The sequence below is a fragment of the Coregonus clupeaformis genome, chromosome 23 (genome assembly GCF_020615455.1).
Source record: "Coregonus clupeaformis isolate EN_2021a chromosome 23, ASM2061545v1, whole genome shotgun sequence".
NCBI classification, from domain to species: Eukaryota; Metazoa; Chordata; class Actinopteri; order Salmoniformes; family Salmonidae; genus Coregonus; species Coregonus clupeaformis.
Window position 1 is genome coordinate 12853080 of NC_059214.1, and position 278340 is coordinate 13131419.

The window sequence follows — 278340 nt, forward strand, 5'->3', positions numbered from 1 at the left end:
CCAGGAGCAAAGGGTCTGGACATGGGAGGAGATTTTGGACGGAAAAGGGTCCTGGACTTGGGAGGAGATCCTGGATGGGATGGATCGCCGTCCATGGAGCGAAACAGTGGAGAGGCGACGGAGAGAGGAGCAACGGCGTCGGCAGGGCCATCGTCGGAGGGACGAGAGGCAACCCCAAAAAGTTTTTTGGGGGGGGCACATGGCTTGGGCGGCTGGGCAGCAGGAGGCTGCCACAGGGAGACGTGGAGAGAAGGCTATCGGAGTACGGGAGCCATTGGCGAGTAGAGGAAGGGAAGTTGTTGCGGCACGGCGTGAGAGACTGATGTGTGTTACCAGTCCGGTCCGGCCCGTTCCTGATCCCCAGTTAAAGCCAGTGGTGTGTGTTCCCAGTACGGACCGGCCTGTTCCTACTCCACGCATCAAGCCCACGGTGTGCGTCGCCAGCCCAGCCCGGCCTGTTCCTGCTCCACGCACAGAACCTACGGTGTGCGTCGCCAGCCCAGCCCGGCCTGTTCCTGCTCCACGCACAGAACCTACGGTGTGCGTCGCCAGCCCAGCCCGGCCTGTTCCTGCTCCACGCACAGAACCTACGGTGTGCGTCGCCAGCCCAGCCCGGCCTGTTCCTGCTCCACGCACAGAACCTACGGTGTGCGTCGCCAGCCCAGCCCGGCCTGTTCCTGCTCCACGCACAGAACCTACGGTGTGCGTCGCCAGCCCAGCCCGGCCTGTTCCTGCCACTCGCACCAAACCTACGGTGCGCGTCGCCAGCCCGACCCGGCCTGTTCCTGCCACTCGCACCAAACCTACGGTGCGCGTCGCCAGCCCGGTCCGGCCTGTTCCTGCCACCCGCACCAAGTCTACGGTGCGCGTCGCCAGCCCGACCCGGCCTGTTCCTGCCACTCGCACCAAACCTACGGTGCGCGTCGCCAGCCCGGTCCGGCCTGTTCCTTCTCTCCGCACTAGCCCTGAGATGCGTGTCCTCAGCCCGGTACCTCCAGTTCCGGCACCACGCATCAGGCCTACGGTGCGTCCCCAGGGTCCAGCATGCCCTGTTGCTTCTCCCCGCACTAGCCCTGAGATGCGTGTCCTCAGCCCGGTACCTCCAGTTCCGGCACCACGCACCAGGCCTACGGTGCGCCTCAGACGGCCAGAGTCTGCCGTCTGCCCAACGGCGCCTGAACTGCCCGTCTGCCCAACGGCGCTTGAACTGCCCGTCTGCCCAACGGCGCCTGAACTGCCTGTCTGCCCAACGCCGTCTGAACTGTCCGTCTGCCAAGCGCTGCATGAACTGCCCGTCTGTACGGAGCCTGCAAAGCCGCCCGTCTGCCATGAGCCTTCAGAGCCGTCCGCCAGACCGGAGCCGCTAGAGCCGTCCGCCAGACAGGATCAGCCAGAGCCTTCCGCCAGACAGGATCAGCCAGAGCCTTCCGCCAGACAGGATCAGCCAGAGCCTTCCGCCAGCCATGAGCAGCCAGATCCGTCAGCCGGCCATGAGCAGCCAGATCCGTCAGCCAGCCATGAGCAGCCAGATCCGTCGGCCAGCCATGAGCAGCCAGATCCGTCGGCCAGCCATGAGCAGCCAGATCCGTCAGCCAGCCATGAGCAGCCAGATCCGTCAGCCAGCCATGAGCAGCCAGATCCTTCAGCCAGCCATGAGCCGTCCAGCCAGGATCCGCCAGAGCCAGCCAGCCAGGATCCGCCATTGAGTCCGGTGCTGTCCCTTAGCCCGGTGCTGCCCCTTATCCTGGTGCTGCCCCTTAGTCTGGTGCTGTCCCTTAGTCCGGTGCTGCCCCTTAGTCCGGTGCTGCCTCTTAGTCCGGTGCTGCCCCTTAATCCGGTGGGGGTCAGTTGGAGGAGGCTACGAAAGCGGGTAGTGACTATGGTGGGGTGGGGACCACGACCAGAGCCAGAACCACCGCCGAAGAGGTATGCCCGCCCAGCCCTCCCTTGTTTAGCCCGTATTGAGGCGCGGTCGCAGTCCGTACTGGGTACTGTCACGCTCTGGCTCCGGGACTGTGTTGTTTGAGCCAGGGTGTATTCATTTGGGTGTGTTGGGTATAGGGTGTGTTCATTTGTTGTGTTTGGTTTTGGTTTTGTTTCCGTGTTTGGTCAGTGACTCCCAATCGGAGGTAACGAGTGTCAGCTGTCGGCTCGTTATCTCTGATTGGGAGCCATATTTATACTGTCTGTTTTCACCTTGTGTTTGTGGGTTTTTGTTCCAGGTTCAGTATTTTGTCACTGTTGGACTTCACTATCGTCTTTTGTTTTGTAGTTACGTGCTTTCTTTATTAAAGTCATCATGTTCACTCAACGCGCTGCGTATTGGTCTGCTCCCTTTATAGACGATCGTGACATCATTCTTCCCTGTTCTCATTGTTTCTCCACTGAACAAAGAGACAGGATGTAGTTTATTTAAAAACAGGATGTAGTTCATTCCAAAATCTAGCCTGTGGTTGACCAATTACAATTCATTGCAGTAAAATTGGGCCAATGGCCAAAATAAAAGGTATCTTGTTTCAGCTTCAATATATAGATAATTTGGACCAATGAGAACTTGCCACACGTAGCTATGAGTCCCGGACTGGAACCCCACACAGATTCTAAACAGATGATGAACTGAAAAACAACTAGTTCCATTGATCTCTAGTTCTCTTGATCTCTAGTTCTCTGCATTGTATATTTATCTTAGAATATTCTTACAATACTTAACCCTTGTGTGGTGTTCATGGTTTTGTTATTCACCCAATGTTCGCAGGTCTGCTGGACCCACAACATGATTGGGTTTTTAAAACAATACAGCCATAACAATTTACCACGGAGTCCCTGTGTCACAATTTACCACGGAGTCCCTGTGTCACGTCCAGGACAACCCGCATCCGTTGGTTCTTCTCGGGCTCCTCCATCTGGCTTCCCCGTATACACTTGCAAGTTCCACCCAGATGATGAATCAACATCACAGGCAGCCCAGATCTTGATTCCATATTTTACGGGTTTAGACGGAATGTACTGCCTGAAGGGACAGCGGCCTCTAAATGGCATAAGCTGCTCATCAACAGTAACGTTGGGCCCAGGGTTGTAAAACAGGGGAAGACTGTCCACCCACTTGTCCCACACTGACCTGATTGCAGCTAGCTTGTCTCTCTGCCGCCGAGCTGGTCAGGTGTCTCGGTTATCGAAGCGGATAATCTTGGAATTAATGTGGAATTTTATATATGTTCCTGCAAGACATTGTGTAGTTTCACACACTACAAAGGGTAACGAGTGCAAGAAAAGCGGGAGACAGGCAGACAGGCAGGGAGACAGACAGGTTCTTGGTGCTATGTTGAATCAGCAGGCCCAGGGAGGAGGAAGACAGAGTGAAGGCACACAGCACACCTTTCTGTTTCATTTTTACTTGTTTTCACCTAAATACACACTATTATTACCCTCGGGTCCAGTGGACCCCAACACCACATACAGTTGAAGTTGGAAGTTTACATACACTTAGGTTGGAGTCATTAAAACTCGTTTTTTTAACCACTCCACAAATGTCTTGTTAACAAACTATAGTTTTGGCAAGTCGGTTAGGACATCTACTTTGTGCATGACACAAGTATTTTTCCAACAATTGTTTACAGACAGATTATATTACTTATAATTTACTGTTTCACAATTCCAGTGGGTCAGAAGTTTACATACACTAAGTTGACTGTGCCTTTAAACAGCTTGGAAAATTCCAGAAAATTATGTTATGGCTTTAGAAGCTTCTGATAGGCTAATTGACATCATTTGAGTCAATTGGAGGTGTACCTGTGGATGTATTTCTAGGCCTACCTTCAAACTCATTGCCTCTTTGCATGGGAAAATCAAAAGAAGTCAGCCAAGACCTCCACAAGTCTGGTTCAATTTCCAAATGCCTGAAGGTACCACGTTCATCTGTACAAACAATAGTACGCAAGTATAAACACCATGGGATCATGCAGCCGTCATACCGCTCAGGAAGGAGACGCGTTCTGTCTCCTAGAGATGAGCATACTTTGGTGCCAAAAGTGTAAATCAATCCCAGAACAACAGCAAAGGACCTTGTGAAGATGCTGGAGGAAACAGGTACAAAAGTATCTATACCACAGTAAAATGAGTCCTATATCGACATAACCTGAAAGGCCGCTCAGCAAGGAAGAAGCCACTGCTCCAAAACCGCCATAAAAAAGCCAGACTATGGTTTGCAACTGCACATGAGGACAAAGATCGTACTTTTGGAGAAATGTCCTCTGGTCTGATGAAACAAAAATATAACTGTTTGGCCATAATGACCATCGTTATGTTTGGAGGAAAAAGGGGGTGCCTTGCAAGCCGAAGAACACCATCCCAACTGTGAAGCACGGGGGTGGCAGCATCATGCTGTGGGGGTGCTTTGCTGCTGGAGGGACTGGTGCACTTCATAAAATAGATGGTATCATGAGGAAAGATTATGTGGATATATTGAAGCAATATCTCAAGACCTCAGTCAGGAAGTTAAAGCTTGGTCGCAAATGGGTCTTCCAAATGGACAATGACCCCAAGCATACTTCCAAAGTTGTGGCAAAATGGCTTAAGGACAACAAAGTCAAGGTATTGGAGTGGCCATCACAAAGCCCTGACCTCAATCCTATAGAAAATGTGTGGGCAGAACTGAAAAAGCTTGTGCGAGCAAGGAGGCCTACAAACCTGAATCAGTTACACTAGTTCTGTCAGGAGGAATGGGCCAAAATTCACCCAACGTATTGTGGGAAGCTTGTGGAAGGCTACCCGAAACATTTGACCCAAGTTAAACAATTTAAAGGCAATGCCACCAAATACTAATTTATTGTACGTAAACTTCTGACCCACTGGGAATGTGATGAAATAAATAAAAGCTGAAATAAATCATTCTCTCTACTATTTTTCTGACATTTCACATTCTTAAAATAAAGTGGTGATCCTAACTGACCTAAGACAGGGAATCTTTACTAGAATTAAATGTCAGGAATTGTGAAAAACTGAGTTTAAATGTATTTGGCTAAGGTTTATGTAAACTTCCGACTTTTACTGCATGAGGCTCCAATTTTACTGTGTACACTGACAATAACCCGCTTGTCCGTCTTCATACAGCGAACCTCGGGGGAGTCAAGTAGTGCTGGGCCCCACAGTTGGCAAACTACTAGTTCGACATCAAGTACCATTCAGGAGCCCGCAACATCAACGCAATGTCCTCTCTAGGCTTCCATAGTGACCCCCGAAACACATGGCCCTGGAGTATTTGGCAACAGGCCGATGAGACCCTTCGAACAGTGGGAGCAGTGTTAGACCAGGGTCAGCCCTTGGACAGCCCAGCACGGCAAGCAGCGCCCCAGCCCATCAAAACCTTACTGCATGAGTGGAACCAGCTCAAAAAACAAGATGGTGTGATAGTCAGGCAGGTGCCAAATGAACAGAAAGGGCTGCATCCCATCCAGATTGTTGTCCCTGAAGGGAAATGTCAAGAGGTATGGAAACACTACCACAAAGCAATTAAACACATGGGGGCAGAGAAGACCCTATCTGCACTACAGTGAGGTTTCTTTTGACCAACAATTAGAGCAGATATTCCAATGTGGACTGCTCAATGTCAAAAATGTGTTGTCATGATTCTCTCCTTGGTGATGATCAAAGGTGCCAGATCAGCCTGGCAAATGGCTGACAGATGTCCAGACCCCGCCACCCCAGAAGTGGGAGTTGGGCCGGTTTTATGACTTAAATAGTTTGCAGAAAAGGACTCCTTTTGGTCTCTAGTATGGGAAGACTGAGGTTTTCTTTGTTCCAGAGACTCTTTGCCACCTAAAATCTCTTACACCAACAACAGTGAACATTGGAACATTATTCCTGACCTCCAAATGTTTGGAATGGTCAGTGGGGATCTAAAGAATAATCATGTCATATTGTTTATTATTTTTTGATGTCATTAAGGATGGTATCAAGAAATAACTAACTCAGATATTGTACATATTCCATCTATCATGTTTACATCTAAATGTTGTATACAATATATGATTAAGTATGAGAGTATTTTGGTGAAGATAGGAATGTGATTTTAGTCTTCTAATGAGATATTAGTTTTTCATATAAACTATGCACAGTGACTAGCCACACCCCGAGTGACATCACATTATTGGTGGTTTGTTGTGACCAAGTGTTGGTGCTAAACGGTGTGTTATTGTTATTAGATGCTAGTCTGCTAGTTGGCTATGGTGTCATAGTTGGCTAGCTGAACAAAGTGGGTTGAGTCTATTCCTTTAAACATTGAACCGCTGTGGTTCACAACAATTCTGATTTCCAAAGGCGGAAGTTGGGAGAGTTTTTTGTTCGGGTGGTTCAGTGAAACAATTTTAGTTTCTGAGGTAGAGGTTTTTGGTGAGGGAGGCCCTGCTCTCTCCGCTCCCAGATGCTTAGTCCATTTCATTCCGATCTCCTCTGCATTTTTGTAGCCATTTGCTACAGCCTGTCAACTATGCCTCTGCCTATCCCTGTTCTCTCCTCTCTGCACAGGCTACACAAACGCACCACACCGCGTGGCTGCTGCCTCTCCAACCTGGTGGTCCCTGCACGCACCACCCACGTGGAGTTCCAGGTCGCAGGCAGCCTCTGGAACTGCCGTTCTGCTGCCAACAAAGCTGACTTCATCCCAGCCTATGCCAACCTCCAGTCCCTCGACTTCCTGGCGCTGACGGAAACATGGATCACCACTGAAAACACCGCTACTCCTACTGCTCTCTCCTCGTCTGACCATGTGTTCTCGCATACCCCGAGAGCATCTGGTCAGAGGGGTGGTGGTACAGGAATCCTCATCTCTCCCAAGTGGACATTCTCAATTTTTCCCCTAACCCATCTGTCTATCTCCTCATTTGAATTCCATGCTGTCACAGTCACTAGCCCATTTAAGCTTAATATCCTTGTCATCTATCGCCCTCCAGGTTCCCTTGGAGAGTTCATCAATGAGCTCGACGCCTTGATAAGTTCCTTCCCTGAGGATGGCTCACCCCTCACAGTTTTGGGGATTTCAACCTCCCTATGTCCACATTTGACTCATTTCTCTCTGCCTCCTTCTTTCCACTCCTCTCCTCTTTTGACCTCACCCTCTCACCGTCCCCCCTACTCACAAGGCAGGCAATACGCTTGACCTCATCTTCACTAGATGCTGCTCCTCTACTAATCTCACTGCAACTCCCCTCCATTTCTCCGACCACTACTTTGTTTCCTTTTCTCTCTCGCTCTCCTCCCACACTACTCACTCTGCCCCTACACAGATGGTAATGCGCCGCCGCAACCTTCGCTCTCTCTCTCCCACTACTCTCTCCTCTTCCATCCTATCATCTCTCCCCTCTGCTCAATCCTTCTCCCTCCAATCTCCTGATTCTGCCTCCTCAACCCTCCTCTCCTCCCTTTCTGCATCCTTTGACTCTCTGTGTCCCCTATCCTCCCGGCCGGCTCGGTCCTCCCCTCCAGCTCCGTGGCTTGATGACTCATTGCGAGCTCACAGAACAGAGCTCCGGGCAGCGGAGCGGAAATGGAAGAAAACTAAACTCCCTGCCGACCTGGCATCTTTTCACTCCCTCCTCTCTACATTTTCTTCATCTGTTTCTGCTGCTAAGGCCACCTTCTACCACTCTAAATTCCAAGCATCTGCCTCTAACCCTAGGAAGCTCTTTGCCACATTTTCCTCCCTCCTGAATCCTCCCCCCTCCTCTCTCTCTGTGGATGACTTCGTCAACCACTTTGAAAAGAAGGTTGACGACATCCGATCCTCGTTTGTTAAGTCTAATAACACTGCTGGTCCTGCTCACACTGCCCTACCCTATGCTTTGACTTCTTTCTCCCCTCTCTCTCCAGATAAAATCCTGCGACTTGTGACTGCAGGCCGCCCAACAACCTGCCCGCTTGACCCCATCCCCTCCTCCCTTCTCCAGACCATCTCCGGTGACCTTCTCCCCTACCTCACCTCGCTGATCAACTCATCCTTGACCGCTGGCCATGTCCCTTCCGTCTTCAAGAGAGCGAGAGTTGCTCCCCTTCTCAAAAAACCAACACTCGACCCCACTGATGTCAACAACTACAGACCAGTATCCCTTCTTTCTTTTCTTTCCAAAACTATTGAGCGTGCCGTCTTTAGCCAACTCTCTTGCTATCTCTCTCAGAATGACCTTCTTGATCCAAACCAATCAGGTTTCAGGACTGGTCATTCAACTGAGACTGCTCTTCTCTGTGTCACGGAGACTCTCCGCACTGCTAAAGCTAACTCTCTCTCCTCTGCTCTTGTCCTTCTAGACCTGTCTGCTGCCTTTGATACTGTGAACCATCAGATCCTCCTCTCCACCCTCTCCGAGATGGGCATCTCCGGCGCGGCTCACTCCTGGATTGCGTCCTACCTGACCGGTCGCTCCTACCAAGTGGCGTGGCGGGAAGCTGTCTCCGCACCACGTGCTCTCACCACTGGTGTCCCCCAGGGATCGGTTCTGGGCCCTCTCCTTTTCTCCCTATACACCAAGTCACTTGGCTCTGTCATATCCTCACATGGTCTCTCCTATCATTGCTACGCTGACGATACACAACTAATCTTCTCCTTTCCCCCTTCTGATAACCAGGTGGCGAATCGCATCTCTGCATGTCTGGCAGACATATCAGTATGGATGACGGATCACCACCTCAAGCTGAACCCTGGCAAGACGGAGCTGCTCTTCCTCCCGGGGAAGGACTGCCCGTTCCATGATCTCGCCATCACGGTTGACAACTCCGCTGTGTCCTCCTCCCAGAGTGCGAAGAGCCTAGGCGTGACCCTGGACAACACCCTGTCGTTCTCCGCCAACATCAAGGCGGTGACCCGCTCCTGCAGGTTCATGCTCTACAACATTCGGAGAGTGCGACCCTGCCTTACACAGGAAGCGGCGCAGGTCCTGGTCCAGGCACTTGTCATCTCCCGTCTGGACTACTGCAACTCGCTGTTGGCTGGGCTCCCTGCCTGTGCCATTAAACCCCTACAACTCATCCAGAATGCCGCAGCCCGTCTGGTGTTCAACCTTCCCAAGTTCTCTCACGTCACCCCCCCTCCTCCGCACACTCCACTGGCTTCCAGTTGAAGCTCGCATCCGCTACAAGACCATGGTGCTTGCCTATGGAGCAGTGAGGGGAACGGCACCTCTGTACCTTCAGGCTCTGATCAGTCCCTACACCCAAACGAGGACATTGCGTTCATCCACCTCTGGCCTGCTGGCTCCCTTCCTCTGCGGAAGCATAGCTCCCGTCAGCCTCACTGTTCGCGCTGCCCCAATGGTACAAGCCCACGACACCAGGACAGCGGAGTCACTCACCACCTTCCGGAGACATTTGAAACCCCACCTCTTTAAGGAATACCTGGGATAGGATAAAGTATTCCTTCTAACCCCCCCCAAATTGTAAAGTGGTTATCCCACTGGCTATAGGGTGAACGCACCAATTTGTGAGTCGCTCTGGCTAAGAGCGTCTGCCAAATGACGTTAATGTGCCCCTGAGCAAGGCACTTAACCCTAATTGCTCCTGTAAGTCGCTCTGGTTAAGAGCGTCTGCTAAATGACTAAAATGTAAATGTAAATCAGAGATTGTGTCATCCCGATGGAACGCCCATTTCACACAGAGGGCATAAAAAGCCTTGAAAAACGAATCAACCTTTAGACCAGAAAGCGTGGAGCTGTGGCTACACATCTTAAAATGGTTAGACCAGAAAGACCAGCCGACATGCAGCGGGAGCTGAACATTACAAATGGTTGACACTAATGTTTCATGTTTGAAATGGTGAGAAACTCTGAAACTCTCAATCTCTACACAAGAAGAAGAAACTTACTAGACTGTGGCATTACCAGTCTGCAGCTGGCATGTAAAGTAGTCTAGAACTTTCACTAAAGACAAGAGTTGGGAAGGACAATCCCTTCTCAGACAACCGTTGATACAACTGAAGTATCTATTCTAACGAACACTCCATTCGAAGACAAGCCGAGTCTCACCGAAGTGGGATAGGACACTCAAACCCTTTTTGAGAAACTGATTCAACAGAGAGCCGATGATCAAGGACAGCTACGCGTAAATATGCATTGCATTTCTTATCCGAATGAGCGGTGGTTTCCAAATGTAACAACGATAAATTGAATCTCTTTGTCTCTCCCTTTCACTCTCTTTCTATTGACCCTTCCTTCCCCTAACCCAGCAGTCATGCTGTTATTAGTCCACTAGGGACCTGTTTTCATTGTATTACGTTAGTAATCAATAACCTATACCGTGTGTGTGTGTTTATGTATTCTGTGTTATTATTTAGTTAGTTTGTAAATAAATAATTAAGCCAATTTGTGTATTGCTGATTCATCAATAAGGTTCTTTCAAGGATTATGCAATGTTCAGAATGAGACTGATTAGGTAATGATTTGATAAGTGACTGTTATCGATATATAACGTATATATATCTTCTAAGAGTTTAATTCGGGAGATGGTAACTCGTTAAACAACTTCTTCCATGGTGCCCCAAAATCCTAATGAGTTAATTCCTACATGATTAATTTCATCGAGTGACAATTAAACATAGTTAGTTGATTCGATAAACCAGGTAAACCTGGGCCCTCTACCCATGCGCCAATGCTTCCAGTGTCAACTAGTGCCCCAATGGAAATGATGGTCATTGATTACCTCTCCCTGGGTAGCCCAGCAAATGCATGTCCCTACTTACTGGTGATGGTTGATGCGTAATCCAGGTACGCATGGGCAGTGCCCACAAAGCACCAGATGGCAGACTCCACAGCTCGAGTGCTATGGAAACACCTCTTCTAAACCTTTGGTTGCCCAGAGCGTCTTCACAGCAACCAAGGGGCAACTTTCAAGTCCAAAGTGGTCAAACAGCTGTGTGAATTGTATGGGGGTACCAAAATCAGAACCAGTCCATACTGGCCACAAGGTAACGGGGGTTGTGAAAGAATGAACCAGACACATTTAGTGAAAAAGGGCAGGCACATTGGGAAGAACAGCTACCAGCTATCCTCAAGCCTACAACAATACGGCCCACAACGGGACCAGGTACATTCCAGAGTTCCTAATGTTTGGTAGACAAGCACAGTTGCCCATTGAATATACCCTTAGAGTCAAATTTCCCCAGACAGGTGGATCCGTGGACCAGTGGGTGCAGCATCATCATGGGGTCCTCCTGTAGGCCTATGAGAAGGCGGGGAAGGCGAACTGACAACGACAGGGGTACGACCAAAAATGCAGAAACAACAGGTCACTGGCCACACCCCTACTGCCCGGTGAGCGTGTGCTTGTTCGTTGTTTCCGCAGAAGATTGCATGGAAAGTTAGCGGATCGTTGGGAACCCAGGCATCATGTAGTGGTGGCCCCTCTACGGCCCGGACACCCGACTTACAGAGCAGACCATCCATCGGAATCACCTGTGAGCATGCCCTGCACAGTGGCAAACACATGCTGAGGAGGAGCCACTCCGAGAGATCACAGCCACGCCCTGCGCTGGATGGGAGTGGTTCAACCGACCTTGGATTGCACACCAAGTTGCCCAACCATTGGAGGTAAGACCTCTGCTTCCCCCAGATACAGGACCAGATGTGCTAGGAGTGCCCCCAGCTCACCCTGAAGTTACTGAGGACAGGCCCCGACCGTCTCTGTGGTCCACTAGAGGTCAAAGGCCACTAAGGTACCAATCATAGAGCACCTGGTGAAGAAGAGCTTCCTTTTTTCCTCTCACTTTTGCTGTGTCCATATGTTTTGAAATACGTTTGTGTGCCAACCTATTCACGAGTGCTGTGTGTTCAATAATTGAAGTGTGAAATCTCACGTGTGCTACCAATAACGCATATCCTAAATTCTCACGAGTGCTACCCATATGCATGTCCTAAATTCTCACGCGTGCTATCTATTAAGCTCATTCGCCAAAGATACGGTTTAACTCAAATTGAGAGGCGACATTCCTGCGTGCCTCTCTTTCCACTCCTGATTGTGCACAGGTGAAGGAAATGAATGGGACTCCCTAAAAGACGGAAGCGCAAAGCCAGTGAGCATGCCTCTCTCCCTGCATCCGACGAAGCGGATCAGAGCTCTCTGGGGGCCGCCTGCTCCTAGGACACACAGAGCCTGTGTCCACGCCTGTCTCTGAACACTTGTCGCTCCCAACACAAACAACAAACTAAAGTGAAGTATTTGCCCTCTAAGTCTACGGATCAACTTCACTTCTGTAATGTGTGCACTTTGGATAAGTTATGATTATGCAGGATATGAGATATAGAAGAAAAAGGGAATTAATATGGGAAAGCTGTTAGGGAAAGAGACGATACCAGTATCGCAATATTTTGTCCATGGCAAAATTGAAAACACGAAGCAGACCAAACTCGTTTGGCCTTTAAAAACTTGGTGTATGTAAAATATTGTGTGCTATAGCTTGGAAAATAAATACATGTGACTCTGGATGACAATGTTTGTTTCCAACATTAGGGCTGTTTACCTAAAAAAGTTAATCCGCTTCGTTTTTCCTAGCCACGAGACTAACAAGTATCGTGATACTGGTATCATCCTGGCCCTAGAAACTGTTATACCTACCTGATTCGGATACATACACTGCCTTCTTCTTCCAGAGGATGTACCTGAACACTCTCTCACAGACTGGAACCTGGAGAGCTAAGGAGAACAGGCCTAACTAAAAGTGGAGGAAATGTATGTACGATTTCAGTGCCAACAGAAATTCCATTTTAATTGCATCATTTTGAATTTGTATTAGGATATTTAATTTGAATGTAATATTTTTGAATTTGTAATGCACAAATTGAATCATTGAATGAATAAATGTAACTTGTTTTTCATGATTTGAAACTGAATTGACTGAATATTGCATTCAGTTTCAAAATTCTGAATATTCAAATTCAATATTTATATATTCAGTTTCAGTATGGTATATATTGCATTCATTGTCTGTGTATCAAGTTTACAAACTATCATTTAAAGTTTAATATATTGAACTTCTCAAATGCATTCAGATTCCGTTTTCAAATTCTGAATCAAAGCCAGAGACAACATCCTGGTACGTTGCCAGCCAGGAAAGGTAGAGGAGAACAGATAGCATCAAACGCTCTCTGTGGTAAACAGAAGCTTCTGGCAGTTTCTGAAGCCAATGTGGCATGTTGAATTGATTTTCTTCCTATGAATTTGGCTCTAGCATTCTGTTCCACCCTATGATGATCACAGGCCGTGCAGGACACGTTAGAAGGGAGTTTCACATAAACGTACAGTTATGACTATAATTACTGTTCCCTGAAGGAGGGAATGAGGTATAAAATACTATGGGCATTCAACGACCAATCCTATTCACCTGAAGCAAACTGAAATCATGCCCAACGGGCCAATGGATTCCGAGCCCCCCCTCTGAAGCCCCACCTTCCGGGCTATAATACCGGGGCTCGCAGACATTTCCTCAATTCAGTACCACTCTTCAGTGAGCCCAAAGCCCCTGACGGTGCGGGGCAGAAATATGTTATACCTCGTTCCCTCCCTCAGGGAACAGTAGTTATATTCATAACTGTACATTTCCTTTCAGTTGGTCACTCGATATAACATACTATGGGAACAAACAATCACGCCCCAAGCTGGCTAAAAGGGTACCAAACTAGGAGGCCCAGAGCAGAACAAGAACACTGTAACGGTTTTGACTTGAGGTTAAACTGCCTGGTCGCAGTTGTAAATGAGAACTTGTTCTCAACTGGCTTACCTGGTTAAATAAAGGTGAAATAAAAATTTTAAAAATATTGTTTGTTAGGGGTGCCAGGTAGGTTGTGCCTACCAGAGAAAATATTGATATCTCCTTTTTGTTTATGAGGGAATGAGTCCCGTCTGGTCTGTCAAGTCTACACCAATATAAAGGACTCATGTAAAAGTCAGTATGGAAATACACTTTTCATATACCCTTAAAACATTGGAAATAACTTCAAAACAACTGTGTTATTTTGTGTTGGTTGTATTACCAAAATAAATGATCACACACATAATAATATCACAACACAATGATCTCTGGTTCCTCAAGAATACTTCCGTGTCTCGGGCCTTAAAAAGAGTCCAGCCCAGTAAATGAGTTCAGTGAACCCATGTGACCTCAGTCATGCAATTGTCCTTCCATAGAGTGATGCGTAAAACCGGTCTCATTCATACAATCAGATTGCAATAAACTCCCGTTCCACACACAATAAAGAGTATCAGAAATCTCAGTAGTCTTACAACAACTGAACACATAAACCAACACGGAATAAATCACCCCAAAACAAATGAAAAATAAGTTTTAGTCAGTCGGTCAGTCAGACAATCCAATCTGCCAACAGATCTCCAGCGGAGAAAGGCCAAGGAGAACAGCGGAGACCAACGTAGATCGGTAGTCCAACAATAGACATAAGTAGAATCAATACTGGTTGATCCTACGACACGGCTACAGTGCACACTTTTAAATACAACAAAATCAAATTGGGTATGAACAAGCTTCCAAGCTGATGGTTGAACACTTCCTCTCTAGCGCCACTGTCACAACCCACTTTTGCGCAGCTGATGCTAGCTATTTAATAGGGAATTAAAGGTGAAGCGCCCCATTGGCAGGAGAAGCACTGAGACGGTTCAGACAAATTCAGGGCCGTCACAACACACAGGTTCCACCGGCTCAAAAAATACATTACAGAAGCCACCTTAACCGAGAAGCCTGAACTGTCAGAGCCTCATGAGGTCTGAATTGTCAGAGCCCCATATACGGAACCAGAACGTGCTGCATCTTGGCTATGTGCACTGACACGCTGCCACTGCAGCCCAAGTCCATAAACCCCACGGTTCCAATAACAATACTTACCTTGCGAGTCTGAAATGTCAGAACTCGTACAAGTCCAAAACAGCAGAACACCTGTCGTGACTTGGTAAAGCGCACGCGCGCTACATAGCATCGGCCAGAGCCGATGAACCACGGCAGCCTGAGGCTCAAACCCACAGAAAACCTGCAGTGACCTGGAAACGGTGTACTCGGCCGCTGCCGTGGCAGCCCAAGGCTCAAACCCACAGGGAAACTGGTAACCCAGACAAAATTCTGCTTAACATCGACCAAGGTGGCCCAAGTCCATAGACCTTACCGGTTCCATAAAGGCTCACACAGAGACCCAAGGAGTCTGGGATGCCAGAACTGACACAAGGAACCACAAGTCCAAAACAACAGGGCATCAGCTGTGACTTGATAATGCGCATTCGTGCGTCGCCTCATTGACAAATGAAAACAGGGAAACTGTGGTAACCCGGATAAATGTGCAACCTGCGCGCTGCCTAACACCCAGACCCAGCCATAAGAACACTATGAGCCACACTGGGAGCGGTTACATCCAAGCGATAAAACCTCACAAAGGTACTGCATGTTGGGAACCCCAACTCGCTGAAACACAGATTCACCAATCGTCATGATCCTGAACAATGCCCAAGCAGTGTTGTGGAAAATAATCACTATACTTGATTAAAAATCAAAGTTCTTCCAGAGTTTTTGTAGAATCAAGATTGACTTATTTACAATTCAACAAAGCCGAGCTGGTCTGCAGAGTAGCTCCCCTCTCTTTCTCCGCTCTCCGTTTATAGAGTCATATTCACACATCCTAGTTTAGAGCCCCTCCCTCTGGGGTTCCCCACCATTATCTTCAGTTTCCCTCTCTCTACCGCTCCGCCCAGCCCGGCTCTCCCTGAAGATTGATTGCTGGACATGACAGGTAAATACTTAATCTTTCAAACATACACAAACCCAACCCCATCATGCTGTAATCAATCAAGAAGATAACCAAGGAGAGACAAAGGTTTAGCCTGAACTCTGTTCAACCCTGGCTCGTTCCAGGGATATGCCTATGGAGAGAGCCACAGGGTCATAGTCTGGTTGCAGTTACAGATAAGATAAGACAACTGTAGAATTTGACCCAATGACAGGTCAAATGCCCATTTTACACACACACAAATCCAGTGAGAGGAATTCACTAAGTTCTTGCCTAGCAACAGCAATGTACCAATGTTTAATTATGACTCCTTGTTCGTCATGTGTGTAATTAACTTTGTTTATCTAATAGTTTACAGAAAAATTACCATCAGCAGCCGCCACACCCCTAGTGGAGTGAGCACGCACACCGCTAGGCAAGCCCTTGTCGTTTGCTGTCATACGCCAGGGAGATGAGAAAGATGCTGCTTAGAAAACGCCCTCCCCAGAGCTGGATTAGCGAAACAGACATAAAGCTGGTCACAAACGTGGATATCATTAGTCCTATCAATATACGTACGTAAAGCATGCACTGGACACAGGCCATGCAACCTCTGTTGTTAACTGGAAGCAAATGGAGGAGGAGAGAAAGGGAACAGCTCTAAAAACAGGCATAATTTTGGGAGCAAAAGCTGCATTACAACGTAACATCTGTTATTATATATTTTCGAAACAATACAAAACAACATCACACAAACAACAACTACATCACACCTGCCCAGACCCATATGCTCACATGCCCATCTCCAGCGCCCACATCACTCTCGGCCACATGGCATCAAACTGCACCATTTTGTTTCTCTCCGTTGCCCACACACTTTCAACATTTAAATAGTAAAGCATTTTACCTTTCTATTGTGTTAATGACGGAGGATTGGTTGATTTCCAGTTTTTAAGTATACGTTTTTTCAAGATGATTGACGAGAAAGGTATCGTCCAACCCATCGGGTATCTCACTGCACCCTCATAAACCATGTCTTGAAATATACAGACAGACAGATTAAAAGTACAATTACATTGTAATACTTCTTACAGCCAACTTTCTAACTCCACCCATAACTTTTGGACTTTACAGCATTCCCAGAAGGCATGGAGTATTGAGTCATTGTTAGTTTTACACTTAAGACCTGACTCTGCCGTTGTGTTGTAGAATTTGTGAATTTTGTCTCTTGTATAATCAATTCTATACATTAGTTTATACTGGATTATGCATACATTTAGTTAACTGTAATTTAAATAGTTATGTTCCAACATTCCCTTCATCTTGTGCCAATATTGTTATTTTTAAGTCATGGTTCCAATAGTTAAAAATTAATCTAAGAGAGTGTCAGTTGGATAGGCTCTCTGCAAGGTTTTGTATAGCTTACTTATCATATGAATATCCTTTTCTGACTCAAATAGGATTCCCTCAAGATTGCTCTGATGTCCAAAAGATTTCAAATCGAAATTTCATGATATAAAATGTTGAAGTTATATGTATTTAAAAATATCTACTTTGGTCAATCCAAAATAGATTTTTAATGTTGTCATGGAAATAAATTAACTTCTCGGATTCCTCCTTGAATATGGCTATTTATCCAAATCTCAGTTGTCCTGAGTCTGCATAGAACTGCCAGGACCTCGGATCAATGGAAACACTCACATTTTTTAAATCCTGTATCTGTCAAAACATTCACAAAAATGGTAATGGCCAGTAAACCTTCCATCTGTCTACTGGACCCTATTCCAACTAAACTACTGAAAGAGCTACTTCTTGTTCTTGGCCCTCCTTTGTTGAACATAATAAACGGCTCCCTATCCTCCAGCCTCTCCTGGAAAAGCTAAACCTTGACCCAGAAAATAAAAAAAACGATTGGCCTATATCAAATCTCCCATTCCTCTCAAACATTTTAGGAAAATTGTCTGGTTTTAGACCCCATCATAGTACTGAGACCGCACTCGTGAAGGTGGTAAATTACCTTTTAATTGTGTCAGACCAAAGCTCTGCATCTATCCTCGTGCTCCCACACCTCAGTGCCAATTTCGACACCATCAATCACCACGTTCTTTTGGAAAGATTGGAAACCGTAATTGGTCTACACAGACAACTTCTTGCCTGGTTTAGATCCTATCTGTCGGAAAGGTAGCAGTTCGTCTCTTTGGATGGTTTGTCCACTGACAAATCAATGGTATGTTTCGGTGTTCCTTAAGGTTCCGTTCTAGAAAACATAATGTCAACTTTGACTGCTCTTCAGACTGCACACAGCTGTAAATTTCGATGAAACATGGTGAAACCTCAAAATTGCCTACCCTGGAAGCCTGTGTTTCAGACATAATGAAGTGAATGGCAGATTTTTGTTTTTGTTTTAAACAGAGATGCTAGTTCTAGGTCCCAAGAAACAAAGAGATCTGCTGTCAGATCTGAAAATGAATCTCGATGGTTGTGCAGTCGTCTCAAATCAAACTGTGAAGGACCTCGGCGTTACTCTGTACGAACATATCAAAAATATTTCAAGAGCAGCATTTTTTCATCTTCGTAACATTGCAAAAATCTGAAACTTTTTGTTAAAATTTGATGCAGAAAAGCTAATCCATGCTTTTGTCACTTCAAGATTAAACTACTGCAATGCTCTACTCTCCGGCTACCCGGATAATGCACTAAATAAACTTCAGCTAGTGCTAAATACGGCTGCTAGAATCTTGATTAGAACCCCAAAATGTGATCATATTACCACAGTGCTAGCCTCCCTACACTGGCTTTCTGTTGAGGCTAGGGCTATTTTTAAGATGTTATTGCTAACCTACAAAGCATTACATGGACTTGCTCCTATCTATCTCGCCAATTTGATTCTGCCGTACATACCAACACATACGCTACGGTCACAAGACGCAGGCCTCCTTATTGTTCCTAGAATTTCTAAGCAAACAGTTGGAGGCAGGGCTTTCTCCTACTGACCCTGTATATACTGTAGCTTCTTACTTTCTTGTGTTATTCTTATTTTTTACTTTTCTTTCTCCTGTGTTTTTGTTCTACCTTATGTTGGTTTTAGTGCTACATTGATATTGATTGCTGCATTGTTGGGGTTGGAGCTTACAAGAAGGGCATTTCACTGTACTTGTGCACGTGACATTAAAACTTGAAACTTGAATCCCCGGTCGCCTTTAGCTCATCTGCGAAATCTTTAATCAGGGGTAAGTGACGCTTCACCGCTGCATGGACAGGAGGTAAATACGGACAATCCACCCCCAGGTGATCTGCCGCCCTACAACATAGCTCCAACAAAGGCGCATTAACAACCAACGGTTCACTCTCCCCCTCCGAATCCAAAGCTGGGGCTTCAGGCCGCCCCGGACTGATGTCATCCAATTCACACTCTGAAAACCCTCCAGAGCCAACCAGGGATAGTGTAGGCTCGGCCTTAATTTATGTGCTCTCTGTCACCTGGAGTTGCATGGCAAATGGTCCAGCAACACAAGGAAAGCACAAAGGACAATTCCCAAGGACTAGTCAGCCCTTCCCCCTGAGGGGCCAAAATGTATTTCTCTGTTACAGTATCCAATGGACTGTGTGATAGAATAATGCTATAATATTCATGTTTGGTATCTATCTGAAAGTTGTCCCCTAAAAAGGACTCTGAAGCTTTATATATGTATGTATGATATCTGTGGTTACTTGTATCTGTAAAGGGTGAACTCTAAATTACTCTGTGCAAAGGAGTTTCATGGTCCTCTCAGGAATTATGTCTTATTTACATTGATTTCATCCCCCACACAAGCCTTTAGATGCTGTGACACCCTGTGGAGATTGGGCCTTGGTGGTCAGGTTACTCTGTAGACTTGGTATCATTTGATTGTTCAATGGTTGTTGGTTTTGGGTTGAGAAGGTTACACCTTCAGATGGTATAAATGGAATCAAGGTATGGTATTCTCTCTCTTGTCCTGTATCCTGTCCATTGGAGGAAGGTTGTATGATACATTCTCATTTCCTAGGACTCTGGCCTAGTAGGCATCTCTTTGTTCATTCTTTGTCTTGTAAGTTAACCTTACAAGACAAAGAAGTCCGCCCGACGCCCAATGGATGTTGAACCCAGCCGGAGACAATGGTCACACAAACTGTTCCAAGCCAAGGCCTCCTGAACGTGTTTCCACCGCAGGCAAACAGGACAGCACTCGTGAGTATCTTTATTTTAATTGTGAAATCACATGCCCTAGGGCACGGGCGGAGGCTCAAACTCAGCTGGTTAACATCAAGCAAGGCAGCACTGGATACCCGAGGAGAGCAGAAAATAGTGGGTTGTAAGCAAACACAAATCCTACCCAAGCAAGGAAGCATTAGCTACAGAAGCATAGCAGAAAGTAGTTAGCTTTTAGCAAATGCAAAAAAACGATTCAAAGACCCAAAACACACAACATCTAAGGGGATGAGTACTCTTTCCCCACTATCAGACACCTAGGTCAGAGCCGAATCTTGTAGCCTTTGTGTGCTTGAAAAGTTGCTTGACATGCTCTTCCCTCAGGCGAGTTAAAGAGCGGAGAATTTAGAAAATGTATGCAAGCCCCGGTATTATAGCCAGGAAGGCGGGCTTCCGAGGGTGGGCTTGGCATCCATTGGCCCGTTGGGCGTGATTTCAGTTTGCTTCAGGTGAATAGGATTTGTCGTTGACTCTCCATACTATGTTATACCAAGTGACCGACTGAAAGGGAACCACAATTTGGCCCCCATAAGAATATAGTTGAATAGCCCTGTCCTAGCCCTTCCAAGGATAGCCTTTCCACTCCTTATTTAATCTTGCTCTTGTGACTGGGTTCGAACCAGGTTTGAACCGGGTCTCCTGCATGTCATAACACTGTCTTAGCCCACTTAGCTAAAGCCCATAGGAATGAGTTCAGGAAGCCAACACAAGTCTTCAAGTCTCCAGCAAGGTTATTCATCAAAAGAATGTGGTTCATTGAACCACCTCGGTTACATGTCAATCTCCTTTAATATCAGGTCACCAATATAACTGACTGGGTTCGAAATCAGAACTACTGCACAACAACAACAAGTTCTGTGGCAAACAGAAGCAGAATGATCTGTGCACCCCATTTCATCAGTAAAACAGAGGTGGTTTCGTGATCCATGCATGTGATGAGCATTAAAAACTGTAATATCTTATGTTTCACCGAGTCGTGGCTGAACGACGACACAGATAATAGTTGGCTGGGTTTTCCGTGCATCGGCATGACAGAACAGCTACGTCTGGCAAGACGAGGGGTAGGGGTGTGTGTCTATTTGTCAATAACAGCTGGTGTGCGATGTCTAATATTAAGGAAGTCTCGAGGTATTGCTCGTCTGAGGTAGAGTACCTCATGAAAAGCTGTAGACCACACTATCTAACATATTTTTCGTAGCCGTCTATTTACCACCACAAACCGATGCTGGCACTAAGACCGCACTCAACGAGCTGTATAAGGCCATAAGCAAACAAGAAAATGCTCATCCAGCAGCGGCACTCCTAGTGGCAAGGGACTTTAATGCAGGCAAACTTCAATCCGTTTTACCTAATTTCTACCAGCATGTAACATGTGCAACCAGAGGAAAAACAACTCTAGACCACCTTTACTCCGCACACAGAGACGTATACAAAGCTCTCCCTCACCCTCCATTTGGCAAATCTGACCATAATTATATCCTCCTGATTCCTGCTTACAAGCAAAAACTAAAGAAGGACTCGCTCAGTATGGAAGTGGTCAGATGAAGCGGATGCTACGCTACAGGACTGTTTTGCTAGCACAGACTGGAATATGTTCTGGGATTCATCCAATGGCATTGAGGAGTATACCACCTCAATCACCGGCTTCATCAATAAGTGCATCGACGACATCGTCCCCACAGTGACCGTACGTGCATATCCCAACCAGAAGCCATGGATTGCAGGCAACATCTGCACCAAGCTAAAGGCCAGAGTTGCCTCTTTCAAGGAGAAGCACACTAATGCGGACGCTTATAAGAAAACCCACTATGCCCTCAGATGAACCATCAAACGTCAATACAAGACGAAGATTGAATCCTACTACACCGGCTCTGACGCTCGTCGGATGTTGCAAGGCTTGCAAACTATTACAGAATACGAAGGGAAACCCAGCCGCGAGCTGCCCAGTGACGCGAGCCTACCAGACGAGCTAAATGCCTTTTATGCTCGCTTCGAGGCAAGCAACACTGAAGCATGCATGAGAGCACCAGCTGTTTCTGGACGACTGTGTGATCACGCTCTCCATAGCTGATGTGAGCAAGACCTTTAAACAGGTCAACTTTCACAAGGCCGCGGGGCCAGATGGATTACCAGGACGTGTACTCAGAGCATGCGTGGACCAAATGTCAAGTGTCATCACTGACATTTTCAACCTCTACCTGACCGAGTCTGTAATACCTACATGTTTCAAGCAGACCACATTAGTCCCTGTGTGCAAGAAAGCCATGGTAACCTGCCTAAATGACTACCGCCACGTAGCACTCACGTCGGTAGCCATGAAGTGCATTGAAAGGCTGGTCATGGCTCACATCTACACCATCATCCCAGAAACCCTAGACCCACTCCAATTCGCATACCGCCCCAACAGATCCACAGATGACGCAATCGCACTCCATACTGCCCTTTCCCACCTGTACAAAAGGAACACCTACGTGAGAATGCTGTTCATTGACTACAGCTCAGCATTCAACACCATAGTGCCCACAAAGCTCATCACTAAGCTAAGGACCCTGGGACTAAACACCTCCTGGACTTCCTGACGGGCCGCCCCCAGGTGGTAAGGGTAGGTACCAACACATCTGCTACGCTGATCCTTCTCACGGGAGCAACTCAGGGGTGCATGCTTTTTCCCCTCCTGTACTCCCTGTTCACCCACGACTGCATGGCGAAGCATGACTCCCACACCATCATTAAGTTTGCTGATGACACAATGGTGGACAGCCTATAGGGAGGAGGTCAGAAACCTGGCAGTGTGGTGCCAGGACAACAACCTCTCCCACAATGTGAGCAAGACAAAGGAGCTGATCATGGACTACAGGAAAAGGAGGGCCGAACACACCCCCATTCACATCGACGGGCTTGTAGTGGAGCGGGTTGAGAGTTTCAAGTTCCTTGGTGTCCACATCACCTACAAACTATCATGGTCCTAACACACCAAGACAGTTGTGAAGAGGGCATGACAACACCTCTTCCCCCTCAAGAGACTTAAAAGATTTGGTATGGGTCCCCAGATCCTCAAAAAGTTATACAGCTGCACCATTGAGGGCATCCTGACCGGTTGCATCACCGCCTGGTATGGCAACTGCTCGGCATCCGACCGTATGGCGCGTACGGCCCAGTACATCACTGGGGCCAAGCTTCCTGCCATCCAGGACCTATATACTGGGCGGTGTAAGAGGAAGGCCCAAAAAATGACTCAAGTCACCCAAGTCATAGACTGTTCTCTCTGCTACCACACTGCAAGCGGTACCAGAGCACCAAGTCCAGGTCCAAAAGGCTCCTTAGCAGCTTTTACCCCCAAGCCATAAGACTGCTGAACAATTAATCAAATGTCCACCCAGACTATTTACATTGACCCCCACTTTGTTTTTACACTGCTGCTACTCGCTGTTTATTAACTATGCATAGTCACTTTACCCCTACATACACTAACCTGTACCCCCGCACATTGGTTCGGTACCGGTACCCCCTGTATATAGCCTCGTTATTGTTATTTTACTGTGTTACTTTATTTAGCAAACATTTTCTTAACTCTATTTCTTGAACTGCATTGTTGGTTAAGGGCTTGTAAGTAAGCATTTCACGGTAAGTTCTACACCTGTTGTATTCGGCCCATATGACAAATACAATTTGATTTGAATTAGCTAGGGAAACTGACAGATCAATAACCCTTACATTGCTATACTGACTGTGATTGAGGCAGAAATAATATCTAACGTTAGCCAACTTTTGGCTAGCTCTAATGGTACATCACCTGGCGACAAAACAAAGGCTACAAAACATTTCCATACACACAACAGCTGTTAGATACTGCTACCTGACAGATACAGCTGAAGTCGGAAGTTTACATACACTTAGGTTGGAGTCATTAAAACTCGTTTTTCAAGCACTCCACAAATTTCTTGTTAACAAACTATAGTTTTGGCAAGTCGGTTAGGACATCTACTTCATGCATGACACAAGTAATTTTTCCAACAATTGTTTACAGACAGATTATTTCACTTATAATTCACTGTATCACAATTCCAGTGGGTCAGAAGTTTACATACACTAAGTTGACTGTGCCTTTAAACAGCTTGGAAAATTCCAGAAAATTATGTCATGGCTTTAGAAGCTTCTGATAGGCTAATTGACAATTGGAGGTGTACCTGTGGATGTATTTCAAGGCCTACCTTCAAACTCAGTGCCTCTACTTGACATCATGGGAAAATCAAAAGAAATCAGCCAAGACCTCTGATTTTTTTTTTTGTAGAACTCCACAAGTCTGGTTCATCCTTGGGAGCAATTTCCAAATGCCTGAAGGTACCATATTCATCTGTACAAACAATAGCACACAAGTATAAACACCATGGGACCACGCAGCCGTCATACCGCTCAGGAAGGAGACGCGTTCTGTCTCCTAGAGATGAACGTACTTTGGTGCGAAAAGTGCAAATCAATCCCAGAACAACAGCAAAGGACCTTGTGAAGATGCTGGAGGAAACAGGTACAAAAGTATCTATAGCCACAGTAAAACGAGTCCTATATCGACATAACCTGAAAGGCCGCTCAGCAAGGAAGAAGCCACTGCTCCAAAACTACCATAAAAAAGCCTGACTACGGTTTGCAACTGCACATGGGGACAAAGATTGTACTTTTTGGAGAAATGTCCTCTGGTCTGATGAAACAAAAATAGAACTGTTTGGCCATAATGACCATCGTTATGTTTGGAGGAAAAGGGTGAACGCTTGCAAGCCGAAGAACACCATCCCAACCGTGAAGCACGGGGGTGGCAGCATCATGCTGTGGGGGTGCTTTGCTGCTGGAGGGACTGGTGCACTTCACAAGATAGATGGCATCATGAGGAAGGAAAATTATGTGGATATATTGAAGCAACATCTCAAGACATCAGTCAGGAAGTTAAAACTTGGACGCAAATGGGTCTTCCAAATGGACAATGACACCAAGCATACTTCCAAAGTCAAGGTATTGGAGTGGCCATCACAAAGCCCTGACCTCAATCCTATAGAAAATGTGTGGGCAGAACTGAAAAAGCGTGTGCGAGCAAGGAGGCCTACAAACCTGACTCAGTTACACCAGCTCTGTCAGGAGGAATGGGCCAACATTCACCCAATTTATTGTGGGAAGCTTGTGGAAGGCTACCCGAAACGTTTGACCCAAGTTAAACAATTTAAAGGCAATGCTACCAAATACTAATTGAGTGTATGTAAACTTCTGACCCACTGCAATATGATGAAATAAATAAAAGCTGAGATAAATCATTCTCTCTACTATTATTCTGACATTTCACATTCTTAAAATAAAGTGGTGATCCTAACTGACCTAAGACAGGGAATTTTTACTAGGATTAAATGTCAGGAATTGTGAAAAACTGAGTTTAAATGTATTTGGCTAAGGTGTATGTAAACTTCCGTCTTCAACTGTATATTCTTATAGGGGCCCAAAAATGTTTACACTCCCTAGAGGGGACCAAAAGGCACATCCATGCTCCAGAGAGTCTTAGCTTTCAGGAATTGGGGTCATAATAGCTTATAGCCAAAACGGTTGAAACGTTACAGCCAAATTCATAGGAAGAAAATAAAATCGTATTTTTGTTTGTGTAAATTTTTTTCTCCACAATTTCAATCTTGTCTCATCGCTGCAACTCCCCAACGAGCTCGGGAGGCGAAGGTCAAGTCATGCATCCTCCGAAACATGACCCACTAAACCACGCTTCTTAACATCCACCCGCTCAACCCGGAAGCCAGCCGCACCAATGTGTCGGAGGAAACACCGTTCAACTGATGACCAAGGTCAGCCTGCAGGCGCCCGGCCTGCCACAAGGAGTCGTTAGAGCGCGATGAGCCAAGTAAAGCCCCCCCGGCCAAACCCTCCCCTAACCCGGACGACGCTGGGCCAATTGTGCGCTGCCCTATCACAGCCGGTTGTGATACAGCCCGAGATGGTACCTTAGACCGCTGCACCACTCGGGAGGCGGAAGAAAATAGCGGTGTGCTGAGGAGTATTTATTTCTGTAATAAAGCCCTTTTATGAGGAAAAACTCATTCTGATTGGCTGGGCCTGGTTCCCTAGTGGGTGGGCCTGGCTCCCAAGTGGGTGGGCATATGCCCTCCGAGGGCCTAATTAATTTATTTAAATTGACTGATTTCCTTAAAGAACTGTAAATCAGCAAAATCTTTGAAAGTGTTGCATGTTGCGTTTATATTTTTGTTCAGTATATTGATCATTTTTTGTCAAATTATGATATGTGCAGTGAAATGACCATGCAACACTACTGCACACATGCCCCCAAAAGGTGTGTGGTGGAGGCACACACACTTTCAGGGGCACATATACAGTAGTGTTGCATGGTATAGTGAAACTTTCGTAGGATTGTGATACCACAATTTGACAAAATGTTCAACATGAGATTTCTGTAGCCCTTCTTTATCAGGTTCAGCAAGGTTGGAGAAGGTTTCAGTGACTGCACCCTGCGTTCTGTCTAAAACGTGCGTCCTTGTGTGATACTACTGAAGTTTCGGTATACCATGCAACACTACTGTACACATGCCCCCGAAAAGTGTGTGGGATGGCACACTTACTTTCAGGGGCACATTTACAGTAGTGTTGCACGGTACACTAAAACATTGTATTGGTTGAATTAAACTACCATGGTGCTGCAATGTCTCTCTCTCTAACACACTATCTCCTCGGGCAATGGCCCGACTTGCACTGGCAGCCTGTAGCCATTAGGCCAAACATTTGGATAGACAATGTTGTGATTTCTGTTAATTAAAAGATTGATTTTAACATTATGCCTCTGATGCGTTTCTTCATCAACAACAGGAAAGACAAGTTTAAGCATAGTAAATGTTTGTTTTCCACTTGATTTATTTTCCCAGGTGCTCCAGTGTAAAAACGTCATTTCATTCATCCCAACAACAGTTGCACATTTGGAAGTGTTGAGTGATTATTGCATATTACCTTAATTGAAGAGACTTCCACTTTATTTACATAGTCCCAATGCATATATATAGAGGGTTACTGGGGTGTTAGTGAATGCATTGAACATGCTTATCAGTTGATACATATTTGAATGTGAAGCAGATAGTCTGCAGATCGTCAACTAAACTCAACTTGTTTTCTACTTTATTTGGATAGTGCCAAAGCATATACTGTATACAGAAAGTTACTAGAATGGCAACACATATCCTGTTAAATTGTAACTGATATGCAGTTGAGATGCTGCTGATAGTCTCCTGATTGTTTGTTGATCATCTATAGATGGGCTTGACATTTGTGCAAGTGATGGGATATACTGTTGAAATATTACTGAAAGGCTAAAGACACGCTGTTGTCACTTTCATTGTCAATCGGAAACCAAGACCATGATTTGTGCGGTTAATAGCGCTGAGGGTGGATTACTTTAATAAAGGGAGTTCATTCGGTAGACGGTGGTGGCATAGTGACAAGGAGAGGGACGTTTTAGTTGGCCCATGCTGAATGCACAGCAGTACACCGCTTAGTCACTCCCCAACGGAAACTCTGACACGGTTGGTGCCAGTCTGGCGTGGCCTTCGTTTCGGTTGTAATGGCGTCAGACCGAGGCTCTGCATCTGTCCTCGTGCTACTAGACCTTAGTGCTGCCTTTGACACTATCGATCACCACATTCTTTTGGAGAGACTGGAAACCCAAATTGGTCTACAAGGACAAGTTCTGGCCTGGTTTAGATCTTACCTGTCGGAAAGATATCAGTTTGTCTCTGTGAATGGTCTGTCCTCCGACAAATCAACTGTACATTTCGGTGTTCCTCAAGGTTCCGTTTTAGGACCACTATTGTTTTCACTATATATTTTACCTCTTGGGGATGTTATTCGAAAACATAATGTTAACTTTCACTGCTATGCGGATGACACACAGCTGTACATTTCAATGAAACATGGTGAAGCCCCAAAATTGCCCTCGCTAGAAGCCTGTGTTTCAGACATAAGGAAGTGGATGGCTGAAAACTTTCTACTTTTAAACTCGGACAAAACAGAGATGCTTGTTCTAGGTCCCAAGAAACAAAGAGATCTTCTGTTAAATCTGACAATTCATCTTGATGGTTGTAAAGTCGTCTCAAATAAAACTGTGAAGGACCTCGGCGTTACTCTTGACCCTGATCTCTCTTTTGACGAACATATCAAGACTGTTTCAAGGACAGCTTTTTTCCATCTACGTAACATTGCAAAAATCAGAAATGTTCTGTCCAAAAATGATGCAGAAAAATTAATCCATGCATTTGTTACTTCTAGGTTAGACTACTGCAATGCTCTACTTTCCGGCTACCCGGATAAAGCACTAAATAAACTTCAGTTAGTGCTAAATACGGCTGCTAGAATCCTGACTAGAACCAAGAAATTTGATCATATTACTCCAGTGCTAGCTTCCCTACACTGGCTTCCTGTTAAGGCAAGGGCTGATTTCAAGGTTTTACTGTTAACCTATAAAGCGTTACATGGGCTTGCTCCTACCTATCTTTCCGAGTTGGTCCTGCCGTACATACCAATACGTACGCTACGGTCACAAGACGCAGGCCTCCTAATTGTCCCTAGAATTTCTAAGCAAACAGCGGGAGGCAGGGCTTTCTCCTATAGATCTCCATTTTTATGGAACAGTTTGCCTACCCATGTGAGAGACGCAGACTCGGTCTCAACCTTTAAGTCTTTACTGAAGACTTATCTCTTCAGTAGGTCATATGATTGAGTGTAGTCTGGCCCAGGAGTGTGAAGGTGAACGGAAAGGCTCTGGAGCAACGAACAGCCCTTGCTGTCTCTGCCAGGCCGGTTCCCCTCTCTCCACTGGGGTTCTCTGCCTCTAACCCTGTTACAGGGGCTGAGTCACTGGCTTGCTGGTGCTCTTTCATGCCGTCCCTAGGAGGGGTGCGTCACTTGAGTGGGTTGATTTACTGACGTGATCTTCCTGTCTGGGTTGGCGCCCCCCCTTGGTTTGTGCTGTGGTGGAGACCTCTGTGGGCTATACTCGGCCTTGTCTCAGGATTGTAAGTTGGTGGTTGAGGATATCCCTCTGGTGGTGCGGGGGCTGTGCTTTGGCAGAGTGGGTGGGGTTATATCCTTCCTGTTTGGCCCTGTCCGGGGTTTCTTCGGATGGGGCCACAGTGTCTCCGGACCGCTCCTGTCTCAGCCTCCAGTATTTATGCTGCAGTAGTTTATGTGTCGGGGGCTGGGGTTAGTTGGTTATACCTGGAGTACTTCTCCTGTCTTATCCAGTGTCCTGTGTGAATTTAAGTATGCTCTCTCTAATTCTCTCGTTCTCTCTTTCTCTCTGAGAACCTGAGCCCTAGGACCATACGTCAGGACTACCGGGCATGCTGACACCTTGCTGTCCCCAGTCCGCCTGGCCTTGCTGCTATTCCAGTTTCAACTGTTCTGCCTGCGGTTACGAAACCCCTACCTGTCCCAGACCTGCTGTTTTCAACTCTTAATGATCGGCTATGAAAAGCCAACTGAGAGACCTGAGCCCTAGGACCATACGTCGGGACTACCGGCCGTGGTGACTCCTTGCTGTCCCCAGTCCGCCTGGCCTTGCTGCTATTCCAGTTTCAACTGTTCTGCCTGCGGTTATGGAACCCCTACCTGTCCCAGACCTGCTGTTTTCAACTCTTAATGATCGGCTATGAAAAGCCAACTGAGATTTATTCCTGATTATTATTTGACCATGCTTGTCACTTATGAACATTTTTGAACATCTTGGCATGGTTCTGTTATAATCTCCACCCGGCACAGCCAGAAGAGGACTGGCCACCCCTCATAGCCTGGTTCCTCTCTAGGTTTCTTCCTAGGTTTTGGCCTTTCTAGGGAGTTTTTCCTAGCCACCGTGCTTCTACACCTGCATTACTAGCTGTTTGGGGTTTTAGGCTGGGTTTCTGTACAGCACTTCGAGATATTAGCTGATGTAAGAAGGGCTATATAAAATAAAATTGATTGATTGATTGATTGATACATGGACGGCTGACAACTTAGCAGTTTGCACTGCTAGAGTTCTCCTCTCTCAGGACAAACCACACCTCTTGGAAAACCATGGAGGAGCTAGCTAGCTTGGTCTCAGCTGTGGCAGCACAGGAAAAGATGTTGGGGAAAACAACACAAAACAATGCATCTGTCACTGTGAAATCCGCACGCTGCTTATCAAGTTCACATAACTGCACTGGGAGTCTCTGTATGTGTTTTTCAAGCTGTGTGAGCCTCTCTTGGATGGGCAATAAGAGGTGACACTTGGAACACATTCTGGTTATTTATCACCGCTTAAACTGTTCATCAATGCGAACAGTGGACATGTAATTGGTTATCGGGACGGGGATGTATACTTTGTGATGCTTTTACAAACAAAGAGCATGCAGAGCAAGCACGAAAAGCTTGTGTGATCAAACCCAACTGGAAAACAGAATGAGGCTTGTATCCAGTATGTCTGTATGTGCCTGAGTGCACTATGGTTTGAGTGTGTGTGTGTGTGTGTGTTTGATTCCATGCAATTAGACTTACACATGCAACACACAGCTGTTGAGAAGAGTTTAACAGTTTTTGTTTTGTTTTACAAATCAAACCTAAACATTCGGAATAATAAAATAACGGTACACCACACTCCTCATAGAAACAGCTCCAGCAGCGCACTCTGAGAGACTTGGTGGGAATGCCATGGGTGTATTCATTAGTGCACACTGTAGCAAAATGTTTTACAAACAGACAAATTCACATTAGTCTTTCCTGGTTTCGGCCCGTTTGATTCCGTTTGTTTCCTAGTGAGTACACCCCATGTCTCTTCTAATTGCCAGCAGCTAATTTGAGTGGAGACCGTTCACTACTGAATGCATGCTAAGTGAATGGTTACATAAAGTCCCCAAGCACGTATGTTATTAAGTGCTATGTGACAAGTAAGTCTCTGAACACTTAGCATGGGATATCTCAACACTCCCTCATCAGCAAATAGATCACAGCCATGAGGTAATTGTCCTGGAAGTACTGTACAATAGTCCCACACGGCCAACAGGGCTTACTCAGAAAGTGTACACTATTACATCTTTGTAAGCTTATCCAGATTACATGTATAAGTATAACAATTACAGTACTATCATTCTACTATTTGATAACATACTTAGTCCAAAGACAAAAAAACGAAACAATCAAACATATGCTTGTCTTGACAGTCTTGCAAGGTCCAATCAAAAAAGCGATTTCCCCTTCAATAATCTTTTGATAAATACTTCCAAAGAGATTCAAGTAAAGTTCAGTCAAAATGTTGTGACACTGTTGCTTGTTGACTTGAGTTACCATGGTGATCAACATTAAAAAGAGGTTAGGGCGTTGGAAGCCTTTCCCCTCCTTCCCTGATCCAAATGTCTCATTTGCGATAGGGCTTACATTTTTTGCGCTTTTAAGGAACGTTTTTGTGAAGGGTACAGTCCTATCTTGGCCATCAAAACAACTGCAGAGGTAGAACATCTGGAGTTACTGTGCTGAGTTAGAGAAGGAGCCAGTGACCCCCCTAACATCTACTACAAAACCATGGTGCTTGCCTACGGAGCTGTGAGGGGAACGGCACCTCCTTACCTTCAGGCTCTGATCAGACCCTACACCCAAACGAGGGCACTACGTTCATCCACCTCTGGCCTGCTAGCCCCCCTACCTCTACGGAAGCACAGTTCCCACTCAGCCCAGTCAAAGCTATTCGCTGCTCTGGCACCCCAATGGTGGAACAAGCTCACCCACGACGCCAGGACAGCGGAGTCACTGACCACCTTCCGGAGACACTTGAAACCCCACCTCTTTAAGGAATACCTGGACTGGTATAACAGTAACACCCCCCCATTAAAAAAAGGGTGGTTGTCCCACTGGCTATCATAAGTTGAATGCACTAATTTGTAAGTCGCTCTGGATAAGAGTGTCTGCTAAATGACTTAAATTAAATTAAATTAACACTACTAAGCCCAAACTCATTAATCACCTCTCCTCCACAGTCCCCAGAACAGTTTGAGCTCCTTGGACTTGACCCGTTTCTACACAGGCCAGCATTTCATTGCAGCCAGCATGAAAGTGCAGACTTAGTATTTCAAAGATGAGAGGGTCCCTGTAAACCATTTGGACAAGGCCAGTGTTATCTCTGCCTGTGACAGGCAAGGTTCAGTGTCTCTCATCCACTTAAGGATCAGAGGGTAAAATAGCCTCAGAAGTATAAAGTATGGTCTACCAGTCTTAGCGAGACCGGTCAAGACAGGTTGATGTTGTGATAAAAATGTATAATAGACCACAGAGAAATACTTTCTCTTGTCACAATTAACATGAATTTGATCACTTAGATGAATGCAGCAACTTATTGAGCACAATATTAACCTTATATGGGATCGGTGTCCCGTATACGGGACGGTTGAGCTAACATGTGCTAATGTGATTAGCATGACTGTTGTAAGTAACATCAAACTTTCCATGACATAGACATGTCTTATATGGGCAGAAAGTTTAAATTCTTGTTAATCTAACTGCACTGTCCAATTTATAGTAGCTATTACAGTGAATAAATACCATGCTTTTGTTTGAGGAGAGTGCACAACATCAAAAAACTTAGCACGGCAACTGGTTTGATACATTCACCTCTGAAGGTAAATAATGTACTTACATTCAGTAATCTTGCTCTGATTTGTCATCCTGAGGGTCCCAGAGATAAAATGTAGCATAGTTTTGTTTGATAAAATACATTTTTATATTCAAATGTAGTCAACTGACCAATTCGGCACATTGGAATATGCATATCCTTCCTTCAGGTTCTGAGCTACAGGCAGTTAGATTTGGGTAAGTAATTTTAGGGGAAAATTGAAAAAAAGCGTCTGATCCTTTAAGCCAATCAAACCATGGCAATTATATATTCAACAGTGGAACTTAAATGGTGCCTAGTAGGTCTATTTCACCTGGAGTATATCATCCAGACTTCTATAGTGGTCAGGTGATCAATCCCTTGCCTCAAATTACTTCTGTTTGCCGGTAAGTGCTTTGCTTGGCCTTTTCCCACTCCTCTCTAAAAACTATCCTATGTTGTGTCAGTATGGCACACATACACACACACACCCACACCCACACCCACACCCACACACCCACAGGATCTCTCACTAACTCGGTTAAGTCTTCCTTTTTGGCTTTTGGCCTCTCTCTTTTTAGGTCAGTCTGACATTTCACAGGCCCCAGGGACCAGTCAGTACCGTTAAAGGGCTTTGCTCTCATGTACCAGATCTCCTCCAGCCCTACACCCTTAGATAAAAGGGTTCTAGATAGCACCTTTCTAAGAGTGTACAGCACAGACCCTGCAATTCCCCTTTAACACAGTACTGTCCATTTGATTCCCATGTTCAAATAGACCAAACAGAATAGAGTTTCATTGGTTTCATTCCTTCCTTCCTGCGTTTTCACCAGTATTTTGCTCTTCCTTTGATGACATATTTTGATGTTAGATACACAGCGTGTTGGACAGTTGGTGATTCAAGAGGGCAAAAAGAAGAAATCCAATGCTTAAGTTGATTAGAAAGTCTAATAAATGTTTATTTCCCCCGTTCCCAGATGAAACACAAAGTTAAGTAAAACAAAACAATAAAACACTAACTGTTTGATAAGTACATTCCATATTCAAAAACCTGAACATGCGTGTTTGAGGCAGTGATTCCAGAAGTGCATTTACATTACATTATGAATTGGTTTAACTGTCATTATATACACACTGCCAGATAGGACTTGTGTAAACATCAGCGTGGATTATGAGTGTCTTTAGCATGGTGAGGGAAAGTCTGTATTGGAGTATTGAATTAATATAAACCTATGATGACTCTTTCAAAGTCATTGTGGACCTGTGAGTGTATGTGCATGTGCGTATGTAAATAAGGATTTATAATCTCTGTCCCATGATATTCATACACATTACTGAAAACAATGATGAAACCTTATACTCATGAGTTTAACATTTAATGAAAAACATATTCTGTATCTGTTCCAGAAATGTTATATTACAAACATTGGATGTACTCCGCAACTCAACCAAAAAAAAAACAAAAAAAAAACACTATGTAGCACCAGTAGGAAGAATCATGCAGCAAATTGATTTGCTTTCTTTTTTTGTGTGTGAAAAAGACTACTTCAAGACTTATTTTGATCAAATCCTGTTTGTGGAATCCAGTGCAGCCACCTCTCCTTTGGTACGGCTTCTCTTTGGCCATTTTTGTTGATTTTCCTCGGAATCTCCTCAGTAGAGGTATACGTTGACAATGAATCAATGTCCTCCTACGTTCTTATTGCGGCAATGACTCCTTGGTTGACAGGTGCTGTCGGTGAAAAGAAGGAAAGAAGACAGACATGATTTTAAAACAAAACCAATTCTCCCTGCATTTAATTTATCTTGTTCTGAGGGCAGGTATGCCGCGAGGGCAGAAACAAATGTGATTGGTTAAGGTTAGACAAGTAATCCCAATTGGCTAAGGTTAGGGTTAGGGGTTGGGTTAAGTTTAGAAAATATATGTTATTGGTGAAGGTTAGGGGTTGTGGTAAGATTCCAAAGAGCAACTTTGTATATGGCAACTCATATACAAAGTAACTTTGTTACGCCCCCGTTCTACCACCAACCTACCACCTAGTGAAGCTTTTCTTCTCTTTCCTTTCATTCTCACTCGTCGCTGTGAGCGCCGCCCGTGGTTTTCACGGCTTTCATCCAACCAATCCCATGCCTTCTGCCCTGGAGGCAGAGCTGCCGTCAGGACAAGATTGAAGGAAAACTCCACTGAGCATTTATTTACACACAGAATATTTGCAATAACATGTCTGTACCTGAGAAATTAATTTTAGATGATGGATTGACAGATGGAACATCCACCTCTGATAAGGTATATACTACTGTACACTATCCTTTGTTTACCCACCCATATGGAAGCAAAACTGTTTATATGCAACTGTTGGCAACCTGTCATGCTTAGTTAAGTCCCAATAAATGTATCTTACTAAAAGCAGACGGGTAATGAGGGAACAGCTAGATTGCTAGATAAATATACAGACCAATGATTAAATAGATGGACATATTGACAAATAGACAGACAGGCAAGCAGGCAGACACCAGTGTCTAGACATAATGCTTGTACAAATAGACAGACTAGATGTATGAATGGACAGATAGATGGACAGGCACTGGCAGGGCAGACAGACATACAGATAGACAGACACAAACACACACACACACACACAGAAACAGATATGATGACTAGCGAGACCCACCTGCTTTTCCACAGGCCTTCTCACACTCCTCGTGAGTTTCGAAGCGATTCTGGTTGCCGCCACAGCCTCCGTACCAGAAGCGTGTGCAGCTCTTGCTAAGGGGGTCGTAGTGCCACTTGAGAACAAACTTTGCGCAGGCGCCTTCCTCTTTGGGGAGCTGACAGATTTCCACTCCTGTAAAGGCTGCTGTGAGGGAGGAGAGAATAGGCCAATAAATGTGTGACCCACAGGAATCAACTGCATCAGTTGATCCAATAGGAAATGAATTGCAACATAATAGAGGTGAATATGGTTAATATGATCGACAACTTGAGAGAAAGCATTCCCTAACACAAGCCATTCCCCCGTCAAACTCAAGATCTTGAATATAGTTTACAGTACAATAGATCATAATATGAACTCTCTGCTGCCTGAAAGCGCACCACCTAATCAGGCTCATTTTCGAAAAGTTTACTAGACAAAAAAAACTGTGAACCATGCAGCGAACAGCCCTCGTCATTCATTTGCTCCACGCTTATGACAAAACTATAACTTTCCCCTTTTCCAAGGTTGGCTTTTCACTCATTCCATAATTCATTCTGAGGCATCGGGGGGGTTTGTCGCCAGACACAAAGGGGTTCATTGTTTGCAGAGTGAACACAGAGGATATTGTGTTACGCAATGTATATAACCTGCTACAGTGTAGATGTTATATCAGCATTTTCCACAGCACTGGGTAAGAGGACTGAATTGAAATCATGCTTGAGTTGAGAGGGTTTCCTGCCTGAAACCCTCTCAACTAATCATAGTTATAGACACACAAAGACTGATAATTCTGTATACCAGTACTCCTAATGCATTATAAGTATAACCATAATCACTTATAATGTACAGCAACATAGTGGTTCATAATTGCTGGTCACTTTTCCCTCAAGGATCGTACAGCATTATAATGACCATCAGTACGATGCATTTGTAACGTTTTTGTCAATGAGCAGCACATCATTATTTCTGCATTATAATCTTTGTTATGGTGTGTTATAGCTTTACTTTAGGTAAAGTGATGAAATGCCTAGGGCAGACAGATATAATACCCCATAAGCTGTTACAATACAATTATAAAGTGGTCATTGTCTGCTTTCAGTAAAGTGAAACATTCTGCGCAATTCATGATGACACAACACAGTCGTCCTCTGTTGCTCAGTTGGTAGAGCATGACGCTAGCAACGCTAAGGTTGTGGATTTGATTCCCACTGGGACCATACAGTATATACAAAAGATGTATGTGCTGACTGTACTATAAGTTGCTTTGGTTAAAAGCATCAGCTAAATGCCATATATTTTTTATATATACTGTACGATTTTGTCGCACAGGGCTTTTACTTTTTCAGTTTTGGACTACTTATGTTAATCAGTGCCTTTTGGGGGCCCTAATCGAGATTTGGCCGTGCTGAATAGGCATTCTTTCAGTTGCTTGTAAACTTTTATTTAGACCTTTTTTGGAAGTACATACCAGCCGTGACGGCAGTTAATGATAATTGTTGCTGATCGAAACTCCATATTTGGTGAGTAACAAATGTATTTTTACATTATTAAGCTTGTAAAGCTGGTGAATGGCAAGTTGAATGGCTGCTTCCTGGGCTTAAAGGAGATTTGCCATATCAACGTCTTCTGTAAGGCCAGATTCTGTTTCAGGCTGTGCACAGACCTTTTGGGGGCATGTGCTCAAACAAACAAAAAATCCCTGCAACTGCAATCAAAGACTCAGCATTGAGCAGTTATTACAATAAGAGTGGAAAGCAGCTCAATCTGATAAGTAAACTATTTTGGAATAAATGCTGCACTTACAGTGGGGAAAAAAAGTATTTAGTCAGCCACCAATTGTGCAAGTTCTCCCACTTAAAAAGATGAGAGAGGCCTGTAATTTTCATCATAGGTACACGTCAACTATGACAGACAAAATGAGATTTTTTTTCCAGAAAATCACATTGTAGGATTTTTTATGAATTTATTTGCAAATTATGGTGGAAAATAAGTATTTGGTCAATAACAAAAGTTTCTCAATACTTTGTTATATACCCTTTGTTGGCAATGACACAGGTCAAACGTTTTCTGTAAGTCTTCACAAGGTTTTCACACACTGTTGCTGGTATTTTGGCCCATTCCTCCATGCAGATCTCCTCTAGAGCAGTGATATTTTGGGGCTGTCGCTGGGCAACACAGACTTTCAACTCCCTCCAAAGATTTTCTATGGGGTTGAGATCTGGAGACTGGCTAGGCCACTCCAGGACCTTGAACTGCTTCTTACGAAGCCACTCCTTCGTTGCCCGGGCGGTGTGTTTGGGATCATTGTCATGCTGAAAGACCCAGCCAAGTTTCATCTTCAATGCCCTTGCTGATGGAAGGAGGTTTTCACTCAAAATCTCATGATACATGGCCCCATTCATTCTTTCCTTTACACGGATCAGTCGTCCTGGTCCCTTTGCAGAAAAACAGCCCCAAAGCATGATGTTTCCACACCCATGCTCCACAGTAGGTATGGTGTTCTTTGGATGCAACTCAACATTCTTTGTCCTCCAAACATGACGAGTTGAGTTTTTACCAAAAAGTTATATTTTGGTTTCATCTGACCATATGACATTCTCCCAATCCTCTTCTGGATCATCCAAATGCACTCTAGCAAACTTCAGACGGGCCTGGACATGTACTGGCTTAAGCAGGGGGACACGTCTGGCACTGCTGGATTTGAGTCCCTAGCGGCGTAGTGTGTTACTGATGGTAGGCTTTGTTACTTTGGTCCCAGCTCTCTGCAGGTCATTCACTAGGTCCCCCCATGTGGTTCTGGGATTTTTGCTCACCGTTCTTGTGATCATTTTGACCCCACAGGGTGAGATCTTGCGTGGAGCCCCAGATCGAGGGAGATTATCAGTGGTCTTGTATGTCTTCCAATTCCTAATAATTGCTCCCACAGTTGATTTCTTCAAACCAAGCTGCTTACCTATTGCAGATTCAGTCTTCCCAGCCTGGTGCAGGTCTACAATGTTGTTTCTGGTGTCCTTTGACAGCTCTTTGGTCTTGGCCATAGTGGCGTTTGGAGTGTGACTGTTTGAGGTTGTGGACAGGTGTCTTTTATACTGATAACAAGTTCAAACAGGTGCCATTAATACAGGTAACAAGTGGAGGACAGAGGAGCCTCTTAAAGAAGAAGTTACAGGTCTGTGAGAGCCAGAAATCTTGCTTGTTTGTAGGTGACCAAATACTTATTTTCCACCATCATTTGCAAATAAATTCATTAAAAATCCTACAATGTGATTTTCTGGAAAAAAAATTCTCAATTTGTCTGTCATAGTTGACGTGTACCTATGATGAAAATTACAGGCCTCTCTCATATTTTTAAGTGGGAGAACTTGCACAATTGGTGGCTGACTAAATACTTTTTTTCCCCACTGTATTTACACCAACACAATTCCAGTCAAAATAAGATTTTAAGAAATACTGTAGCCTACCATTACTATATATAACCCAACTCCATTTATTGCCACTATCATGTATCCCAGTGTTTTTCAAACTTTTTGATCCTCAACCCCCAAAAAGGAGTGGTACAAAACTTGCGACCACCGCGCACATGTGCACACACGAAAATGCGTGCACAATCACTGCGTAAATGTAGCCTGTCATTACACCCATAAACGGTGATGCATTTTACACCTCCATTTGGAGCTGAAAGTCATTCATGTTAGCAGACAACATCAAGTAGGGTTATATCATGTCACTTCTCTGGAGTCCAGAGCAAGCAAAATCATACTGCCTACTTGTAGCGGAGGTTGCAGGATCGGAGGGAAAGCATATTTTGCACCGCACCATGACTTTGGAGGGCAGCCTGCCTGCAGAGTGCTGGTTGCCAGCCGGGTAGCCCTGTTCTTCCTCACAAATATCGTAATAAATTCGGCAGAATATGTTACATCTTCATCTCATAATACTAAAGGCAGTGCGATGTTACAGTTGCTTATCGTTAGACATATAGCCAGTAGCCACCCAAACTAGGCCTATCTGAAATATGCATATTATCAATCAAATCGCCAAGTAGCCTATTGCTCTGGCAAAGATGAGTCAGTTGTAGGTCGCTAAACTGTATTTTATATGGATGATAAATGTAGGCCTACTCTGTTTTTGGAAAACTCATCTTGCTATGCACACCTGTGCAAGATTTTGGTTCTGAAGCATAAATGAGAATTTAACAATGACTTGTGGGCAGTTGGTTAAGAACAACAACAAAAATTTTGGGGGAAATTATACCACCACCGAAAGGCCAAAGGGGCATGTGCCCTGCACAGGTATATCCCTATGTGCATACAAAGCACATATCATAATAAATTCTCCAGAATATGTTACATCTTCATCCCATAATGTTGAAGGCAGTGCGATGTTACAGCTGCTTATCGTCAGACATATAGCCAGTAGGCCCCCAAACTAGGCCTATCTGAAATATGAAAATTAGGTAACACTTGACACCCAGCATGATAACATGTTATGACACAGTCATAACCATGTCATAATATCTCATAACAGCTGACATAACTTGTCATAACCTGTTATAATATGGTCATAACACTGTCATGACACATATATTTAGACCTGTTGTGACATACAGTACCAGTCAAAAGTTTGACACACCTACTCATTCAAGGGTTTTTCTTTATTTTTACTATTTTCTACATTGTAGAATAATAGTGAAGACATCAAAACTAGGAAATAACACATATGGAATCATATAGTAACCAAAAAAGTGTTAAACAAATCAACATATATTTTATCTTTGAGATTCTTCAAAGTAGCCACCCTTTGCCTTGATGACAGCTTTGCACACTCTTGGCATTCTCTCAACCAGCTTCATGAGGTAGTCACCTGGAATGCATTTCAATTAACAGGTGTGCCTCGTTAAAGGTTAATTTGTGGAATTTCTTTCCTTCTTTTGAGCCTATCAGTTGTGTTGTGACAAGGTAGGGGTGGTATACAGAAGATAGCCCTATTTGGTAAAAGACCAAGTCCATATTATAGCTAAAACAGTTCAAATAAGTAAAGAGAAATGACAGTCCATCATTACTTTAAGACATGAAGGTCAGTCAATATGGAAAATGTCAAGAACTTTGAAAGTTTCTTCAAGTGCAGTCGCAAAAACCATCAAGCTCTATGATGAAACTGGCTCTCATTTGGACCGCCACAGGAAAGGAAGACCCAGAGTTACCTCTGCTGCAGAGGATAAGTTCATGAGTTACCAGCCACAGAAATTGCAGCCCAAATAAATGCTTCACAGAGTTCAAGTAACAGACACATCTCAACATCAACTGATCAGAGGAGACTGCATGAATCAGGCCTTCATGGTCGAATTGCTGCAAAGAAACCACTACTAAAGGACACCAATAATTAGAAGAGACTTGCTTGGGCCAAGAAACATGAGCAATGGACATTAGACTGGTGGAAATCTGTCCTTTGGTCTGATGAGTCCAAATTTGAGATTTTTGGTTCCAACCGCCATGTCTTTGTGAGATGCTGAGTAGGTGAACGGATTATCTTCACGTGTGGTTCCCACTGTGAAGTATGGAGGAGGAGGTGTGATGGTGTGGGGGTGCTTTGCTGGTGACACTGTTGGTAATTTATTTAGAATTCATGGCACACTTAACCAGCATGGCTACCACAGCAAACTGCAGCGATACGCCATCCCATCTGGTTTGCGCTTAGTGGGACTATCATTTTGTTTTTCAACAGGACAATGACCCAACACACCTCCAGGCTGTGTGAGGGCTATTTGACCAAGAAGGAGAGTGATGGAGTGCTGCATCAGATGACCTGGCCTCCACAATCACTGTCATCAAGGCAAAGGGTGGCTACTTTGAAGAATCTCAAAGATAAAATATATGTTGATTTGTTTAACACTTTTTTGGTTACTATATGATTCCATATGTGTTATTTCCTAGTTTTGATGTCTTCACTATTAATCTACAATGTAGAAAATAGTAAAAATAAAGAAAAACCCTTGAATGAGTAGGTGTGTCGAAACCTTTGACTGGTACTGTATATTGCGTTATTTTATGGCTGGTTATGACACCTACATAAGAGTGTCAAAACCTACCACACAAAACTGGAGGAAATTAATGTTATTTCTGGTCAATAATCTGGATATGCACGCCCTCCTTTGCGCACCAATGCTGATGACTAGTCATTGGTCAACAATGAAGACGCAAAATTGTTGTGTTCTGAAGCATAGATGAGAATTTTATGAATACTTGCAGGCAGTGGGTTCTGAATAACCATGACAAAAAATTATACCACCACCGAAAAGAGCACTTTGGTGACTGGAAGGGCAAAGGTGCATGTGCTCTGGCATTATTCAGGTACTCATAATGCACTATGATAGAGTAATAATGCAGTATGCAAGCATCGTTATAGATGCACATAAATAATCATAATTCCGTATACCAATACTCCTAATGCATTGTAAGTATAATCATAATCACTTATAATGTACAGCAACAGTGCTTCATAATTCCTGGTCACAGCATTATAATGCGTTTCTAATGTTTTTGTCAAATCAATGCAATAGATAGTATAGAATACAGTATATACATATGAGATGGGTAATGCAAGATATGTAAACATTATTAAGATAGATTAAGGAGTGTCAAAGAGCAGCCCATCATTATTACTGCATCATAATGTTTGTTATGGTGTGTTATAGAATACTTCTAAGCAGGCATGTGCCCAGATCAAATCAAATCAAATCACATTTTATTTGTCACATGCTTCGTAGACAACAGGTGTAGACTAACAGTGAAATACATACTTACGGTTCCTTTTCCAGCAATGCAGTATTAAAGATACCATTAAAAAATATATATATATATATATATATAAATAGTGACACAGTGAATAACGAATAATAATAATGACTAAAAATACCACGGCTATATACAGGGAGTACCAGTACCAAGTCGATGTGCGAGGTAATTGAGGTAGTGACTAGCAGCAGCGTGTGTGTGTGTGTGTGGTGTCAGTATGCATGTGTGTGCATGTTATGTGTGTGTGGACATATGGTGTGTGTGTGTGTGGCGTCAGTATGTGTGTGTGTAAGTATGTGTGAGTGTGTGGATACAGTCCAGTGTGTGCGCATAGAGTCAGTGCAAGAGAATTAGTGCAAAAAAGGGTCAATGCAGGTAGTCTGGGTAACCATTTGATTAGCTATTTAGCCGTCTTGTTTAGAAGTCTTATGGCTTGGGAGTAGACGCTGTTCAGGATCCTGTTGGTTCCTGACTTGACGCATTGATACCACTTGCCGTGCTGTAGCAGAAAGAACAGTCGGTGTCTTGGGTGGCTGGAGCCTTTGACAATTTTTGGGGCCTTCTTCTGACACTGCCTGGTATAGAGGATGGTAGGGAGCTCTACCCCAGTAATGTACTGAACCGTACGCACTACCCTCTGTAGCGCCTTGTGGTCGGATGCCAAGCAGTTGCCATACCAAGCGGTGATACAACCTGTCAAGATACTATCGATGGTGCAGTTGTAGAATGTTTTCAGGATCTGATGGCCCATGACAAATCTTTTCAGCCTCCTGCGGGAAAGAGGCTTTGTCGTGCCCTCTTCACGACTGTGTTAATGTGTTTGGACCATGATAGATCCTTAGTGATGTGGACACCGAGGAACTTGAAGCTTTCGACCTGCTCCACTACAGCCCTGTCGATGTGAATGGGGGCATGCTCGGCCCTCCATTTCCTATAGTCCACGATCAGCTCCTTTGTCTTTGTGACGTTGAGGGAGAGGTTGTTGTCCTGGCACCACACTGCCAGGTCTCCGACTTCCTCCCTATAGGCTGTCTCATCATCATCGGAGATCAGGCCTACCACCGTCGCATTCTTGGGCTCAGGGACTATGGTGGTCTGCTTGAAACATGTAGGTATTACAAACTGGGTCAAGGAGAGGTTGAAAATGTCAGTGAAGACACTTGCCAGCTGGTCAGACCATGCTCTGAGTATGTGTCCTGGTAATCCATCTGGTCCTGCAGCCTTGTTAATGTTAACCTGTTTAAAGGTCTTACTCACATCAGCTACTGCGAGTGTGATCACATAGTCGTCCGGAACAGTTGGTGTTCTCACGCATGGTTCAGTGTTGCTTGCCTTGAAGCAAGTACAGAAGGCATTTAGCTCGTCTGGTAGGCTTGTGTCTCTGGGCAGCTCGTGGCTGTGTTTCCCTTTGTAATCTGTAATAGTTTGCAAGCCCTGCCACATCCAATGAGCGTCAGAGCCAGTGTAGTAGGATTCGATCTTAGTCCTGTATTGACGCTTAATGCACTTATTAATGAAGCAGGTGACTGATGTGGTAAACTCTGCAATGCCATCGGATGAGTCCCGGAACATATTCCAGTCTGTGCTAGCAAAACAGTCATGTAGCTTAGCATACGCTTCACCACTTCCGAATTGAGCGTGTCACTGGTACTTCCTGTTTGTATGCACATAGGGCTATACCTGTGCAGGGCACATGCACCTTTGGCCATTCGGTGGTGGTATAATTTCCCCCAAAAAATTGTTGTTGTTGTTGTTGTTCTTAACCAACTGCCCGCAAGTCATTGTTAAATTCTCATTCATGCTTCAGAACCAAAAATGTGCACAGGTGTGCAAAGCCAGATTAGTTTTCCAAAAACAGAGTAGGCCTACATTTATCATCCATATAAAATACAGTTTAGCGACCTACAACTGACTCATCTTTGCCAGAGCAATAGGCTACCTGGCGACTTGATTGATAATATTCATATTTCAGATAGGCCTAGTTTGGGTGGCTACTGGCTATATGTCTGATATATCCTTACTTGATGTTGTCTGCTAACATGAATGACTTTCAGCTCCAAATGGTGGTGTAAAATGGATCACCGTTTATGGGTGTAATGGCAGGTTACATTTGCGCAGTGATTGTGGCGCATGTGGATGTGTGTGCGTGGGGATCACAAGTTTTGTACCACTCCTTTTTGGGGGTTGAGGGTCAAAAAGTTTGAAAAACACTGGGATACATGATAGTGGCAACAAATGGAGTTGGGTTGGATATAGTAATGGCAGGCTACAATATTTCTTACAATCTTCTATTTTGACTGGAATTGTGTTGGTGTAAATAAGTGCAGCATTTATTCCAGTTCAGAATAGTTTCGCAAAATACTTTACTTATCAGATTGCGCTGCTTTCCCCTCTTGTTGAAATAATTGCTCAACGATGAGTCCGTGATGGCAGTTGAGGATATTTTTCTTTTGGGGAGGGGGTACCCTTTATGGGGGTTTGTGCACGGCCCTGTATAATGCGGTATAATGCATATCGACTTCATAGAAAGTTTTACCAATAGGGTAACTTACCGGGAGCTGGAAGGATCTCAGTCTCGGGCTGCTGCTCCACTTGTTGCTGAGGCTCTGGTGCTGTCGAACAGGGAAAAAACAAAAGTTTCTAAAGTCAAGCAACAACCTTTTACCAACTGATCTACAACATCCTTAACACTTTAATTGTACGCTCCGTCATATTGCTGTTTTTACACTGTGATGTAATAGATGTCATATACAGTCATGATAGGTAACAATATACACACTTAACATGGTTAGCTTATCAGCTAGCTAACCAGGTAATCTAAATTGCATCCTGTATCATGATTATATCATGTTAGTTGCAAAAGCATGACATTATCAGGACTGCTTACGACAACTGTTATCAAGCGAATTACAGTCTACGATTGTCTACTTAGTTAGTTAGTCAAATATGACCAGACAGGTGCAAACAGCCTCTGCAAGCTTTCAGAAAACCTGGCAACAAGGACCACTCACCTGACCTCATGCAGCGTTTCAAGCACTGGGCCTCAGTCTCGAACCTATTGACATTGCCTTCACAACCACCATACCAGAACTGGGTACAGATCCCGTTCTTTCTGTCAAAGAACCACTTAGCCTGATAGTCTTTGCACGCCATTCCAGGGTCATAGCCAAGAGAGCATGGGTCTGCGAGCTCGTTAGCTAGAACATGCAAAAACAAGACCAGTCACGAGAGGGTTAAGAGAGAAGAGAGATGTATAAGTATGTTTAAGATGAACATCGCCCATCTAAACATATATTTGAGTTACTGTGAGCTAGTTGTCTGCCATGACTAAACAGTAAGTAATGAATATGTAACGGTATTGTTACTGGTTTAGAAGTGAAATGTGAAAACAGAACATTTGATAAGGTAATCAAATGTATCTCATTGCTGGTAAATTAAACTTGTGAAAACTCAGAGCAAAAATCTAATAGTAGGACCATGGCATGTCACAGTAGCTGTACATCTACAATGTTAGTCGTTTTGAACAAAGAGAGTAGAAAAGGCACAGATAGTACAGTAGCATAGGTTTGTATTGGTGAATTGTTGATATGAAAGGATAGTAGGCATAGCCAATCAGCTGCTTCTCCCTAAACCATGTTGCTATCAGAGTTAATATATGTTAATGTTAGTACATTTTAGTATTGAGTAAGTCTGTGGCTGTGTGGTCTCCGTGTTATCCTCTTAAGGATCGGACCCCTTTTTTCAATTTTCGCCTAAAATGACATTCCCAAATCTAACTGCCTGTAGCTCAGGACCGGAAGCAAGGATATGCATATTATTGACACCATTTGAAAGGAAACACTTTGAAGTTTGTGGAAATGTGAAATTAATGTAGGAGAATATAACACATTAGATCTGGTAAAAGATAATACAAGCAAAAAAACATATATTTTTTTAATCATCTTTGAAATGCAAGAGAAAGGCCACAATATAATATTGCAGTTTAGGCGCAATGTTGATTTAGCATAGTTTCAGATTGATCCAGTGAAGCATTGCAATACTGGACTATTTTGTATCAAGTCTGCCCAAATGTGCCGAATTGGTAAATTGATAAATTTTCAAGTACATAACTATAGAGAATATACAAAAATGATATTGTAATACAAAATGTAAGTTTACACACTCCCAGGAATGTCATACATGATGGATCATTAGCTTATACACTAACTTTCACACATCTAGATGGCCGGGCGGGGTGGGTGTGGAGCCAGAGACAGTTCCTACATTTGAATATAAAAATTGATTTCATCAAACAAAATTATGCTACATTTTATCTCTGGGACCCGTAGGATGACAAATCAGAGCAAGATTACTGAATGTAAGTACATTATTTACCTTCAGAGGTGAATGTATCAAACCAGTTGCTGTGATACGTTTTTTGTTGTTGCGCACTCTCCTCAAACAATAGCACGGTATTTTTTCACTGTAATAGCTACTGTAAATTGGACAGTGCAGTTAGATTAACAAGAATAAGACATGTTTATGTCCTGGAAAGTTTGCTGTTACTTACAACAGTCATGCTAATCACATTAGCGCACGTTAGCTCAACCGTCCTGTATACGGGACACCGATCCCGTAGAGGTTATGCAGCGAAACCTCCATCAGTACCTAATCCTGGTGGGTCAACTCCAAAAGTACCTCTCGGTAAAGCTGAGAAAGTACATGAATTCAACCACAGTCTTGGACGCAAGCGCACCCGTCAAAACCACCCTACGGCAAAGTCCTTCCTGCTTTGCACATTACACAGTGATAGTATATTATTTTCTTATTGACATAGCGTTATCATTGTATAGTATTGCAATAATATGACTGGCTTCAATCAATACCAATGATGTATATACAGGTAACTGCCAAAATAAAGGAAAAACCAACATAAAGTATCTTAATAGGCATTGGGCCATCACGAGCCACCAGAACAGCTTCAATGTGCCTTGGCATGGATTCTACAAGTGTCTGGAACTCTATTGGACGGATGCGACACCATTCTTCCACGAGAAATTCAATAATTTGGTGTTTTGTTGATGGTGGTGGAAAACGCTGACTCAGGCGCCGCTCCAGAATCTCCCATAGGCCTAAGTGTTCAATTGGGTTGATCTGGTGATATGGAATATGGTTTACATAATTGTCATGCTCATAAAACCATTCAGTGACCACTCGTGCCCTGTGAATGGGTCATTGTCATCCTGGAAGAGACCACTCCCATCAGGATAGAAATGATTCACCATAGGTTGAAGGTGATTACTCAGAATAGGTGTGTATTTATTTGCATTTACCTTGCCCTCTAAGGTGTGGACCTAAACTATGCCAGGAATATGCACCCGACACCATAACAGAGCCACCAGAACCCAAATTTACTCAAGTGTTTCCTTTATTTTGGCAGTTACCTGTATGTAGATCATATATAATGTATATATAATATGTACATATATTGTAAGTATATCATGAAAATATATGTATATGTTTTTATTTTAATCAGCAGTCACTATGACAACTATAGTAGTTATATTTGTGAGTTCTCAGAGTTCTCATAATCTCAGAGGCAGCCCCCCTTGAAAACTCCCTGATTCGCTGGTTCAGGAGATGACCTCATCTCTTAGCCATTCCCACCATAAGGGAGAGCGTGCAGTGGCCTCACTCCAAGGCTCAACATGTGAGCAATAAATCTTCATCAATGGAGTTATTTTCCACAAAAACGTTTTCTGTCTCACTGTAAAAGCTACAGGAGCTATACCAATGGTTAAGAGATTGTCTTTCAGTGAACAGTTCAGTTGTTTATTAAGTAATAGTTTCCTCCATGCCCAATATTTTTGGCAGCATCACTTACTATCAGGGGCAGAAGTACTGCTTGTTTTCTTACAGAAAACGTCCCTTTTCATCCTCATGCTAACTAGCAGTAGCCACCGCAGCAATTTTGGAATGGCAGTGTCAGCCAAGCAGCTCCTTTCTTGTTCAACGCGATGTGCCATTCCAAAATGACTGCTGTGGCTACTGCTAGCTATCATGATGACGAAAAGGGCAGTTTTCCGGGAAACAAACTAGCAGTATTTAAATCTTCTCAACCCATATGTCGCGCTGGCTCCACAGTGTCTTAATGTAACCACGATTGTGTTCCGATCCCAGTGCAGCTCAGTGTAAACAAGCGTAAGAGTAGGGTCGGTTTCTTCTAGCAAGGGCGGACTGGGACCAGATTCATTTTTCCATGAGGTCCACCGTCCCATTTTTTTCCTTGAGGTCCCCATTATTAACCAGATAATGAGCATTTTGTGCAAAAAAGTTAGGGCTACAAATGGACCAGCCCATTTAACATGATGGTCTATCAGCCCCTGCTGAATATAGATTAAAAAGGCCAATTTTTTAAAGGCCCACTCTGTGATATTTACACCCATTTTTTATCATTTAAATAAATTATAGACGAGTGGGCTTTTAACTTGAAAATCATTGTGCATGATGTGTGAAATATATTTGTGTGTTGAAGAGTGATTCTGAACCATACTGTTGGATTTTCTGATCAGACCCTACACCCAAACGAGGGCACTACGTTCATCCACCTCTGGCCTGCTAGCTCCCCTACCTCTACGGAAGCACAGTTCCCGCTCAGCCCAGTCAAAGCTATTCGCTGCTCTGGCACCCCAACGGTGGAACAAGCTCCCCCACGACGCCAGGACAGCGGAGTCACTGACCACCTTCCGGAGACACTTGAAACCCTACCTCTTTAAGGAATACCTGGAATAGTATAAAGTAATCCTTCTTCCCCCACCCCCCATTGAAAAAAAATTGTTGAATGCACCAATTTGTAAGTCGCTCTGGATAAGAGCGTCTGCTAAATTATGTAAATGTGAAATGTAAATGTATTGGAGTAACAACGATGCTGCCAATGCAAATCCAAACACAATGAATTCCTATTAGAGACCATTAGCTAAAAACAAAGGCAATCTCTGAACCAGGCAAACCAAGGGGCGGTTTCTCAAAAGTAGAAGCTGGCTCCCCTAATTCTAAACCTAACCCTAAATTTAACCCTTAATCCTAAAATTGCCTTTTTTCCTTGTGGGGGCCAGCGAAATGTTTCCACTTCTCCGAATTTTCCTTGTTTTACTATCCTTGTGAGGACTTCGGTCCCCACAAGGATAGTGAAACCAAAAACACACACATACACACACACACACACAGGTGTCACTCACCAATCTCTGGTTTGTCCAGTGGTGTAGTGGCCACGATACCAGTCACCTCCATGGGGGCGGTGACCTTATGCTCTGCTGCTGCTTCTGTCCAATCAGATATTACATAATAATGGTCAGTGGATTCAGTTATACAGATATTTATGGCTGTTGTGTGGCTAGTCTGACACCAGGTGACATGTTTTGTTTTGCCTTGCACAAAAAAAAGGAAAACATTCCAATAAAATATATGAAAGACAGAAAGATATTCATGAAACAGGAAAACCACCTTTATCATTGCTTGGATGTTGCACAACATAAAACACAATACTCATTTAATTATCATAATAACGATCATTTTGATATATTTTTATGCCGATATAGGCCTACTGTACAGTATACGCATATCTATCCGTTGCTCAGGCAAAACTGTCATTGACAATAATTTTCAGGTTGACATCACTGTTGTAGGGGAAAAACGGGTAAAGCCTAACCTAAGCAGACCAGACAATCACTGTGATGTGTTTATGGACTTACTGGTGGTAATAATGCCTTTGTGGGTGGCCACAGCGTGGCCCTGGGTAGTTTGTGTGGTCACCACGGCGTGGTAGGTCTGGGCGCTATCCAGGCCGCTTACAGTGAGCTCAGTTCCCGTCACATTTCTCCTCAAAACCAGTGTGTTGTCACGCTGGCGCGTAACCACCACCTCAAAGTAGGCCATGTGCTTGGGGTCCGGGCTGGCCCAGCGCAGGGTCAGGCTGCTGGAAGTGACGTTGGCTACGTGCAACTCATCTTGGTCTAGGGGCCAAACATATTGACACACACGCAGACATAAAACACACACACACACATAACATACACACATGCAGACATAAAAAAAAACAGACAAAAACACACACATTCACAAATGATTAGTCTTTGAACTGCCACGGGAGACAAAACATGACTGGTATTGATTTATTTAACTGGTGGTAAACCCTGCTATTTCATTTTTTATTTAATGTACCGTTGTGCTTTCTTGGATGGACTGCCTGGTGGTTTTCGTGTTTTTGATGTTTCCTACACAGAGTGGATTATAGACACATGATATGTAAGATTCTACCAATACATAAAGTTATGCATATGGTGATTTACATGACAAACATGATAAACACTTTAATGAATATACACGTGATAAACATGATCTGAATACTCACTCTTGGCTGTGGTGTGACTTGGGGAAGGGGAACTTGGGGAATGGCTGGTCACTCTGGTACCAGTGACAGTGTTTGGAGACTTCAGGAGACATGTAGAAAACGTTCTCAACTGCAGACACAAGAGGAAAAGGACAATGTTCACATACAGTATCAACCTGACAAAAAAATATATTAAAGGTGTTTGTAAGTGGTTTCCACAATTAAAACCAGAACGACTGTCAATGTGTCCACAATTATGTGCATTCAATCTAATTATTTAATTTGCTTTGTCCATGAAAAACCTGTTATCAGTGAATAAAATATTAACATAAATCAAACAGGTACTCAATAGACAGCAACGGCGTAAAAGAAAGCACTCACTGCTGAGATACTTGGGCAGCAGTCGGCCAAAGTTCTGAATGTGCTTGTCGTAGAAGTGCGAGGTGCTGGTCAGCCTCTTGAAGAAGATGTCGGACGGCTCGCTGGCCATGCGCGTCAGCACACGGGTGTCCCCAGCCCCCAGCTTCTCGCCCACGCCCAGGATGACCAAGAAATAGCCTTTACACTTGGCCTCGGTGGCCACGGCAACCAGCCGCTCCTCATCCTCCTCCACAGGGCCTGTTACAAACACCGTCAGAACCTTGAGGTCTCGCTGGTGGGGCGCCTTCTCAAACACCTGCTCCACCGTGTGCTCGATGGCGGCCGCCAGTGCCCGCCCACCCTCCAGTTGGGGTGTCTTGTCCAGCAGGAAGTTGCGGATGTCATGGGCTGAGCGGTGGTCAGTCAGGCCCACGTCCACGAGGATGGGTGAGACGCTGTTGTTGCGCAGGAACTCGTAGGGCGCATGCTGGATCACGGCCACGCGGGCATGGTGGATGGATGCCACGGGGTCCGATGAGACTTCCAGCTGCTCTACAATGTGTGCAACGTAGCGTTTCATCTCTGTGAAGACGGTGGGGTAGGTGGTCTCGGAGCTGTCCATGACAAAGGCCATGTCAATGTCCACGTCGGTGGTGGAAGACCTCCTGTCTCTCGACTGCTGAGGGGGGACATAGTCACACATTTGGTCCGGGGCGCAGGAGTCTGGAGAACAAAAGAACACATAAATGGGCTCAGGCGTTTTGGCTTGTAATGGTTTTCATTATGTCCCACTGGATTTGTTTGTAATGCAATTTTTCGGTTTGTATGCAACTGTCAATGTCAGGCAATGTGCATCCAATTAGCTTACAATATAATTACTATAATCAGAAACAAAGTGTGGGATAATCAGTTACACCATCAAAAATAAATAGTGTTCCATAAAAAATGTAGAACACAAGAATGCACCATTTTTTGGTAGTTGCATAGAAATTCATATAACAGTTCATTGCAGCATTTGTGTGAAGTTAATCTCTAAGGATATGAGAAACGCTCTTACCCAGGCAGATGTGGCAGTTCATGACCTTTTGGATAGCTGAGTTGTACTGTGCACTTCCGGGATTGGGCAGCACAATCACCTGACCCAGTGCTGACCCAGTGCCATTCATCTGATAAAGAGAGAGGAGGTAACGAAATGTCAAAAACATGTTCAGGTCAGCTGACAAGACATCTCTGTAAATTCATTTTTAGGTGTTGTATACTGCTTTCAGGTACCAGAACAATAACTACATTCCAATATCTATACTACCACATTGCATGCAGAATACATTGCCTCATTCTATGCTAGTGCAGACATTAGAGCAGGGCCAAAATGATTCCCTGCTCTGTGTTATGGTAACAGAGCTCAATTTTACCCTATGTAAGAGTGTCTATTTTTCTGCCCCTTGTCTGCTCCCTAACCCCCTTTACATTACCTTCAGAGCTCTGGTGAGCTGGCCATCCTCTTTGTTGATCAGGAACACTGAGGCGATGCCGGAGTCATAGAGGCGTAGGGCGGCTGCGCTGACCGCCCGCTGATCCTTCACTGGCCCGTTGACAAAGAAGATGGCCACCTTCCTCATGAGGAAGCCGCTGCGCACCCTCTTGAAGGTGTTCTGCGCCAAGAAGTTCATGGCCGTCTCCAGGCTACGCTGTTTGCGCGTCTGTAATGCCTGCAGGCCCTCCATGCGCTGCACAAGGGCGCGGCGCTTCAGCGCGTCTGCAAAGCGGATTTCGGTGGTCACTTCGTTGTTGTAGAGGGTGAGGGCCACGCGGGCGCCGCGCGGGCAGTTGCTCTCGGCGATGGTGATGTTGCCAACCAGGCGGAGCATGGCTTCACGCATGTTGTTGAAGGCAGGCCTACTCACGCCGTCAGAGGCGTCCAGGGCGAAGGCCAGCTCGGTAGGGTAGAGTGGGCACTCCTGCTGACCATAGCAGCAAGCTGAGAATAAAACGAAAAATAAAACAAGTTTTGGGGCATTAATACTCCTATGTCAAGTGTATGGGTGCCAGAGCAGGAGAGGGAGGTGGGTTATGCAGTGTGTATCTAAGGTGGGTTTACACGACATACGGTTGGAGGGTGACATTAAAGTGGGGGGACCCGGCCGACCCTTCCGGCATTTTACACTTACGACAGTTGTCTCTGATCTTCTTCACCAAGTCACATTGCTGAGGAGAAAAGGGACAATTTAAAACTGATGTTAAGACATTATACATATTCCACACATTTAAACTTTGGTCAAATTTCCTATACAAAATGTTGTCTATCTGATAAATGGACTCCCACCACAACGCCAGGTCCTCTCGGTCCTTTCTGGCCCTGTGGGAAGACAAACAGCAGAGTTGAACAGAGGAACACAGCTGGAAGGAGACAAAGCAATAGGCTACACTCTCATGCCTGGCACCACTCCAGATAACAACACCATTATTTTTGTCCATTATATAAATAATGAACGGTTTGTAATGACGTTAAAAACAATACATATTCTACTTGGCAAACCTCCAAAGACTGTACATGTTACAGAAGTATACTTATGGTTATTTATAATGTGACATACTGTACAGTGCATTCAGAAAGTATTCAGACACTTTCCCCTTTTCCACATTTTGTTATGTTACAGCCTTATTCTAAAATGGATGAAATAAATACAAATCCTCATATATTTACACACAATACCCCATAATGACAAAGCGAAAACACGTTTTTTGAAATTCTTGCAAATGTATTAAAAATTAAAACAGAAATACCATATTTACATAAGTATTCAGACCCTTTGCTATGAGACTCGGATTTGAGCTCAGGTGCATCCTGTTTCCATTGATCATCCTTGAGATGTTTCTACAACTTGACTGTAGTCCACCAGTGGTAAATTCAATTGATTGGACATGATTTGGAAAGGCACACACCTGTCTATATAAGGTCCCACAGCTCCGAGACAGTATTGTGTCGAGGCACAGATCTGGGGAAGGGTGCCAAAACATTTCTGCAGCATTGAAGGCCCCCAAGAACACAGTGGCCTCCATTATTCTTAAATGGAAGAAGTTGGAACCACCAAGACTCTTCCTAGAGCTGGCCACCCGGCCAAACTGAGCAATTGGGGGAGAAGGGTTTTGGTCAGGGAGGTGACCAAGAACACGATGGTCACTGACAGAGCTCCAGAGTTCCACTGTGGAGATGGGAGAACCTTCCAGAAGGACAATCATCTCTGCAGCACTCCACCAATCAGTCCTTTATGGTAGAGTGGCCAGATGGAAGCCACTCCTCAGTAAAAGGCACATGACAGCCTGCTTGGAGTTTGCCAAAAGGCACCTTAAGGACTCTCAGACCATGAGAAACAAGATTCTCTTGTCTGATGAAACCAAGATTGAACTCTTTGGCCTGAATGCCAAGCGTCACGTCTGGAGAAAACCTGCTCCAGAGCGCTCAGGACCTCAGACTGTGGCGAAGGTTCACCTTCCAACAGGACAAAGACCCTAAGCACACAGCCAAGAGCACACAACGCAGGAGTGGCTTCGGGACAAGTCTCTGAATGTCCTTGAGTGGCCCAGCCAGAGCCCAGACTTGATCCCATTGAACATCTCTGGAGAGATCTGAAAAAAGCTGTGCAGCGACGCTCCCTATCCAACCTGACAGAGCTTGATAGGATCAGCAGAGAAGAATGGGAGAAACTCCCCAAAAACAGGTTTGCCAAGCTTGTAGCATCATACCCAAGAAGACTCAAGGCTGTAATCACTGCCAAAGGTGATTCAACAAAGTACTGGGTCTGAATACTTATGTAAATGTATATTTCAGTTTTTCTTTTAAATATACATTTGCAAAAATTTCGAAAAACCTTTTCTTTGTCATTATGGGGTACTGTGTGTAGATTGATGAGAAAATAAAAAAACACAATTTAATCAATTCTAGAATAAGGCAGTAACGTAACAAAATGTGGAACAAGTGAAGGGGTCTAAATACTTTCAGAATGCACTGTATGTAGGAGGTCATGATTTTTCATTTCATGGGTTGATATAGATAGTCTCTTCCTAGAGGTGAAGTAAACTGCTAATAATGTCTAAGACTACAAACTAGTCTTATACTATTAGTCATGACTATGAATTAATCTTTATGCAGTTATGGACTATTGTACAGAGCCAAGGAGAGAATATGAAATCTATAAAGGGTCTCTCCTGGTTGTGAACACATGGGGCTGGTTTCCTGGACCCAGATTAAGCCTACTGCTGGACTAAAAAGCATTCTAAATGGAGAATGTCCATTGAAAATGCTTTTCAGTCCAGGACCAGGACTAATCTGGGTACAGGAAAGGGACCAATGATGTACAGTTAAGTCAGTGCTTACATAAGGCCCGGGGTATCCAACCTCTCCCTTCTGACCTGGAGTACCAATTTCCCCTGAAACACCCTAGAAGAGCAATACAACAGCATATCAAGTTAGATTTACAAAATCATTGTGTATGATTACATTCCAAACATTCACATCAATTTACCAATACTGTACACATACGGTACACACTACCCTGATATTTTTATATTCCCATTTTGGTAATTTAGCAGATGTTCTTATCCAGAGCAACTTACAGTCAGTGCAGTCAACTAAGTTAGGTAAAACAAACACATATCAGTGGTTGTTTTAGTTATAATATAAGTTAAGAAACTCCCAGAGCACATAGCACCGCTAATCCCAGTCTCCCACTCCAGCTAAAGCATTCACCCTCTGGCCACGGTTTCCTATGGGTCCTGGTCCGCCATTGGTTCCGCCATCACCTGCCCCTCCCTGCATGGTGACAGAAACATCAGTGTGCGAACCGTCACAGGGAACAATAAGACAGACACCTTGGTCGTGTTAATTTGGCAAGAAACTGAAGAAAATGGCCCGAAACGGGAAGATACTGTCCGAACATCTAATAAGAAATGCTTGTTTTCCGGTACAAAACATTTTGCTACGGTGTGCCCTAATGAACACAACCCTTGTGTCAAATTCGAGAGATCCCACTCTGTACAGAGAGGTCATATTACAACCTGAGATCATTTGAGTGAAACGGAGCACTATTCTTCATTTTAACAATTCTTGAGTTGAACTGAATAAGATGTGACAGTGATGATGTTCTTGACATTACCTTTGGTCCTGGGAATCCTGGGAAGCCCTCATCACCCTGTAAGGAAGACACTTGTCTGTTCATTTGAGCATATAGGCTGATAATGGCAATTTAAGATAACATCATGCAAGCTCATTATAACATAGAACATTGATTGAATTTGTTGGATATTTAAAAGTAGTAGGCTGCTCCAGACAACATTACATATAACATGATTACATTAATTATTTAGGTGCAGATTGGACAGCTTGGACTGAACAGATGAATATGAGGGACATACAGTACAAACAGTTGCAAATTGTATTTTGTCAAATGTATGATTATTTACCTTTCTTCCTTTGGGCCCTGCGATTCCAAATCCATCTCGACCATCTTCGCCCTGTAAGAAGAGGATACTGTGCTTACTGCAATATGATAGATGGCACAGTATTGTCTACTGACCCAATCTTATAGTTAAAAGTACCACGTGCGTGAATAATGTTACTGTAAGTACAGCTGACCTGGGTTCAAATAGTATTCAAAATCTTGAAATCCTTTAGCTGTGCTTAATTGAGCCTGCCTGGGGCAACAGAACCAATGGAATGGTCCCACAAGTGCCTACCCTGCACATCTGGCACTCCAGGCAGGCACAAGAAAACACTCAAAGTATTTGCACGTTTTAAAATACTATTTGGACACAGGTCTAATATACAGCCAATGTAATATTTGATAAGTAGAACTGTATGCACTGATCTGAACTGGTCAATAGAGTGCAAGGATACTATATACAAATACAGGGCTCTCAAACCCTGTTCCTGGAGAGCTAACGTCCTGTAGGTTTTCGCTCCAACCCTAATCTTGCATACCTGATTCTAATAATTAGCTGGTTGATAAGCTGAATCAGGTTAGTTACAACTGGGGTTGGATCGAAAACCTACAGGAGGGTAACGCTCCAGGAACAGCATTGGAGAGCCCTGTACTAGTACCATGTACTAACTCACAGAATTGGGACAGATCAAGTAAAAAGCCAATGAAACGAGATAGAATGTTTGGCATTAGGGAGACCTTCAGTTGAGAGATTAAAGAAACACGCTCCAGGTTCTGAGAAGTGAAAGGAGGTCAGACATAAATCCTGCTTCTCTTTGAACTGTCCGTGACTGTGAAATCCAGATTACCATCAGGAGGCCCAGGAGCCTGGAGCACGTCAAGGTTGAGTCCAGATTCTCTACCTGTCTCCTGAAGTGTGTACTTACACACCCCCTCACATGGATTTAACATTGCTCTGGCCAGGTAAACAAAACCAAAGTATGGATTGCTGTCTTATCTTGTCCAAAGATGGCTTATAGGGTAAGAAAACCATTATATACAGTGCATTCGTCAGTATTCAGACCCCTTGACTTTTTCCACATTTTGTTACATTACAGCCTTATTCTAAAATTGAATGAATACAAATATTCCCTCATCAATCTACACACAATACCCCATAATAACAATGCGAAAACAGGTTTTTATGAATTTTTGCTAATTTATAAAAAAACAAAAACAGAAATACCATATTTACATAAGTATTCAGAAACCAACATTGAACTCTTTGACCTGAATGCCAAGCGTCACGTCTGGAGGAAACCTTGCACCATCCCTACGGTGAAGCATGGTGGTGGCAGCATCATGCTGTGGGTATGTTTTTCAGTGGCAGGGACTGGGAGACTAGTCAGGATCGAGGGAAAGATGAACGGAGCAAAGTACAGAGAGATCCTTGATGAAAACCTGCTCCAGAGCGCTCAGGAGCTCAGGCTGGGGCGAATGTTCACCTTCCAACAGGACAATGACCCTAAGCACACAGCCAAGACAACACAGGAGTGGCTTCGGAACAAGTCTCTGAATGTCCTTGAGTGGCCCAGCCAGAGCCCGGACTTGAACCCGATCTAACATCTCTGGAGAGACCTGAAAATAGCTGTGCAGTAATGCGCCCCATCTAACCTGACAGAGCTTGAGAGGATCTGCAGAGAAAAATAGGAAAAAGTCGCCAAATACAGGGGTGCCAACCTTGTAGCGTCATACCCAAAGAGACTCGAGGCTGTAATCACTGCCAAATGTGCATCAACAATGTACTGAGTAAAGTGTCTGAATACTTATGTAAATGTAATATTTCTGTTTTGCAAAAATGTCTTAACACCTGTTTTTGCTTTGTCATTATGGGGTATTGTGTGTAGATTGATGAGGAAAAAACACAATTTAATCAATTTTAGAATAAAGCCGTAATGTAACAAAATGTGGAAAAAGTCAAGGGGTCTGAATACTCTCCGAATGCACTGTACATTTGTAATTTGGGTGAACTATCCCTTTAACATTGGTGGAAACTCCCTCCAGCCAATGCTTATTGCTTACACCAATCCAATGCTTAAATCTAATGTTGGGAGTGTGCAAGTGCACACTTCAGGAGAAAGGTAGAGAATCTGGATGCAAACAAAGTGTCACACTGCTCTAAGCCTGGGTTCAAATTAACTAAATTCCATAGGGCTACAAACAAATTAACAACATTCCATAGGGCTACAAACGAAACAATGAATCTCATAAATTCATCCACTTCATAGGATAAGAAGGGTAAGAAGGTCATACCAACTGCAATAACATCAATACGATTTATTACACTTGTGTATTTTTATTCTATCCATCTCAATGTATGTTGACCCCATGCAATCTACGATCTGATTAATAGTCAGTCTGTTAATCTTCCCTAGGTTCCAGTTGTGTTTAGCTGACAGGATGTGATGTAATGACTTACAGGCTCACCACGAGGTCCCAGAGGTCCCACGATGCCTTTGGGTCCGGGCTCTCCTGGCTCTCCCTATAAAGAAAGATACAGAGATATAGAAAGAGAGAGAGAGAGAGAGAGAGAGAGAGAGAGAGAGAGAGAGAGAGAGAGAGAGAGAGAGAGAGAGAGAGAGAGAGAGAGAGAGAGAGAGAGAGAGAGAGAGAGAGACAGATAGTAGATATAGTACACAGAGAGAGAGAGAGAGAGGGGGGGGGGGGGAGAGGGGGAGAGAGGGAAGAGAGAGGCAGAGCAGAAGAGAGAAAGAGAGAGAGAGCACATTCCTTCTGAGTCGTGCAGAGATTTCCTCCAGATTTACTTGCATTCACCCCCTTTATTTGAAGTAAACTTGACACACGGACCTGGATGGTTTGTTAGGGAGCATTCTGTGTTGACTCTAATAGGCTGTGAATGTGTGTCCAGTATCAGGAGAGTGGGAGGCTTAGGCCAATGTGATTATACTGGCACTAGCTAGACTAGAGCGATGCCAATGATGATCAGTTTAGTTCAGTACCTTGCGACCGAGAGCGCCTCTCCTGCCATTGTCTCCGCGGGGTCCCTGGGCTCCTCCTGGGCCCTGGAATAAAACATTAAAAAATTAGAGAAATCTTATCACCATTGACACTGTCATCTAAGAGGTTATATCGATGCTGAAGCCATGGCTGTTGTCGTATGCCATGATCACAAAGCAGATTCACTCCTACAGACAATGTTGATGTCAGATACAGTGCATTCGGAAAGTATTCAGACCCCTTGACTTTTTCCACATTTTGTTAAGTTACAGCCTTATTCTAAAATTGATTAAATTAAAAAAAATTCTTCATCAATCTACACACTATACCACATAATGACAAAGCGAAAACAGGTTTTTAGAAATGTATGCAAAAAATTAATAAAAATAAAACTGAAATAGACTTATTTACATAAGTATTCAGACTCTTTGCTATGAGACTCAAAATTGTGCTCAGGTGCATCCTGTTTCCACTGATCATCCTTGAGATGTTTCTACAACTTGATTGGAGTCCACCTGTGGTAAATTCAATTGATTGAACATGATTTGGAAAGGCACACACCTGTCTATATAAGGTCCCAAACTTGACAGTGCATGTCAGAGCAAAAACAAAGCCATGAGGTCAAAGGAATTGCAGAGCTCCGAGACAGGATTGTGTCAAGGCACAGATCTGGGGAAGGGTACCACAAAATTACTGCAGCATTGAAGGTCCCCAAGAAAACAGTGGCCTCCATCATTCTTAAATGGAAGAAGTTTGGAACCACCAAGACTCTTCCTAGAGCTAGCCGCCCGGCCAAACTGAGCAATCGGGGGAGAAGGGCCTTGGTCAGGGAGGTGACCAAGAACATGATAGTCACTCTGACAGAGCTCCAGAGTTCCTCTGTGGAGATGGGAGAACCTTCCAGAAGGACAACCATCTCTGCAGCACTCCAACAATCAGGCCTTTATGGTAGAATGGCCAGACGGAAGCCACTCCTCAGTAAAAGGCACATCACAGCCCGCTTGGAGTTTGCCAACAGGCACCTAAAGACACTCAGACCATGAGAAACAAGATTCTCTGGTCTGATGAAACCAAGATTGAACTATTTGGCCTGAATGCCAAGTGTCACGTCTGAAGGAAACCTGGCACCATCCCTACGGTGAAGCATGGTGGTGATGTTTTTCAGCGGCAGGGACTGGGAGACTAGTCAGGATGGAGGGAAAGATGAACGGAGCAAAAGACAGGGAGATCCTTAATGAAAACCTGCTCCAGAGCGCTCAGGACCTCAGACTCGGGCGAAGGTTCACCTTCCAACAGGACAACGACCCTAAGCACACAGCCAAGACAACGCAGGATTGGCTTCGGGACAAGTCTCTGAATGTCCTTGAGTGGCTCAGCCAGAGCCCGGACTTGAACCCGATCTAACATCTCTGGAGAGACCTGAAATTCACTGTGCAGCGATGCTCCCCATCCAATCTGACAGAGCTTGAGAGGATCTGCAGAGAAGAATGGGAGACACTCCCCAAATACAGGTGTGCCAAGCTTGTGGCGTCATACCCAAGAAGACTCAAGGCTGTAATCGCTGCCGAAGGCGCTTCAACAAAGTACTGAGTAAAGGATCCGAATACTGATATGATATTTCCTTTTTCTTTTTTTATTCACAAGAATTTCTAAAAACCTGTTTTTGCTTTGTCATTATGGGGTATCGTGTGTAGATTTATGAGGGGGAAAAAAAACGATTTAGTCAATTTTAGAATAAGGCTGTAAAGTAACAAAATGTGGAAAAAGTAATGGGGTCTGAGTACTTTCCGAATGCACTGTACATGTGCAACACATGTGAAATGTGTGTGCCAGCTGGGAGGCATTACTTTTGTCTGTTTCCTAAAGAACATGTGTTGCTTCTTTCCGACCGCAAGTTGTTTGTGTTTACAGTTTTTTTCCCAATTAGATGCCTTTTCATCAAGTCAAAGTCAAAGTCCGAAGTCAAAGTATTTTTTTTTAACCAATTTTTTCTCCCCAATTGGTAGTTACAGTCTTGTCCCATCGCTGTAACTCCCATATGGACTTGGGAGAGGCGAAGGTCGAGTGCCATGTGTCTTCCGAAACATGACCCTGCCAAGCCCACTGCTTCTTGACACACTGCTCGCTTAACCCGAAAGCCAGCTGCACCAATGTGTCGGAGGACACACCGTACAACTGGCGACCGTGTCAGCGTGCATGCGCCCAGCCCACCACAGGACTCGCTAGAGCGCGATGGGACAAGGACATCCCGGCTGGCCAAACCCTCCCCTAACCCGGCCGACGCTGGGCCAATTGTGCGCCGCCTCATGGGTCTCCCGGTCGCGGCCGGCTGTGACACAGCCCAGGATCGAACCTGGGTCTGTAGTGACACCTCTAGCACTGCGATGCAGTGCCTTAGACCGCTGCGCCACTCGGGAGGCCACTTTGAAACAATTAGATCAATGATGAATGGGTAGATAGATATACAATCTACATTAACTAGAACCAACGTTTTAGGAGTAATTTTGGCACCGTTCCTTTTAGAAGCCCTGTGTCTTGATACACAGTAGAGACTAAGGTGCTAACATGCTGCAGAACCTGCCATTATGCCAATATCAGAGGTGTGCCACATTTAAAATGGCTCTGGTAGTTCACTTACCCTTGGTCCAGGGTTCCCGTCCTCACCTCTGGTTCCAAGTGCACCAATTGGTCCAGCTTGACCCTAAATAGGACAAAGCATCACAAACACATGTCTACATCAGGGTCTCCTGTTGAATCAAAGTGACCAATGGATTTGGTGGATAATAAATTGTGTTTAGTTACAAAGTGAGTGTGATTTGAATCTGAAGTACAATTGCCTGTTGGACTTAGTTCAGCCACCTAGCTCCAGTATAAACATGGCTACTATGAAAGCCCACATAATGACTGATACCAATAAAAGTGTGATGACAGTAATTGATCAAATCTGGCATGGGAGGATATAAAAGCACAGCTCAAGCTACACAATGTTCTGTCAACAAGTCTAGAAACACACAGAGTGGATGGATGCACTTACTCTGGATCCTCCGATACCAGGCTCTCCCTGCACACCGTCACCTCCGGGTTTGCCAGGGTTTCCCTAAACATAAGAGAAACCCATGTCTCGTCTCAGTTAAGTACAGTGTATGATTAGACCTCAGTTAACCATCTTTTTAGCAGACGCCTGAGCGTCCCCGTTTTTCAGGGGAAATGGAAATTACGTTGAAAATACTGTATCCCTGAAAACCAGAAACATCCGCTTTCTTATGACCCCGTGGAGAGTGGACCTCAGTAAATATGATCTGTTTGTTGAGATTAGATTAAGTGAGTTTACTGTAGATCATTGAGTAGCTAACACTAAGCAAAGTTAGCCCAGTTTAAGTAAAGGACAGCCGCTAGCTAGTTATGCTACGTTTGATCATCGAAATAAATGGAGAGCTGGGATGCTAAGTTTGCTAAGTGTGGGTAATGTTATTATGCTATATGCTACCTCAAATGCTACACACATATGCTAGTATGTACAGTACGTATGCAGTGTGGGTGTATGTAGTGTGGTCATTACATAAATCTGATGAGTGCATGTGAAGTGTCGTAGATATGCAGATAGCAACGAGTAATGGGGTGTGGAAGTGCTTGTTTCCCTGATGGCAGATACAGTAATGTAGCCTGGTTATGCATCATTAGGCTTGCTAAAGCAACGCATCAAGTGGTCAGGTTCAGGGTTCACTTACAGCTTGTCCGGGCGGGCCTCTTCTACCATCAGAACCCTAAAACAATCCAAACAGGGAAGAAAAAAATTAAACAGCCACTGTTATTACTGAGTTAGCTCATAATGTGGTGGTGCATAGGTAAGTAAACTGGGTAGTTCAACGAAATGAGTGCATTTTCACATTTTAAGTAGAAAATGTGCATTTTAAAAGCCTGTTATATTAAATGAAGTGCCCTTTAATATAGACCACATGGATAATTCAATATATCAGATTTTTTATATTAATAAAGACTTGCCAAAGTGCCTAATTCAGCATTTTGACATGTCCCTCTGGCAACCCTGTGTCACTTCTAGGAAGATTTTAACCCACTTAATCCCAACATTTCTCCAAGTTTCACCACCATTGTAAAGCCCTAGTTATTTTGTTGCTTGACAAAAGTCATTTCTGAAGATTATTATTTATTTAATGTGATTAGTGATTCATTTATATCTGTCCCTCGTTTTAAGGCCAACGCTGTTATGTGAACTGAACTCTAGTTTTAATATGGTGAAACTATTCCTTTTAAAACATATTTATTTTGAAAAGAAACATTGAACATCAAATCATACAGTAAAAGCAGGTGAAGTGAGCCGGTTTAACTCTTTTTGGCTATTTTCTGGTGTTTTGTGGTGGAAAACTGAGCTGGTCGAGCATAACACGTCAATCCTGTTACCTATATGTGACTTGTTTCAGGAAAGTAGGCGTATGTCGTGCGTCACTACCTCACAGGAGAGGCATTTGAACGTAATCATTTATTTTTTATCAAAATGGCAGAAATGCCTTCTGGAACATGTGAACTTTCATGTGCCTTAATAACAAACTTGTATGCCATCTGTAAATATGAATACAATTGGAAAATTATGAGCCTAGTTGGATTAGCCATGGAAAAAGACAGGAACCTTCCCGCTTGCCATGATTGGATGAGATAATGGCTGGCCTGGACATGCCGAGAGATGAGTTCGGATTGGTCTGCCATGTAGCGCGCTTCTGTCTGTAACATGAGCTGCTTAGTATGTGTAGGTAATCCTTTTTAAAGCGGCTTTTATGAAAGATATCATGAAGAACTCTACAAGTTTTGCTAAGGCTCTCCACTTTCTGGAGGACCGAGTTTTGAAATCAGTGGAATAACCGGTGGAAGCAGAGTATGATAGATAAGGAGATGGAGAAAATTCTGGCTTTTGATTGCAAATATGCGGAGGGTGTCAAAAACAGAACACATAGAAGGCTGTTGTATAAAACACCTGTCTGCGGATTGCATCTTCAAAGTAAGGGCAATCATGGCATCCGTGACAAAGATGGAGAAGAGTTCATCCATGTATATGGGTAACAGAATCTAGCTAGCTACATTTTCAGATATTATACGTTTCTAATTTTGTCAGAAAGTAATGTTTATTGCAAGTTAAAACGTACTGTTAGCTAGCTAGCTAACATTGAACCTAGTTTGGTTAGCTATCTGCATATTCATGCAGGGTAGTAATGTTATGAGTTGGGTTTATGGTTAATTGTTTAGCTAGCTAGCTAGCTACATGTCTATACAAAAGACTTCACTATGAAAGTAACCATTTCACTATACCGTTTACACATTCTGTATCCAGCACATGTGAAAAATAAACTTTGATTTGATTTGATTTGATATAACGGTAATGTGAAGAACAATTTGCCCTGCACCAAAGTCAAATAACGATATAACGTTAGACCAACGAGACAGTGTCCAAGTTCTAAAATTCTCCTGTAGAAGCTATTTTCTGTAGTTAGATCGCCATTAACTTGTAAATAATGAACTTGTTGTGAGTTTATTTTCCTGTAATAATTAATACAAATTAGCTAAAGTTAAGACGTTGTCAGCTATATGATATGGTCATTATTTGAACTGGCTAGCCAGCTAACTTAACAAGCTAGAAACTAACCAAAACATTGTTCAGAAAGTTGCTTTTAGTTGCCTGGTTTGCTAGATTGACATATACTAAATTCATTTTTAAACGGATGGGTTTATTGGTGTTAAAATACACAAGTTATGTTATTTTGGACCACTAGGCTGCTGATGTCATGCAGCCTGTAGTTTTTGTGTTTTCATTACGACAACGACAAGTTTGATGTCGGACGTCAATAGAATGTTCGTGATGTCACTGTGACAACTGTCTACAGACATGTCGATAGACGTAGTATAAACCAGCCTTAAGTCTTAAAATCTTTGGTTGTTTAGTACACTTACATGTGAATCCTTAAAGAGATGGGTGGGGCTAAGGCTTAAGAGGGTGTGAATGATGCTGAATGGGTGTAGACAAAGAAAAGCTCTCCAGTAGGTGTACCAAAACATTCAAGGGCCATTTTCTCAAAAGTGGGGTTACAAGTTTATCAACTTTCCAAGCAGAATTACTTTCCCATTGTTACTCAACTGTAGTGTATGATATACAACTACTACTACTTTTATCCAATGTAAAAAACACAATTTCAAATTTTGCTACATAAGACAGAATCGAGCTGTTCGGTCATACACAGGCTAGAAATGTTTTCATAATTTAATTTTTTTGTGAAGCTTGCAATTGCCACTCCCTGTTGCACACAACAAGCTTCCATTCACCCTGTCACAAGGGGATTTATGGCTGTTTAAGAATAAATTGTCAACCCTGTTACGGTCAACCCTGTTACGATCAACCCTGTTGCAGTCAACCCTGTTACTTTATTTGGCACTTAATAGGCACTTACTATAGTCATTTATTTATTAAGTTGAACATGTGCTCTTTTTGACAAAATGTTAAAATGAGGTGAAATCAAACGTTTTTTTTGACCAAAAAAGGCACCGAATTGGTGTAACGACCCAACGAAACAAAACGTTAAGCCAAATATCAGATAATACTTTTTAGTAATAGAGAAGAAGAGAGAGAGTGGTCCTACCGTCCTGCCTGGTTCACCTGGGCCTCCCTTCTTTCCATCCTCCCCTGGCTCTCCCTAGGATTCAAGACAAAGTACATTAATGAGAGTAACAAGAAGTGATATCAGTCAGAGAAACAGGAAGTGACTATCAAAGTTTATCCTACCCACTGTGCAATGGCAAACAAGCACTCAAAACATCAAGAATACCTGGATACTGGATAGTTTATTTCCTATACAAACACTGTAATCTCCACAGGCAGTTCACATTATAGCTTGGTGAGAAGAAGAGAGTCAGGAAGACATTACCACTGGGCCGACATCGCCTGGGTCTCCTTTAGGTCCAGCCACGTTGTTATCTTGCCCTGTGGCTCCCTAGAAAACAGAAAGCAAACGGAATCAGATTCAGAATCAGTTTGGCTGTTAATGATGTGGTACAAATACATTGTTGACTAGTTTGGTTTGTTTCTCTGTTATATCTACCATAAGAATCCCAATCATTACATGTCCTGATATCATTATAAGGAAATAGCAACTGACGATTGAACCAGGATCAGTTTACCCATCAATGGCCCTGAATGAAATCATTCTGTAAAGAAAACAAGCTCTGATCTGGAATCAAGCGGTCAGCGGATACTCACAGGATCTCCTGTGATTCCGGTGTCCCCGATGTCTCCTGCATGTCCTTTAGTTCCTTTGGGTCCCTGAACACAGAAACACAGAAGTATTTTGTGAGTGATAACCATGTCAGAATCATGAAAATGAATGAATGCATGGAAAAGTATCAGCAATGATATTTGTGAGGTTGCAAAGACCATACAAGGACTCACCCTTCTCCCAGGGTTTCCTCTGTCTCCTGGTGATCCAGCGACTCCACTCTTGCCCTAGTGGAAGGCAATAAATCAGTCAGCCACACATTCCAGCGTGGTCTAACAGTTCATCATAAGTCATCATATTAGTCTCTACTACCGTGGGTCTGTTTTGTGGGAACAGCTTCAAGCAAAAGCACTCGAAGTTGGAGTTATGGTACATTTTGCTTTGTAAGATGTTGGATTAAAGAGATGATTTCAAAAGCCCTTCTGACGTGAGACCAAGATTTGAAAAGCTGTAACTGATCCCTTGAAGTTCGGTATGACCCTAACTTTAGGGTTGATTTTCAGTCCATGCCATAGTTTAAAATATCTTAAAGTGAAGTTTTTCTTACCTCTTCTCCATTGATGCCATCCAGGCCAATCTCTCCAAATTCACCCTGATAGAAGACAAGGGTTGTTGGGGGTTGATACGCATCATTAACGTTCAAACAATCAACAGTATTATGTGATCAATATACTGTATCTATTATCATTTGAACATACAGTTGCTTCAGAAATTATTCACACGCCTTGACTTTTTCAAAATTTTGTGTCACTGGCATACACACAAGACCCCATAATGTCAAAGTGGAATTATGTTTTTAGACATTTTTACAAATTAATAAAAAATGAAAAGCTGAAAAGCTGAAATGTCTTGTGTCAATAAGTATTCAACCCATGTGTGCAAGCCTCCATAAGTTCAGGAGTAAAAATGTGCTTAACAAGTCACGTAATAAGTTGCATGTACTAACTCTGTGTGCAATAATAGTGTTTAACATTATTTTTGAATGACTACCTCATCTCTGTACCCAACACATACAATTATTTGTAAGGTCCCTCAGTAGAGGAAAACCTGGTTCAGTCTGCTTTCCAACAGACACTGGGAGACAAATTCACCTTTCAGCAGGACCATAACCTAAAACACAAGGCCAAATATACACTGGAGTTGCTTACCAAGACGACATTGAATGTTCCTGAGTGGCCTAGTTACAATTTTGACTTAAATCGCCTTGAAAATCTATATCAAGACATGAAAATGGCTGTCTAGCAATGATCAACAACCAACTTGACAGAGCTTGAAGAATAATAAAAAAAGAATTATGTGCAAATATTGTACAATCCAGGTGTGCAAAGCTCTTAGAGACTTACCCAGAAAGACTCACATCTGTAATCACTGCCAAAGGCGATTCTAATTGTAATTGAATACTTATCTAATCAAGATATATTAGTGTTTTATTTTTTATATTTATTTTTATGTCAATGGGTGTGAATACATTCTGAAGGCACTGTAAGTAATGATTTCTCAATTTCAAAAACTCACCTTTTCTCCAGAGTACCCACGACCACCCTGATCAAGAGAGAAAAAATAGATATACATTGTTAAATATTCTATGCAAAAAAGTACTACATTCCATTATGATTTCACATCAATTAACCTGTTGATTGATACAGTAGTGCTAAGTGGGTACTTACCTTGATGCCCCTCTGTCCAGGACAGCCCTGGAAACCTTGAGTTCCGTTGACACCAGGAGGACCTCTGTCTCCCTGTCAGAGGATGAGAAGTAAGAGATTTCATGTAACAAAACATAGTGTACACTGTATCGAATAACATTGAGATTGACGATGGTTGCCGTGCATCACCCTAGGGTGCTACACATTTGTGACCTAGTATTCAATGCACTGTTGAGGAAGAGCTTGTAAGTAAGCATTTCGCTGTACTGTTTTACGCCTGCTGTATCCTGTGCACATAACAAATAAACTTTGATTTGATTGCACTTTGAGCATCTGGAATTATTAGTATTAAACTTCAGAGCAGGTGTATAGTGTGGACTGAGGGCACAGTCTTACCAATGAAGACAGAAAGAAAGCTGCACATACAGTACCAGTCAGAAGTTTGGACACACCTACTCATTCCAGATTTGTCTTAATTTGTTACTATTTTCTACATTGTAGGGGGGTATACAGAAGATAGCCCTATTTGGTAAAAGACCAAGTCCATATTTGGCAAGAACAGCTCAAATAAGCAAAGAGAAATGACAGTCCATCATTACTTTAAGACATGAAGGTCAGTCAATCTGGAACATTTCAAGAAAAAAGTTTATTTAAGTGCAGTCGCAAAAACAATCAAGGGCTATGATGAAACTGGCTACACAGAGTAAATGCTTCACAGAGTTCAAGTAACAGACACATCAACTGTTCAGAAGGGACAGTGTGAATCAGGCCTTCATGGTCGAATTGCTGCAAAGAAACCACTACTAAAGGACACCAATAAGAAGAAGAGACCTGCTTGGGCCAAGAAACACGAGCAATGGACATTAGACAGGTGGACATTTGTCCTTTTGTCTGGAGTCCAAATTTGAGATTTTTGGTTCCAACCACCGTGTCTTTGTGAGACGCAGTGTGGGTGAACGGATGATCTCCGCATGTATATTTCCCACCGTAAAGCATGGAGGAGGCGGTGTTATGGTGTGGGGGTGCTTAGTTGGTGACACTGTCTGTAATTTATCTATATTTCAAGGCACACTTAATCAGCATGGCTACCACAGCATTCTACAGCGATATGCCATCCCATCTGTTTTGGGCTTAGTGGGACTATCAATTGTTTTTCAACAGGACAATGACCCAACACACCACCAGGCTGTGTAAGGGCTATTTTACCAAGAAAGAGAGTGATGGAGTGCTGCATCAGATGACCTGGCCTCCACAATCCCCGACCTCAACCCAATTGAGATGGTTTGGGATGCATCGGACCGCAGAGTGAAGGAAAAGCAGCAACAAAGTGCCCAGCATATGTGGGAAGTCCTTCAAGACTGTTGGAAAAGCATTCCAGCTGAAGCTGTTTGAGGGAATGCCAAGAGTGTGCAAAGCTGTCATCAAGGCAGCGGGTGGCTATTTGAAGATTCTCAAATATAAAATATTCTTTGACTTTTTTGTTTACTACATGATTCCATATGTGTTATTTCATAGTTTTGATGTCTTCACTATTATTCTACATTGAAAAAATAGTAAAAATTAAGACAAACCCTTGAATGAGTACAGTAGGTGTGTCCAAACTTTTGACTGGTAGTGTATATTTGTGGGGTTAAATTATTTTTCAGATACAGTATGAACAGAAATCTGACTTACGGGTCCACCCTCATCTCCGGGATGGCCTGCTCCACCAGCTCCGCCTGGACCGCCCTGCAAGATAAGAAGCATATTATGCATAAATCTACACCATATAACTAACTCATCACAATAGCAAAGCACAAGGACTTTCGTCTATAGAAATATATTCCTAGAAATGTTTTCACACTTAAGTTCAAGCAATAATAACAAAGAACATTAGTAACCTTCAGTCCTCCAAGCCCGACTGCTCCTCTGTCTCCCCTTGTGCCGGTGCATTTGCATGGCACTGCGCAACACTCCCTCTCAGCAATGTTGTCCTGTAAATTGGAAAGTATACAAAGTTGGAATTTAAGATGGAACACTTTTTTTTTGGTGTACAGCCAAAATAATTGGTTGATTATCCACTCAATCAAAATATGAATCTATTTGACTTGACTGGGACTTAAATTATCTTCCTTTAGATATTCAATGTGGTCGTACTGTAGCTTAGTCCTTAGTCTTTCTGCAGGTTCTTTCCACAAAGTGTTTGTGTGGCAAATTTGGGTTACATGGCAGTTGGGCTGTATGGTACAGTACAGGTACAAGTTCAAGAACAGGTTACATTTCAGTAGTGAGTGACTGTATCAACACTAGGGTTGCAAAGGGAGGGTATATTACTGTAAACGTTGAAATTTTAACAGTAAACTACCAGAATTTTGGTAACTTTTATGGAGGATATAGATTTTTATCAGATTGCATCTAGTGGCATTTGTGGGTACTTCACATTATCACAGGTGTCTGTAATTATCTCTGGCCCTCTGTCTGGCCTTATCACTTGTAAAATATATTTTAAAAATCAAATAAAAAATGATTCAAATGCCGTTAAACATTATCCTAAATATAAACCATCAATTTAATGAATACCGTTGTTGTTTAATATCAGGGAATCAGCATGAATTATCCTTTATATTTTTCTTTACTCACTTTAATTTATTTTACTATGTCAATAGGTCTTTGTTGTAAATGTTTTGGGGCCAAACTGGTGGCAGTTGTGAAACAATACAATAGTTGGAAGAGTTTTTGATTACATTTTGGATTAGATGCTTTTTTCATTAATTATGCTATTTTCTCTCTAACCATATAGTCTATCCACTAGAAACTCATTGACAATATGGACACAGATATAAAACAATGAATACTATATATGAATACATTTTTTAAAGTTATTCAATAATAAATTACCACATTTATAATAGATTGCCATAGATTACCTGTTATTTACAAAACGATTCCGGTAACTTTGGTATTTTACCTGTAGCTTTGCAACCCTAGACACCACTCACCAGTTCCTCCAGAAGCTCGTAGTCCAAGTCCATGACATTAACTCTGAGAGGTCTGGTGTACCTGAAGCCACGGCCAAACTCCAGGAGCACGGCCTCCTCAAACCTTGGTACCCGCTCCAGACCCACCAGGATAAAGCTGTTCACACCTAGCATGGCACAACACACATAAGACTCAGATTCTATTCCCTTTGTCCAGGATGTTTCTCTGTTAATGCCATTTCAACAGTTTATTATCCAGACATAATAATGTTCCTCACCTGAAATCTTAAGTTCTTCAACCTCTCTCTTCATTTCATTATACTGGCCATCCAGACCATCAGTCAGATGGATCACAACCTGTGCGGGGGGTGGGCAATCATTTCATTTAATTAATCATGGCATTTGTTTCAATTTGTTTGCTTTACTCTCAAGTTACACTTAAAATGACAGACTTCAAATCTGCTCTCACACCATTCCCTGTTTGTGAAGATAATTACATTAAGTCAACAAAAAAGAGACAAACAGACACACCTTGACCGCATCTGTTGCTCGGCTTTTGAACCTGAAACTATATGCGGCAATGGTCTTGGTGTTGAGGAGGTAGGGGCCACGGGTGCGCAGTGCCCGGAAGGCCTCGAACAGCGTGTCGGCATTATCCGTGAACTCCAGGTGGACGGGCTCTGAGGCGGCATCCATGGCCAGGATGCCCACCTGGATCAATGGGATCTGGCCCGACGAGCAACTGATTCCCGTCATCTTGGTGATCCTCTGGAGGATGGCACCCATCTTGGACTCCAGGATCCTCTGGGCCTGGAAGATGTTCTGTGAGGACACGTCAAAGCCCACCAACACCTCCAGACTGCAGGCTGAAAGAGAGAGAGAGAGAGGAGATACGGGGAGGTTGGTTTGTGGTTGGTGTTTGGAGCTTCTCTTCTTTGTATTTTAAATCAATTTTCTATATGAAAGTGAACGTAAGTAAAACAAGCATGAGGAAGTGAAGTAGATATGACATGTAATGTCCTCCTAATACCAACACTAAGGAAGAGAATGTAAAATGGTCCTCACTTTTTGAGGGCTCCTGGCTCATGCCAGTGCACAGCTTGATTCCCTTCACCTCATCGTCCAATGTCTCAAGGATCTGCTCGTTGAGCTCAGAGAGCTCCACAAACGTGCCTGCCCTGGCCACTGTGGAGGCCTCACTCGCCAGGTTGTTCAACTCATCCTCGATGTCACCCACGCCAACAGCGTAGATGCGCACGCCGGTGGCCTTCAACGCCAGAGCGGCGGTCTTGCTGTCGTCGGACGACCTTCCGCCGGTGACGATCATCAGGATCTGGGGGATGCCCTTGTCCTTCCTGCTGCCTTTCTCTTTGATGAAGTGGTTTTCCTGCACGTGGTGGATGGCTGCACCCGTGTTGATCCTGCGGCCGCCCTTGTACTCGGTGCGGCTGATGGCGCTGATTATGTCGTCCTTGTCCTTGTAGGTGTTGAGGTAGAATACGTCGGTGACGTCAGTGGTGTAGTGCGCCAGGCCAATCTGCAGGTTGTCACGCTCAGTGAAGAAGAGGTCGACGAGGTTCAGGATGAAATCCATCACCTCCTTGAAGTTGTCCTTGCCCAGGTTGATGGAGCCGTCCACCAAGAATACGATATCAGCAACCTTGGCTTTAGGGAGGCCTGATGCAGAGAGAGAGAACATCGAGAAAGAGTGAGAGAGGGATAGAGAGAAAGAGAAAGGTGTCATGTTGAATCCTATCTACAGTATTTATTTGGCTATTATTTGGTATTTATCAGTACATTTCTTATACAGAATAAGGTGAGAATGCATTGCTGTGTGGTTTCACTTACTTGGGTCGACAAAATCTGTAGGTGCCTCCTCAGGGATTGTTCCGTTCAGCCTGGCAATAAACCTCTCCTTAATGACAGGCAAGCCGGGGAAAGTGGGTACCTGGAGAACATCGGCAGAGCTAGTGGCAATCTGGTTGAGCTGTCTGGAGTCTGCTCCACCAGCCCCGATGCCGATGCAGTTAACCCGAGAGCCTTTAAGTAGAGGGCCGTACACGGACACATCAGTGGGGGACCTTCCGCCGGTAAGGACCACTAGATGCTGAGAGGCCTCTGCAAGCCGGACACCCGCCGAGGATTTCAGCTCATTCCGGATCACATACTCGATGGCCTCAGCCAGATTGGACGATCTGCCACCCTGCTGGCGTAGTCTTTTGATGGCTGAGAGCACAGCTGGTTTGTTGTTGTGGGAGTTGAGAGAGAACTCGGTCTTGACCTTGTCTGAATATTGGACGACAGCAACCTGAACCTGGTCAGGTTGCACATCTAGTTGCTGAACGATGTTGAGGATGAAGTCACGGATGTGGGCGATGCCACTGGAGCCCGTTGTGTCTGAGCCATCGATGAGAAAGATGATGTCCTTCCTCCCCATTTTGAGGTTAGCTGAGAGGTAAGACACAAGAACAAGTCAAGCAGGTGGTGTTTCACTTTTCTTGTTGGCAAAAATATATTTAAAAAAGGTCAACAATGGGATTATAACAGTTGAGGCGATATCATACAAAACATAAAAGAAATTGCCCTCATAATCAAAAAAATATCTGATTGGTACGCACTATTTAGAAACTGCATTGGGTTAAATAATCTAGTATCTCTTACCAATATCCAAAACTGGAGGAACAAAACTGCCGGAGATGTGAGTTGTGGTCATGGTGTTGACTGAAGCAATAAGCTGCTGCTCCACTGTTGGAAGCTGCCCGAAGTTGTTAATGGAGTAGGCGAGCTCTGGCTTTAGGGCAATCTGCCTCAGTTCGTTGGGGTCGGCATTCTTTGCCCCGATGGCTAGAGGGACAACCAGGTTGGTCTTCAGCTGATTAGCCGGTCCAGAGACGTCATCGTTTGACTTGCCCCCTGTGACTAGAATGAGGAACTGAGGCACACCTTCCGCAATGCGGCTACCTGCTGATTTCTGGAAGATGTTCTTGGAGACCCATTCGAGGGCACGGCCAGTGTTCAGACGGTTCCCACCCTTGCTCCGAAGCTTCCTCGTGGCCTGGCGGACCTCGTCTTTGGTGGAGTGCTCGTTCAGGAGGAACGCCGTACTGGCGTCGTCGCTGTACTGCACCACTGACACCCTCACCCGATCCAGACCCACATCTAGCTTTTCCACGACCCTCCCGATCATGTCACGAATGGCGGGGAACTCACTGCGCACAGCTGTTGTGCCGTCAATGAGGAAAACCACATCCCTCTTTTCTCCGCCAGTGGATACTATGGTTGTGGTGACTGTGAGAGAAGACAGGCACATCAAATTTGTTTGTTAACAACACAAGTTGAGCTGCAATGTCAATGGTGGGCCACCCATTAGGGCAATAGACAGTAGATTTAATATATCATTATTATTGATAATACATTTTTGTAATGAACATTTGAGAAGCATAATATTTGTTTTATCAATATTCAACTAGACTACAGTATTGCGCAATCAGAGGCGGTGATGGCAACTACTGAAACACAGTTAAAAGTGAAACTGTATGAAAAACACCCCAGCGGTAACTGTAGAAAGTGCAAAAGACTGTTTCTGATAGACCCTGTTGGGGCATTTAGCTCAACGAACGATACAGCAATTGAGCATGTGTCAGGTTGTGGCAATTGTGCTCTGTCTGTAGTGCTGCTTTGACAAACTCCCCAGTAAGATAACTTGTAGTTTTCCTTCTTAACCCACTGCTAGCTAACATCAATCAATCAAAGCTGTAAAGAAGCAGAATTTTTATGTCACTGAAGAAATAGAAATGGTATTGTAAAAGCACTTAGTTTGGTTGCGCCTCTGTGTTAGCTACTAAAGCATTCATGTTGTGCCCCATCTGATACCTCACCGGTGCACCCATGAGCCGGGTGGCCTTTCTCAACTGATGCTTATCCTGTTCAAAACAAAGTGGCACTACAGTGGGGAAAAAAAGTATTTAGTCAGCCACCAATTGTGCAAGTTCTCCCACTTAAAAAGATGAGAGAGGCCTGTAATTTTCATCATAGGTACACGTCAACTATGACAGACAAAATGAGGAAAAAAAATCCAGAAAATCACATTGTAGGATTTGTAATGAATTTATTTGCAAATTATGGTGGAAAATAAGTATTTGGTCAATAACAAAAGTTTCTCAATACTTTGTTATATACCCTTTGTTGGCAATGACACAGGTCAAACGTTTTCTGTAAGTCTTCACAAGGTTTTCACACACTGTTGCTGGTATTTTGACCCATTCCACCATGCAGATCTCCTCTAGAGCAGTGATGTTTTGGGGCTGTCGCTGGGCAACACGGACTTTCAACTCCCTCCAAAGATTTTCTATGGGGTTGAGATCTGGAGACTGGCTAGGCCACTCCGGGACCTTGAAATGCTTCTTACAAAGCCACTCCTTCGTTGCCCGGGCGGTGTGTTTGGGATCATTGTCATGCTGAAAGACCCAGCCATGTTTCATCTTCAATGCCCTTGCTGATGGAAGGAGGTTTTCACTCAAAATCTCACGATACATGGCCCATTCATTCTTTCCTTTACACGGATCAGTCGTCCTGGTGCCTTTACAGAAAAACAGCCCCAAAGCATGATGTTTCCACCCCCATGCTTCACAGTAGGTATGGTGTTCTTTGGATGCAACTCAGCATTCTTTGTCCTCCAAACACGACGAGTTGAGTTTTTACCAAAAAGTTATATTTTGGTTTCATCTGACCATATGACATTCTCCCAATCCTCTTCTGGATCATCCAAATGCACTCTAGCAAACTTCAGACGGGCCTGGACATGTACTGGCTTAAGCAGGGGGACACGTCTGGCACTGCAGGATTTGAGTTCCTGGCGGCATAGTGTGGTACTGATGGTAGGCTTTGTTACTTTGGTCCCAGCTCTCTGCAGGCCATTCACTAGGTCCCCCCGTGTGGTTCTGGGATTTTTGCTCACGGGGTGAGATCTTGTGTGGAGCCCCAGATCGAGGGAGATTATCAGTGGTCTTGTATGTCTTCCATTTCCTAATAATTGCTCCCACAGTTGATTTCTTCAAACCAAGCTGCTTACCTATTGCAGATTTAGACTTCCCAGCCTGGTGCAGGTCTACAATTTTGTTTCTGGTGTCCTTTGACAGCTCTTTGGTCTTGGCCATAGTGGAGTTTGGAGTGTGACTGTTTGAGGTTGTGGACAGGTGTCTTTCATACTGATAACAAGTTCAAACAGGTGCCATTAATACAGGTAACGAGTGGAGGACAGAGGAGCCTATTAAAGAAGAAGTTACAGGTCTGTGAGAGCCAGAAATCCTGCTTGTTTGTAGGTGACCAAATACTTATTTCCACCATAATTTGCAAATAAATTCATAAAAAATCCTACAATGTGATTTTCTGGAGAAAATAAATTCTCAATTTGTCTGTCATAGTTGACGTGTACCTATGATGAAAATTACAGGCCTCTCTCATCTTTTTAAGTGGGAGAACTTGCACAATTGGTGGCTGACTAAATACTTTTTTCCCCCACTGTACGTGCAGTAATTGGTGATTTCAGGTTTTCCTATGCAAAAATGTAAAACCTCTTCAGCTGAGTATAGCGAATAGACTAGTAAACCCTTATATCCACAGACAGCTGCAACGCTGTAGAATACATTGGACTGGTATATATTTGTGTGAGAAGAGCACATGCTCAAATACATCATAAAAATAAGATTATTTCTATAAAACTCACGCGTATCAAAGAAGAAATGTGAATGAACTTGCCTTTTCACCTTTTGAATCCTTTTCAAATATTGTTTCAAATAGAGGGTGCATGACAGTTCATGAAGGATTACTTGTCTTATACTGTTCAAATGTATTATGAAGTTATGAGTAATGTGAAGAAAATCACCAAATTGCACAATTTCTATACTATTCCATACATGAATTTCACTGTGGCATTTTATTTGTTATCCCCTGCTCAAGACGAAAACATTGGTACCAAATATACTGGGGTAAGTAATGTGGAAGTCTGTGTAGGACCATTTAAATCTCATGAGCCAATGAAAATGTAACATTGACGGTGATGTCATTTTGGGGTGTAGTACCGCTACTAATCACTGGAGAAAAGTTGCAGTCATTAATATAATATAATATAATATGCCATTTAGCAGACGCTTTTATCCAAAGCGACTTACAGTCAGGCGTGCATACATTTTTGTGTTGGGATCAAACCCACTACCTTGGCGTTACAAGCGCCGTGCTCTACCAGCTGAGCTACAGAGGACTACAGCACAGGACCGAGGGTGAATGGGCAACACAAAATATTTAAGTGCCTTTGAACGAGGTATGGTAGTAGGTGCTAACGCACCGGTTTGCGTAAAGAACTGCAACGCTGCTGTGTTTTTCACGCTCAACAGTTTCCTGTGTGTATCAAGAATGGTCCACCACCCAAAGGACATCCAGCCAACTTGACACAACTGTGGGAAGCATTGGAGTCAACATGGGCCAGCATCCCTGTGGAACGCCATTCTCCATGCACCTCAATGAACTCCGCTCTTGCAGTGAGATCATGGTCAGAAGTGAATGCACTTGCTGGACTGTTCAAGTGTATTGTATTTTACCTGTGTTTAGTGCGTGCATCTTAGTGTAAATACACAACATGTCATTGCTTCTTTATGTCATTGCTTCGTTGGGTGTTGCTAAGGTAGTCGAGTCATTTACCATTTTTACAAGGTTCATAGAGTTATTCCTTTACCATGTGCATCATGCTACTTCTAGCAAGCTAGCCTAGGTGCTAGCCAGTCATGCTAGCTCATTTATGCTGTGTACCACATGCCTCGGATATGATTATTCTGTTCTTATTGTCTGTGTATGCATATTGTTATGTTTATGGACATTTACAATGTTTTTGTAGCCTCATGCTACCGTGTACTTTATTTAGCCTTATGTAGCATGTAGTCTTATTTAGCCTGTGCCTTCCTCGTGGCGCAGTTACTATCCCATGTTTGACGTTGCAGTCAAATTTCAGTTGCTGTTCCATCTACTTTCTATGTCATTACATTGGTGTAGATCTGGCCTATGCTTATCAGTGGTCATTCTCTTGTGTGCATTATTTACCTGTATACTACATTGTTGTGTTTATATAACTGTGTTATTACTGTCTGGTCATTATAGTGTTTATGGCAATGTATAGATATTATGTTATTACTGTATAAGCTATCCCCAGCATTCATACGTCAGTGTGCAGTACGTGTATGTACATTCTATCTAGCCTCTTTATTGCCATTCCAGAAATACCTTGTAGAACCACTTTTGTTATACACTCTGACTTCCACTGTGAGCACTGTCAATACAGAGGGGTGTGGTGTGGTGAATCATTATCTGCAATAAACCTGATCTGAAGACATTGAGACTTGTTCTTCTGGACACTGGCACCTATAGCTCTCTACTAGTGCCCGTTCTACATGGTACTCCCGGATCAGCCTTTAGTATTTCTCAGTGCAATGTTGTCCAAATATACCACAACATTTTATCAACTACTATGAAATTCAAACAGACATTCATCCTATAAAACATACATCAATGACAGCAAGAGAGTGCATTACCATCCACAGTTGGGAATACAGGGCGCAGCCTGGCAATGTCCTCATCTGACAACTCTGTGAGCGTGGAGATCAGTGTTTCCTGCACTGTGTACAGGCCAGGGAAGTCATCTACAGTGTAGGCAAAGTTGGGAACATAGGAGACAACCTGAAGCTCCTGAGGGTTAACATCTCTGGTCCCAATGCTGAAGGGAAAAACGCCTGACTGCTTCAGTGATGTCGCAGGTCGACTGATATCATCTGTGGACTTCCCGCCGGAGACGACAATCAGGAACTGTGGGACGCCCTCTTCCTTCCTGCCGCCATGTTGAGCATTCAGCACTTCATTACTAACAAACTCCAATGCCTGACCCAGGTTACGGTCCCGGCCGCCTCGCTGACGCAGTCCCTTGACAGCGTTCATAATCCCCTCCTTGGTTGTGTGGGAGTTCAGGTAGATATCTGCATTGGGGGAGCCACCATACTGCACCACACCAATCCTGATCTTGTTCTTGCCCACGTTCAGGTTCTCCACGATCCTGCGGATGAACTCCTGGATGATGGGGAACTCCCGTCCAACGCCATCTGAGCCATCGACAAGGAAGACGATATCCTTCTTGGGACCCTGGGACTCAACTGAAAGGAAAGGGAGAACAACATTTTTTATCAACCACTGCTCATTATATAGTAAATGTGCTAATACATTTTGAAAGCATGTTTTCACAAAGGTATTCAATATCCTTTTGCAAACGATGATTGGACACTTCAGCTGAAGGAATCCTTCCTAGTGTCTTACCTCCCTGACCAATGAATGTGGCAGGGTCAGGATACCCGGCTTTGACAAGTCTTGACATAGGAAAGAAGGAGGTTTTGGAGGTTTCACATTTGAACTCATTGTCTGAAATGTAGCCATTCTCCTTAGCTTCTGTGATGATCCCTTTTGTGGCCCATTTTTGCTGTGATCTAGTGTACTATAAAATAGATTTCTTTCCTATTCTTACCACTTTGCCCAGTCATATTCAAGGTTAGAACTACCTTTCTAGGGGTTCTGATGCGTCTAGCTTTGATATGCATTTTTGATAACATATCTACATTATTTCACTTTTTAATGTGTATAGTATTGCTTACTAGGTGTTGTCCAATGAATTATGTAACCACTCCCTATTCAAATCAGGGTTGATTGTAAAAAGCTGTTCAAAAGAGGACATTGTATTATCATATCTTTGTACTCCCTGACGAAGGCCATGCAGCTGAAATGCGTCCAAGTTTTAAAACTTTGTTTCCATTGAACATGCCATACAAATAAGGGCATTTTAATTAATTATATGAAGAGTGCCTTGGTCCTCCTTTCTTTTTGATGAACAATTTACCCCTTTTACCAAAGAGCACCTTCTGTCTACCAAAACCTACTATTATATACCTTAGCAGTGCTTCCCTTCCTTCTTTTTTTATCCTTCTTGGTTTCTTCAAGTTCAGAAATTACAATAAATGTTTTGTATAATGTCTCATGAAAGCATTTAGACATTTAGTAGTTTTATTTTCAGATTAACAAATGGACTACAGTTCTTTGCATGTCACCAAATTGTCTTTCCAATATTAAAAGAATAGACAAGTGACACAGAAAAATTAAGTCACTTACCAATAAGAGTGATACGCTTTAAAGTGAACAGTACATCTAATAAGATGTCTGGAAGCTCTCCAAAGTCAGTGATCAGAAAACCAAAACTAGTTTTATGAGCAGTGGTGGGAAGAACAATTGAGTCTATGACAATGCTGAAGCTCAAAATGCCAAGATCTTTGAGTGTTGAAGCCGATTGCCTAGCATTATCGCTGGAGGGTCCTCCTGTGAGCAGTATCAGTACTTGTGGAATACCTTCAAGATGTCGACTTCCAGAGAAGTTGGTAAGGACATTGTCTCTAACATACTGTAGAGCTGTGGCAGTGTTGCGCGATCTTCCTCCCTTATGTCTTAATGTTCATATCTTACTGATGACAGTGTCCTTGGTTGAAAAGGAACTCAAGTAGAAGTACACTACAGAGTCACTGTAAACTGGATCACTGCAACCCTGTCTCTGTCTTTGGCAACATCAAGGTTTTACACAACTCTTAGTACAAAGTCTTGCATGGCAGGAAACCAACTGCAACTGCTGTCTGAGCAGTCGATGAGGAACACATCACGCCGTCCAATTCGCGAATCCACTAGGGAGAATAGTACATGTGGACTTACCAAGATGCTGCTCTTGTCATATCAGTACTTAAGGGGAACAGGGGGTTTACATGCTATAACCATTTGGCATAGCAAAAGAAAATCTAGACAGCAAGTGAAACAAATTATGAAAACACCATTCCAGCACAGTGGTGAGAGTGAAGCTAGGTTTGACACTAAAAGATGTGAGGCACGAATCTTAAAATACTCAGCACTTCATTTCAAAATTCAGCAAATATTAAAGCAAAGAAGAAAGGAGCACAGATGAATTACCATCACATGCCATATATTGCAGGGAAACAGAGCTCATTGTCCTCTGTGTTGAAGACAATGGCAAATTAAGCCTCAAAATACGTCATCAAGATTCTACAATCTTTTTGTCTTGGAAAAGCGACATCAAAGGAAAATATATAATTCAAGGTTATGAGCCTTGGGAGAGCTTTGGAAAAATGACTTATGTTGGAGAACAATGCCAATCTAAAGAGTGGCGGGACAAGCCCATGATTCACATGTAGTATCAATAAGCAATTATGGGAAAAGTGTTCCTGACATCCCTTACCCAAAATGCCAGCATTTCTCCTAATAGTAATTATCATTGAAGATAAAAGTTGATTCTCCAATCTATAAAGTATTCTGGAAATGTAAGTGCCAAAGAAGGATTGAAAGAAATAGTTTGCAGCTCTTCAATGTCTGTAGCTTTTGACCCGATGGCGAAGACCATGATACCCTGTTGCTTCAGCGCATGAGAAGCATTGTTAATTGAGTATCTGGATCGTCCTCCACTCAAAATGACTAAAACCTGTGTAACACTGAGCAAGTGTCTACTTCCAGCTGAAGCAGTGAACACATTGTCCTTGATGTACAGGAGGGCAGCCCCGGTGTTGAGAAGTGTCCCTCCTTTATGCCTCGGACCTCTAACAGTGTCTAAAATGTCCTTCTTTGTAACATAAGTGTTCAGATAGAAGTGGAGTGAAGTTGAGTTTGTCTACTAGTTTTTCAACAAATCACGAATCGCTGGGAATCTACTCCTGGTGCCATCAGAACCATCCAGAAGGAATACAATGTCTCTCTTTGGTACTTTATTTTATGTGGGGAAAACATATTCAATTACTGTAAATATAATTTACAAAGAAGGAATAATGATTTCTTAAATATTATAAGTAAATACATATTAATATCTCTGAAAACAACTGCAGCTGATTTAAATGAATGCATTCCAGAAAGCTGAAGTAAATGCCACTGCTGCAAAAAAAGAGACAATTGCTTATTCTAAGAATAGGCAACTAGTAAGACTGTGTTTAAAGAAGAGAAGAGAACAATGAAATAAATAATGGAAAGGTTTTCTAGACATTAGGTGGTAATAATACCAAGCATAAGCATGGATGTAAAGTGGAAGTATTCACTCTCAATATTCAAGAACAATCTTTGAAAGAAAGATGAAAGAAGCAAAAATGAGTGAGAGCAATGTGAAAGAAGGCGTAAGCAAGATGTTGGAGGATTTGACAAATGAGGTGGCGATGCTACTAAACAATCCAACTTAACAGTGGTGACCCATTATCGTTGATGACTTAAATTAATGAGCGGCTTTAATTATTCTAATACTCTTAAATACTTCTACACATTATTTTGGAGAATGTAGATGAAAGCAAATATCTTAATAGGAAAGAGTAGTTGAGTATACCAGTAGATCTAAAAGATCTTAACATCACAAAGCAATTAACTGGTTAAATAGACAGAGAAAAACAAAGAAAATGTTTACCTATCAAACCAGGACTGGAAACTTGAGAAATTGATGATAAAAGTTCCAGCTGCAGACCTGGAAGGTCTGAAAAGTCTTGTGCCCCGAGAATCAGCTGTGGATCAGATGTAATTGACTGCATTTCTCTAGTGTCGGCCTGTCTGATGGCAATGCCAATACTCTGAATTCCTTGACCTTTCATATCCAAGGCAGCTTGTCTAACAGCGTCATTTGACCGTCCACCACTCAGCAAAATCAATATCTGAGGAACACCTTCATCACGTCTGCTTCCAGAGGTGTGCCTAAAGACTTTTTCTCTTACGAACTGGAGGGCTGCTCCGGTGTTGAGGGGTCCACCACCTTTGTGCCTCAGAAGTCTGATACCGTCAAGAATGTCCTCCTTGGTGGAGTATGTGTTCAGATAGAAATGAACTTCTTGATCTCTACCGTACTGGACAACAGAAACGCGGTCTTTGTCTCCTCCCACACTGAGTTTCCCCACTACACTCTGAACAAAATCACGCATTGCTGGGAATCCATTCCTTGCGCCATCAGAACCATCCACAAGGAATACCACATCCTTTCTGGAGGTGTCATGATCAACTGAGAAAATAAATAGATTATGTCAATCAGACTGGTCAAATGTAGGGCTTGTGGTCAAATTATACAGTCGTTTCTAAGAATCAGCTGACATGTTACTAACACTTCCTGACTCTTAATTAACAGTGATGACACATACCTAAAACTGTTGGCGATTCTGGAGTAACGTCAATAACAACTGCCTCCACCGAGGACAGAAGTTGCTGCTGGATGTTTGGAAGGTCAGTGAAGTCAGAGACAGACAGAGCGTAACTGGGATCATGTGATATCCTCTGCAATTCTCTGCTATCAGAACTCCTTGTTCCAATTCCAAAGATCAAGACCCCAAGCTCCTTCAGAGCAGAAGCTGGAGTGTCAACATTGTCAAAGGACCTTCCACCACTCAGCAGAATCAGTAACTGTGGAACACCTTCAAAGCGTCGACTTCCGGAGGAGGCAGTAAAGACATTGTCTCTCACGTACTGGAGAGCTGCTCCAGTGTTGAGAGGTCTCCCACCTTTGTGTCTCAGACCTCTTACAGTGTTGAGAATCTCTCCTTTTGTTGTGTAGGTGTTCAGATAGAATTGGGCAGCTGGATCTCTACTGTACTGGACCACAGCAACGCGATCTTTGTTCTCATCCACACCGAGTGTCTCCACCACTCTTTGAACAAAGTCCCGCATTGCTGGGAATCCACTCCTAGTGCCATCAGATCCATCCAGCAAGAACACGACATCCCTCCTGGGAGCCTGACTCTCAACTAGTGAATGTGAATGTTCAGAAAAATAGTCATATTAAATGTTGCATTGGTAAGGGGAAAACAGGACAAAGATGCTTCTGTCATATGAAAGTCATCCCTTTCCCTAATCTCAAACAACTATTCAAAGAAAGTGGCAATGTGTGCATTGGACTGAGTGCTATCATAGAGAACATTCCTACAGAGGTATGAAATGAAACCAACATGAAAGGTCTCAGGTGCATCTACTTAAAATGTCAAAGCTATCAAATACTCCATCCTGATGTAAGAGAGCAAATGGAACTGATCAAAACCATATCTTTCTTACCTAGTATTGTTGGTATTACTGTTGGTGTCATGGTTGTCACCTGTACAATGACAGTGCTTATAGCAGAAAGAAGCTGCTGTTGGACATTGGGGAGGTCAGTAAATTCAGACACGGAAAGAGCATAGCTGGGGTCATAGGATATCTTTTGTAATTCTCTGCTATCAGAGCTCCTTGTTCCAATTCCAAACACCAAGACACCAAGCTCCTTGAGAGCAGACGCTGGTGTATCTACATTGTCAAAGGACCTTCCACCATTCAACAGTATCAGAATCTGTGGAACCCCTTCAAGGCGCCTACTTCCGGAGGAGGCAATAAAGACATTGTCCCTGACATACTGGAGAGCTGCCCCAGTGTTGAGGGGTCTCCCTCCTTTGTGCCTCAGGCCTCTTACGGTCTCCACAACGTCTTCCTTTGTTGTATAAGTGTTCAGATAGAAGTGGGCCTCTGATTCTCTGCTATACTGGACCACAGAGACTCGATCTCTGTTTTCCTCCACAGTGAGTTTCTCTACCACTCTTTGAACAAAGTCACGCATTGCTGGGAAGCCATTCTTAGTGCCATCAGAACCATCCAGCAGGAATACTACATCCTTTCTGGCAATGCTTTGGTCCACTAAGAGTATCAGAAACAAAACAAAAATATATGTCAACATTGCTTCATGGAACCTGAGACTGAAATATGTGTGTGTTGCTTTAGTTGTCCTGGATAACGCATCAGTTCTTACCTATGACTGTTGGGGTTATGGGTGTAGCCTCAACTTGTACAGTTATGAGTGTGGAGAAAAACTGCTCCTGGACGCTGGGGAGGTCAGTGAATTCAGAAACAGACTGGGAAAAACTAGGATCAGTGGCAATCCTTTCGACCTCTCTGCTGGAATTTCTGGTTCCAATGCCAAAGATCAAGACCCCACTCTTTTTCAGGGCAGAAGCTGGTATGTCAACATTATCACTGGACCTTCCCCCACTCAGAAGTATCAGCATCTGAGGGACGCCCTCTTGGCTTCTGCTTCCTGAGGAGGCAGTAAAGACGTTGTCCCTTACGTATTGGAGGGCTGCCCCAGTGTTAAGGGGTCTACCTCCTCTGTGCCTCAGACTTCTGACAGTGTCAAGAATGTCCTCCTTGGTGGTGTATGTGTTCAGATAGAAATGAACTTCTTGATCTCTACCGTACTGGACAACAGAAACGCGGTCTTTGTCTCCTCCCACATTGAGTTTCCCCACTACTCTCTGAACAAAATCACGCATTGCTGGGAATCCATTCCTTGCGCCATCAGAACCATCCACAAGGAATACCACATCCTTTCTGGAGGTGTCATGATCAACTGAGAAAAGAAATAGATTATGTCAATCAGACTGGTCAAATGTAGGGCTTGTGGTCAAATGATACAGTCGTTTCTAAGAATCAGCTGACATGTTACTAACACTTCCTGACTCTTAATTAACAGTGATGACACATACCTAAAACTGTTGGCGATTCTGGAGTAACGTCAATAACAACTGCCTCCACCGAGGACAGAAGTTGCTGCTGGATGTTTGGAAGGTCAGTGAAGTCAGAGACAGACAGAGCGTAACTGGGATCATGTGATATCCTCTGCAATTCTCTGCTATCAGAACTCCTTGTTCCAATTCCAAAGATCAAGACCCCAAGCTCCTTCAGAGCAGAAGCTGGAGTGTCAACATTGTCAAAGGACCTTCCACCACTCAGCAGAATCAGTAACTGTGGAACACCTTCAAAGCGTCGACTTCCGGAGGAGGCAGTAAAGACATTGTCTCTCACGTACTGGAGAGCTGCTCCAGTGTTGAGAGGTCTCCCACCTTTGTGTCTCAGACCTCTTACAGTGTTGAGAATCTCTCCTTTTGTTGTGTAGGTGTTCAGATAGAATTGGGCAGCTGGATCTCTACTGTACTGGACCACAGCAACGCGATCTTTGTTCTCATCCACACCGAGTGTCTCCACCACTCTTTGAACAAAGTCCCGCATTGCTGGGAATCCACTCCTAGTGCCATCAGATCCATCCAGCAAGAACACGACATCCCTCCTGGGAGCCTGACTCTCAACTAGTGAATGTGAATGTTCAGAAAAATAGTCATATTAAATGTTGCATTGGTAAGGGGAAAACAGGACAAAGATGCTTCTGTCATATGAAAGTCATCCCTTTCCCTAATCTCAAACAACTATTCAAAGAAAGTGGCAATGTGTGCATTGGACTGAGTGCTGTCATAGAGAACATTCCTACAGAGGTATGAAATGAAACCAACATGAAAGGTCTCAGGTGCATCTACTTAAAATGTCAAAGCTATCAAATACTCCATCCTGATGTAAGAGAGCAAATGGAACTGATCAAAACCATATCTTTCTTACCTAGTATTGTTGGTATTACTGTTGGTGTCATGGTTGTCACCTGTACAATGACAGTGCTTATAGCAGAAAGAAGCTGCTGTTGGACATTGGGGAGGTCAGTAAATTCAGACACAGAAAGAGCATAGCTGGGGTCATAGGATATCTTTTGTAATTCTCTGCTATCAGAGCTCCTTGTTCCAATTCCAAACACCAAGACACCAAGCTCCTTGAGAGCAGACGCTGGTGTATCTACATTGTCAAAGGACCTTCCACCATTCAACAGTATCAGAATCTGTGGAACACCTTCAAGGCGCCTACTTCCGGAGGAGGCAATAAAGACATTGTCCCTGACATACTGGAGAGCTGCCCCAGTGTTGAGGGGTCTCCCTCCTTTGTGCCTCAGGCCTCTTACGGTGTCCACAACGTCTTCCTTTGTTGTATAAGTGTTCAGATAGAAGTGGGCCTCTGATTCTCTGCTATACTGGACCACAGAGACTCGATCTCTGTTTTCCTCCACAGTGAGTTTCTCTACCACTCTTTGAACAAAGTCACGCATTGCTGGGAAGCCATTCTTAGTGCCATCAGAACCATCCAGCAGGAATACTACATCCCTTCTGGCAATGCTTTGGTCCACTAAGAGTATCAGAAACAAAACAAAAATATATATGTCAACATTGCTTCATGGAACCTGAGACTGAAATATGTGTGTGTTGCTTTAAATGTCCTGGATAACGCATCAGTTCTTACCTATGACTGTTGGGGTTATGGGTGTAGCCTCAACTTTTACAGTTATGAGTGTGGAGAAAAACTGCTCCTGGACGCTGGGGAGGTCAGTGAATTCAGAAACAGACTGGGAAAAACTAGGATCAGTGGCAATCCTTTGAACCTCTCTGCTGGAATTTCTGGTTCCAATGCCAAAGATCAAGACCCCACTCTTTTTCAGGGCAGAAGCTGGTATGTCAACATTATCACTGGACCTTCCCCCACTCAGAAGTATCAGCATCTGAGGGACGCCCACTTGGCTTCTGCTTCCTGAGGAGGCAGTAAAGACGTTGTCCCTTACGTATTGGAGGGCTGCCCCAGTGTTAAGGGGTCTACCTCCTCTGTGCCTCAGACTTCTGACAGTGTCAAGAATGTCCTCCTTGGTGGTGTATGTGTTCAGATAGAAATGAACTTCTTGATCTCTACCGTACTGGACAACAGAAACGCGGTCTTTGTCTCCTCCCACATTGAGTTTCCCCACTACTCTCTGAACAAAATCACGCATTGCTGGGAATCCATTCCTTGCGCCATCAGAACCATCCACAAGGAATACCACATCCTTTCTGGAGGTGTCATGATCAACTGAGAAAAGAAATAGATTATGTCAATCAGACTGGTCAAATGTAGGGCTTGTGGTCAAATTATACAGTCATTTCTAAGAATCAGCTGACATGTTACTAACACTTCCTGACTCTTAATTAACAGTGATGACACATACCTAAAACTGTTGGCGATTCTGGAGTAACGTCAATAACAACTGCCTCCACCGAGGACAGAAGTTGCTGCTGGATGTTTGGAAGGTCAGTGAAGTCAGAGACAGACAGAGCGTAACTGGGATCATGTGATATCCTCTGCAATTCTCTGCTATCAGAACTCCTTGTTCCAATTCCAAAGATCAAGACCCCAAGCTCCTTCAGAGCAGAAGCTGGAGTGTCAACATTGTCAAAGGACCTTCCACCACTCAGCAGAATCAGTAACTGTGGAACACCTTCAAAGCGTCGACTTCCGGAGGAGGCAGTAAAGACATTGTCTCTCACGTACTGGAGAGCTGCTCCAGTGTTGAGAGGTCTCCCACCTTTGTGTCTCAGACCTCTTACAGTGTTGAGAATCTCTCCTTTTGTTGTGTAGGTGTTCAGATAGAATTGGGCAGCTGGATCTCTACTGTACTGGACCACAGCAACGCGATCTTTGTTCTCATCCACACCGAGTGTCTCCACCACTCTTTGAACAAAGTCCCGCATTGCTGGGAATCCACTCCTAGTGCCATCAGATCCATCCAGCAAGAACACGACATCCCTCCTGGGAGCCTGACTCTCAACTAGTGAATGTGAATGTTCAGAAAAAGAGTCATATTAAATGTTGCATTGGTATGGGAAAAACAGGACAAAGATGCTTCTGTCATATGAAAGTCATCCCTTTCCCTAATCTCAAACAACTATTCAAAGAAAGTGGCAATGTGTGCATTGGACTGAGTGCTGTCATAGAGAACATTCCTACAGAGGTATGAAATGAAACCAACATGAAAGGTCTCAGGTGCATCTACTTAAAATGTCAAAGCTATCAAATACTCCATCCTGATGTAAGAGAGCAAATGGAACTGATCAAAACCATATCTTTCTTACCTAGTATTGTTGGTATTACTGTTGGTGTCATGGTTGTCACCTGTACAATGACAGTGCTTATAGCAGAAAGAAGCTGCTGTTGGACATTGGGGAGGTCAGTAAATTCAGACACGGAAAGAGCATAGCTGGGGTCATAGGATATCTTTTGTAATTCTTTGCTATCAGAGCTCCTTGTTCCAATTCCAAACACCAAGACACCAAGCTCCTTGAGAGCAGACGCTGGTGTATCTACATTGTCAAAGGACCTTCCACCATTCAACAGTATCAGAATCTGTGGAACACCTTCAAGGCGCCTACTTCCGGAGGAGGCAATAAAGACATTGTCCCTGACATACTGGAGAGCTGCCCCAGTGTTGAGGGGTCTCCCTCCTTTGTGCCTCAGGCCTCTTACGGTCTCCACAACGTCTTCCTTTGTTGTATAAGTGTTCAGATAGAAGTGGGCCTCTGATTCTCTGCTATACTGGACCACAGAGACTCGATCTCTGTTTTCCTCCACAGTGAGTTTCTCTACCACTCTTTGAACAAAGTCACGCATTGCTGGGAAGCCATTCTTAGTGCCATCAGAACCATCCAGCAGGAATACTACATCCTTTCTGGCAATGCTTTGGTCCACTAAGAGTATCAGAAACAAAACAAAAATATATGTCAACATTGCTTCATGGAACCTGAGACTGAAATATGTGTGTGTTGCTTTAGATGTCCTGGATAACGCATCAGTTCTTACCTATGACTGTTGGGGTTATGGGTGTAGCCTCAACTTGTACAGTTATGAGTGTGGAGAAAAACTGCTCCTGGACGCTGGGGAGGTCAGTGAATTCAGAAACAGACTGGGAAAAACTAGGATCAGTGGCAATCCTTTGAACCTCTCTGCTGGAATTTCTGGTTCCAATGCCAAAGATCAAGACCCCACTCTTTTTCAGGGCAGAAGCTGGTATGTCAACATTATCACTGGACCTTCCCCCACTCAGAAGTATCAGCATCTGAGGGACGCCCACTTGGCTTCTGCTTCCTGAGGAGGCAGTAAAGACGTTGTCCCTTACGTATTGGAGGGCTGCCCCAGTGTTAAGGGGTCTACCTCCTCTGTGCCTCAGACTTCTGACAGTGTCAAGAATGTCCTCCTTGGTGGTGTATGTGTTCAGATAGAAATGAACTTCTTGATCTCTACCGTACTGGACAACAGAAACGCGGTCTTTGTCTCCTCCCACATTGAGTTTCCCCACTACTCTCTGAACAAAATCACGCATTGCTGGGAATCCATTCCTTGCGCCATCAGAACCATCCACAAGGAATACCACATCCTTTCTGGAGGTGTCATGGTCAACTGAGAAAAGAAATAGATTATGTCAATCAGACTGGTCAAATGTAGGGCTTGTGGTCAAATTATACAGTCGTTTCTAAGAATCAGCTGACATGTTACTAACACTTCCTGACTCTTAATTAACAGTGATGACACATACCTAAAACTGTTGGCGATTCTGGAGTAACGTCAATAACAACTGCCTCCACCGAGGACAGAAGTTGCTGCTGGATGTTTGGAAGGTCAGTGAAGTCAGAGACAGACAGAGCGTAACTGGGATCATGTGATATCCTCTGCAATTCTCTGCTATCAGAACTCCTTGTTCCAATTCCAAAGATCAAGACCCCAAGCTCCTTCAGAGCAGAAGCTGGAGTGTCAACATTGTCAAAGGACCTTCCACCACTCAGCAGAATCAGTAACTGTGGAACACCTTCAAAGCGTCGACTTCCGGAGGAGGCAGTAAAGACATTGTCTCTCACGTACTGGAGAGCTGCTCCAGTGTTGAGAGGTCTCCCACCTTTGTGTCTCAGACCTCTTACAGTGTTGAGAATCTCTCCTTTTGTTGTGTAGGTGTTCAGATAGAATTGGGCAGCTGGATCTCTACTGTACTGGACCACAGCAACGCGATCTTTGTTCTCATCCACACCGAGTGTCTCCACCACTCTTTGAACAAAGTCCCGCATTGCTGGGAATCCACTCCTAGTGCCATCAGATCCATCCAGCAAGAACACGACATCCCTCCTGGGAGCCTGACTCTCAACTAGTGAATGTGAATGTTCAGAAAAAGAGTCATATTAAATGTTGCATTGGTATGGGAAAAACAGGACAAAGATGCTTCTGTCATATGAAAGTCATCCCTTTCCCTAATCTCAAACAACTGTTCAAAGAAAGTGGCAATGTGTGCATTGGACTGAGTGCTGTCATAGAGAACATTCCTACAGAGGTATGAAATGAAACCAACATGAAAGGTCTCAGGTGCATCTACTTAAAATGTCAAAGCTATCAAATACTCCATCCTGATGTAAGAGAGCAAATGGAACTGATCAAAACCATATCTTTCTTACCTAGTATTGTTGGTATTACTGTTGGTGTCATGGTTGTCACCTGTACAATGACAGTGCTTATAGCAGAAAGAAGCTGCTGTTGGACATTGGGGAGGTCAGTAAATTCAGACACGGAAAGAGCATAGCTGGGGTCATAGGATATCTTTTGTAATTCTTTGCTATCAGAGCTCCTTGTTCCAATTCCAAACACCAAGACACCAAGCTCCTTGAGAGCAGACGCTGGTGTATCTACATTGTCAAAGGACCTTCCACCATTCAACAGTATCAGAATCTGTGGAACCCCTTCAAGGCGCCTACTTCCGGAGGAGGCAATAAAGACATTGTCCCTGACATACTGGAGAGCTGCCCCAGTGTTGAGGGTTCTCCCTCCTTTGTGCCTCAGGCCTCTTACGGTGTCCACAACGTCTTCCTTTGTTGTATAAGTGTTCAGATAGAAGTGGGCCTCTGATTCTCTGCTATACTGGACCACAGAGACTCGATCTCTGTTTTCCTCCACAGTGAGTTTCTCTACCACTCTTTGAACAAAGTCACGCATTGCTGGGAAGCCATTCTTAGTGCCATCAGAACCATCCAGCAGGAATACTACATCCTTTCTGGCAATGCTTTGGTCCACTAAGAGTATCAGAAACAAAACAAAAATATATGTCAACATTGCTTCATGGAACCTGAGACTGAAATATGTGTGTGTTGCTTTAGATGTCCTGGATAACGCATCAGTTCTTACCTATGACTGTTGGGGTTATGGGTGTAGCCTCAACTTGTACAGTTATGAGTGTGGAGAAAAACTGCTCCTGGACGCTGGGGAGGTCAGTGAATTCAGAAACAGACTGGGAAAAACTAGGATCAGTGGCAATCCTTTGAACCTCTCTGCTGGAATTTCTGGTTCCAATGCCAAAGATCAAGACCCCACTCTTTTTCAGGGCAGAAGCTGGTATGTCAACATTATCACTGGACCTTCCCCCACTCAGAAGTATCAGCATCTGAGGGACGCCCACTTGGCTTCTGCTTCCTGAGGAGGCAGTAAAGACGTTGTCCCTTACGTATTGGAGGGCTGCCCCAGTGTTAAGGGGTCTACCTCCTCTGTGCCTCAGACTTCTGACAGTGTCAAGAATGTCCTCCTTGGTGGTGTATGTGTTCAGATAGAAATGAACTTCTTGATCTCTACCGTACTGGACAACAGAAACGCGGTCTTTGTCTCCTCCCACATTGAGTTTCCCCACTACTCTCTGAACAAAATCACGCATTGCTGGGAATCCATTCCTTGCGCCATCAGAACCATCCACAAGGAATACCACATCCTTTCTGGAGGTGTCATGGTCAACTGAGAAAAGAAATAGATTATGTCAATCAGACTGGTCAAATGTAGGGCTTGTGGTCAAATTATACAGTCGTTTCTAAGAATCAGCTGACATGTTACTAACACTTCCTGACTCTTAATTAACAGTGATGACACATACCTAAAACTGTTGGCGATTCTGGAGTAACGTCAATAACAACTGCCTCCACCGAGGACAGAAGTTGCTGCTGGATGTTTGGAAGGTCAGTGAAGTCAGAGACAGACAGAGCGTAACTGGGATCATGTGATATCCTCTGCAATTCTCTGCTATCAGAACTCCTTGTTCCAATTCCAAAGATCAAGACCCCAAGCTCCTTCAGAGCAGAAGCTGGAGTGTCAACATTGTCAAAGGACCTTCCACCACTCAGCAGAATCAGTAACTGTGGAACACCTTCAAAGCGTCGACTTCCGGAGGAGGCAGTAAAGACATTGTCTCTCACGTACTGGAGAGCTGCTCCAGTGTTGAGAGGTCTCCCACCTTTGTGTCTCAGACCTCTTACAGTGTTGAGAATCTCTCCTTTTGTTGTGTAGGTGTTCAGATAGAATTGGGCAGCTGGATCTCTACTGTACTGGACCACAGCAACGCGATCTTTGTTCTCATCCACACCGAGTGTCTCCACCACTCTTTGAACAAAGTCCCGCATTGCTGGGAATCCACTCCTAGTGCCATCAGATCCATCCAGCAAGAACACGACATCCCTCCTGGGAGCCTGACTCTCAACTAGTGAATGTGAATGTTCAGAAAAAGAGTCATATTAAATGTTGCATTGGTAAGGGAAAAACAGGACAAAGATGCTTCTGTCATATGAAAGTCATCCCTTTCCCTAATCTCAAACAACTGTTCAAAGAAAGTGGCAATGTGTGCATTGGACTGAGTGCTATCATCGAGAACATTCCTACAGAGGTATGAAATGAAACCAACATGAAAGGTCTCAGGTGCATCTACTTAAAATGTCAAAGCTATCAAATACTCCATCCTGATGTAAGAGAGCAAATGGAACTGATCAAAACCATATCTTTCTTACCTAGTATTGTTGGTATTACTGTTGGTGTCATGGTTGTCACCTGTACAATGACAGTGCTTATAGCAGAAAGAAGCTGCTGTTGGACATTGGGGAGGTCAGTAAATTCAGACACGGAAAGAGCATAGCTGGGGTCATAGGATATCTTTTGTAATTCTCTGCTATCAGAGCTCCTTGTTCCAATTCCAAACACCAAGACACCAAGCTCCTTGAGAGCAGACGCTGGTGTATCTACATTGTCAAAGGACCTTCCACCATTCAACAGTATCAGAATCTGTGGAACCCCTTCAAGGCGCCTACTTCCGGAGGAGGCAATAAAGACATTGTCCCTGACATACTGGAGAGCTGCCCCAGTGTTGAGGGGTCTCCCTCCTTTGTGCCTCAGGCCTCTTACGGTCTCCACAACGTCTTCCTTTGTTGTATAAGTGTTCAGATAGAAGTGGGCCTCTGATTCTCTGCTATACTGGACCACAGAGACTCGATCTCTGTTTTCCTCCACAGTGAGTTTCTCTACCACTCTTTGAACAAAGTCACGCATTGCTGGGAAGCCATTCTTAGTGCCATCAGAACCATCCAGCAGGAATACTACATCCTTTCTGGCAATGCTTTGGTCCACTAAGAGTATCAGAAACAAAACAAAAATATATGTCAACATTGCTTCATGGAACCTGAGACTGAAATATGTGTGTGTTGCTTTAGTTGTCCTGGATAACGCATCAGTTCTTACCTATGACTGTTGGGGTTATGGGTGTAGCCTCAACTTGTACAGTTATGAGTGTGGAGAAAAACTGCTCCTGGACGCTGGGGAGGTCAGTGAATTCAGAAACAGACTGGGAAAAACTAGGATCAGTGGCAATCCTTTCGACCTCTCTGCTGGAATTTCTGGTTCCAATGCCAAAGATCAAGACCCCACTCTTTTTCAGGGCAGAAGCTGGTATGTCAACATTATCACTGGACCTTCCCCCACTCAGAAGTATCAGCATCTGAGGGACGCCCACTTGGCTTCTGCTTCCTGAGGAGGCAGTAAAGACGTTGTCCCTTACGTATTGGAGGGCTGCCCCAGTGTTAAGGGGTCTACCTCCTCTGTGCCTCAGACTTCTGACAGTGTCAAGAATGTCCTCCTTGGTGGTGTATGTGTTCAGATAGAAATGAACTTCTTGATCTCTACCGTACTGGACAACAGAAACGCGGTCTTTGTCTCCTCCCACATTGAGTTTCCCCACTACTCTCTGAACAAAATCACGCATTGCTGGGAATCCATTCCTTGCGCCATCAGAACCATCCACAAGGAATACCACATCCTTTCTGGAGGTGTCATGATCAACTGAGAAAAGAAATAGATTATGTCAATCAGTCTGGTCAAATGTAGGGCTTGTGGTCAAATTATACAGTCGTTTCTAAGAATCAGCTGACATGTTACTAACACTTCCTGACTCTTAATTAACAGTGATGACACATACCTAAAACTGTTGGCGATTCTGGAGTAACGTCAATAACAACTGCCTCCACCGAGGACAGAAGTTGCTGCTGGATGTTTGGAAGGTCAGTGAAGTCAGAGACAGACAGAGCGTAACTGGGATCATGTGATATCCTCTGCAATTCTCTGCTATCAGAACTCCTTGTTCCAATTCCAAAGATCAAGACCCCAAGCTCCTTCAGAGCAGAAGCTGGAGTGTCAACATTGTCAAAGGACCTTCCACCACTCAGCAGAATCAGTAACTGTGGAACACCTTCAAAGCGTCGACTTCCGGAGGAGGCAGTAAAGACATTGTCTCTCACGTACTGGAGAGCTGCTCCAGTGTTGAGAGGTCTCCCACCTTTGTGTCTCAGACCTCTTACAGTGTTGAGAATCTCTCCTTTTGTTGTGTAGGTGTTCAGATAGAATTGGGCAGCTGGATCTCTACTGTACTGGACCACAGCAACGCGATCTTTGTTCTCATCCACACCGAGTGTCTCCACCACTCTTTGAACAAAGTCCCGCATTGCTGGGAATCCACTCCTAGTGCCATCAGATCCATCCAGCAAGAACACGACATCCCTCCTGGGAGCCTGACTCTCAACTAGTGAATGTGAATGTTCAGAAAAAGAGTCATATTAAATGTTGCATTGGTAAGGGGAAAACAGGACAAAGATGCTTCTGTCATATGAAAGTCATCCCTTTCCCTAATCTCAAACAACTATTCAAAGAAAGTGGCAATGTGTGCATTGGACTGAGTGCTATCATCGAGAACATTCCTACAGAGGTATGAATTGAAACCAACATGAAAGGTCTCAGGTGCATCTACTTAAAATGTCAAAGCTATCAAATACTCCATCCTGATGTAAGAGAGCAAATGGAACTGATCAAAACCATATCTTTCTTACCTAGTATTGTTGGTATTACTGTTGGTGTCATGGTTGTCACCTGTACAATGACAGTGCTTATAGCAGAAAGAAGCTGCTGTTGGACATTGGGGAGGTCAGTAAATTCAGACACGGAAAGAGCATAGCTGGGGTCATAGGATATCTTTTGTAATTCTCTGCTATCAGAGCTCCTTGTTCCAATTCCAAACACCAAGACACCAAGCTCCTTGAGAGCAGACGCTGGTGTATCTACATTGTCAAAGGACCTTCCACCATTCAACAGTATCAGAATCTGTGGAACCCCTTCAAGGCGCCTACTTCCGGAGGAGGCAATAAAGACATTGTCCCTGACATACTGGAGAGCTGCCCCAGTGTTGAGGGGTCTCCCTCCTTTGTGCCTCAGGCCTCTTACGGTCTCCACAACGTCTTCCTTTGTTGTATAAGTGTTCAGATAGAAGTGGGCCTCTGATTCTCTGCTATACTGGACCACAGAGACTCGATCTCTGTTTTCCTCCACAGTGAGTTTCTCTACCACTCTTTGAACAAAGTCACGCATTGCTGGGAAGCCATTCTTAGTGCCATCAGAACCATCCAGCAGGAATACTACATCCTTTCTGGCAATGCTTTGGTCCACTAAGAGTATCAGAAACAAAACAAAAATATATGTCAACATTGCTTCATGGAACCTGAGACTGAAATATGTGTGTGTTGCTTTAGTTGTCCTGGATAACGCATCAGTTCTTACCTATGACTGTTGGGGTTATGGGTGTAGCCTCAACTTGTACAGTTATGAGTGTGGAGAAAAACTGCTCCTGGACGCTGGGGAGGTCAGTGAATTCAGAAACAGACTGGGAAAAACTAGGATCAGTGGCAATCCTTTCGACCTCTCTGCTGGAATTTCTGGTTCCAATGCCAAAGATCAAGACCCCACTCTTTTTCAGGGCAGAAGCTGGTATGTCAACATTATCACTGGACCTTCCCCCCACTCAGAAGTATCAGCATCTGAGGGACGCCCTCTTGGCTTCTGCTTCCTGAGGAGGCAGTAAAGACGTTGTCCCTTACGTATTGGAGGGCTGCCCCAGTGTTAAGGGGTCTACCTCCTCTGTGCCTCAGACTTCTGACAGTGTCAAGAATGTCCTCCTTGGTGGTGTATGTGTTCAGATAGAAATGAACTTCTTGATCTCTACCGTACTGGACAACAGAAACGCGGTCTTTGTCTCCTCCCACATTGAGTTTCCCCACTACTCTCTGAACAAAATCACGCATTGCTGGGAATCCATTCCTTGCGCCATCAGAACCATCCACAAGGAATACCACATCCTTTCTGGAGGTGTCATGATCAACTGAGAAAAGAAATAGATTATGTCAATCAGACTGGTCAAATGTAGGGCTTGTGGTCAAATTATACAGTCGTTTCTAAGAATCAGCTGACATGTTACTAACACTTCCTGACTCTTAATTAACAGTGATGACACATACCTAAAACTGTTGGCGATTCTGGAGTAACGTCAATAACAACTGCCTCCACCGAGGACAGAAGTTGCTGCTGGATGTTTGGAAGGTCAGTGAAGTCAGAGACAGACAGAGCGTAACTGGGATCATGTGATATCCTCTGCAATTCTCTGCTATCAGAACTCCTTGTTCCAATTCCAAAGATCAAGACCCCAAGCTCCTTCAGAGCAGAAGCTGGAGTGTCAACATTGTCAAAGGACCTTCCACCACTCAGCAGAATCAGTAACTGTGGAACACCTTCAAAGCGTCGACTTCCGGAGGAGGCAGTAAAGACATTGTCTCTCACGTACTGGAGAGCTGCTCCAGTGTTGAGAGGTCTCCCACCTTTGTGTCTCAGACCTCTTACAGTGTTGAGAATCTCTCCTTTTGTTGTGTAGGTGTTCAGATAGAATTGGGCAGCTGGATCTCTACTGTACTGGACCACAGCAACGCGATCTTTGTTCTCATCCACACCGAGTGTCTCCACCACTCTTTGAACAAAGTCCCGCATTGCTGGGAATCCACTCCTAGTGCCATCAGATCCATCCAGCAAGAACACGACATCCCTCCTGGGAGCCTGACTCTCAACTAGTGAATGTGAATGTTCAGAAAAATAGTCATATTAAATGTTGCATTGGTAAGGGAAAAACAGGACAAAGATGCTTCTGTCATATGAAAGTCATCCCTTTCCCTAATCTCAAACAACTGTTCAAAGAAAGTGGCAATGTGTGCATTGGACTGAGTGCTATCATCGAGAACATTCCTACAGAGGTATGAATTGAAACCAACATGAAAGGTCTCAGGTGCATCTACTTAAAATGTCAAAGCTATCAAATACTCCATCCTGATGTAAGAGAGCAAATGGAACTGATCAAAACCATATCTTTCTTACCTAGTATTGTTGGTATTACTGTTGGTGTCATGGTTGTCACCTGTACAATGACAGTGCTTATAGCAGAAAGAAGCTGCTGTTGGACATTGGGGAGGTCAGTAAATTCAGACACGGAAAGAGCATAGCTGGGGTCATAGGATATCTTTTGTAATTCTCTGCTATCAGAGCTCCTTGTTCCAATTCCAAACACCAAGACACCAAGCTCCTTGAGAGCAGACGCTGGTGTATCTACATTGTCAAAGGACCTTCCACCATTCAACAGTATCAGAATCTGTGGAACACCTTCAAGGCGCCTACTTCCGGAGGAGGCAATAAAGACATTGTCCCTGACATACTGGAGAGCTGCCCCAGTGTTGAGGGGTCTCCCTCCTTTGTGCCTCAGGCCTCTTACGGTCTCCACAACGTCTTCCTTTGTTGTATAAGTGTTCAGATAGAAGTGGGCCTCTGATTCTCTGCTATACTGGACCACAGAGACTCGATCTCTGTTTTCCTCCACAGTGAGTTTCTCTACCACTCTTTGAACAAAGTCACGCATTGCTGGGAAGCCATTCTTAGTGCCATCAGAACCATCCAGCAGGAATACTACATCCTTTCTGGCAATGCTTTGGTCCACTAAGAGTATCAGAAACAAAACAAAAATATATGTCAACATTGCTTCATGGAACCTGAGACTGAAATATGTGTGTGTTGCTTTAGTTGTCCTGGATAACGCATCAGTTCTTACCTATGACTGTTGGGGTTATGGGTGTAGCCTCAACTTGTACAGTTATGAGTGTGGAGAAAAACTGCTCCTGGACGCTGGGGAGGTCAGTGAATTCAGAAACAGACTGGGAAAAACTAGGATCAGTGGCAATCCTTTCGACCTCTCTGCTGGAATTTCTGGTTCCAATGCCAAAGATCAAGACCCCACTCTTTTTCAGGGCAGAAGCTGGTATGTCAACATTATCACTGGACCTTCCCCCACTCAGAAGTATCAGCATCTGAGGGACGCCCTCTTGGCTTCTGCTTCCTGAGGAGGCAGTAAAGACGTTGTCCCTTACGTATTGGAGGGCTGCCCCAGTGTTAAGGGGTCTACCTCCTCTGTGCCTCAGACTTCTGACAGTGTCAAGAATGTCCTCCTTGGTGGTGTATGTGTTCAGATAGAAATGAACTTCTTGATCTCTACCGTACTGGACAACAGAAACGCGGTCTTTGTCTCCTCCCACATTGAGTTTCCCCACTACTCTCTGAACAAAATCACGCATTGCTGGGAATCCATTCCTTGCGCCATCAGAACCATCCACAAGGAATACCACATCCTTTCTGGAGGTGTCATGATCAACTGAGAAAAGAAATAGATTATGTCAATCAGACTGGTCAAATGTAGGGCTTGTGGTCAAATTATACAGTCGTTTCTAAGAATCAGCTGACATGTTACTAACACTTCCTGACTCTTAATTAACAGTGATGACACATACCTAAAACTGTTGGCGATTCTGGAGTAACGTCAATAACAACTGCCTCCACCGAGGACAGAAGTTGCTGCTGGATGTTTGGAAGGTCAGTGAAGTCAGAGACAGACAGAGCGTAACTGGGATCATGTGATATCCTCTGCAATTCTCTGCTATCAGAACTCCTTGTTCCAATTCCAAAGATCAAGACCCCAAGCTCCTTCAGAGCAGAAGCTGGAGTGTCAACATTGTCAAAGGACCTTCCACCACTCAGCAGAATCAGTAACTGTGGAACACCTTCAAAGCGTCGACTTCCGGAGGAGGCAGTAAAGACATTGTCTCTCACGTACTGGAGAGCTGCTCCAGTGTTGAGAGGTCTCCCACCTTTGTGTCTCAGACCTCTTACAGTGTTGAGAATCTCTCCTTTTGTTGTGTAGGTGTTCAGATAGAATTGGGCAGCTGGATCTCTACTGTACTGGACCACAGCAACGCGATCTTTGTTCTCATCCACACCGAGTGTCTCCACCACTCTTTGAACAAAGTCCCGCATTGCTGGGAATCCACTCCTAGTGCCATCAGATCCATCCAGCAAGAACACGACATCCCTCCTGGGAGCCTGACTCTCAACTAGTGAATGTGAATGTTCAGAAAAATAGTCATATTAAATGTTGCATTGGTAAGGGAAAAACAGGACAAAGATGCTTCTGTCATATGAAAGTCATCCCTTTCCCTAATCTCAAACAACTGTTCAAAGAAAGTGGCAATGTGTGCATTGGACTGAGTGCTATCATCGAGAACATTCCTACAGAGGTATGAATTGAAACCAACATGAAAGGTCTCAGGTGCATCTACTTAAAATGTCAAAGCTATCAAATACTCCATCCTGATGTAAGAGAGCAAATGGAACTGATCAAAACCATATCTTTCTTACCTAGTATTGTTGGTATTACTGTTGGTGTCATGGTTGTCACCTGTACAATGACAGTGCTTATAGCAGAAAGAAGCTGCTGTTGGACATTGGGGAGGTCAGTAAATTCAGACACGGAAAGAGCATAGCTGGGGTCATAGGATATCTTTTGTAATTCTTTGCTATCAGAGCTCCTTGTTCCAATTCCAAACACCAAGACACCAAGCTCCTTGAGAGCAGACGCTGGTGTATCTACATTGTCAAAGGACCTTCCACCATTCAACAGTATCAGAATCTGTGGAACACCTTCAAGGCGCCTACTTCCGGAGGAGGCAATAAAGACATTGTCCCTGACATACTGGAGAGCTGCCCCAGTGTTGAGGGGTCTACCTCCTTTGTGCCTCAGGCCTCTTACGGTCTCCACAACGTCTTCCTTTGTTGTATAAGTGTTCAGATAGAAGTGGGCCTCTGATTCTCTGCTATACTGGACCACAGAGACTCGATCTCTGTTTTCCTCCACAGTGAGTTTCTCTACCACTCTTTGAACAAAGTCACGCATTGCTGGGAAGCCATTCTTAGTGCCATCAGAACCATCCAGCAGGAATACTACATCCTTTCTGGCAATGCTTTGGTCCACTAAGAGTATCAGAAACAAAACAAAAATATATGTCAACATTGCTTCATGGAACCTGAGACTGAAATATGTGTGTGTTGCTTTAGTTGTCCTGGATAACGCATCAGTTCTTACCTATGACTGTTGGGGTTATGGGTGTAGCCTCAACTTGTACAGTTATGAGTGTGGAGAAAAACTGCTCCTGGACGCTGGGGAGGTCAGTGAATTCAGAAACAGACTGGGAAAAACTAGGATCAGTGGCAATCCTTTCGACCTCTCTGCTGGAATTTCTGGTTCCAATGCCAAAGATCAAGACCCCACTCTTTTTCAGGGCAGAAGCTGGTATGTCAACATTATCACTGGACCTTCCCCCACTCAGAAGTATCAGCATCTGAGGGACGCCCTCTTGGCTTCTGCTTCCTGAGGAGGCAGTAAAGACGTTGTCCCTTACGTATTGGAGGGCTGCCCCAGTGTTAAGGGGTCTACCTCCTCTGTGCCTCAGACTTCTGACAGTGTCAAGAATGTCCTCCTTGGTGGTGTATGTGTTCAGATAGAAATGAACTTCTTGATCTCTACCGTACTGGACAACAGAAACGCGGTCTTTGTCTCCTCCCACATTGAGTTTCCCCACTACTCTCTGAACAAAATCACGCATTGCTGGGAATCCATTCCTTGCGCCATCAGAACCATCCACAAGGAATACCACATCCTTTCTGGAGGTGTCATGATCAACTGAGAAAAGAAATAGATTATGTCAATCAGTCTGGTCAAATGTAGGGCTTGTGGTCAAATTATACAGTCGTTTCTAAGAATCAGCTGACATGTTACTAACACTTCCTGACTCTTAATTAACAGTGATGACACATACCTAAAACTGTTGGCGATTCTGGAGTAACGTCAATAACAACTGCCTCCACCGAGGACAGAAGTTGCTGCTGGATGTTTGGAAGGTCAGTGAAGTCAGAGACAGACAGAGCGTAACTGGGATCATGTGATATCCTCTGCAATTCTCTGCTATCAGAACTCCTTGTTCCAATTCCAAAGATCAAGACCCCAAGCTCCTTCAGAGCAGAAGCTGGAGTGTCAACATTGTCAAAGGACCTTCCACCACTCAGCAGAATCAGTAACTGTGGAACACCTTCAAAGCGTCGACTTCCGGAGGAGGCAGTAAAGACATTGTCTCTCACGTACTGGAGAGCTGCTCCAGTGTTGAGAGGTCTCCCACCTTTGTGTCTCAGACCTCTTACAGTGTTGAGAATCTCTCCTTTTGTTGTGTAGGTGTTCAGATAGAATTGGGCAGCTGGATCTCTACTGTACTGGACCACAGCAACGCGATCTTTGTTCTCATCCACACCGAGTGTCTCCACCACTCTTTGAACAAAGTCCCGCATTGCTGGGAATCCACTCCTAGTGCCATCAGATCCATCCAGCAAGAACACGACATCCCTCCTGGGAGCCTGACTCTCAACTAGTGAATGTGAATGTTCAGAAAAAGAGTCATATTAAATGTTGCATTGGTAAGGGAAAAACAGGACAAAGATGCTTCTGTCATATGAAAGTCATCCCTTTCCCTAATCTCAAACAACTGTTCAAAGAAAGTGGCAATGTGTGCATTGGACTGAGTGCTATCATCGAGAACATTCCTACAGAGGTATGAATTGAAACCAACATGAAAGGTCTCAGGTGCATCTACTTAAAATGTCAAAGCTATCAAATACTCCATCCTGATGTAAGAGAGCAAATGGAACTGATCAAAACCATATCTTTCTTACCTAGTATTGTTGGTATTACTGTTGGTGTCATGGTTGTCACCTGTACAATGACAGTGCTTATAGCAGAAAGAAGCTGCTGTTGGACATTGGGGAGGTCAGTAAATTCAGACACGGAAAGAGCATAGCTGGGGTCATAGGATATCTTTTGTAATTCTTTGCTATCAGAGCTCCTTGTTCCAATTCCAAACACCAAGACACCAAGCTCCTTGAGAGCAGACGCTGGTGTATCTACATTGTCAAAGGACCTTCCACCATTCAACAGTATCAGAATCTGTGGAACACCTTCAAGGCGCCTACTTCCGGAGGAGGCAATAAAGACATTGTCCCTGACATACTGGAGAGCTGCCCCAGTGTTGAGGGGTCTACCTCCTTTGTGCCTCAGGCCTCTTACGGTCTCCACAACGTCTTCCTTTGTTGTATAAGTGTTCAGATAGAAGTGGGCCTCTGATTCTCTGCTATACTGGACCACAGAGACTCGATCTCTGTTTTCCTCCACAGTGAGTTTCTCTACCACTCTTTGAACAAAGTCACGCATTGCTGGGAAGCCATTCTTAGTGCCATCAGAACCATCCAGCAGGAATACTACATCCTTTCTGGCAATGCTTTGGTCCACTAAGAGTATCAGAAACAAAACAAAAATATATGTCAACATTGCTTCATGGAACCTGAGACTGAAATATGTGTGTGTTGCTTTAGTTGTCCTGGATAACGCATCAGTTCTTACCTATGACTGTTGGGGTTATGGGTGTAGCCTCAACTTGTACAGTTATGAGTGTGGAGAAAAACTGCTCCTGGACGCTGGGGAGGTCAGTGAATTCAGAAACAGACTGGGAAAAACTAGGATCAGTGGCAATCCTTTCGAACCTCTCTGCTGGAATTTCTGGTTCCAATGCCAAAGATCAAGACCCCACTCTTTTTCAGGGCAGAAGCTGGTATGTCAACATTATCACTGGACCTTCCCCCACTCAGAAGTATCAGCATCTGAGGGACGCCCTCTTGGCTTCTGCTTCCTGAGGAGGCAGTAAAGACGTTGTCCCTTACGTATTGGAGGGCTGCCCCAGTGTTAAGGGGTCTACCTCCTCTGTGCCTCAGACTTCTGACAGTGTCAAGAATGTCCTCCTTGGTGGTGTATGTGTTCAGATAGAAATGAACTTCTTGATCTCTACCGTACTGGACAACAGAAACGCGGTCTTTGTCTCCTCCCACATTGAGTTTCCCCACTACTCTCTGAACAAAATCACGCATTGCTGGGAATCCATTCCTTGCGCCATCAGAACCATCCACAAGGAATACCACATCCTTTCTGGAGGTGTCATGATCAACTGAGAAAAGAAATAGATTATGTCAATCAGTCTGGTCAAATGTAGGGCTTGTGGTCAAATTATACAGTCGTTTCTAAGAATCAGCTGACATGTTACTAACACTTCCTGACTCTTAATTAACAGTGATGACACATACCTAAAACTGTTGGCGATTCTGGAGTAACGTCAATAACAACTGCCTCCACCGAGGACAGAAGTTGCTGCTGGATGTTTGGAAGGTCAGTGAAGTCAGAGACAGACAGAGCGTAACTGGGATCATGTGATATCCTCTGCAATTCTCTGCTATCAGAACTCCTTGTTCCAATTCCAAAGATCAAGACCCCAAGCTCCTTCAGAGCAGAAGCTGGAGTGTCAACATTGTCAAAGGACCTTCCACCACTCAGCAGAATCAGTAACTGTGGAACACCTTCAAAGCGTCGACTTCCGGAGGAGGCAGTAAAGACATTGTCTCTCACGTACTGGAGAGCTGCTCCAGTGTTGAGAGGTCTCCCACCTTTGTGTCTCAGACCTCTTACAGTGTTGAGAATCTCTCCTTTTGTTGTGTAGGTGTTCAGATAGAATTGGGCAGCTGGATCTCTACTGTACTGGACCACAGCAACGCGATCTTTGTTCTCATCCACACCGAGTGTCTCCACCACTCTTTGAACAAAGTCCCGCATTGCTGGGAATCCACTCCTAGTGCCATCAGATCCATCCAGCAAGAACACGACATCCCTCCTGGGAGCCTGACTCTCAACTAGTGAATGTGAATGTTCAGAAAAAGAGTCATATTAAATGTTGCATTGGTAAGGGAAAAACAGGACAAAGATGCTTCTGTCATATGAAAGTCATCCCTTTCCCTAATCTCAAACAACTGTTCAAAGAAAGTGGCAATGTGTGCATTGGACTGAGTGCTATCATCGAGAACATTCCTACAGAGGTATGAATTGAAACCAACATGAAAGGTCTCAGGTGCATCTACTTAAAATGTCAAAGCTATCAAATACTCCATCCTGATGTAAGAGAGCAAATGGAACTGATCAAAACCATATCTTTCTTACCTAGTATTGTTGGTATTACTGTTGGTGTCATGGTTGTCACCTGTACAATGACAGTGCTTATAGCAGAAAGAAGCTGCTGTTGGACATTGGGGAGGTCAGTAAATTCAGACACGGAAAGAGCATAGCTGGGGTCATAGGATATCTTTTGTAATTCTTTGCTATCAGAGCTCCTTGTTCCAATTCCAAACACCAAGACACCAAGCTCCTTGAGAGCAGACGCTGGTGTATCTACATTGTCAAAGGACCTTCCACCATTCAACAGTATCAGAATCTGTGGAACACCTTCAAGGCGCCTACTTCCGGAGGAGGCAATAAAGACATTGTCCCTGACATACTGGAGAGCTGCCCCAGTGTTGAGGGGTCTACCTCCTTTGTGCCTCAGGCCTCTTACGGTCTCCACAACGTCTTCCTTTGTTGTATAAGTGTTCAGATAGAAGTGGGCCTCTGATTCTCTGCTATACTGGACCACAGAGACTCGATCTCTGTTTTCCTCCACAGTGAGTTTCTCTACCACTCTTTGAACAAAGTCACGCATTGCTGGGAAGCCATTCTTAGTGCCATCAGAACCATCCAGCAGGAATACTACATCCTTTCTGGCAATGCTTTGGTCCACTAAGAGTATCAGAAACAAAACAAAAATATATGTCAACATTGCTTCATGGAACCTGAGACTGAAATATGTGTGTGTTGCTTTAGTTGTCCTGGATAACGCATCAGTTCTTACCTATGACTGTTGGGGTTATGGGTGTAGCCTCAACTTGTACAGTTATGAGTGTGGAGAAAAACTGCTCCTGGACGCTGGGGAGGTCAGTGAATTCAGAAACAGACTGGGAAAAACTAGGATCAGTGGCAATCCTTTCGACCTCTCTGCTGGAATTTCTGGTTCCAATGCCAAAGATCAAGACCCCACTCTTTTTCAGGGCAGAAGCTGGTATGTCAACATTATCACTGGACCTTCCCCCACTCAGAAGTATCAGCATCTGAGGGACGCCCTCTTGGCTTCTGCTTCCTGAGGAGGCAGTAAAGACGTTGTCCCTTACGTATTGGAGGGCTGCCCCAGTGTTAAGGGGGTCTACCTCCTCTGTGCCTCAGACTTCTGACAGTGTCAAGAATGTCCTCCTTGGTGGTGTATGTGTTCAGATAGAAATGAACTTCTTGATCTCTACCGTACTGGACAACAGAAACGCGGTCTTTGTCTCCTCCCACATTGAGTTTCCCCACTACTCTCTGAACAAAATCACGCATTGCTGGGAATCCATTCCTTGCGCCATCAGAACCATCCACAAGGAATACCACATCCTTTCTGGAGGTGTCATGATCAACTGAGAAAAGAAATAGATTATGTCAATCAGTCTGGTCAAATGTAGGGCTTGTGGTCAAATTATACAGTCGTTTCTAAGAATCAGCTGACATGTTACTAACACTTCCTGACTCTTAATTAACAGTGATGACACATACCTAAAACTGTTGGCGATTCTGGAGTAACGTCAATAACAACTGCCTCCACCGAGGACAGAAGTTGCTGCTGGATGTTTGGAAGGTCAGTGAAGTCAGAGACAGACAGAGCGTAACTGGGATCATGTGATATCCTCTGCAATTCTCTGCTATCAGAACTCCTTGTTCCAATTCCAAAGATCAAGACCCCAAGCTCCTTCAGAGCAGAAGCTGGAGTGTCAACATTGTCAAAGGACCTTCCACCACTCAGCAGAATCAGTAACTGTGGAACACCTTCAAAGCGTCGACTTCCGGAGGAGGCAGTAAAGACATTGTCTCTCACGTACTGGAGAGCTGCTCCAGTGTTGAGAGGTCTCCCACCTTTGTGTCTCAGACCTCTTACAGTGTTGAGAATCTCTCCTTTTGTTGTGTAGGTGTTCAGATAGAATTGGGCAGCTGGATCTCTACTGTACTGGACCACAGCAACGCGATCTTTGTTCTCATCCACACCGAGTGTCTCCACCACTCTTTGAACAAAGTCCCGCATTGCTGGGAATCCACTCCTAGTGCCATCAGATCCATCCAGCAAGAACACGACATCCCTCCTGGGAGCCTGACTCTCAACTAGTGAATGTGAATGTTCAGAAAAAGAGTCATATTAAATGTTGCATTGGTAAGGGAAAAACAGGACAAAGATGCTTCTGTCATATGAAAGTCATCCCTTTCCCTAATCTCAAACAACTGTTCAAAGAAAGTGGCAATGTGTGCATTGGACTGAGTGCTATCATCGAGAACATTCCTACAGAGGTATGAATTGAAACCAACATGAAAGGTCTCAGGTGCATCTACTTAAAATGTCAAAGCTATCAAATACTCCATCCTGATGTAAGAGAGCAAATGGAACTGATCAAAACCATATCTTTCTTACCTAGTATTGTTGGTATTACTGTTGGTGTCATGGTTGTCACCTGTACAATGACAGTGCTTATAGCAGAAAGAAGCTGCTGTTGGACATTGGGGAGGTCAGTAAATTCAGACACGGAAAGAGCATAGCTGGGGTCATAGGATATCTTTTGTAATTCTTTGCTATCAGAGCTCCTTGTTCCAATTCCAAACACCAAGACACCAAGCTCCTTGAGAGCAGACGCTGGTGTATCTACATTGTCAAAGGACCTTCCACCATTCAACAGTATCAGAATCTGTGGAACACCTTCAAGGCGCCTACTTCCGGAGGAGGCAATAAAGACATTGTCCCTGACATACTGGAGAGCTGCCCCAGTGTTGAGGGGTCTACCTCCTTTGTGCCTCAGGCCTCTTACGGTCTCCACAACGTCTTCCTTTGTTGTATAAGTGTTCAGATAGAAGTGGGCCTCTGATTCTCTGCTATACTGGACCACAGAGACTCGATCTCTGTTTTCCTCCACAGTGAGTTTCTCTACCACTCTTTGAACAAAGTCACGCATTGCTGGGAAGCCATTCTTAGTGCCATCAGAACCATCCAGCAGGAATACTACATCCTTTCTGGCAATGCTTTGGTCCACTAAGAGTATCAGAAACAAAACAAAAATATATGTCAACATTGCTTCATGGAACCTGAGACTGAAATATGTGTGTGTTGCTTTAGTTGTCCTGGATAACGCATCAGTTCTTACCTATGACTGTTGGGGTTATGGGTGTAGCCTCAACTTGTACAGTTATGAGTGTGGAGAAAAACTGCTCCTGGACGCTGGGGAGGTCAGTGAATTCAGAAACAGACTGGGAAAAACTAGGATCAGTGGCAATCCTTTCGACCTCTCTGCTGGAATTTCTGGTTCCAATGCCAAAGATCAAGACCCCACTCTTTTTCAGGGCAGAAGCTGGTATGTCAACATTATCACTGGACCTTCCCCCACTCAGAAGTATCAGCATCTGAGGGACGCCCTCTTGGCTTCTGCTTCCTGAGGAGGCAGTAAAGACGTTGTCCCTTACGTATTGGAGGGCTGCCCCAGTGTTAAGGGGTCTACCTCCTCTGTGCCTCAGACTTCTGACAGTGTCAAGAATGTCCTCCTTGGTGGTGTATGTGTTCAGATAGAAATGAACTTCTTGATCTCTACCGTACTGGACAACAGAAACGCGGTCTTTGTCTCCTCCCACATTGAGTTTCCCCACTACTCTCTGAACAAAATCACGCATTGCTGGGAATCCATTCCTTGCGCCATCAGAACCATCCACAAGGAATACCACATCCTTTCTGGAGGTGTCATGATCAACTGAGAAAAGAAATAGATTATGTCAATCAGTCTGGTCAAATGTAGGGCTTGTGGTCAAATTATACAGTCGTTTCTAAGAATCAGCTGACATGTTACTAACACTTCCTGACTCTTAATTAACAGTGATGACACATACCTAAAACTGTTGGCGATTCTGGAGTAACGTCAATAACAACTGCCTCCACCGAGGACAGAAGTTGCTGCTGGATGTTTGGAAGGTCAGTGAAGTCAGAGACAGACAGAGCGTAACTGGGATCATGTGATATCCTCTGCAATTCTCTGCTATCAGAACTCCTTGTTCCAATTCCAAAGATCAAGACCCCAAGCTCCTTCAGAGCAGAAGCTGGAGTGTCAACATTGTCAAAGGACCTTCCACCACTCAGCAGAATCAGTAACTGTGGAACACCTTCAAAGCGTCGACTTCCGGAGGAGGCAGTAAAGACATTGTCTCTCACGTACTGGAGAGCTGCTCCAGTGTTGAGAGGTCTCCCACCTTTGTGTCTCAGACCTCTTACAGTGTTGAGAATCTCTCCTTTTGTTGTGTAGGTGTTCAGATAGAATTGGGCAGCTGGATCTCTACTGTACTGGACCACAGCAACGCGATCTTTGTTCTCATCCACACCGAGTGTCTCCACCACTCTTTGAACAAAGTCCCGCATTGCTGGGAATCCACTCCTAGTGCCATCAGATCCATCCAGCAAGAACACGACATCCCTCCTGGGAGCCTGACTCTCAACTAGTGAATGTGAATGTTCAGAAAAAGAGTCATATTAAATGTTGCATTGGTAAGGGAAAAACAGGACAAAGATGCTTCTGTCATATGAAAGTCATCCCTTTCCCTAATCTCAAACAACTGTTCAAAGAAAGTGGCAATGTGTGCATTGGACTGAGTGCTATCATCGAGAACATTCCTACAGAGGTATGAATTGAAACCAACATGAAAGGTCTCAGGTGCATCTACTTAAAATGTCAAAGCTATCAAATACTCCATCCTGATGTAAGAGAGCAAATGGAACTGATCAAAACCATATCTTTCTTACCTAGTATTGTTGGTATTACTGTTGGTGTCATGGTTGTCACCTGTACAATGACAGTGCTTATAGCAGAAAGAAGCTGCTGTTGGACATTGGGGAGGTCAGTAAATTCAGACACGGAAAGAGCATAGCTGGGGTCATAGGATATCTTTTGTAATTCTTTGCTATCAGAGCTCCTTGTTCCAATTCCAAACACCAAGACACCAAGCTCCTTGAGAGCAGACGCTGGTGTATCTACATTGTCAAAGGACCTTCCACCATTCAACAGTATCAGAATCTGTGGAACACCTTCAAGGCGTCTACTTCCGGAGGAGGCAATAAAGACATTGTCCCTGACATACTGGAGAGCTGCCCCAGTGTTGAGGGGTCTACCTCCTTTGTGCCTCAGGCCTCTTACGGTCTCCACAACATCTTCCTTTGTTGTATAAGTGTTCAGATAGAAGTGGGCCTCTGATTCTCTGCTATACTGGACCACAGAGACTCGATCTCTGCTTTCCTCCACAGTGAGTTTCTCTACCACTCTTTGAACAAAGTCACGCATTGCTGGGAAGCCATTCTTAGTGCCATCAGAACCATCCAGCAGGAATACTACATCCTTTCTGGCAATGCTTTGGTCCACTAAGAGTATCAGAAACAAAACAAAAATATATGTCAACATTGCTTCATGGAACCTGAGACTGAAATATGTGTGTGTTTATTTATTTTATTTTTATTTTATTTTTTGGTCATTTAGCAGACGCTCTTATCCAGAGCGACTTACAGGAACAATTAGGGTTAAGTGCCTTGCTCAAGGGCACATCGACAGATTTTTCACCTAGTCGGCTCGGGGATTAGAACCAGCGACCTTTCGGTTACTGGCACAACGCTCTTACCCACTAAGCTACCTGTGTTGCTTTAGTTGTCCTGGATAACGCATCAGTTCTTACCTATGACTGTTGGGGTTATGGGTGTAGCCTCAACTTGTACAGTTATGAGTGTGGAGAAAAACTGCTCCTGGACGCTGGGGAGGTCAGTGAATTCAGAAACAGACTGGGAAAAACTAGGATCAGTGGCAATCCTTTCGACCTCTCTGCTGGAATTTCTGGTTCCAATGCCAAAGATCAAGACCCCACTCTTTTTCAGGGCAGAAGCTGGTATGTCAACATTATCACTGGACCTTCCCCCACTCAGAAGTATCAGCATCTGAGGGACGCCCTCTTGGCTTCTGCTTCCTGAGGAGGCAGTAAAGACGTTGTCCCTTACGTATTGGAGGGCTGCCCCAGTGTTAAGGGGTCTACCTCCTCTGTGCCTCAGACTTCTGACAGTGTCAAGAATGTCCTCCTTGGTGGTGTATGTGTTCAGATAGAAATGAACTTCTTGATCTCTACCGTACTGGACAACAGAAACGCGGTCTTTGTCTCCTCCCACATTGAGTTTCCCCACTACTCTCTGAACAAAATCACGCATTGCTGGGAATCCATTCCTTGCGCCATCAGAACCATCCACAAGGAATACCACATCCTTTCTGGAGGTGTCATGATCAACTGAGAAAAGAAATAGATTATGTCAATCAGTCTGGTCAAATGTAGGGCTTGTGGTCAAATTATACAGTCGTTTCTAAGAATCAGCTGACATGTTACTAACACTTCCTGACTCTTAATTAACAGTGATGACACATACCTAAAACTGTTGGCGATTCTGGAGTAACGTCAATAACAACTGCCTCCACCGAGGACAGAAGTTGCTGCTGGATGTTTGGAAGGTCAGTGAAGTCAGAGACAGACAGAGCGTAACTGGGATCATGTGATATCCTCTGCAATTCTCTGCTATCAGAACTCCTTGTTCCAATTCCAAAGATCAAGACCCCAAGCTCCTTCAGAGCAGAAGCTGGAGTGTCAACATTGTCAAAGGACCTTCCACCACTCAGCAGAATCAGTAACTGTGGAACACCTTCAAAGCGTCGACTTCCGGAGGAGGCAGTAAAGACATTGTCTCTCACGTACTGGAGAGCTGCTCCAGTGTTGAGAGGTCTCCCACCTTTGTGTCTCAGACCTCTTACAGTGTTGAGAATCTCTCCTTTTGTTGTGTAGGTGTTCAGATAGAATTGGGCAGCTGGATCTCTACTGTACTGGACCACAGCAACGCGATCTTTGTTCTCATCCACACCGAGTGTCTCCACCACTCTTTGAACAAAGTCCCGCATTGCTGGGAATCCACTCCTAGTGCCATCAGATCCATCCAGCAAGAACACGACATCCCTCCTGGGAGCCTGACTCTCAACTAGTGAATGTGAATGTTCAGAAAAAGAGTCATATTAAATGTTGCATTGGTAAGGGAAAAACAGGACAAAGATGCTTCTGTCATATGAAAGTCATCCCTTTCCCTAATCTCAAACAACTGTTCAAAGAAAGTGGCAATGTGTGCATTGGACTGAGCGCTATCATCGAGAACATTCCTACAGAGGTATGAATTGAAACCAACATGAAAGGTCTCAGGTGCATCTACTTAAAATGTCAAAGCTATCAAATACTCCATCCTGATGTAAGAGAGCAAATGGAACTGATCAAAACCATATCTTTCTTACCTAGTATTGTTGGTATTACTGTTGGTGTCATGGTTGTCACCTGTACAATGACAGTGCTTATAGCAGAAATAAGCTGCTGTTGGACATTGGGGAGGTCAGTAAATTCAGACACGGAAAGAGCATAGCTGGGGTCATAGGATATCTTTTGTAATTCTCTGCTATCAGAGCTCCTTGTTCCAATTCCAAACACCAAGACACCAAGCTCCTTGAGAGCAGACGCTGGTGTATCTACATTGTCAAAGGACCTTCCACCATTCAAAAGTATCAGAATCTGTGGAACACCTTCAAGGCGCCTACTTCCGGAGGAGGCAATAAAGACATTGTCCCTGACATACTGGAGAGCTGCCCCAGTGTTGAGGGGTCTCCCTCCTTTGTGCCTCAGGCCTCTTACGGTCTCCATAACGTCTTCCTTTGTTGTATAAGTGTTCAGATAGAAGTGGGCCTCTGATTCTCTGCTATACTGGACCACAGAGACTCGATCTCTGTTTTCCTCCACAGTGAGTTTCTCTACCACTCTTTGAACAAAGTCACGCATTGCTGGGAAGCCATTCTTAGTGCCATCAGAACCATCCAGCAGGAATACTACATCCTTTCTGGCAATGCTTTGGTCCACTAAGAGTATCAGAAACAAAACAAAAATATATGTCAACATTGCTTCATGGAACCTGAGACTGAAATATGTGTGTGTTGCTTTAGTTGTCCTGGATAACGATCAGTTCTTACCTATGACTGTTGGGGTTATGGGTGTAGCCTCAACTTTTACAGTTATGAGTGTGGAGAAAAACTGCTCCTGGATGCTGGGGAGGTCAGTGAATTCAGAAACAGACTGGGAAAAACTAGGATCAGTGGCAATCCTTTGAACCTCTCTGCTGGAATTTCTGGTTCCAATGCCAAAGATCAAGACCCCACTCTTTTTCAGGGCAGAAGCTGGTATGTCAACATTATCACTGGACCTTCCCCCACTCAGAAGTATCAGCATCTGAGGGACGCCCTCTTGGCTTCTGCTTCCTGAGGAGGCAGTAAAGACGTTGTCCCTTACGTATTGGAGGGCTGCCCCAGTGTTAAGGGGTCTACCTCCTCTGTGCCTCAGACTTCTGACAGTGTCAAGAATGTCCTCCTTGGTGGTGTATGTGTTCAGATAGAAATGAACTTCTTGATCTCTACCGTACTGGACAACAGAAACGCGGTCTTTGTCTCCTCCCACATTGAGTTTCCCCACTACTCTCTGAACAAAATCACGCATTGCTGGGAATCCATTCCTTGCGCCATCAGAACCATCCACAAGGAATACCACATCCTTTCTGGAGGTGTCATGATCAACTGAGAAAAGAAATAGATTATGTCAATCAGTCTGGTCAAATGTAGGGCTTGTGGTCAAATTATACAGTCGTTTCTAAGAATCAGCTGACATGTTACTAACACTTCCTGACTCTTAATTAACAGTGATGACACATACCTAAAACTGTTGGCGATTCTGGAGTAACGTCAATAACAACTGCCTCCACCGAGGACAGAAGTTGCTGCTGGATGTTTGGAAGGTCAGTGAAGTCAGAGACAGACAGAGCGTAACTGGGATCATGTGATATCCTCTGCAATTCTCTGCTATCAGAACTCCTTGTTCCAATTCCAAAGATCAAGACCCCAAGCTCCTTCAGAGCAGAAGCTGGAGTGTCAACATTGTCAAAGGACCTTCCACCACTCAACAGTATCAGAATCTGTGGAACACCTTCAAGGCGCCTACTTCCGGAGGAGGCAGTAAAGACATTGTCCCTGACATACTGGAGAGCTGCCCCAGTGTTGAGGGGTCTCCCTCCTTTGTGCCTCAGGCCTCTTACGGTCTCCACAACGTCTTCCTTTGTTGTATGAGTGTTCAGATAGAAGTGGGCCTCTGATTCTCTGCTATACTGGACCACAGAGACTCGATCTCTGTTTTCCTCCACAGTGAGTTTCTCTACCACTCTTTGAACAAAGTCACGCATTGCTGGGAAGCCATTCTTAGTGCCATCAGAACCATCCAGCAGGAATACTACATCCTTTCTGGCAATGCTTTGGTCCACTAAGAGTATCAGAAACAAAACAAATATATATGTCAACATTGCTTCATGGAACCTGAGACTGAAATATGTGTGTGTTGCTTTAGTTGTCCTGGATAACGCATCAGTTCTTACCTATGACTGTTGGGGTTATGGGTGTAGCCTCAACTTTTACAGTTATGAGTGTGGAGAAAAACTGCTCATGGATGCTGGGGAGGTCAGTGAATTCAGAAACAGACTGGGAAAAACTAGGATCAGTGGCAATCCTTTGAACCTCTCTGCTGGAATTTCTGGTTCCAATGCCAAAGATCAAGACCCCACTCTTTTTCAGGGCAGAAGCAGGTATGTCAACATTATCACTGGACCTACCCCCACTCAGAAGTATCAGCATCTGAGGGACGCCCTCTTGGCTTCTGCTTCCTGAGGAGGCAGTAAAGACGTTGTCCCTTACATATTGGAGGGCTGCCCCAGTGTTAAGGGGTCTACCTCCTCTGTGCCTCAGACTTCTGACAGTGTCAAGAATGTCCTCCTTGGTGGTGTATGTGTTCAGATAGAAATGAACTTCTTGATCTCTACCGTACTGGACAACAGAAACACGGTCTTTGTCTCCTCCCACATTGAGTTTCCCCACTACTCTCTGAACAAAATCACGCATTGCTGGGAATCCATTCCTTGCGCCATCAGAACCATCCACAAGGAATACCACATCCTTTCTGGAGGTGTCATGATCAACTGAGAAAAGAAATAGATTATGTCAATCAGACTGGTCAAATGTAGGGCTTGTGGTCAAATTATACAGTCGTTTCTAAGAATCAGCTGACATGTTACTAACACTTCCTGACTCTTAATTAACAGTGATGACACATACCTAAAACTGTTGGCGATTCTGGAGTAACGTCAATAACAACTGCCTCCACCGAGGACAGAAGTTGCTGCTGGATGTTTGGAAGGTCAGTGAAGTCAGAGACAGACAGAGCGTAACTGGGATCATGTGATATCCTCTGCAATTCTCTGCTATCAGAACTCCTTGTTCCAATTCCAAAGATCAAGACCCCAAGCTCCTTCAGAGCAGAAGCTGGATTGTCAACATTGTCAAAGGACCTTCCACCACTCAGCAGAATCAGTAACTGTGGAACACCTTCAAAGCGTCGACTTCCGGAGGAGGCAGTAAAGACATTGTCTCTCACGTACTGGAGAGCTGCTCCAGTGTTGAGAGGTCTCCCACCTTTGTGTCTCAGACCTCTTACAGTGTTGAGAATCTCTCCTTTTGTTGTGTAGGTGTTCAGATAGAATTGGGCAGCTGGATCTCTACTGTACTGGACCACAGCAACGCGATCTTTGTTCTCATCCACACCGAGTGTCTCCACCACTCTTTGAACAAAGTCCCGCATTGCTGGGAATCCACTCCTAGTGCCATCAGATCCATCCAGCAAGAACACGACATCCCTCCTGGGAGCCTGACTCTCAACTAGTGAATGTGAATGTTCAGAAAAAGAGTCATATTAAATGTTGCATTGGTATGGGAAAAACAGGACAAAGATGCTTCTGTCATATGAAAGTCATCCCTTTCCCTAATCTCAAACAACTGTTCAAAGAAAGTGGCAATGTGTGCATTGGACTGAGTGCTATCATAGAGAACATTCCTACAGAGGTATGAAATGAAACCAACATGAAAGGTCTCAGGTGCATCTACTTAAAATGTCAAAGCTATCAAATACTCCATCCTGATGTAAGAGAGCAAATGGAACTGATCAAAACCATATCTTTCTTACCTAGTATTGTTGGTATTACTGTTGGTGTCATGGTTGTCACCTGTACAATGACAGTGCTTATAGCAGAAATAAGCTGCTGTTGGACATTGGGGAGGTCAGTAAATTCAGACACGGAAAGAGCATAGCTGGGGTCATAGGATATCTTTTGTAATTCTCTGCTATCAGAGCTCCTTGTTCCAATTCCAAACACCAAGACACCAAGCTCCTTGAGAGCAGACGCTGGTGTATCTACATTGTCAAAGGACCTTCCACCATTCAAAAGTATCAGAATCTGTGGAACACCTTCAAGGCGCCTACTTCCGGAGGAGGCAATAAAGACATTGTCCCTGACATACTGGAGAGCTGCCCCAGTGTTGAGGGGTCTCCCTCCTTTGTGCCTCAGGCCTCTTACGGTCTCCATAACGTCTTCCTTTGTTGTATAAGTGTTCAGATAGAAGTGGGCCTCTGATTCTCTGCTATACTGGACCACAGAGACTCGATCTCTGTTTTCCTCCACAGTGAGTTTCTCTACCACTCTTTGAACAAAGTCACGCATTGCTGGGAAGCCATTCTTAGTGCCATCAGAACCATCCAGCAGGAATACTACATCCTTTCTGGCAATGCTTTGGTCCACTAAGAGTATCAGAAACAAAACAAAAATATATGTCAACATTGCTTCATGGAACCTGAGACTGAAATATGTGTGTGTTGCTTTAGTTGTCCTGGATAACGCATCAGTTCTTACCTATGACTGTTGGGGTTATGGGTGTAGCCTCAACTTTTACAGTTATGAGTGTGGAGAAAAACTGCTCCTGGATGCTGGGGAGGTCAGTGAATTCAGAAACAGACTGGGAAAAACTAGGATCAGTGGCAATCCTTTGAACCTCTCTGCTGGAATTTCTGGTTCCAATGCCAAAGATCAAGACCCCACTCTTTTTCAGGGCAGAAGCTGGTATGTCAACATTATCACTGGACCTTCCCCCACTCAGAAGTATCAGCATCTGAGGGACGCCCTCTTGGCTTCTGCTTCCTGAGGAGGCAGTAAAGACGTTGTCCCTTACGTATTGGAGGGCTGCCCCAGTGTTAAGGGGTCTACCTCCTCTGTGCCTCAGACTTCTGACAGTGTCAAGAATGTCCTCCTTGGTGGTGTATGTGTTCAGATAGAAATGAACTTCTTGATCTCTACCGTACTGGACAACAGAAACACGGTCTTTGTCTCCTCCCACATTGAGTTTCCCCACTACTCTCTGAACAAAATCACGCATTGCTGGGAATCCATTCCTTGCGCCATCAGAACCATCCACAAGGAATACCACATCCTTTCTGGAGGTGTCATGATCAACTGAGAAAAGAAATAGATTATGTCAATCAGACTGGTCAAATGTAGGGCTTGTGGTCAAATTATACAGTCGTTTCTAAGAATCAGCTGACATGTTACTAACACTTCCTGACTCTTAATTAACAGTGATGACACATACCTAAAACTGTTGGCGATTCTGGAGTAACGTCAATAACAACTGCCTCCACCGAGGACAGAAGTTGCTGCTGGATGTTTGGAAGGTCAGTGAAGTCAGAGACAGACAGAGCGTAACTGGGATCATGTGATATCCTCTGCAATTCTCTGCTATCAGAACTCCTTGTTCCAATTCCAAAGATCAAGACCCCAAGCTCCTTCAGAGCAGAAGCTGGAGTGTCAACATTGTCAAAGGACCTTCCACCACTCAGCAGAATCAGTAACTGTGGAACACCTTCAAAGCGTCGACTTCCGGAGGATGCAGTAAAGACATTGTCTCTCACGTACTGGAGAGCTGCTCCAGTGTTGAGAGGTCTCCCACCTTTGTGTCTCAGACCTCTTACAGTGTTGAGAATCTCTCCTTTTGTTGTGTAGGTGTTCAGATAGAATTGGGCAGCTGGATCTCTACTGTACTGGACCACAGCAACGCGATCTTTGTTCTCATCCACACCGAGTGTCTCCACCACTCTTTGAACAAAGTCCCGCATTGCTGGGAATCCACTCCTAGTGCCATCAGATCCATCCAGCAAGAACACGACATCCCTCCTGGGAGCCTGACTCTCAACTAGTGAATGTGAATGTTCAGAAAAAGAGTCATATTAAATGTTGCATTGGTAAGGGAAAAACAGGACAAAGATGCTTCTGTCATATGAAAGTCATCCCTTTCCCTAATCTCAAACAACTGTTCAAAGAAAGTGGCAATGTGTGCATTGGACTGAGTGCTATCATCGAGAACATTCCTACAGAGGTATGAATTGAAACCAACATGAAAGGTCTCAGGTGCATCTACTTAAAATGTCAAAGCTATCAAATACTCCATCCTGATGTAAGAGAGCAAATGGAACTGATCAAAACCATATCTTTCTTACCTAGTATTGTTGGTATTACTGTTGGTGTCATGGTTGTCACCTGTACAATGACAGTGCTTATAGCAGAAAGAAGCTGCTGTTGGACATTGGGGAGGTCAGTAAATTCAGACACGGAAAGAGCATAGCTGGGGTCATAGGATATCTTTTGTAATTCTCTGCTATCAGAGCTCCTTGTTCCAATTCCAAACACCAAGACACCAAGCTCCTTGAGAGCAGACGCTGGTGTATCTACATTGTCAAAGGACCTTCCACCATTCAACAGTATCAGAATCTGTGGAACACCTTCAAGGCGCCTACTTCCGGAGGAGGCAATAAAGACATTGTCCCTGACATACTGGAGAGCTGCCCCAGTGTTGAGGGGTCTCCCTCCTTTGTGCCTCAGGCCTCTTACGGTCTCCACAACGTCTTCCTTTGTTGTATAAGTGTTCAGATAGAAGTGGGCCTCTGATTCTCTGCTATACTGGACCACAGAGACTCGATCTCTGTTTTCCTCCACAGTGAGTTTCTCTACCACTCTTTGAACAAAGTCACGCATTGCTGGGAAGCCATTCTTAGTGCCATCAGAACCATCCAGCAGGAATACTACATCCTTTCTGGCAATGCTTTGGTCCACTAAGAGTATCAGAAACAAAACAAATATATATGTCAACATTGCTTCATGGAACCTGAGACTGAAATATGTGTGTGTTGCTTTAGTTGTCCTGGATAACGCATCAGTTCTTACCTATGACTGTTGGGGTTATGGGTGTAGCCTCAACTTTGTACAGTTATGAGTGTGGAGAAAAACTGCTCCTGGATGCTGGGGAGGTCAGTGAATTCAGAAACAGACTGGGAAAAACTAGGATCAGTGGCAATCCTTTGAACCTCTCTGCTGGAATTTCTGGTTCCAATGCCAAAGATCAAGACCCCACTCTTTTTCAGGGCAGAAGCAGGTATGTCAACATTATCACTGGACCTTCCCCCACTCAGAAGTATCAGCATCTGAGGGACGCCCTCTTGGCTTCTGCTTCCTGAGGAGGCAGTAAAGACGTTGTCCCTTACGTATTGGAGGGCTGCCCCAGTGTTAAGGGGTCTACCTCCTCTGTGCCTCAGACTTCTGACAGTGTCAAGAATGTCCTCCTTGGTGGTGTATGTGTTCAGATAGAAATTAACTTCTTGATCTCTACCGTACTGGACAACAGAAACGCGGTCTTTGTCTCCTCCCACATTGAGTTTCCCCACTACTCTCTGAACAAAATCACGCATTGCTGGGAATCCATTCCTTGCGCCATCAGAACCATCCACAAGAAATACCACATCCTTTCTGGAGGTGTCATGATCAACTGAGAAAAGAAATAGATTATGTCAATCAGACTGGTCAAATGTAGGGCTTGTGGTCAAATTATACAGTCGTTTCTAAGAATCAGCTGACATGTTACTAACACTTCCTGACTCTTAATTAACAGTGATGACACATACCTAAAACTGTTGGCGATTCTGGAGTAACGTCAATAACAACTGCCTCCACCGAGGACAGAAGTTGCTGCTGGATGTTTGGAAGGTCAGTGAAGTCAGAGACAGACAGAGCGTAACTGGGATCATGTGATATCCTCTGCAATTCTCTGCTATCAGAACTCCTTGTTCCAATTCCAAAGATCAAGACCCCAAGCTCCTTCAGAGCAGAAGCTGGAGTGTCAACATTGTCAAAGGACCTTCCACCACTCAGCAGAATCAGTAACTGTGGAACACCTTCAAAGCGTCGACTTCCGGAGGAGGCAGTAAAGACATTGTCTCTCACGTACTGGAGAGCTGCTCCAGTGTTGAGAGGTCTCCCACCTTTGTGTCTCAGACCTCTTACAGTGTTGAGAATCTCTCCTTTTGTTGTGTAGGTGTTCAGATAGAATTGGGCAGCTGGATCTCTACTGTACTGGACCACAGCAACGCGATCTTTGTTCTCATCCACACCGAGTGTCTCCACCACTCTTTGAACAAAGTCCCGCATTGCTGGGAATCCACTCCTAGTGCCATCAGATCCATCCAGCAAGAACACGACATCCCTCCTGGGAGCCTGACTCTCAACTAGTGAATGTGAATGTTCAGAAAAAGAGTCATATTAAATGTTGCATTGGTATGGGAAAAACAGGACAAAGATGCTTCTGTCATATGAAAGTCATCCCTTTCCCTAATCTCAAACAACTGTTCAAAGAAAGTGGCAATGTGTGCATTGGACTGAGTGCTATCATAGAGAACATTCCTACAGAGGTATGAAATGAAACCAACATGAAAGGTCTCAGGTGCATCTACTTAAAATGTCAAAGCTATCAAATACTCCATCCTGATGTAAGAGAGCAAATGGAACTGATCAAAACCATATCTTTCTTACCTAGTATTGTTGGTATTACTGTTGGTGTCATGGTTGTCACCTGTACAATGACAGTGCTTATAGCAGAAATAAGCTGCTGTTGGACATTGGGGAGGTCAGTAAATTCAGACACGGAAAGAGCATAGCTGGGGTCATAGGATATCTTTTGTAATTCTCTGCTATCAGAGCTCCTTGTTCCAATTCCAAACACCAAGACACCAAGCTCCTTGAGAGCAGACGCTGGTGTATCTACATTGTCAAAGGACCTTCCACCATTCAAAAGTATCAGAATCTGTGGAACACCTTCAAGGCGCCTACTTCCGGAGGAGGCAATAAAGACATTGTCCCTGACATACTGGAGAGCTGCCCCAGTGTTGAGGGGTCTCCCTCCTTTGTGCCTCAGGCCTCTTACGGTCTCCATAACGTCTTCCTTTGTTGTATAAGTGTTCAGATAGAAGTGGGCCTCTGATTCTCTGCTATACTGGACCACAGAGACTCGATCTCTGTTTTCCTCCACAGTGAGTTTCTCTACCACTCTTTGAACAAAGTCACGCATTGCTGGGAAGCCATTCTTAGTGCCATCAGAACCATCCAGCAGGAATACTACATCCTTTCTGGCAATGCTTTGGTCCACTAAGAGTATCAGAAACAAAACAAAAATATATGTCAACATTGCTTCATGGAACCTGAGACTGAAATATGTGTGTGTTGCTTTAGTTGTCCTGGATAACGCATCAGTTCTTACCTATGACTGTTGGGGTTATGGGTGTAGCCTCAACTTTTACAGTTATGAGTGTGGAGAAAAACTGCTCCTGGATGCTGGGGAGGTCAGTGAATTCAGAAACAGACTGGGAAAAACTAGGATCAGTGGCAATCCTTTGAACCTCTCTGCTGGAATTTCTGGTTCCAATGCCAAAGATCAAGACCCCACTCTTTTTCAGGGCAGAAGCTGGTATGTCAACATTATCACTGGACCTTCCCCCACTCAGAAGTATCAGCATCTGAGGGACGCCCTCTTGGCTTCTGCTTCCTGAGGAGGCAGTAAAGACGTTGTCCCTTACGTATTGGAGGGCTGCCCCAGTGTTAAGGGGGTCTACCTCCTCTGTGCCTCAGACTTCTGACAGTGTCAAGAATGTCCTCCTTGGTGGTGTATGTGTTCAGATAGAAATGAACTTCTTGATCTCTACCGTACTGGACAACAGAAACACGGTCTTTGTCTCCTCCCACATTGAGTTTCCCCACTACTCTCTGAACAAAATCACGCATTGCTGGGAATCCATTCCTTGCGCCATCAGAACCATCCACAAGGAATACCACATCCTTTCTGGAGGTGTCATGATCAACTGAGAAAAGAAATAGATTATGTCAATCAGACTGGTCAAATGTAGGGCTTGTGGTCAAATTATACAGTCGTTTCTAAGAATCAGCTGACATGTTACTAACACTTCCTGACTCTTAATTAACAGTGATGACACATACCTAAAACTGTTGGCGATTCTGGAGTAACGTCAATAACAACTGCCTCCACCGAGGACAGAAGTTGCTGCTGGATGTTTGGAAGGTCAGTGAAGTCAGAGACAGACAGAGCGTAACTGGGATCATGTGATATCCTCTGCAATTCTCTGCTATCAGAACTCCTTGTTCCAATTCCAAAGATCAAGACCCCAAGCTCCTTCAGAGCAGAAGCTGGAGTGTCAACATTGTCAAAGGACCTTCCACCACTCAGCAGAATCAGTAACTGTGGAACACCTTCAAAGCGTCGACTTCCGGAGGATGCAGTAAAGACATTGTCTCTCACGTACTGGAGAGCTGCTCCAGTGTTGAGAGGTCTCCCACCTTTGTGTCTCAGACCTCTTACAGTGTTGAGAATCTCTCCTTTTGTTGTGTAGGTGTTCAGATAGAATTGGGCAGCTGGATCTCTACTGTACTGGACCACAGCAACGCGATCTTTGTTCTCATCCACACCGAGTGTCTCCACCACTCTTTGAACAAAGTCCCGCATTGCTGGGAATCCACTCCTAGTGCCATCAGATCCATCCAGCAAGAACACGACATCCCTCCTGGGAGCCTGACTCTCAACTAGTGAATGTGAATGTTCAGAAAAAGAGTCATATTAAATGTTGCATTGGTAAGGGAAAAACAGGACAAAGATGCTTCTGTCATATGAAAGTCATCCCTTTCCCTAATCTCAAACAACTGTTCAAAGAAAGTGGCAATGTGTGCATTGGACTGAGTGCTATCATCGAGAACATTCCTACAGAGGTATGAATTGAAACCAACATGAAAGGTCTCAGGTGCATCTACTTAAAATGTCAAAGCTATCAAATACTCCATCCTGATGTAAGAGAGCAAATGGAACTGATCAAAACCATATCTTTCTTACCTAGTATTGTTGGTATTACTGTTGGTGTCATGGTTGTCACCTGTACAATGACAGTGCTTATAGCAGAAAGAAGCTGCTGTTGGACATTGGGGAGGTCAGTAAATTCAGACACGGAAAGAGCATAGCTGGGGTCATAGGATATCTTTTGTAATTCTTTGCTATCAGAGCTCCTTGTTCCAATTCCAAACACCAAGACACCAAGCTCCTTGAGAGCAGACGCTGGTGTATCTACATTGTCAAAGGACCTTCCACCATTCAACAGTATCAGAATCTGTGGAACACCTTCAAGGCGCCTACTTCCGGAGGAGGCAATAAAGACATTGTCCCTGACATACTGGAGAGCTGCCCCAGTGTTGAGGGGTCTACCTCCTTTGTGCCTCAGGCCTCTTACGGTCTCCACAACGTCTTCCTTTGTTGTATAAGTGTTCAGATAGAAGTGGGCCTCTGATTCTCTGCTATACTGGACCACAGAGACTCGATCTCTGTTTTCCTCCACAGTGAGTTTCTCTACCACTCTTTGAACAAAGTCACGCATTGCTGGGAAGCCATTCTTAGTGCCATCAGAACCATCCAGCAGGAATACTACATCCTTTCTGGCAATGCTTTGGTCCACTAAGAGTATCAGAAACAAAACAAAAATATATGTCAACATTGCTTCATGGAACCTGAGACTGAAATATGTGTGTGTTGCTTTAGTTGTCCTGGATAACGCATCACTTCTTACCTATGACTGTTGGGGTTATGGGTGTAGCCTCAACTTGTACAGTTATGAGTGTGGAGAAAAACTGCTCCTGGACGCTGGGGAGGTCAGTGAATTCAGAAACAGACTGGGAAAAACTAGGATCAGTGGCAATCCTTTCGACCTCTCTGCTGGAATTTCTGGTTCCAATGCCAAAGATCAAGACCCCACTCTTTTTCAGGGCAGAAGCTGGTATGTCAACATTATCACTGGACCTTCCCCCACTCAGAAGTATCAGCATCTGAGGGACGCCCTCTTGGCTTCTGCTTCCTGAGGAGGCAGTAAAGACGTTGTCCCTTACGTATTGGAGGGCTGCCCCAGTGTTAAGGGGTCTACCTCCTCTGTGCCTCAGACTTCTGACAGTGTCGAGAATGTCCTCCTTGGTGGTGTATGTGTTCAGATAGAAATGAACTTCTTGATCTCTACCGTACTGGACAACAGAAACGCGGTCTTTGTCTCCTCCCACATTGAGTTTCCCCACTACTCTCTGAACAAAATCACGCATTGCTGGGAATCCATTCCTTGCGCCATCAGAACCATCCACAAGAAATACCACATCCTTTCTGGAGGTGTCATGATCAACTGAGAAAAGAAATAGATTATGTCAATCAGTCTGGTCAAATGTAGGGCTTGTGGTCAAATTATACAGTCGTTTCTAAGAATCAGCTGACATGTTACTAACACTTCCTGACTCTTAATTAACAGTGATGATACATACCTAAAACTGTTGGCGATTCTGGAGTAACGTCAATAACAACTGCCTCCACCGAGGACAGAAGTTGCTGCTGGATGTTTGGAAGGTCAGTGAAGTCAGAGACAGACAGAGCGTAACTGGGATCATGTGATATCCTCTGCAATTCTCTGCTATCAGAACTCCTTGTTCCAATTCCAAAGATCAAGACCCCAAGCTCCTTCAGAGCAGAAGCTGGAGTGTCAACATTGTCAAAGGACCTTCCACCACTCAGCAGAATCAGTAACTGTGGAACACCTTCAAAGCGTCGACTTCCGGAGGAGGCAGTAAAGACATTGTCTCTCACGTACTGGAGAGCTGCTCCAGTGTTGAGAGGTCTCCCACCTTTGTGTCTCAGACCTCTTACAGTGTTGAGAATCTCTCCTTTTGTTGTGTAGGTGTTCAGATAGAATTGGGCAGCTGGATCTCTACTGTACTGGACCACAGCAACGCGATCTTTGTTCTCATCCACACCGAGTGTCTCCACCACTCTTTGAACAAAGTCCCGCATTGCTGGGAATCCACTCCTAGTGCCATCAGATCCATCCAGCAAGAACACGACATCCCTCCTGGGAGCCTGACTCTCAACTAGTGAATGTGAATGTTCAGAAAAAGAGTCATATTAAATGTTGCATTGGTAAGGGAAAAACAGGTCAAAGATGCTTCTGTCATATGAAAGTCATCCCTTTCCCTAATCTCAAACAACTGTTCAAAGAAAGTGGCAATGTGTGCATTGGACTGAGTGCTATCATCGAGAACATTCCTACAGAGGTATGAATTGAAACCAACATGAAAGGTCTCAGGTGCATCTACTTAAAATGTCAAAGCTATCAAATACTCCATCCTGATGTAAGAGAGCAAATGGAACTGATCAAAACCATATCTTTCTTACCTAGTATTGTTGGTATTACTGTTGGTGTCATGGTTGTCACCTGTACAATGACAGTGCTTATAGCAGAAAGAAGCTGCTGTTGGACATTGGGGAGGTCAGTAAATTCAGACACGGAAAGAGCATAGCTGGGGTCATAGGATATCTTTTGTAATTCTCTGCTATCAGAGCTCCTTGTTCCAATTCCAAACACCAAGACACCAAGCTCCTTGAGAGCAGACGCTGGTGTATCTACATTGTCAAAGGACCTTCCACCATTCAACAGTATCAGAATCTGTGGAACACCTTCAAGGCGCCTACTTCCGGAGGAGGCAGTAAAGACATTGTCCCTGACATACTGGAGAGCTGCCCCAGTGTTGAGGGGTCTCCCTCCTTTGTGCCTCAGGCCTCTTACGGTCTCCACAACGTCTTCCTTTGTTGTATGAGTGTTCAGATAGAAGTGGGCCTCTGATTCTCTGCTATACTGGACCACAGAGACTCGATCTCTGTTTTCCTCCACAGTGAGTTTCTCTACCACTCTTTGAACAAAGTCACGCATTGCTGGGAAGCCATTCTTAGTGCCATCAGAACCATCCAGCAGGAATACTACATCCTTTCTGGCAATGCTTTGGTCCACTAAGAGTATCAGAAACAAAACAAAAATATATGTCAACATTGCTTCATGGAACCTGAGACTGAAATATGTGTGTGTTGCTTTAGTTGTCCTGGATAACGCATCAGTTCTTACCTATGACTGTTGGGGTTATGGGTGTAGCCTCAACTTTTACAGTTATGAGTGTGGAGAAAAACTGCTCCTGGATGCTGGGGAGGTCAGTGAATTCAGAAACAGACTGGGAAAAACTAGGATCAGTGGCAATCCTTTGAACCTCTCTGCTGGAATTTCTGGTTCCAATGCCAAAGATCAAGACCCCACTCTTTTTCAGGGCAGAAGCAGGTATGTCAACATTATCACTGGACCTTCCCCCCACTCAGAAGTATCAGCATCTGAGGGACGCCCTCTTGGCTTCTGCTTCCTGAGGAGGCAGTAAAGACGTTGTCCCTTACGTATTGGAGGGCTGCCCCAGTGTTAAGGGGTCTACCTCCTCTGTGCCTCAGACTTCTGACAGTGTCAAGAATGTCCTCCTTGGTGGTGTATGTGTTCAGATAGAAATGAACTTCTTGATCTCTACCGTACTGGACAACAGAAACACGGTCTTTGTCTCCTCCCACATTGAGTTTCCCCACTACTCTCTGAACAAAATCACGCATTGCTGGGAATCCATTCCTTGCGCCATCAGAACCATCCACAAGGAATACCACATCCTTTCTGGAGGTGTCATGATCAACTGAGAAAAGAAATAGATTATGTCAATCAGACTGGTCAAATGTAGGGCTTGTGGTCAAATTATACAGTCGTTTCTAAGAATCAGCTGACATGTTACTAACACTTCCTGACTCTTAATTAACAGTGATGACACATACCTAAAACTGTTGGCGATTCTGGAGTAACGTCAATAACAACTGCCTCCACCGAGGACAGAAGTTGCTGCTGGATGTTTGGAAGGTCAGTGAAGTCAGAGACAGACAGAGCGTAACTGGGATCATGTGATATCCTCTGCAATTCTCTGCTATCAGAACTCCTTGTTCCAATTCCAAAGATCAAGACCCCAAGCTCCTTCAGAGCAGAAGCTGGAGTGTCAACATTGTCAAAGGACCTTCCACCACTCAGCAGAATCAGTAACTGTGGAACACCTTCAAAGCGTCGACTTCCGGAGGAGGCAGTAAAGACATTGTCTCTCACGTACTGGAGAGCTGCTCCAGTGTTGAGAGGTCTCCCACCTTTGTGTCTCAGACCTCTTACAGTGTTGAGAATCTCTCCTTTTGTTGTGTAGGTGTTCAGATAGAATTGGGCAGCTGGATCTCTACTGTACTGGACCACAGCAACGCGATCTTTGTTCTCATCCACACCGAGTGTCTCCACCACTCTTTGAACAAAGTCCCGCATTGCTGGGAATCCACTCCTAGTGCCATCAGATCCATCCAGCAAGAACACGACATCCCTCCTGGGAGCCTGACTCTCAACTAGTGAATGTGAATGTTCAGAAAAAGAGTCATATTAAATGTTGCATTGGTATGGGAAAAACAGGACAAAGATGCTTCTGTCATATGAAAGTCATCCCTTTCCCTAAACTCAAACAACTATTCAAAGAAAGTGGCAATGTGTGCATTGGACTGAGTGCTATCATAGAGAACATTCCTACAGAGGTATGAAATGAAACCAACATGAAAGGTCTCAGGTGCATCTACTTAAAATGTCAAAGCTATCAAATACTCCATCCTGATGTAAGAGAGCAAATGGAACTGATCAAAACCATATCTTTCTTACCTAGTATTGTTGGTATTACTGTTGGTGTCATGGTTGTCACCTGTACAATGACAGTGCTTATAGCAGAAAGAAGCTGCTGTTGGACATTGGGGAGGTCAGTAAATTCAGACACGGAAAGAGCATAGCTGGGGTCATAGGATATCTTTTGTAATTCTCTGCTATCAGAGCTCCTTGTTCCAATTCCAAACACCAAGACACCAAGCTCCTTGAGAGCAGACGCTGGTGTATCTACATTGTCAAAGGACCTTCCACCATTCAACAGTATCAGAATCTGTGGAACACCTTCAAGGCGCCTACTTCCGGAGGAGGCAATAAAGACATTGTCCCTGACATACTGGAGAGCTGCCCCAGTGTTGAGGGGTCTCCCTCCTTTGTGCCTCAGGCCTCTTACGGTCTCCACAACATCTTCCTTTGTTGTATAAGTGTTCAGATAGAAGTGGGCCTCTGATTCTCTGCTATACTGGACCACAGAGACTCGATCTCTGTTTTCCTCCACAGTGAGTTTCTCTACCACTCTTTGAACAAAGTCACGCATTGCTGGGAAGCCATTCTTAGTGCCATCAGAACCATCCAGCAGGAATACTACATCCTTTCTGGCAATGCTTTGGTCCACTAAGAGTATCAGAAACAAAACAAAAATATATGTCAACATTGCTTCATGGAACCTGAGACTGAAATATGTGTGTGTTGCTTTAGTTGTCCTGGATAACGCATCAGTTCTTACCTATGACTGTTGGGGTTATGGGTGTAGCCTCAACTTGTACAGTTATGAGTGTGGAGAAAAACTGCTCCTGGACGCTGGGGAGGTCAGTGAATTCAGAAACAGACTGGGAAAAACTAGGATCAGTGGCAATCCTTTCGACCTCTCTGCTGGAATTTCTGGTTCCAATGCCAAAGATCAAGACCCCACTCTTTTTCAGGGCAGAAGCTGGTATGTCAACATTATCACTGGACCTTCCCCCACTCAGAAGTATCAGCATCTGAGGGACGCCCTCTTGGCTTCTGCTTCCTGAGGAGGCAGTAAAGACGTTGTCCCTTACGTATTGGAGGGCTGCCCCAGTGTTAAGGGGTCTACCTCCTCTGTGCCTCAGACTTCTGACAGTGTCAAGAATGTCCTCCTTGGTGGTGTATGTGTTCAGATAGAAATGAACTTCTTGATCTCTACCGTACTGGACAACAGAAACGCGGTCTTTGTCTCCTCCCACATTGAGTTTCCCCACTACTCTCTGAACAAAATCACGCATTGCTGGGAATCCATTCCTTGCGCCATCAGAACCATCCACAAGGAATACCACATCCTTTCTGGAGGTGTCATGATCAACTGAGAAAAGAAATAGATTATGTCAATCAGACTGGTCAAATGTAGGGCTTGTGGTCAAATTATACAGTCGTTTCTAAGAATCAGCTGACATGTTACTAACACTTCCTGACTCTTAATTAACAGTGATGACACATACCTAAAACTGTTGGCGATTCTGGAGTAACGTCAATAACAACTGCCTCCACCGAGGACAGAAGTTGCTGCTGGATGTTTGGAAGGTCAGTGAAGTCAGAGACAGACAGAGCGTAACTGGGATCATGTGATATCCTCTGCAATTCTCTGCTATCAGAACTCCTTGTTCCAATTCCAAAGATCAAGACCCCAAGCTCCTTCAGAGCAGAAGCTGGAGTGTCAACATTGTCAAAGGACCTTCCACCACTCAGCAGAATCAGTAACTGTGGAACACCTTCAAAGCGTCGACTTCCGGAGGAGGCAGTAAAGACATTGTCTCTCACGTACTGGAGAGCTGCTCCAGTGTTGAGAGGTCTCCCACCTTTGTGTCTCAGACCTCTTACAGTGTTGAGAATCTCTCCTTTTGTTGTGTAGGTGTTCAGATAGAATTGGGCAGCTGGATCTCTACTGTACTGGACCACAGCAACGCGATCTTTGTTCTCATCCACACCGAGTGTCTCCACCACTCTTTGAACAAAGTCCCGCATTGCTGGGAATCCACTCCTAGTGCCATCAGATCCATCCAGCAAGAACACGACATCCCTCCTGGGAGCCTGACTCTCAACTAGTGAATGTGAATGTTCAGAAAAAGAGTCATATTAAATGTTGCATTGGTATGGGAAAAACAGGACAAAGATGCTTCTGTCATATGAAAGTCATCCCTTTCCCTAAACTCAAACAACTATTCAAAGAAAGTGGCAATGTGTGCATTGGACTGAGTGCTATCATAGAGAACATTCCTACAGAGGTATGAAATGAAACCAACATGAAAGGTCTCAGGTGCATCTACTTAAAATGTCAAAGCTATCAAATACTCCATCCTGATGTAAGAGAGCAAATGGAACTGATCAAAACCATATCTTTCTTACCTAGTATTGTTGGTATTACTGTTGGTGTCATGGTTGTCACCTGTACAATGACAGTGCTTATAGCAGAAAGAAGCTGCTGTTGGACATTGGGGAGGTCAGTAAATTCAGACACGGAAAGAGCATAGCTGGGGTCATAGGATATCTTTTGTAATTCTCTGCTATCAGAGCTCCTTGTTCCAATTCCAAACACCAAGACACCAAGCTCCTTGAGAGCAGACGCTGGTGTATCTACATTGTCAAAGGACCTTCCACCATTCAACAGTATCAGAATCTGTGGAACACCTTCAAGGCGCCTACTTCCGGAGGAGGCAATAAAGACATTGTCCCTGACATACTGGAGAGCTGCCCCAGTGTTGAGGGGTCTCCCTCCTTTGTGCCTCAGGCCTCTTACGGTCTCCACAACATCTTCCTTTGTTGTATAAGTGTTCAGATAGAAGTGGGCCTCTGATTCTCTGCTATACTGGACCACAGAGACTCGATCTCTGTTTTCCTCCACAGTGAGTTTCTCTACCACTCTTTGAACAAAGTCACGCATTGCTGGGAAGCCATTCTTAGTGCCATCAGAACCATCCAGCAGGAATACTACATCCTTTCTGGCAATGCTTTGGTCCACTAAGAGTATCAGAAACAAAACAAAAATATATGTCAACATTGCTTCATGGAACCTGAGACTGAAATATGTGTGTGTTGCTTTAGTTGTCCTGGATAACGCATCCAGTTCTTACCTATGACTGTTGGGGTTATGGGTGTAGCCTCAACTTGTACAGTTATGAGTGTGGAGAAAAACTGCTCCTGGACGCTGGGGAGGTCAGTGAATTCAGAAACAGACTGGGAAAAACTAGGATCAGTGGCAATCCTTTCGACCTCTCTGCTGGAATTTCTGGTTCCAATGCCAAAGATCAAGACCCCACTCTTTTTCAGGGCAGAAGCTGGTATGTCAACATTATCACTGGACCTTCCCCCACTCAGAAGTATCAGCATCTGAGGGACGCCCTCTTGGCTTCTGCTTCCTGAGGAGGCAGTAAAGACGTTGTCCCTTACGTATTGGAGGGCTGCCCCAGTGTTAAGGGGTCTACCTCCTCTGTGCCTCAGACTTCTGACAGTGTCAAGAATGTCCTCCTTGGTGGTGTATGTGTTCAGATAGAAATGAACTTCTTGATCTCTACCGTACTGGACAACAGAAACGCGGTCTTTGTCTCCTCCCACATTGAGTTTCCCCACTACTCTCTGAACAAAATCACGCATTGCTGGGAATCCATTCCTTGCGCCATCAGAACCATCCACAAGGAATACCACATCCTTTCTGGAGGTGTCATGATCAACTGAGAAAAGAAATAGATTATGTCAATCAGACTGGTCAAATGTAGGGCTTGTGGTCAAATTATACAGTCGTTTCTAAGAATCAGCTGACATGTTACTAACACTTCCTGACTCTTAATTAACAGTGATGACACATACCTAAAACTGTTGGCGATTCTGGAGTAACGTCAATAACAACTGCCTCCACCGAGGACAGAAGTTGCTGCTGGATGTTTGGAAGGTCAGTGAAGTCAGAGACAGACAGAGCGTAACTGGGATCATGTGATATCCTCTGCAATTCTCTGCTATCAGAACTCCTTGTTCCAATTCCAAAGATCAAGACCCCAAGCTCCTTCAGAGCAGAAGCTGGAGTGTCAACATTGTCAAAGGACCTTCCACCACTCAGCAGAATCAGTAACTGTGGAACACCTTCAAAGCGTCGACTTCCGGAGGAGGCAGTAAAGACATTGTCTCTCACGTACTGGAGAGCTGCTCCAGTGTTGAGAGGTCTCCCACCTTTGTGTCTCAGACCTCTTACAGTGTTGAGAATCTCTCCTTTTGTTGTGTAGGTGTTCAGATAGAATTGGGCAGCTGGATCTCTACTGTACTGGACCACAGCAACGCGATCTTTGTTCTCATCCACACCGAGTGTCTCCACCACTCTTTGAACAAAGTCCCGCATTGCTGGGAATCCACTCCTAGTGCCATCAGATCCATCCAGCAAGAACACGACATCCCTCCTGGGAGCCTGACTCTCAACTAGTGAATGTGAATGTTCAGAAAAAGAGTCATATTAAATGTTGCATTGGTAAGGGAAAAACAGGACAAAGATGCTTCTGTCATATGAAAGTCATCCCTTTCCCTAATCTCAATTGGACTGAGTGCTATCATAGAGAACATTCCTACAGAGGTATGAAATAAAACCAACATGAAAGGTCTCAGCGGCATCTACTTAAAATGTCAAAGCTATCAAATACTCCATCCTGATGTAAGAGAGCAACTGGAACTGATCAAAACCATATCTTTCTTACCTAGTATTGTTGGTATTACTGTTGGTGTCATGGTCGTGACCTGTACAATGACAGTCCTCATAGCAGAAAGAAGCTGCTGTTGGACATTGGGGAGGTCAGTAAATTCGGACACGGAAAGAGCATAACTGGGGTCATGGGATATGTTTTGTAATTCTTTGCTATCAGAGCTCCTTGTTCCAATTCCAATCACCAAGACACCAAGCTCCTTGAGAGCAGATGCTGGTGTATCCACATTGTCTCTTGACCTTCCACTACTAATCAGAATGAGTATTTGTTTCACACCCTCCGAGTGTCTACTCCCAGAGGAGCTTATGAAGACATTTTCTTTCACAAACTTCAGAGCTGCTCCAGTATTAAGGGGTCTTCCTCCTTTATGTGAGAGTCCCCTTACAGAATTCAACATGTCCTCCTTTCTCAGAAATGAATTCAAATAAAAATTAGCCACTGCCAAGTTACTAAACTGTACCACTGCCACTCTGTCGTTATTTTGTTCCACGTTGAGATTTTCAATGATTTTGTGGAGGAAATCCCGAATAGCTGGGTATTCTTTTCTGGTGTTATCTGATCCATCCAGAAGAAACACAATATCTCTCCTATTTTCGTCATTTTCTGCTGTTTCCAATAAAAAGAAATAAAAAAACATAAAACAAATAAATAAAAAACATATGACCTGTTTAATACTTAAATAATTTATGTTGTTCTTTTCAAAAATCGAATATAGAGAGTCAACGTTTACAGTAAGTCACCAGTACACTTTAATATTTCTTACCAACTCTAGTTTCCTCTTGTGGTCTCACTTGAGCAAGATGTGTCTCTAAACTTTTCTGGATGTTTTGAAGGTTTGCAAAATCAGGGACTGAATAAGAATAATTTGGAAGAGATGATATTGATTGCATTTCAACCAAATCAGTCATCCTTGATCCAATTGCAAATGTTACAACCCCAAAAGTCTTTAGTGCCCTGGAAGGACCTCGAGGAGAATCTCTAGATCTGCCACCAGTCAGTAGCACTAGGATCTGTTGAGCACCCTCATGACGTCGACTTCCAGCATTAGTAGTAAAGACATTGTCCTTCACAAACTGGAGGGCTGTGCCAGTATATTGAGGCCTCCCGCCCTTTGGTTTTAGATTTCTGACTGCTGTAAGTACATCATCTCTTGTCTTGTAAGCATTCAGGTTGAAGTTCACTGCTGCACTGTTGCTGTACTGCACAACAGCAACTTGATCTTTTCCCTGGTCCACATCAAACTTTTCCACCACTTTCGCAACAAACTCACGTATTGCTGTGAATCTACTCCTAACATCATCAGATCCATCAAGGAGGAAAACAATGTCTCTTTTCACACTGGGGCCTTGAACTAGAATGAAAATTCAACTAAATCAGCAAATTGTGCATGGTACATAATACATTTCAAGATACAGTATAAGCTACATACTGTATTTTGAAGTTGATTGAAAAACAACTTATTTTATAAATATTTTCATAGAAATTGTTTAATATTGTACTCTGTTTCACTCACCTAAGCCTGGTCTTGTTGAATCTTTGTGAGAGACAATTGCTGAGAGCAACTGTTGTCTAACAAGAGAGAGGTCAGAAAACTCTCTGAGAAGATATGCCTGATTAGGACTGTATGCAATGCTCTGCATCTCCGCTCCATCTGCGTCTTTGACCCCAACAGTCAAAAGCACAATTCCAGCTGCCTTCAGACTCTCAGATGGAACCACAACATCATCCTGGGATTTACCCCCACTTAGCAGTATTAGTATCTGAGGAATGCCCTCTTGGAGTCTGCTTCCAGAGGAGACAGTAAAGACATTGTTTTTAACATAATCAAGAGCTTCCCCAGTGTTGAGGGGCCTTCCTCCTTCCAGATTGATATTGCGTACTTTTGCCATGATATCACTCTTTGATGAGTATGTGTTCAATAGGAAATGAGTGGTGGGTTTGTCACTGTACTGGATCACAGCAACATGTGTTTTGTCTGGCCCAATTTCTAGATGTTTAACAAATTGGCCAAGAAAATCACGTATTGATTGGACACTTTCTCGCATCTTATCAGATCCATCAAGTAAAAATACGACATCGACCCCATCCACCATCTGGATATCTGATGTCAACAAAGTGGAATTGTCTGAAATGAGCAAACATAATAATTAAGTCCATATATACTGCACATCTGTCCTGAAATCAAATAGTTTTGTATTCAATAGGATGTCAATGCTGCTCTCTAATAGTGTGATTTGGAAGACATTCTCAGTAAACTACAGTGAATTTATAAAAATCTTTGATTTAAAAAAGCCTTAAGTGATTGTGAAATATATCTTCATAATCTTACCAATGACAGTTGAAATTTCAGGTGTTTCCTTAACACCACTCATTACAGCAGCCACGGAAGAGTGTATCCCGTCAAGGTTGTTAAAATTGGCAACAGAAAAAGAGTGTGCTGGTGTAAAAGATATGCTTTGTAACTCCAATGTATCAGCATTCTTTGTTCCAAAGCTAAATGTTCTTACTCCATCCCCTCTCAATGACTGCGCTGGTCCCCTTAAGTCATTACTAGATCTCCCACCACTGAAGACAAATAGATATTGAGGCACACCCTCTGCACGTCTGCCTCCAGCCGAAGCAGGAAAGACAGTGTCTCTCACAAACTGCAGTGCTGTGCCAGTGTTGAGGATTCTTCCAACTTTGTGCCTCATGGATCTTATTGAATTAAGCACATCATTTTTAGAAGAGTATGAATTCAGATAGAAATTGGGTGTGGCATCCCGACTGTACTGAACAAGGGCCACCCGGTCGCCATTTTCCTCCACATTAAGACTCTCCACTACTTTCTCTGCAAAGCGGCGAATCCCCGCAAAGCCAGTTCTAGAGTCGTCAGATCCGTCAATGAGAAATACAACATCCTTTTTGTCAGATTCTGAAATGAAGGTAAAGAATGGTTGCAGAGAGAAAGGAAAGCCACTTTTCTGAGAGGGCACAGAAAGCAAGGTCATTGCTAGCATAAAACCATTGTCCAACTGAAATCTCAATAACCTTATTCTCTTAAGGAGAAACACCTTAGACACACATCTATGATTTCCTCAAAGGACATGCATTAACATAGATAAGATCCTTTACCTGAACACAGAGAACACATGCCACTACAGAAAAATGGAAATGGCTACAGCTTACCAAAATGCATGGTATGGGCAGTTGGCACTGGTTGACGAGATGCTTCCGTTAACAATGACAACAATTCTTCCTGAATTGTGGGAAGGTCTTTGAAATCAGTAATAGAAAGGGCGTAATTAGGTTCATGAGATATCGTTTGTAGTTCAAGTGTGTCGGCATCTCCTGTGCCAATACCGATTGAAATTACTCCCATTTCTTTGAGCTTTGTGACAGGGGTTCTGATATCATCTCTAGATCTTCCCCCACTCAGCAGTATCAGTATCTGTTGAACACCTTGCAGGCTTCTACTTCCATTGGAGGCAGTAAAGACATTGCCCCTCACGTACTGGAGAGCTGCTCCAGTATTTAGAGGACTTCCTCCTTTGTGCCTCAGACCTCTTACGGCATCAAGAACATCATCTTTTTTTGAATGCATACCCAACTTGAAATTGACCTCTGCTGTGTCACTGTACTGAACCACAGACACATGATCTTTTTTCCCATCTACATTGAGTTTCTCCACTACTCTCTGAATAAAGTCTTGAATATCTGGAAATCTTCTTCGGGAATCATCAGAACCATCAAGTAAAAATACAATGTCCCTCCTGTAATCATTTGTTGCAGCATCTATAAACATTTATAAAATGTGTTAATAACATTTTACATATACATTTAGGGAATTCAATAAACAACTGTGTTTTGTGAAATGAAATACATCAACATTATGCTAACTTAATTGACCAACTACAACATTACTGTTGTGATGATTGCAGTCTTACCTATTAATATTGTTTGCAAGTTAGTAGTGGTCAATTCAACTCTCTCAACAGCAGATAACACTTGCTGTTGAATGTTTGGGAGATCGTTGTAATGTGTAGCAGAGAAAGCATAGCTGGGTTCATGTGAAATTGTTTGAAGCTCAAGTGTATCGGCATTCCTCATTCCAACCACTATTGCCATAACACCAATTTCTTTCAGGTTTGTAACTGCATTTCTAACATCATCATTGGACCTTCCCCCACTCAATAGAACCAGAATCTGAGGGATGCCCTCTTGGCGTCTGCTTCCAGAGGAGGCAGTAAAGACATTGTCCCTGACATACTGGAGAGCTGCCCCAGTGTTGAGGGGTCTCCCTCCTTTGTGCCTCAGGCCTCTTACACTGTCCACAACGTCTTCCTTTGTTGTGTAAGTGTTCAGATAGAAGTGGGCCTCTGGTTCTCTGCTGTACTGGACCACAGACACTTGATCTTTGTTCTCCTCCACAGCGAGTTTCTCCACTACTCTCTGCACAAAGTCACGCATTGCCTCAAATCCATTTAGAGTTTCATCAGAGCCATCCAGTAAAAAAACAACATCCCGTTGTTTGGATTCAGATTTATCTAGAGATTCATATGAATAAAATGTCATTCTCAGGTAAAATTATAAAGAAATATCATGTACATGTACAGTACCAGTCAAAAGTTTGGACACACCTACTCATTCCAGGGTTTTTCTTTATTTTTACTATTTTCTACATTGTAGAATAATAGTGAAGACATCAAAACTATGAACACATATGGAATCATGTAGTACCCAGAAAAGTGTTAAACAAGTTAAAATACATTTTATATTTAACCAGCATGGCTACCACAGCATTCTGCAGCGATACGCCATCCCATCTGGTTTGCGCTTAGTGGGACCATCATTTGTTTTTCAACAGGACAATGACCCAACACACCTCCAGGCTGTGTGAGGGCTATTTGACCAAGAAGGCGAGTGATGGAGTGCTGCATCAGATGACCTGGCCTCCACAATCACCTGACCTCAACCCAATTGAGATGGTTTGGGATGAGAAGGAAAAGCAGCCAACAAGTACTCAGTATATGTGGGAACTCCTTCAAGACTGTTGGAAAAGCATTCCAGGTGAAGCTGGTTGAGAGAATACCAAGAGTGTGCAAAGCTGTCATCAAGGCAAACTGTGGCTACTTTGAAGAATCTCCAATATAAAATATATTTTAACTTGTTTAACACTTTTTGGTTACTACATGATTCCATATGTGTTATTTCATTTATTCTACAATGTAGAAAATAGTAAAAAGAAAAACCCTGGAATGAGTAGGTGTGTCCAAACATTTGACTGGTACTGTATTTGTGACTAGAAAATAATAGCGACATTTTTCACAAGGCATGCTTAAAGAATGAATGAATGTACTGAGTAAGACATCCAGCTATTTTCAGCAAGAAGGTAGCAACCTGAAATGTGACAGATTAAAGGGCTAATGAAGAGAGGGAGAGAAATAACTCCTTACCTACTACAGTTGGTTGATAAACTCTTGGCTGACGAGGGACCCTTTTTACAAATGACAAAAGCTGCTGTTGAATGCTTTCAAGGTCATCGAACCGAGGGACAGAAAGAGCATAGGAGGGAATATGAGCTATCATTTGGAGCTCTAATATGTCTGCATTCCTTGTACCAATACTGAATGGTACAATTCTGTCCTGTTTCAAAGCTGCAGCAGCACCTCCAACATCATCTTGAGATCTGCCACCACTCAGCAGTATCAGTATCTGAGGGACGCCTTCTTGGCCTCTGCTTCCAGAAGAGGAAGTAAAGACGTTGTCCTTCACGTACTGCAGGGCTGCCCCAGTGTTGAGTGGTCTACCCCCTTTGTGCTGTAGGCTTCGAATGGAACTTAGAACACTTTGTTTTTCTGGATATGTGTTCAGTAAGAAATGGGCCTCTGGATTTCTGCTGTACTGGACCACAGAAACTCGATCTTTGTTCTCTCCAACATTGACGTTTTCCACTACTCTTTGAACAAAGCCAAGGATTGCTGGAAATCCACCCCTAGTATCATCAGATCCATCCAAAAGGAACACTATGTCTCTCTGTGGAGCGTCTAATTCAACCCAAAAAAAACATTGAAGGATCTATTTAATAATAAAACCATGACAGATACCAGGCCAGGCAGATATGCATTAATGCATGCACAAGGACGGCATATCAAGTAGACCTATACAGTGTAAAACACATGGTCAGAAATATTATCCATTATATATCCATTATATACTTTCACGTCATTACATAGCTCTATAAATATAGCCAAGCCTTGTAACCATGTTTATCAATGCAACATGCAAAGAAATAGGAAGTGAAATTAAAGGGATTTAAAATGGTCTCAAATGTCAAAACATTTAAGAAAGTTTGTAGAGCGAGATTTTCAGTTTTAGGAAAATATGTCAAGATGTGAAATCAAACACTCCTTCCATGAATGAAGAGGAAGATTGTATGCGTAAGACAGAGAATAATCTAAACTTGTTTAAAACAACTAGACAACGATATACTGTATCACTGGATCAAGAAAGAGCTGAAACTGAAAGGACCGGAAAAGCACAGTTTCCTGATTTTAAACAATCAAGAAAAGCATGACGTTTCTGTAATGTGGAACAAGAAAGCGGGGATTTGTCATTTGTATGCCAATAGAAATGTCTTTGCAAAACAGTAACCCTCCCAGCACCATCTCTGCTGTTTTGTTTATATAATTATGAGTAGGAGTATATTGGGGTAACCATTCAAAGATGCTGGCCTCTAGTGAAAGCAGGCAGTTTGAGGGAAATTAAACTGATCCACTGATTTTCTTCAAAGAATGGTGCAGTTTCATAAGTAATCAAACTATTCAAGCAAACTATTTGACAGAAGAGAAATTCTTGAAATCTGGAATTCAACTTCATTCTTGACTGGGAATCATGGCAGCTCAACCCGACAATAGTGGGGGGCTCATTTCCCATTTTTGACTGGACAAAGCCAAGGATCTCTGGCTGTATGGACAAAAGTTCACCAAAGACGGGTAGGTTGAAAATAAATCAGGAAGAGTAGGCAATGCTTCGCAGCTCCTCTTGCCTTACATTTTTAATCCCAATGGCAAAAGAAAGAACCCCAAGATGTTTCAGATCAGATGCAGCAGCTGTGACATCATTACTTGACTCTCCACCAGTTAACAAAAACTAAATCTGAGGAACCCCTTCCAGATGCCGACTCCCGGAGGAGGCAGTGAAAACATTGTCCCTAACATACTGAAGAGCTGCCCCAGTGTTGCGGGGTCTTCCTCCTTTATGCCTTAGGCTTCTAACAGCATAGATGACAGCCCTTTTGGTATTGTGAACATTCAGGTGGGAGTACTCCATAGCATCGTCACTGTATTGCACAACAGCAACTTGAACATTGTCCCCATCGATGTCAATTAATTGTCCATTCTTCGTATAAATATGCCATTTAGCAGACGCTTTTATCCAAAGCGACTTATAGTCATGCGTGCATGACCCATGTGTATGGGTGGTCCCGAGGATCGAACCCACTAACTTGGCATTACAAGCGCCATGCTCTACCAGCTGAGCTACAGAGGACCACAGACAATAGAGTATAAACTCTCTAATGGCAGGCAATCCATTTCTGGAGTCGTCTGAACTGTCAAGGAGATATACTATATCCCTTTTACTGCTCTCTGTATCAACTAGGTGGTGAAGATAGATGGAAATGGGATATATTGACTAACAATTATATCATAGAAAAGGCATGTAAGATGTAACAAAAAACAAACATTTTTAGGAATGTTTGAAGCTGAATCTGAACACAAGACATATCAGAGGGAAAATACCACTGAGAAGAAATTACAGCAAAATTACAGTTGTGGTTATTTGTCTGTATCAATACACATTTGCATGCATATCTGCAAGGGTGAATGAGAATCTGGAATAGTGTATGCAGGTTTTGGGAGCACTAAACTACTGTTCTGAAAGGTATCATCACAAGCAGAACAACAAAGAACCATCTTTTCAACAAAAATATGTCAAGTTTGGCATAGTTTCTCCATACATGGTTGAGGTAAGCGATAAAGAGAGAGAACAGAGTGAAATAGGAGGAAATGTTTTTGGTTTAAGAGAATAAAAAGCCAATAAATACTCTGAATAAGACATTTTAAAATACTATTTTCTCAATCATGCAACTAAATACTAGCACCTTTCTACCAAAAAACATAACATGTATCAACATAGCAGGAAATGCTCTACTGAGACTACGTTTACCAAAGGCTTAGGTATCCATGAATTTATCATGCTTCAATTTCAGCATTGTTCCAAAGATAAAGAATATGGTATGTTTCTTGTATTTAGCATACTCATATCCAAGCTGAAGTTCTTACCTTCTAAATCAGGAATTTCAGGAGTCACAGGAGCTACTGATTCATCTGTGTCTTTCGACAGGCTTTTAAGCATAGCAACAAGCTGTGGCTGGATTGAGGGCAGCTCAGAGAACTCAGTGACCTGGTATGTGAAACCAGGTTGGAAGGAAATCATTTCCAACTCCCGGACATTGGCGTCCCCAACTCCGACCCCCATTGACACAATTTCCAGATCTTTAAGAGCTACAGCAGGGCCCTTAACATCATCTCTGGATTTCTTGCTAGTCAAAAGAATCAGGATCTGGGGCACACCTTCCAGTCGTCTACTGCCAGAGGAGGCAGTAAAGACACGGTGTCTTACAAACTGGAGAGCTGCCCCAGTGTTTAGGCTCCTTCCACCCTTGTGCCTCATATTACTTACGGCATTAATAATGGCATCCTTTGTTTTGTGAGAGTTCAGATAGAAATGGGCCTCTGGTTTGTCAGCATACTGAACCACAGAGACTCTGTCTCTGTTCTCCTCCAGAGACAGTTTATCCACTATACTTTGAACAAAGTCTCGCACTGCTGGGAATCCACTCCTTGTGCCGTCAGAACCATCCAGCAGGAATACAATATCTCTTTTCACAGCATCAGTATGAACTGAGATAGCATTAGCATGAACCGAAGCTGAGACACAACAAACAAGGCACGTTTAGAAGAAACAAATATCACAGCACAAAGAGCATCAACACAGAACATGAGAAAAACATTTTTTTTTCTTACCTTGCTCCAGAATGACCTTCAGCTGTTCCTTGGGAAGGCTCACATAGCTATTAAGCTTTTGTTGGACCGTATTGAGCTGGCTGAATTCCTTCACGTTGAAAGCAAAGGATGGGTTGTGAGAAATGTCCTCAATTTGCTTAGGGTCTGCATCCTTGACACCAACGCCAAACGGTACCACTCCATCTGTCTTTAAAGCGCCAGCAGATTCCTTCACGTTATCCTTTGACTTGCCTCCGGTCAAAACGATCAAAAACTGGGGGACATTTTGGGCCGCACGGCTACCATGAACCGGGGACAGGATAGTGTCCTTCATGAATTTCAAGGCCATTCCGGTGTTTAGACTCCTTCCACCGGCCAGTCTCAGATCATTAACGGCCCTTAACACTTCAGCCTTATCCTTATATGTATTCAGGTAGAAATTGGGAGCTGGCCTCTCACTATGTTGGACAACTGAAACGCGTACTCTATCTTGTCCAATATCAAGAGGCTCAATGACTTTGATGATAAAGTCCCGGATGTAGGGGAAATCTGTTCGGACATTATCAGAGCCGTCAATCAGGAATGCAACATCCCTCTCACCTCCAATGACTGCTGTAAGAAAAGAGGAAAGGGAACAAGACCTTCAGTTTTGTCAGTCAATAGCATTATTATGCAGTTTGTTCTATATCTTTCATACCATTTTACATGTTTAAATATTTAATATCCACTGTTAAATCCAAAATGTACTAATAAAGCTAAAATACAAGATAAAGCTCACCAGCTTCCTCGGTTATTTCGATGTCTGTTACTGAGATGTCTGTGTCACCGACCACAGTAATCAAAGGAGTCATGATCTGTTCAACAACATTTGGCAGGCTAGAAAAACTGCTTTCATGGTAAGCCAAGTTTGGGACAAAAGCGACCGTCTTCAAGTAGTCCTCATCTGCCTGGCCGGCACTGACTGTGAAGGTCAATACACCCGCCATGGCCACTTTGTCTGCTATCTTTTTAAACTCTTCCTGGGATGGGCCTCCAGTGATCAGGAGAAGCACCTGTTGGACACCCTGCCTCTTACGTGACCCAGTCGAGGCCTGGAACATGTTGGTAAGGGCATAATCCATAGCCACTCCTGTGTTCAAAGTAGACCCTCCCATTAGCCTGAGCTGACCAATGCTGGTCAGCACATCATGCTTTGTGTTGTGTGTGTTCAGGTAGAATTCGATCTTTGGGTTTTCTGCAAACTGCATGAGGCCAATGCGCACCCTGTCGGGCCGCACGTCCAGCCTGTTTACCACGCCGACAATGAAATCTTGCACATATGGAAGATTGGCACCCCCAATGTAGCTAGAGCCATCCACCATAAAGACGATGTCTCTGACTACTCGCTGGGTCTGCACTGTTGAAATTTCAACCACTGGGGAAAAAACGGTACAAAAAAACAATCATTACACCTATTCTAATATTCAAGTTGCAAATATTAGATGTCAATGATTTTGAATAAAGCCCTAGGTGAGGGGAGTTCCTAACTAATCAGTGACCTTAATTGATCAATCAAGTACAATGGAGGAGTGAAAAACTGCGGACTCTCTGCCCTCCACCGAATGAGTTTGACACCTGTGCCTTTTGGGGTCTTGGGGTAAGAAAATGCCACCTTACATGTGAGGTATACATTTTATATAAGTAGCTAGTATGAATCATAGTAACGATAGGAGAGGAGCATTACCTGGCTCTGTGGGTACCTCAGTCACCACAATCCCAGATAGAGTGGAGAGGGGAGAGACAATCACCGTGGGGTTGCGAAGCAATATGCGGAAATCCTTCAGCATGAACACCAAACTCTCATCAAAGGCAATCTGCTTCAGCTCCTGCTCATCGGCAGCCTTAGAGCCGGCAGCCAGGGTCATAACTCCCATGCGCTGCAGTGCCTCAGCAGCCTGCCCCACACTGTCACTGGACTTTTTACTGGTCATCAACAGCACCAGCTGGGGCACACCTTGCTGAATACGACTCCCCTTGTCAGCCCTCAGCATGTTGGTCCTCACAAAGTCCAGGGCCACCCCGATGTTCACCGCTTGTCCCGGTCTTGGCTTGAGTCTTCCCAGAGCCGCACTCAGGTCCTCCTTGGATCCATATGCATTCAGGTCTATCTCAAGCCTGGCAGCGTTGCTGAACTGGGCCACACCTACTTGCACTTGGTCCGGTCCGATCGGCATGGTGTCAACAAACCTTTTGATAAACTCACGAAGAGAGTTGATCATTGTGGCGCCCATAGTGCTGTCAATGAGAAAAATGATGTCCCTTTTTCCCACTTCCAAGGCTGAAAGAGAAAATAAAATGACACATGTTAGAGAAAGCTATGATAAAAGCTAACTATTATTAGCTAATTAAAGCTAATAAAGCTGTGATACTCACTTAATGGTAGCCTAAGTACAGATGCAATTAATTAATTAATGCCATAGTTAACATGAATGAATGCATTCACAAAGCATGCCATGTTTAAGAAAGGCACAAAAAAATGGCTTATTAGGATTCATGTTAATAAAGGTGTGTCATGTGGTCCTCTGTAGCTCAGCTGGTAGAGCACGGCGCTTGTAATGCCAGGGTAGTGGGTTCGATCCCCGGGACCACCCATACGTAAAAATGTATGCACACATGACTTTAAGTCGCTTTGGATAAAAGCGTCTTCTAAATGACATATTATTATTAACATCTGGAGAAGTATGAATTGCTGCAAATTGTGCAAATATAGAGAATGGTGTGATTTTGGAGGTGTTCTAGATGCATTTTATGTTATGCTACCAGTGGTGTAAAGTACTTAAGTAAAACTACTTTAAAGTACTGCTTGAGTCGTTTTTTTTGGTATCTGTACTTTACTATTTATATTTTGTTCAACTTTTACTTCAATACAGTCCTATAGAAAATAATTTACTTTTTACGCCATACACTTTTCTTGACACCCAAAAGTACTCGTCACATTTTGAATGCTTAGCAGGACAGGAAAATTGTACAATTCACTCACTTACCAAAATAAAATCCCTGGCCATCCCTACTGCCTCTGATCCGGTGGACTCACTAAACACAAATGCTTTGTTTGTAAATTATGTCTGAGTGTTGGGGTGTGCCTCTGGCTATCCGTAAATTAAAAAACAAGAAAATTGTGCTGTCTGGCATGCTTATCACAAGTAATTTGAAATTATTTATACTTTTACTTTTGAAACTTAAGTATATTTTAGCAATTACATTTACTTTTGATACTTAAGTATATTTAAAACCTAAATGTTTTAGACTTTTAGTCAAGTAGTATTTTACTGGGTGATTCACATTTATTTGAGTCATTTTCTATTAAGGTATCTTTACTTTTACTCAAGTATGACAATTGGGTACTTTTTCCACCACTGTGTGCTACTTGTTTAGGAGAAGAGGGTAACTGTATAATACTAATACAATTACATGTTCCTTCTTCACAGGAAGAGATGAAAAGATTAGCCGTAGATCTGTACTTTCTCAAAAGTATTTTAATGTTGACTGTACTATACTGACTCTGTTTTACAAATCTTTAATTGAGAGCATTTACATGTTTTGTATAATGTTTGTTGGTTTGGCAATGCCACTCTCAGACAAAAGAATATGCTGAGAAGGATTATCACCACAGCAAGCAAGGTACCTGGAGTCAAACAGACAGGCTTGGATGAGATCTTTAAGGTCAGGGTCCCCATCAAGGCTCACAAAATCATTTTAGACCCATCTCACCCCCTGTACCTGGACTTTGAACTACTCCCCTCTGGGTGCAGGTATAGGGCACCCCCCAGCAGGAAAAACAGAACTAGACAATCATTTTTGCCAGGTGTGATATCCCTCTTAAGCGCTCGGGCTAATGTTCCTATCCACTCAGAAAGGCCATCAGGCTAGTCTCTTTCATTGGTATACAGTATACTGTATGTAACTGTTATGAATTTTGTATTGTCAATTTGTTATCTACTGTATTTAAACGCCACTTTAAACATGTACATGATACTGCAACAACATTTCCCCATGGGGACAATAAAGTCAGTAAAGTAAATTAAAGATCTAGTTAACCGTATATGCGAACATCTACATCGAAGTGAGACAGCAAGCTTACCTAACCAGCTAACTAAACTATACCAAACCTACTTTATCATGTTGCTTTTTTGTAGGTCAGCTAGTTTAATTACACATGATCTAAATAGCCAATTGTCTAAACTACAGTATTTCAGTATTCAGTTAAAACTATGTTTTGTAATGCTTGTGCACTTGTTAGATCTGTTATTTATTGTCAATCTGGCTTAAGTTAGAAATCAAGTCAAGATGCTAACCTGTCTGTCTTTTGTCATAACTTTCATTATGATGCATTGGCCTATTTGTGAAATGTTATCTACCGCTATTTCAATATAATATTAGATTGACATATTAGATTGAGATAAATATGGAGTGTACCCTTTCCCGAATTTCAAGCACCTGCTGTCTCACAATTAGATATGTAAGGCAGCCCCCGAAATTACTCTTCTTATCAACAGTCTATGCAAAAGGTTTGATTATCTTCTCAGGAATTCAGCCTTCTTTGTGTTGATCTCACCAACCCCCATTGTCTCACCCCTGAGAAGCAGAGGTTACATTCTGTAGGTCTGATATCTGACTGGAGGTTAACTTTACAGTAATGCTATTGGTCAACAACTCAGCTTTGAATCCAAACAACTCGGATGCTTTTTAAAGGGTCTTAGATTCATTGTTCTTTCTCTTATGTTCCTGACCTGCTGGGGTGAGATTTTCTTTTCTTTTCTTTCTTTCTTTCTTTCTTTCTTTCTTTCTTTCTTTCTTTCTTTCTTTCTTTCTTTCTTTCTTTCTTTCTTTCTTTCTTTCTTTGTAATACTTGTTAATGCTTTGTAAAGCTGGGCCCGAGAGTCTGATAAACAGTCATCACTAGCTGGCCTCCGCCCAGTACCCTGCCCTGAACCTTAGACACTGTCAATAGCTACCACCCGGTACTCTACCCTGCATCTTAGAGACTGCTGCCCTATGTACATAGTCATTGAACACTGGTCACTTTAATAATGTTGAAATACTGTTTTACCCACTTTATATGTATATACTTTATTCTAGTCATGGCTCATTCCATAAAGCTACTGCTGTACACACCTTTTCTATGCATATACTGTCCATATTTATATTCCGGACTCTGACATTGCTCGTTCTGATATTGCTCGTTCTGATATTCTTTTAACTTTTGGATTATGTGTGTATTGTTATTGTATTGTTAGATATTGCTTCACTGTTGGAGCTAGAAACATAAGCATTTTGCTGCACCTGCGATAACATCTGCAAATCTGTGTACACATCCAATAAACTTTGATTTGATTTCAAGTGTTGGCGACTTATTATTCTTACAGTACCTAAAGTATGGAATCAGCTATAAGACACACAAAATAAAGATGTTCCATGAACCCCGAACCCACTCCCACCTTGCATGGAAGTTACCTACCTTCTGTGAATTCATTCTGAATGACAATGGTGCGCTGGGCCACCCCGTTAATGTATGGTAGCAACTGGTCACCCATGCTTGCCACTGCTCTGAAATCAGGGGCCGACAGAACAAAGCTCTTGTCTGTGGCGATAGTCTCCAGCTCGGCGGTGGCCGCGCCGCCGACTACTACACCAAACGTGATAACGCTTGCTGCCTTAAGGGCCCTGTCACCCGCACTGAAATCGTCATTGGACGGTCCAGCACTGATAACCACCAGAGCTTGGGGCACCCCCTCCTCTGCCCTGCCCCCTGATGCCGGACTCAACAGGCTCTCAGCGACTTTCTCCAAGGCGGCTCCAAGGTTAGCCTCATCGCTGCCTATGAACTGAATGGCCTTCACTGCATCCAGGACAGCGGCTTTGTTCTCATGGGTATTTAGAAAGAACTGAACCTCGGGGTCCGCGCTGTACAGAGCCACGGCCACCCGAATTGTTTCCTTGCTCACATCAAGGCCCTCAATGACTTTCATAGCCAAATCACGCACACGGGGGAAGTTGGCCGCTCCAACATTCTCAGATCCGTCAATTAAGAGTACAAGGTCAGCTGACTCTTGTGCTTAAAAGGGAGAGAGAGAGAGTAAACAGAAAGAATGCAACGTGAAAGTGTTAAAACAGAGAAAGGAGAAAGATAACGTGCTGGTACATCATTGAAGGTAACATTCATGGTGAACACAATCAATCATTAAAAAAACATCACAAAAACACATTATACTGCATGTAGGCTGAACCAAGGAGTGATTACATGTTGACCTTAAGTGATAATGGATGCAAATTAGTCTGAGCATGACCCTGTAGCTTGCTATATAATACTCCATTAATTTAAAATACATTTGGGCAGTGCGACATCAACAGAACATTACGGAATAGTGTTGAAGCACTGTACTCATTATATACTCATAATACTCATATACTCATAATTTCATAATACTGTTAAAATGTTTTTTTCATATCAAACACAATGAATAATATGGATTGTAAAATGTCAGTTTCTCCTTTTTATCTGTCTTATATCAGCTTGGGTTCTATGATAATGCACCAAAAATAAACTCCTTCAACACCATTGAGTTCAGCTACCCCATGCAGACTCATGTTACAGACCTCAGAGATATTGGGTACCAGTCATGACCCTGTGGCCCATCCTTGATGCTTAAGAGCCTCTACCGTTAATCAAGAGAATAAATAACTATTCTATAACATTTTATTGTACATTGTGCTAAGCTGTTATCTTTTACTTGCTAATGTTGATATTACACTACATTTGCACTGTCAATATTATACTAGATAAAACTAGAAATCTAGGCTCTGCTGCAAGTCAAGGATGAGTCCAGGCAGGTTCATCACTGTTTCAGTTGTAGAATATTATGCACATATTTTACACAGTTATGAAGACAGTAACTGATAAAACATAGCCTAAACACACAAAACATAAACAAGACGCACAAGCAGTGGGTGGGTGGTTAGCCATCGTCAAAAGCTGCTCTCCGTGTTTCGGGAGGCCGTTCTGGAGAGACCATTTGTCACCTCTATTCATTCGCTTTTTCAAAGATCTAACCCATAAGGGGTTAATATATGGAGATTTGTTGTCAATGAGACAAAAGCAGAAAAAGTGATTTTTGTAGAGCAAAGATCATGGACTGGAGGTGTTTTAAATATATATGTGTATTAGATGATAGAGAGAAAAAGAGAGAGAGCGACAAAGAAAGAGATTATTGAAGTCAATATCCTGTTACTGTGTCATGTAAATAGATTATTATCCACCTGTAACAGTCTGCCATGAATGTTGAATTGTTTGAAGCTCCTGCTTGTAATTATTACAGAGTCAATGTTGTTGTCAGCAACTAAAATGGCAAACTAATGGTGATGTGTCTTTACCATTTAAAAAAAGCACTGGATATATCCAAATGACTGAGATGGCCTGTTCTCAGTTCATGCATAAGCTTTATAAATTAGTTGATCTGGCTTGTAAGAGGTATAGCAGCCATCAGTGCCATCAAAAGCCTTCTTCTGAAAATCATTAGGAGTGTCAATTCCATTCAAATCTGGGTGGTGATCTTAAAGTGTTACGTGCAAATTAAATGTGATGAGAAACAGTGATGTTAATAGGTGCCAGACGGTGGAATGAGGGTTATCGTGTTAAATACCCCTTGATCGTGTTAATACAGGACTCCATCCAGACATGGCCACACATTCGCAGCTACTTTCTTCTTTTATGATAATGTAGGCATTAGTTTGGTAGTGACACAAGCCCCCTTTTGTTACCCGTCACATCTCGAGGCAATCCTTTGACTTCGACAGCCACGGGGGCACCCCCGGCCTGGGTCACTGTGCCACACAAGCCCACCACTAAGTCCTGGATTACCCCCCCCAGGGCCAGGAAAGAGTCTACGCTGAACTCTTGTGTGTCCTGCAGCGTGCTAGCCATCTCCCTGAGCTCCCAGTTCACCGTGTCCTGCACCCCCGCCGCAAACACCTTCACACCAGCCAGCCACAGCACCTGCATCTTGGGAGTGCCCGTCTGTCAGGACCACCACCGCCTGGGCCACGCCCTCGCCAGCACGGCTGCCCGCCGCCACATTCAGGTGGGGCTGGTTGAGGAAGTCCAGGGCCAGGCCTATGCGGGTTCCACCTCCCCGGTAGGCCATGGCACGGATGTGGGCCAGGGCCCCCAGCGGAGATGGGTACGTGATCAGCTGGAACTCGGTTTTGGGCAAGCCACTGTACTGGATGAGGGTAAACCGCCACCCTCGTTCAGAGCTTTAACCACACTTTACCCATGCTCTAGGACGAATCCAGTAGAAAGTATATGACGGGGGCCAGCTCTTGTGCACAATCTTCAAAGGAGGAAACCCGGTTTTGAGGACTCTCACCGAGCCATGACAGAGGCCAAGTCCAGTGGTATGACTGCAATTATGACCCTGTTAATGTACCAATCAACAATACCGCCGAAAAATAGGCCTATAAACTGGTGTTAAAATATTAAGACAGTACACCTTAGCTCACCTCACCTGCCAAAAGGCTATCAGAAATTAGGCTGAACTTCGATGCCAGGACTCCAAAACATGACACTGGACTTGCACTCTAAGGCTTCAGTGATTTCTGAGTAGACCTCATGTTGAGCTTTTCTCATTCACACCATTAAAATCCCTTTGATTTCCTGCAGGGAACTAGACAACTTTGTCTTTGTACCCAAATGTTTCTTGTTTCAAGAAAGGGGGAACCTCAACCCATACATGTCAATACAACTCCATCTTAACTGCAGTGCTCAGAAATATCAGCATTGTCATTCCTACTTTTTTGTTAAATGTCTAACATTTTGGCCAATTGACTCATTTGTGCTGAAAATAACAAGGATCATCCTCAGCAGCACTTGCACAGATCCACCGATTTATCCACAACCTGAATAGTCACAGTTACAACTGAGGTCTTCCAGGTGCTACTAAGATCAATGGATATGTGAAGTGATAGGGGCCTAAGACAGGGCATCACAAGGGCCTGCAAGTTGAACTGAGAAAATAAAAGCACATTCAAACTTACCTTCCTCTTGAGCATCAAGTTTGGGCAGCAGTCCTGCAAACAGTACGCCCAGAAGAGCGCACAGCGGTAACAACCGGTGTTTCCTCATCTTTTACCCAGCACCAAAAATAACACCTGCAAATGAAATAGAACAGGAAGTGTCATGGAAGGTTGATGTTCTTTTCAGCGTCACAGCAGGTAACAGTCTCCATGGCAGGTATAATTCTGCAACAACAAAAAAATGACATCACAGAGGTAAAGCAAGGGAAGACTTGAATGTTGCATTTTTGTGAAGTAGTCCTAAATGTGTCAGTTTCCCTTTAACATTTCCATTATCAAGGCTTTATAATCTGAGTATTAATTAATCAATTACAGTACAACATAATCATCCATCAACATCGTAAAATGAGCATATATTTCAAAATGGAAGAACTTATAAGACTGAGTTATTGTCATTCGGACAGGGAAATTATGAAGCTCTGTGAATACCTAGCCGAACCCTAAATTAAGTTGTTTCCTTTGTTTCTGGGATAGAACACTCACAAACTCTGACACGCACATACAGTATCATCCCAAATCAGTTTGACAAAAAAATGAAGGCCTGTCTGCACTGTCCTACCCATATGAACTTTGGGGAGATTAACTCGGGGCAACTGAAGCAAACTCAGTATATAGTAATATTTCAGATGACATCCATGTCAACATCTTACGGAATTCTGGAGTCGCTCCATATTTCTGTTTTCCTCCTTGTTTTCCTCCCTTTCCCACAGTCATCACATGGTGAAAGCAAATTCCTAATGTCAACAACATGTTTACCAGCAAATGCCTCCAGTTCAGGGTTCAAAACAACAGCCACACTCCGGTTAGCTTATGTCTTTCTCAAAGTGCTATCATTGGTGGCTCATTTCTGTCTGTCCAAATAAGTAGCAGCATAGGTGAAATTGAGCTCGAACTGGAGCTAGAACTTGGACTTGCAGAGCCTAATGGCATGATCAACACCACCTGTTCAAACAGCCAGTCTACATGAGTAATTATCTACTGTTGTCGAGGAGCATATATTCCATCTTCTAAAAGTTGTGTTCTTAGGAAGGGTGTTGGACTGGAAAGTTCAGTTTCACAGTGGGGTTTGTGTTTTATATTTAGTCAGCTTTTCCCCTTATTGGGTTGTTAAGTATCGTCGAGGGAAATTAAAAAGTCTTGAGAAAGGTCAAACAGACAAACGTTGTTCCAATCAAATGTTCATAGGAAAGAGTGTGTGCAACAGTCCATTTTTTTGCCAAAGTAAGATTAAGGCCAAATCCAGGGAGAGTTTCAGATGGACAGAACAATAAAGCCTTGTTCACATTCGCAGTTTGAAGTGACTCTTTCCATTTTTTTGCATATTCGATTCTAATTTGTTATTTTTCCTGCAATCTGAAAAACCAAAAACCACATGGAATCGGATATTTCAAGCCACGATTCCAACCAGGAACATTGGTTCCTACCCTGTCATAACTCATAATTATTTTCATTTGGTGTCATGCCAAACACCACCAACCATAGAATTTGAATAATCGTTCTACTTCTATGATTCCAACAGTCCACCCAAGTGTTTTTATCTATGAAAGCCAGTATGAAAATGTATGCACTCACTAACTGTAAGTCGCTCTGGATAAGAGCGTCTGCTAAATGACGTAAATGTAATGTAAATGTAAATGTAAATCTATATTGCTAGTCAAATCGCAATAAGATTTGTTGTCCATATCGTACAGCCCTACTAGCAACCTAATAAGTTTACCAGTATATACAAACATTTGGTGGCACAGAAAGAAAGGAAAAGTGATATCTTCTTCAGGAGATGTGCTTAAAAATTTAGTTTGATTCATATAGGCCCAATGTAGGCTATACATAAAAATATATATACATTTTATGTGGTGCTCCAAACTTTTCTAAGTTAGGCGCACCAGTGCTCTCAATGAAAATGTTTCATTTAGAGCCCTGAGAACAGATATAGTATCTGAAATGATTTCAAATAGAATTTGAACCCAGGTCTGCATTCTTGTTGACCTTCATGGAAATGCCATGACGGAAGGACATAAGCTCAGGAATTTATTGGATCTCTGAAAATGTTTACAAAAACTGTAATTTACATTTACATTTAAGTCATTTAGCAGACGCTCTTATCCAGAGCGACTTACAAATTGGTGCACTCAACTTAGGATAGCCAGTGGGACAACCAACACTGGGGGAGGGGGGGGGGTGAAGAAGGATTACTGTTATACTATCCCAGGTATTCCTTAAAGAGGTAGGGTTTCAAATGTCTCCGGAAGGTGGTCAGTGACTCCGCTGTCCTGGCGTTGTGGGGGAGCTTGTTCCACCATTGGGGTGCCAGAGCAGCGAATAGCTTTGACTGGGCTGAGCGGGAACTGTGCTTCCGTAGAGGTAGGGGGGCTAGCAGGCCAGAGGTGGATGAACGTAGTGCCCTCTTTTGGGTGTAGGGTCTGATCAGAGCCTGAAGGTAAGGAGGTGCCGTTCCCCTCCGTACGCTGCTGACCAAGCCGAAATTCACAGTCTCAAACAAGTCACACACACACACACACACACACCAGTGCAGCATCACTGCCACAGGGTTCAATTCTCGGGCCGACTCTATTCTCTGTGTATATCAATGATGTCGCTCTTGCTGCTGGTGACTCTCAGATCCACCTCTATGCAGACGACACCATTTTGTATACATCTGGCCCTTCATTGGACACTGTGTTAACAAACCTCCAAACGAGCTTCAATGCCATACAACACTCCTTCCGTGGCCTACAACTGCTCTTAAACGCTAGTAAAACTAAATGCATGCTCTTCAATCGAACGCTGCTTGCACCTGCCCGACTAGAATCACTACTCTCGACGGGTCTGACTTAGAATATTTGGACAACTACAAATACCTAGTCGTCTGGTTAGACCCTAAACTCTCCTTCCAGACTCACATTAAGCATCTCCAATCCAAAGTTAAATCTAGAATCGGCTTCCTATTTCGCAACAAAGCCTCCTTCACTCATGCTGCTAAACATGCCCTCGTAAAACTGACTATCCTACCGATCCTTGACTTCGGCGATGTAATTTACAAAATAGCTTCCAACACTCTACTCAGCAAATTGGATGTAGTCTATCACAGTGCCATCCGTTTTGTCACCAAAGCCCCATATACTACCCACCATTGTGACCTGTACGTTCTCGTTGGCTGGCCCTCACTACATATCCGTCGCCAAACCCACTGGCTCCAGGTCATCTATAAATCACTTCTAGGCAAATCCCCGGCTTATCTTAGATCATTGGTCACCATAGCAACACCCACCCGTAGTATGCGTTCCAGCAGGTATATCTCACTGGTCATCCCCAAAGCCAACACCTCCTTTGGCCGCCATTCCTTCCAGTTCTCTGCTGCAAATGATTGGAATGAACTGCAAAAATCTCTGAAGCTCGAGACACTTACCTCCCTCACTAACTTTAAGCATCAGTTGTCAGAGCAGCTTACCGATCACTGCACCTGTACACAGCCCACCTGTAATTAGCCCACCCAACTACCTCATCCCCATATTGTTATTTACATTGTTTTTATTTTGCTCATTTGCACCCCAGTACAGTGAGGGAAAAAAGTATTTGATCCCCTGCTGATTTTGTACGTTTGCCCACTGACAAAGAAATGATCAGTCTATAATTGTAATGGTAGGTTTATTTGAACAGTGAGAGACAGAATAACAACAACAAAAAATCCAGAAAAACGCATGTAAAAAAATGTATTAATTGATTTGCATTTTAATTAGGGAAATAAGTATTTGACCCCTCTGCAAAACATGACTTAGTACTTGGTGGCTAAACCCTTGTTGGCAATCACAGAGGTCAGACGTTTCTTGTAGATGGCCACCAGGTTTGCACACATCTCAGGAGGGATTTTGTCCCACTCCTCTTTGCAGATCTTCTCCAAGTCATTAAGGTTTCGAGGCTGACGTTTAGCAACTCAAACCTTCAGCTCCCTCCACAGATTTTCTGTAGGATTAAGGTCTGGAGACTGGCTCGGCCACTCCAGGACCTTAATGTCCTTCTTCTTGAGCCACTCCTTTCTTGCCTTGGCCGTGTGTTTTGGGTTATTGTCATGCTGGAATACCCATCCACAACCCATTTTCAATGCCCTGGCTGAGGGAAGGAGGTTCTCACCCAAGATTTGACGGTACATGGCCCCGTCCATCGTCCCTTTGATGCAGTGAAGTTGTCCTGTCTCCTTTGCAGAAAAACACCCCCAAAGCATAATGTTTCCACCTCCATGTTTGATGGTGGGAATGGTGTTAAATAAATAAGTCATTTAGCAGACACTCTTATCCAGAGCGACTTACAGGAGCAATTAGGGTTAAGTGCCTTGCTCAAGGGCACATCAACAGATTTTTCACCTAGTCGGCTCTGGGATTAGAACCAGCGACCTTTCGGTCACTGGCACAACGCTCTTAACCACTAAGCTACCTGCCGTGTTCTTGGGGTCAGCATTCCTCCTCCTCCAAACATGGCGAGTTGAGTTGATGCCAAAGAGCTACCATTTTGGTCTCATCTGACCACAACACTTTCACCCAGTTCTCCTCTGAATCATTCAGATGTTCATTGGCAAACTTCAGACGGGCATGTATATGTGCTTTCTTGAGCAGGGGGACCTTGCGGGCACTGCAGGATTTCAGTCCTTCACAGCGTAGTGTGTTGCCAATTGTTTTCTTGGTGACTATGGTCCCAGCTGCCTTGAGATTATTGACAAGATCCTGCTGTGTAGTTCTGGGCTGATTCCTCACCGTTCTCATGATCATTGCAACTCCACGAGGTGAGATCTTGCATGGAGCCCCAGGCCGAAGGAGATTGACAGTTATTTTGTGTTTCTTCCATTTGCGAATAATCGCACCAACTGTTGTCACCTTCTCACCAAGCTGCTTGGCGATGGTCTTGTAGCCCATTCCAGCCTTGTGTAGGTCTACAATCTTGTCCCTGACATCCTTGGAGAGCTCTTTGGTCTTGGCGATGGCGGAGAGTTTGGTATCTGATTGATTGATTGCTTCTGTGGACAGGTGTCTTTTATACAGGTAACAATCTGAGATTATGAGCACTCCCTTTAAGAGTGTCCTCCTAATCTCAGCTCGTTACCTGTATAAAAGACACCTGGGAGCCAGAAATCTTTCTGATTGAGAGGGGGTCAAATACTTATTTCCCTCATTAAAATGCAAATCAATTTATAACATTTTTGACATGCGTTTTTCTTGATTTTTTTGTAGTTATTCTGTCTCTCACTGTTCAAATAAACCTACCATTAAAATTATAGACTGATCATTTCTTTGTCAGTGGGCAAACGTACAAAATCAACAGGGGATCAAATACTTTTTTCCCTCACTGTATCTCTATTTGCACATTATCTTCTGCACATCTATCACTCCAGTGTTAATTCTAAATTGTAATTATTTTGCACTATGGCCTATTTATTGCCTTACCTCCATAATTTACCTCATTTGCACACACTGTATATAGATTTCCTATAGTGTTATTGACTGTACGTTTTGTTTTTGTTTATTCCATATGTAACTCTGTGTTGTTGTTGTTTTTATTGCACTGCTTTGCTTTATCTTGGCCAGATCGCAGTTGTAAATGAGAACTTGTTATCAACTGGCTTTCTTGGTTAAATAAAGGTGAAACAAACCAAAAAAAAATCCTCATAAAGCAGTGGGTAACTTGCCAGAGCACCTCCCCGTTAGGGTCCCATTTTAGCACCATTCATACAGAGCTCCTGTTGTAGACCCATTCATGTCCACTGAGTTCAAAATTAATTGTATACCTGTATAAATATTGTATGGTGGGAAACCTTAGCGCACCCAAGAGTTATTCTAAACTCTGGAATTTCTGTTGATAATGTCAACGGTCATGCTGCGGACATTTCTGTGCAGAAAGAGCTAAATACAGCACCATGTGCTGACTTTGCTGTTTTCTGCGTGATACAACGCCCAACCTCAGCTCCCTTTCACTGTAAAATCCCACCATAAACCCATATTTACAATCCCAACTGACAACTGAGCTGTTCTGCAATTAGGAATTTTCTTGCATAGACAAATGAACGCAGTCACAAAGCGAAAGGGCCCAAAAAAATGTAATAGCTTTGTCTGGCATACATGGCCCATGACTGGGAAGGTATCCACATTAACATAATGATGACGGTGAACACAGCCATATGCCCATAGTTGAGCCCCAGAGGAGTTCATTTTACGGTCTAAGTGCCCTCACACAGTGCTCTGGCAGGTACTCCAGCCAACTCACAGCGGAGGGCAGCTCAATGACGCACAGATTACAGTGAGAAAAGTGTGTATGATGATATTAAGAGCAATTGAAAGTTATTGGAATAGATGGGAAAATAGGGAAGTTACACGCTAATGGGTAAAGTTCAGGCGTTGGGGAATTCGCATGGTGTGAAAATGAAAATGCGTACAGTATCATCAGATCAAATGTTACATGTTATCCTCACCCTCAGATCTATTCACATAGATAAGTAATTTAAAGAGTAACTTTCATTTTTTAGGCTTAGTTATAGTGAAACACGTCAATTCCGATCTTCATTTTGCCAGTTCGTAGCAAAATCCTGGTCTTATAGAGTAGACGTCATATAGTAAATGTAAATCCGGGATACTCTAATTAGTATGATACATTACGTTTGGCATGGTTACATAAGACAGATGGTTACTTAAGGCAAAAACAAAATGAGTGTAGTTGGTTGGGGTAGATGTGTGGCTGTATAATGTGAATGTCTAGCAACTTTAGCATATCAGCTAATTTGCAACTTTTCAACTACTTACTACTTTTTACCTACCATGAATGAGTGGGAAGGTGTTCTTAATGTTTTTACAAACTCAGTGTATTTTGGTCTCAGTGTATATATACTGAACAAAAATATAAATGCAATATGTAAAGTGTTGGTCCCATGTTTCATGAACTGAAATAAAAGATCCCAGAAATGTTCCATATGCACAAAAAGCCTATTTCTCAAATATGTGGTGCACAAATTTGTTTACATCCCTGTTAGTGAGCATGTTTCCTTTGCCAAGATAATCCATCCACCTGACAGGTGTGGCATATCAAGAAGCTGATTAAACAGCATGATCATTGCGTTTATATTTTGGTTCAGTATAGTAAATCTAGCTCTTTTTGCCCCTAGCGGTTCAACTCTACCATTGAAATCGTGATGTAGAGGCACCCTGAGATGCCTCTACGTCATCTCAAGGGAGTGGTTCGGTATGAAATACACTCCCTTCTAGATGTGCTGGATGGTACCACCTCAAGGCTTACCATAAAATTAGGTGACAGCGAGCCTTATTTGACAATGGTCTTGGTAAGTGGAGTGTGCCAATATATATTGCATGATGCTTCCTTTACTAGACTACTGATGTTATACAAAATTCAAAAGTCAGTCAGGCACATTTCCGCATATGACCAAATTCAATGTTTTTGCATACACATCTATGGTTTGCTTTTACGAAGAAAAAAAACATGTAGGCTATGGGGGTTGTACGTATCAGAGATAGATGACAATAGTGGTCATGTCAAGTAGTTGTATTTTTTCTCAACCATTATGACTGATTGGTGGTGCAGTCCGCTAGAACAGTTGGCTCATAGTACAATTGATGTGAATTCTAATCCCACATGGGGCAGATTTCTTTTTTTCTCCAAATCCTTTATTTACAATATTGATCCCGTGCCCACACACTACTAATTCTAAAAAGTGAAAGCATACCTGTGAGAGGGGACGTCCTAGTAGTAGTTGTAGGTTTTTATACAGTACCCAAGACCAATCTGTGAGTTAATTTGACCATTGGAAAAAGAGCTACTGCGGAAATACTGCAATGTGGGTAGGATTGGATTGAGCTCCTACTCTTTATTTTCAAGGTGATGATTGCACTTTTCTTCCCAACACAATACCGCAATCAATGGGAGCCAACATTTAGTGCCCCATGGGGGATTCAGATTTACACAAGAAAGAGGCAATACATGTGAGGAACTTGGCATCTTACCACTGTGAGCTAAATGTTCAGAGCAACATATGTTTGTGATGCACATCATTTTATTATCAGAGTGTGCTAGTGGATTTCTGGTAAGTATGCTTTAGTGAGAATGGGTTGGGATCAGGTACAACTATGTTTACCCACCCCCAAAATCAATATTTATGAGCAATTCCCCACACCCTCAACTCCTTACCTGAAAACATTTGTTTTTAATTTGAAGAGGTTGGGCACCGGCTGATATTGGGGTTGAGAGTTACCCTTGGGTTGGGCAAAGGCTGAAATTGAGGTTGAGAAATACCATTTAAGGAAATAATCTTATATTTTAGAAGATAACAAACTCACCCCCAATAGGTTATCACTGAAATAGCATGTACAGTGCATTCGGTGAGAATTCAGACCCTTTGACCTTTTCCACATTTTGTTGTGTTACAGCGTTATTCTAAAATGGATTAAAGTATTTTTTCCCCTCATCAATCTACACACAATACCTCATAATGACAAAGCAAAAACAGGTAAAAAAAATGAATTACTAATAATAATAATAATAGAAGAAATACCTTATTTGCATAAGTATTCAGACCCTTTCCTATGAGACTCGAAATTGAGCTCAGGTGCATCATGTTTCCTCTGATCATCCTTGAGAAGTTTCTACAACGTCATTGGAGTCCACCTCTGGTAAATTCAATTGATTGGACATGATTTTTGAAAAGGCACACACCTGTCTATTTAAGGTCCCACAGTTGAAAGTGCATGTCAGAGAAGAAACCAAGCCATGAGGTCGAAGGAATTGTCCTTAGAGCTCCGAGACAGGATTGTGTCATGGCACAGATCTGGGGAAGGGTACCAAAAAATGTCTGCAGCATTGAAGGTCCCCAAGAACACAGTGGCCTCCATCATTCTTAAATGGAAGAAGTTTGGAACCACCAAGACTCTTCCTAGAACTGGCCGCCCGGCCAAACTGCGCAATCGGGGGAGAAAGGTTTTGGTCAGGGAGGTGACCAAGAACCCGATGGTCAGTCATATCTCCAGAGATCCTCTGTGGAGATTGGATAACCTTCCAGAAGGACAACAATCTCTGCAGCACTCCACCAATCAGGCCTTTATGGTAGAGTGGCCAGAAGGAATTCACTCCTCAGTAAAAGGCACATGACAGCTCGCTTGGAGTTTGCCGAAAGGCATATAAAGGACTCTCAGACCATGAGAAACAAGATTCTCTGGTCTGATTAAACCAAGATTGAACGCTTTGGCCTGAATGCCAAGCGTCACGTCTGGAGCAAACCTGGCACCATCCCTACGATGAAGCATGGTGGTGGCAGCATCCTTCTGTGGGGATATTTTTCAGCGGCAGGGACTGGGAGATTAGTCAGGCTCGAGAGAAAGATCAACGGAGCAAAATACAGAGAAATTATTGATGAAAACCTGCTCCAGAGAGCTCAGGACCTCAGACTGGGGTGAAGGTTCACCTTCCAACAGGACAACGACCCTTAGTACACAGCCAAGACAATGCAGGAGTGGCTTCGGGACAAGTTTCTGAATGTCCTTGAGTGGCCCAGTCAGAGCCCGGACTTGAACCTAATCGAACATCTCTGGAGAGACCTGGAAATAGCTGTGCAGCGACGCTTCCCATCCAACCTGACAGAGCTTGAGAGGATCTGCAGAGAAGAATGGGAGAAACTCCCCAAATACAGGTGTGCCAAGCTTGTAGCATCATACCCAAGAAGACTCGAGGCTGTAATCGCTGCCAAAGCTGCTTCAACAAAAGTACTGAATAAACGGTCTGAATACTTATGTAAATGTGATATTTCCGTTTTTAATCTTTATAAATTTGCTAAAATTTATACAAACCTGTTTTTGCTTTGTCATTATGGGGTATTGTGTGTAGATTGATGAGGGGAAAAAAAACGATTTAATCAATTTTAGAATAAGGCTGTAACGTAACAACATTTGGAAAAGGTCAAGGGGTCTGAATACTTTCCAAATGCACTGTGTATGTATGTATGTATGTATGTATGTTGTATGTATGTATGTATGTATGTATGTATGTATGTATACATGTATATACAGTACCAGTCAAAAGTTTGGACACCTACTCATTCAAGGGTTTTTCTTTATTTTTTGTACTATTTTCTACATTGTAGAATAATACTGAAGACATCAAAACTATAAAATAAAACATGTGGAATTATATAGTAACCAAAAAAGTGCTACCAAATCAAAATATATTTTATTTTTGAGATTCTTCAAATAGCCACCCTTTGCCTTGATGACAGCTTTTCACTCAGAACCAAAGGACTTTTGACTTGTAGTGTATTTCTTAATTACATTATTCTACTTTTGATTTGTCTGTGTTGTTGTGTATTGTTAGATATTACTGCACTGTTGAAGCTAAGAACACAGGCATTTTGCTACACCCGCAATAACATCTGCTAAATATGTGTATGCGACCAATAAAATGTGATTAGATTAGAGATTTTTTATTTATTTTATTTTATTAGGATCCCCATTAACTGTTGAAAAGCAGCAGCAACTCTTCCTGAGGTCCACATAAAACATGAAACATTACATAATACAGAACATTAATAAACGAGAACAGCTCAAGGACAGAACCTTTTTAAAGGCACAGGTAGCCTACATATCAATACATATGGTGCCTTGCTAAAGTATTCATCCCCCTTGGTGTTTTTCCTATTTTGTTGCATTACAACCTGTAATAGAAATGGATTTATATTTGTATTTCATGTAATGGACATTCACAAAATAGTCCAAATTGGTGAAGTGAAATGAAAAAAATAACTTGTTTAAAACAATTCTAAAAATAAATAACGGAAAAGTGGTAAGTTAATATATATTCACCCCCTTTGCTATGAAGCCCCTAAATAAGATCTGGTGCAACCAATTACCTTCAGAAGTCACATGATTAGTTAAATAAAGTCCACCTGTGTGCAATCTAAGTGTCACATGATCTGTCACATGATCTCTATATATATACACATGTTCTGAAAGGCACCAGAGTCTGCAACACCACTAAGCAAGGGGCACCACAAAGCAAGCGGCACCATGAAGACCAAGGAGCTCTCCAAACAGGTCAGGGACAAAGTTGTGGGGAAGTACAGATCAGGGTTGGGTTATAAAAAAATATCAGAAACTTTGAACATCCCACAGAGCACCATTCAATCCATTATTTAAAAAATGGAAAGAATATGGCACATTTCAACAAACCTCCCAAGAGAGGGCCGTCCACCAAAACTCACGGACCAGGCAAGGAGGGCATTAATCAGAGAGGCAACAAAGAGACCAAAGATAACCCTGAAGGAGCTGCAAAGCTCCACAGCGGAGATTGGAGTATCTGTCCATAGGACCACTTTAAGCCGTACTCTCCAAAGAGCTGGGCTTTACGGAAGAGTGGCCAGAAAAAAAGCCATTGCTTAAAGGAAAAAATAAGCAAACATGTTTGGTGTTCACCAAAAAGTATGTGGGTGACTCCCCAAACATATGGAAGAAGGTACTCTGGTCAGATGAGACTAAAATTGAGCTTTTTGGCCATCAACGAAAACGCTATGTCTGGTGCAAACCCAACAACTCTCATCACCCCGAGAACACCATCCCCACAGTGAAGCATGGTGGTGGCAACATCATGTTGTGGGGGTGTTTTTCATCGGCAGGGACTGGGAAACTGGTCAGAATTGAAGGAATGATGGATTGCGCTAAATACAGGGAAATTCTTTAGGGAAACCTGTTTCAGTCTTCCAGAGATTTGAGACAGTAATTTGTCTACCTTCCCACACCAACTTTACAAAATTCAAACTTGCAATGCTTTTCTTTTATTATTAGTTTGTTTTTATGCATGAATACGATGGCTCACTGTTCGTTGTTGGCATATCCTGCCTAAGTTTTCCCACTTTGCCAATTATATAATCATTAAAATAATTGGCAACATCAAATGGTTTTGTGATGAATAAGCCATCTTATTCGATGAAAGATGGAGTTGAATTTGTCTTTCTGCCCATAATTTCATTTAAAGTACTCCAAAGTTTTTTTCTATCATTCTTTCTATCATTGATCTTGTCTTCATAATACAGTTATTTTTATTTTTGTTGAGTTTAGTCACATAATTTCTCAATTTACAGTAAATCAGCCAAATATTTTTTACATCATTCACATAAGAGTCACAGCAAAATATTTGGTTTGATCTCTTATACACTATTTTAGGCCCAGCTTTTCGAACTTTGTATCACTGTATCCAATGGGTGAGTATACATCTTTAGAACAAATTTGTACAGTATTATTAAAATGTGATCGATACATGTGGATGATCTTGTTCCTGTAGTGTTTGTAAACACCCTGGTAGGTTTATTAATAACCTGAACCAGATTACAAGCACTGGTTACAGTGAGAAGCTTCCTCTTGAGCGAACAGCCTGATGAAAACCAGTCAGTATTCAGGTCCCCAAGAAAGTAGATCTCTCTGTTTACATTACATACACTATCAAGCATCTCCCACATATTATTTAGATACTGACTGGTAGCACATGGTGGCCTATAGCATCACCACAAAAGAAAAGGCTTTAGATGTGCCAAGTGAACCTGCAACCACAACACTTCAATTACACTTGACATAAGATCTTCTCTAAGCATTACAGGGATATGGCTCTGAATATATACAGCAACCCCCCCCCCCATTAGAATTGATGTATCTTCTATAGGTGTTGTATCCTTGTATTGATACTGCTGTATCATCAAATGAATTGTCTAAGTGAGTCTCAGAAATGGTTAATATATTAATGTTATCTGATGGTAGCAAGTTATTGATTTCATGATCCTTATTTCTAATGCTACATATATTAATATGAGCTATTTTCAGCCCTTTCCTGGGTAGCTTATCAGATATATACACAATATGGAAAAGAGCAAACAAAGCAAGATTTAAAAAATATACACTCAGCAGTCAATTAATCAATTGGTGTGTGTGTGTGTGTGTGCTGCGGGGTTGAAGCTATGAACTCATAGGCTTGGCTCTCTCATCCCTTCCAGGCTTCTGGGAGGGAGGGTGGACAATGAATCTGTCTGTAAGCAATGTCCCCACGCCCTCTGGCAGCTTTCGTGGCTTGGATAAGTTCTTTCCTCTTCTGGCACACAGCTTCAGCATAGTCCTCGTTGAGGAAGATATACGTTCCTCTCAAGTTCTTGGCTCTTTCCAGAACAGCTACTTTGTCCTTGCACCTCAGGAACTTGACCACTATCGGCCTGGGCCTATCACCTCGGCCGGTGATAGGTTTTCCAGTCCTGTGTGCGCGCTCCACCTCAATCTTCCTGTGGTCCATCTTCAATTTCTCAGAGATCATTTCCCTCACTTTGTCCTCAGACTCCGTCCAGGTCTCATGTGGAGATTCTGCAATTCCATCCACAACCATGTTGTTCCGCCTTGATTGTCCCTCGAGATCATCATGGATTCACACACAGAACTGATGTCCTCTCTTAATGACTTACAGATTGCTGTCATCTTGCCGTTCTCCTGTTTCAACTCATTGAGCTAACCCTGGGAGAACAGAAAACTGTTCTTCAGGTCCTGGACCTCTTTGGTCAGGTCTTCCATTCTTTTATTAGTTGAATCGACCAGTATTAGGACAAAACACTTGAAGCTATTTTATTGTTGTTGTAACAACTGCTTGTAGAACTCTTTAAAAAAAAAAAAATTTTGTCCTCAATGGTACTCCTGCCGGCTTTGGTCTGTGTCATGGTTGCAACGTAGGCTATGCTGTTACTCCTCGCAGTTGCAGACAGGGCAGGTCACAGGTAAGATTGAAAACAACAACAAACAGCAGGGCTCTAGACAGCCACAAACCCAGGACAATCCGTGGTCGCAGCCACAATGGCAAATCGCGTCGCGGGCTGCGGTCAAGCCCTCAAGCCCTCAAGAAGACCCAGCTAATTTGATAGGCAGCTAGCTAGCAGCTATGCTAGCTGCTACGCCAAATAGTGTCTCAGACCCGGCCTTGGTCGTCAGGATCACTGGACAGAGAGTAGCAGTCCCAGCAACTGATGCCAACTGCGTATCGGGATCCAAACTCAAAAGTTAGCTAGCTACTAAGAAACGTTCCAATACACATTCAAAGATACAGGTCTCCTTCCTAACTCTGTTGCCTGAGAGGAAGGCAACTGCTCAGGAATCTCACCATGAGGCCAATGGTGACTTTAAAACCGTTACAGAGTTTAAAACCGTTACAGAGTTTAATGGCTGTGATATGAGAAAACTGAGGCTGGATCAACAACATTGTATTACTTCCACAATAAATACTTCCTAAATGGCAGAGTGAAAAGAAGGAAGCCTGTACAGAATACAAATATTCCAAAACATGCATCCTGTTTGCAACAAGGCACTAAAGTTATACTGCAAAAACGTTTTGTCCTGAATTCAAAGTGTTATTTTTAATGAAAATCCAATACAACACATTACTGAGTACCCCTCTCCATATTTTCAAGCATGGTGGTGGCTGCTTCATGTTATGGGTATGCTTGTAATCATTAAGGACTGGGTAGTTTTTTAGGATAAAAAGAAAAGTAATAGAGCTAAGCACAGGCAAAGTCCTAGAGGAAAACCTTGTTCAGTCTGGTTTCTAACAGACACTTGTAGACAAATCCACCTTTCAGCAAGACAATAACCTAAAACGCAAGGTCAAATATACACTGGAGTTACTTACCAAGACAACATCGACTGTTACTGAGTGGCCTAGTTAAAGTTTTGAAAATGTCTGTCTAGCAATGAACAACGAACAACTTGACAGACCTTGAAAGATTTTAAAAATAATAATGGACACATATTGTACAATCCAGGTTTGCAAAGCTCTTAGAGACTTACCCATAAAGACTCACATATATAATCGCTGCCAAATGTGATTCTAACATGTATTGACTCAGGGGGTTGAATACTTATCTAATCAAAATATGTTGTTTTATTTTCCATTCATAAAAGAAAGTTAAAATTGTTCTTCCACTTTGACATTAGAGTATTTTGTATAGATCATTGACAAAAAAATTACAATCAATTTTCATCCCACTTTGTAACACAACAAAAAACGGAAACATTCAAAGGGTGTGAGTACTTTTTGAAGACACTGTAGTTATAGTTGATGAAGATTTAATTTGAAGTTAGGATAGCTTGAACATGTGAAAGTTGGTTTGGTGTCTCTAGCTTGAATGGTTCAAGAGTTACTGTTGGTGAGTATTTTATGCAAATGTGTGCACATTTGTATGGTTATAGTAGATAAAAGTTTGAAAGAATTGGAAGTTAGTAGTTGTGGTTGTGGTCAGTAGTTGTGGTACAGTAGTTCTGATCAGTAGTTTTGTGGTTGTGGTCAGTAGTTGTGGTCAGTAGTTTTGTGGTTGTGATCAGTATTTGTGTGGTTGTGGTCAGTAGTTGTGGTTAGTAGGGGTCAGTAGTTTTGGTCAGAAGTTGTGGTCAGTAGTTGTGATCAGTAAATGTGTGAATGCGGTCAGTAGTTGTGGTTCAGTAGTTGTGTGGTTGTGGTCAGTAGTTGTGGTTCCGTAGTTTTGGTCAGTAGTTATGTGGTTGTGGTCAATAGTTGTGGTCAGTAGTTGTGGTCAGTCGTTTTGTGGTTGTGGTCAGTAGTTGTGGTCAGAAGTTGTGGTCAGAAGTTATGGTCAGTAGTTGTGGTCAGTAGTTGTGTGGCTGTGCTCAGTAGTTGTGGTCAGTAGTTGTGTGGTTGTGGTCAGTAGTTATGGTCAGTAGTTGTGTGGTTGTAGTCAGCAGTTGTCAGTAGTTGAGGTCAGCAGTTCTGTGGATGTGGTCAGCAGCTGTGGTCAGTACTTGTGTTGGCAGTAGTTTTGTGGTTGTGGTCAGTAGTTGTGGTCAATAGTTGTGTGATTGTGGTCAGTAGTTGTGGTCAGTCATTTTGTGGTTGTGGTCAGTAGTTGTGGTCAGTAGTTGTGGTCAGTAGTTGTGGCCAGTAGTGGTGGTCAGTAGTGGTGCTCAGTAGTTTTGTGGTTGTGGTCAGTAGTTGTGATCAGTAGTTGTGGTCAGTAGTTTTTGTGGTTAGTAGTTGTGGTTCAGTAGTTGTGTGGTCAGTAGTTGTATGGTTGAGTTCAGTATTTGTAGTTCAGTAGTTTTGTGGTTGGGGTCAGTAGCTGTGGTCAGTAGTTGTGTGGTCAGTAGTTGTGTGGGTGTGGTCAGTTGTGGTCAGTAATTGTGGTCAGTAGCTGTGTGCTTGTGGTCAGTTGCTGTGGTCAGATTGATCGATTGATTGATAGATATGATAGGATAACCTGAACATGTGAAAGTGGGTTTGGTGTGTCTAGCTTGAATGGTTCAATAATTGCTGTTGGTGAGTAATTTATGCAAATATTCGCAAATAAATATAGTTATAGTTGAGAAAGATTTTAAAGCATTTTAAGTTAATATAGCCTGAATGTTTTAAAGTTAGTCTTTGTAGCTTAAATGGCCCAGGAGCAGGTCCATTTTTAATTGCTACCGTTACATTCCTATGGTTCCCATTAAAACACATGTTAATTTATGCAACTCTTAAATGGTTATAGTTAAAGTATACACAGCATAAAAAATCATTTAACAAGCAATCTAAGTTGTGCCAGTCTGAAGCAATTTTCTCCGGACCGGTCTACATGTTTCAAAGATTGAACAGTGTTTCTAGGTGAAATTGTACGAGGAGTTGCGTTCCAAATAACAACAAAAACAACAACAACAACTAAATGGTAACTTTACATGAAGTCACAAGTTTAACAGGTGAGTTCCAAATATCTCTAACAGTCGCCCCAGCGTGAGTTGTTTTATGCACGTGATGTCAGAAGGCACTAACTGTTCTAAAATGTGATTGTTACACAACAGGACAGTTAACACGCGCTGCCTGCTAATTACCTATAGGATATGTTTCAACTTGTCAATTTCAAATGATTTTCTAACACGTTTTATTTTCTAAAAACAGTTTGAATTGAGGTGTGGTCCGCCTCCTCATTAATTCACATAGAAGTCGCCCATTTCACTGTTCCGGACAATCTATGTGTCACGATCGTCTTGACGAGAAGGAGTAGACCAAGGCGCAGCGTGTGAAATAAACATGACTTTATTTAATTAAAGCACGAAAACCAAAACAAAACACGATCGAGAAGTCCACAGTAACACTGACTGAACACGGAACAAAAACCCACAACACCCACAGGAAAACATACAGATTAAATATGGCTCCCAATCAGAGATAACGAGCCGACAGCTGACACTCGTTACCTCCGATTGGGAGTCATTGACCAAACATAGAAATAAACCCAACAGAAATACAAACATAGAAATACACCCAACGAATGAACATACCCTGGCTCAATTTACAGAGTCCCGGAGCCAGAGCGTGACACTATGTTTGAGGATTTACTGAGCCAAACAAACTTAATTGTTGTTTTCCTTACAGATAATAACTTTGGACATGTGTGCGTTCCTATCAAAGTAAGTGCCTTATTTTCTGTATATCATGTTGTCGTTTCTACTGTAGCATACAGTATGTATGCATGGATCATAATGTATTTACAGTTTTATTCACACGTTTTCAAGTACTGGTGACAAATAATGCATTCTGGTCAGTATTTGTGTGGTAAGTAGTTGTGTGGTTGTGGTCAGTAGTGGTGGTCATTCGTTTTGCGGTTGTGGTCAGTAGCTGTGGTCAGTAGTTGGGGTCAGTATTTGTGTGGTCAGTAGTTGTGTGGTTGTGCTCAGTAGATGTGGTCAGTAGTTGTGGTCAGTAGTTGTGTGGTCAGTAGTTGTGTAGTTGTGGTCAGTAGTTGTGTAGTTGTGGTCAGTAGTTGTTATCAGTAGTATTGTGGTTGTGGTCAGTAGTTGTGTGGTTTCGGTCAGTAGTTGCCGTCAGTAGTTGTGTGATTGTGGTCAGTATCTGTGGTCAGTAGTTGTGGTCAGTATTATTGTGGTTGTGGTCAGTAGTTGTGTGGTTGTGGTCAGTAGTTGTCAGTAATTGAGGTCGGCAGTTTTGTGGTTGTGATCAGTTGTGGTCAATAGTTGTTGTCAGTAGTGTTGTGGTTGTGGTCAATAGCTATGGTCAGTAGCTGTGTGGTTGTGGTCAGTCGTTTTTGTCAGTAGCTGTGTGGTTTTGGTGAGTAGTTGTGTGGATCAGTAGTTGTGTTGATGTGGTCAGTATTTGTGTGGTTGTGGTCAGTATTTGTGGTTAGCAGGGGTCAGTTGTTTTGGTCAGTAGTTGTGTGGTTCAGTATCTATGGTCAGTATTTTTGTGTTTGTGATGAGTAATTGTAGTCCATAGTTGCGGCCAGTAATTGTGATCAGTAGTTTTTAGGATCTGGGCTGTAGTTGTGGTCAGTAGTTGTGTGGTTGTGGTCAGTAGTTGTGTGGTTGTGGTCAGTAGTTGTGTGGTTGTGGTAAGTAGTTGTGGTCAGTACTGTTCAGTAGTTGTGGTCAGTAGTTATGGTGAGTAGTTGTGGTCTGTAGTTGTGTGGTTGTGGTAAGTATTTGTAGTTCAGTAGTTGTGGTCCATAGTTGAGTGGTTGTGTTCAGTAGTTGTGGTCAGTAGTTTTGTGGTTGGGGTCAGTAGCTGTGGTCAGTAGTTGTGTGGTCAGTAGTTGTGTGGTCAGTATGTGTGTGGTTGTGGTCAGTAATTGTGGTCAGTAACTGTGTGGTTGTGGTCAATAGTTGTGTAGTCAGTAGTTGTGTGGTTGTGGTCAGTTATTGTGGTCAGATTGATTGATTGATAGATAGGATAGGATAGCCTGAATATGTAAAAGTGGGTTTGGTGTGTCTAGCTTGAATGGTTCAATAATTACTGCTGGTGAGTAATATATGCAAATGTTTGAGTTATAGTTGAGAAAGATTTTAATAAATTTGTTAAGTTAATGTTTTGAAGTCAGTCTTTGTAGCTTAATTGGCCCAGGAGCAGGTCCATTTTTAATTGCTACTGCTGTATTCCTATGGTTCCCATTAAAACCCATGTTAATTTATGCAAATGTTAAATGGTTATAGTTATTATACAATGCATTCTGGGTGTCACGTACATGTCTGTCAGACCAAAGATGTTATTATGAGGTGAAGGAATGGTTCACTCATCTTTCGAGTAAACTTCCGGAAGTGAATGAAGGGAAGTGAATGATGGTAGATGACATACCCCCTTCAACATACATATTGCAAACAGACCAAACTCATCTTGTCTCCTCTTCTTATCTTTGGTTGACGCGAAAAAACAAACATGGTGGCATGCACGAACTACCATCATCATATTACTTTTGATTTTTAGAAAGTGTTTTGCTCAATTATTTAGATCAATGATGAGCTCAACCGTGATGTGATGAATTATAAATAGTAATTGTTATTAGCTAATACATATTATGGTTTCTGTCAGCGAAGAGTTAGCTAAATATGACCGTTTGTGTTACGTCAATCTTTCCTCAGTTAGCGCTAGGACTAATGTAGCCTACATTTTCCGGTTTGGATGATTGTGTTATGCTGTTGTTATTTCTGTGAATGTCTGAACATTGCATCCAAAAATAAACTGCTCACATTCAGGACATAACTTTGTGAGGACTGCGTTGTTGCAAAATGTTTCTGTGAGATAACAGTGTGGCCAGCTCAAACGCTGACTGTTGCGTCAATTGAAACTGGACGTTCTAAACAAGCGTACTAATCACACTGGTTTCAGTATACGCTGCAGGGACCACTTTAGAAATCTCTTTAAAAGTTGAAAGCTCTTTAAAAGTATTTTTGTTGTCAGTAGTTGTGCTCAGTAGTTATGGTCAGTAGTTGTGGTCAGAAGTTGTGTTGCAGGTTCTTCGGGCCCTACAGTATGGCCGTGGTCAGTAGTTGTGTGGTTCAGTAGTTTTGTGGTTAGTAGCTGTGGTCAGTAGTTGTGTGGCTGTGGTCATTAGGTGTGTCAGTCGTTTTGTGGTTGTGGTCAGTAGCTAGTTATGCTCAGTAGTGGTCAGTACTTGTCATCAGTAGTTTTGTGGTTGTGGTCATTAGTTGTGGTTTAGTAGTTGTGGTCGGTAATTGTGTGGTTGTGGTCAGTAGCTGTGGTCAGTAGTGATCAGTAGTTGTGGTTAGTAGTTTTGTGGTTGTGGTCAGTAGTTGTGTGGTTGTGGTCATTAGTTATGTGGTTCAGTAGTTGTGTGGTCAGTAGTTGTGTGGTTGTGGTCAGTAGTTGTGGTCAGTTGTTGTGTGGTCAGTAGTTATGTAGTTGTCGTCAGTAGTTATGTGTTGAGTAGTGCTCAGTAGTTTTGGTAAGTAGTTGTGTGGTTCAGTAGTTGTGGTCAGTAGTTGTGGTCAGTGTCTAATCTACAGTTGTTGCATGTGAAAACTGAAAGAAGTGCGATGAGAAGTGATCAGGTGAAATATGAAGCGAGTGAACAGACACAGCTCCGCCCTATCCAATTGGAGCAGCAGAATCAACGTACCTTCTTTTTACAGACAGGCAAACTAGCTAGTTGAGTTATTTAGAGCAGAGAGCATGATCCTGAGAAGGAGGACAAAGCTTGGGAGCATTATAAAACGTATCTGTATTGTTCCAGGTTGTCCAGACCAGGGAAGCATTAGAAATCTTCTCTATAGTTGTGTGGTCAGTAGTTGTGGTCAGTATTTATGTGGCTGTGGTCAGTAGTTGTGGTTAATAGGGGTCAGTAGTTTTGGTCAGTAGTTGTGTGGTTCAGTAGTTGTGGTCAGTAGTTGAGTGGGTTTGATGAGTAGTTGTGGACCGTAGTTGTGGCCAGTGGTGGTCAGGAGTTGTGGTCAGTAGTTTTTAGGTTGTGGTCTGCAGTTGTGGTCAGTAGTTGTGGTCATTAGTTATTTTCCAAATGATCACTTTTATGCTCAACAAAGACAATTCATTTGCGCACTCCCTCCGGAATGGGAAAAATATATTTTCTATTTTATTTAGCTAAGTTAAATTATATTCTTCTTACTATAAAATCATATAATATAAAATAATGGCACAGGTTTATAAGCATATACTGTATTGTTTGCTAAATGAACAAGCCTACAGCCTATGGCATGGCGCATAGCCAGATTACATACAGTAGGCCAATTTATATTCTGTTCTTCTGAAATAAATGTTCTTCATTTCATAATGTTTTTTTAAACCTGCCTAATATAAATAATGGATTTATTGTGATGGTGTATATTAAATTGGTTTATTAGACTTTTTAAAAGGCGCGTATCAGCGGCTTGTATGCAGCTTGTATGCAATAATTTCAAAGATTTTACTGAGTCACAGTTCATATAAGGAAATCAGTCAATTGAAATCAATTAATTAGGCCCTAATCTATGGATTTCACATGACTGGGCAGGGGCGCAGTCATGGGTGGGCCTGGGAGGGCATAGACCCTCCCACTTGGGAGCCAGGCCCACCCACTGGGGAGCCAATCAGAATGAGTTTTTCCCAACAAAAGGGCTTTATTTCAGACATGAATAGTTCTCAGTTTCATCAGCTGTCCAGGTGGCTGGTCTCAGACGATCCCACAGGTGAAGAAGCCGGATGTGGAGGTCCTGGGCTGGCGTGGTTACATGTGGTCTGTGGTTTTGAGACCGGTTGGACGTACTGCCAAATTCTCTAAAACTAAGTTAGAAGTGGCTTATGGTAGAGAAATGAACATTCAATTACCTGGCAACAGCTCTAGTGTACATTCCTGCAGTCAGCATGCCAATTGCACGCTCGCTGAAAACTTGAGACATCTGTGGCATTGTGTTGTGTGACAAAACTGCACATTTTAGAGTGACCTTTTATTGTCCCCAGCACAAGGTGCACCTGTGTAATGATCATGCTGTTTAATCAGCTTCTTGATATGCCACACCTGTCAGGTGGATGGATTATCTTGGCAATGGAGAAATGTTCACTAACAGGGATGTAAACAAATTTGTGCACAAAATTTGCGAGAAATAAGCTTTTGTACATATGGGAAAATTCTGGGATCTTTTATTTCAGCTCATGAAACATGGGACCAACACTTTACATGTTGCGTTTATATTTTTGTAGTAGTATATTTTAAAGTTTACAAACAGGGTTGTCAAATTGTTTTATAATTTCTTGAAGAAATGTTTATGAAAATTTCATATTTTAACCTCAAACTGAATTATCAAAAAACATAAAATATTTTCATGTTGTAGCTTAGACCCTATTTTACATCATCATGTTGTGTCTCACCATCGGTTGAGGCACAACATGCTCTTGAATGAAGCCTGCTAGCCCTTCTGCAGCTTGCCTGCACAGCTATTTTCAGGTCACTCCAGAGATGTTAGATCGGGTTCAAGTCCGGGCTCTGGCTGGGCCACTCAAGAACATTCAGAGACTTGTCCCGAAGCCACTCCTGCATTGTCTTGGCTGTGTGCTTAGGGTCGTTGTCCTATTGGAAGGTGAACCTTCGCCACAGTCTGAGGTCCTGAGTGCTCTGGAGCAGGTTTTCATCAAGGATCTCTCTGTACTTTGCTACGTTGATCTTTCCCTCGATCCTGACTAATCTCCCAGTCCCTGCAGCTGAAAAACATCCCCACAGCATGATGCTTCCACCACCATGCTTCACTGTAGGGATGGTGCGAGGTTTCCTCCAGATGTGAAGCTTGGCATTCAGGCCAAAGAGTTCAATCTTGGTTTCATCAGACCAGAGAATCTTGTTTCTCATGGTCTGAGAGTACTTCAGGTGCCTTTTTGCAAACTCCAAGCGTGCTGTCATGTGCCTTTTACTGAGGAGCGGCTTCCGTCTGGTCACACTATCATAAAGGCCTGATTGGTGGAGTGCTACAGAGATGGTTGTCCTTCTGGAAGGGTCTCCAATCTCCACAGAGGAACTTTAGAGCTCTGTCAGAGTGACCATCGGGTTCTTGGTCACCTCCCTGACCAAGACCCTTCTCCCGCGATTGCTCGGTTTGAGCAGGTGGCCAACTCTAGAAAGAGTTTTGGTGGTTCCATTCAATGAGATTGGTGCATAGATATGCAAGTCAATTGCATTCATGTCTGTCGGTTATCTCTAATCCCCCTCTCTTTGCCCCCCTTTCCTCTCTCTCGCCCCCCAACTATCTCTCTCCCCCTCTCTTTGGCCCAACTCTCTCTCTCCCCCCTTGCCCCCATCTTCTCTCTCTCCCTCTCTTTGCCCATATTTCTCACACTTTTCCCCCTTCTCTCTCTCTCTGTCCCATATCTCTCTCTCTTTTTCTGCCCCATCTCTCTCTCTGCTCCCATCTCTCTCTCTCTCTCTGCCCCATCTCTCTCACCCTCTCTGCCCCCATCTCTCTCACCCTCTCTCTCTTTTCCCCATCTCACTCTCTCTCTCTGCCCCATCTCTCTCTTTCTTTGCCCCATCTCTCTCTCTCTCTCTCTCTCTCGCTCTCTCTCTCTCTCTCTTTGCCGTCATCTCTTTCTCTCTCTCGCTCTCTCTCTTTGCCCCATCTCTCTCTCCCTCTCTCTCTTTGCGCCATCTCTCTCTCTAGACTAGATAATTAGACAAAAGAAGAGCGAGGGGGTTAGAGAATAGAGAGAGACAAAAAAACAACAGACATGAATGCAATTACCTTCAGCGTTTCCCAAACTTTGTCCTGGGGCCCCCCCTGGGTGGACGCTTTGGTTTTTGCCCTAGCACTCCACAGATTATTCAAATAACCAACTCAAAAAAAAAAAATTGCACCCAGGGGGTGCCCCAGGACCGAGTTCGGGAAACCCTGAACTACTTGACGCATATATATTAAAGTAATGCATTAAATCTCGTTGAATGCAATGTATTCACTTAGGCATCATGTCTCTGTGGGGTTATCTCTAGGCATATATATTGTGATACGTATCTTCCCCCCATTTGAATGTAATGTATTAACTTAAACATCATGTCTGTGATGCATATCTGTAGGCTTCAAGATTGTGGAAATAATCTTCCCCCCATTGAATGCAATGTATTCACATAAACTTCATGTTTGTTGAATAATATTTATTTGCAAAAACATACCAGATTGACGCTTTTCAATGATATCATGTTGGCCGACACTAAACAGATCCAACACTGTCTTATGGGAAAAAATACAAGGCCCAAACTCCAATAAACAAAGACATTAAAACACACAAACCCCACGCTCTCTTCCAGTGTGCAAACATCTCAGTGTGCGTAGCATACCCACAAATCACGCTGCAAGGTCAATGTGACGTGGGGTTCACACATTAGCACTACACCAGCAGCACCCCAAACATTATCTTACTGTATAGAACCTACAACTCTAGGAGGGAGTCCTGTCTTTCATCAGGCCTCTCTGCTACAATGAGTCATGAGGTGTACTCTGCTTGCACAACAGCAAACTAAGACATGAAAAGTTTCAGGTAGAAATTGAGGGTCTAGAATTCATATTGCTATTTTCCCAATGAAAAGTCTTCTGTGTATTCCATTTCTCAACGTTACCCTCAACTGTGCCAACTAAGAACACTTGAGGTGCGTTCAGTTTGCTTTAGCATTAGCTACGTTGCGGAACTGTTTGCACTGAATGACACGTTTCCCCAAAACGTTATTTTATGTTCTTAAACAGTCTGAGGTATGTTTACACCCGTTTGGTGGGTGTAGCGAGGTGTAGCTAGGTGCAATGAGTGACGTATTTAAAGGGCAGTGGCAACGCAGACAGCATTTCCCAACCCACAACTCAACCCCTCCCCGTTTTTCAACTGGTCATTCAGTACAGCACCGTTAGCGTTCAATTGAACGCTCCAGAACGTACTGAACGCAGCCCTGATGTCTGTCCTCTGAACGAACCAATCGTAGGGCCGTATTGGGCCACACTGGCCAAAAGGCCCATCTCACCGTCTGGCAGAATATGATAGGATCAATGATAAAGTTAAAAGAGGACAGGCGGCCAGGCAGACAGGCGAGTTTCACACAGTTAGTCCCTGTTAGTCTTTCTGATACCTAGCAGATGTGTCCTAATGCTTCAGGTTGGCTTAATTGTAAGTAGGTGATAATCACCAAAAAGGTCAATGTTCTTTGCATTTTGTCAAAATCTGCGCCCATATTCACAAAACGTCTCAGAGTTGGAGAGCTGATGTAGAACCAGTTATGCCTTTTAGAGAGCATCCTAGATCAACACTCTTACTCTGAGATTCTTTGTGAATACGAGGCCTGGCATATGGTTTCTCAAGACTTTGATGACTGCAAGGCTTTATGAATTACATGTTACAATGTAACTCCTTTCTACAAGACACAAGCACAGCACATAACCTATTGTTTAATTGGAATACTTTTTATCATCTAATCAGTATTTTGGTATTTTTTTAGGATCCCCATTAGCTGTTGCGAAAGCAGCAACTACTCTTCCTGGGTTCCACACAAAACATGACATAATACAGAACATTCATAGACAAGAACAGCTCAAGGACAGAACTACATCAATTTTAAAATGGCACACATGGCCTGGAACAACAATCTATAGAGCAACTCATCATACGTTGAACTAATTAGTCACACATGCATCTAGACATTCATCATTCGAATGAGTAATGGAATCTGTTGTAGTGAGTCATGAAGTCATGAAACTTAGCGCAAATATTCATTCCAAAATAAACGACCTTGGGGACAAGTCTTTCAGATGTGCCTCATAAAATGACTCCAAAACCCCCCAAATGTCTATGTGCTGCAGCGTGGAAAAAACGGAGACTTTGCTGTAGAGCACAGAGAAGCAATAAAGCTTAGCTAGGCTGATTAAAAAAAACAACTCCTTCACTAAGAATTGTCCTAATGCTGCTCTGCCGCTGTCTCATGATAAGAGCTTCCCAAAAAGCCTGGCTGTGGGAGTCCAACTGTGATGGGAGTACATTTTCAGGAGTGAAATGGAAAATATTGAGCACTTACAAAAACACTCATTAATAACTTCATTGACTTCACTTTTGAGGGTGAGGGTAAAGATTAATGATGCACACCTGGTTTTCCCTGACACTGGATTTCATATGGAAGGACCAAACTCCCCCAGTCCATCTGGCCGGGGGTGTGGAAAACGCTCTCTCGTCACACTTTCCACTCTCCCATTCGCTCTAGAGGGTGTGGTTTGGAGCAGGGGCCGAGCTGAAAACATCTCTACACTCAACCACCACCGATTGGTGGTGCTCAACCGGCAATGTGGGGACACACTTATCATAAATCAATGTCGAGCCAGATCTACCACTCTGGAATATATTTATTTTGACAAACAGCTATTGGGGGCCACTTATTTTATGCTAAATAAAACATTAAATGGCACAAAATAAGCAATTATGGAACAAGTGACTCTGGGACACTTTGACATGAACTTCTTGGAGAACACACCTTTCAGTCAGTGCTGCTGTTTTGACGTGCCTGTAGAAAAGGTTGGCTTACAGAAGGCCTCAATTAAGCCTTAAATCACATGTGTCAAACTCTTTCCACGGCGGGCCGAGTGGCTGCAGGTTTTCACTCCTCCCTTGTACTTGATTGATGAATTAAGGTCACTAATGAGTAAGGAACTCCCCACACCTGGTTGTCTAGGTCTTAATTGAAAGGAAAAACCAAAAACCTGCAGACACTAGGCCCTCCATAGAATGAGTTTGACACCCCTGCCTTAAATGAAAGCTACATCGGACTTAAGACAAAAACCTGTCGAGTGCACCACACGTCTGTGGAGGAGAGCGCGACTGCACCACTTTGTGGAATGCAATACCTTATATGTTCACAACTCTGGTCAGATAAATTATCTCCACTTGGATCACACTTTGATGCTGGCATTTAAGGGAGTTTCCACAACTAATTTTAAACAAGCACTGAATGCAGAGTTAATGTATTTTAGATGCAGAAGTGCAGCTTTTTCTGATCCAGTAAAGATAGTGCACAGACACACCCCTTGTCATCTCTTTGTACTGCTCTCCACATGTCCTGCAGCATTGCATCGCTAAAGCCCTCCTCCCTCCCCCACTGTAATTGTGTCTCACCTCTAAATCTTCCACTCCACTCGCCCTCTAAGTATAGGTATCAATCTGCCTTCAAACACTTGGTGTCTGATATTTATGAGCTTAAAGTTAACATGTCAGAAGAAAACTATGATTATGGAAGATGTGCTTGCATGCTTACATTTATAATGAGATGCCCTACCATGGCCAGTTTCAGGCACACACAAGTCAAACTTAACTCTTGAAAATGTGCAAAGAAATGAAAATAAAACAAAAACAACCTATCAAGTGTTCTTGTTCCAATGTGCAAAAAGTAGCAAAAACTTGCTCTCACCAGTAAACAACAACTCCAACTTTCACCACTTTGGAAAAGTACCATTTCAAACAATCCAAGAGAGTTTAACACTTACCCTGAGCTGAAATAGCTTTATTCCACAGTCTTTGGTAAAACAAATTCTGCAAAATGACAAAGGCCTTTAGGTCATTATCCTCCTGTTAGTTCCCCTCTGTGCAGCTGGCTTGTCCAGCTCCTCCCGAAGGAAGGCAGATGAGCGAGGTGGAGATGGAGCTGATAGACTGCAGAGGAGCCTTGGTTATTGGGAACAACGGCACACAATGAAACTAAGCACTTCAGAGACGGACTGACACCCTCCCGATCGCTCTGCAGAGGAGCTGTGTCTCTGACTAAGGTCGAGACGAGACAAACTCACAAGCTTCTGGAGCTCTGCTACTCCTCTTTTCCTCCACCTCCCACTTTCTCCAAAGAGGGGAAAAAAGGGAAAGATGGGGGGGGATCTTAAATGAGAACCAGACGCACAGCCCTGTTTGGTCTGGATGGAAGCAGTGGGGAATATGATGTCACAAACCTGGAGTGGGATTCTCTTCTCCCCTCCCTCCTTCCGTTTCTTCCTCCATCTCTGCAGGACCCTTTTTTGGATAATCTGGACTCCGGAGATCTGGATATTTGTTTCAAAAGGAAAAAAACAACAACACATAAACAGCATGAGAGTTATCACTCTTTACTCTGTTTTTGTTTGTGAGGTCACAGTTGAGTAAAGTCTGCAAGCAGTTTCAGCTAAGAAAATGTGGTGGTCAGTGGTAGAAAAAAGTAAAAGTATAAATAATTTCATATTAAGCAAACAAGATGGAACAATTTTCCAGGTTTTTATTTATTTATTTTCTAGGTTTCTTTGTCTACACCCATTCAGCATTGTTCACACTCTCTGGAGCCTTAGCCCCACCCATCTCTTTAAGGATTCACATGTGAGGTCATGTGCTAAACAGTGAGTACGGTCTGTACAACCAAAGATTTCAAGACTAAAGGCTGGTTTATACTACGTCTATCGACATGTCTGTAGACAGTTGTCGCAGTGACATAATGAACATTCTATTGTCGTCTGACATCAAACTTGTCGTTGTCGTTATGAGAAAGTATAAACACAAAAACGACAGACTGCATGACATCAGCAGCCTGGTGGTCTATAATAGCATAACTCGTGTATTTTAACACCATAAACCCATCCATTTAAAAATGAACTTACTATATGTCAATCTAACAAACCAGGCAACTAAAAGCAACTTTCGAAACAATGTTTTAGTTCGTTTCTAGCTTGTTAGCTAGCTAGCTAACGTTAAGTTAGCTGGCTAGCCAGTTCAAATAATGACCATATCACATAGCTGACAACATCTTAACTTTAGCTAATTTGTATTCAATATTACAGGAAAATAAACTCACAAGAAGAGCATTATTTACAAGTTAATGGCGAGCTAATTACAGAAAATAGCTTACGGTTGTGAGTGTGATGAAATAAAAGCAGGGCATTCTACCGGAGATTTTTAGAACTTGGACACTGTCTAGTTGGCCTAACGTTATATCCTAATTTGACTTTGGTGCAGGTCATGTTGTTCTTCACATTACCGTCTCTGGTTAACATACACTATATCAAATCAAATCAAAGTTTATTTGTCACATGCACAGGATACAGAATGTGTAACGGTACAGTGAAATGGTTGCGTCATCCCTCCCTCTCTCATTCGCCCTCTCACGAGGCCGATTGTCTACCCGCACCGAGAGTTTGACGAGGCCGTCCAGTCGCTCAGGCAGCTCCCTGAAGGAGAGTTCGTCCTTCATCCCCTCCGATAGCCCTTGGGCGTAAAGGACAACCAGGGCGGCCTCCTCCCATCCTGCCTCTCGAGCCCGACCAGAACTCCACGGAGTAGTCCGCCACCGAACGGTCCCCCTGCCGACAGGCTGTGAGCTGCCTCCTGGGCTCGTGCCCCGACACCACCCGAGAGGTGTCGAACTACCTTGCGTAGTTCCTGGGTGAATTGGTAGGAGTCGGAGCATGCCGGAGTTTGGCTCTCCCACTCCGCGGTAGCCCAGGAAAGGGCCTGACCCGTCAACAGAGTGATGATGTAAGATACCCGGCCTTTCTCTGTCGGTAGGAAGGAGGGTTGTAGGCTGAATACCAGGGTACTCTGGGTGAGGAATTCCCTGCAGCCCTCTGGACGTACATCATACCTCTCCGGAGGTGGTAGGCAGGGTTCCCGCAATGTCGCAGGAGAGACTGCCGGCTTCCGCTCCACCGGCTGTCGGGGCTGGTCGGGTGTCCACCCGGCTCTGCACAGCGATCGGTCAGCTGGCAGAGGTTCTCGGGGATCTGCTGCAGGCTGCGGTGGTGTTGGTTCAGCATAGCTCCCTGTGTTGCCAAAGCGCTCCGATACTGTGCTGCCTCCGCTGGGTCCATATTGGCTCAGTTTTCTGTAAGGGTTGGGGTGAGATGTGACCCAGGTGCGGTGCAGGATATACAGTAGGCAGTAGGCAGAGATGGTGAAACAATGATCTTTACTGGTTGTCCCGAAGCCAAAATACAAAATAACGGACTTATCACAATAAAAGAAAGACGGAGCAAATAAGTCTCCAAAAACCGGCTGACAGCCAAAATACGAAATACTACCTAAGACTGAAACAAATAACAAAACAGGGAGGACACTTCTCAAGTAACTGTACATAGATCTCCAATCAGACACTGAGTAGTACTGCTGGGCATAGAGAAACTAGCAGAAAAAACGGAGCAAGGTAACACAGGGACGTGAGGGCATAAATACGCAGGTGAACCGACAGACACAGGTTACACCAATAGGATGATGATTAGTCCCGACTGTGAGTGAGGAGGTGTCTAAGGTTGTCGGAGGATGACACCTAGTGGGTCGCTCCGGAACTGCGACCCCCTCCTGTAACACTAGACTAGACTAAATAAATGGTCTACTTCTTCTGGACGGCACGGAGAACACCAATACACGTACGCACCTGAAAAACAAAGCAATGAGCGCTCTATACAGCTGACTGACAAACGCAAACAATGATAAATCAACGGATAAATCTAATGCATTGGAAAAAAAGGCTATTTTTATCAAGAAGTCATGGCAAGCAAATGGTGAAAAATGTGGAAGTGTAAAGGAAAATCTATGCATTTAAAAGGAGCTCAGCTGAGGCCAAAATTAAGCACTACTGAGTGGACAGCACACATTACCATTCGTGGACAGGAAGACAGTTTGTGCAGCCACGTATAAATAAATGGTTTAAACAATGACGAATGTTCGTTTCATTTGAAAGCTTTTATTTTATTATTTACCTCTGTAAAACATTTACCGCTGCATTTTAAACAAATAGGAGATTGGTTAAATTAGCATTATTTAGAGTTTGAGTTTTGTTGCATTTAGGGGAGCTAATGTCTCATTAAGGGGAGCTGAGCCCCCATTGGCTCCTCTGTAATTCACACCCTGCCTTCAGGGCTCTTCTGAGTCTTCAGGCCCCAACTGGAGCAAAGGGATGTGGCCCACTACAGTATGGCCTCTACAGGTGGATTGTCCCGGGACACATAAACAGCTCTCAACACGCTGCTCAAAAACCAAGTTCAATGCCACATTCTGAAAACCTGGCTTCGCCCATCTCCCTCGTAAAAACAAAGACAAATCAACTCAGATAATTATTTTACCACTTTTTATCTTCCTCCCTCTCAACCTCTCCAGAGCAGTTCTGAGGAAAGAAGGATCAGCTCTCAGGAGAAAGAAAGATACTCAGAAAGATGTTTTGGATTCATGGAGTGAGATAGCAAGAGAAAGGCAGAGACACAGATCGTGAGAGAAACAAATAGAGAGAGAAAGCATTTTGTAAGAAAAAGTGATAGACTAGCTCGGGTCAAATTATGAGTTCTTTATGCTGGTAAAACTCTAATGTGTTAATTAGCACAACATAGGAAGAGCTTTCCTTGCTGTGGAGAGACCAGCAATGTGAATTTGAAGCGCTCCCATGCACAGCAGTAAAATGATCATCAATTAATTTCTGTGGTTTGTGGTTTGTTCCTTGTCGGTTTCCATACTTTCAAAAGACATGTCTTATAGCTTCCATAATCACTAACTGATGAAATGCCTATGAGTCAGAGAAGCCTGGGGGGGACCAACCCAAGTTTCGTAAAATATGCCACTCCAATATCAAATAAGAATTGTAATGTTCATTGAAAAATAAATAGTTATTGTATGAACACAATTCACAGATACTGAATAGCTAATGTATAGTGTAATTGTATAGCCGAAGAGAGAAACATAGTAGTCCACATAAACCCCACTAGTCAACTGACAGAAGATGGCATCGTGCTGGAAAATCCCACTAATATGTTTGCATCATGTAAGAGGGTATAATATGATAGACAGCTGTAATGTGTCACATAAGGAGGGGCAGCACGTTATGTCACCCCATTCATTGGGCACTATTTTGAAGCCCAGGTGGGAATATCACAAACCCTCCTTGCTACTGTTCATTTCCTGAAATCCACCAAAACTCATAACCAAATGGCCAAAATGCATCTGGACAGGCCTGTGACATCTGGACACCCGCGCATCAGCATGAATATTGTTCAATGCGGTAGGGATTCAGTTCCCTTTGAGCCTTTGTCTCTATAAACCAGTAGATTAGGAGTTTCATTTATTGGGACTAGGAGTGTGCCAAAGAGTGCTTAAGAAGCTCACCTCTCATCTTGATGGCTGGATAAGGGTAGTGTGAGCTGGGATGGGAATAGTTCTAGAGAACCAAAGGGGCCATTCAGCCATTGGGTTCTCATTCGAACCATTGACCACAGCACGGTCAATGTGTACAACAGTCCCGACACTCTGTCTAACCGTTAATAATCATTGTGTGCAATATGGTTTTGGAAACCTCAGAAACTCTACTTTTATATCTCCCAAAATAATTGGACAAATACAGAAGATACACTTACTGTGCGCCGTTTTAACACAGATTCCCATGGGGGTGTTTTGCGTTGCACATTTTACCTGCTGAACTACAACACTTCCTGAGCTAACAGAAACACGGAAGGGAACCCCCGAAAAAAAACATTGGCTCGACGTTGTGTTCCACAAAAAAACCTCTTTGCAAATCTGTGTTAATACAGCTAACAGAAAGTGGATATTTTGTATTTGTCACGCCCTGGCTCTGGGGACACTTGTATGTTGAGCCAGGGTGTGAGTTTCATTTGTTTCTATTAGTTGTATTTCTAGGTTGGCCAGAGTGGTTCCCAATCAGAGGCAACGAGTGTCAGCTGTTGCTGGTTGTCTCTGATTGGGAACCATATTTATACAGGCTGTTTTCCCACAGTAGTTGTGGGATCTTGTTCCAGTGTGGTTTGTGTTAAACCGTAGACGTCACGTTATCGTTTGTTGTTTTTGTTCGTGAGATCACAATAAAGAGTATGTTTGCTTTCAACGCTGCGCCTTGGTCCTCCTCTGTTCCCGACGATCGTGACAGTATTTGTAAAGTTATTTTTGGAGGATAATTAAATTGAGTGTTCAATGTTTCCCAAAACTATATCGCAGTCAAGAATCAATAGATTTTAGATTGTTTTTAGAGTTTCACGCTTTGATCAATTCCCCTCAGCTAATCAAAAGGGAGATTCATTGGAGTCCAAAAGGGCAAGGATGGGAATTAAGTCTTGCATACAACAGTGGAGGCTGCTGAGTGGAGGACGGCTCATAATAATGGCTGGAACGGTGCGAATGGAATGGCATCAAATATATGGAAACCAGTGTTGCATCTGGTGGATCTGTCTTCTCCACCAACCTCACTTCTTTAAGCTCCTGATTCTTATCACAAGACACAGCCGTGTCACCCCGCAAAACATTTTACATTTACATTTTACGTCATTTAGCAGACGCTCTTATCCAGAGCGACTTACAGTTAGCGCATACATTATTTTATCGAACCCACAACCCTGGCGATGCAAACGCCATGCTCTACCAACTGAGCTAAAACCCAGACCAGGTCTTCCAGCGGCTCCTCACTAACTTCTCAGCATGACTGGGAAGAATCTCCTCCCTCCCATAGCTCAATGAGAAATATCTCAGCTAAATCAAAACCTGACACCCAAACAACTTCACGGTCAGCCTGCTGAGTAACCACAACCTCCTCTACTGTGGCAAAGAATGTGACAGCTAAAGGAACCAAAGAATCACTGACCACCTCTGAATCTAACGTATCACTTGGGGGAGCAAAATCCGTTATCAAAACATCAACAGAACCTAGTTGCTCAGTGTCACTCAACCGAACAAAGAACCTCCCCCCTAAATTGACACCTAAATCAACTTAATCCTCAACATGCACACTACATCATATACTGTATCTCTGCCCAGAAGGTCTCAGCTAGAAACATACGCGAATCAACTCCCTCACTAGGGGGAACCTTTTCCTGGGAACAAGGTTATTATAGTAAACAAAAACTGAAACAAAAATTAAAACAAAAATTGAAAAAATGACTTAGTCAAATGAAATAAAAATACAAACTAAAAACATTTGAAAAACTTTAACTATAATCTTTGACTTAAATAAAATAAAAACCATTATACATTGTTTAGTTTAGTTTTATCTTCAAACCTTTGGGCAAAATTTAAATGGTGTTTTCAAGCTTATTTTTGAATGCGGTTTTCGAGCTTCTGAATATGGGGGGTAAATGCTGCCAGTAGATGCCGATGTTTCAAATAGGCCTAACACTGGAGGTGAGAAAAGCCGACCTTCGATATAATTTGGGATGCATTTAATCCGTACATTAGGGAGATCTCATACTCTGCAAAAGTTAAATCAGTTAGAAATTGAAATTAAATAAAAATAAATCACTATCTTAGAAAAATCCCATAAAAAAATCTTTACAATGTAAAGAACAAAATACAATTTATGAATTTAAGCAGGAATACGATCTTTTACTTTTTGAAGAGAGCCTACAACTACAGGCTAAACTTAAATAAAGCATACTACTTAATGGCAAATAAAAAGATCGAATCAAAACAGCGCCGGAAGAAGATGGCTGCCGTTTTACAGCCCTCTAACCAATTGTACTATTATGTGTGTTTTTCCGCGTTATTTGTAATTTATTTTGTACATAATGTTTCTGCCATCGTCTCTTATAACCAAAGAGAGCTTCTGGATATCAGGACAGCGATTACTCACCTGGTATTGGACGAAGACTTTTTCTTCAACGAGGCGTTCGCGAAGGATATTCTACAGACTCCCGACAAGGCCCAGATCCCCGTCATTCGGCGTGAGGAAGAGACGGAGATATCGTGGACGCAGATCCGGTGCCTTGTAAGGATCCGACGGCGAACGAGTAAACTGCCTCTCCCATCAATCCTATTAGCCAACGTTCAAGCTTTTGAGAATAAAATGGACGATTTAAGATTACGGTTATCCTACCAACGGGACATTAAAAACTGTAATATCTTATGTTTCACGGAGTCGTGGCTGAACGACAACAATGACAACATTCAGCTAGCAGGCTATACGCTACATCGGCAGGACAGAACGGGCAGACTCCGGTAAGACGAGGGGCGGCGGTCTGTGTATATTTGTAAACAACAGCTGGTGCACAAAATCAAATACTAAGGAAGTCTCAAGGTTTTGCTCGCCTGAGGTAGAGTATCTTATGATAAGCTGTAGACCACACTATTTACCAAGAGAGTTTTCATCTATATTTTTCATAGCTGTCTATTTACCACCACAAACCAATGCTGGCATTAAGATTGCACTGAATGAGTTGTACAAGGCCATTAATCAACAGGAAAACGCTCATCCAGATGCAGCGCTCCTAGTAGCCGGGGACTTTAATGCAGGGAAACTTAAATCCGTTCTACCTCATTTCTACCAGCATGTTAAATGTGCAACCAGAGGGGAAAAAACTCTAGACCACCTTTACTCCACACACAGAGACGCATACAAAGCTCTCCCCTCGCCCTCCATTTGGCAAATCTGACCATAACTCTATCCTCCTGATTCCTGCTTATAAGCAAAAACTGAAGCAGGAAGCACCAGTGATTCGGCTAATAAAAAGTGGTCAGATGACGCAGATGCTAAGCTACAGGACTGTTTTGCTAGCACAGACTGGAACATGTTCCGGGATTCTTCAGACAGCATTGAGGAGTACACCACATCAGTCACTGGCTTCATCAATAAGTGCATCGATGATGTCGTCCCCACAGTGACCGTGACGTACATACCCCAACCAGAAGCCATGGATTACAGGAAACATCCGCACTGAGCTAAAGGGTAGAGCTGCCGCTTTCAAGGAACGGGACTCTAACCCGGACGCTTATAAGAAATCCCGCTATGACCTCCGACGAACCATCAAACAGGCAAAGAGTCAATACAGGTCTAAGATTGAATCATACTACACTGGCTCTGACGCTCGTCGGATGTGGCAGGGCTTGAAAACTATTACAGACTACAAAGGGAAGCACAGCCGCGAGCTGCCCAGTGACACAAGCCTACCAGACGAGCTAAACCACTTCTATGCTCGCTTCGAGGCAAGCAACACTGAAGCATGCATGAGAGCACCAGCTGTTCCGGACGACTATGTGATCACGCTCTCCGTAGCCGATGTGAGTAAGACTTTAAGCAGGTCAACATTCACAAGGCCGCAGGGCCAGACGGATTACCAGGACGTGTACTCCGAGCATGTGCTGACCAACTGGCAAGTGTCTTCACTGACATTTTCAACATGTCCCTGACTGAGTCTGTAATACCAACATGTTTCAAGCAGACCACCATAGTCCCCGTGCCCAAGAACTCTAAGATAACCTGCCTAAATGACTACCGACCCGTAGCACTGACGTCTGTAGCCATGAAGTGCTTTGAAAGACTGGTCATGGCTCACATCAACAGCATAATCCCAGAAACCCTAGACCCACTCCAATTTGCATACCGCCCCAACAGATCCACAGATGATGCAATCTCTATCGCACTCCACACTGCCCTTTCCCACCTGGACAAGAGGAACACCTACGTGAGAATGCTATTCATTGACTACAGCTCAGCATTCAACACCATAGTGCCCTCAAAGCTCATCACTAAGCTAAGGATCCTGGGACTAAACACCTCCCTCTGCAACTGGATCCTGGACTTCCTGACGGGCCGCCCCCAGGTGGTAAGGGTAGGTAACAACACATCTGCCACACTGATCCTCAACACGGGGGCCCCTCAGGGGTGCGTGCTCAGTCCCCTCCTGTACTCTCTGTTCACCCATGACTGCATGGCCAGGCACGACTCCAACACCATCATTAAGTTTGCCGACGACACAACAGTGGTAGGCCTGATCACCGACAACGATGAGACAGCCTATAGGGAGGAGGTCAGAGATCTGGCCATGTGGTGCCAGGACAACAACCTCTCCCTCAACGTGACCAAGACAAAGGAGATGATTGTGGACTACAGGAAAAAAAAAGAGGACTGAGCACGCCCCCATTCTCATCGACGGGGCTGTAGTGGAACAGGTTGAGAGCTTCAAGTTCCTTGGTGTCCACATCACCAACGAACTATCATGGTCCAAACACACCAAGACAGTCGTGAAGAGGGCACGACAAAGCCTATTCCCCCTCAGGAGACTAAAAAGATTTGGCATGGGTCCTCAGATCCTCAAAAAATTCTACAGCTGCACCATCGAGAGCATCCTGACTGGTTGCATCACCGCCTGGTATGGCAACTGCTTGGCCTCTGACCGCAAGGCACTACAGAGGGTAGTGCGTACGGCCCAGTACATCACTGGGGCAAAGCTCCCTGCCATCCAGGACCTCTATACCAGGCGGTGTCAGAGGAAGGCCCTCAAAATTGTCAAAGACTCCAGTCACCCTAGTCATAGACTGTTCTCTCTGCTACCGCACGGCAAGCGGTACCGGAGTGCCAAGTCTAGGTCCAAAAGACTTCTCAACAGCTTCTACCCCCAAGCCATAAGACTCCTGAACAGCTAATCATGGCTACCCGGACTATTTGCACTGCCCCCCCACCCCATCCTTTTTACGCTGCTGCTACTCTGTTAAGTATTTATGCATAGTCACTTTAACTCTACCCACATGTACATATTACCTCAACTACCTCAACTAGCCGGTGCCCCCGCACATTGACTATGCAACGGTACCCCCCTGTATATATAGCCTCCCTACTGTCACTTTATTTTATTGTATATATAGCCTCCCTACTGTCACTTTATTTTACTTCTGCTCTTTTTTTCTCAACACTTTTTTGTTGTTGTTTTATTCTTACTTTTTTGTTTAAAATAAATGCACTGTTGGTTAAGGGCTGTAAGTAAGCATTTCACTGTAATGTCTGCACCTGTTGTATTCGGCGCATGTGACCAATAAAATTTGATTTGATTTGATTTGATTTAAACCTGATAAATATCTCGCAGCTCTCACAAAATGAATTCATGCAAAACCAGTTATAATTTTAAAAGATAAAGATACAAAAAAGTTAATTAGAAACAACAACACAATTAATTACAATTTTAAAAGCTTCTGTGAAAATGTATATAAATCAGAATTAAACAATAGTTGGATGGATCCTATAGCCTTCTTAGACTCAACTCAACTCGGAAGCAATTATCAGCAGACAAAAAATTATCGCTAAAAACTTAACAGGTATCAGTATTGGTAAACATGAATATACACTAAACTTATTTGCAGACAATCTCTTGATATACCTGACCAATACTCTAAAACTCAATGCACCCTTTGCTTAAAATATTTTCAGAATACTAAAAAATCTCAGGATATATAATTAGCGTGGAAAAAAATGAAATAATGGCAATAGGAAAAAGAAAAATAATAACTACAACAATCCTTTAAGTGGACCATAAAAAATAATAAATACTTAGGATGCTTAATAAGTGACAACAAACAACAAATATATAAAGATAACTTTATGCAATTACTCAACAATATGAAAGCAGATCTAATTAAATTGAATGATATTCCCATAAATCTTACAGGAATAATAAACCTCTTTAGAATGGCATGGCTGCCAACATTTTGTATTTATCTTCGGTAATACCAATTACCCAACCGAAGACATTCTTTTAAAAAATATACTCGGTCATAACAGACTTTATATGGGCAAATAAAATTCATAGAATAAAAAGGAAAGTTTTACATCTCCCTTAGTCTGAGGGTGGTTTTAACCTTCTAGACTTGGAATTGTATAAACTCGCTATCCAAGGAGTTTTACTTACGACATATACTGTAGTTAAATTCACTGAAGAGGAGCAATGGGTACATATTGAAGATGCACATGCTCATCCCCAGAATCTTTTTACGTGTCTATTTTCAAAGGATAAAGCTAAGAACATTAACAACTTCATAGTGAAGAACACTATAACAATATGGTAGAAAATGAAGCGTATTCTATAAGAACCAGTACCACTCCCAAAAAACATAACCTAATGGAATAATCCTTGGATAGCTTTTCAGAATTCACCGATAAATTGGTCCACATGGAAAACTAAAGGCATAGAAACCGTAAATGACTTGGTATCAGCAAAATACATTTATTTCCATGACAGAATTAAAAAGTAATTTTGGACTGACCAATGTCAATATTTTCAAATACAGGCAATTTAAAAGTTACATATCACAAAATTTCAAATTGAAATCTTTTGGACATCAGAGCAACCTTGAGTGAATCTTATTTGAGTCAGAAAAGGATGTTCATATGTTATTGTCCCCAGCACACCTGTGTAATGAGCATGCTGTTTAATCAGCCTCTTGATATTGTCACGATTGTCGAACAGAGAGGACCAAGGCGCAGCGTGGAATGCGAACATACTTTTATTTTTAATGAGCACACGAACAAACAACAAAACGATACGTGACGTCCTTGGCAAAATACACTAACCAAACACGGAAAAAGATCCCACAACACACTGTGGAAAACAGGCTGCCTAAGTATGGTACCCAATCAGAGACAACAAGCAACAGCTGATACACGTTGCCTCTGATTGAGAACCACACCGGCCAACATAGAAACAAATGAACTAGATAATCACCCTAGCACCCAAAACACATAGAAACCACACACCCTGGCTCAACATAACAGAGTCCCAGAGCCAGGGCGTGACAGATATGCCACACCTGTCAGGCGAATGGATTATCTTGGCAAAGGAGAAATGCTCACTAACAGGGATGTAAACAAATTTGTGCACAACATTGGAGAGAAATACGCTTTTGTGGGTATGGAACATTTCTGGGATCTTTTATTTCAGCTAATGAAACATGGGACAAACACTTTACATGTTGCGTTTATATTTTTGTTCAGTATAATTGATTTCATATGCCTCCTCAAGATTGCATGGTATCAGTACACACAGGTATTTCATGTGTCTTTGTCCATTTCCACTTAAATGTACTTTCTAAACTTGAGAAGTCATAACTGAAATAATCCCCATTTTTTATTTTCTCCCAATTCACTTTCAATCCTGATACCCCACCATATGTGTCCAACAGTAGTAAAATAAATGACTGTTTTGGTTCAGATAAATAAAGTAAAATGACATCTGCATACAATCATATCACAAAGACATTAGTTTTTATTATTGATGCTAGAGGTTCTGTGGCTAAAGAAAATAAATAACTAGAGAAAGGGCATCCCTGTCTTGTCCCTCTTGATAACTTAAATGATTCCGAGATCTGTCCATTTGTTCGTATAGATGCTTTGGGGGATTTGTACAATAACTCAATCCAGGAATTAAATACTGGACCAAAACCCAACTTTTTTAAGACAGACTCCAAATATGCCCATTCCACCCTATCGAATGCTTTTCAGCATCTATTGATACTGCCACTTTTGGAGCGTTCAAGTTCTTGGTATGATGGACTATATTGACAAAAAACGTTGGAGATTGTCTGAAGACATCATGTTCTATGTAAACCCAGTATTATCTGAGTGAATCAACTTTTGTATTACTGTATGTGAAAAGCCAATACCTTAGAAAGTATTTTGCAATCTACATTCAAGAGTGATACTGGGCGTAAGGAGCCACATGACAATGGATCCTTATCTTTCTAAGGCATGTTTCGGAATATTTTTTTTTCTGTGCAGGCTTCCTTCTTTTCCCTCTGTCAATTAGGTTAGTGTTGTGGAGGAACTACAATGTTGTTGATCCATCCTCAGTTTTCTCCAATCAAATCCATTTTAACACCAGAGGAAGGATGACCCATCCCACAGAAGTGGACTGCCTCTTTAATTGAAATACCATGTAATTCCTCCCCTCACTTAAAAGATACAGTATACCATAGAGAAGTTGGGAACACGTCCAGTTGCATCTTTGCTTGCCTTAATTACTCTCTGGCTCAGAGCTTGTGACGACAAATAGCAAACATCACTGATCTTTAATGAAATGATAACAAACCAAAGTTATTACGGCTTCCAAATTAATCTACTGTATGATAAGCTGAGTGCTCCACCAATGGCATGTCAAGGTTGTGCACAGGGTTTGTGTTTGGCTCTGCAGAGGAAATTACCTTTATAGTTTGCCATCCCCTGTGGCCTGTCACTTAGCAACCCCTCACACACACACACACATTGTAAAACATGTCAGCTGTGTCTGCCATTTCTACATTTTCGTGGGTCCCTGATTGACTCAGTTACAGTTACTGTGTTTCCGCACACTCTGGCCCTGTAAAACCCAATCCTCCCTGGACTGTGGGCTGTCAGTGTCAGTCAAGACATAAACACACACACCATATTCCAGATGTTGTACAGGGGTAACCTGCACTATAGAGACCATTTACAGTGTATAATGGAGATAGCAAATTACCCAGTCAGGAAGCGGTCTCATCGGAGAGGATAGATTAAACACTGGAGAGCATAACAGTCATGGGCTCAATTCACAGCATCTCACATTACTGCACATTACTTTGTAACATAGAGTGTATTCGGAAAGTATTCAGACCCTTTGCTATGAGACTGGAAATTGAGCTCTGCTGCATCCTGTTTCCACTGATTATCCTTGAGATGTTTCTTCAACTTGATTCCACCTGTGGTAAATTCAATTGATTGGAAATGATTTAGAAAGGCACACACATGTCTATATAAGGTCCCACAGTTGATAGTGCATGTCAGAGCAAAAACCAAGCCATGAGGTTGAAGGAATTGTCCGTAGAGCTACGAGACAGGATTGTGTCAAGGCACAGATCTGGGGAAGGGTACCAACAAATGTCTGCAGCATTTAAGGTCCCCAAGAACACAGTGGGCTCCATCATTATTAACTGGAAGATGTTTGGAACCACCAAGACTCTTCCTAGAGCTGGCCGCCCGGCCAAACTAAGCAATCAGGGAGGTGACCAAGAACCCGATGGTCACGCTGACAGAGCTCCAGAGTTTCCTCTGTGGAGATGGGAGAACCTTACAGAAGGACAACCATCTCTGCAGCACTCCCCCAATCAGGCCTTTATGGTAGAGTGGCCAGATGGAGGCCACTCCTAAGTAAAAGGCACATGACAGCCCGCTTGGAGTTTGCCAAAGGCACCTAAAAGGACTCTTAGACCATGAGAAACAAGATTCTCTGGTCTGATGAAACCCTGATTGAACTCTTTGCCTGAATGCCAAGCGCCACGTCTGGAGGAAACCTGGCACCATCCCTACGGTGAAGCATGGTGGTGGCAGTATCATGCTTTGGGGATGTTTTTCAGCGGCAGGTACTGGGAGACTAGTCAGGATCGAGGGAAAGATGAAAGGAGCAAAGTACAGAGAGATCCTTGATGAAAACCTGCTCCAGAGCGCTCAGTACCTCAGACTGGGTTGAAGGTTCACCTTCCAACAGGACAACAACCCTAAGCACATAGCCAGGACAACGCAGGAGTGGCTTTGGGACGAGTCTCTGAATGTCCTTGAGTGGCCCAGCCAGAGCCCGGACTTGAACCCGATCTAACATCTCTGAAGAGACCTTAAAAGAGCTGTGCAGTGATACTCCCCATCCAACCTGATAGAGCTTGAGAGGATCTGCAGAGAAGAATGGGAGAAACTCCCCAAATACAGGTTTGCCAAGCTTGTAGCGTCATACCCAAGAAGACTCGAGGCTGTAATCGCTGCCAAAGGTGATTCAACAAAATACTGAGTAAAGTGTCTGAATACTTATGTAAATGTATTATTTCAGTTATTTATTTTTTTATAAATTTTCAAACACTTCAAAAAAACTGTTTTTGCTTTGTCATTATGGGGTACTGTGTGTAGATTGATGAGAAGGAAAAAAACAATTTAATCAATATTAGAATAAGGCTGTAACTTAACAAAATGTAGAAAAAGTCAAGGGGTCTGAATACTTTCCGAATGCACTGTATTGCATCACTTCCGTACATACTTCACACAACTGTCTTAAACAGGTGGGGACACCAGACCAGTCAGGCAAATGGAGGACTAGTCGACTCTGACTGTCAAGTTCAGCAAACTTCTAGCTGGGTCTATCAGAAGCTGTTTTCAATAGGGTCGCACCTGTGCAGTATAACCTACTGGCTACTTGCCATTCACAAATAGCAATTACGTTATTTGATTAGCCTAATAGAGGAATTTTTCCCTCTTTACTAACCAAAGTAAAGATGTTGCTACAGTGCTGGCAAACTTTTCTCTGTATGGCACGTAAACAGTATATTATAATTTATCCAAAATACAAAATAAACAACTTTTGAGCACTTTGTTTACCACCAGACAAGCTCTGGTCCATGTGCATGCGTCGGATCTGCAGTACGAGCTGCATGCCCATGCGACACATGCACATGGACCAGAGCTAGGCTGCCTGTGAACAGAGGCTGTGCGTGCGTCACAGGAGGTTGGTGGCACCTTTTGCCAATTTACTATCATTTTTGCACAATGTTCCCAAACCACATGTAGGAAAGCCTATAAAAGTCAATGAACTTTTTCTCAGGTCAATCCTTCTTTTCTCTCTGTAATTACACCACAAGCTCAGTATGATTAAGGCACACAGCTATTTATTTCTGCAGGGGATTTGGCTACCGTGGAGACACCAGTTCGTTCAGTTTGCTTCAACGTTTCCCCAAAACGCTGTTCTTCAACAGCTTTTGAGGTACGTTTGCTCTCGTTTGGTGGGTATGGCGAGGTGTGGCCTGATCAATATGGGTGGGACCATTTGAAATAGAAAAACTTGTGCAGCACACCATATGGTAATCGCCGTCTGGGCCATTTTTCAACTGGTCATTCATGTTATGATATGGGGTGAAGGTTAGTGTTAGGACATAGACAAACACACTATTCAGAATACACTTCCATACTCCATCCCCAGGTGGCAGCAACTGGGTCTAGGTGGTGAGTTTAGGCTTGGTAAGCACATCAGCTACATCCAATTAAGGTCAGTCAGTGTCCCTACTTGCAAGCCGTGAGGCTGTGTTTTTTTGTTGTTGGTGGCCATGAGGCCTTTTGTGTGTTTTTTTAGTCTTTAGTTTTTGGCATGCCTTTGGTATTTTTCCTTTTTGTACATACAGTATTTATGTTTCATCACCATCTGTGCAAATAATAATCCGCTTGAACTGGCCGACCAAGAGGTCAAGACGGAGCTGGCCCTGAACTCAGTAAGTTACTGTCTCCTGGGCACATGTGCATCCAACACGGTTTCTCACATAAATGCACACATTCACTGAGGTTACACACCATGTAATTAGGCCTAGACAAAGCGAGTGCAACAATATCCATAGGCTAGTTATGGGTTTCGTAAAACATGGGGGCTCGCCCGGGATAAATGTTAACACCTGTTAGCATTTGTGGTTGTCGTACAGGTGGTTGTGAACCGGTGTGGTTCGGTTTTGTGGTTGTGCATTTGTTGAGAAAGTTTGTAGCATGTGTTTGTATCAAGCTAGCATGCTAGGAGAGGTTTGCAGCAGTGTTAGTGTGAGTTTCAGTTTCCTGGCTGGCAACATAGCTGAAATATGATAAACATATATAAGAATGTACTGTGTAAAAATTTGCTGGCCATGTAAATTCCTAATTCAGCCTACATAGATATTGCACAGTACATACAAAACAAACAGACACACACAAGCGCAGAGAGAGGGAGAGAGTAGCACAATCACAAGATGGTGCTGCAAAGTATTGGCAAGGTATTATGGGTCACTCCGTCACTCGGTCGCGTCATTGCCATTGTTATCAACATTCCACAGACACTGCAGCCACATTGATGTCCAAAAGTAGAACGGGGGCTAATGACTTTGAACCCTTTGCCTGGTTTCTTAACCAGGCAAAGGGTAGCTAACTAGAAGGCTGGTAGTGACTGGTTAGCTCCGGGAAAGCAAGAGAGTTGCCTGCGCGATGTGTAGCCGGAGAGGAGATGTCTGCCTGTCTGCCCATACTCATTGCTTGCTCCCCAACATCTCACCAGTTGATGTAGGCTGTATGTCGGGTGTGGCGCTGCTGAACAGAACTGCACTGCGCATCTGTGCTGCTAATATTAATTGTTAATAAGTGTTTTGTGAACACCTGCTACCAACTACCCAGCTAGCTAGCTAGATTGCAATGGAGCCATCTTCGCCTTGAATTGCTAACAAACATTTCCAGCGCTGTAGAAGCTGTGTTTATTACACTCTTTTCCGGGATATTGACAATCCGGAGTTCCAATGCGGCAATTGTTTGCTTACGGAGGATTACAGTTATCAGGTGGCTATCCTTAGCAAGCAAATTTCAATTCTGCGGAAACTTATGGGGAGAACGCAAATTGGAACTTTCTTGTTCTGAAATCCTGTGGCTGGACGCCGCTCGGGCCTGATGGATGTATCCACGCCTTGTCATCTGTCCCTATCCGAATGTCCTGTGCTACCTGAAACATGCCTGCCGAGGAAGTCGTCTCCATCTGCTTCTCCTCCTCCATCTTGTAGTGGAGTAGATGGAGAACAGCAAGAGGATTGTTCCAATCAGCGCTGGTCCCATGTCACAAGTCGTGGAAACCGAAGGCAGCGGCATGCTGCTAAGCGGACTGGAGTGTCTGCGAGAGGTTCGGCGCGGATTTACATAAGGAATAGCTTCGCCGCACTGGTACCTGACCTACCTGCGCCTTCATCGCTAGGATTGCCTGTGTCTGCAACGGCTGTGCTGACTCCAACTATGCTGACTCCAGCAGCGGCTACGTTGCTGAGTTCGGCTCCTTTCCTTCTCTCTAGATCTGACGGGGCACTGCCTGCTGTGGGAGGTCTGGACCTATCGTTGTGAGCAGCGGGCATATGCTATCCTGCTTTTCGTGGGACCGTGAAATGTTCAACTAATTTTGTGAGGGGTAGGAATGGGCGGATTTCTCCATCCCCTTCTCCGGCCATTGTATTGGGCAGTTCAATGGTGAGAAATGTCTCAGTCCCAGGAGCAAAAACGTTGTCCAGGAGCACGAGTACAGGACATCAATAAACTGCTCCTAAACATTTTAAACCTGCATCAGTAAATTGAGTCTCTCATTGTTAATGTGGGATTCAATGACATTTTGAAGGGCAGCTCAGAACAGCTGAAGATGGATTTTAAAGAACTGATTGGGTCTCTGCTTGACACCAATAAATGCCCCATAATATCTGGCCCTGTGCCCTCCCTAAATCGTGGCATTGAACGTTTCAGCAGATGTTTAGCCTGCCATAACTGGCTATGAGACAATTGCAGCTCTGTGGGTGTAACATTTACTGACAATTTTGATACCTTCTGGAAACAAAGCTTGTATTATGAGGAGGATGGGATCCACCCAAATCATTTGGGTTCCTGGATCCTTTTACAGCATTAAAAGGCTGCGTTGAGACAATGACTTATCAATGACCCAAGCACAGCTCAGTTATTCCATACCATTGTTTTGCTGAGTTGACATAATGCTTCACCAAATGTACATTATCCCAGGGGCATTGGAAGACACAATGTAAACTACCTAATTTATGTCCCTCTAACTGCCCTGAATGCCTCTGCTGATCCTATAGCTATTGTATGCTGTAATAATGTGCCTATGAACCAGAGTTATACTGTTAGTACTGAGGTGGTGTGCCCTAGTAGGAAGTCCACTGTGTGCAGCTCACCCTGCACTAACGTAAATAACATGAGCATGTCTACTTCTGCTAAGCTTCCCAGTAAAGCAATGAAAACAATCAAGCATCCCAGAAAAGTGTTAAATATAGCCCACATGAACATATGTATCTTAAGAAACAAGGTTCATGAAATCAATAATTTGCTAGTAACAGATGACTTTCATATTCTGACAATCTCTGAAAATCACTAAGATAATACCTTTGGGTTGTAGGTTGGGAGCTTTTGTGAAGGAGCACAGTTAGAAAGATATGGCATATAGAAGCAAACCGGATGGACATCATGAAAATGATCGGAGAGGTTGAGAGTAGAAGAAGTTCAGGAGAAAGAACAAACAAAATGTAATTACTCTAAAATTGACTGTGTCCATAAAATGTAGATAGTGGGTATGGGCTGGAAGTAGAGGCCTAGGCGTTGTTGTTCACAAGTTTACTCCAAGTGGGGAAAGGGTGGCGGGGTTGGAAAGTAATAAAGGGGAATATATATATTTTTTAAAAGGATATGTATGTGTATGTATGTATGTATGTATGTGTGTGTGTATGTGTGTATATGTGTATGTATGTGTATGTGTGTGTATTTATATATATGCATATAAAAATAAAAATAAATGTATTACTGTATATGTATGTGTGTATGTATGTAGGTATACACATATATATATATATATATAAACATGGGGGATTGGAAGTGATGCAGACAATTACATTGATGGAAGTTACAATCTATCTGCAATATTAAGCTGATCTACCCCCCAAAAAAAAAAAAAAAAAAACTTGATAATGTATGTGATATCAACAGAGAGGTATATTTTCTTGGTGATTTAAATATTGACTTGCTTTCATCAAGCTGCCCACTCAAGAAAAACCTTCAAACTGTAACTAGTGCCTGCAACCTGGTTCAGGTAATCAGTCAACCTACGAGGGTAGTTACAAAAAGCACAGGAATTAAATCATAAACATGTATTGATCAAATCTTTACTAATGCTGCAGAAATGTGCATTAAAGCAGTATCCTTTGGATGCATTGATCACATTATAGTAACCATATCTAGGAAAACCAAAGTTCCAAAGTCTGGTCCTAATATAGTGTGTGGTCCTAAGAGGTGTGGCAGACCAGGGTGTTTGATCAAGACGTTTACACAGATCAGACACGGAGACAAGTGTGATACCTCAGTTAAGGTTGTTTATTTACAACAATAAACGTCTGGGTCTGCAGTCCTTTAGCCCGGCTGACTGTCAGATTGGGGAGTACGGTGGTGGGGTTGTCCTTCAGTCCCCCTCCGACAGCTCCCGGACTCGGCCTGCTTCCCCTTCAGCAGGGCCTCGGTATTCTGGTGCATCTCCAAGGCTCCCAATAGGTCTGGGGCACTCGTAGGCTCGCCGCCCTCTTCATGTCGTGTGGTAGCGCACATAAGAAGTGATCCATGACCACTTTGTCGATAACGGGGAGAGTGGCTACGTCGGTTAGGAGTCATGCCCTGGTGATGCGCAGTAGGTCGTTCATCTGGGCAGGGGAGGAATCTTCGGCCATTAACCTCCAGTCGTGGACCAGTTGGGCCCGACGGGCCAGGTCATAATACACATTTTGGGCGTCTCCGGACAGGAATGGAGTGCTGTCCGTTGTAATGTGCAGAGGTAGGTCTCTATGTCGTCATCCTCCATTATATTGATTAAAAACTGATTGGGATGTGACTCGGTCTAAGTTTCTGCTCGCAGCATCCTGACTTCCTCCAGCAGGCGGACATTCTGTAGACGCTGATCTTCCAGCATTCGTTTCTGAATGTCCTGTTGCGTTTGTTGGGCCCGAACGAACTGAGCTATCAACTCGTCCAGGCTGAGACTGCGTCAACGTCAACCCTGGTCTGACCACATTGTAGTGATTCCTATGTTGTTGATGTGAAGAATATTTGTTGGTCTGTGGTGTGTAATGAGGAGCAACCAGACGCTGCACTTGACAAATTTATGAAATTCCTTATTACAGTTACTAATAAGCATGCACCAGTTAAGAAAATGACTGTAAAACTGTTAATTGATGAGGAATTGAAAAAGTTTATGGTTGAGAGGGATGATGCAAAAGGAATGGCAAATAAGTCTGGCTGCACAATCAACTGCAAACATACTGCAAATTGTGAAATCATGTGACTAAACTGAATAAAAAGAAGAAGAAACTATACTATGAAACAAAGACAAATGATATAAAGAATGATAGTAAAACGTTTTGGAGCACCTTAAATGAAATTTTGGGCAAAAAGGCAAATTTAGGCATGACAGGCTCATTCATCAGAAACCCCACTGATACTGCCAATTACTTTAATGATTTTTTCATTGGTAAGATTAGCAAACTTAGGCATGACATGCCAGCAACAAACGCTGACACCACACATCAAAGTACAGTGGCTTGCGAAATTCTTACAACCTGGAATTAAAATTGATTTTTGAGGGGTTTGTATCATTTGATTTACACAACATGCCTACCACTTTGAAGAAGCAAAATAAAAAAATGTTGTGAAACAAACAAGAAATAAGACAAAAAAACAGAAAACTTGAGGCTGCATAACTATTCACCTCCCCAAAGTCAATACTCCGTAGAGCCACCTTTTGCAGCAATTACAGCTGCAAGTCTCTTGGTGTATGTCTCTATAAGCTTGGCACATCTAGCCACTGGGATTTTTGCCCATTCTTCAAGGCAAAACTGCTCCAGCTCCTTCAAGAAGGATGGGTTCCGCTGGTGTAAAGCAATCTTTAAGTCATACTTTGACTAGGCCATTCCAAGACATTTAAATGTTTCCCCTTAAACCAATCGATTTTTGCTTTAGCAGTATGCTTAGGGTCATTGTCCTGATGGAAGGTGAACCTCCGTCCCAGTCTCAAATCTCTGGAAGACTGAAACAGGTTTCCCTCAAGAATTTCCCTGTATTTAGCGCCATCCATCATTCCTTTAATTCTGACCAGTTTCCCAGTCCCTGCCGATGAAAAACATCCCACAGCATGATGCTTCCATGACCATGCTTCACTGTAGGGATGGTGTTCTTGGGGTGTTGAGAGGTATTGGGTTTGCGCCAGACATTTTCCTTGATGGCCAAAAAGCTCAATTTTAGTCTCATCTGACCAGAGTACCTTCTTCAATATGTTTGGGGAGTCTCCCACATGCCTGTTGGCAAACACCAAACGTGTTTACTTATTTTTTTCTTTAAGCAATGGCTTTTTTTCTAGCCACTCTTCCGTAAAGCCCAGCTCTGTGGAGTGTATGACTTAAAGTGATCCTATGGACAAATACTCCAATCTCCGCTGTGGAGCTTTGCAGCTCCTTCAGGGTTATCTTTGCTCTCTTTTTTGTCTCTCTGATTAACGCCCTCCTTGCCTGGTCCGTGAGTTTTGGTGGGGCGGCCCTCTCTTGGCAGGTTTGTTGTGGTGCCATATTCTTTCAATTTTTTAATGATGGATTTAATGGTGCTCCGTGGGATGTTCAACATTTTGGATATTTCTTTATTACCCAACCCTGATCTGTACTTCTCCACAACTTTATCCCTGACATGTTTGGAGAGCTCCTTGGTCTTCACCGTGCCGCTTGCTTGGTGGTGTTGCAGACTCAGGGGCCTTTCAGAACAGGTGTATATATACTGAGATCATGTGACAGATCATGTGACATTTAGATTGCACATAGGTAGACTTTATTTAACTAATTATGTGACTTCTGAAGGTAATTGGTTGCACCATATCTTATTTAGGGGCTTCATAGCAAAGGGGGTGAATGCATATGCACGCACCACTTTTCCGTTATTTATTTTGTATAATTTTTTGAAACAAGTAATTTTTTTCATTTCACTTCACCAATTTGGACTATTTGACTATGAAATCCAAATAAAAATCCATCCCGGGCAACGAAGGAGTGGCTTCGTAAGAAGCATTTCAAGGTCCTGGAGTGGCCTAGCCAGTCTCCAGATCTCAACCCCATAGAAAATCTTTGGAGGGAGTTGAAAGTCCGTGTTGCCCAGCGACAGCCCCAAAACATCACTGCTCTAGAGGAGATCTGCATGGAGGAATGGGCCAAAATACCAGCAACAGTGTGTGAAAACCTTGTGAAGACTTACAGAAAACGTTTGACCTGTGTCATTGCCAACAAAGGGTATATAACAAAGTATTGAGAAACTTTTGTTATTGACCAAATACTTATTTTCCACCATATTTTGCAAATAAATTCATAAAAAATCCTACAATGTGATTTTCTGGAGAAAAAAAAATCTAATTTTGTCTGTCATAGTTGACGTGTACCTATGATGAAAATTACAGGCCTCTCTCATCTTTTTAAGTGGGAGAACTTGCACAATTGTTGGCTGACTAAATACTTTTTTCCCCCACTGTATATATATATTTGCGAGAGAAAAAAACATATTGTCACGGTTTCGGCCGAGGCTGCCTCTCTCCCTTGTTCGGGCAGGTTTCGGCGTTCGTCGTCTCCGGAATTCTAGCTGCCACCGCTGTATGTTTCATGTTCGTTTGCTTTTGTCTGTTTGTTTCCACACCTGTTTCTGTTTTGGCGTAATTAGTGTCCTATAAGTTTCTCGTTGTGTTTGTCTAGAGTTGTGTGTAATTATTTTCCGTCAGTTGTGTGTATTGCTCGGTTGAGCTTCTCTCCACTGCGCTGGAGTATTTTCGCACCTGTTTGTGCGCAGTTACCATTTGTCGCACCTGTTTGTGCGCTGTTACTTTTCGCCTTCGTGCGTATTTTTCGCCTTCGGGCAAAGTTGTCCTTTTGCCTTAGTTTGGGCAGTAATACAAGCCTTTGGAATATCGTTCTGAGTCCTGCGTTTGATTCCACCATTGCACCTACAGCACGCCCCTGACAGAATTACACACCATCAATGGAATCAGCAGGGAGCCGAAGCAGCCCAGACGAGACTGGAGGCCCAGGTTCGGGACCAACAAGATCAGATCCTGCAGATGGGGACCGCCCTGCAGGAGGTGATTTCCACCCTCCGAGGCTGGGGTACGCCTCCACCGCCTCCCTCCCTGCCAGCACCATCGGCCAGCCCGCCCATTCCAGCGCGGAACCTCGAGAGTCCGACTATCTCTCCCGAGGGCCTACGACGGAACCGCGGCTGGGTGTCAGGGATTACTACTCCAGGTGGAGCTATACCTGGCCACAGTGCACCCGGCACCTTCGGGGCATGAGAGCGTGTCCGCCCTGATCTCCTGCCTGGCCGGAAAAGCGTTGGAGTGGGCCAACGCGGAGTGGAGGAAGATCGACGCCACGACGATTACCTATGACGAGTTCTCCCGCCGCTTCCAGGGCGGTGTTTGACCATCCCCCGAGGGGAAAGCGGCGGGGGAGCGTCTGGTCTTCCTCCGGCAGGGGAGGAGGAGTGCCCAGGAATTCGCTCTCGAATTCCGTACTCTAGCGGCAGATGCAGGGTGGAATGATCGGGCCCTCATCGATCTATACAGATGTAGCCTACGAGAGGATGTCCGTCGGGAGCTGGCTTGTAGGGACACCAGCCTCTCTTTCGACCAGCTGGTCGACATGTCCATCAGGCTGGATAACCTACTGGCTACCCGCGGACGTCCTGCGGAGGGTCCGTCCATTTCACCCTCCAGCGCCTCCGAGCCGTGTCCTATGGAGCTCGGGGGCGCTGGCGCTAGAGAGAGGAGGAGTCGGCAGGCTAGGGGGTCCATCCACTGCACCAACTGTGGTCGGGGAGGACACACCGCGGCTAGGTGCTGGGGATGGCCTCCTAGGGGAGATGACGACAGGTCCCGCACTGGGGATTCCCTCCAGGTGAGTAGGCGCCCCACTCACCCAGAGCTCACTGTTGCCCATTTTTGTATGCCTGTAAGTTTTCCACAGGTAGCACCTCATTCCCAGCATAAGGCGCTGGTAGATTCAGGCGCGGCTGGGAATTTTATTGATAAAAAGTTTTGTTTAGCGTTAGGGATTCCCCTTATTCCTGTTGATGTTCCTTTCCCCGTTCATGCCCTAGATAGTCATCCGTTGGGTACGGGCTTAATCAGGAAGTCACGGCGCCACTTAGGATGTGTGCGCAGGGGGATCATCAGGAGATGATTCAGCTGTTCCTGATTGACTCTCCTGCGTATCCGGTGGTGCTGGGCATGCCCTGGTTGAGTACCCATAACCCAGCTATTTCGTGGCAGGAGAGGGCTCTGATGGAGTGGTCTGCTCAGTGTGTGGGTAGATGTTTGGGCGTTTCCGTAGGGGCTACCTCGGTGGAGAGTCCAAACCAGGTGCCCGCATTGCACGTTCCACCTGAGTATGGGGATTTGGCTATTGCGTTTAGTAAGGCGAGGGCGACGCGGTTGCCACCCCCATAGGCAGGGGGATTGTGCGATAGACCTCCAGGCAGGAGCTGCGCTCCCACGGAGCCATGTGTATCCTCTGTCTCAGGAGGAGAAGAAAGCTATGGAGATTTACATAGACGAATCTCTGAGACAAGGATACATACGGCCTTCCACTTCCCCTGCGTCCTCGAGTTTCTTTTTTGTGAAGAAAAAGGATGGTGGTTTGCGCCCGTGCATCGATTACCGTGGTCTCAATCAGATTACGGTGAAGTATAGTTATCCACTCCCGCTGATTGCGACCATGACTGAGTCGTTGCATGGGGCGCGTTTCTTCACGAAATTAGATCTCAGGAGCGCGTACAACTTGGTGCGCATCAGGGAGGGTGATGAATGGAAAACAGCCTTTAGTACCACCTCGGGCCATTACGAGTATCTGGTCATGCCATACGGGTTGATGAACGCTCCGTCAGTTTTCCAATCATTCGTGGATGAGATCTTCAGGGACATGCAGGGGCAGGGGGTGGTGGTGTACATTGATGACATTCTCGTGTACTCGCCTACCCGTGTCGAGCATGTGGCCCTGGTGCGTAGAGTGTTGCGGAGGCTGGTGGAGCACGACCTGTATGTGAAGGCAGAGAAGTGTCTGTTTTTCCAGGAGTCGGTCTCCTTTTTGGGTTATCAGTTGTCTGCGTCAGGGGTGAAGATGGAGGTAGACCGGGTGTCGGCCGTGCGTAATTGGCAAACACCAACCACTGTGAAGGAGGTGCAGCAGTTTTTGGGGTTTGCAAATTACTACAGGAGGTTTATCCGGGGTTTTGGACAGGTGGCAGCTCCCATCACGTCTCTGTTGAAGGGGGGTCCGGTGCGTCTGCAGTGGTCGGCCGAGGCGGACAGGGCGTTTGGGAGGCTGAAGGACCTGTTTACCTCGGCCCCGGTGCTGGCACATCCGGATCCCTCTTTGCCGTTCCAGGTAGAGGTGGACGCGTCGGAGGCCGGTTTAGGAGCCGTGCTTTCACAACGGTCTGGCGCGACACCTAAACTCCGCCCCTGTGCTTTTTTATTCTAAGAAGCCTCAGTCCAGCGGAGCGGAACTATGACGTAGGGGACAGGGAGCTGTTAGCCGTGGTACAGGCTCTAAAGGTGTGGAGGCACTGGCTTGAGGGGGCTCAACACCCTTTCCTCATTTTGACGGACCACCGTAACCTGGAGTACATCCGGGCGGCGAGGAGGCTGAACCCTCGCCAGGCAAGATGGAGTATGTTCTTGACCAGGTTTACTTTTAAGATCACGTACATCCCTGGGTCACAGAATGGCAAGGCAGATGCGCTGTCTCGGCGGTATGACACGGAGGAGAGGTCCGTGGAGCCCACTCCCATACTGCCTGAGTCGTGTCTGGTGGCACCGGTAGTGTGGGAGGTCGATGCTGAACTCGAGCGGGCGGTACGCACCGACCCTAGTCCACCACAGTGCCCGGAGGGTCGGAAGTACGTTCCGCTCGAGGTTCGGGATCGATTGATCTATTGGGCTCACACGTCACCCTCCTCTGGACATCCGGGTATCGGCCGGACAGTGCACTGTCTTAGTGCCAAGTACTGGTGGCCCACGTTGGCAAGGGATGTGAGGGTTTATGTTTCCTCCTGCTCGGTGTGCGCCCAGTGTAAGGCGCCTAGACATCTACCTAGGGGTAAGTTGCTACCCCTGCCCGTTCCACAGCGACCATGGTCCCACCTCTCTGTGGACTTTATAACAGACCTTCCCCTCTCCCAAGGGAATACTACCATCCTGGTCGTTGTGGACCGGTTCTCTAAGGCCTGTCGTTTGCTCCCCATGCCGGGTCTTCCTACTGCCCTACAAACTGCCGAGGCACTGTTTACCCATGTGTTCCGGCACTACGGGGTACCTGAGGACATTGTGGCTGATCGGGGTCCCCAATTCACCTCCAGAGTCTGGAGAGCGTTTATGGAGCGGTTGGGGGTCTCGGTGAGCCTCACCTCGGGTTACCACCCGGAGAGTAATGGGCAGGTGGAACGCGTAAACCAGGATGTGGGTAGGTTTCTCAGAACATACTGCCAGGACCGGCCGGAGGAGTGGTCAAGGTACGTTCCCTGGGCCGAGATGGCCCAGAATTCCCTACGCCATTCCTCCACTAACCTAACTCCATTTCAATGTGTTTGGGTTACCAGCCGGTTCTGGCACCCTGGCAGCAGAGCCAGATCGAGGCTCCTGCGGTGGATGAGTGGGCGCGGCGCTCGGAGGAGACGTGGAACGCTGCACACGTCCACCTGCAGCGGGCCCTCCGACGTCAGAAGGCGAGCGCTGATCTCCACCGCAGTGAGGGACCGGTGTACGCACCTGGTGATCGAGTCTGGCTCTCTACCAGAAACCTGCCCCTCCGCCTGCCCTGTCGGAAACTGGGTCGGCGGTTTGTGGGGGCCGTTTAAAGTCCTGAGAAGGTTGAACGAGGTATGTTATAGATTACAGCTACCTGTGGAGTATAAGTGTATTAACCCCTCGTTCCATGTGTCCCTTCTCAGGCCGGGTGGTAGCGGGCCCACTCCAAGAAAATGAGATCTTGGAGACTCCTCCGCCCCCATTGGACATCGAGGGGTACCGGCGTACTCCGTGAGGTCCATTTTGGATTCGAGACGTCGGATGGGGGTCTCCAGTATCTAGTGGAGTGGGAGGGGTACGGTCCGGAGGAGCGGTGCTGGGTGCCGAGGAGAGACATTTTGGACCCGTCGCTCCCTGACGGAATTCCATCGGGGGCATCCGACGCGCCCTGCTCCGCGTCCTCCTGGTCGTCCCCGAGGCCGGAGTCGGCGCACGTCTGGAGCCGCGCGTCAAGGGGGGGTACTGTCACGGTTTCGGCCGAGGCTGCCTCTCTCCCTTGTTCGGGCAGGTTTCGGCGTTCGTCGTCTCCGAATTCTAGCTGCCACCGCTGTATGTTTCATGTTCGTTTGCTTTTGTCTGTTTGTTTCCACACCTGTTTCTGTTTTGGCGTAATTAGTGTCCTATAAGTTTCTCGTTGTGTTTGTCTAGTGTTGTGTGTAATTATTTTCCGTCAGTTGTGTGTATTGCTCGGTTGAGCTTCTCTCCACTGCGCTGGAGTATTTTCGCACCTGTTTGTGCGCAGTTACCATTTGTCGCACCTGTTTGTGCGCTGTTACTTTTCGCCTTCGTGCGTATTTTTCGCCTTCGGGCAAAGTTGTCCTTTTGCCTTAGTTTGGGCAGTAATACAAGCCTTTGGAATATCGTTCTGAGTCCTGCGTTTGATTCCACCATTGCACCTACAGCACGCCCTGACACATATGGGGGATTGGAAGTGATGTAGACAATTACATTGATGGAAGTTACAATCTATCTGCAATATTAAAGCTGATCTACCCCCTAAAAAAAAGAAGAAAAAAACTATTTATACTAGTTGACTATACTCACTTCGCAGTGGTTGGGAATGGGCATAGGAGCTGAACAAACAGAAACCCAGACCTCTCTACTGTCGGAGATTACACATACTGATTCCAAAAATATATATAAAATATATATATATATATACAGTACCAGTCAAAAATTTAGACACAACTACTTCGAATAATCTCATATATAAAATATATTTAGATTTGTTTAACACTTTTTTGGTTACTGCGTAACCATAATGTGTTACTTCATAGTTTTGATGTCTTCACTATTATTCTAAAATGTAGAAAATAGTAAAAAATTAAGAAAAACCCTTGAATGAGTAGGTGTGTCCAAACTTTTGACTGGTACTGTATATATACTGTATATATATTTTTTTTTCATTACAATGAAAAAACTGTTTTTATTAAATAAAAAAAAGAATAATAAATGTTTCATTTAGTTCTAGTTGGGCATTCAGAAAGTATTCATACCCCTTGCTCTTTTCCATATGTTATTGTGTTACAGCCTGAATTTAAAATGGATTAACTGTAGATTTTCTGTGGAATTATGTTAAATTTTTAAAAACAATTTAATGAAAAATAAAAAGTGGAACTGTCTTGAGTCAATAAGTATTCAACCCCTTTGTTATGGCAAGCCTAAATACATTCAGGATTTAAAATGTGCTTAGCAAGTCACATAATAACTTGCATGGACTCACTCTCTGTGTAATAATAGTGTTTAACATGATTTTTGAAAGACTACCTCATCTCTGTACCCCACACAGTCGAGCAGTGAATTTGTAACAGATTCAACCACAACGACCAGGGAGGTTTTCCAATGCCTCGCAAAGAAGGGCAGCTATTGGTGGATGGTTCAAAATAGAAAAAAGCAGACAATGAATATCCCTTTTGGCATGGTGAAGTTATTAATTACACTTTGGATGGTGTATCAATACACCCAGTCAGTACAAAGATACAGGCGTCCTTCCTAACTCAGTTGCCGTAGATGAAGGAAACCACTCAGGGATTTCACCTTGAGGCCAATGGTGACTTTAAAACAGTTACAGAGTTTAATCTATCTATTATATCCCCTTCAAAATATTTTGTTTTGTTTTTTGAATTAAAGAAGGCCAACCATAATGAGGAAAACGTGGGGCTTTTATGTATTTATATTGCCCTTGAACCCCCTAAAATGAAAGATTGGTTCAGGAAGAAACAAGACACTTAAATGTTCCATTATCCAGTACTGTGAATGATTTACTGACTATATTTAGTTCAAAGCCCTTCAGAAATCCAACGATCGTAACTTTGACAGAAAGAAAACCAAACCTAGCCCATCATATGTGTGAAACGTCTCTAAGCAAATAACAATGACGTCAATAACGGCTCTCAATCTAAAACACTTATGTTAGAGTAGGGGGAGTAAATGCTACAGAGCTTAGTGTAGGTGAAACTGATCAGTTTTCTCTTTTTGATGGCATCCTCTAGTCTCTATGGTCCCCAAGAAAGGAAGGAATGTTTAAAAGACAATGGTTAAATGGGAAGCAGACATCCCTGACAGCCGTCCAAGTGAAAAAAAAGAGAAGGCGGGGAACAAATTCTGCTCTCGGGCCCAAGAGGTTGAATAAGCTTGAAATGTGCTGCGCACATGGGGAGCACAGGCACAGCTGCAATCCATCTCTTAGTGAACCCATTTCCTTTGATTCCCCTCATTCTTAAAGGGATTAAACATTGATATTCTGGAAAGATACCAGGCCCTCCAGATGATCCATGGCATTGGACAGACGAGTGACCTGGCTAATGGGTCTCACACCTGGACCCAGGGACTCTCTGTGTACACTGGCAATGTCAACACAAGAGCCCTTACGGTAAATGCCATGAGTTAAGAGGGGTTGCAATGAGGGCAACTCCTAATTACACTATGGGCTCTATTTTAACTAACGCAATGGTTAATCTAAGCACAGGCGGCAGCGCTATAGGTTCAAAGATGTGTCCGAAATATTTGAGCTATTTTCACTATCTCAATTACTTGCTGGTGTTGGTGCGAAAGGGCTGGGTTTTGATGAATAAACAAGTTGTTAGAACTGTTAAGGCTCCATGGATTGATGAGGAATTGAAAAACTGTATGGCTGAAAGAGACTGGGCAAAAGGAGTGGCTAATAAGTCTGGCTGCACATCTGACTGGCTGACTTACTGCAAATTGAGAAATTATGTGACTAAGCTCAACAAAAAGAAGAAGAAACTGTATTATGAAGCCAAGATCATTGATATAAAGAATGATGGAAAAAAAAAAAACTTTGGAGTACTTAAATTGAATTATGGGCAGAAAGACATTCAACACCATCTTTAATCGAATCAGATGGCTTATTCATCACAAAACCATTTGATGTTGGCAAAGTGGGCAAACTTAGGCAGGAAATGCCAACAACGAAAAGTGAGCCAATGTCACTAATCCTTGTATAAAAAACAAATAATGAAAGAAAAGCATTGCAAGTTTGAATTTTGTAAAGTCAGTGTGGGAGAGGTGGAAAAATTATTGTTATCGATCAATAAAGATCTCAGCTGAATCTGGTAGTGAATGGTGTGGCTGTTGAACAAGTTGAGGAGACTAAATTACTTAGTGTTACCTTAGATTGTAAACTGTCATGGTCAAAACATATAGATTCAATGGTTGTAAAGATGGGGAGAGGTCTGACACCCCACTCCACAAAGCAAGTCCTGCAGGCTCTAGTTTTATCTTATCGTGATTTTTGTACAATCATATGGTCAAGTGCTGCAAAGAAAACCCTAGTTAAACTGCAGCTGGCCCAGAACAGAGTGGCACGTCTTGCTCTACATTGTAATCAGAGGCCTAATATTTATACTATGCATGCCAGTCTCTCTTGGCTGAGAGTTGAGGATTTGTATTTGTATTTTTTATTTTACACCCATTTTCTCCCCAATTTCATGATATCCAATTGCAATCCAATTACGATCTTGTCTCATCGCTGCAACTCCCCAACGGGCTTTGGAGAGGCGAAGGTCGAGTCATGCATCCTCCGAAACATGACCCACCAAACCGCGCTTCTTAACACCCGCTCGCTTAACCCGGAAGCCAGCTGCACCAATGTGTTGGAGGAAACACTGTTCAACTGATGACCGAAGTCAGTCTACAGGCGCCCGGCCCGCCACAAGGAGTCGCTAGAGCGCGATGAGCCAATTAAAGCCCCCCGGCCAAACCCTCCCCTAACCAGACGACGCTGGCCCAATTGTGCGCCACCCTATGGGACTCCCAATCACGGCCGGTCATGACACAGCCTTGGATCGAACCCCAGGCTGTAGTGACGCCGCAACACTGCGACGCAGTGCCTTAGACCGCTGCACCACTCGGGAGGCCCACTTTCTGTTTTTATAACAAACATGAATGTGTTGGAAATTCCAAATTGTTTGCATAGTCAACTTACACACAGCACGGACACACACACTTACCCCACCAGACATGGCACCACGGGTCTTTTCACAGTCCCCAGGTCCAGAACAAATTCAAGGAAACATACAGTATTATACAGAGCCATGAGTGCATGGAACTCCCTTCCATCTTATATAGGTGGAACTCCCTTCCATCTTATATAGGTGGTCCTCTGTAGCTCAGCTGGTAGAGCACGGCGCTTGTAACGCCAAGGTAGTGGGTTCGATCCCCGGGACCACCCATGCACAAAAATGTATGCACGCATGACTGTAAGTCGCTTTGGATAAAAGCGTCTGCTAAATGGCATATTAAATATTAAAATATAGCGCAAGTGAACAGCAAACCTGGTTTAAAAAAACAAATAAAGCAAAACCTCATGGCACAATGCCTCTCCCCCATGTGACCTACTTGTTGTGTGTATGTACTGACATGTATGTGTAACTGATAGATGCACACACACTTCATGTTTTTGAATGTATGTCAATTGTAAAGTATTTTGTCTGCTAATGGGGATCCTAATAAAAATAATAATAATAAACACGTCTGTAGCTGTTTAACTGAATCAAATCAAATCAAATGTTAATGGCCACATGCGCCGAATACAAGAGGTGTAGACATTACAGTGAAATGCTTACTTACAGCCCTTAACCAACAATGCATTAATTTTTTTATAAAAAAGTAACATAAAACAACAACAAACAAGTGTTGAGAAAAAAAGAGCAGAAGTAAAATAAAATAACAGTAGGGAGGCTATATATACAGGGAGGTACCGGTGCAGAGTCAATGTGCGGGGGCACCGGCTAGTTGAGGTAGTTGAGGTAATATGTACATGTGGGTAGAGTTAAAGTGACTATGCATAAATAATTAACAGAGTAGCAGCAGCGTAAACTCCAGGACACAAACTCTCCAATACTGGAGTATCAAGTGTGAAACACCAGTTTATGGGGGTTAATAGAAAGAAGAGTGAAACCTGTTGGTCTCAATGTACTGTATTTCACTGCTCCACTGTGGCTCCATTTCTCCCCCCCACTACTGTCACTAATTCTTGGTTATGGACGACTGTCAGTACCACCTGTATTGTTTTAAGTGTTTTGCTGTATATTTCAAGGGTTTGCATCAGCCATTTTGCTGCAAAAGTCCAAAGAATGTCTTCCACCAACTGCTAGGCTACAGTCTGCATCAGGGGTGAAAGTAGATTGAATTTATTCCCGGTAAGCATAATGACATTTGGCGATTGTTATTGGGCCAGAATGTATGCATCCACTACTGCCTGCGCACGTCTCGGTGTCTGCCACTCATCTCTGCCTTCGCAAAATGTCAGTGTTTTCGTCGAACCACATCGTATTTTGGAGAGTAGGCTATACCACCCATTTTCAAGTCCATTCGCTCATTTTTGACATGTGGTAATGATAAATAATGGTGTAATAGCCTACAGTTTTCTTGACATTTTGTTTTAATTATTGTGATAGGCTCATGTTTTACCGGCGTAACCCCACTATTTACTTTGCCAGGACGCCGTACCGGATCGTACTGCCTTACTTTAAACCCTGGTCTGTATCCAATGGTCCACTGATAATAGATGTTCGTAGTGATGTCTTGCATCCAGCCGGCAATTGGCATCCGTTCAAAACGGAATGATCAGTTTTGTTGTGATGGTTAAACAGTACAAATCGGGGTCGATAGTGGCAGACAAAGTAATTGAGATCCAGCCCTCACCTTACATAAAGCGAGGGAGGCCCACAAATAAAAACATCAAAGGCCTTTTTCTAAAATAAACCCTCTTTTAGTCTTAGTTGCCGAGAGCCAACTCAAACAGAGTTACGTCACTAGTGGCCATATGAACCTGAAGCATCATCATGGGTTTTTTGTTGAAAGTTACACCGTTTAATCATCCCAGCAAAGGGATCACAATGTGTTTTGATAAACTCACACATGTGCAAGCTTGTTTGCATGTACGCACTAACGCACCCACGTACACACACACACACACACACATATGCGGACACACATGCACACACACATGCACGCACACAACAGATGGGTGCAATCTGGTTCCAATTACAGACATCCCATTTCGTATATGAAGAGCAGGAATTGAAAACATGCTTCATACTCATGATCCAGGTCTGTTTTCAGATTTTGAACATTGAAACCCTCCTGGAGTATGTTGAGATATACTACCCTTTAAGGTCATAATGCCAAATCCCTCAAAGGGTAACACTATTACTATGTAACTACAAAGTAATAACTGTAGTAGCAACATAGTAGTTACGTAGGTGTTACTATGTAACTACATAGTAATAAAGTTGCAGCGCTATCATTTATTACACAATTAGAACAAAGCATGTGTAATTACACACCCACTTGATGAAGGTTATTCTACATGTGTAATTACTAATGTTATTACACATTTTCTTGTTCCACTATGTATCTAATATTTTGTAATTACATGTTTGAAAGTCACCTGTAAATTACCATGTTAATAACTCGAACCAAAATCTGACCTTGTTGCATGTAACTACAAGGTGCCACTACCATCGAATCCACATGTAATACCAGGGTTGATAAATAGGCCAGGACCTGGTAACTACCGGTCTTTATATATATAAATATATATATATATATATATATATTTTTTTTACCCCTATTTCTCCCCATTTTCGTGATAGCCAATTGGTAGTTACAGTCTTGTCCCATCGCTGCAACTCCCATATGGACTCGGGAGAGGCGAAGGTCGAGAGCCATGTGTCCTCCGAAACATGACCCTGGCAAGACGCACTGCTTTTTGACACACACCCGGAAGCCAACCGCACCAATGTGTCAGAGGAAACACCGTACAACTGCTGACCGTGTCAGCGTGCATGCGCCCGGCCCGCCACAGGAGTCGCTAGAGCGTGATGGGACAAGGACATCCTGGCCGGCCAAACCCTCCGCTAACTCGGACGCCGCTGGGCCAATTGTGCGTCGCCTCATCGGTCTCCCGGTCGCGGCCGGCTGCGACACAGCCCGGGATCGAACCCGGATCTGTAGTGACGCCTCAAACACTGCAGTGCCATAGACCGCTGCGCCACTCGGGAGGCCCAAACTACTGGTCATTTTTAATTTGATTATTTCTATGATATGACCTGGCTCAAAGGCTATACCGAATCAAGTGTAATATAAGAACAATGTGTTTAAATTGGATATACTTGTAATTATCATGTACCTACCCAGGAGCAAGCAACTTAATGTAAAGTGAAACCCAGTAGGGTATAACCTTTACAATTACTATGTGGTTAAAATGTAACAACCTTTTCAGACAATGGGCTTTCCAGGAGAAATTAGGAGACAGGAGAACATTAGGTATAACCCTTTTAGTTATATTGTCCTTACAATGTAACAATCTTTAACAACCAACTCTGTCATTACAATGTTGTTACAAGGGATATACAGGTAACTGCCAAAATAAAGGAAACACTTGAGTAAATGAGGGATACAAAGTATATTGGAAGCAGGTGCTTCCACACAGGAGTGGTTTCTGATTTAATTAAGCAATTAACATCCCATCATGCTTAGGGTCATGTATAAAAATGCTGGACAGGCCATTATTTTGGCCATTATTTTGACTACCATGGCTATGCCCCTATAAGATGACAATGCCCCCATCCACAGGGCATGAGTAGTCACTGAATGGTTTGATCAGCATGAAAACAATGTAAACCATATACGTCTCATGAGTCACCAGATCTCAACCCAATTGAACACTTATGGGAAATTCTGGAGCGGTGCCTGAGACAGTTTTTTCCACAACCACCACCAACAAAACACGAAATTATGGAATTTCTCATGGAAGAATGGTGTCGCATCCCTCCAATAGAGTTCCAGACACTTGTAGAATCTATTCCAAGGTGCATTGAAGCTGTTCTGGCTCGTGGTGGCCCAACCCCCTATTAAGACACTTTATGTTGGTGTCAAAGTGAAATTGTTTTTTCCAAATTTTTCCAAATTAATAAAAAATGAAAAGTGGAAACGTCTTGAGTCAATAAGTATCAAACATGTTTTCACTTCGTCATTTTGGGGTATTTTGTGTAGAAAAAAATTAATTGAATCCGTTTTGAATTCAGGCTGTAACACAACAAAATATGGAATAAGTAAAGGGGTATGAATACTTTCTGAAGGCACTATTGTAAGGATCTGTATTTATTTTCTTAGTTCACCTTGTATCCTTGAACGTAGCCCTGTTTCTTTGTGTTCTTGAACGTAGCCCTGTCTTTCATTTTTGTTCATTGATTTCACCTGTGTTAGTTACTCACCTGGTCTCATCAGCTCCTTATTTAGTTCAGTTCTTTCTGTTTGTGCCTTGTGAGGTATTGTTCGTTTTGACTCTACTAAGCCTTTTCCAAGCTCGTTTGTGAGAACCAGTTTTAGCCTTCAGTCCTAGTTTTGTTTCACCTGCCTGTTTGCCTACCTGTGTATGACCATTGCCTGCCTGTGACCACGATTCCTGCCTTCTGCGAAGAAGTAATAAACACCTGCCGCGTTCTGCACGTGAATCTACACCTTTTTCTCCCTGAGTATTCATTACAACTGTAGTCCTACCTTCACAATAAGCTACTCAAATGAATGTGCACACTGCATTTTTCTGGACAAACTTCAGTAAGTCTGAATTGTTGTTGTCTGTTGACTCTTAGCTACTGTATACACAGTGCATTCGGAAAATATTCAGACCCCTTTACTTTTTCCACATTTTGTTACGTTACAGCCTTATTCTAAAATGGATAAAATTATTTTTTTCCCTCATCAATCTACACACAAGACCCCATAACGATAGGTTTCTATACATTTTTGCAAATGTATTAAAAATAATAAACAGAAATACCTTATTTACATAAGTATTCAGACCTTTTGCTATGAGACTCGAAATTGAGCTAAGCTGCATCCTGTTTCCATTGATCATCCTTGAGATGTTTCTGATTGGAGTCCACCTGTGGTAAATGCAACTGATTGGACATTATTTGGAAAGGCACGCAACTGTCTATATAAGGTCCCAAAGTTGACAGTGCATGTCAGAGCAAAAACCAAGGAATTGTCCGTAGAGCTCCGAGATAGGATTGTGTCGAGGCACAAATCTGGGGAGGGGTACCAAAACATTTCTGCAACATTGAAGGTCCCCAAGAACACAGTGGCCTCCATCATTCTTTATTATTATTATATTTAGTTTTTTCTTTGTTTTTTAGGGGGTAGATCAGCTTTAATATTTCAGATAGATTGTAACTTCCATCAATTAAATTGTCTTCATCACTTCCAATCCCCCATATATTTTTTTTTCTCGCAAATACAGTGGGGAGAACAAGTATTTGATACACTGCCGATTTTGCAGGTTTTCCTACTTACAAAGCATGTAGAGGTCTGTAATTTTTATCATACGTACACTTCAACTGTGAGAGACGGAATCTAAAACAAAAATCCAGAAAATAACATTGTATGATTTTTAAGTAATTAATTTGCATTTTATTGCATGACATAAGTATTTGATCACCTACCAACCAGTAAGAATTCCGGCTCTCACAGACCTGTTAGTTTTTCTTTAAGAAGCCCTCCTGTTCTCCACTCATTACCTGTATTAACTGCACCTGTTTGATCTCGTTACCTGTATAAAAGACACCTGTCCACACACTCAATCAAACAGACTCCAACCTCTCCACAATGGCCAAGACCAGAGAGCTGTGTAAGGACATCAGGGATACAATTGTAGACCTGCACAAGGCTGGGATGGGCTACAGGACAATAGGCAAGCAGCTTGGTGAGAAGGCAACAACTGTTGGCGCAATTATTAGAAAATGGAAGAAGTTCAAGATGACGGTCAATCACCCTCGGTCTGGGGCTCCATGCAAGATCTCACCTCGTGGGGCATCAATGATCATGAGGAAGGTGAGGGATCAGCCCAGAACTACATGGCAGGACCTGGTCAATGACCTGAAGAGAGCTGGGACCACAGTCTCAAAGAAAACCATTAGTAACACACTATGCCGTCATGGATTAAAATCCTGCAGCGCACGCAAGGTCCCCCTGCTCAAGCCAGCGCATGTCCAGGCCCGTCTGAAGTTTGCCAATGACCATCTGGATGATCCAGAGGAGGAATGGGAGAAGGTCATGTGGTCTGATGAGACAAAAATAGAGCTTTTTGGTCTAAAATCCACTCGCCGTGTTTGGAGGAAGAAGAAGGATGAGTACAACCCCAAGAACACCATCCCAACCGTGAAGCATGGAGGTGGAAACATCATTCTTTGGGGATGCTTTTCTGCAAAGGGGACAGGACAACTGCACCGTATTGAGGGGAGGATGGATGGGGCCATGTATCGCGAGATCTTGGCAAACAACCTCCTTCCCTCAGTAAGAGCATTGAAGATGGGTCGTGGCTGGGTCTTCCAGCATGACAACGACCCGAAACACACAGCCTGGGCAACTAAGTAGTGGCTCCGTAAGAAGCATCTCAAGGTTCTGGAGTGGCCTAGCCAGTCTCCAGACCTGACCCCAATAGAATATTTTTGGAGGGAGCTGAAAGTCCGTATTGCCCAGCGACAGCCCCAAAACCTGAAGGATCTGGAGAAGGTCTGTATGGAGGAGTGGGCCAAAATCCCTGCTGCAGTGTGTGCAAACCTGGTCAAGACCTAGAGGAAACGTATTATCTCTGTAATTGCAAACAAAGGTTTCTGTACCAAATATTAAGTTCTGCTTTTCTGATGTATCAAATACTTATGTCATGCAATAAAATGCAAATTAATTACTTAAAAATCATACAATGTGATTTTCTGGATTTTTGTTTTAGATTCCGTCTCTAACAGTTGAAGTGTACCTATGATAAAAATTACAGACCTCTACATGCTTTGTAAGTAGGAAAACCTGCAATATTGGCAGTGTATCAAATACTTGTTCTCCCCACTGTATATACAGTATACAGTGGGGGAAAAAAGTATTTAGTCAGCCACCAATTGTGCAAGTTCTCCCACTTAAAAAGATGAGAGAGGCCTGTAATTTTCATCATAGGTACACGTCAACTATGACCCACAAAATGAGGAAAGAAAATCCAGAAAATCACATTGTAGGATTTTTAATGAATTTATTTGCAAATTATGGTGGAAAATAAGTATTTGGTCAATAACAAAAGTTTCTCAATACTTTGTTATATACCCTTAGTTGGCAATGACACAGGTCAAACGTTTTCTGTAAGTCTTCACAAGGTTTTCACACACTGTTGCTGGTATTTTGGCCCATTCCTCCATGCAGATCTCCTCTAGAGCAGTGATGTTTTGGGGCTGTCGCTGGGCAACACTGACTTTCAACTCCCTCCAAAGATTTTCTATGGGGTTGAGATCTGGAGACTGGCTAGGCCACTCCAGGACCTTGAAATGCTTCTTACGAAGCCACTCCTTCCTTGCCCGGGCGGTGTGTTTGGGATCATTGTCATGCTGAAAGACCCAGCCACGTTTCATCTTCAATGCCCTTGCTGATGGAAGGAGGTTTTCACTCAAAATCTCACGATACATGGCCCCATTCATTCTTTCCTTTACACGGATCAGTCGTCCTGGTCCCTTTGCAGAAAAACAGCTCCAAAGCATGATGTTTCCACCCCCATGCTTCACAGTAGGTATGGTGTTCTTTGGATATAACTCATGATTCTTTGTCCTCCAAACACGACAAGTTGAGTTTTTACCAAAAAGTTCTATTTTGGTTTCATCTGACCATATGACATTCTCCCAATCCTCTTCTGGATCATCCAAATGCACTCTAGCAAACTTCAGACGGGCCTGGACATGTACTGGATTAAGCAGGGGGACACGTCTCGCACTGCAGGATTTGAGTCCCTGGCGGCGTAGTGTGTTACTGATGGTAGGCTTTGTTACTTTGGTCCCAGCTCTCTGCAGGTCATTCACTAGGTCCCCCGTGTGGTTCTGGGATTTTTGCTCACCGTTCTTGTGATCATTTTGACCCCACGGGGTGAGATCTTGCGTGGAGCCCCAGATCGAGGGAGATTATCAGTGGTCTTGTATGTCTTCCATTCCCTAATAATTGCTCCCACAGTTGATTTCTTCAAACAAAGCTGCTTACCTATTGCAGATGCAGTCTTCCCAGCCTGGTGCAGGTCTACAATTTTGTTTCTGGTGTCCTTTGACAGCTCTTTGGTCTTGGCCATAGTGGAGTTTGGAGTGTGACTGTTTGAGGTTGTGGACAGGTGTCTTTTATACTGATAACAAGTTCAAACAGGTGCCATTAATACAGGTAACGAGTGGAGGACAGAGGAGCCTCTTAAAGAAGAAGTTACAGGTCTGTGAGAGCCAGAAATCTTGCTTGTTTATAGGTGACCAAATACTTATTTTCCACCATAATTTGCAAATAAATTCATAAAAAATCATACAATGTGATTTTCTGGAGAAAAAAAATCTCAATTTGTCTGTCATAGTTGATGTGAACCTATGATGAAAATTACAGGCCTCTCTCATCTTTTTAAGTGGGAGAACTTGCACAATTGGTGGCTGACTAAATACTTTTTTCCCCCACTGTATACACACATACACATACACATACACATATATACATACATCCATACACACACACATATCCTTTTTGAAATTATATTTCCCTTCATTACTTTCAAACCTCACCACCCCTTCCCCAGTTGGAGTAAACTAGTGAACAACAATGCTTAGGCCTCTACTTCAAGCCAATACATACTATCTACATTTTATTGACACAGTCAAATTCTACAATAATTATATTTTGTTTGTTTTTACTCCTGAACTTCCTCCGTTCAATTTCATGATGTCCATCTGGTTTGCTTCTATATGCCATATTTTTCTAACTGTGCTCTTTCACAAAAGCTCTCAACCTATAACCTATATACTTATTATGGACACAGTATGCTTTACATTAGTTCTATTGTTGTTATTAGTTGTTGTTAGTTGTTATTAGTCCCATCCTTTAGCTCCATTCAACACCTCCCATCTATCTCTTAACACCATCCATATTGGATTTCTATTTGCCATATATTTTTAACTGTACTGTGATGTTTCACAAAAGTTCTGAACCCTTCTATTCTCATTGTTTCTACAGATTGTAAATTAAAAATAAATGTTTTTCCTAAAAGTATTATTATATTATTGATCGATTGACAATGACTTTTCAGATCACCCAGTAGTGCTATCTGCAGGGTTAGCTCCAGCTAAATATTGCAATCCTTCAGCCATTCCTGGACCTGTGTCCAAAAACAAGCTACTAATGGACAGAACCAAAACAAATGATCTAATGTTTTTGTCTCTTCGCAGCAAAATCTGCAGAGCTGGGAAGATTGTATCCCCCATATAAATAACATTGTATTTGTAGCAAGAATTTTGTATAATAATTTAAACTGAACACTTATACGTTTCAGTTGATAAAAACTATGTCATGGAATCGGTACGTCAAAAATCTCTTCCCAGCTATTTTTCGATCTATATGGGACGGTTGTCATTCCTTTGGTCCTTAAATTAAACTGGTATACTTTTTTATTTATCAACATTTTCTTTAACCAATTAGGTTCTTTAATGCAGACAAATTCCTTACTCTTTCCCCCTTAATGCTGCAATTATTTGGTTGTAATTTTGGGTAGAGCAGACATTTCCACATTGTTTTGCTAGCTACATGTCTTAACAAAAGACTCCACTATGCAAGTAACCATTTCACCATACCGTTTCCACCTGTATCCTGTGCATGTGACAAATAAACTTTGATTTTATTTGATATAGTGTGTGTTTACCAGAGACGGTAATGTGAAGAACAACATGACCTGCACCAAAGTCAGATTAGGATATAGGACAAGGACTAGATCAAGTTAATTTTTACTACTACTTTTAACTACTACTTCTGCCCTCACACCGGCAGGGATCAGACTGTGTACGTACACCGGGGAGACCATACCATTGCTGGAGGCTCTAGAGGTGGACATTGCATAAAACAGCCAGGAAGCAAGAGCACGGCTCCTGGTGGTGAAAGGGAATGGGCCTAGTTTACTAGGGCGTGACTGGCTAAACAAAATAAAACTGAACTGGGGTGAGATGTGGTCCTCTGTAGCTCAGCTGGTAGAGCACGGCGCTTGTAACGCCAAGGTAGTGGGTTCGATCCCCGGGACCACCCATACGCAAAACATTTATGCACGTATAACTGTAAGTCGCTTTGGATAAAAGCGTCTGCTAAATGGCATATCATTATTATTATTATAAAACACACCAGAGTGACTGAGGATGTCATTCAAAAGTACCCAGAGATTTTCAAAGATGAACTGGGCACACTGCAGGGCAATGCAGTTAAGCTGTTCATGGATCCTCAGGCCGAGCCTCGCTTTTACAAGCCCAGGACAGTGCCTTACGCCATGAAAAGGAAAGTGGAGGATGAGTTGGAGCGGCTGCAGGAAACAAACATCATTACTCCCATTCAGTGCTCCCGCTGGGCAGCTCCAATCGTCCCGTTCTGAAAAGTGACGGCACGGTGCGTAAATGTGGGGACTACAAACTCACCATCAACAGGGCCTCTAAGCTAGATGCTTACCCGCTGCCGTGGGTGGAGGACCTTTTCGCGACGCTTGCAGGAGGCAAGACATTCTCAAAGCTTGACATGAGTCACGCCTACCAACAGCTCCTCCTGGACGAGGACTCAAAAGAGTATGTCACAGTCAACACGCACAAAGGCTTGTTCAGGTACAACCGCTTGGTTTTCGGAGTGGCGTCCAGCCCAGCCATATTCCAGAGGATCCCTCATGTAGCAGTGTACCTGGACGACATCCTGGTTACAGGGGAGACGGAGGAGGAGCACCTCCACCATCTGGACCAGGTGTTAAAGAGATTCTCTGAGGCAGGGCTGCGCCTGAAGCGTAGCAAGTGCGCATTCCAAGCACAGAGTGTGACATACAGTTGAAGTCGGAAGTTTACATACACTTAGGTTGGAGTCATTAAAACTAGTTTTTCAACCACTCCACAAATTTCTTGTTAACAAACTATAGTTTTGGCAAGTCGGTTAGGACATCTCCTTTGTGCATGACACAAGTAATCTTTCCAACAATTGTTTACAGACAGATGATTTCACTTAGAATTCACTGTATTACAATTCCAGTGGGTCAGAAGGTTACATACACTAAGTTGACTGTGCCTTCAAACAGCTTGGAGAAATGGCTTTAGAATTGACATCATTTGAGTCAATTGGAGGTGTACCTGTGGATGTATTTCAAAGCCTACCTTCAAACTCAGTGCCTCTTTGCTTGACATCATGGGAAAATCTAAAGAAATCAGCCAAGACCTCAGACATTTTTTTGTAGGCCTCCACAAGTCTGGTTAATCCTTGGGATCACTTTCCAAATGCCTGAAGGTACCACGTTCATCTGTACAAACAATAGTACGCAATAATAAACTCCATGGGACCACGCAGCCGTCATACCGCTCAGGAAGTAGACGCGTTCTGTCTCCTAGAGATGAACGTACTTTGGTGCGAAAAGTGCAAATCAATCCCAGAACAACAGCAAAGGACCTTGTGAAGATGCTGGAGGAAACAGGTACAAAAGTATCTATATCCACAGTAAAACAAGTCCTATATCGACATAACCTGAAAGGCCACTCAGCAAGGAAGAAGCCACTGCTCCAAAACCGCCATAAAAAAGCCAGACTATGGTTTGCAACTGCACATGGGGACTAAGATCTTACTTTTTGGAGAAATGTCCTCTGGTCTGATGAAACAAAAATAGAACTGTTTGGCTGACACTCGTTGCCTCTGATTGGGAACCACTCTGGCCAACATAGAAATACAACACATAGAACTACAACACAGAACTAGAACACATAGAATCTACACACCCTGGCTCAACATATAGAGTCCCCAGAGCCAGGGTGTGACAATAGTATTGTGAGGACAGAGGTAGAGTTACGAGATAAGTGGTTAGGGGTCATGAAGTCTACATTCCTTATGTCAAGGTAGATTAGTGATTTTTAGGATAGCATGAGTGATGGGCAGGATAGTGACTTGGGGTAAAGAGTGATGAACATCAAAGTCAGGGAGTGCCCATGGAGACTTACCAGATGTATGCCAGGAAGAGGGTAATAGAAGGTATATAAGGTAGAGTGTTTCCTTTGTTCAAGTTAGTTCAACTGACGAAGGGCAAAGCCATGTCCGTTTGTTAGATGAACCCACGAGCTCGTGATCCAATAAATACTTGGTATAAAATCTCCACAGAATGTCTAAGTAAATTCTTGCATCTTGAACTTCTCAATACCAGAAACTCATCATAACACTAGGTCACAAGATCACAGCGCAGGGTCTGTGTCCTGTGGAGGACAAAGTCAGGGCAATCAAGGATGCTCCAAACCCCAAGAATGTGTCCGAGCTCAGGTCGTTCCTGGGCATGGTGAACTACTATGTTAAGTTCCTCCTTGAGCTGTCAACAGTGTTGGCTCCACTTTATCAGCTGAGATACAAAGACTGTAAATAGAAGTGGGGCCCAGCACAAGATAAAGCTTTCAAGGAAGTGAAAGCACTACTACAATCAGCACAACTGCTGGTTCATTTTGACCAAGACAAAGAGATCATCCTTTCATGTGATGCCTCGCCCTATGGCGTTGGGGCAGTACTCTCTCATCAGATGGAGGACGGGTCAGAGAAACCCATTGGATTCGAATCACGCACGCTGACGAGTGCTGAGAAGGGTTATTCACAGTTAGACAAGGAAGGTCTGTCCTTAGTCTTTACTGTGAAACGCTTCCATCAGTACCTCTACAGTCGTCATTTCACCACATGCACTGACCACAAAAAACTGATGAACCTTTTCAGTGAATCAAGATTTATTCCTCCCATGGCTTCAGCAAGGATACAGCACTGGGCCCTCACACTGTCAGCTTACCATTACACTATAGTGTATAGAGCGGGGAAGGACAATGCAAACGCAGACGCGCTTAGCCGTCTCCCGCTACCAGAGATGCCCGCCACAACTGTGGTGCCTCCCGAGACAATTTTCCTAATGGAGAGATTGTCAAACTCACTTGTGAATGCCAAACAGATCAAACAGTGGATAGACCGGGATCCTATCCTGTCCCAAGTGAAAAGATTCCTTATGCAGGGTTGGCCTCCTGTCATAGAGGATGATGGACTAAGACCTTATGCAAAGTGCAAAACTGAGCTGAGTGTGCAGGATGGCTGCATACTCTGGGGGTCCAGAGTGGTTGTTCCACCCCCTGGCCGTGCACAAGTCATGGATGAGGTCCATGAGGCTCACCTGGGTGCCTCCCGGATTAAAAGTTTAGCCAGATCTTACATCTGGTGGCCTAACATGGATCAGGACGTAGAAAACAAAGTTAAATCATGTTCTGAGTGCCAGAGTAACCAGAAGATGGCGCCGCCCGCACCACTACATCTGTGGGAGTAGCCTGACCGCCCATGGTCCAGGCTGCACATAGACTTTGCAGGCCCTTTCGTGGGTCACATGTTCCTTGTCATGGTGGACGTGCACTCCAAGTGGCTGTAGGCTCACATCATGAGCAACATCACAGCGACCACAACCATCAAAGCATGAGTGGAACGGAAGCAGGAGAAACAAAAAGAGAGACATGACCACCACGCGAGGGAGAGACAGTTAAAACCCAATGACACTGTCTACATCCGCAACTTCACAAGCAGCCAACGCTGGTTGCCAGGTATCATTCTGAGTCAGAGTGGTCCAGTATCCTTTGTGGTCAAACTGACTGATGGTCGAGTCATGCGCAGACACCAGGACCACCTCCGCCTGCGCTATGACAAAGACAAGACCATGTTTTCAGACGGAACAGCTGTGGGTGGTCATATACAAGTTGAAACCCCACAGGAAACAGTATCTGAGGAACAGGGGCAATCAGTGGTTCCAGCAGAGGGTGATGGACATTCTCTCACAAACAACCAACCCGCTCCTGTGCCCTCAGACCCAGCTCCACTGGGACACGCCTTACCTGTGTCTCGTGGCACACCAGGAGTACTGCGCAGATCACAACGTAGTCACAAGCCTCCTGAAAGACTAACTCTGTAGTTGAGACTGAGAGACTCGTGGTGTTAGTGTTTGTTTGGAGCAGCAGACCTAGTTGAAAAGAAATAAGGAATCATTTTTTGTTTTTTTTGTTTACATTTACAGTAGCAGAAGTTCTACAGTGTTGTGTAGTAAAGTAAAGAAAACACTGGTGTGGTTTACTTGTTAACCTTATGTTTTCCTTACAGGGGTGATTTAAATTGAGGGGTAAGAAGTGTTATAGTGTGGACACTATATAAATAATTACATTGAATATGTGTTGTACTTTCCTGCAGTATAGTATGATTGCTATTCATGTGTGCATGGTTATTATTGGTATTGACTGTGACCTTTCCCCTTTGATGATGTCATCATCCAGAGTCAGATCTGTTCAATGTGACTCTACCACAGGTTGAGTGGGCTGTATCGTTTTGCTGTTTTTGTACCGTTTGTACATGGCTGTACAGCTTTTATTTATTGGGTTGAAAGTAAAGGAAAGTAATATTGAAATGCATGTGTGCATTCCTTGTCAAGTTACTACACGCCCCAACAGATCTACAGATCTCACTTGCACTCCACACTGCGCTGGGACTGAACACCTCCCTCTGCAACTGGATCCTGGACCTCCTGACGGGCCGATCCCAGGTGGTTAGAGTAGGCAACAACACCTCCGCCATGCTGATCCCTCAACACGGGGGCACCGCAGGGGTGTGTCCTTAGCCCCCTGCTGTACTCCCCTGTTTACCCACAACTGTGTGGCCACGCACGACTCCAACGCCATCATCAAGTTTGCTGACGACATGACAGTGGTAGGCCTGATCACCAACACCGATGAGACAGCCCACATGGAGGAGGTCAGAGAACTGGAAGTGTGGTGCCAGGACAATAACCTCTCCCTCAACGTCAGCAAGACCAAGGAGTTGATCGTGGACGACAGGAAACAGGGAGGGGTGCACACCCCCATCCACATTGATGGGCCCGCAGTGGAGAGGGTCAAAAGCTTCAAGTTCCTCAGTGTCCACATCACTGACGACTTAACATGGTCCTCTCACACCAGAACAGTTGTGAAGAAGGCGCGGCAACTGCTCTTCTCCCTCAGGAGGCTGAAACTATTTGGCATGACCCCTCAGGAACTTTTACAACTGCACCATTGAGAGCATCCTGACTGGTTGTATCACTAGCTGGTATGGCAACTGCACCGCCTGTGACCAGAAGGTCCTACAGAGGGTGGAACGGACAGTCCAGCACATCACCGTGGGCAAACTCCCAGCCATTCAGTATTACAGGAGTGGGTCCGGAGTGACCCACTAGGTGTCATCCTCCCACAACCATAGTCACCTCCTCACTCACTGTCGGGGCTAATTATCTGCCTATTGGTGTCACCTGTGGCTATCTGATTCACCTGTATATTTATGCCCTCACTTCCCTGTGTTCCTTTGCTCAGTTTTCTCTGCTAGTTCCTTGATGTCAAGCAGTACGTATCAGTGTTGGATCATGTGACGGAGTTACAGGTACTCGAGAAGTGTTCTCCCTGTGTCATTGTGTTTTTCCAGTCAGAGTTACTATTTCGTATTGTTTGTTGTCAGCCTGTTTTTTGGAGACCTATGTGCTCCTCATTTATTTTCTTGTATAGTCCATTGTTTTGTATCCTGGCTTTGGACCACCAGTAAAGATCCTTGTTTCACCATCCTTGTCTAATGCCTACTGTCTATCCTGCACCGTACCTGGGTCACACCTCACACCAACCCTTACAGAACACTAAGCCAATATGGACCCAGTGTCACGCCCTGGTTCTGGGGACACTGTTATGTTGAGCCAGGGTGTGTAGATCTATGTATTCCATTTCTATGTTGGCCAGTGTGGTTCTCAATCAGAGGCAACGAGTGTCAGCTGTGGCTGGTTGTCTCTGATTGGGAACCACATTTAAACAGGCTGTTTGCCCACAGTGGTTGTGGGATCTTGTTCGTGTTGGTTTGTGTTTGACCATTGACTGTCACGTTATCGTTTTGTTGTTTTTTGATCGTGTATCATAAATAAAGAGTATGTTCGTCTGCAACGCTGCGCCTTGGTCCTCATCTCTTAACGGCGATCATGACACCCAGCGGACGCAGCACAGTATCATAGCGCATTGGCAGTGCAGGGAGCCTTGCTGGATCAGCACGACCACAGCCTGAAGCAGATCATCGAGAATCTCCGCCAGCTGACCGATCGCCGTGGAGAGCCGGGTGGACACCCGACCAGCCCCGGCAGCCGGCGGAGCGGAAGCCGGGCATCGGCGTCTCCAGTCTCGCCTGCGACATCGCGGGAACCCCGCCTACCACCTCCGGAGAGGTACACGGACGTCCAGAGGGCTGCAGGGAATTCCTCACCCAGTGTTTCCTGATGTTCATCCTGCAACCCTCCTCCTTCCCAACGGAGCAGGGCTGGGTGGCCTACATTATCACTGTGTTGACAGGTTGGGCCCTTTCTTGGGCTACCACAGAGTGGGAGAGCCAAACTCTGGCGTGCTCCGACTCCTACCAACACGCAAGGTGTTCGACACCTCTCGGTTGGTGTCCGGGCACGAGGCCGGGAGGCGGCTCACGGCTTGTCGGCAGGATGACCGTTCGGTGGCGGACTACTCCGTGGTGTTCCAGACCCGGGCTCGAGAGGCAGGACGGGAAGGGGCCGCCCTGGTCATCTTGTACGCGCAGGGGCTATCGGAGGGGATGAAGTTGCTGCTAAAATTATTATTGATTAGAGTTATTATCCATTACACTGCTGTCCATTGATTATTGATTGCCATTGGTATCTATCTATTTATCCTGCTACTGGTCACCATTACATTAGTATATTTATATATGGTCACACTTTATTTGGAGAGTTTGGATTTTCCATCTGTAGGTGCTCTACAGATGGTCGTACTATCAACAAACTACAGTATCTGTTGATAAGCAACTGCTTACTAAGGTTAAGGTTAGGTTTAGAATAAAGGTAAGGGTTAAGGTTAGGGCTTCACCTGTCTTTAGGTACTTAAGGGTTAGGGTTACGTTTAGGGTTAGGATAAGGGATAAGTTTAGGATAAGAGCTAAGTTTGGTAGATAGTTAGTTGAAATGTTACTGATCTACAGATGGACTACCCAAATAAAGTGTTAACTATATATTCTTGCTACCAGTCACTTTCCAGCCCTGTTAACATATACTCTGAGTGTAAAAAACATGAAGGACACCTGCTCTTTCCATGACATAGACTGACCAGGTGAATCTGACTCTATGCATTGTATAACAGACTCACAACATGGAACAACAGATAGTAAAAAAAAAAAAGATCCAAAGGAACTTGTTCTAAAACGTCTGTCCTATATCTGAGAGATATAAGAAAGATCAGGAAACTGTTGTTTTTTTACATTCATTTCATGTCCTGGTACTGGGTAAAGTTCATGATGCTGTTGACGTTAACATATGGGTTTGTTTTGCTTCCACTGGTCCTGGTGATCTTGTTAAGGTCAACGCCATCATGAACTCTACCTTGTATCAGGACATTTTAGCCAGGTTATTAGCCATGTGCACAGGATACAACAGGTGTAAAGCAGTACAGTGAAATTCTTACCTTGAGAGCTCAACCTGGTTGCCTCTGCCAGGAGGCTGAAACTTGGCCGCAAGTGGATCTTCCAGCAAGACAGTAACACCAAGCACACATCAAACTCCATAAAGAAATTGTTAATTCACCACAAAATCAACATTTTGCAATGTTCATCTCGCTGCCAATAGTTTTGACCCCTATCTTTTTGAGATTTGTTTTATTACTTATTAAACTAAATCTCTTTCTATGAGCAATTGTATTTGAGCATACAATATAGCTCAGTATTTGTATTATTTATTTCATATAGTATTTTTTGCTCATCTTTATAAATAATTATGGACTTGACATACTGTAATTGTATGATCTACCTCTATAGACCTACATAAGTGATAAACTTCGTAATAACCTTTAAGTAGAATGATACAATACATACAGTACTTTATGTAGTATAGGCTAAAATAAAATCAGTCTACACTGATGTTGTTTATTTTGATGTACTTTTTATATGGATGAAAGGATTACTTATGCATTAGAAAACGCAAACAGCCAAATGTCAAGGAACAGGCGAGTTTAGTCAAAGAATCAATATTCAATTATTTATGTTTGAAATGAATTCAGTTGAATTTACAATGCCCACTTCAACGAAAAAGCTTACTAACACAGCCAAACACATGATCGACACATATTTTCATACCCTTTGGGTTTGAAGGCAGTTTCTAGAATATTCCTCTGAGTTTTCCAGTGCATGGCCAACCTCAGGCCCTATTACACCTCTTCCTGCATGACATTAGTGGGGAGCATGACCGCACCTCCCCCACACACAACCCCTGCATGATGGAGAGGCAAACTCAACCTCATTAGGTATCAAACGGAATAAAACAGGGAAGGACTATATAATTAGGAACAGTTATTTTCGTTTTTTGTTGCAAAATGTATTTGTTGTTGTATGCCCTAATGAACATGGCCCAGGTATTTCACAAAGCAGGTTCAACAGTTTGGTGAATTGTCTCAATAAATTAGTACTGCAGTGTATTAAACAGCTAACTTAGTGGTATGTAGCTATTGTGAAAACGTTTAAAATGTTGTTTTTGATTGTTTACATTATGCTAGCTTACTCATTTATCCTGATTAATTTACCCCTGGTAGGCCTAACATTCACAGAATACCTTTTTGTAAGACCTTTTTTTTGTAGATTTACATGAACCTTTCTTACATTTTTGTAGGACCATCGTCCAAGTAACTTTTGGGATTCTTGCACAAAAAAAGGCTGGGACAAACAGTCTTTCCAACAGTTACTGCTGTACTGTAACTAGCTTCTGGTGTATCACATCTCCCTCTCTCGTTGCCAGTTGTAGCCGCACAGCCTCCCAACTCTGGTGGTTAATTGACTCACCAATCGGACTGAACAATGCCAGCCATTGAAATCTCAATGGTTGTCTTTAATTGACAGCTGGAAATCATTAACGCCGAACCCGGTAGCCATAGTGACTCTACAATAACTTTGTCATCCACATGACAGAAAATATATTTTAAGCCTGGCGCAATGGAACTACTTTGTTTGGCACAGCCTGCTCACAGTGACTAAACAGTGTTAGCGGTCTTGAAAAGCCCTTCAGTGTTGCAGAATGTTTTGGAGCTGAGTCACCGCACTGGTGTCTTTTCCACCCCTAGTTCCTGAGTGCAATTTACCTTTTGGAGTTATAATTTCCATGATTTGGATAAATGGGGCAGTTGCAGTACATCTGGAACCATTTTGTAAATCAGGCTTATAGTTCTGCTCTCTCTTGTTCTCAATGTCATGTTAGGGTACTGTAGGGGGAGACTGGGGTTGGTTGTCACAATTTTTACTTTCATGTGTATTTCTCAGCACCAGTATATCTTACAAGACTCTTTTCAATATTAGGAAAAATACCAAGGTCTTGTGTTAACATGGGGAACCTTTTCATCCTCCTATCTTATTCAAACATCGATTTATTAGCCAACAAACACACTCTGTGCACTTGTGACAATCAGCCCTATCGCAGGGTTGGATGTCATACAGTATGGGGTTGGTTGTCACAATGTTTGCTAGTAAACTATTCCTTTTTAACAGTAAATGAAGCAATATAGCAAACAGACCCACGTGAAAATATACTACAGTTTACTGTAGAATACTACAGTACTCACTATAGAATTCTGTAGTAAACATTAGTATACTGTAGAATACTAAACTACACACTGTGGTATCACTCGATCATTTCTAGTACTTACTATAGAATGTTGTGGTATACTTTAGAATACTATAGTAAATACTACAGTATTATCCAGAAAAAAACACTAGTAAATATTACCGTAATGCCCACAAAAACATTACACTTTTTTAAATATAGTGAATACTACAGTATTTAATTTGCATATAACCTGCCCATTCCACTCCCCCATATTGTAATTTGTTCCACCCATAAGTGAGAAACCTACATACCAAGTATAGACTATATTGCGTTCCCTATAGGTTATAGAAAAGAGCAGACACTCTGAACTATCCGTTCAGACCCTAGTCCTATCTACCTACAGGTTATGGAAAATTAGAACTTTTAGTATTTCTCTAGTAGGTTTCCTGAAGGAGAAAGCATCCACTTCTATGTCAAAGATAATAAAATAAAAACACTAGAGTAAATACTAGAGTATACTACAGTCAGAAAAAACACTACATTATTAATATAGGTTGTACTACAGTTTTCTTTTACTACAGATTACTATAGTTACTACTAGAGTAATTTACAGTATACTACAGTAAACAACTGTTAATACATGAGGTGATGGCTGCGGATGAATAGCATGACGATGGGCCTCAGGATCTCGTCACGGTGTCTCTGTGCATTCAAATTTCCAGCCATAAAATGCAATCGTGTTCGTTGTCCGTAGCTTATGCCTGCCCATACCATAACCCCACCGCCACCATGGGGCACTCTGTTCACAATGTTGACATCAGCAAACCGCTCGCCAACATGACGCCATACATGTGGTCTGCGGTTGTGAGGCCGGTTGGACGTACTGCCAAATTCTCTAAAACGATATTGGAGACGACTTATGGTAGAGAAATGAATATTACATTCTCTGGGAAAAGCTCTGGAGGACATTCCTGCAGTTAGCATCCCAATATCACGCTCCCACAAAACTTGAGACATCTGTGGCATTGTGTTGTGTGACAAAACTGCACATTTTAGAGTGTCATTTTATTGTCCCCAGCACATGGTGCAGCTGTGTAATGATCATGCTGTTTAATCAACTTCTTGCTATGTCACAACTCTAAGGTGGATGGATTATCTTGGCAAACGGGAAATGCTCACTAACAAAAATGCTCACTAAATGCTCTTCTGTCCAAGCTGAGTGTCACGCCCTGACTCAGGGGACTCGTATATGTTGAGTCAGGGTGTGTATATTCTTTGTTGTGTTTAATCTATGTTGTCGATCTAGCATGTGTGGATCTATGTTGGCCGGTGTGGTTCCCAATCAGAGGCAGCTGTCGCTCGTTGTCTCTGATTGGGGACAATACTTAGGCAGCCTATTGGCACTGTCTAGTTGTGGGATCTTGTTCCTTGTAAGGTATGTTGTGTGTTCTACCTTGGACTTCACGTTTCGTTTCGGTTGTTGTTTTGTCATTGTGTTTATAAGTTAATAAACATGTACGTATATCACGCTGCGTCTTGGTCTGACCCGTCATTCAACGAACGTGACAGAAGATCCCACCAAACGAGGACCAAGCAGCGTGCCCAGGCGGAGCGAATAGCCATGTCACAGGTGGGCAATTTGTGGTCATGGGAAGAGATATTTGCGGGGAAAGGACCATGGGCTAAGGTAGATGCCCAGGCAGGAGAGGAGCAACGGCAACACGGAGGAGGCCGGTCGAGGAGGAAGCCCGAGAGGCAACCCCAAGAACATTTTTTTTGGGGGGGGGGCACACGGTGTGGACGACAAGGCAGCAGGAGGCCGTGAAAGGGCGGATCTGCAGGTTAGGAGAGGAGGCCACTATGTTACGGGGGCTGTTGACTCAGAGGGAGCAGGAGTTATTCGGTCAGAGGGAGGCGCTACAAGAGGCTAAAAGGGAGAAGGAAAAAGTAGAGGCACGGCGAGAGGAGCTGGTTAGGCAGCAGAAGGAGCGGGGGTTAATAAAGGAACCCAGTCATGCTCCTCGCACCACTGCCAGTGGTGCGTGTTCCCAGTCCGGCCCGGCCCGTTCCTTCTCTTCGCACCAAGCCTGTGGTGCGCGTCGCCAGTCCGGCCTGGCCTGTTCCTGCTCCTCGCACCAAGCCTGTGGTGCGCATCGCCAGTCCGGCCCGGCCTGTTCCTGCTCCTCGCACCAAGCCTGTGGTGCGCGTCGCCGGCCCGGCCTGTTCCTGCTCCTCGCACCAAGCCAGTGGTGCACGTCGCCAGCCCGGCCCGGCCTGTTCCTGCTCTTCGCACCAAGCCAGTGGTCCGTGTCGCCAGTCCCGCCCGGCCTGTTCCTGCACCTCGTACCAAGCCAGTGGTGCGCGTCACCGGCCCGGCCTGTTCCTGCTCCTCGTACCAAGCCAGTGGTGCACGTCGCCAGCCTGGCCCGGCCTGTTCCTGCTCCTCGCACCAAGCCAGTGGTGCGCTGCGGCCCGGCCTGTTCCTGCTCCTCGCACCAAGCCAGTGGTGCGCATCGCCAGCCCGGCCCGGCCTGTTCCTGCTCCTCGCACCAAGCCAGTGGTGCGTGTCGCCAGCCCGGCCCGGCCTGTTCCTGCTCCTCGCACAAAGCCAGTGGTGCGCGTGGCCAGTCTGGCCCGGCCCGTTCCTGCTCCTCGCACCAAGCCAGTGGTGCGTGTTCCCAGTTCGGCACGGCCCGTGCTCGTTCCACCGGTGTCTGGTCCGGCACTGGTCAGTGGCTTCACTCTGGAGCCAGAGCAGTCCGCTCCACCGGTGCCTGATCCAGCTCCGGCCAGCTGCTCCACTCCGGAGCCAGAGCAGTCCGCTCCACCGGTGCCGAGTCCAGCTCCAGTCAGCGGCTCCAGTCCAGACCATGACGTTAGCCCCGCTCCAGGTACGGGGTCTCCCACACCAGGATCCAGACAGGGCCTGGCGTATCGTGGGAGGAAGGAGAGGGGAAGCAGCGCGCCGAGGTCCAGACCAGACCAGGGGCGCAACAGGGAGGCAGAGAGTATGAGGTCGTCACGCCCGGAGCCGGATCCGCCTCCGAGGCGGAATGCCCATCCGGCCCCTACCCTGTTAAGTGAAGGTTGTGTGGTCAGAGTCCGCACCTTTGGGGGGGAGTACTGTCACGCCCTGCCTGACTCAGGGGACTCGTATATGTTGAGTCAGGGTGTTTATATTCTTTGTTGTGTTTAATCTATGTTGTCGATCTAGCATGTGTGGATCTATGTTGGCCGGTGTGGTTCCCAATCAGAGGCAGCTGTCGCTCGTTGTCTCTGATTGGGGACCATACTTAGGCAGCCTATTGGCACTGTCTAGTTGTGGGATCTTGTTCCTTGTAAGGTATGTTGTGTGTTCTACCTTGGACTTCTCGTTTCGTTTCGGTTGTTGTTTTGTCGTTTATAAATTAATAAACATGTACGTATATCACGCTGCGCCTTGGTCTGACCCGTCATTCAACGAACGTGACACTGAGACCTTGAAACTGAGATACCCCTTTCGGTCTCAAAGCAATGTTCTGGGCGTCCTGCCAAATTGCTTATACTGATAGTGAGGATTCCTCCCAGGCACGATCAATCAGTCGCTTGCATGAACCCAGTCGAATTGGTTATTAGAAAAGCACAAAGATAACATTTTCCCTCACACCACTAACAAGGAAATCACAACCATATGAGACTTTGTATTTTGTCTGACATTCCTCTTCAGACATGTCTTCATCACTCATAGGCTTACTGTAGCAGGTGAATGGTCATCTGTGGATGACATCATCACCACCAGTGGCATGTTTCTGATGTGAACACAAACTTTAATCTGACGTGGGACAGCCAGATCAAGTACTCAGTCATACTGCGAGAAATATAAAATAATTACAGTGGAATGCCCCTTTAATAGTGCAGATGAGGACTTTGATGATGTGAGGCTTGGTGTGCTGCCCAACTTTGGGACCCAGTTAAGGAATGTGTCCATTTCCTGCTGTTTTGGCTAACACTGATAGGCATCGCTTTCTGGTTCATCACTGTACAGCAGAGAAACCAGGCCCTCTTCCTGCTTTTCAGTTATTACTGGAGAATGGTTCCTATCAGAACTCAGGATAAGACCCAGATGCAGACAGTTCGAAATTACAGATGTTTATTAACAAAACAGGGGGGTAGGCAAGAGGCAGGTCGAGGACAGGCAGGAGTTCGTAAACCAGGTCAGAGTCAGGTAGGTACAGGACGGCAGGCAGGCTTGAGGTCAGGGCAGGGCAGGCAGAGTGGTAAGGCAGGCGGGCTCAGGGGCAGGCAGAAATGGTCGGAACTGGGAGGACTAGAAAACAGGGTCTGAACAAACAGGAGCACGGAAAAACCGCTGGTAGGCTTGACGAGACAAGATGAACTAGCAACAGACAAACAGAGAACACAGGGGATAATGGGGAAGATGGGTGACACCTGGAGAGGGGTGGAGACAAGCACAAAGACAGGTGAAACAGATCAGGGTGTGACAGGTTCCGACATTTTAAGGGCAGAGCAGGAAATAACTAATAAACAGCTCCACAGACCCTGTCTGCTTATATCAGCTTATTAAAGTAGCAGGCGCTAACCTAGAGATACATTAATAATTATCCCTTTAGAACCCATAGCGGCCGTCAATGGCCTTTCTTTAAATTATTATAGCGGCCGTGAATGGCCTTGTTTTTTAAACAATAATATCTTTGTCAATATTGCAAAATTAACTTGCTAAAAACCTGTTGTCATATTCGCGTGGCTGTTGTCATCAACCAGAAACCGGAAACAGGGTATGCTGTCATTTTACTTTTAAAATAAAAAATCACTTCATTACTCAAAATGACAGCACCGAAGCAGCCATATATTTTCGCTATGGAAGAGGCTGTAGCTATGTTAGTTGGTGATACGGATTCGGACACGTCCTTGCACTTTGAAAGCGATGATGTAACTGTGAATGAAATAAGTAAACAGCAGATATATGTTTGGTGTTGTTGATGTCTGATACTGTGAAACTTGGGGAATAGCTCTCAGATTAGCAAATCATGATCACAAGGTTGGTACAGGCGAGCACATCAGCGGTGGAGCAGGAGCTCGAATGATTGCTCTCTGTCTCATGGAAATAGTTGCAGTGTTTAGCTTTATATAGTCAGCTAACTAGTTGGTTGTTTCGTCTTGTTTCTACGAATGAAATTCATATGGAAACAGCCCAAGCTGCTTGCTATAGCTAGCTAGCTAGTCTGTCAGGAAAGAAAAGTTGTGTGTGGCAGTAAATTTGGGCTGCGCTTGCGAAGTGTCAACCTCAGCTGTCACTTTCACTAGCTAGCCATACAGACAACCAGCTAATTAGCCACCGATATGGAGATTAGAGTAATTCGTGTTTTTATCTGTTGGGTTTAGGTAATGGTTTGTCATGTTTGCAGATATTCATAGGCTATACATGGGCCTTGTTTTCCTATTGTTTGACAGCTTAGCTGTGGTGTTGGGAAGATGCCCGCGCAGTGGAGCTCATATGATATTAATTTGCAGTGATATTTGTTTACATACTGTAGCCAGCTAACAAGTTGCTTGTTTTGTCCTGTTTCTACCCGTGCTATTCATTTGGAAACTGTCCCAGCTTCGTAACTAATCAGCTGACATTGGCCAACTCTGTAGTTAGTCTGTCAGTCAAGAAAACGATTGTTGGAGGCAACATTGTGCTTCGCTCGCGACGGAGTCACTTGATCATCTCACTCCCTCCCTACAAAGACAACCAGCTAACTATGCCCATCGAAATAGATTAAGAATTATTCTAAACCTGTTTGGCTAAATTGCACAGTGTCATCTTTGTAATCTTAGATTACATCCTAGATAAATAAACAATAGTTGATGTGTTGAATCTGTAAACTGTGCCACATACTTTGACTTCTTACCATCTATGAAAAGTAATCTGACCATGGGTCTTGAAGTGTGTGTACACTATTTAGCCTTTATCGTTATAATCTGACCCATCTGTGAACATATTCATGAATGTATTTTTGTGTACTCTATCCTGTCTGATTATTAATCCATCTGACATAAATATGCACACCATGAACTGAGAAATAATCCGGCCACTAACGGCTTCATAAAACAATTTTGATTGATTGAAAGTGCTGTATAGCATCATGATGATACTGTTTACTGTGTGTGTGTGTGTGGAATGGAAGACGTGTAACTGTATTACACCATTTATTATGGAAACCCCATAGAGGTGATTATTAGGAAGAGCGTATGTGTATGGTTGAGAAAACGAGAGGAAGGAAGAGAGAGACAGTGTGAGAGGGAGTTAGAAAGAGATTATGTTCCTGACCACAATTGTATCCTATTTGTTGCTCCGCTCCTGTCTCTCTCTCCCTCTGTTAGTCTGTTCGTCTAGGTCAGTGGAAGGGAAGTGATGTGGAGAGTCACGGCTCAGCAGCCGAAGGCAGGGAGGAAGAGGAGTTAGAGATAATTGGAGTGATAGAGATGTGGAGGGAGGAGTGGAGCGAGGGCGAGAGAGAGGAAGAGTGGAGGTAGAGGAACATGGAGAGGAGGAAGCAGAAGGAGAGGAGGAAGCAGAGAGAGAGGAAGAAGCAGAGGGAGAGGAGGAGGGAGGGAAAGAGGGAGAGCACACCCGAAAGGGGAGCCTACGTTTCCATGGAGTGTGTCTGCCCCAAGTCCCATCATTCACCATTGTACCACACAACCTGGGCCTAAAGTGACAGTGGCAGAGGTTTTGGAGTTGTTTTTAAAAGTGGTAGGAGTCTGTTTTTTTTCTCAGATCTGGTGTTTAACATCAACTTGTCCGCCACCACATCCAATTCACTGAATTGTTGTCAACGTAGGCTATTATTTCTACAATTTGTGTCAGGCCTAGACTGTACTAAATCTTATTGAGCGAGGTTATCTACATTTTGAAATAGTCTCTGAATAGTTTCTCATTTTTACAGTGCGAATCTTTGTCAATACAAAAGCCAACTTTGTGTGGGTGTATTTTGATTTTTTCTCTGGATTTCATCTCTGAATCTTTCTCGATCTAATAATTGTTGCATTGACTGAATTGTTGTAAAAGTACTATTTTTACATTTTGTGCCGTTTTGTAGGATGGGGCCGTGCTTCAAGAAGCGTCATGGTATGTTGTAGGCTAAATGCAAACACTCAAGTGGCAATGTGACATGAATTTGTCCTACAAATCTTATAGGGAAATTGTGTACTTTTTAAAATTGTCTCTGAACAGTTGTTGTGTATCTTCTCTCTTTATCTGTCTCTATCTAATACTTGCATTCACCGAATTGTTGTCAAAGTAAGCTACTATTTCTACATTTTGTGTTCTAAATCTTATTGAGAGAGATTATCTACTTTTTAAAATATTCTCTGAATAGTTGTTTGCATTTTTACATCATTACAGAAGTAAGAATCGTGGTCAATTGTCAGAGCGGGCTTAGGTGTGGTGTAGGAATCAGATGCAGGACACAGATGCTAGTCCAAAAATACTTTAGTAAAGTCCACAAAAAGAACGGCTACAAACAAAGCCGGAGGCACGAGAAAAATAACGCACACAGCGTATAAAAGCAAAACACAGCAAACTCGCACAACAAGTGCGGACTCTCTATCTCATACAAAATAGAGCACTAACTGACTGGAAGCACCAGCTGACAAGGAACAACTACACACAACCACAAGACAGAAACAACGAGAACTTAAAGGACACATAATCAAGACAAAATGAGAAACAGGTGTACCAAAACAGACCAAACCAAACAAACACAGAAACAACGAACGGTGGCAGCTAGTACTCCGGAGACGACGACCGCCGAAGCCTGCCCGAACAAGGAGAAGGAGCAGCCTCGGCCGAAACCGTGACAGTACCCCCCTCTTGACGCGCGGCTCCAGCCGTGCGCCGACCCCGGCCTCGGGGACGACCAGGAGGACGTGGAGCAGGGCGCGTGGGATGACAACGATGGAACTCAGTCAGAAGGGACGGGTCTAAGATATCTCTCCTCGGCACCCAGCACCGCTCCTCCGGACCATACCCCTCCCACTCCACGAGATATTGGAGACCCCCCATCCGATGTCTCGAATCCAGGATGGACCGAACTGTGTACACCGGAGCCCCCTCGATGTCCAGCGGGGGCGGAGGAGTCTCTGCTATCTCACAGTCCTGGAGTGGACCAGCTACCACCGGCCTGAGGAGAGACACATGGAACGAGGGGTTAATATTCTTATAATCAATAGGTAGTTGTAATCTGTAACACACCTCGTTCAACCTCCTCAGGACTTTAAAAGGCCCCACAAACGGCCGACCCAGCTTCCGGCAGGGCAGGCGGAGGGGCAGGTTTCTGGTCGAGAGCCAGACTCGATCTCCCGTTGCGTACACTGGTCCCTCACTGCGGTGGAGATCGGCGCTCGCCTTGTGTCGATGGATGGCCCGCTGCAGATGTACGTGAGCAGCGTTCCACGTCTCCTCCGAGCGCCGCACCGCAGGGGCCTCGATCTGGCTCTGATGCCAATGTGCCAGAGCCGGTTGGTACCCTAATACACATTGGAAGGGAGTTAGTCTGGTGGAGGAGTGGCGAAGGGAGTTCTGGGCCATCTCGGCCCAGGGAACATACCTCGCCCACTCCTCCGGCCGGCCCTGGCAATACGACCTCAGAAACCTACCCACATCCTGGTTTACCAGTTCAACCTGCCCATTGCTCTCCGGGTGGTACCCCGAGGTAAGGCTCACCGAGACCCCCAAGCGCTCCATGAACGCTCTCCAGACTCGAGAGGTAAACTGGGGGCCTCGATCAGACACTATATCCTCGGGTACCCCGTAATGCCGGAAGACATGAGTGAATAGTGCCTCAGCGGTCTGTAGGGCAGTAGGGAGACCCGGCATGGGAAGGAGACGACAGGCCTTCGAGAACCGATCCACAACGACCAGGATGGTGGTATTCCCCTGGGAGGGGGGAAGGTCAGTATCAAAATCCACCGAGAGGTGAGACCAGGGTCGTTGTGGAACGGGCAGGGGTTGTAGCTTACCCCGGGGCAGGTGTCTGGGTGCCTTACACTGGGCACACACCAAGCAGGAGGAAACATAAACCCTCACATCCCTGGCTAACGTTGGCCACCAGTATTTAGTGCTAAGGCAGTGCACTGTCCGGCCAATACCTGGATGTCCAGAGGAGGGTGACGTGTGAGCCCAATATATAAGTCGATCCAGAACCTCGAGCGGAACGTACGTCCGACACAGCTAGGATCGGTACGCAACGCCCGCTCGATTTCGGAATCGACCTCCCACACCACCGGTGCCACCAGGCAAGACGGCATACCGCCGGGACAGGGCATCTGCCTTACCGTTCTGGGACCCAGGGATGTATGTGATCTTAAAAACGAACCGGGCCAGAAACATGTTCCACCTAGCCTGGCGAGGGTTCAGTCTCCTAGCTGCCCGGATGTACTCCAGGTTTCGGTGGTCAGTCAAAATGAGGAAAGGGTGTTGAGCCCCCTCAAGCCAATGCCTCCACACCTTTAGGGCCTGTACCACGGCTAGCAGCTCCCTGTCCCCCACGTTATAATTTCGCTGCGCCGGACTGAGCTTTTTAGAATAAAAAGCACAGGGACGGAGTTTCGGTGGCGTGCCAGACCGTTGCGAGAGCACGGCCCCTATACCGGCTTCAGACGTGTCTACCTCGACCTGGAATGGTAGCGCGGGATCCGGATGCGCCAGCACCGGCGCCGAGGTAAACAGGTCCTTCAGTCTCCCAAAAGCCCTATCAGCCTCAGCAGACCACTGCAAGCGCACCGGACCTCCCTTTAGAAGGGACGTTATGGGAGCTGCCACCTGTCCAAAACCGCAGATAAACCTCCTGTAGTAATTCGCAAAGCCCAAGAACCGCTGCACCTCTTTAACAGTGGTTGGAGTTTGCCAATTACGCACGGCCGACACACGGTCAACCTCCATCTTCACCCCTGACGCAGACAACTGATAACCCAAAAAGGAGACTGACTCCTGGAAAAACAGACATTTCTCTGCCTTGACATATAGGTCATGCTCCAACAATCTCCTCAACACTCGGCGCACCAGGGCTACATGCTCGGCTCGGGTAGAAGAGTACACCAGAATGTCGTCAATGTACACGACCACTCCTTGCCCCTGCATATCCCGGAAGATCTCATCTACGAAGGATTGGAAGACTGAAGGAGCATTCATTAACCCGTATGGCATGACGAGATACTCGTAGTTACCCGAGGTGGTACTAAATGCTGTCTTCCATTCGTCTCCCTCCCTAATACGCACCAAGTTGTATGCGCTCCTGAGGTCCAATTTTGTGAAGAACCGCGCCCCGTGTAAAGACTCCGTCATAGTCGCAATCAGAGGGAGTGGATAACTGTATTTCACAGTAATCTGATTGAGACTGCGGTAATCAATACACGGGCGCAAACCTCCATCCTTTTTCTTCACAAAAAAGAAACTCGAGGACGCAGGAGAAGTGGAGGGCCGTATGTATCCCTGTCTCAGAGACTCGGCTATGTAAGTCTCCATAGCTCTCTTCTCCTCTTGAGACAAAGGATACACATGGCTCCGCGGAAGCGCAGCTCCTACCTGGAGGTCTATCGCACAATCCCCCGTCTATGTGGTGGCAATTGCGTCGCCTTCGCCTTACTAAACACAAGTGCTAAATCCTCATACTCGGGGGGAATGTGCAATGCGGGCACTTGGTTTGGACTCTCCACCGAGGTCGCCCCTACGGAAATGCCCAGACATCGCCCTACACACTGGGCAGACCACTCCTTAAGAGCCCTCTGTTGCCACGAAATAGAGGGATTATGGGTAATCAACCAGGGAAGCCCCAGCACCACCGGATACGCAGGAGAGTCAATAAGATATAGCTGAATAGTCTCCTCATGACCCTCCTGCGTCCCCATCCTAAGTGGAGCTGTGACCTCCCTAATCAACCCCGATCCCAACGGACGGCTATCTAGAGCATGTACAGGAAAAGGATTGTTGACAGGAAGGAGGGGAATCCCTAACTCTACACAAAATCTCCGATCTATAAAATTCCATGCTGCGCCTGAATCTACTAGCGCCTTATGCTGGGAATGAGGTGCAACCTGTGGGAAACAAACAGGTATGGTTAGGTGCACAACAGAGAGCTCTGGGTAAGTGGGGCGCCTACTCACCTGGAAGGACTCCCCAGTGCGGGGCCTGCCGTCTCGTCCCCTAGGAGACCCCCCCCAGCACCTAGCCGCAGTGTGTCCTCCACGGCCACAGTTGGTACAGGGGGTGGTCCCTTTCGGGCTCCTTCTCCTCTCCTCTCTAGCGCCAGCACCCCCGAGCTCCATAGGACTAGGCTCGGAGGTGCTGGAGGGTGGAATGGACGACCCCCACTCAGGACGTCCGTGGGTAGCCAGCAGGGTGTCTAGGCGAATGGCCATGTCCACCAACTGGTCAAACGTAAGGGTGGTGTCCCTGCAGGCCAACTCACGACGGACGTCCTCCCGTAGGCTGCAGCGGAAGTGGTCTATGAGGGCCCGCTCATTCCACCCTGCGTCTGCCGCTAGAGTCCGGAACTCCAGTGCAAATTCCTGGGCGCTCCTCCTCCCCTGTCGGAGGTAGAATAGACGTTCTCCTCCGCCTTCCCCTCAGGTGGATGGTCGAATACAGCCCTGAAGCGACGGGAGAACTCCGCATAGGTGATCGTCGCGGGGTCTATTCTCCTCCATTCGGCGTTGGCCCACTCCAACGCCTTGCCGGTGAGACAGGAGATGAGGGCAGAAACGTTCTCGTGTCCCGAGGGCACCAGGTGTACGGTGGCGAGGTAGAGTTCAACTTGTAGGAGGAAACCTTGACACCCGGCAGCGGTACCATCATACGCCCTCGGGAGCGAGAGCCGAATCCCACTGGGTTCCGGAGCGTGGACAAAGGGACTGACCGGTGCTGGTGGTAATGTGGGAGGAGGCGTGGGTGCCCAACTGGTCTCCAGGCGATGCAGGGTATTCATTACTCCCTGCAGAGCATTGGTGATTTGGGCTATCCGCTCGTCCTGTCCGTGGACGCGTTCCTCCCAAGACTCGGTCGCTGCTGCTGCTCCTGCTGATTCCATGGGTGGTGTGTAGTTCTGTCAGAGCGGGCGTAGGTGTGATGTAGGAATCAGATGCAGGACACAGATGCTAGTCCAAAAATACTTTAGTAAAGTCCACAAAAAGAACGGCTACAAACAAAGCCGGAGGCACGAGAAAAATACGCACACAGCGTAAAAATGCAAAACACAGCAAACACTCACAACAAGTGCGGACTCTCTATCTAATACAAAATAGAGCACTAACTGACTGGAAGCACCAGCTGACAAGGAACAACTACACACAACCACAAGACATAAACAACGAGAACTTAAAGGACACATAATCAAGACAAAATGAGAAACAGGTGTACCAAAACAGACCAAACCAAACAAACACAGAAACAACGAACGGTGGCAGCTAGTACTCCGGAGACGACGACCGCCGAAGCCTGCCCGAACAAGGAGAAGGAGCAGCCTCGGCCGAAACCGTGACATCAATCAAATAGCCTACTTTGTGTGGGTTCTGAATATTGTCCTCTGGTCAAATATTTGTGTAAACAATATTTAATATTACATATAATATTTATATTTAAATAATATTTATAAGTATAATATATATATATAACCTCATACATTTTGAGTGAGTAATTTAGTCAAATTCACTACAATTTAAATACTTTGTTGTGTTGAGTGTTAATCGTTCTTTCATACTGAGTGTTTTTACACAATGGAAGAAAAAATGAGTGTTATTCCTATTGAAATGAATGTGGTGTCATATTAACTAAGTTAACTTGTACTTGTCATTTGTTCTTTGTTTTTTAGCTATATCTGTTTGTTTGAAATGTGTGAGAAAATGTGCTTTACAGTGGGGAAAAAAAGTATTTAGTCAGCCACCAATTGTGCAAGTTCTCCCACTTAAAAAGATGAGAGAGGCCTGTAATTTTCATCATAGGTACACGTCAACTATGACAGACAAAATGAGAAAAAAAATTCCAGAAAATCACATTGTAGGATTTTTAATGAATTTATTGGCATATGATGGTGGAAAATAAGTATTTGGTCAATAACAAAAGTTTCTCAATACTTTGTTATATACCCTTTGTTGGCAATGACACAGGTCAAACGTTTTCTGTAAGTCTTCACAAGGTTTTCACACACTGTTGCTGGTATTTTGGCCCATTCCTCCATGCAGATCTCCTCTAGAGCAGTGATGTTTTGGGGCTGTCGCTGGGCAACACAGACTTTCAACTCCCTCCAAAGATTTTCTATGGGGTTGAGATCTGGAGACTGGCTAGGCCACTCCAGGACCTTGAAATGCTTCTTACGAAGCCACTCCTTCGTTGCCCGGGCGGTGTGTTTGGGATCATTGTCATGCTGAAAGACCCAGCCATGTTTCATCTTCAATGCCCTTGCTGATGGAAGGAGGGTTTCACTCAAAATCTCACGATACATGGCCCCATTCATTCTTTCCTTTACACGGATCAGTCGTCCTGGTCCCTTTGCAGAAAAACAGCCCCAAAGCATGATGTTTCCAACCCCATGCTTCACAGTAGGTATGGTGTTCTTTGGATGCAACTCAGCATTCTTTGTCCTCCAAACATGACGAGTTGAGTTTTTACCAAAAAGTTATATTTTGGTTTCATCTGACCATATGACATTCTCCCAATCCTCTTCTGGATCATCCAAATGCACTTCAGACGGGCCTGGACATGTACTGGCTTAAGCAGGGGGACACGTCTCGCACTGCAGGATTTGAGTCCCTGGCGGCGTAGTGTGTTACTGATGGTTGGCTTTGTTACTTTGGTCCCAGCTCTCTGCAGGTCATTCACTAGGTCCCCCCGTGTGGTTCTGGGATTTTTGCTCACCGTTCTTGTGATCATTTTGACCCCACGGGTGAGATCTTGCGTGGAGCCCCAGATCGAGGGAGATTATCAGTGGTCTTGTATGTCTTCCATTTCCTAATAATTGCTCCCACAGTTGATTTCTTCAAACCAAGCTGCTTACCTATTGCAGATTCAGTCTTCCCAGCCTGGTGCAGGTCTACAATTTTGTTTTTGGTGTCCTTTGACAGCTCTTTGGTCTTGGCCATTGTGAAGTTTGGAGTGTGACTGTTTGAGGTTGTGGACAGGTGTATTTTATACTGATAACAAGTTCAAACAGGTGCCATTAATACAGGTAACGAGTGGAGGACAGAGGAGCCTCTGAAAGAAGAAGTTACAGGTCTGTGAGAGCCAGAAATCTTGCTTGTTTGTAGGTGACCAAATACTTATTTTCCACCATAATTTGCAAATAAATTCATTAAAAATCCTACAATGGGATTTTCTGGATTTTTTTTCCTCAATTTGTCTGTCATAGTTGACGTGTACCTATGATGAAAATTACAGGCCTCTCTTATCTTTTTAAGTGGGAGAACTTGCACAATTGGTGGCTGACTAAATACTTTTTTCCCCCACTGTATTTCTCAGTAATCTACAGCATTATTCTAGAATTCTATTAGGGTCTAAATTAAGCATGTCAATTAGTAATTTTCAGTACTGTATAACTATTACAATTTTGTTTTAGTGCATTATATGTACAGGATGAGTATACTGTAGTAGACACACAAGTCATAATAAGGCTTGTTTAGTAAAGGGATTTAGATTTAGTACAGGACTTAATACTGTTGAACTATGTAAGTCAGTTGAAGTTGAGTCAAAACTAAAAGTCTGCCAGCCACTAATACCTTCAATTCCAGTATCTCTGTGGTTGGATACATTCAAAAACATTGTAGTGCAGTATTCAAAACAAATCGAAATCAAATCAAATTGGATTTCTCACTTGCGCCAAATACAACAGGTGTAGACTTTACCTTGAAGTGTTTGCTTAGGAGCACTTCCCAAAGTTGCAGAATGAAAAAATGATTATACAAATAAAATCCACAAGAATGGAGCTATATACAGTGGGGAAAAAAAGTATTTAGTCAGCCACCAATTGTGCAAGTTCTCCCACTTAAAAAGATGATAGAGGCCTGTAATTTTCATCATAGGTACACGTCAACTATGACAGACAAAATGAGAAAAAAAATTCCTGAAAATCACATTGTAGGATTTTTTATGAATTTATTTGCAAATTATGGTGGAAAATAAGTATTTGGTCAATAACAAAAGTTTCTCAATACTTTGTTATATACCCTTTGTTGGCAATGACACAGGTCAAACGTTTTCTGTAAGTCTTCACAAGGTTTTCACACACTGTTGCTGGTATTTTGGCCCATTCCTCCATGCAGATCTCCTCTAGAGCAGTGATGTTTTGGGGCTGTCGCTGGGCAACACGGACTTTCAACTTCCTCCAAAGATTTTCTATGGGGTTGAGATCTGGAGACTGGCTAGGCCACTCCAGGAACTTGCAATTCTTACGAAGCCACTCCTTCGTTGCCCGGGCGGTGTGTTTGGGATCATTGTAATGCTGAAAGACCCAGCCACGTTTCATCTTCAATGCCCTTGCTGATGGAAGGAGGTTTTCACTCAAAATCTCACGATACATGGCCCCATTCATTCTTTCCTTTACACAGATCAGTCGTCCTGGTCCCTTTGCAGAAAAAAAAGCCCCAAAGCATGATGTTTCCACCCCCATGCTTCACAGTAGGTATGGTGTTCTTTGGATGCAACTCAGCATTCTTTGACCTCCAAACACGACGAGTTGAGTTTTTGCCAAAAAGTTCTATTTTGGTTTCATCTGACCATATGACATTCTCCCAATCCTCTTCTGGATCATCCAAATGCACTCTAGCAAACTTCAGACGGGCCTGGACATGTACTGGCTTAAGCAGGGGGACACGTCTGGCACTGCAGTATTTGAGTCCCTGGCGGCGTAGTGTGTTACTGATGGTAGGCTTTGTTACTTTGGTCCCAGCTCTCTGCAGGTCATTCACTAGGTCCCCCCGTGTTGTTCTGGGATTTTTTGCTCACCGTTCTTGTGATCATTTTGACCCCACGGGGTGAGATCTTGCGTGGAGCCCCCAGATCGAGGAAGATTATCAGTGGTCTTGTATGTCTTCCATTTCCTAATAATTGCTCCCACAGTTGATTTCTTCAAACCAAGCTGCTTACCTATTGCAGATTCAGTCTTCCCAGCCTGGTGCAGGTCTACAATTTTGTTTCTGGTGTCCTTTGACAGCTCTTTGGTCTTGGCCATAGTGGAGTTTGGAGTGTGACTGTTTGAGGTTGTGGACAGGTGTCTTTTAAACTGATAACAAGTTCAAACAGGTGCCATTAATACAGGTAACGAGTGGAGGACAGAGGAGCCTCTTAAAGAAGAAGTTACAGGTCTGTGAGAGCCAGAAATCTTGCTTGTTTGTAGGTGACCAAATACTTATTTTCCACCATAATTTGCAAATAAATTCATAAAAATCCTACAATGTGATTTTCTGGAAAAAAAAATTCTCAATTTGTCTGTCATAGTTGACGTGTACCTATGATGAAAATTACAGGCCTCTCTTATCTTTTTAAGTGGGAGAACTTGCACAATTGGTGGCTGACTAAATACTTTTTTCCCCCACTGTAGTTTAGAATATCTACTTAAATGTAGCAATTGCATTCTTCTCATATGACTATGTAGGCTACTGACCTATTCAAAACTTCTTCCGTCATCTCACCATGCATCTGCCTTCAGTTATTGAGCTCAACCTGCAGCAGGTTTGTTTGTTGTAATTGAGTGGGGGGAAACAGCTGCAGGCAAGTTTCTGACAGATGGGTGTGTCTTGGTGGTGGCAGGGAGACACCCAAGAAACAACCACATCAAACCACACCCCCAAGCCAACTCACAGCAGCATTTCTTGAGAAGCAAGCCAAAAATCGAGGCCAAATCAGCAGGCGGGTGTAGTTACCCTTTAACAAACCGAACGCAATGGTATATATTAGCGCTGGCAGTAGCAATTTAGGTTCGGGTGTGTCAGAAATATTTTTGCTATTTTCACAACCGGAATTATGGGTGCAGTAGCTGGCGGTGGCGCAAAAGGGCTGGGTTTTGATGAATAAACAAGTTGTGGGTGTGTCGAGGCTTGGCCCCTCACTGGCCAATCAGAACGTGCTCCATGGCGAAATGTGTAGTTGCTTGTATATTTATGGTCTTCTATGTATTGCCTTAGAATCAACTCCAATTCCAATGTTAGTCCATTTGTTAAATGGCTTACAGAAATGAAATAACAAAATGTAGACCAATCTTTGCTAAATACATCAACTTGAACCCATTTGCAGTCAAAATTGTTCTAAGTAACTGCATGGCTTCAATAGCATTCACACTGATATAGAGGCTAGGCCTACTGTAAATTGCATTATGGCTGAGCATGGACATGCCAAACGTTGTCAATAAGCAAGATTAAATTAACAAATCATTCTAATAACAATTAAACAACAACTTGTTTTAAATAGCCTATCTCACACTTACAGGCAACATCATTTCTCCCCGTGGGCATATAATATTAAAACAACATTGACTGTGGATGGTTTTAAGCACGTCCAAACTTTTCACAGTAGCTGGACAAAGATCCAATATAAATAGAAAGGGAGAATGTCCACTCACCGTTATACTGCTCCCAAATAGAGCCTATGTTTGATGAACATAATCGGAACCATCTTACACATCTCCAGAAGTTGCATTATAAGCGCGCATCGGACGTTGTCACCATAATACCAGGAAGGTGAATAATTCTAATAAGTTTGGTTGTAATAAAATTAAACGAAAAACAAGCAATCCGTTTTTTTTTTTTAAAGAACATTCAATAAATGTAAAATGTAATGAGATCATAAAATCGGCAGGATAAAAAAGACATGTATTGCAGTTGGACCAGCCTTCATTATAGTAGGCCTAAGCGAGGGCTTGGGTTTTGAACGTACAGTTTGAAACAAAAAATAAGCCTTTTTTACAGGTTACAGATACCTTCTAAATGTGAGGTTCACTGTATTCACCAAGGTTCTCATTTCTCGTTTCATGATGAGCATGGACACGTAGCCTACATCATGGAGGGGGTTTTATGCATGTCCAAAACAGGACCTGCATGGCTAAAATAATGTGGGCCTTCCTACAATGCATAGATAAAAAGGGAATGTCAGCTCACTGTTTTACTCCTCTCAAACTTGATATTTTAATAAAGCTTTGGTGATTAAGATTTATTTCCAAGTGGTCTCAGGAGCCAAATCCTTTATCGACAGTCTTGACTACTTCGCGATTGCATTGGGAAGACCCAAAAAAACTGAGAGGAGGGGAGGCTATGCTTGGTTTTTAATCAAATAAAACAAAAGTATACTGTTTCTAAATACGAAGTATAAGGCACCAAAAGCACATTAGGCTACTCTTATTCCATGCGCATATGGGCAGTGTGTGTCACGGCTGGATAGGCTGCGTTTCCGCTGTCAAAATCCATGCCAAAACCAACTGCGTTACAGCTTAAATATCCCTATCAGCGCTGCCTGAAATGAACACTTTGGATCATGTTTTTAAGGACACACTTAAAATATTTCCACCCCGTCCATCCGAATGCAAGAGAGCTGATATAAGATAGGTAAATTGACGAACCTGGCATTAGGGCTAACCTGCGTTTGACACTAGCGCCACCTTAACGCCTTAGAGCCCTATATGTCTTATTGAAACACGTCTGGATGATGACGCTACGCACGTAGTACTCGGTGGAGTCTCCATGCAGACGCAAGATCGGATGGGGGCTTCGGGTACATCAAAAGGAGGCGGTGTGTTTCTTCATAAATAACAACTGGTGTGCTGCTTCAAGTTTTTAGAAATCTCGAGCTTCTGCACACCTGATATAGAATACCTCATGGTAAGATGCATACCCTTGTTTCTACGAAGAGTGTTCTCATCCGTCTACATTCCTCCACAGGCCAACACCACTCTGGCACTCAACAAACTGTATGGGGCCATAAACAAACATGAAACCGCTTACCCAAGACAGCATTTCTGGTGGGCGGAGACATTAACGCGGGGACACATCCTACCTCACTTCTACCAACACGTCTCCTGCGCTACTAGGGGTTCTAAAACTCTAGACCACTTTTATTTAGAAATGTATAAAATAACCTCCCTTGTCCTTCCTTCAGCAAATCTGACCATGACTCCATTCTCCTGCTTCCTGTTTAAAAACAAAAGCTCAAACAGGAAGTACCAGTGATGCGTTCAATAAGGAAGTGGTCTGACAAAGCAGACGCGAGGCTACAAGTCTATTTTGCTAGTACAGCCTGGGATATGTTCTAAGGGCTAGAGTTACAGCTTACAATGAACGGGACAGGACACGGACGCATACAAGAAATCCCGCAACGACCTCCGACGATACATCAAACATGCAAAAGGACAATATAGGAGGAAGGTGGAATCATATTACACCAGCTACGACGCTCGTCGTATATGGCAGGGCTTGCAGAATATAACGGATTACAAAGGGAAACCCAGCCATGAGATGCCCAGTGATGCAGAACTCCCAAATGCGCTGAATGCCTTTTATGCTCGCTTCGAGGAATATAACACTGTGCCTTGCATGAAAGCCCCTGTTTTTCCAGATGACTGTTTGATCCCGCTCTCTGTGGCTGATGTGAGTAAAACATTTGAACAGGTTAACAATCACAAGGCTGCCGGGCCAGACAGAATACCAGGGCGCGTTCTCAAAGCATGCGCAGACCAGCTGGCAGGTGTCTTCACAGATATTTTCGATCTCTCCTTGTCCCAGTCTGTAATCCCAACAATGTTTCAAGCTGACCACCATTGTCCCTGCCTAAGTGACTATCGCCCTGTAGCACTCACATCTGTAATTATGAAGTGCTTTGAAAGGCTGGTCATGACACACATTAACACCATCATCCCAGACACCCTAAACCCACTCCAATTTGTATACCGCCCCAACAGATCCACAGATCATGCAATCTCAAATGCACTTCACACTGCCCTCTCCCACCTGGACAAGAGGGGAAATAACAATGTGAGAATGCTGTTCATATACTACAGCTCAGCGTTTAACACCATAGTCCCCTCCAAGCTCATCACCAAGCTAGGGCCTCTAGGACTGACCCCTCCCTCTGCAACTGGATCCTGGACTTCCTGACAAGCCGGCCCAGGTAGTGAGGGTAGGCAACAACACCTCCGTTACGCTGACCCTCAACACGGGGTCCCCTCAGGGGTGTGTGCTTAGTCCCCTCCTGTACTCCCTGTTCACCCACGACTCCAACACCATCATCAAGTTTGCTGAACATGATGGTGGTAGGCCTGATAACCGAGAGCGATGAGTCAGAGAGGGGAGGAGGTCAGAGACTTAGCAGTGTGGTGCCAGGACAACAACCTCTCCCTCAATGTCAGTAAGACCAAGGAACTGATCGTGGACAATAGGAGAAAGAGGGGAGAGCACCTCCCCATCCACACTACACTGTTACACCCACACAAATTCTTGATGTTGGATTAAAATGAGACTATAGCGTCCAAAAAATGACCATTGTCAGATTGACTCAGTTTGTTGTTGCAACAGTTTTTATTAAAAGTATATTTTAAATCGCTCTCACATGCACATTTCTGTCCATTAACAAACAACGATGTGCTACCTTTTTGAAGCATTTCTGACAATGCTAACATCTTTTTTTTAACCAAAGCTCAGAGTTCTAACACCGGGTCGGTTGCTTGGCAACAACACAGCTGCTTGCACCAGGCTGCCAGTCATAAGAAGTGTATGTGCACAAACCTAGGCTACTGTAGAGCGCTAGCTATTTGGTAGTATTCAAGCTGTGGTTAATCAATAAATAAAGCAGATATTTTGATTAGCTAGGTAGACAGCTAGCTAATGTTACCTAGCTAACGTTAGCTTGCTTGTACAAAGTCCAGCAGCTAGCCTCTGTAGCTAGCTAACACCAGTCAGCTGAAAGGTAGCTAGCCAATGAACGTGGTTTTGTTTTGATTAGCTAGGTGGTCATCGTGTGCAAACTGCTGAGCTCGACACTTGCGAGTAATCGGAGCACAAACAAATAAGCACAAATAAGCTAGCGAATGTCCTTGGCTGGTATGATAGCCAAGGACATTTGTGAACATTTATGGCCAGTTCAGGCACCACAATATCATACTTTCTTACACAAAACATAGCTAGTTAAGTTAAGTTTAAAACCATCAAACTTTGGGAAACTGCCACGCTAATCACATTAATTTTCATTGCACAGACCAAGCTATAGTAACATTAAGATGAGGTAGCCAGATTTCAGACAGGACAAACACTGCAGTTTGCTACGCTTCATTTCCTCGACTAAGAACAACCAAGTCCACAACACAAACCATAACTGAAAAAACAAATTGCTTTGTTAAGAAACAGTAAACTAGCTATGTTGAACCGCATATAGTACTAATGGTTGAACCGCAAACGCACATGTAAACAGAACCTCAGTTGTGCATGCTAGCATAAATTTACCAGACTGACAGCTCTGGCATACGCTCCCTCTCCTGCCCACTTGTCATTATCATAATCCAAATTTGTGCTGACTGATCCACACAGTGTCAAGTTATTTTTCAGTGTGTTCACAGAAAATCTGAAGTTGCCATCCACAAGTAAAAAGTAGTCAGGGGTTTGCACACAGTGCACCAGGGTAAAACAACAACATCAGAATCATTGCTTGCTTGTGTGACTTGCTGTGTGCCTGGTCTCATAGACTAGACGTACATAGTAAATGTAAATCCGGGACACTGAAATTAGTATGATATGTTACGTTTGGTATGGTTACATAAGACACAAGGTTACTTAAGGCAAAAGCGAGGGTGGTTGGTCAGGGTGGAAGGATGGGTGTATAACACGACTGTCTAGCAACCCAAAGGTTAAGTGTTCGAATGTCATCATGGACAACTTTACCATCTACTTTGCACCTACTTGGCATGTTAGCTAACCCTTCCCCAAACCTTTAACATAACTCCTAACCTTAACCATAATCTGAACCCTTTAATCTAACTCCTAACCTTAACCCAAACCCCAAGCCTAACTGACGTTAGCCACCTAGCTAACATTAGCTTTAGAAATCTAGCTAAATTTAGCCACAATAAATTGGAATTCGTAACATATCATACATATTGGAATTCATAAAATATCATGCAAAATGGATGATACATATCTTACTAAATGTAACATATCATACTAAAATTGAGTTTCGGATTTACGGACAGAATAATATGACATGCTATGAGATCAGGTTGCAGCAGCATGTAGTCAAAAGAAAAAGAAAATACTAAGCCACCAAGTACTAAGTCATGTTTTGCAGAGGGGTCAAATACTTATTTCCATCATTAAAATGCAAATCAATGTATAACATTTTTGATATGCGTTTTTTTTCTGGATTTTTATGTTGTTATCCTGTCTCTCACTGTTCAAATAAACCTACCATTAAAATCATAGACTGGTCATTTCTTTGTCAGTGGGCAAACATACAAAATCAGCAGGGGATCAAATACTTTTTCCCTCACTGTGTATCATGTTATTTCAAGTTATCCATTTGAAGCGCAACATCACGTAAAAAAAAACATGTTTAAAAGGCCTTTATTTCACTTTTACGCCATAATGTAAACAATGCTTTGCACTCTGAGATCGATACGGGGATAAATTCCGTCAAATTCAAAGGTAAACAGAGCAATTCAATAGGTAGCTGACATGTCTGCGCTAAGACTTTGAGAAAAAGACGTGAAGGGAGCCACCCTTCCAACACTAGTTACAGAAGATAATGATGACTCATATTACAATGTCGAGCGTTTCGGCGTCAAAAAGCCAGTCTAAGAAACATTTAGTAACAAGGTTAGCTAGTTGATTATACTAGTAGCGTAGTTAGCTAGCTAACTAACGTTATCTAACTGATTTCACCGTTGCCAGCTTGCTAGTTAACTTTACCAATGAACGGTCTTCTCACTCTACCTACCAGTTGTCCAACACAATTTAGCAAATTGAGCATTATGTAATTCTGTCTTATACCCAGGTCCAATGTTATAGACATTCAGAATAAACAAGCCATAGCAAATAGCCGAGCTACAGTGCATTCGGAAAGTATTCAGACCCCTTGACTTTTTCCACATTTTGTTACGTTACGGCCTTATTCTAAAATTGATTAAATTGCTTTTTTTCCTCATCAATCAAAACACAGTACCCCATAATGACAATGCAAAAACAGGTTTTTAGAAACCTATGCAAAAAAAAGAAAAGAAAAAGAAATAGTACATTTACGTAAGTATTCAGATCCTTTACTCAGTACTTTGTTGAATCATCTTTGGCAACGATTACAGCCTAGAGTCTTCTTGGGTATGACGCTACAAGCTTGGTACACCTGTATTTTGGTAATTTCTCCCATTCTTCTCTACAGATCCTCTCAAGCTCTGTCAGATTTGATGGGGAGCGTCGCTGCACAGTTATTTTCAGGTCTCTCCAGAGATGTTAGATCGGGTTCAAGTCCAGGCTCTGGTTGGGCCACTCAAGGACATTCAGAGACTTGTCCCGAAGCCACTCCTGTGTTGTCTTGGCTGTGTGCTTAGGGTCATTGTCCTGTTGGAAGGTGAACTTTCGCCCTAGTCTGAGGTCCTGAACGCTCTGGAGCAGGTTTTCATCAATGATCTCTCTGTACTTTGCTCCATTCATCTTTCCCTCAGCATCCGTATGATTGTCCTTCTGGAAGTTTCTCCCATCTCCACAGAGGAACTCTAGAGCTCTATCAGAGTGACCATCTGGTTCTTGGTCACCTAACCTAACCAAGGCCCTTCTCCCCCGATTGCAAGCTCTAGGAAGAGTCTTGGTGGTTCCAAACATCATTGATTTAAGAATGATGGAGGCCACTGTGTTCTTGGGGACCTTCAATGGTACAGAAATGTTTTGGTACCCTTCCCCAGATCTGTTGCTCGACACAATCCTGTCTCGGAGCCCTAGGGACAATTCCTTCGACCTCATGGCTTGGTTTTTGCTCTGACATGCACTGTCAAGTGTGGGACCATATATAGACAGGTATGTGCCTTTTCAAATCATGTCCAATCAATTGAATTGACCACAGGTGGACTCCAATTAAGTTCTGGAAAAATCTCAAGGATGATTAATGGAAACAGGATGCACCTGAGCTCAATTTGTAAGGCAGGGTCGGAGAGTACGACCCTGCCTTACACAGGAAGCGGCACAGGTCCTAATCCAGGCACTTGTCATCTCCCGTCTGGATTACTGCAACTCGCTGTTGGCTGGGCTCCCTGCCTGTGCCATTAAACCCCTACAACTCATCCAGAATGCCGCAGCCCGTCTGGTGTTCAACCTTCCCAAGTTCTCTCATGTCACCCCGCTCCTCCGCACACTCCACTGGCTTCCAGTTGAAGCTCGCATCTGTTACAAGACCATGGTGCTTGCCTATGGAGCTGTGAGGGGAACGGCACCTCCGTACCTTCAGGCTCTGATCAGTCCCTACACCCAAACGAGGGCATTGCGTTCATCCACCTCTGGCCTGCTGGCTCCCTTCCTCTGCGGAAGCATAGTTCCCGCTCAGCCCAGTCAAAACTGTTCGCTGCTCTGGCACCCCAATGGTGGAACAAGCTCCCTCACGACGCCAGGACAGCGGAGTCACTCACCACCTTCCGGAGACATTTGAAACCCCACCTCTTTAAGGAATACCTGGGATAGGATAAAGTAATCCTTCTACCCCCCAAAAAATAAAAAAATAAAAAAATAATAATAATAAACAATTGTAAAGTGGTTATCCCACTGGCTATAGGGTGAATGCACCAAATTGTAAGTCGCTCTGGATAAGAGCGTCTGCTAAATGACGTAAATGTAAATGAAAATGTAATTTCGAGTCTCATAGCAAAGGGTCTGAATACTTATGTAAATAAGGTATTTCTGTTTTTATATTTTATAAATTTGCAAGAATTTCTAAAAACCTGTTTTCACTTTGTCATTATGGGGTATTGTGTGTAGATTGATGAGGATTTGTATTTATTTAATCCATTTTGGAATAAGGCTGTAACATAACAAAATGTGGAAAAAGTCAAGGGGTCTGAATACTTTCTGAATGCACTGTAAGTATTCTGTATCTGGTATTTCAGAGTGAGGTATCTTCAAAACAGTGGCCTGTCCCTCTGCATTATTGATCCAGATAAGGAGACAAGCTACCCCCATGCCAAGGACTGTATACCCGCGTCCAAAGGTAGGGAATTCAGGGGACAATATGTTAAACATCCCAGACGAATTCTCTTACAGCTCAATAGTGGAGTTCCTCACAAAGAGACCAATAGGAATCAGGGAGGAGGAAGCTCAGTTTGGGGAGGAGAGTGATGTACATTTTTGTGTTTTTACCTGTGGAGGAGAAGCCTCTCAGAAAAGGGTACAATGTATTTAGGTCAGGCCATGTGAGTGAGGTGGAACTCAACTAGGTGCAGGATGTTATTCATGTCAGGGCCAAAGTCCTGCTATAGGATCTGTGGCAAAGGCCCACTGTACCTGTGTGGCTGGTGCAGGTGAGAAGTGCAATCATGTGGCTGTTTGGCCTTCTGGATAAAATCAGCACCAGCATCAACACTGCACCCCCAAGCTGCACTTCCCAGGAGCAGAGATGGCACCAGCCCTCCAGAAAGGCCAAGAAAAATACTAGACCAGCAAGAATAGCTAAGTCTCCTGACCTGTGTCAGTGACTTTCCTATACAGTAAATATTGTAATATTGATTGGGCCAGCTCAAAAACTACAAATAGGCTAATCCTATTTTAGGAGAGAGACGTGCAGAAACATGTGTTTGACCGGACAGTGATCAGGAAAAGGGCGTTAGAAGGGTACAGCCAGTACAAAGCCTACACGACCAAGGCCTAACACGACCAAAACAGCAGAGGCCTTGAGGATCCTAAAGACAAAAACACCATGACACCGTACTACTCTATGTCAGACTACTATCTCATCTTGTCCCATCAAATTGCTTCCTGGTTAAGTTTAAGACGTTGTCATTTTTTAAAAGGGATACTTTGTGAGTTTGGCATTGAGGCCCTTTATCTACATCCACAGAGTCAGATAAATGTGCGGACACTGTATTTATGTCTCTGTGTCCAGTATGAAGTAAGTTAGAGGTAGTTTTGCGAGCCAATGCTCATCTGACTATGAGAAAGTAGATAAAGGACATCATTGCCAAAATCCCGTAGTATCCCTTTAAATAAAGTGATGAACTCAAGCACTGAAACTGCCAGTGAAGGAGAGATTGAGACTAATAGCCAGGGCCCCGCTCTTCAGCAACTTCCAGAAGAGACTGTGATTCAGAAGTTACAGGTTAGTGAACTCCATTTAGTTTGACATCCAACACAGGGATAATTAACCAATTTAACACAGTTCTTGGGGATGCATAATAGGTGCATAAAGGTGTGGCTTGCATGATTAAACAATATTCACCTCTACTGTTTCTGCCATGACAGCTCCACACCTGTACCACAGTGCAATGCAGACCAGAGGCTATTCAATAAGACAAGGACAAGAGTTAGCAGGCACATTGCACTGTGGTACAGATGTGGAGTTGCCAGACACAATAATAATAATAATAATGATGGATTGGATTTATAGTGCCTTTCATCCAACTGAGGTACTCAAAGCGCTTTACATAGTAAGGGGAAAACTCACCGCATCCACTACCAATGTAGTGCCAGAATGTTCACCACACATCAGCTAGTATGGTGGAGAGGTGAGGAGTGATATGCCAATTAGGAATGTGGGGGATGATTAAGTGGCCATGATTGAAATGGGGGCAGGTTGGGAATTTAGCGGAGGCCTCAGAGCGGTCGGGTAGGCTGTTTGGCGGTTTCAGCCGGCTGGATTTAGGACCGGGTGGACAAACAGAGCGTGCGAACAGAGGCAGCTGTTGTCTGTGGGTGTTATGCTTTTTCTCAGAGTTCTAAAAGCAAGCAGAGCAGAAACTGGCTACAATTAGTTTGACAATGTAGCTGGCAAGGCAACTGCTGTTTTTATTCCCAGTGCTGAGCTAGTAGTGTAACAGACATGCAATGTTAGCTAATGTCTTAAGTGAATGAACTAGCTAGTAGCTACCACAGCCAGATCAGCTCTAGCCTCTAGCTATCTATCAGGTAGCAGTATCTAACAGCTGTTGTGTGTATGGAAATGTTTTGTAGCCTTTGTTTTGTCCCGTTTCAACAGAAGTAAAATAACTAGGCTAGTTTTTCACCAGTTGATTGTGGGGCATTTTTTGGGGGGGTATGATATTTGTATGTCTATAACTTTCTCACTCATCAATTTTTATGATTCATTCAGGATTATCAATAATCATAGTAGTATCCACATTCATGTAGAAGGGTTTAGAAACATATTCTATTCTTATTTACACTACCGTTCAAAAGTTTGGGGTAACTTAGAAATGTCCTTGTTTTCGAAAGAAAAGCAAAACACCCGTCTCAACGTCAACAGTGAAGAGGCGACTCCGGGATGTTGACCTTCTAGGCAGAGTTGCAAAGAAAAAGCCATATCTCAGACTGCCCTTCTTAATCTTTTCTTTTTATTGGCCAGTCTGAGATATGGCTTTTTCTTTGCAACTCTGCCTAGAAGGTAAACATCCCTGAGTCGCCTCTTCACTGTTGACGTTGAGACTGGTGTTTTGCGGGTACTATTTAATGAAGCTGCCAGTTGAGGACCTGTGAGGCATCTTTTTCTCAAACTAGACACTCTAATGTATTTGTCTTCTTGCTCATTTGTGCACCGGGGCCTCCCACTCCTCTTTCTATTCTGGTTAGAGCCAGTTTGCGCTGTTCTGTGAAGGGAGTAGTACACAGCGTTGTACGAGATCTTCAGTTTCTTGGCAATTTCTCGCATGGAATAGTCTTCATTTCTCAGAACAAGAATAGACTGACAAGTTTACAGAAGAAAGTTATTTGTTTCTGGCCATTTTGTGCCTGTAATCGAACCCACAATTGCTGATGCTCCAGATACTCAACTAGTCTCAAGAAGGCCAGTTTTATTGCTTCTTTAATCAGCACAACAGTTTTCAGCTGTGCTAACATAATTGCAAAAGGGTTGTCTAACAATCAATTAGCCTTTTAAAATGATTAACTTAGATTAGTAAACACAATGTGCCATTGGAAGACAGGACTGATGGTTGCTGATAATGGGCCTCTGTACGCCTCTGTATGCCGTTTCCAGCTACAATAGCCATTTACAACATTAACAATGTCTACACTGTATTTCTGATCAATTTGATGTTATTTTAATGGTCAAAAAAAGTGATTTTCTTTCGAAAACAAGGACATTTCTAAGTGACCCCAAACTTTTGAACGGTAGTGTACAATAACCCAAAAGGGTCATATTAGATTGTGTAGAAATGCAGGAAATGAGCTTTAGATGCCAAAAAACATTCTTAGGGAGGACCCCCAGACCCCCGCCAGGTTATGTCCCCCCCCACTTCTAAAACCAAAGTTGCGCCCCTGATCAGGAACATCATTTACATCAGGACATACCGGTTAGAGAGTGTGCCAGCAATCAAGTATGGAGTGGAGCATGAGGATGAGGCAGTGGATAAGTATGTTAGACACAAACAAGAGGAAGGAGCTGCAGTAACGGTGTATGAGTGCGGCTTGTTTGTTGATCTGGAGAAGAGCCAGCTGGCAGCCAGTCCTGACAGACTTGTGAAGGATGAGTCCTGTGTGGATGAACCTGATGGACTGGTGGAGGTGAAATGTCTCTACTCCTGCAGAGACCTGTCCCCAGTACAGGCAGTTCAGGTCAATTGCAGTAAGCAGTCATTTCCATTGCATGAAGTCGATACCATTGTTTGCATGAAACAAAACCACTCCTACTACTATCAAGGACAGATGCAGATGGCAGTAACCCAGAGAAGGTGGTGTGAGTCTGTGGTGTTCACAAATTCTCTAGAGGATGTGGTAGTGGTCATTGTGATGTTTGATCCCATCTTTTGGGGGAAACTAAAAGGGAACCTATTAAACTTCCACAGTGAGTACATTGTTCCTGCACTTGTTGCACAAGTATTTTAGGCAAAATGCAGACGTGCCAACCTGAATGCATTCAGCAGTGATGATTAGAGTTTGTTTACTGTCCAAGTACTTATGAAGTTCACTCTACTTTCAAAATGATATGAGAACCAGACAAGTTTGGTAAATGGTTCATGTATTGTCTATTAATTATATTATCCATATATTTGTAAACGTACAGAATGTTTCAGTCAATATCCAAATGTTACCTTTTACTATTACATATCCACAATAAATATCACAGCTTTGTGCAGATACTGGTTGTGCCTTAAACAGTACAGATTAAAAAAGAGTTAACCCACTAAAAGTTGTCTAAGCAGAATAAATCCATATATTATTTGTGACCTGTCCTATGATAGACTGAGAGATCCTGCGGTTGTTGAGGAAGGTGTTGATCTCCTCCACCACCAGGTAGGTTACTATCTCTCCAACAACAATTATGAATTAAACTGCTTGCAGCAACAACAACAACATCGATTTTATGTATGGAGAACTTAGAGATGTGAAAAATCATTGTGTTTAGTTATAGCTACCTTGGGTATGGGTATATCCAGACATGCCAGACACCATAGTACTGAATGATGCAAAATCATGCACGCCACTCCTGCACAACAAAACTTCAGTCTACAAGGGGAGGCCAGAATAGTATTAGCAGAGCACAGTTGAGCAACGTTATTGATGTCCTTCCAGTAAGTGAGTGGGACTTTCTTTCCAGGATATGCCACCGCTTAAGCCTGCTCATTAACCTCTCGACATGAATACGTACCCTTGCAATGGCCACCGACTCTACCAACTCTGGTATGCCCATTTTGCCACTGGAGTGCAGAAAATGAGGTGTCACAAAGCAAATGTTCTGCTTTGCCAGCGCCTTCCTCGTAGTGAACCCTCTGTCTGCTATGATGGTATCGTTTGCCCCCATTTTTTCCACCAGCCCACTTTCGAACACTATTTGGTTGTCTGAGATGCTACCCTCGAAGAGGTCAGAGATGAAAGTGGGGATACAGTTTATACTAATACCAATGAGACCTTTCATTGTATTGCAGCCTTTGCACTATAGTTTGAGTATGTGGCTGCTTGAACCTAAAAGTCTGAGGTTCTCTCCTGGGCTATTTCTGTACAGTCAATTATCACTCTTACATCCTTATACAGTTGAAGTCGGAAGTTTACATACACTTAGGTTGGAGTCATTAAAACTTGTTTTTCAACCACTCCACAAATTTCTTGTTAACAAACTATAGTTTTGGTTAAGACATCTACTTTGTGCATGACACAAGTCATTTTTCCAACAATTGTTTACAGACAAATTATTTCACTTATAATTCACTGTATCACAATTCCAGTGGGTCAGAAGTTTACATACACTAAGTTGACTGTGCCTTTAAACAGCTTGGAAAATTCCAGAAAATGATGTCATGGCTTTAGAAGCTTCTGATAGGCTAATTGACATCATTTGAGTCAATTGGAGGTGTACCTGTGGATGTATTTCAAGGCCTACCTTCAAACTCAGTGCCTCTGCTTGACATCATGGGAAAATCTAACGAAATCAGCCAAGACCTCAGAAAAAGAATTGTAGACCTCCACAAGTCTGGTTCATCCTTGGGAGAAATTTCCAAACGCCTGAAGGTACCACGTTCATCTGTACAAACAATAGTACGCAAGTATAAACACCATGGGACCACGCAGCTGTCATACCGCCCAGGAAGGAGACGCGTTCTGTCTCCTTGAGATAAACGTACTTTAGTGTGAAAGTGCAAATCAATCCCAGAACAGTAAGGACCTTGTGAAGATGCTGGAGGAAACAGGTACAAAGTATCTATATCCACAGTCAAACAAATCCTATATCGACATAACCTGAAAGGCCGCTCAGCAAGGAAGAAGCCACTGCTCCAAAACCGCCATAAAAAATCCATACTACGGTTTGCAACTGCACATGGGAACTAAGATCTTACTTTTTGGAGAAATGTCCTCTGGTCTGATGAAACAAAAATAGAACTGTTTGGCCATAATAACCATCGTTATGTTTGGAGGAAAAAGGGGGTCGCTTGCAAGCCGAAGAACACCATCCCAACCGTGAAGCACGGGGGTGGCAGCATCATGCTGTGGGGGTGCTTTGCTGCAGGAGGGACTGGTGCCCTTCACAAAATAGATGGCATCATGAAGAAGGAAAATTATGTGGATATATTGAAGCAACATCTCAAGACATCAGTCAGGAAGTTAAAGCTTGGTCGCAAATGGGTCTTCCAAATGGACAATGACCCCCAAAATACTTCCAGAGTTGTGGCAAAATGGCTTAAAGACAACAAAGTCAAGGTATTGGAGTGGCCATCACAAAGCCCTGACCTCAATCCTATAGAAAATGTGTGGGCAGAACTGAAAAAGTGTGTGCGAGCAAGGAGGCCTACAAACCTCACTCAGTTACACATGCTCTGTCAGGAGGAATGGGCCAAAATTCACCCAATTTACTAGGATTAAATGTCAGGAATAGTGAAAAACAGACTTTAAATGTATTTGGCTAAGGTGTATGTAAACTTCAGACTTCAACTGTATATATGGAGACTGTTTAGTGCCAAAAATAAGGGGTTAAATACATGTAAAAAAAAAAAAAAAATATATATATATATATATATATATATATATATATCGTTGTCAAGGGGTGCTGAAGGTGGGTGTGGTGCATGAATCAAGCGCAGGACGCAGAAGCTCAGTCCAAAAGACTTTAGTGCAATATTCACGTAGAAAATAAGCACAATAAGCCCGAAGGCGAAATAACGGCGCACACAGGCGTCAAACAAACGTCGCACTAACATGTGCGAAAAACCTCTCCAAAACACTGGAGGGAAGTACGTAGCTCCAACACAAAACAGAAGAGCAATCACACACAAAGACAAACACACACAACGAGAACTAAATAGGACACTAACGAGGACTAACAAGACACAGGTGTACAACATCAAGACAAAACCAAACGAACATGAAACATAGATCGGTGGCAGCTAGTACTCCGGGGACGACGACCGCCGAAGCCTGCCCGAACCAGGAGGAGGAGCAGCCTCGGCCGAAACCGTGACAATCGTGTTACCTGATCTTGCTTATATCTCTCTCAGATAGTTGAAAGTTGATCAACTTGAGAAAAGCCCGTTTCTGCTCTGCCCTTGAATGTTTTCATACATCTACTAGAGAGCTCTTCTTTGTTTACACCCATTTAGCATCGTTCACACCATCTTAAGCCTCAGCCCCACCCATCTCTTTAAGGATTCACATGTGAGGCCATGTGGTAAACACACGGTATATCAAATTAAATCCATGTTTATTTGTCACATTCACAGGATATAGAAGGTGTAAACGGTACAGTGAAATTGTTACTTAGCAATATCAAAAACAGAAAGTGTCCAGATAAAAATATGTTTAAATTAAATTATTAGATTATTACACGACACACTTGTCTAAATTGATGGGTCATGTGAAGGAAATGCTATAACTACCCCCCAGCCACATCTAGCAAAGTGGATGGTTCACTATTGTCTAGACATGTACACATGTTTATGAAATACAATAGATGGCCGTAATCACCCCCAGACACACCTGGCTAACTCCATGGGTCATGCAATAATCCAGCCGAAGTGGAGTCTTTTGTTTAGACATGTAGGAAGCTAGGTAGCTAGCTAGCTAAACAATGAACCGGCATAATCCCAACTCATACTACTACCAATACAAACATTGTCATAGCTGTAGTGTGAATCTGCAGGTAGCTAAAGCTAAAAAACTAGGTTCAATGTTAGCTAGCTAACATTAGGCTATAACTAGCAATGCAAATGAATTTCTGATTCGAATAATATTACTACACAGATCATACGTGTAACGTTAGCTAGCAAGCCAGCAAGCTAATGTTTGCTAGCTAACTAACAGTACGCATTAGGTTGCAATAAAAGCGACTTTCTGACAAAATTAGAAACATATCTGAAAATGGAGCTAGACTCTTACCCGTATACATAGATGATTGCTTCACGGCAGACTGGAATCATTTAACTCCCTTTTGTTTGTAGCTACATCTTGTTTGGCCAGCGTTGTGTCAAGTCACTCCAGTTCACACTGACCATGGTGTGTGCAGAAAGAGTTCACTTATTTTGTAAAGATTTGTTTCATAACAGATTTATGTGTTCAGTTTTTTTTGTCATGAAGCAAGTAGTCCAAGTCATCTATGATTCTGTTACTCCAGAAGTGTTTATGCTGATGGGAGAGAAAAAATCACATCACTCAAATGACTTATTAGCATAAGTGTCAAAGACTTTTCATAACCAAGTTTTCATATTATTGATTCTAACTCAATGTAATTGTATATTCATTTCTCAATTGCCATCGGAAAAGGGAGAGTCCATTACAATAGAGTACTGAGCAGGGAAGCAACTTTGGTTTTAGAAGTGGGGGGAACATAATTATATACATATTTTTAAATTAATTAATGGCACCTGTTTGAACTTGTTGTCAGTATAAAAGACACCTGTCCACAACCTCAAACAGTCACACTCCAAACTCCACTATGGCCAAGACCAAAGAGCTGTCAAAGGACACCAGAAACAAAATTGTAGACCTGCACCAGGCTGGGAAGACTGAATCTGCAATAGGTAAGCAGCTTGGTTTGAAGAAATCAACTGTGGGAGCAATTATTAGGAAATGGAAGACATACAAGACCACTGATAATCTCCCTCGATCTGGGGCTCCACGCAAGATCTCACCCCGTGGGGTCAAAATGATCACAAGAACGGTGAGCAAAAATCCCAGAACCACACGGGGGGACCTAGTGAATGACCTGCAGAGAGCTGGGACCAAAGTAACAAAGCCTACCATCAGTAACACACTACGCCGCCAGGGACTCAAATCCTGTAGTGCCAGATGTGTCCCCCTGCTTCAGCCAGTACATGTCCAGGTCCATCTGAAGTTTGCTAGATTGCATTTGGATGATCCAGAAGAGGATTGGGAGAATGTCATATGGTCAGATGAAACCAAAATATAACTTTTTGGTAAAAACTCAACTCGTCGTGTTTGGAGGACAAAGAATGCTGAGTTGCATCCAAAGAACACCATACCTACTGTGAAGCATGGGGGTGAAAACATCATGCTTTGGGGCTGTTTTTCTGCAAAGGGACCAGGACAACTGATCCGTGTAAAGGAAAGAATGAATGGGGCCATGTATCGTGAGATTTTGAGTGAAAACCTCCTTCCATCAGCAAGGGCATTGAAGATGAAACGTGGCTGGGTCTTTCAGCATGACAATGATCCCAAACACACCGCCCGGGCAACAAAGGAGTGGCTTCGTAAGAAGCATTTCAAGGTCCTGGAGTGGCCTAGCCAGTCTCCAGATCTCATCCCCATAGAAAATCTTTGGAGGGAGTTGAAAGTCTGTGTTGCCCAGCGACAGCCCCAAAACATCACTGTTCTAGAGGAGATCTGCATGGAGGAATGGGCCAAAATACCAGCAACAGTGTGTGAAAACCTTGTGAAGACTTACAGAAAACGTTTGACCTGTGACATTGCCAACAAAGGGTATATAACAAAGTATTGAGAAACTTTTGTTATTGACCAAATACTTATTTTCCACCATAATTTGCAAATAAATTCATAAAAAATCCTACAATGTGATTTTCTGGATAATTTTTCCTCATTTTGTCTGTCATAGTTGACGTGTACCTATGATGAAAATTACAGGCCTCTCTCATCTTTTTAAGTGGGAGAACTTGCACAATTGGTGGCTGACTAAATACTTTTTTCCCCCACTGTACGTACACTACCAGTCAAAAGATTGGACACACCTACTCATTCAAGGGTTATTCTTTATTTTTATTATTTTCTACATTGTAGAATAATAGTGAAGACATCAAAAATATGAAATAACACATGGAATCATGTAGTAAGCAAAAAAGTGTTAAACAAATGAAAATATATTTTTTAGCTCAGTTGGTAGAGCATTGCGCTTGCAACGCCAGGGTTGTGGGCAATGCCAGGGTTGTGGGTTCGATTCCCACAGGGGGCCAGTATGAAAATGTATGTACTCACTAACTGTAAGTCGCTCTGGATAAGAGCGTCTGCTAAATGACTACAAATGTAAAATGTAAATATTTGAGATTCTTCAAATAGCCACCCTTTGCCTTGATGACAGCTTTGCACACTGAGATATTCTTTCTCTCCCCCTATCCTTCTCTCTGTCTCCTGGTCTGTCTCCTTCCCAAAACACAAACACACTGTCTCCCCTTCCTTTTCACATTCAGCCAAACATGTATTGATCACATCTTTACCAATGCTTCAGAAATGTGCTTTAATCCTGTGACACGTACCAACAAACGGGTGTGATCATTCTATAGTGGTCCCTGCAGCGTATGCCCAAACAGGTGTGATTAGAATGCTTATCTAGAACGTCCAGTTTCGATTGATGCAACAGTCAGCGTTTGAGCTGACCAAACTGTTTATTCACAGAAATGTTTTGCACAAACACAGTCCTTACAAAGTTATGTCCTGAATGTGACCAGTTTATTTTTGGATTTTTGGACATTAACAGAAGTAGCAACAGCATACACAATCATCCAAACCGGAAAATGTAGGCTACATTAGTCCTAGCGCTAACTCAAGCAGTCATATTTAGCTAACTCTCGGCTGACAGAAACGACAATATGAATTAGCTAATAGCAATTACTATTTGCAATTCATCACATCACAGGTGAGCTCACCATTGATCTAAATAATTGAGTAAAACGCTTTCTAAAAATGGAAAGTAAACCGACGATGGGTAGTTTGTACGCGCCACCATGTTTGTTTTTTCGCGTCAACCAAAGATAAGAAGAGGAGACATTGGATAAAAGTAGAGACTCAGAGCTAGAAAATGGTGTATCATACACTACAGTTGTGGAACAATGGGAAAGTAATTAGGCTTTTAAAGTTGATAAACTTGTAACCTCACTTTTGAGAAAATTGCCCTTGAATGTTTTGGTAAACCTACTGGAGACCTCTTCTTTGTCTACACCCTTTCAGAATCGTTCACACCCTCTTATGCCTTAGCTCCACCCCACTCTTTAAGGATTCATGTGAGGCCATTTGCTAAACAGCCACAGATGTCAAGACTAAAGGCTGGTTTATACTACGGGTGTGTTCGTAAATTCAATCTGGAGTACCAGAGTGCGCTCTGGGCGTTCGTAAACTCAGAGCATTGTCAGATTGTCCGTTCTTAAAAAAAGAGCGTTTCGCTCTCGGAGCGTTCAGAGCGCACACTGGACGCTCTGGCCGAGTAGTAGAGTTGATCTGAGCGTTCTGACCTCACAACGGCAGTCAAGCACCCAAGCTAACTGGCTAACGTTGGCTAGCTTGCTAGCTACTTCCAGACACAAATGAACAGCTCATTGACCATTTTACTCGTCCTAGCAGAGCTGGTAACCAGAGCTGTTTTTATGTTATCGAGAGAGTTGGTGACTGTAACTGTGCTGCTGGCAACAATATAATTAAGCTTTTCTGCCAATGTTTACTGACACCGGCCATATTCAAGGGGTTTTGAGCATTCATAAATTTGTCAGTTATTCTGTGCTCTGGCACAATCAGTCCTCTGAAATCGGAGATAGCCAGAGGGAATTTACCAGCTACGTCTATCCACAGTTGTCGCAGTGACATCATTAAGATTCTATTGAAATGGTTACTGGCATAGTGGTCTTTTGTTTAGACAAAACTAGCAATAACTAGCAATGCAAATGGCTCTGAGATACGAATAATATTACTACACAGATCTAACTAGCTAATAGTACGCTTTAACTTGAAATGAAAACGACTTTCTGACAAAATTAGAAACGTGTTTATCTCTGAAAATGTAGCTAGCTAGACTATCTTACCTGTATACATGGATAGACACTTCTCCCGCTCTGTCACGGATGCCATGGTTGCCCTTAGTTTAAAGATGTAATCCTGAGACAGGTGTTTTATACAACAACCTTCTGTGTGTTCTCTTTGACTCCCTCTGCATATTTGCAATCAAACGGCAGAATTTTCTACATCTCCTTAGCTATTTTGTTCCACCGGGCATTCCACTGAGTTCAAAACTCGGTCCTCCAGAAAGTGGAGAGCAACACTTTTGCAGTTCTATTATGTGATATCTTTCAAAAAAGCTGCATTGGAAAGGATTACCTATACATACTGACCAGCTCATGTTATAGACAGAAGCATGCTACAATCCGAACTCATCTCTCAGCATGTCCAGCCAATTCATTATCTCAGCCAATCATGGCTAGCGGAAATGACTAAAATGTACAAATGTAAGGTTCCTGTCTTTTTTCGAGGCTAAACAACTAGGCTCGTAATTTAACTATTTTATTCTTATTTACAGATGGCATTCAAGTTTGTTAATAAGGCACATGAACGTTCACATGTTCCAGAAGGCATTTCTGCCCAAAAAAAAAACATTATAATTTTTTTAAAACGTTAAGTTCAAATGGCTCTCCTGTGAAGTAAAAAAAATCTAAAAACCTGTTTCGCGTTGTCATTATGGGGTATGATTGATTTTTTAAAATGTATTTAATCAATTTTAGAATAAGGCTGTAACGTAACAAAATGTAGATAAAGTCAAGGCGTCTGAATACTTTCCGAATGCACTGTATGCAGATGACTCAACACTATACACATCAGCTAATACAGCGACTGAAATGACTGCAACATTTAACAAAGAGCTACAGTTAGTTTCAGAATAGTTGGCAAGGAACAAGTTAGTCCTAAATATTTCAAAAACTAAAAGCAATGTATTTGGGACAATCATTAATTAAACCCTAAACCTCAACTAAATATTGTAATGATTAATGTTGAAATTGAGCAAGTTGAGTTGACTAAACTGGTGGAGTAACACTGGATTGTAAACTGTCATGGTCAAAACATATTGATGCAACAGTAGCTAAGATGGGGAGAAGTCTGTCCATAATAAAGCGTTGCTCTGCCTTCTTAACAGCACTATCAACAACGCAGGTCCTACAGGTCCTAGTTTTGTCGCACGTGGACTACTGTTCAGTCGTGTGGTCAGGTGCCACAAAGAGGGATTTAGGAAAATTGCAATTTGCTCAGAACAGGGCAGCACGGCTGGCCCTTGGATGTATACAGACAGAGAGCTAACATTAATAATATGCATGTCAATCTCTCCTGGCTTAAAGTGGAGGAGAGATTGACTTCATCACTACTTGTATTTGTGAGAGCTATTGACATGTTGAATGCACCGAGCTGTCTGTTTGACAATCTGACAATGCTCTGACACCCATGCATACCCAACAAGACATGTCACCAGGGGTCTCTTCACAGTCCCTAAGTCCAGAACAGACTATGGGAGGCACACAGCACTACATAGAGCCATGACTACATGGAACTCTATTCCACATCAAGTAACTCATGCAAGCAGTAAAATTAGATTTAAAAAACAGATAAAAATACACCTTATGGAACACTGGGGACTGTGAAGCAACACAAACACAGGTACAGACACATGCATACACACACGATAACATACGCACTATACACACGTACACATGGATTTTGTGTTGTAGATATGTGGTAGTAGATTAGGGGCCTGAGGGCATATACTTAATGTGTTGTGAGATCTGCTGGGAATGTATTGTAATGTTTTAAAAATGTTATAACTGCCTTAATTTTGCTGGACCCCAGGAAGAGTAGCTGCTGCCTTGGCAGCAGCTAAATGGTATCCATAATAAATACAAACAGCTAGTTTTCAGTTTCTCCACCCCACTCAGACCACTCCCAGACCGTCCTAGCATAACTATTGCTTGAGTAATTGCTCTTTGCTAAGAAGCTATTTGTGTTTCTTTTTAACCATTTTTATTAAAAACAATTACAGTAAGGTACTTAATCGTTACCCAGAAATGATTTGGTATTGCGATTAAAAATGTCTGCATTGGACCTTTAATGATGAAACTGTCACGTCCATTTGGGATATTAAAACAACAAAGAAGTTACTGGAAACAAGAAACACAGATTTTTTCCCCCCTCTGACATCAATGCACGTGCGATACAATATGTACTGCATGTGTTTTACCACGCTGCTCGATGTACCTTACCTCCATTTCGTACACAAAAAAATAAAAAATAACAAAGGTGCTGGGGCAGACAGTGGCGCTGTTTCCCCTAATGCGGATTCCATTTTTAACAGTTATTCCAAATGGAGGAGACCTTGAATAACCTCACAAGTGTGTGTGTGCGCACATACACGAGTATTAATATTTACACCATGTTTCCCTAATGCAATCTGTGTTGGGGTTAACCTTTGAACTTTAATTACCCAGTAAACCTCTGACACACAATGCTTCCAATTGTATACGTTATAGACAAACCTCAAAGTTGTTATATGTCAGTACGGCCATCAAAATGATTGATAGGCTACAGTCCAATTTTTTTCTACATCATATTTGACGTGAACACTGTAAAAGGTTATTTGAATTAAAACTCAAGTCATATGCCCAGTTATTGTAACAATGTTTACTGCTATATTGTACCTCCAACAATGAAATCTTGTGTAAGTAATCTCTCGTGGACAGACTACATAAACATAAATGGTGCCGTAGATCTGTCATGATACAACGGGATGCTTGAGATAATGAGTAGCATTAGTTCTGGTGCTTTGAACAAATCACAATTTCAGAAGGGGAGGGGACATTTGGCACACAGACTTACAAAGAGAAAGGGTGGAGCGCTTCGTTCCGGTTCCAATCCTCATTCTATCTCTTCTCTTAACATTTTAGTCATTTAGCAGACGCTCTTATCCAGAGCAACTTACAGTTAGTGAGTGCATACATTTGATTTTTTTATACTGGCCCCCCGTGGGAATCGAACCCACAATCCTGGCATTGCAAGCGCCATGCTCTACCAACTGAGCTACAGCTTAACACTTCTCTAAACACGTATGGACCCAGAACTTAATAAAGCATCTGACCAATTATGCAAGACTTTAGACTTTAACCGAGATGACTGTGTAAGTAAATCTTGGAGATTCAATAAACATCAGTTGACAGCTATTCCTTATTGTGGTCCTCTGTAGCTCAATTGGTAGAGCATGCCGCTTGTAACGCCAGGGTAGTGGGTTCGATCCCCGGGACCCCATACGTAAAAATGTATGTGCACCTGACTGTAAGTCGAATCCCGGCTTTAATTGAAATTAATAATAATTGATTGCATTTATATAAAGGAGAGGTGAGGAGTGATACTATGTGCTAATTAGGAATGGGGGGTGATTAGATGGCCATGATGGAAATGGGGCTATTTGGAATTTAGCCAGGACACTGAGGTTAACACCCCTGCTTTTACGATAAACACTCTTACTCCTATATGCAGTCACATTGATAGATCCGCATTATGTAGCTGTAATGTAGAAAACAGTCCATTTAGCAGAACTGCTTGGTCAAAGATGTATCGAATCATGCTGAGGTTTTTTGGAACGAAAAGGAAAATGTATTTTCATGCTTAGTAGTCTGCTCTGAGCTGTGAGCTGCTGTTCAGTCTCTGGAAACCATTATGTTATGGTTTTATCATTCCCTCTCTCTCTCTCTCGCTCTCTCGCCCTTCCCTTTACTTTACGTGGGCTATTGAGGATGTGACAAGTGGTCAAAGTATTCATTTGAATCAACTGTAAAGAGGCTCAGAAGGAGGGGGAGAGAGGGGTGTTGATGGGAATCAAGGAGATATCCTTGTATGGGAAATGTCTGCTGACTTGGATCTGTCTAGCTTTCTGGGCTCAAGTGGATGTCTGGCTCTCATACCAGGATTCCTAAAGAGTGCCAGCTACGCATATAACTCTCTGGTTTAAGACCTTAATCAATTGAAGAATATTATATGTTTCATACAATCCTAGGCTAATCCAGTGTATTTTATGAAACCTCTCAAGTTTATGAGCGTGTGTCTATTTGTGCAGTTGTTTTATTTTTTAACCCTTGTACAGACTTAAACTTGGCTCATTCTGTCTCCACTAAAGATCACATTGAAATGAAACCATCAATATCTACTGTATCTTTAGCATGTTAGACTTGAAGTAGAAAACAATGTGCAAAACGTTGCTTTTTATTAGTCAGCCACTAAAGAAAATTCAAAGGCCCTGTCTTAAGTTAAATTGCTTTTATTGACATAGCATTATTAATGATAAAGATAATCAAATAAAAAAATATAGTTTACACTTGCACATTTCAAATCTAGCCTTCATTGTAATGTAGTTATTACATACATGTATCTTCCGGATCCCTCACCAGGGATGTCATTGAGGGTCCTCTGTAGCTCAGTTGGTAGAGCATGGTGCTTGCAAATCCAGGATTGGGGGTTTGATTCCCAGGACCACCTTTATGTATAATGTATGCATGCATGACTGTAAGTCGCTTTGTACAAAAGCATTTTCTAAATGGCACATATTATATATTATTATATAAGGTCTTGGAAGGAACCTTTAGAGACAAGGCTGCCAGCGCCACCATGCAGCTTGCTAGGATTTTGCCCAAGGCACAGATATCCTCGCTATTCAAATCAGGCAGGCACAGGATATATACCAATTCCCTGGGATTTGGGCTTTCAGAGGAGGACAGAATTAACAGATATTACTTTTATATCCCATCGCTAATGCCTCACAGCTGTACGGCTGTATATCTGAGGGACAATCTTGCTGACCAGGCGTAACTACTGAGCAGTAGCCTTCCTGTCCTTACTGCTGAGAACAGTGCACAGTTGGATAAGCAGAACACCTTCTCAGGGGATAAGTCAGTTAACCGGGGTGTATTCAGTGAGGTGAAACATTCAGAACCTTGCAGATAGAAATGTGATGACTAAAGCTGGCGTGATGCCCAATTCTACAAGACAGAAGATAATTTATGTTCTACAAAATGTATTTCTATCTGAAAGTTTTGTTGTAATGTTGCACATTTCTGAATAGACCCCAGGTGGGGCCTTGCCAGACCCTGTCCAATGTCAATGTCCCACGTTGGACTTGTTGGCCCCGTTCCAGACTGACTACATCGCAGATGCATGCCAGATCTCACAACGCCTGGATAGGTGTTTAAGACATCAACTATGATATAGCGATCTGATTCCTGACTGCACAGTCATGACATGATGTGGCACCCAACCATTGATTGATGCAATAATGTCTGCAATGTAGTCGGTCTGGTACGCAACCTTTATCTGCAATGACTTTTCCTGTGCAAATATAAGCACCGTTATGCACTGAACAAAAATATAAATGCAACATGAAACAATTTCAAAGATTTTACTGAGTTACAGTACATATAAGGAAACCAGTCAATTGAAATAAATGCATTGGGCCCTAATCTATGGATTTCACATGACTGGGCAGGGGCGCAGCCATTGGTGGACCTGGAAGGGCATAGGCCTACCCACTTGGGAGCCAGAAATAAGCTTTTTGTGCATATGGACAATTTCTGGGATCATTTATTTCAGCTCATGAAACATGGGACCAGACGTTATTTCTGTTTCATTTATATTTTTGTTCAATATATTTGCAGCAAATATCAATATCAGTTTGCGTCTCATTTTCTAGTGCTAACTGGAGCAGGGAGGAAATTAATCAGAAGACATTATTGTGTTTGAAATGTGCAATTCTAGTTGTCAAGGACCTTGGTGTCATTCTGCATTAGAGAGAGTTTGGGGTTTTGAATGGTGCGTGCCCTCCTGTGTAGCGCAAGTCTGTTTTAATTGGATTTGACTGAGGTCGTGGCTGGATTGGTTGAATTGCATTGCTGTTATTATTTGCTGATGGTAGACCCACCAGATCAGGGGTGACACTAAATTAAAGATGGCTCCCTAGCCTTTTTGTTTTCTCTAACTTTTGTACTACACACATATTTCGCATCCTCTCTATCGCTTTAGTTCTCTTTCTGAAAAAATTATTTGGCATGAAAACATTGCAGATAGAAGCATTAAAGGTCAACTGCACTTCCTGGTTTGGCCTCGTTTTTCATCAATTCTCATTAAGAAATGCTAGCGGCCATGACAGAAGGCAAACGAGAGTTGTCTTTGGGGGTGTGGTTTGATGTGGGTGTTTCTTGGTTGTGTCTTTGCTATTCAATCACAACAAACAAGTAGCTAGCCAGTTCGAGTTTAAACATTATTGAAAGAATGCTGGCAACATGCATCAAACATGTTGCAGGTTTGCTTGATTTTGAGCTAGCTAGCTAGCTAATGTTAGCTAGCAGGGATAAAACCTGTCTTCAGGTGCAACGTTAGCTATGCAAATATTCCTCTCACATTACACGTTAGGGAGAGGCTGTGTATTTAGCTAGTTACATCACAGTATCATAGCGTCATAGCCTATCAACTATTGACATGTAGCTACTGTAGCTAGCAAATGTACCTAGCTAGCTATAAACTAAATTTATATACTTACCAACAACACACCAGTCTCAGGTTTGACAGTTGACAGCCTAAAGCTAGTCGGATTTAATCCATATCCTGGTCATCTGCCCAAGATTGGTAGCCCTTTCCTGCCGTCATATGACCTACTGGCCTCATGGGTGAAATGTTATTAGTATTTTTTATAATTTCATAATTAATAAACATTATTTCAAAAACCTGCTGAAAATTCAGTGTTTCTATGTCAAGCGGTTTTATTATAATTCAGTCTTCTGATGTATATAATTGTGTAATATTGGGATGGAAACTCAAAATGGAATACATTTCAACTCTATATCTGACATGGTACAGGTGTCTTATTTTTTTAAAGCCCATAACCATGTGTGTAAAGTGTATACTTTTGTTTTAAAGTCGATTTTTTTAAGACTACCCAGAAACATTGTGATCGTGATTTAGCCCACTGCAGTACAAAAAAAACTAACTTGATGGAACCCATTTTCTCTAGAGTAGCTATTTCCCGAGCAAGGGCAAGTACTAACCACTGTCTGGGGAAGACGTTCCAGTGGGGTGAGTTCGTTTTGCGTGACACGATGCCCCGGGTGGGCGGGTTTTGCTCATTTTCGAACATTCCATTGGTCCTCCTAAGGAGAGGTCTCCGCTGGCCATGCAAAACTCGCCCAGTCTTTTCCCAGAAAACATAGTGCCACCACGTGTTAATAGGCAAAAGGGGGCATGAATTGTTGACAGTATTGTAATCCAAACCTAACCTTAATTTACTAGTTGTGACGCACTCAGGTTCCAAACTCAGTTTTAGACGAGACTGACTTTATGACCAAAAGTATCCTATTTACACTTTGTAGTCAATTTTGGCACTATAATAAATGTTTTTGATTCATACCGATGCCACATAGGCCGTTTTCAAAGGAATTAGTTGGTTTTTAGGGGTAGTCGTTCTTTAAAGAGCAATCTAAAAGGAACGTCTCACATCCATGTTTGCTGTTATATCGTGGAAAGACAGTATTTTTCCATAATCTACAAACAGTACTTGTTTGCAAAACTTGGAAACAACTGTATTAAGTTCTGGCATCTACTGTATACAGTATGATAGCATTTGTGATGTGATGTAGCTATTTCTCATTTTCCACGTTTACACATTACCCATCTTCCATTTAATTAAACCAATACAACTTTTGATCAATGTCGTTCAAGTACACATTCAGTGTTAATATAATTTCAAGAGATTTGCTGATCATGATAAAGCACGTTATGTCATAAGACATCATAGCAAAATGGCATTATACTGGGAAAAGGTGGCAGGTAACCTAGCGGTAACCGAAAGGTCGCTAGTTTGAATCTCCGACCCAACTAGGTGAAAAATCTGTCGATGTGCCCTAATTGAGGTGCAGGTCATGAGTGGGAGTATCCCTTGGGAGTGAGTGGATTCCTGCACACTCCCACGCATCCCAAAAACTTGCGTGATACAGGGATTTCTGGGATAGTAAATTCCCGACTATGCATTAACAATTTTGTGGAAATTTCCGGACTGTGCACGTCACGGCTGCAGGCCTCTCTACTTCTTCATGTTTTGGAAGAGAAGCCCTGTGAAAAGAAGCCAACTCTATGTGTCTCCTTGAATACAGTTGAAGTCGGAAGTTTACATACACCTTAGCCAACTCAATTTAAACTCAGTTTTTCACAATTCCTGACATTTCATCCTAGTAAAAATTCCCTGCCTTAGGTCAGTTAGGATCACCACTTTATTTTCAGAATGTGAAATGTCAGAATAATAGCAGAGAGAATGATTTATTTCAGCTTTTATTTTTTTCATCACATTCCCAGTGGGTCAGAAGTTTACATACACTAAATTAGTATTTGGTAGCATTGCCTTTAAATTGTTTAACTGGGGTCAAACGTTCCGGGTAGCCTTCCACAAGCTTCCCACAATAAGTTGGGTGAATTTTGGCCCATTCCTCCAGACAGAGCTGGTGTAACTGAGTCAGGTTTGTAGGCCTCCTTGCTTGCACACACTTTTTCAGTTCTGCCCACAAATGTTCTATAGGATTGAGGTCAGGGCTTTGTGATGGCCATTCCAATACCTTGACTTTGTTGTCCTTATGCCATTTTGCCACAACTTTGGAAGTAGGTTTGGGGTCATTGTCCATTTGGAAGATCCATTTGCGACCAAGCTTTAACTTCCTGACTGATGTCTTGAGATGTTGCTTCAATATATCCACATAATTTTCCTTCCTCATGACGCCATCTATTTTGTGAAGTGCACCAGTCCCTCCTGCAGTAAAGCACCCCCACAGCATGATGCTGCCACCCCAGTGCTTCACGGTCGGGATGGTGTTTTCGGCTTGCAAGCAACCCCCTTTTCCTCCAAACATAACAATGGTCATTATGGCCAAACAGCTCTATTTGTGTTTCATCAGATCAGAGGACATTTCTCCAAAAAGTACAATCTTTGTCCCCATTTGCAGTTGCAAACCGTAGTCTGGTTTGTTTATGGAGGTTTTGGAGCAGTGGCTTCTTCCTTGCTGAGCGGCCTTTCAGGTTATGTGGATATAGGACTCGTTTTACTGTGGATATAGATACTTTTGTACCTGTTTCATCCAGCATCTTCACAAGGTCCTTTGCTGTTGTTCTGGGATTGATTTACACTTTTCGCACCAAAGTACGTTAATCTCTAGGAGACAGAACACGTCTCCTTCCTGAGCGGTATGATGGCTGCTTGGTCCCATGGTATTTATACTTGCGTACTATTGTTTGTACAGATGAACGTGGTACCTTCAGGCATTTGGAAATTGCTCCCAAGGATGGACCAAACTTGTGGAGGGCTACAATTCTTTTTCTGAGGTCTTGGCTGATTTCTTTTGATTTTCCCATGGTATCAAGCAAAGAGGCACTGAGTTTGAAAGTAGGCCTTGAAATACATCGACAGGTACACCTCCAATTGACTCAAATGATGTCAATTAGCCTATCAGAAGCTTCTAAAGCCATGACATCATTTTCTGGAATTTTCCAAGCTGTTTAAAGGAACAGTCAACTTAGTGTATTTAAACTTCTGACCCACTGGAATTGTGATACAGTGAATTACAAGTGAAATAATCTGTCTGTAAACAATTGTTGGAAAATTTACTTGTGTCATGCACAAAGTAGATGTCCTAACCGACTTGCCAAAACTATAGTTTGTTAACAAGAAATTTGTGGAGTGGTTGAAAAACGAGTTTTAATGACTCCAACCTAAGTGTATGTAAACTTCCGACTTCAAATGTATTTCGCTGATACTCCGTACTGGACCGTATAGGCTACCGGCTTAGACTACTTTCAACCCTAATTTAGATACATTTCTGCTTATAATTTTCAACATTTCTTTGTCAACTATAGTTGCAGATAGATTGTAACTTCCATCAATGTAATAGTCTACATCACTTCCAATCCCCCATGTTTTTGTAAATATATATATATAAATATTTATATATATATATACATATATACATACATATACATACACATATATACACACACATACAGTGGGGGAAAAAAGTATTTAGTCAGCCACCAATTGTGCATGTTCTCCCACTTAAAAAGATGAGAGAGGCCTGTAATTTTCATCATAGGTACACGTCAACTATGACAGACAAATTGAGAAAAGAAATCCAGAAAATCACATTGTAGGATTTTTTAATGAATTTATTTGCAAATTATGGTGGAAAATAAGTATTTGGTCACCTACAAACAAGCAAGATTTCTGGCTCTCACAGACCTGTAACTTCTTCTTTAAGAGGCTCCTCTGTCCTCCACTCGTTACCTGTATTAATGGCACCTGTTTGAACTTGTTATCAGTATAAAAGACACCTGTCCACAACCTCAAACAGTCACACTCCAAACTCCACTATGGCCAAGACCAAAGAGCTGTCAAAGGACACCAGAAACAAAATTGTAGACCTGCACCAGGCTGGGAAGACTGAATTTGCAATAGGTAAGCAGCTTGGTTTGAAGAAATCAACTGTGGGAGCAATTATTAGGAAATGGAAGACATACAAGACCACTGATAATCTCCCACGATCTGGGGCTCCATGCAAGATCTCACCCTGTGGGGTCAAAATGATCACAAGAATGGTGAGCAAAAATCCCAGAACCACACGGGGGGACCTAGTGAATGACCTGCAGAGAGCTAGGACCAAAGTAACAAAGCCTACCATCAGTAACACACTACGCCGCCAGGGACTCAAATCCTGCAGTGCCAGGCGTGTCCCCCTGCTTAAGCCAGTACATGTCCAGGCCCGTCTGAAGTTTGCTAGAGTGCATTTGGATGATCCAGAAGAGGATTGGGAGAATGTCATATGGTCAGATGAAACCAAAATAGCACTTTTTGGTAAAAACTCAACTTGTCGTGTTTGGAGGACAAAGAATGCTGAGTTGCATCCAAAGAACACCATACCTACTGTGAAGCATGGGGGTGGAAACATCATGCTTTGGGGCTGTTTTTCTGCAAAGGGACCAGGACGACTGATCCGTGTAAAGGAAAGAATGAATGGGGCCATGTATCGTGAGATTTTGAGTGAAAACCTCCTTCCATCAGCAAG

The 278340-nt window shown here is 43.6% G+C and overlaps 6 protein-coding genes and 1 pseudogene across 10 annotated transcripts; 1 reads left to right on the forward strand and 6 right to left on the reverse strand.

Moving 5' to 3' along the window:
- Window positions 1-33545: 33545 nt before the first annotated feature.
- On the reverse strand, window positions 33546-97044 carry LOC121536624 (collagen alpha-3(VI) chain-like). 5 transcript variants are annotated; one of them, XM_045206537.1, is made up of 58 exons: window positions 96813-97044; window positions 96089-96700; window positions 95185-95784; window positions 94452-95048; window positions 93728-94339; window positions 92824-93423; window positions 92091-92687; window positions 91367-91978; window positions 90463-91062; window positions 89730-90326; window positions 89006-89617; window positions 88102-88701; window positions 87369-87965; window positions 86643-87254; window positions 85739-86338; window positions 85006-85602; window positions 84282-84893; window positions 83378-83977; window positions 82660-83241; window positions 78719-79330; window positions 73800-74426; window positions 72987-73586; window positions 72204-72815; window positions 71670-72004; window positions 71417-71495; window positions 71160-71305; window positions 70062-70154; window positions 69856-69909; window positions 68203-68274; window positions 68051-68077; window positions 67083-67127; window positions 66709-66762; window positions 66520-66582; window positions 66188-66253; window positions 65903-65956; window positions 62990-63025; window positions 62296-62358; window positions 61900-61962; window positions 59264-59326; window positions 58723-58785; window positions 56287-56337; window positions 55980-56015; window positions 55574-55636; window positions 55202-55264; window positions 53150-53182; window positions 52995-53031; window positions 52299-52804; window positions 51884-51992; window positions 50848-51549; window positions 50488-50596; window positions 50298-50350; window positions 49829-50089; window positions 49316-49399; window positions 45110-45295; window positions 44651-44710; window positions 35284-35466; window positions 34646-34762; window positions 33546-34343 (listed from the first exon to the last, which is right to left on the reverse strand). In XM_045206537.1, exons 2-58 carry the CDS (start codon window positions 96621-96623, stop codon window positions 34303-34305), a joined length of 17283 nt encoding a protein of 5760 aa, XP_045062472.1. In that variant the 5' UTR covers window positions 96624-96700; window positions 96813-97044; the 3' UTR covers window positions 33546-34302. The 5 variants fall into 5 exon arrangements, with proteins under 5 accessions (XP_045062472.1, XP_045062473.1, XP_045062477.1 ...); XM_045206538.1 differs by having other exon boundaries at window positions 34646-34750; window positions 35284-35469; XM_045206542.1 differs by lacking the exon at window positions 45110-45295.
- On the reverse strand, window positions 97034-104025 carry LOC123481669 (collagen alpha-3(VI) chain-like). Its single transcript, XM_045206403.1, has 10 exons — window positions 103897-104025; window positions 103173-103784; window positions 102269-102868; window positions 101536-102132; window positions 100812-101423; window positions 99908-100507; window positions 99175-99771; window positions 98451-99062; window positions 97547-98146; window positions 97034-97410 (listed from the first exon to the last, which is right to left on the reverse strand). The coding sequence occupies exons 2-10, from the start codon at window positions 103705-103707 to the stop codon at window positions 97034-97036; spliced, it is 5130 nt and encodes a 1709-aa protein (XP_045062338.1). The 5' UTR covers window positions 103708-103784; window positions 103897-104025.
- Window positions 104026-105044: 1019 nt separating this feature from the next.
- On the reverse strand, window positions 105045-119734 carry LOC121536091 (collagen alpha-3(VI) chain-like). The gene is made up of 20 exons (XM_041843393.2): window positions 119705-119734; window positions 118981-119592; window positions 118077-118676; window positions 117344-117940; window positions 116620-117231; window positions 115716-116315; window positions 114983-115579; window positions 114271-114870; window positions 113538-114134; window positions 112815-113426; window positions 111911-112510; window positions 111178-111774; window positions 110258-110869; window positions 109354-109953; window positions 108621-109217; window positions 107897-108508; window positions 106993-107592; window positions 106611-106856; window positions 105926-106146; window positions 105045-105230 (listed from the first exon to the last, which is right to left on the reverse strand). The coding sequence occupies exons 2-20, from the start codon at window positions 119513-119515 to the stop codon at window positions 105045-105047; spliced, it is 10221 nt and encodes a 3406-aa protein (XP_041699327.2). The 5' UTR covers window positions 119516-119592; window positions 119705-119734.
- LOC121536093 (collagen alpha-3(VI) chain-like) lies at window positions 119734-122394 on the reverse strand. The gene is made up of 4 exons (XM_041843395.2): window positions 122067-122394; window positions 121343-121954; window positions 120439-121038; window positions 119734-120302 (listed from the first exon to the last, which is right to left on the reverse strand). Exons 1-4 carry the CDS (start codon window positions 122320-122322, stop codon window positions 119734-119736), a joined length of 2037 nt encoding a protein of 678 aa, XP_041699329.2. The 5' UTR covers window positions 122323-122394.
- A 10-nt stretch (window positions 122395-122404) lies between these two features.
- Window positions 122405-133232, reverse strand: LOC121536088 (collagen alpha-3(VI) chain-like). Its single transcript, XM_045206404.1, has 16 exons — window positions 133119-133232; window positions 132247-132846; window positions 131514-132110; window positions 130789-131400; window positions 129885-130484; window positions 129152-129748; window positions 128428-129039; window positions 127524-128123; window positions 127020-127387; window positions 126790-126976; window positions 126066-126677; window positions 125162-125761; window positions 124429-125025; window positions 123705-124316; window positions 122801-123400; window positions 122405-122664 (listed from the first exon to the last, which is right to left on the reverse strand). Exons 1-16 carry the CDS (start codon window positions 133177-133179, stop codon window positions 122405-122407), a joined length of 8115 nt encoding a protein of 2704 aa, XP_045062339.1. The 5' UTR covers window positions 133180-133232.
- A 3002-nt stretch (window positions 133233-136234) lies between these two features.
- LOC121536094 (collagen alpha-3(VI) chain) lies at window positions 136235-178831 on the reverse strand. Its single transcript, XM_041843396.1, has 10 exons — window positions 178558-178831; window positions 151244-151357; window positions 147669-148265; window positions 143895-144488; window positions 142950-143585; window positions 142193-142783; window positions 141449-142096; window positions 138741-139150; window positions 137374-137555; window positions 136235-136238 (listed from the first exon to the last, which is right to left on the reverse strand). Exons 2-10 carry the CDS (start codon window positions 151329-151331, stop codon window positions 136235-136237), a joined length of 3750 nt encoding a protein of 1249 aa, XP_041699330.1. The 5' UTR covers window positions 151332-151357; window positions 178558-178831.
- A 1868-nt stretch (window positions 178832-180699) lies between these two features.
- Window positions 180700-224678, forward strand: LOC121536095 (annotated as a pseudogene).
- Window positions 224679-278340: the final 53662 nt, after the last annotated feature.

Excerpts from the sequence above, each read along its gene's own strand:
- LOC121536624 (XM_045206537.1), bottom strand. The coding sequence starts at position 96,623 with ATGCGTGACTTTGTTCAAAGAGTGGTAGAGAAACTCACTGTGGAGGAA. Across the intron at positions 88,702-89,005 it reads AGTAATACCAACAATACTAG|TTGAGAGTCAGGCTCCCAGG; the intron begins GTAAGAAAGATA and ends CACATTCACTAG. Across the intron at positions 65,957-66,187 it reads CAGGCGATGTCGGCCCAGTG|GGAGAGCCAGGGGAGGATGG; the intron begins GTAATGTCTTCC and ends CTTGAATCCTAG.
- LOC123481669 (XM_045206403.1), bottom strand. The coding sequence starts at position 103,707 with ATGCGTGACTTTGTTCAAAGAGTGGTAGAGAAACTCACTGTGGAGGAA. Across the intron at positions 99,063-99,174 it reads CATAACCCCAACAGTCATAG|TGGACCAAAGCATTGCCAGA; the intron begins GTAAGAACTGAT and ends TGATACTCTTAG. Across the intron at positions 97,411-97,546 it reads AGAATCGCCAACAGTTTTAG|TTGATCATGACACCTCCAGA; the intron begins GTATGTGTCATC and ends TTCTTTTCTCAG.
- LOC121536093 (XM_041843395.2), bottom strand. The coding sequence starts at position 122,322 with ATGCTGATACTTCTGAGTGGGGGAAGGTCCAGTGATAATGTTGACATA. Across the intron at positions 121,039-121,342 it reads AGTAATACCAACAATACTAG|TTGAGAGTCAGGCTCCCAGG; the intron begins GTAAGAAAGATA and ends CACATTCACTAG. Across the intron at positions 120,303-120,438 it reads AGAATCGCCAACAGTTTTAG|TTGATCATGACACCTCCAGA; the intron begins GTATGTGTCATC and ends TTCTTTTCTCAG.
- LOC121536088 (XM_045206404.1), bottom strand. The coding sequence starts at position 133,179 with ATGAGGACTGTCATTGTACAGGTCACGACCATGACACCAACAGTAATA. Across the intron at positions 126,678-126,789 it reads CATAACCCCAACAGTCATAG|TGGACCAAAGCATTGCCAGA; the intron begins GTAAGAACTGAT and ends TGATACTCTTAG. Across the intron at positions 125,026-125,161 it reads AGAATCGCCAACAGTTTTAG|TTGATCATGACACCTCCAGA; the intron begins GTATGTATCATC and ends TTCTTTTCTCAG.
- LOC121536094 (XM_041843396.1), bottom strand. The coding sequence starts at position 151,331 with ATGAGGAAACACCGGTTGTTACCGCTGTGCGCTCTTCTGGGCGTACTG. Across the intron at positions 142,097-142,192 it reads GAAGGTCATTCTGGAGCAAG|CTTCGGTTCATGCTAATGCT; the intron begins GTAAGAAAAAAA and ends GTTGTGTCTCAG. Across the intron at positions 139,151-141,448 it reads TGAAATTCCTGATTTAGAAG|ACGCTCCACAGAGAGACATA; the intron begins GTAAGAACTTCA and ends GGGTTGAATTAG.
- LOC121536091 (XM_041843393.2), bottom strand. The coding sequence starts at position 119,515 with ATGCGTGACTTTGTTCAAAGAGTGGTAGAGAAACTCACTGTGGAGGAA. Across the intron at positions 116,316-116,619 it reads AGTAATACCAACAATACTAG|TTGAGAGTCAGGCTCCCAGG; the intron begins GTAAGAAAGATA and ends CACATTCACTAG. Across the intron at positions 106,147-106,610 it reads AAGTCTGAGGCACAGAGGAG|TGGACCAAAGCATTGCCAGA; the intron begins GTAGACCCCCTT and ends TGATACTCTTAG.